At 39.0% G+C, this 288,358-nt stretch overlaps 3 protein-coding genes and 1 long non-coding RNA gene across 14 annotated transcripts in view; 3 read left to right on the top strand and 1 right to left on the bottom strand.

The window, feature by feature from the left end:
• PRKN (parkin RBR E3 ubiquitin protein ligase) overlaps window positions 1-127,385 on the top strand; it is a 702,734-nt gene extending 575,349 nt beyond the window's left edge. For both annotated transcript variants that reach the window (XM_033056630.1, XM_033056631.2), the window contains exons 8-12: window positions 3,802-3,863; window positions 17,244-17,393; window positions 111,539-111,625; window positions 121,998-122,115; window positions 126,114-127,385. In XM_033056630.1, the coding sequence (XP_032912521.1) occupies window positions 3,802-3,863; window positions 17,244-17,393; window positions 111,539-111,625; window positions 121,998-122,115; window positions 126,114-126,223 (527 nt within the window). In that variant the 3' untranslated portion in view covers window positions 126,224-127,385. The remainder of the gene's footprint in view (window positions 1-3,801; window positions 3,864-17,243; window positions 17,394-111,538; window positions 111,626-121,997; window positions 122,116-126,113) is intronic.
• A 5,832-nt stretch (window positions 127,386-133,217) lies between these two features.
• Window positions 133,218-147,748, top strand: LOC116993873. The gene is made up of 4 exons (XR_004417384.1): window positions 133,218-133,686; window positions 135,186-135,261; window positions 138,719-138,813; window positions 139,357-147,748. It is a non-coding gene; the product is annotated as an uncharacterized LOC116993873 (long non-coding RNA).
• Window positions 147,749-151,403: 3,655 nt separating this feature from the next.
• Window positions 151,404-222,133, top strand: AGPAT4 (1-acylglycerol-3-phosphate O-acyltransferase 4). Of its 3 annotated transcripts, none has more exons than XM_033055034.1 (10): window positions 151,424-151,449; window positions 161,080-161,169; window positions 165,387-165,617; window positions 188,432-188,601; window positions 196,513-196,674; window positions 198,794-198,947; window positions 205,190-205,292; window positions 206,626-206,701; window positions 211,878-212,076; window positions 219,467-222,133. In XM_033055034.1, the coding sequence occupies exons 3-10, from the start codon at window positions 165,440-165,442 to the stop codon at window positions 219,571-219,573; spliced, it is 1,149 nt and encodes a 382-aa protein (XP_032910925.1). In that variant the 5' UTR covers window positions 151,424-151,449; window positions 161,080-161,169; window positions 165,387-165,439; the 3' UTR covers window positions 219,574-222,133. The 3 variants fall into 3 exon arrangements, with proteins under 3 accessions (XP_032910924.1, XP_032910925.1, XP_032910923.1); XM_033055032.1 differs by having other exon boundaries at window positions 161,080-161,198; XM_033055033.1 differs by lacking the exon at window positions 161,080-161,169 and having other exon boundaries at window positions 151,404-151,449.
• A 1,117-nt stretch (window positions 222,134-223,250) lies between these two features.
• MAP3K4 (mitogen-activated protein kinase kinase kinase 4) lies at window positions 223,251-287,797 on the bottom strand. Of its 8 annotated transcripts, none has more exons than XM_033054587.1 (27): window positions 287,635-287,797; window positions 273,911-274,101; window positions 268,590-269,971; window positions 264,645-264,887; window positions 260,529-260,675; window positions 259,186-259,343; window positions 258,770-258,886; window positions 258,277-258,376; window positions 258,107-258,190; window positions 255,830-256,096; window positions 253,863-254,012; window positions 252,734-252,895; window positions 250,200-250,333; window positions 248,580-248,658; window positions 246,500-246,578; window positions 244,222-244,318; window positions 243,232-243,348; window positions 239,637-239,737; window positions 238,493-238,573; window positions 236,792-236,983; window positions 236,080-236,150; window positions 233,821-233,937; window positions 232,246-232,405; window positions 225,744-225,866; window positions 225,103-225,209; window positions 224,717-224,896; window positions 223,251-223,792 (listed from the first exon to the last, which is right to left on the bottom strand). In XM_033054587.1, the coding sequence occupies exons 1-27, from the start codon at window positions 287,706-287,708 to the stop codon at window positions 223,772-223,774; spliced, it is 4,734 nt and encodes a 1,577-aa protein (XP_032910478.1). In that variant the 5' UTR covers window positions 287,709-287,797; the 3' UTR covers window positions 223,251-223,771. The 8 variants fall into 8 exon arrangements, 7 of the variants coding, with proteins under 7 accessions (XP_032910478.1, XP_032910479.1, XP_032910480.1 ...); XM_033054588.1 differs by having other exon boundaries at window positions 246,512-246,578; XM_033054589.1 differs by lacking the exon at window positions 243,232-243,348.
• Window positions 287,798-288,358: the final 561 nt, after the last annotated feature.

Below are 288,358 nucleotides of genomic sequence, written 5' to 3'. Positions count from 1 at the left end.
GTGCTAGTTTCACACCAGAGACTTAGAAAATACACTTTTCTATAAATGTTTGGTGTGTGTGCAGTTTGCCAGTGAATCCATTGGGTGCTGTGCTTAACTACTAATAATTCTCAAGTTTCTGTGTGTGTTTTCATATACATTAATATGTTGGTGGATATATGGAGGAATTTGAGATGGCAAATAATTCTTAATAGTTTTCAGCAGAGAGGTTTTTTTTAAAGTCTCTTTATGTTTTGTTAATGGAATGATTATTTGTCATAACCTTTGTCTCTAGTCAATGTGCAGGAATTTAACACAATCCAAGACTTTTTCAAAACTTGCATATATTTGGTAAAAATAGGTTATAGTGTTAGAGCATGTTTTACAAAGGTCCACTCACAGAAAAGAAAAAAATAAAACTAGAACTAGGAAACATCTGAAATATGCCCAGAAATATTAAAAAAAAAAAAAAATGAAAAGGAAGATTTCTCTTTTTTTTTTCTGAAATTATTGCTCCTCAAATGTGACTTCTGAATGTGATTCTGAAATCTGAGATGGCTTCTTAAAGACAGCAGACTGCTAAGATGTGTCAGTATAATTCAATATTGTATGCATTTGACATTTCTGAACTCATTGCTGGAAAGAATCCTGCTAACAGTGACATAGGTTTTAAGCTCTCTCTCTTTGCTAGTAACATCAGGATCCATTGTATAATCAACTAAGCAAGATCCAGTGAAAATTTGAACTATGAAAAGATTGAAAACTAGGTTGGGCAAGTCTCTGAAAAACAGACTGTACAAAATACTGCATTTGGAAGAGGATGCAGTGGATGACTAGTAACACTTAAACATGCATGTTTTTCATAGAATCATAGAATAGTTTGAGTTGGAAGGGACATTTAAAGGTCATCTAGTCCAGCCTCCCTACAATAAGCAGCAACACCTTCGACTAGGTCAGGTTTCTCAGAGCCCTGGCCAGCCTGAGCTTGAATGAGACAACCCATTCCAGTGTTTCACTACCCTCACCATGAAAGCACTTATTTCTTACATCTAATCTAAATCAACCCTCCTGCAGTTTAAAACCATTATCCCTTGTCTTTTCACCATAAGCCCTGCTAAATAGTTTGTTCTCATCTTTCTTAGCCTTCCAAGTTCTGGAAGGCTGCTATAATGTCTCCTCTTCTGTTTTCCAGGCTGAGCAAACCTAATTCTCTCATGTTCCCTAATAGTGCAGGTGCTCCTGCCCTCTGATCTTGATGACCTTGCTCTGGACCCACTCCATCACATCCACATCCTTCTGATCTTCTGGGGACCCCAGAGCTGGATGCAGCCCTGCAGGTGGGGTCTGAGTAGAGCAGAGGGGCAGGATCCCCTCCCTCCTGCTGCCCACTCTGCTTTGGATACAGCCCAGGGCGCATTTGGTTTCTGGGCTGAAAGTGCTCCTTGCCAGCTCATGTCCAGCTACTCACCCCCACCACCCCCATATTCTTCTTGGCAGGGCTGCTCTTAATCCATTCTTAACCCCAGATTGTATGGAAGAAAGAGAGGATGCATGTAAGGAGTTCATAAAGGGGAGATTACATAATTTATGTGTGAGGGCAGAACAGGATGGATTTCTGGGGGAAGAAAAAGGTACTCGGGAAATATGATTTCAAGGAGAATGGAGAGAAAAAGTTCTTGCTGGGGAAGAAAAAGGAAACTTCCAATTTTATGGAGTTTAGTGAATGATAAATTGAAAAGGATAAGAGGGAAGAAATAAATACTTGATTGAAGTAGAAGCTGTAAGGACTCCAAAAAGCAGAATGCAGTTTAGTTGGTGTTCTAAAGCTAACATCTGTCAAAGATTAACAGGCAGCATTACATGAAGTCATAATTATCCTCTACACTTAGAAATTCCTATGGCAGTATGCAATCAATGCAGATATTTTCAGGGAAAATCACATGCAGGAAAATATATTGCTAATTATGTAAGAACTTGAGGCTAAGAGAGAGGAACCATGTTTTATACAATAAGTTTTGATTTAAAACACAAAGACAACAGTTCTGGACTAAAACTCAGAGCTCAGGTCAAGAAGTTAGTGAAACAGACTTGGATGGAGATGTAAATCCCAGTGAGAATACAAGAAAGTATTGCATAGCAGCGATTTCTGTGGTAGGAGTAGCAAGGACAATTAAGTGCATTGGGAAAGAGAAAGAATAAACAGTGTGGAGAAAATGAGAAAGGAAATTTAAAAGTGATGCACAAGTTGTGGTTCTAGAAATTGAGGAGAATAAAATCTGATAAAGAAATAATCACTTAGCTATAAAACGCACATTCAAATATATGAATACCCTTGTGCATGAGGAAGAGGTGAGTGAAAAGAAGCCTGTAAGAATATCATAGGTTTCATTAAATGGGAAGAAATACTAATATTTAGTAGGAGACAATTCATTAATAGGCAATTCTTACTATATGCTTAAACCTGGGCCAACTTCAAACCTTGTCTTACCTTTGTAAGGGTTTACTGAAGTTATGTAGATGGGGCATTCTTCACCTGTTCCTCCTCAGAATGAAGAGAAAATATTTGCCAGTAAAATGTTGATTTCAGTAACATTTAAATCAGTTCCCTAAGTGGAAAAATTGTGCAAATACAAGACTTGTGCTAGTGTAATTGTGTCTGTTGTTAGTTTTTTGCCTTTTTAGTTATGTTGCTTTCAAGTGTAGTCCTTTTCTTTTGCACCCCGAAGACAGCTATGCCAACAGGAAATGTGAGTGTAGGCCATGTCTCATTGGCCTTGAGTAAAGCCATGGTGCTGGTGGAGACTTCCTGATAGCTACTCCAAATTCATTGGTATTCTTTTAATGGCAGTGAAATTAAGAGTAACTATTTGGAGTAGCATCAGTAGAAAACCAGATTGATAAAAACCATGGGTCCTCCCATTTTCTGAGGGAAGCTATGCTCTTAATTTCTTTTAAAAAATTTTCTCTGCTGACAAAGAAATGCTTCAATTTATGGTAAAAATAGTAAAGTCCAGATAGCTTTCGCAGTCTGCACTTTCATCTCTTGTCAGGAATTAGTCTAGTAGTGTACAGAAGTAATTTTAAAAAGTAGTGTACAGCAACCTTGGATTTCATCGCAAGGAAGGTAACCACAGTCTGAGCAGGTCACTAAAGTGCATGGCAGTTAGCAAAACATATTTTTTCTTACTAGCTGGTACAGATGTGAAAGTTTGTAGTGATTGAAAGTTAATCTCATTGCAAAATTCTGGTAAATCACTGCTCTGCCTGTGTTCTTGGTTTGTGCGTTAACACCAGCAGGTAAAAGCCATATATTATGTGAAATGGGTTATATTTGTGACAGCCAAAATTAAAGCGATCTGTGGGGCCTATTAAATCCTTCAGGGAATCAGGAAAAACATGTATTATTCTTAGAAATGAATCCAAACCTGTTGTGTGAATCAGAATTCAGCTTTGGGCAGCTCCAACGTTTTGATGTGAGATCCTCTTTTAACAGGCTTTTTGGCTTATACTAAGGGTTGGCGGTATCTGGCAGACAGTGCTGCCCTTTTCATCTTGCTTTTGTTTGCAGTCCTTTGGGGAAAGGGCTAAAATATTCGGAATATAACCTTTCTAAGTGTTCTTGGTAGCATGCTCAGAAATGTGGAAGGATTATTTGATAGATGGTTTTCAGTATTCTGGTGCCTGCAGAGTCATGGCTAATCTTTCTAATCTTCTTTATCTAAGGTAATCTGTATATTCTATCATCTCTCCATCTATGTGTCTTATGCTGAAACTGCACTGACAGGAAGCTCTAAAACGCCTGGTTTTGTTTCTTTCCAACAGCTGGCTGTCCAGATTCCTTGATTAAAGAACTTCATCACTTCAGGATTCTGGGAGAAGAACAGGTGAGTTAGCATCTCAAAGGCAGCATCTTAATGTCATGAAAGATAGACGCTAATGAGACAGTTTCATCTCTCTCCAGGGAAACAGAGTGTATCTCATGACCCCCAAAGACCTAAAATGTGGAGAAAAAAGCACACAGGAGTTATATGTGAGAGTTGTGTTTTTTGCATTCTATCCATCAGCCTTGACAGATTATTAATTGGTACATCTGCTACCTGCCACAGTTTTTTGGCTTTTGACTGCAGCAGTAAACAGACTCTGTAAAGCAGCAGACAGACAAACAATCTGACTGTGGGATTGGTACTTACAGCTGCTCATGATATTATCCATCCCTTTGTGTGTCCTTTTTTCTCTTTTAAAAGAGTGTTTCTCATAATTATAGCTGTGCTTTGCGCTCAGAAAAATTCTGTAGAGGGACCTTAGGAAAGCATAAGCGAAGTATCCTTTACAACATTCACAAGAAGGTCAGTTATTATTTTGTGAATAGTGACATTAACATACAGAGGTATTGAGAAATGCCCTTAAATTTTGAGAGACAAGTTGAATTTACAAACACTCAATGCTTCTGAAATTCAAGTCATCTTTTTCTCTGAAGTATCCCTCCTAAGGTAGTGGTTACAAAGCCTGACTGCATGACACATAGCTGCAGGTGCTAGGGACCAAGGGGCTGAAAGCCCAGCATTAGTGTGTTGTACATGACAATATCCACATCTTTTAACGAGCCTGGCACCAAGGGGCTTGCACAAGGTTGTATGAGGGCTGTGACAGAGCCAGGAGCAACTCCTGAGTTGTTAATTCAAAGTGTTGTTTCATCATTTTTAAATCAAATTGTATTGTCAAGAACACCCTGTCGCTTCTTCTTTCCCTGTCACTCTCCCTTTTTTTATTACAATTATGGCTGCTGTTACAATTTCTAGACTTCCAATTTTCCTCTATCAGCTCCCCCACTTCAGTTGTTAAACAGTCACAAGTCATGTTCCTCACGGACTCAGCTTTTTCTTGGCAAGAGATACTGGAAGTAGAAATCTGATGAGCTTGAGGATTTAGGAAGAGGAAATAAAAGAAATTAGGGCCAGCTTTGATGGGGTCAAGAGAACAATTAGAACTACCTGACAAATGGAGGTCAGAGTGAGATGAAGCTTGGGTAAAATGAAGAGATGGGTTGGTTCACAGGAGGGGATGGGAGCAGAAACAAGAATGTTAAGGATAAGGGTCTGAATACAGACCAAGGGGTGGTAGAGAATGACCAAATGCAGAAGCTTGCTGAAGAGACTGGTAAATAAAGGAAGATCTGCACTTAAGCTGTGTCAAGAGATGAAGCTAATCAGTCTAGGAAGAATCAGACTAGGAAGAGTGGGACAAAAGGACAAATTTGAAGGAAAAGTAAGGAACAGTTAAACCAAAAGGCTGCATGAGAGAGGACTGAATCAGACAGACTTGACAGCTCCACTGAAAAAGCCCTAGAATGGAGTTGTGGACCTTAGCCTGACTAATGACCCTGATAGACCAATATTTAACTTATGGACTTTCTTGGCAAACATTGAACGTTATCATAAGGCTTGAATTACAGTAATTTCATGACTATAAGGCGCACCCTTTTGACTAAAATTTTCCCTCGAACCCGGAAGTGCGCCTTATAGTCCGGTGCACCTTATCTGATCTACAAAGTTGCGAAATTTGCCAAATGGGAAGTGTGAGCTGTGAGCTGTGGGGGGAGCCGGAAGTGCCACGGCAGCCGGCTGAGGACGGGCCCAGGGGCCCGTGGCACCGCCCCTCTCGGGTCCAGGCAGTCCCAGGAGCCCATGGCTGCCAGATGAAGGCGGGCTAGGGGGCCCGCGGCACCTCCGTTCCCAGGTCCAGGCAGTCCTGGGAGCCCATGGTTGCTGGATGAAGGCGGGCTAGGGAGCCCGCGGCACCCCCCTTCCCGGGTCCAGGCAGTCCTGGGGGCCCATGGCTGCCGGGTCCAGGGGAGCCCAGCAGCTTGCGGCACCGCCCCTGCCGGGTGGAGGCGGGCCCGGGGGCCAACGGCTGCCGGGTTGAGGCGGGGCCTCCGCCAGCAACCGCACGGGGTGAGCTGGGGGCGGGGCCTCGCTGCAAAAAAAAAGTGCGCCTTATAGACCGGTGCACCTTATCTGATCTACAAAGTTGCGAATTTTGCCGACTCTGGGGGGCGTGCGTCTTATAGTCCGGTGCGCCTTATGGTCGTGAAATTACTGTATTCTGTTAGCCCATACAAGTATAAGGATTGTTGCAAGTATATTCTGTCCCTACAAAAGCATTGTTATCATGAGTCTACTGAAAAACATGGTAACTTTTCTTTGAAGTTAGCACACACTTTGAGTCACGAAATAAATTGGTACAAAACCAAGACAAAAAATAATTTAAATACATCTAAATGAAGAAAGAAAGTAATTAGAGGCAAAGTCCTTATTCCTGTGACTATCTCTTTCTTATATTTATATAGTTAGATATTTGTCTTCTAAAAATATCTAAATTCTCTTTTTCTGTTATCATGCCTACTAGATAGAAAAAAATTATAATTAATTGTAATACTGGTTTATCCAGACTCCTTACAATTTTAGTATTATAAACCATCATATATTTTCTTCCACTCCAAGCAATAGCCAAAGAAAAATAGGGACATGTTCCTGCTTCATATGCAATCTTGATTTATTTTTAAAGTGCTTATGTATTTAAGGCCGGATTATAAAAGCAGACTATTGTGATAATCTGTTCTGATCTACTTTAGAATACACATTACATGACTTTTTGGGATTAATTCTTGTTTAAACTGCAGTATATTGCCTAGAAAAGCATCTATTCTTTGTTTACAAATCACTTGCAGACTTTAGATCCTATTATACCTGTCAGCAGTGAAAGACAAAATATTTCCAGCCTCTTTCCTTTCCACCACTCCACCAGCAACAGCATGTTTCCTATGTTGCATATGTCCCATTCCTCAGAGTTCAAGCAAAAAAACCCTGGTTTCCCTCTTTTGTTCATTGGGCATTTGTTTTCCATAAATAAAAATATAAATCAACTGACCATATAAATACTCATATAAATGTATATACTTACCATATGTAACATTTGTTGATGTCATTAGGAAAGAAAGGTTTTGAGTGGCTTTCAGGATCAAACCTCGGAAACTTGTCTGCCTGTCTATCTGAAATATCTTTATATAAATGTAAGCATTAATGAAAAACTAATGCTGAGAAATAGAAGTGTGAAGACTTGATGATTAATATTTTCTTAAAGGAGTTGTGTAATAATAAGACTCTTGTTCAAATAACCAAACTTCTTGGTAGTCTCCTGGACATGTAAAATTTCCATGTCTTCTATTCCTTTAGGAACATACATTATGGGAAATTTATTCTTGCTGGAAAGTCTAGCTTTTAAGGTTTAGCTGGTGGCAACAAGATAGTGTTTAAAGAGGGAATCGGTTTTGGACTTTATGGAAAGACACAATCATAGTCTGCATGGTGAAATAGAAGACTACAAGCTTCCCTGGTATACATGGATATGCATTGTGGATACCTAATTTACCACATAAAACCAGCTTCCAGAGTAATTGGCTGAAAATGCAACGCAAACACACTCTGCAGCAGATTGCTGCCCCACTGATATTTGACTCTTTGAGATAGTGCCAGAAAGTCTGACCAGGGGAGAGCCTCCAGAAGTAGCTTTGTCTGGTTTCTTTTGGACCCCCTTGTCACAGACTGTCCCAGTCCACAAAGGTCTGTACAAGGCAAAGAGAGTCTCCAGCACATGGAGTCCCAGAAGGGGTAGATCCTGAAGCTTTCTGCTTGGCCAAAGTTCTACTGAGTTTTCTTTTGCAATTTGTTCTCTCTTTTCATAATCCATCTATTTCCCCTAGCTTAATGGGTGCAGCCCAATCTGCTGGCTAACTCCTCCATTTCTGAAGTATCTGAGATACAGTCAGGATCGGATTGAAAGATTTAGTAAGTGAGGAGCTACTGAAAAATAATATTTTATTACAATGTAAGAAAATCTCCTTTGGTAACCATTTGCCCTGTCAGGTTGGCTCTGCAAGTAAATGTTTCTACAAGTGGTGATAGTACAAGCTGATTACAATTACATGCTAAAAATGCACCAAACATGGGCCCTGTCCAAATACAGTGGAAGGCAGGTAGTTCTACAAGCCAGTGCCAGACAGCAGAGAAAACACTCCAAGCATAAACACCACAATATACCAGCATAACAGGATGACTTGCAGTGAACTGTTATGGAGTCTCCCTAAAGACTCTATGAGAAACTTCCTTCTTGTCCCCAAAGTGATAAAAAAATCTTGTTTAATTGTTTAAATGGAATATTGTGATTCATGAATAAAATAGCAGCTACATCTGAAGGCTGGAAGGGAAAACAAATAACACAAGAACAAGCAATCTGCTGCTGTACCTGAGTGCCCCCAACAGGTCACAGCACAGATGAAGCAGATGACTTGCTAGTGGCAGGAAAAAGCTGCTAAGTAATGTATAGCTGCGCTTCTCTGTTACATCATCTGCTCTGACAACTTTGCAGAATGTATTGGCCAGTTCTTTGATATTTTGACAGGAGAACGATCAATTTTAACAGATCTCTCCTATCAGCTGCTACTGAAACTCATATCATTGCTCACTTTTTTTTAGAACTGTTGTGAGTGTTTATGTATCCTGGAATCTGAGCAAGCCTGAATGGGGACAGTTTGGGGGGGGGTGCAGTGTTTGGTTGGTTGGGGTTTTTTGTGGGATTTTAGTTTGGTTTGGGGATTCCCCCCCTAACATTTCCTTGACAATTAGGAAAACTTGTAAATTCCTTATGCAAAGGAACACCCTAGAATACTCTATTTTGAAAATCTGCAGATGCACGTCCATGTACTCTTCAAAGGTGGTCTGGGCTTATGCTAGTTTTAGCAGTGAGCTGTACATTTAGGAGATACAGAAATCAAGTAGGAAATGAACACATGGTTAGAGCTCGTTTAACATTAATTGAGGTTTGGAAGGATTTTGTGTACAATGTGTGAGTGTGACAAGGTTGATTTCTTTTTATTGCAATACTTGCTAGAGGAATTTGGTTTTTTCAAATGCATGTTACTGAATATTCATGTAAAGTCTGTCTTAAAGTAATTGATATACATTTACCTATTCAAGCAAAAGTAATGTCATATGACAATTCTAATTAATCAGCTGAGTTTGGTACAGGATGCTGTCAAATATGATCAACAAAGTGCTTCTGAAGTATATCTGAATTAAGAGCTTTTTCATAACTACACTTGGAAAAAATATAAGCTACATCTCAGAAATTTTAATCAGTTAAAGAACAAAATAAATTTTCACTGGATGATTTCTCCAGTTCTTTATTAGGAAGACAAAGCTGTTTTGTTAGTATTCCAAAACCTTTATCTTTACAAGTGTAGTTTCTGGCACCTCTGCTACTTTTTACTCACTAAAAGCATTTAAAGCTCATTTTAAAACCTACTTACTTACTTAAATTTACACCTCTACTTTATGTGTGAGTGGCCTAATATACTTCAATCCATCCAAAAGCTTTAATTCAATCCCTGCACTCTGATTTCTCTCTGAACAATTCAGAGACTCTCCTGACTTGCTAGATCCAGCACCCACCCAGTCCCCTGGCTTCAGCTACTATTCAGTGTAAGTGAACACACATCTCTCAGTTTCTGCCATTTCCACATCTAATATCTCTTTTCTCTCTGTCTCATTTGGTCATCTTTTGGATTTGTCACCACAGTCCCATCGCTTGCTCTCTAAGACTGAGCTACTGCATTGAACTCTTGATCCTCTTTACACCACCTTTTTTTTAATAGCTGGAACTTCACAACAAACCTCTAGTCTTGCAACTTCATATGACTAGTGATATGCCTCTCTTTTCTTCCTGTGCTATACCTGCCTGGAATGTCTCCTAACCACCTTACTGAGAGGTAATTGGGATTCATGTGAATTCCTCAGTTTTGTCGCCTCTGGATTATCATAACTTTGTTCTTGTCATAAGCAGGGTATCTCTACATTCCTACACTTTTTTAACTTATTGTACAGTAGGCAAGTAAAAGTCATTTATATTGATTCAACAGCTGAAATAAAGGATGCAGAGAAAAAAAAGTAGAAGGTACTTCTACTTAAATTTAAAGGATTATTTTTCTGACAAAACAAAAAAAAAAGTGTCATTTTATATAGAATTCAAATTTCACTTCCCCACAGCTTTTATTTAATTTAGAAGGAAAATTTGAACCCCAGTGTTCAGGATCTCAGGTGCATGTGGAAGTTAGAACTTCTTCCATCCTTTAGGTAGCTTTGATCTGCATTCAGGAAACATGTATGTGTTCACCCTTGTGACCTGAGAATTGGGAGCCAGTAGCTACTGCACTGAAACTCAGTTCCACAGTTTGCATCAGTCTCAGCTGAACAGATTTCCTTGCATCAATTACAGCCTTGATGGCTATTACTTGCAGCTGGAAGAGGAATGTGCATTTGAGCTCCACAAGGGTCAAAAGAAACCAAATGTTTGTCTCTGGCATTCAGTCTATTCAGACTGATCCCCCAAATACCCACTGGAAGATCACAAACTTCCAGTAGTTTGTAAATACAATGTTAGCTCTTTCTACAGTGCTCAGTCCCCTTTCTTCATTGTATATTGCCCCTCATATATTCAGCTTGATCTCCAATACAACCTGCTTCAGTACCCTCTGTTCTGTATTTTCTATTTTCGTATTCATCACCTTGTTCTTGCTTTCATATCATTCCACTAACTGCAATATTTCTTTTTTTCTCCCCATCTCTACTCCAGTTTAATTTTGTCTGTGAATTGTGGTGCACTGGTCCAGTTAGAGGTTTCTTACCTAAATATTTTCTTCGAACAACTGCCTTACCCAATTTTCCATGACTCTTCAGTCAAGCAAATGCCAGCCCTCTAGAGGTGGTTGTCTTTTTTGAGTGCTCCTGTGGTAATAAGGAGCTGATGCTCTGAATTTGCTCTTAGAATCTGACCAGGGGCCAACAGAGAAGCTCAAAAACTCAGGAAAAAATAAATTAGGGGTGCTCCATGGAGAGCCATGTCAGTCCAGCACTTTTTAATCTGTATTTTATATGACACATTTGTAAGTATTTTTACTAGTCCAAGGAGTGCTACTGGTTTCGTACTGTAAGTTGCCTAATTACATTATGGAACTAATTCTTGGAGGTTTTGTATGTGAATAATACATATAAATAAAGTGCTTAGTCTACATTATGGACTCATAGCCTCCACAATCTAATTTTGAAACACCCAGATGGTTATTTGATTTATAGGAGCAGTAAAAACAATCTGACTCCAGAAAGTAGATTTTCTTTCCTCTGAGACTCTTACATGCAGTTAAAGAAACAAGTAATTGAATTACACTTCAGAAATTTGGGCTTTACATCTACTGTTATACTTTTGTCCAAAGCTGTCTGCAAGGCTGCTACTGAGCAGATGCTTTCAGATGTGTAGGGGAAAAAAAGGAAAATAAAGGAAACAATGCCCAAAGTGTAAAAACAAAATTAAAACGGCTCAAGGCATGTGTGCTCTGGCAGGGGGATTGGAATAAATGACCTTTAAGATTCCTTCCAACCCAATCCATTCTATAATTCCATGATATTTAATCATAATTTGTAAATTAATTGACATGACCATGAATCACTGTGTTTATGGAGTGTGTTTTGCAGGAGTTTTGTGCATCCAGGTGCATTTCAGTTTCTTTTTTGGTATCTGAATCTCAGTGTAACTGAAAAGACTGCAATCTGTGGTTAACCTGGTATTCCTATGTCAGCCCAGAGATTTCATTTATATTACCCTTGATTTACAACATCAAATGATTGAATTTCCACTGCTTGAAAACCCAGTATGGTTCTAAAACTCGAGGGAAACCATCCCAACCTGGAAAGCAGACAGCAAGGAATAAATGGTTAGAATTATCTAGCCTCTGTAATTTATAATCTAAAGGCTTTACAAACAAAGATTACACAAAAGAACTTCCTTCTATGGTCAAAATACCATAAGTAGAAATTATAACTGGAGCTTCTTCCACTCCAAATTTGATGCCCTGATAAGTATCGATTTGGGTGACTGGGGCAATTCACAATTTGAGGGGAAGGTTTACAAAGGGATGCAGTTTTCAGAGAACAAACAGAATGTTTTACAACTACCTTGTTCATATACTTTTAGCTGTCTTAACACTAATGTTTTAGAATAAATTGTATTTATGAAGCTTTGGGGTTTTTTCCCAAATAGGCATTGAAATGTATAGTTCTGGGGGAATCCAGCAACTATTTACCAACCTGTATTTTTGAGGACCTTATTACAGTAGCACATAAATGCCTGACATGCTTTGCCTGGAAGCTGCTTTCTAGCAGCAGTAGATGGCTGGTGATTTCTGTGTAATTTTATGCCTCTCATTACCATAGTATTTGACGTCCTCATGACTATTAATGGATTTTGCCTCTTAACATTACATTGAAATCAGCAAGTATCATTCTTCCTCTTTACAAATGGGCAACTGATGAGAAGTGTAGATTAAGTGACTTACATGAAAGCCACAGGAAGGCTGTGCTGCTGCCAGGAATGAAATCAGGTGCCATGAATGCCAGTTTCATCAAGTTTCCCATGTATGATACTTTGTGAGAGGTTTTTCCTAAAAATAATTGGAGACACTTTCCTCCTTGCAGCATGCAGAACAACTTTACACATGATGAGTGCATCTCTAAATAGGAGGCACACTGGTAAAAATTGAGTAATAGATACTGTGAAATACTTTGAATGGACAGAAGATTCATCTTTCAATGACAGCTCTTTACATGTTAGATATCTAGCCTAAGTTAGTTTTCTCAGCTTCAGCCACAGCACTTCCATAGGGTGGTTGATCTTACCTATCTTAGACATCATATCTGAGTCAGGGTAATGCCCTGCTTGGATCTTATTTCTTCTCATTCACTTGGAGCCTTGTTTAGGCTAGATGTTTAATTTTAGATGAGCTAAAATTCTGTGAGGTGGTTCACAGTCTAAGCTATTTAAATACCTAAGCCTTGGTTTTAAAAATAGCTTAGGGCAGGTGAGTTAGGATCAGAATTATTAGAACTAAAGCAGTTATTGTAAGAGTTGCCTAATTTCAGGTGCCATTATCTAGGACATTGTCTAATCTCTCATTATTTTTTAAAAAACAGGGCACTTGAGGGCTCAGTTCTTATGCAGCTGTACAAATCTAAGGAGTAAAAATGAATTACAGTAATTTCACGAATACAAGCCGCAGCAATTTGACAAAAATTTTGGTGGAAACCCGGAAGTGCGGCTAATAGTCGGGTGCGGCTAATATATTAATAATTTTCTGACATTTACAACCCCAGACGTGCCAGCCAGAGTGCCGAGCCAAGCACCGGCCAGTAAAAGCCGGCATTTCGCAATTGTTACAGTGTTACCGTGTTGCCCTGGCTCCCTGCAGGCAGCACGGGGGGCGGGGAGAGAGGCGGGAGAGCTCTCTCCTTCCCTCCTCTGCCGCAGCCCAGGGGAGGAGGGGGGGGGGGGGGCGCCGCCATTGCCGCGGCCCCGGGAGCCGACGGGGGGGGGGCGGGGAGCGCCGCCATTGCCGCGGCTCGGGGAGGATGCGGGGGGGGCGCGCCGCCATTGCCGCGGCCCGGGGAGGACACGGGGGGGCCGCGCCGCCATTGCTGCGGCCCGGGGAGCCGACGGGGGGAAGCGCCGCCATTGCCGCGGCTCGGGGAGGACGCGGGGGGGCCACGCCGCCATTGCCGCGGCCCGGGGAGGACGCGGGGGGGCCGCGCCGCCATTGCCGCGGCCCGGGGAGCCGACGGGGGGAAGCGCCGCCATTGCCGCGGCCCGGGGAGCCGACGGGGGGGGGCGCCGCCATTGCCGCGGCTCCGGGAGCCGACGGGAGCCCTGCGCAGCCATTGCCGCGGCCCGGGGAGGGGGGGGGAAGTGCACGCCGCTATTGCCGCGTCTCGGGGAGCCGGCGGGAGCCCCGCGCCGCCATTGCCGTGGCCCGGGGGGGGGCGGGAAGTGCGCGCCGCCATTGCCGCGGCTCGGGGAGGAGGCAGGGTGCTTTGTCCGCGCCCGCCGCCGGCGCCACGGGCGCGGGAAAGCTCCGTCCCCGCCCGCCGCCGCTGCCGTAGGAGCGGGGGAAGCTCTGTCCCTGCCTGCCACCGCGGGGCAGCGCCGACCCGGGGTGACCGAGCCCAGTGGCAGCGGCGGCCGGCCCCGAGCGGCAGCACCAGGCTGGGCCACCTGGCCCCGTCAGCGGCCCCTAGCGGGCCGAGCCTGCACAGCCTTAGCTCAGCCAGTAAACCCCGCCCTCCCGCGGTTCTGTTACTAATTGCACGCGGGTCCTCGCTGCGAACGACAGAGCGGCTTATATTCGTGTGCAGCTTATCTATGGACAAAAACCGAAATATTTGCCAACACCCAGAGATGCGGCTTATACTCAGTGCGGCTTGTATTCGTGAATTTACTGTACATCCTATCTCTCCTGTTAATTATAAAAGTCTACACAATCACTGCAACTATAGGCATCATCACTGTGGAAATTCAAACTAAATTAAATCAATTCTATGCTAGGTCTCCATTTAAGAGGTAAACTAGTGGGTGTTGTGTCCTTAAATATCTCATCCAGATATGTGATGAAAAACACATAATGGGCTCCAAAGACATTTAGGGGCTCTTGAAAACTGACTTGCTTAATGCATGTTGAATGCATGTTGAGTCTGGTATGATATGTATGGCTGTGGTGTATAGGGAAAAATGTTTCTAGTACATATGGTCTTTCACTATATGCAAATAGTATTCATGATAATAGTTTTTTATAAGTGCACCCTTAATGTAAAGTGAGTCATTTTGTTTCAGGCCATTGAATAAAGAATATAAATCCACATAAGTTGTGTAGCTTGTGTTATGGCAGCAGACATGCACATGTTCTGCTACTTTGTGTTTCAACTGGTTGCTGGGTTTTAATTGAGCAGGAGACAAGGAAATAGAAATTGGAAAATGACATAAATGTATCTGGATTTTGAAGGCAGAATACAGGCTGGTAACTACATATCAAGATATGCAAATGAATTTAGCAGGATCTTTTCTGGATCATTTTTTTGGCAGTTAAAGTGTGAAAAACACCAGTGAGGGTGCCATACCTATTTGGCATGAGTCCTGTGCTGAACCAGTATAAAATGTCAAATTTGTTGGACAGAAAATGATGTTACTGTCCATCTTGCCCGTAGGTAAACTGGACATCTATATTCTGCATCTTTCCCTAACAAAATTAATTAAAAGAAAAAAAAAAGTGAGAGGAATCTTTCCATGACCTTTTAGGCTAAGTTAATGGCTGAAAAGTATATTCTTAAGGTATATTCTTTTTTTTCCCCTGAGAATTTTTCCCGTAAATGCTGACAGAATCTCAGCCGCAGTGTCACTGGTGTTTACCTTCATAATGAGAAGCTGTTAACAATCCCACATGCAGCACAAAGTTCCCTCTTAACAGGGTAAGACAATCACCATCCTCACCTTCAGGTCTAGTGTGTGCCCTGAAGAAAAATTAAGCTAGAGGGTTTTGGAGCTTAGGTTACCTATATTTCTATAAAGGCCAAATGACTCATTCAGCACATATTTAGTGGAAGGATCACAAGCTTTGCTGAAAATTGAGAGCATCCACCATTAAATATTTATGGCATTACTCTGGGTTTCAGCATAATAATAGCACAGGAAAACACCAGTTGACTTCTTGAGCCCCCACATTCAAGAAGACTTTGCAGATATGTCTAGCACGTTTCTCAAAATATTATTATTTTCCAAATACAAGATTCTTAAGTCAGAATTTCTGGCTGTTGCTGATACACTGAAAGATATTTTGAAGTATTTTTCTCCTTTTAGACTTTGCTTTTCTTTTCAGAGGTTGTTTGGATTTTTCATTAATTAACAAATTTGGATACTTTAAGTTTGGGTTGATTTTTTTTTTTTCTGTGATGCAAACTTTTGTGTCTTTTAAGAACTCTAATATTATTTTAAGAAGCCAGTTTAACAAGACATGTTGTGACAGCATTTGCAGAAGAATCTTCCGAAATGTACCCAGAAGATGTTTAGTGGAGCCATCTTGGAATTTAAAATTCTTTTTTGTATGCTGTGTGTATGGGGTGTTGGTCCTAAAGCTTCGATTTTCCTCAAAAGATTTCTTTGAAGAGGGGTGTGGACTGGAGAAAGAATTTTTTGTTTGCTATCCTCCCAAAAAAGGGAACAGAATTTTCATGAGATAAAATCTTATGAAGCACTAAATACTGTTATGAGTGCTGTAACATAAAGCTCTGTTTTCATTCTTTAGCACACCATAAAGTCTACTCACAGAGAAAATTCATACCTACTCCCTTCCTCTTTGGCCTTTTAGATTTGCCTGTTTTCTTTGTGGCTGTTAGGACCAAATGCTTTCATTTATTTTCCTCCACAATAGAGCAGATTTATAGGTGAATCTGAAGCCTGGTTTACAGTGGTTATACAGCCACTGGTGTGGAACTGCACCAACACAGAACCCAAGAGTGGATGTGATTTACATGTACACAGCATGATTTGTACTAGCTCAGCTTATCTCTGCCTGAAAGCAGGGTGAATTAGACATGAGAAAGTTACTGCAGTGACATCAGTCATTTTAGAGCATTTTTGTCACTGAGCATGTTACTTGATATTGCTGTGTGTCAGTGTCTCCATATTAAAATTAAGACATTTCCATGGCCTTTTAGGCTGTCAGGATGGAATTAAATGAAAAGTGAAAAAAACTTAAGAAATTTTATGTGAGACACAGGAAAAAAATACACCTAGCATTGAAATGAATGCATATAAGAGTTATTCTGCTAATCAGTTTCATGATCACCTTGCTTTTAAAATAAAGTTGCCTAGCCAAATTTTTACAGCCCTTGAGGCCTAAAACATTACACGACTTGTAGCTACAGATCCCTGAAGGGGTTTTTTGTGTATTCTCTTCAATGCTGTACACAGCATTTATAATTTCTGTTGGACTATTTTTATGATGTTTACAATAATTTTTAATAGTAATATAAGTGTACTCAATGTTACTTACAGAAACAGTCTGCTGTTTTCTTGATTTTAATATCCCACAGTCTTCTGGTAGTGAAAATGGCTGTGAGCCAGAAAACAGTACACATGATGTGAGTTGGAGCAGAATGACACCCCATTTAATAATACTGAAAAGTTGTAGACTTTTGACAAATAACCTGAACTTAGCATGTGAGACATTAGGATAATTGACTGGATTATGTGGGATACAGATAAACTCAAGGATTTGGGGTTTTTCTTTGAGTACTGCTAGGAGTTTAACACCAGTGTGCTCTCTTGTGTTGCAGTACAGCCGCTACCAGCGCTATGGGGCCGAGGAGTGCGTGCTGCAGATGGGAGGAGTGCTGTGTCCAACCCCTGGCTGTGGGGCAGGTCTGCTTCCTGAGCCGGGGCTGAGGAGAATCGTCTGTGAACCAGGCAACGGGATAGGCTGTGGGGTAAGAACCCGCATTTTCCTTCTAGTGGTGTGGGAAATAATTGATATTGTGCAACAAATGCTAAGACAAAGGGGGAAAATGTGGTTGGCTTTTTTACCTTTTCCATCAGTGACTCTGAACACCCCTTCACACCAGAGTGGGATAGCACAGCTCAGTAAACAATTTAAATATAGCACAATGGCTTAGGAATGATGACTTCATTACATAGAATGTGTCCTTTCCATCATTCTTTGCTTTATTTGGTTTAAGATGTTGCTGAGTAGTTACAGCAAGAAATTGAACTGTGCAAATGAAAATACAAATGCACTCTTTCTTCTCCTAGAACTCAGCAAAAATTAACACGATCTTGAACAAACCATTCATTATCATAATAATTTTCTTTTACACAAAAAGGAGAGATAGAATAGCCTGTTTGTGACACTATAGTGACATTTCCTGTGCACATTAAAATACAGGATGAAAAGAAATATAGAAATATTTTTGTTAACCCATAAAATCGTTTTTAAGCAAAGGGAATGAACAATTAATGGGGGATTTATGGAAATCAAAATTGGATGAAACTTGAAAATACTTTTGCTAAGAGATCACTTCATGGACCATAGACATTTTTGGCAGTAGAAAAAGCAAGTACTTTACAAGAATCAAGCTTTGGGGAAAATAGATGTACGTAGAAATAAATCTATATATAAAAGAACCTATTAAATTTTTTGGTCAGAGTGACTAACTGGTGTTTGCATTATGTGACTCTTTCCATAGTAGGCATTATGGCAGAATTCCCTAACACTATGAGAGAAGGTAAAATATCTATATTTGTAAAATACTAGGATGCTCTTTCTGCTGTCTTTCTTGTGGAAAATGCACATTTTACTGTAGTTTTGATGTCCTCCAACCTGATACCATGGAAGAATAATAGTTTGCTGAACTAGGAAGTTGCAGTAACTTGTCTTCTTTGAGTAGGTTAGCATCTGTCGACCTTGGTAAGACTTCCTATCTGTCCATGCAGTGGTGCATGTAAAACAGAGTGCTGCTCAAATTCACTGAGCAGACATGGGGCTATAAAATAAAGCAGAATCTGGGAAAGTAATAAGAAACACAACTGCATAAACAAATGGGAATGACTCTAGATTAACAATTAGGGATTGTTTAAAAAAGATAAAGTCACATATAATTTTTATTCAGGTCTCTGCCTGGAAGTGGTGAAAATCATACTGTATTTTGCAGCTTCATTCATCATCATTCTGAATCTGCAAATGCCCTGTAAATAAAGTGTACATAGCGTAAAGGATTGATACATTGCCTGGTTTAGCAAACTGCTCTGTTTCCTTCTAAGGACTCCACGCTGTACTCGGTAGGGATCTGCAGCCTTGAGTGTAAGCTCTCCCTTTGTTTTGAATTATGTGATGTCTTGAACATTACGGGGTGCAATTCACTGAGACTGAAATGAGAAGCAGCAGGCTGGTCTGGAAGCCAAATTTTGGTAACGTTAAGGTCCTTCCTCAGAATCCATAATGGAACAGAGGGAAAATATATGCCTTTGAATCTTTCTTTGCACCCTATAAAGTGGTAACTTCAAGGAGGATTTGTCACAGACTTCCTGTGGTGAGAGTCCTAGCACTGAAGTCAGTGGCTGGTGATAAAGGTAGATGGAGGTAAAGATCCACCTTCAAGGACAGCAAGACAGTTAGAAAGCTATTTATTTTTACTCTATTTTAAGAAGTCATTTTCAGTGTTTTCTACTCTTAAACTATGATGTTGTTTTTCGCAGTCAAAAACCTGACCTTTTTCAGTGTGAAGGCCTTCCACTAATTTTTATGAAATTCAGGAAGATCTATTTCAGAGCTCAGCATTCCCTCATAAGAATATGCATGATTTACAAGCTCAAAGAAAGGCCCTCAAAGAGATGAAGAGTGTCCCTATTATCCATCCAAAAAAAAAAAAAAAAAAAAAAGACTGCAAACGATGTCTTGCAATACTTAACCTGTACAGTTTTGATTAGAAATGCATTCCTTGCTGAAGCTGGTAAGGAAAGAAATAAGGAAAGTAGTGGGAATCTGGAGATTCTTAATGAATATCTGCGTCATTCTTTAAGCTGTACTTCAGTTATGTAGAGTCTCTTTTGGGATATTTGAACCTCTGTCTTTGAATGATGTTCATATTTATAACAGCAGAAGTTATATCCAACATCAGTGGTCTGTTATTCACACAAAGCCCTTGCAGAGAAATAGTTGCCTTTTGAACAGAGCAAATTGATTGTTCAGGACTGAACTGGCTTGTTATGGTAGCTAACAACTCTCAGGTAGCTGAGGATTTTGATTTGCTGATGAAATGACTCAGGAGAGAGGAAGGACAGGTGGTCAAGAGAAGGTTGAGCCAGTGAGTGAGAAAGGGGTTCAGCAGCCATTTTAGGAAAGTGAAGGAGCCAAAAAGAGAGTAAACTAGTCACCAGGGAAGGAAGCAAAATAAATATTCCAATATTCAGAGAGATAACTGTGGGAGGCAGTCCCAAACATATAAGGACTATGACCAAAACTGAAGGAATAATGAAAAATGAGCAGGTGACTGAGCCAGGCTAGGATGCAGACATTTTGGATTCCTTGATTTCTTATTTTGTTATTCGGAATGGGAAACTAGAATCTCTTTTTGCAGAGGAACTGCCATTGGTATCAAACGGAAATCTCCAGGGGAGTGCTTATAATTTGCTAAAAGGGCCTTTGCTAAAGTTAAAAGATGGATTTTCTTTTGTCTCGGGAAATTTGGAAACAGCAACTTGCAGGGCCTAGAAAGAGTCTGGTAAATGTCTATAGAGAACTGTAAAAGATGAGGAAAGAGGTTTAAATGTAAGCATCACCATATGTACCCTCTGTAGTCAGGCACTGCTATCTATTCAGGCTTTCTGGCAAAAAGAAAAAAATACACAAGTTTTATTTTGACTGAATAGGAGCATGCAGATATCCTTTTAATGATTATGGATAGTCCTCACCTAAAGTCATGTTGTGGTACCACTGACTGACTACTGATGTCTAATCTTTCATATTTTTTATTATTAGCCACAAACTTATTAATCGATTTACTAAGATATTTACCATTATACACTATTCTACCTTCATTACCATGCATCAGATTTATGTTACTAACTTCTATTGCTCAGCTATAAAATCTTGACATATTTAATATTAGAAATCAGCAACAAAACATAGAAGATAATACATATTGTACCAACTGGCCTAGGTACAGTGAAAGCTGTGGTAAACAAGACATACAAAAGCTTTATGAATAAAGCATTTTTGTCTTGTTTCATATTGTATTGGCATATTGTTTGCTACTATTAAAGAAGCTTGGAGTTAAAAATCTTCAAAAGGGACTATACAACTTGTTTGTTTAGAAGTGTGCCTTGCTTTCTACACATACAACTCAGTTGGCTTGCAAAACATTTCTTGTCAGTATCTGTCGGTGGGATGATCACTGTCTGATGTGTAACTGCAGCCCAGATTTTGCATGCACAATGGTATGTTGTGCAGCAACAGTGGTAGATGTTTTGCAGCATGCAGTATCAGTTGACCTATCCCTTGAAATGGGGTGAGAAGGGAGATATAGGATAGGGGAGACAGAGCCTCTGCCAGTCTTTTCCCCTTGAGTTCATTCCTAGCATAGCATTTATAAGCACAAAGAAGAATGATTTCCACAGATTGATTGTTGTTTGATAATTCCTGGCTAGGAGACCTGACTCTTGAAGGTCCATGGAGGTCCTGAGGCCACTCTAAACTATACTAAGGTATTAGTGACATTTTAAAAGATCTTAGGAATAAACTGTCCTAATTGATGTTTTTTATTGCTCTTCCCTGAGATCCCCAAATGTGAAATTCCAATCTGCAAGAGGGTACTCAAATGTAGGTATTAAATGTGCAATGATAAAGTAAATTTTATAGTTTTGCAAGGAAAACACAAAATTTGGGGTTATTTAATCTCTTTTGCACCATATTTACTGTTCCATAAACATAGTGCATTGAAGAGCATCAAGAGATGTGTTCTCATCTAGGACAGGTGAAATTTTATGGCTGCAGACTACAAGAGGTCCCTGAAAAAATCAATAGATATAAATACCATGTCTTCCTTATAAATAGAATTCCTAGGCTGTTGTATTACATAAAACAAAATCCCTAAGGCAATTTCACTCTACCCAGCAATTTTTTCTCATTGATTTCTTCTTGCATTCTTCTTCCATGGCTAAGGAAGCATATGTCAAAAGCAATTGCACCATATTTGTAGGATTAATAATTGTCTGCCTTTTCAGTAAGCTTAATAGAATGAGGACACTAAAATAGTTACATGAGAAGTGCAATACATATTCCTGTTGTTTGCAAAGTTGGGGGGTTTTGTGATTCATCATTGTTTGTTCATGCATGTCCTAGCAGACACGCTTCATCTTCAATAATGTCTTTGTTAAACTCAGTGATTCGCATGTAGGCAAACCTCAAACACTTGGGTAAAATCTTCTGTTTTGAGGACACAAATCTGAATTATAAAAAATTCCAAGCAACAACTTCTTATTCACTTAATTCTAATAATTCAAATGATGATTTTGTTAGTTGTGTATCCTTCTAAACTTCTGGAGCAGGGTTGTTTGATTTAGGCTTTTATATGCCACCTGAAGTGCTATGTTGTTGTAACCCTGTACCCAAGATGTATTAAGAATGGTATGTCCCTGTAACCCCTGTAATTCCTGTAAAACCTATGGACTGACCCTCTGCTATCTTATTGGCAAGAAGGCAAGTTTCTCCTCCCCTTTTCCTGACCCTAGAAAAGACCCCAGACTTTGGGAAACTTCCTCTTTGTCCCCTGGATCCAGAATGAAGAAATAAAAGAAGGAAACCCCTTGGAAAAGAGCCTCATTACATCTTAATGCTGTTCTACATGGTATCATCTCAGGCTAACTCTGCAAAGTTATAAGAGTGCGGGACTAGCCTCAGGTGTTTTATCACTATGTGAATGCACCTATACTTCCTCTGGAATCTGAACCAGCTTGCAAATACTGTTTCATTTATGTGAAAGCATACAAGAGTTTTTGAAGTAAAAACAGTTTTCACATCTGGAAGTTATAAGTCTTTTACTGCGAAGTTCAGTGTTAAGGCAATGCACTGTCATGATCAATATGGATTTTATCTAATTCCTGTCCCTCTTGAGTTTAGTTTTATCATGTTATTTCATATCTAGTGTCTGGTTGAAATGTTTAGAAGTCTGACTAACCTCAAAGACTTTGTTTTTAAACAAAGATGTAGGTATAAATGTGTGGTTCAGGACATGTACTTTTGTTTCTCTGTTAGTAGTACCAGGAGAAGGTTTAATGTATAAAAAGAGAAAATAGGCAACTTTTGAAATAATTTGAGATATAAAGTAAATCAAGATGAGTAATGCTAATTCAAGACAACCTTTGAAGGTATTTGCAGTGAAAAAAATCTTTACAATTTTATAATCAGATGAATATAAGTTCATGGGTGAAGAAGGGCTGTATGTACAATAATCTGAATTTTTCCCTTAGTTTTAAGATGGGGATGGTAGTTGAAGGAGAAAGTAGAGGCTCTACGGTTTTGAAAAACAGAGGAATAATTCAGGAAAAAAAGACCTTGAGACCTTTATGTCATTTGCAAAACACTAAAATGGAAATAGGAGATTGCTGCTACCTAGTAGCTGTTGCAAAATTGAAGGGTTACTCCTTGTTATTACATTTCAGGAATCTGTCCTTGTTCTGTATGTCATTAAATTTTTGCTTTTAAGAGAATTCACCAGAAAGGTGTGACCATGGAAAAGGTAATAGCTGAAGATATTGCTGCGATTAAGAAACCAACTCACAGCAGAAGTGTTTCATAATATTGTATGGGGAGTGTTTTCAAGGGGAATGAAAATGAGACAGACATTTTCTATTATTGCTAAATGTTGAGCTGCTAGCACTGTGCCACAAGCTCTTAGCAGTAATCATGTATTGCTTTCTTCTATTGAGTGGGCACTCTAGCCTTCAGAAAGTGGAATTCCATCTTGTTGACACATTATGCTTCAGTAGCTGAGCAAGTTGTTCGATTGCTAAAATATGACAGGCTGACCAGAATTCTTTTTGGATTTGTTGGGGGTTTTTTTGGTACTGTTTTACATAGGTTAAAATTAACTGTAAAAGCATGGGGCTTTTTAAGATGTAGTAGAATGTTAATGTTTTAATGAAGTGTTTACCCCAGAATTGCACTGTGCAATTAACCAGCTATGTATTGCTGCCAAGGTGCATTATTTCCATTGCCCATGTCTTGCAGCACAGCCAATTTATCGATCTGGTGACTGATATAAAATTCAGCTGTTAGCAGTGAGTGGATAAAGCAATCTAGAGAACATTTCCATTTTTAATAATACGGATCACATTAGTTCACAGGACTTGCAAAAGAAAAATAAATACTTTTTATACAGGAAAAAAATCAATTACTTGCACATGGTTTAATAGTAGAAGAATAACTGCATTTTCTTTACATCCCAAATCATTAAATACTAACTAGAAAAATATGGTTAGAAAATCTGTGAATCTCTTCTATTCAATGTGAGCTAAAACTGAATTTTCATTATTTATTTTTATTGTTTATATTATTATTAAATATGATATATTATGCAATGACTTATATCACGTGATAAAGGTCTGTATCCTTTGATTTATGTAGAGTATAGCTTTTACCTGACTTCTGCATCATGCAGATATCTGGAAAGTGGCTTTGTACTTAGACATTGCAAATTGAAAGTGCAGTGTCTTCAGTTCTTTTTGCTTGACTTATTCTTCTGTGGCCTACTTGGTAAAATTTAAAACCATTAAAATCTGTCATAGGTGTTCCAAGACCGGATCAAGGGAACAGAGAAAAGAGGTAGTTACCCAGAAGAGGATGGAAGATGATGTTCTCTGTAATCTAGAGATATCACAGATATAAGATAACACTGTATTTGAGTCAGGGAAATTGTATTAGAGAAAACTAGGATAAAATCAAGTTCTTGCTTGTAAAGATAAGTCAAAACTGGACACACAGGCCTAGGAACTGGAGAGGATAAAACTGATGTCTGTAAACCAGGTCAGACTGGGATTTGTAACAATTGTTTTGCAGAAGACAAATGCTCCCAATTTAACCAATTTGTCTGAAATACGAGTGAGCTGAAGTTGCAAGTATTTGAGACACATTTTAAATTGAAGGCTGAGATAAAATAGCAGGTGGATTTAAAGTCACATCAGTAGTTAATTTTAGGATTTATCAACTAACACTTAGTCCTTGTAAACTGTTAGATAAAACAATCCCCTGGAAGGATGCTAGGGATTTTCGTATTAGGGATACCAAGCACTCGACTTTGTCACTTGTTCAGTATTTAGATTCCAGAGCCAAAGATGTCTGGGCTTCCATTTTCTTAACCTGTGGAAAGAGAACAGCATTTTACAGTAGATGCAATGAAAAAAATGTGCATACTTTAAAATACGCAGCTTACTCTAAATTGAATTTAGCAGATAGCTGTGGAAAAAAGACCTCCAAAAAAGTACCTTCTCTGGAGAGACTCCTGTTTTTAGGTACTCATTGAGTGTATCATGCTGTCATGCTGAGGTCAGGATAAATTGATCACTGAATTTGAAGGAAAGTCAAAATTTTCTCCCAGAGCTTATTGTCAGAGACTTGATATTCTGTGCCAGAGTTGGTGGATGAACTACATACTATCTCCAGGAATTTAGGGGGCATTTCTCACCTAGAAATTCCTTATTATTTGAAGAGACACAGGCTTTGATGATATCTTTGTCTATTTTGGACTATGCCTGTGGCATGGCACAGTTTAGTCTCTTGACGATTGAAGTGCTCTTGTCTAATTAAAGTAATTGGGCTCCATGTAGCAGTGTCTGGGTGATGTTTAATGGTTTATGATGCTCAGGAGATTATATTAGATGAACTCATAATTCTATCTAGTCTTAAGTATAATGGAAATTTATTATTGGAGAGAACTTGCAACTGCTTTTTTTTACTACTCTTCTCTTCAGCGAAGTGCCTAGAAATATGTGTGACAGTCAGGGGACAATGTATTATCATGTGGCCCATCAGAAAAGACATGGAGTGCAAAAATCAGAAAGAAAGAAAAATAAACTGTTAATGGATTTGCCAGTTAATTCTGCATGTATGAAAAACAGAGCTCTGTATTCTGTCTTCATATTTTACTGACATATAGGATAAGATTATTCTCCATTATTTGATAGAAAGAAACATTTTGCACCTGTAGCCATTTTAAATCCACCTGTATATCCTTCAGGTAATAGAGTACAAAGTCCTTGTTACAGCAGCCTGTCCCAGACCACCAGAGGTGCCTGAGCTTTCTTGCTTAAATAGTTCATATACTGTCTGCAGTTTCATAATCAGTAAGACAAATAAAAATGAATTTGTAAATTATCAGGACTAGGTGTTAGTGGAAGATTTGGTATGAATAAACAGATCTATCACTGAATCACTGGAGAAGGAACAATAATGCAATCAGGACAGGATGTGCTGCTTGAGAATGGCAGCCGCCAAGGGGAGGATTCTAATTTTGCAAGAGGCTTACTTGAGCAATCTTCTAAAAAATTTCTATATTTGAACAGGAAAGAGAAACATGGGCTGAATGCAGGAAATCACTTATAAATGAAAAGGGAAGTAAATACGAATCAAATAAACCTACTTACTGCCTTTCATACGAAGTTTCAGGCCTCCTGAAGCACTTTGGATTGTATTATTGTAATAAAGCAGGAGGTGCTTAATCAATGAGAAATGATGGAATAAAGAGCTAGGACCAGAACAATAAGACTTTAGATTAAAATGAATCTATTGACTGGCATTTTTAGCGTGGCCAGGATTAAAATTCAAAGTTCTGAATGCTAAAGAAGAATTGTCCTCATTATGTAGCTGGTATAATTCTAGCCTGTAGCCCAACTCAGAAGCAAATCACAAGATTCATAAAGTGAGCAGCTTACACAGATGTCTTTCTACTGCTTTTGTGGCACTTGTAGGCTTCATGCTGTTGGATGTCAGAGTAAAAAAAATGTGATAGAGATTTGGGGTTTAAGTCTATTCGGTGTAAGTACAAACATGAAAAACAGTTATTTGTGCCAGTTTGGAACTTAGAAAAATGAGACTTTTTTTACTAAAAGGAGTACCCTCAGTTAAAAATGTTTGCAAGCTTTTGTATTTCTTTATTAGTGGATCAAAGAAATACCCAAAGAATGTCTTTCTCAACTTTACTTTGACTCTGCAAATACATAAAATCTCATTAATCAGTCATGCTCTTGGTTCATTTTTGCAAGACTAAAACACCATTCTTCATGTGGAGGGCACAAAATGGTAGCTTACAAAGACTATGAAAGTCTTTGTGATAAAAAAAGGAATGACAGAAAATGCAGAGTACAAGCATGCCATAGGGATGGTATTGTGCATTGACATTTTCCTGGAGAATGTCTTTTGTGATGACAAACAAGATGCTGTGTAAAGCTTCCCAGTGCTCCTCTTGGGTTTACAGTTATTTAGGGTTTCTCACTGGATCTTTAAGAAAAAGCTTTTTCAAACACATTACAGTTACAATAGTGTGTTGGTGGGATGAGGCAAAGCTACTCCTTGTCATTTCACCAGTACAAGAGAAACGTTTATTTTTCATTGCACACGTTGCATTACTTCCATGTGCTGTGTAGAATCCAGGTTGACTGGACTCTGTAATGCATCTCTTTGGATTATGCTCTACAAAGAGTGGTATGAAATTGGCATTAAAAATATTTAAAGCATAGATAAATGTAGTTCTCATTCAAAAATTAATAACTTTTTAAAATAAAATTAGGTCCAACCGAGTTATTCTAAGATCAATTCCCTCACCACCCGTATTTCATTAAGGTATTTAATAATGATGTCGCATGCAAAACTTTATTATTTCAAAACTATTTCAAAGAGATAGCAAAGCCACCATTCCACAATCAAAGCTGATTTTGAAGTGGTGAAACAAAGCTGATTTTCAATTATCAGAGTCAAAAAAAGCATCTGAAAACTGTCTTGATTGCTGCAAAACTGCTGTCTTTTGAGTTAGATAACTCAAAACAAATAGATAATGCTTATGAAGTTTCAAACAAAATTCCTCTTCTAACAAAGCATAACAAACACAGCCTGAAAGAAAATATCTGGGTAAAGTTATAAGCTTCTGAAAGTGAGTTTAGAACAGAAGTTGCATCTCAACTTTAACAGTTGTATTAAGGTCACTAAGTTATAAGAAAGGGAGTAAGAAAAATGTTGCAAAGTCAAGGGCAAACTGTGAAAATAAAATAAAATGAAAATATAATGATAAAATTAAATAGAAGACATCCCTTACACAGTAATAACATTCTGAATGAAAAGCAAGGACATAGATTTGGAGAACAGTGACCAACTGCTATTCAGAGGAAAATAATAGAAAATGAGAATGCAGTGTGTTCCCATAAAATACTCATGGGAAAAAGAAGTAAAAATTCTGATAAGGATAATAAAATGTCTTTGAATGTAGGCCTTGACTAAGGGCAAAAAATCATGGGTGGATAACCAAGACTCAGTTTACTCCATTTGATCCTTATATTTTACAAAAAAATTAAATAATTCAAGACACACTTTTTTTTTTTCCAAAAGCTCTCACATTATATTGGCTGACAGTCGCTACCATGATAGCAAATCTATTTCACTGACACTTAAAAGGAATAAGTAAAAAGATAAAGAGAAAGGCTTAAAGGTACTGGTGGTTCACTTGTTGAGACTAAATTAAATGAGTGGTAAAATAGGCTGGTAAAACTGGGCCTTGTTTCCCTTAAGAAATATCAAATAGTAGTAATAAGTTTGGTATGTACCTCTGCCATTTTTGTGCCAGTAAAATGGTGCTCACATATGTAAAATTGGATAATGACATTGATAAGTCTCTTATGCACACCTGAAATAGTTATATTAAAAATACTGAATTTCAGACCACCAATCTAAATCCAGTGTCTGTCATAAAATATTGTCCATATAGTCTGCAAACAAAAAAATAGGTATTCTCATATATAAAGAAAGCTTTGTTTTCTACTTAATTTTCTCTTCAAATTAAAGTTAATGTAAGTTTTATTCCTTTGTTTTATTTAGGGGACTTCTTGTAGATCTCTTAAACACAATTATTGAAATTCCTTAGTTTTTATAGTAAGGATACTTATGTTAAAATCTAATTGAGCAACATCATTCTGAAAAAATAAAATAGTTGAATATACCTGTTGTTGGCATATACTTTCAGCAACTTTTGATGTATATCAGAAAGCTGAAAACTTAAACACCACCAGGAGATCAAAACTGAAATCCACAATTTCCCACTGGAGATAGAAGAGGGGTAAATAAGAAAGTGAGGGCAGCCTTAAGGTGAGGTATGAGAAGACATGTGGGAACTTCCTGATTATTCAAAACTCTCACTGACGCACCAATATATTCGTCCCTTTTACTTGACTCAAAGAGTGAGAAGTTGCTCCTCTATTTGTAGGAACAGCGTGGAAGGGACAGCTGCTGAGAGCTGTGACTTTATGTGAGGTTGGTTGTTTGATCCCTAGTAAGCAGGCTGAGATGGAGAATAGCAGATAGTAGGGAGGACGGGTTCTCCAGAGATCCCAAGAGAGTCTGAAAATGTGTATTCTATAAGAAAAGCCTACAATTTATTGCATCTTTTGATTGCCAGCTCTGGCATAAAGGAATAAAAGTATAGATGAGAGTACGTGTACCTTGGCTGCATGTATTCAGAATTATGGGAAACTACCTGCCACACCTTTGTACAACAGAGAGTTGGGATGATTAAAATAACCTGAACTGCTGGTGACATCCCTGTCTATGGCAGGGGGATTGCAGCAAGGTGATCTATAATATCCCTCCAAACCCCCCTCCCATTCTGTGATTTCATGAGCTGTGTGTAGAAGTTTCAGTGTGTGGGTGTGAAAGGAACCAGGGGACAACTGCAGGTGTGCACAGAGTGAGTGGTCTGTTAATTGGGTAAAAGCTTCAAAAATATGTTTAAACATCAATTGTATAAAGAATGGTCAGGCCATATGACCATGATATTTTACATGAGTTCCCAGTCATTGCAAAATTTTTTGTGAATGTATGTTGATTGGATACCAAATTTTGTGTTTGTAAGTATCTACAGGTATCATATTTTAAAATCCTTTTACACTAACAGGAAGCTTTTTCTGGGCCTGAAGTAGTTACCTAAAGTTATTTGGGAAAATGTTCTGGATTTGGAGATGGAAAAAAATGTTGCTGCCAAACAGTAGCATTGCTCTGAGCTAGAAACCCACCATATCCTGCTATGAGAGGAGTGACAACAACTGGTAATTGGTGAGTTAAATAAATCAAAGAGGGAATAAACTGTACAATAAATGTACAATGTAATAATAGCTTTTATATGCTGCTGTGGTTCTCACCAGTGGTGTTTTTATAAAATGCATCACAAGCTTTCAGTGTTCAGGGAAACACATTAGTGTTTTTGAATTGTTTTTATTATAAGCCATGCAAATAGTGTTTGTCCCAGTGGGGTATGACATTAATTATTAGCAAAAAGTCTCTTGCATGATATCAGTCCACACAGAATGAACAGTTCAGGCTTTATTTTCAGAGTATGACATATAACTATTCAAAAACTGCGTTGAAAAACATTTAACTCATGTAGAATATTCCTGCTGAAGAGGCGACACATGGCAGAAATAAATTGCCCTAATAACATCTGCAAAAGTTTTGTGATTGCAAAAATGTTATTAATGTAGTTCAAACACGTTCTGTTTCATTATGCTTCAGAAAAAAACTGCATTTAAATTCTTTCATATGAAAGACCAGTGGTCAACACCTGAAATAAAAAAAAAGTTTGAATCATATAGAGATAGATTTTTTAGAATAAGTCTCCTAGACAAAAGCGAACAAAAAATCGATCAAATGAAACATTGCTTCTGCAAGAGAGGCAAGAGGAAAACAGTGATTTCTGAAAGGTAGAAATAGGCATTCTTGTCTAACTAATAAGAAATCAGTTTTAAGCAGAAAAAGGGAGCTGATAAGTCAGTAAAGAAATCATAAACTCACAATGGTAAATTATCTCTGTGTAAAGGAGGATTAGGAAGTTTAAGGGAGACCAACTTGCTTGAATGATGAACCTTTTTATGACCTGAAAAGTAAGAAATACATGAATGCTAAATGTAAGCATGTATATGTTATTGTATCATTTTGTGCAGCTAGAAAAACAAAAGAAACACAGGTGCAGTCAGAAAGTGCAAGGTATGAAATAAAATATTTTTAAGAGTAAGTCTACCTAATAGTGTTCAGAAGGCTTTCCATAAAGTAAGAGAAACAGTAACATGAAAGATAAGGAAGCTTTTAGTTGGCTTCTCATTGAGAAGAATCTGTATCATTAAAATGCTTCAAGAAAGCAAAAGTGTTTACTTTTATGTTTAAATCTAAATTTAAAAGGTCAAACTTGCTTAGATGGTTAACAGAGCTAAAGCCAGTGAAACAGAACTAAAAATACCCACTGTGGTGGAGAAAGGACACCATAAAGACACATTTTAAATCCACTTCATTTGATGAAATATTTTCTTGTAGGAATGGCTGAAGAAAATCCAAACATTAGTCATCACCTCTAAGAATAGGGTAGGAAAGATTTTGCAAAGAGCAAAACCATCAAATCTATGTCTAAAAAGAGAAAAAAACACCATAATCTGAGATTTACAGAAAAGTGGTTTTAGCTTGAATTCCTGAGGAGAAAATGTACCAAATAATTAAACTACTAGTAATAAGAAAGATGACAAGAAGATAAAGTCTCAGGAAGAGTGAATTTAGCAAAAGTTTATCACATCAATGTAACTTTGCCAGATTAACAGGACTTGTAGGTAGGAGAGAAGTAGATGATGTTTTCTGTATTGATTCCATCAAAGCTTCTCACATTGCTTCATATAAAATTCACAAAGGTGAACTAGGAATACAAGACCAGATGATAATTTCATTAGGTGTATATATAATTACTTGGAAAGTTGTGTATAGACTATTTATCAGCATTTCACAATTAAAGCAGAGAGTTGCTTCAAATCTGTCCTGAGATTGATAGATTTTAGTATTTTCTCTGATGCCTTGAAGAGTGATTATATAGTAAGGTTATTAAATTTGCATAGGATATGTAGCAGGGGGACAGAAAACATTTTGGAATTCAATAGCAATTCAGTAAGAAAAAATATAAATTTTCTTATGTAGACAGGTACAAACAACTGTATGTTAAGGGGAAAAAAATGTGTAGAAAGAGAGCAACAGGGCAGAAGATGATCTGGGAGCACAACCTGCTCTTGAGTCAGCAGTGTGGTAGTAGAAAAGACCAATGCAGGACTGACATATATAAATCACAGTAATTGTTTCTCCTAATCCAAAATAACACAGCAAAGGAGCAAGAACATCAGCCCTGTTTTCTTTTCTGATGTTATTGTTCAGATGAAGAAGAAAGATGTCCATTTTAACATGCTTCTTATCCAAGAAAAGGGCCTTTGTTTCTGGCCTCTTCCCATTTCACTTGGTTTGGAAGACAAATTGCTGAGATATGCCATCAACAACTTCTCCATGGCTACTTGACTCTCTGCTCATTCCAATCTGTAGCAGACTTTGCTGTAGAAATACTGAGTCCCAAATAAAAGCCAGCTGAAACAGATAAAATCCAATAAGTGCAATATTGCAGAATGCCTATGTGCTGTCAGCAACTAACATATATAAACCTAAGGAGAGTCCATACCCATGGAGTCTTTCTAAATACTGCTTTACAGAAAGCCAGTCCTAGCTCAGAGTCACATTATTTTTCCCACCTCTCTTGTGAGTTCCCACTGCCAGGATTTGATTAGATAATCTTTTCTTGTTCAAATAGCCAACTGCTTATGAAATGGCACTGCTGATGCTTCATGATAACACAGAATAAACTAGCCACCATGTATAAAATCACTGTGGACATTGTATGAGGAAAGAAACATTGAACTTAACCTTTAAAAAAGAAATCTATCTAGTTCATACAGTCCACAGTTTCAGAGCTCCGAAATGTTTGATCTGTAGTCTGGAAATGACACAGGAAAGTCCACACTGTAACTAGTCCCATTCAGCAATTGATTTGTTGAAAATGTTCAAGGAAATTGTGGAATTTGAAGCATAGGATTGTGTAAAAGGCAGGAAATGGTGTCTGCCTGTCTTTTTTTTCTCATAGCAAAGGTCATTCACATTCTGTGAACGTAACTTAAATCTTGCAATTATTTTATTGTATTTCCCTTTGAATGCACACTGAAATATGGAAGCAAGTCACCATGACTGAGCTCCAGAAACCTTTCTATGCATGATAGTTCTTCACCTCTGTCCTTTAGACCAAATTGTTACTTTTAGTTGTCTGTCTTAGATTTAAAGATGCACAGCTGTACTCTGGTGTGTGTGTAGGTGCATGTGGGTTTTCCATGCCTTGAATCATTTGTCTTGTGGTTTCACCCTTCCCCCCTTTCTTACCAAATTCTATAAAAAACACATTTGAGGTAAAGCCTCCAGAGCTTTTATCAAGCAAGGGAAGGAGTATTTCAGTTTTTTCTTTTTCAGATATTTTCAACGAATTCTATTTTAAAACAGAAAAATGCTCTCAATTTTTTTGGCAAAATTTCGTATTTATCTTAAGTCTTTTGGGTACAGTTAGAGTCACTTAATTCCTTCCATATTTTATTTGTAGTATATTGGTTCTTCAGCACTTAGGCATTCATGTAGCGTTTCTATTTCTTGTGTGTATGTGTTCTTTTATCTTTCTTTGGATATAGTTCATTTTCTCACCTTGTACAATCCTCTCAAATGCAGCACTTACATCAAGTCTTCTTGTTGTTTTTAAATAACTCTGTTCCTGCTACATTAATTTCTAGAAGACTTTTTTTCACAGTTTCCCCATTTTATCTCTCTGTTAAGATGCACCTGTGAATTTACACAGAAAACAATACCTGTTCACACAATTCAGCAAAAGTTGCATTTTTGAATAATTGCTAGCACCAGAGAAGTCTTATTCATTGAAAGGAACTCCTGGAGTACAATTGTGTTCTCTATGGCATTTTACCAATGATATTTTTATTTTGTGAATCGCATAATCCTTTTCATAGAGCCTCCTTTTATTTTGGAATTCAATAAACAGTCACAGTGACTTTTTTTCTTTTTTTTTGCATGTTGCCGCTTTTTACAGACTTCTGTAGCTAAACCTTTCTATTTGAATATATGGAAAAGATGAGTAAGGAAAAGTATTAGGCTTTTAAGAGTGGAAGAGTGTTAATATCTGAGTTTTCTTGTCATATGAGTCTTTTTCCAAATAGTCTCTTAAACCAGATAAAACAAATTTGACAATCAAGTTCACTCACACCTTTTATTTAATCTGTTTTTATATTAAAATTATTGGAGTTTATGCCATAGCCAAAGAGAAGTTACCATAAATGGAAGTTGAAGTAATACTTGAATGACAGCAATCAGAATAGCAAATGTAATTTTTCAAAGTTTCTTCAATAATTTAAGAGGGTGTTTTTACACATATGCCTATATGATGCCTTTAAACAGTTAATAGAAATTGCACCAAAATATTAAGAGCAGAGAACTCCCTTCATCTTACTGATACCAGAACAAGTAATCTCATTATAGGCTAGAAGTATATTTAGGAATTGACTAAAATTCGTAGGTTTTGTATTGATTCATACATTTGACTATGCCTAGAAAAGCATATTAAACCATGTATTTTTGTCAAAAATCTGAAAATATTTTCATTTGGTTTTGAAAGGATGGTTGTATGGCTTGCAAGCAATATGCCTATAATATAAACTTAGCTTCTGAAAATAAATGTTATTAATATTTAACAACATTATGTCACATTATTATTATTTCTAATATGCTAGTTGTGATTGGTATTTTAAACGGGAATCATCAGGCAGATGGCAAAAGCTAATGGGAATCTTAACTGGGAGTTATTTTTACCCGTAACATCACTTTTAGCATTGGCTACTTTCATTCTTCTGGCCCTCTGCTTTGTTTGATATTCTAAGCAGTTCATGGTAGTTCCACTTTCTTAATAATGATAGCACCTCTAGCATGTAGTTTTTCACTCAGCTCAGCAGCATTTTTCTGGGCAATGATTGACTCTTCATGTGTTGTGTTTTTTAGATCTGATATGTCTGGACTAGTTTTAGAAAGCCTTATCCCCTTGTACTCTTTTAAACCTGAAAATATAATATGAAGTGAAAATGGACATTAAAAGCCAGTGATCCAACTTTCTAGCTTGCATTTTAATTTAGAGCTAATTTTTTTTTTCAAAGTAGCAAAGCCTACCCTTTCTGATCATGATAGGCAGAGTCAGATGAAGCAAGGAAATTATCTAGTTCAGTTACACTACCACGTGGCACAGTTTAACTGCAGTTGTTGTGTCTTTGGAACTTGTACTGAATTGCTTAGCATTTGATTGTGGATCAAGGAATTGAAATTAGTGACCAGCTAAGTGTGCAGTCAATAAGATTAAAGGACAGGACTGGAATAACTTCACAAGTTAACATTCTGGTTTTACTCATACAAGTGACCTCTGTAAACAGCTACAGAGAGAAGAATGGCACAAGTTCATTCCACTAAAATATTATTCATTAAACTTAAAATTCTTGATTTACATTATTAGAAATATTCTGTAAATGCTTCTTTAAAATTTTCTGAATTGTTTCATTTTTCAATGTGAGCCTGTCAGCAAAGGAAAGTGGAAGATTTTTTTTCTGATGTTGTGACTTACTCCACCACACATTTGGAGTGAGTGAGTACCACTTTGATTTGTTTACTCGGAGAGCTGTTTCACTCCATGTGCTTCAAAGCAATGGTGAAAAAAGCCTGGAAGTATCAGCTGCATGTTGTCTGTCATATATAGTGTCATTTTGAATGTGAAGATTAGTCAAGATTCAGGAAAATTGTAGTCACTGCTTATCCTAGAATGTTTTAACAAGCAACTGATTGGTTTTGTTACATAAAAAGACAATTTGAAGAAGAACTGAGCAGAGGTCAGAGAATATAAAGCAAATGTCTCGACATTTCCTTACCAAGAAGGAAGTTGTTAGGTTTTATGGCATAATTTCACAGGTGGTTAACTGTGTAGCTTCTAATATTTGGATGGGTCGTTTTTTAATTATTATTGCTCTCATATTCTTCATTATGCTTTGGGGTTTGGGGAAGGGGGATTTCTTCCAAACAGCCACTGCTTCCACAAACCTGTATTCTGACTCTACCCAACCTCAATTTAAAGTTACAGAGCCCTGAATGACACCACCTGACTGACACATGTGACACATGGGAGACCAGAAACAGCCTCCTGCACCGAGATACCAGTAGAGCCAGGGAATCACATTGTGGGTATTGCAGTCAACAATTATCTACAACCTCTTTCTTCTCAAATGACAGTACAGGTCTCTTGCATCATATGTTGGCTGTGCAATGGGCTTACAATGTATAAAGCCACCAGAACACCCAACCTTCTATTTTCTTGTTATTTTGAACAAGAAAATTATATGAATAATAGAGAATTGTAGTCAAAAGGGTCTCCTGTCCAATTACACTCCTGTAAAAAGTGTTTGGCCCTCCCCTGCAGCTGCAGGTTTTGTCAGAGTAGGAGTTATCAAGACAGCCTAGAGTTTCTTCTGCAACTGTGAGTTGCAAACCAAATAATGATGCTGTTTCTGTTTGTACCATCTGCATATGGAGCACAGAGGTACCAGTCAGAGGAGGAACCCTGGAGCAGGTCCCCTGAAGACAGAGGACAAAACTCACCCTCAGCACTTCTGTTAATCCTCATGCTTAGAGAAGATTTGAAGTATATTTAGTTTTGGTGAAGTCTTTCTCAGGGACCAAATCTCCCTGTAATGTCTTCCCGACCCTGGTAAGATGTCCGGACCCATGATGTAATTCTACACCTGCACCAAGGGGCACATACTGTTGTGCACAGGGAAACACTGTCAGAACATTGGGCCTGCACTGCTGATGGAAATGTTTTGAATATCCGTGTACTTGTGCTAGATAGTGGATCAGGGAATATTTTTTTCTTAAGCATCCTTGATCAAGATATCTAGATAAGGGGTCATAACTTTGCTTTATCATAGAGGAAACACTTTTCTTTTCCAGTTAAACACTGGTTTGCCCACTCCCTTTCCCTTATAGTCACCCCTAAGTCCCTTCCAATAGCCCTAAATTTTTGCCGTCCTTCTGAAACTGCCTCTCAAGGCAGTTTGACTGTAATGCCACTTAATCCTGAAACATCTTCCTCAGATTTTGAAAAGGTTTTCTTCCTAAAGAAATAGGTTCAAAAAAAGTCTTGTTTTCCTCTTCATCAGATGATGCCACTATTCATCCTTCAAACTCAAATCATTGCTTCACAAAACTAATTAAGATTTACAAGAATGCAGGTGCTGGTAACTCAGGGAATTCCCAATCCTTGTTTCCAGATAGTTGTGGAGACCTCTCCCCACTACAGCACACACTGTTTTCAAAGTATGACAAGTTCATGTTATTCCCTCCTAAGAATTTGCTACAGATTGCAATGAAGATTGGATTCTGCAAAAATAAAAACATGATTTACAGATTTTAAACACATTCACTATCAGAAAGTACATACTAAAAGTTCTATGCTCTCCCTGTTTATTAACACTGTTATCCTGTTATACTAGACATCTGTCTGAGCTGGCTGAATTTTTGTTCTGAAATTTGCCTCCACCTGAAAATGAAATGCCTGCCTATTGTTATTCCTGTCTCCTCAAGGTTTGCTCTCTCTTCTTTCCCTGCAAATTTTGCTGCAGTTCTCTAGAGAAATGAAAGGCCTTTGAATTGAAACTGATGCTCCTAGACAGTACAATGCTGTTGTCATCTATGCATTTACATTTTCCATTCTCCTTGACTTGGCTATTTACTAGAAATACCAGCATTCTGTAGCCTTAAGACAGAAAGAATGTCTTACACTGTGTACTTCTAGAAGCTGTTGCAATGCCCTGTAGGGCATCCTAACTGTTGTCCTAAATTGAGATGACAGTGTTGCTCATATTAAATTGCCTTCTTGCTTGGCTTGGCATGCTGGGATCCATATCTATTAATGCAGGAGTGTCCAAATGTCCTGCTAGGAAAGCAATTTGTTCCTCAGTAGGGTGTCAGGAAAGCAGCTGGTCTAAGAAACTATCAGAGGTGATCTTAGGGGCAAGTTGTGTGTTTCTTGATTTAATGGAAATTTTTACTGATCCATCTCCTTGCCTGTCCCCACCACTTGTCAACAGGGCAGCACATATCCATCTTCAGCCATCTCCTTTCCCTCCTGACAAGCCTGTCATAACTCTCTTGCGGAGAGACAGGCTTTCACACAGCCTGAGCCTCATAATAGACACTTCAACAACAGAAGACATGTCATTAATGGATTTTTTTTTAAATGCCCTACAGAGACACAATTTCAGAACATTCTTGCTAAGTACCAGTTTTTAAACCTCCACTCGGAGAGAGAGACTCTCACAAATTGAGGTTTATTTTTGTCCCTCTTCTCTTTTTGCACGCATGCCATAAAATATTTTAACCCCTTGAGTAACGTTTATCACTTTGTCGTTTTTTCCATTTATTTTCTAAATTAGATTTTAACTCAACTAATGAAAGAGAAATGTGAATTTTCTGGAGTCTCATTCAAAGGCTTGTTAATGTTATGTTAGCTTTTGTTTGAGAGAATTATTATGGTGGTGACTACATTTATGAAGCTAGACTATGGTTATGGCAGAAATAATTTTCTAATGATCTTAAGAGGAAGCAGAGCACCAGTAGGGTATGACAGCCTATATCTTTATGTCTGTAGTTGCATCGTGATATAGGCAAGTACAACATGAGCTGTATGATACAATTTGCTAATAAATAAGGGGCATGCATATTAAAGAATACTTATTAATTAGGTCTGCTTTAAAAGTTCTTAAGGGCTACACATAGCTGTAGCAAACCTCCCTTAGAGATCATGATCATTATGTCATAGAATAAATCAGAAGTTCTGTCAATAAATTTTGGAATAAGAAGCATGTAAATATTCTGTGAGAGCTAAAATATTTTTTTTCTAAGATGCAAAACAATAGTTTGAACTCTCAATGTAATGAGGTTCAGTAAAGGAAACAGTTATAACCTTAGCTTACTTAATTGTCCCTCAGTGCTTCCAGATGTCTCTTAGGACTGCAAAAGCTACACCATTTTTAGAGATAGAGAAATAGTTTATAATGGGATATGCCCAGGATATGTCAACTATTTTTTCTTTTTTTTTTTTACTTTAAACAGCAAGTTACAATATATGTATTATGAGGCTTCTAAATACTTCCCTGCTACCTGTTTTCATTCTCAATGTCTTTCTGAAGGTTTTGAAATTGGAAGTTCAAAAAATGATTAAGTTTTAACTTCCAGAGAAAACATGCTCATTAAAAATGTAAATGCTCATATTGACCTGGCCACCCTTTTTCCTGATATCAGTGAGGAAGGTTTGCTTGATTTTACTTAGATTATAGCTGATATCATCATATGAGACTATCATAGACCTTCAGCCTGTAGCTTAGCAAAATGGATAATGAGGTGCAAGATAGGAAGAACGTTTATTTTAACAAGGAAGAATGAAAACTTAATTTTGTAATTTAGTCTGATCAAATTGAGAAACTCTTTAAAAAGCACTGTGTAATCTCCCTAAAGTCTCCTATTTAATCCATAAAATTCAATTTTTGTATATAAAAGGCAGTGATGGTTCATTTTTGAAGCCCAGAAAAATTGATTTTAATGTGATTTTTTTGTTTGTTTTAAGTTTTTTTGTCAGATAATTTTAATTTTTTTTTAGTTCATTTTAACAGGCATTTTTTTCACCACAGTGATTTTTTTTTTTTTGTAATTTGACACTTATTTTCCATACTAAGGTAATTATAAAAATAGAAGATTGCAAACATTACCTAATATGTCATTTAATCTATAGGTTGCTATATTTTTAAGCACTTTATTTTGGATGTTGATATAGATGTCTTAAGACTGGGCTTTTGCCAAAATTTACCTGCTGTGCCTTGAGGCAATCCTGTCATCTCCATAGTGTGGATCTAGGATTAATATTTTGATAGGGCTTGATTTCAGATTTAGCTGACTCACAGCTATCTCAAAATTATTGTTTACAGGCGTCCTTTTGGAGTTGTTTTCCAAATACTGACAGGGTTTGTTTTTTTCTGCTCTCTGCTTGTGGTGCAATACTGTTGACTACGTAATTTATCCTACCATTTCTACTTTTCAACTGTATTCTTTGGCTAGGCATCTACTTTGTGTCATAAATTTGTATAATGCTTAGAACACTATGGTTGCTAAACCAAAAGTGTTTATTGTGCTTAATGAATTAAGAATTATAGGCATAGGTGAATGTGTAACTGAATATATGTAAGTATGTATTTCACTCTTATATATAAGATTTTCCAGTAGAGGCAGTAATAAAACAGCAAGCTTTACAGAAGGAGAAAAAAACAAACAACAACTTACTTTTTTTAAAGGTGACAAAAATATCAGGAAGTTTTGGGCGTCTACCTACTAGGACATAGATTATTTTACTCATAAGCCAATAAGGAAAATAAAACACCCCAGAAATAGTTTAATGTAAATATTATGAGGATTTTTTTTTCATGAACTGAGGTGAATATTGAATTGCAGATACATGTGCATATTTTAGTCACAAGTGAAGGAAAGAAAAACAAGAACTCTGTCTCCAGCAGGTTTCCAGTTTCCAGTTCCACTTTGAATTATGTTTGCTATATCACTGATGTTCCTGCACCACAACGTGTGGTGCACATTTTTCATCATTTTTATACTTTATTACAAATGTTATTCAAGTTCTAGATATAGGAGACTTTATACGATCCAGACCATTATTTATATCTTACATCTTATTGGAATATATGGCAAATTATTCCATTTGGAAATACACTGAATCCATATGAACATGAAAAACACAAACCATTATTTGAAATATACTTTTTATGTCTTTTCTCCTGTGCTAATTATGTTGTGTCATGTGTTTTCCATTAATGTATTGGCATTGAAACTCTATTAAGAAGGAACACAATGAGATTGGTTTAAAGGTGTCAAGGTGACAGTAACCTGAAAGGTAACAACTTTGGAGGTAACAACTTGAAGGGGGTTGGATGCAGATAAGTGAGTCTGTAGATACTGCCAATATGCATGCTCTTATTTACTTGCTGTTGTGTTTAGATCAAACTTTACATACCACATATACCTAAAAAATCATCACAATACAAAGAACTCAGAAATTTCATATGATTGCTTTGACTTTGAGTACTCCGTAGCTTTTAATGGAAATTACTTGATTTTATGTTTGCATTTACAAATTAATGGAATAGAAGAGAATCTGAAATAGTCCAGGCTATCTTCTTAACTCCCCTGCTGATCTCTTTACACTAATCCATCCGTTCACAGCAGTAAGACTGGATTAATCAGATTAGCACTCGGGAAAGTCAATTTAAGATAAAATAACCTCACTGAAAGTTTAGTGTGTCTGAGATTGGCCCAGAAGTGACTGGGTCATGATTTGGTGGAACATGAAATCGCCTTTTCTCCTCATCCACAGCTACATCAACCCTGCTCAGAAGCTGGATAAGAATTAACAAAGTTCTCTGCTAAATTCCTTCTCCAGTGGAGCTTCTTGCTCTTGTCTTTGGAAATGCTTAAGGTGAAGGCAGTATAGAGCTGAGCATAGACTTTTTATTCATTATACATGGAAAAAAAACTTTAAGTCAACTTTAAGGCATTTTTCTTTTAAAGGGATGAAATAGAGAATAAAATGAAAGTAGGAAATCTGCGTTTATCTGAGAACAACTGAGTTGGCAAACTAAAGTGATGTGAGAGTGTATGTGAGGAGAAGTAGCACAGAGGTATTTGTCAAACAAGTACAAGTTTAGAGCCTAAAAGTGGGGGGAAAAAAATGTGCAAAACAATTTTTCAGGTTTTTAATAAATCTTCTTGTATACCTTGTACACAAAAGATACCCTCTCACAGAATTCCTGTTTTTCTGGAAATCTCATTTTCAGTAGATCTCCTGATGGTGATAATTCTGCGGAATCTCACATATTATACAAGTGACAGATTTTTTTTTTTTAATTTGTAAAGGTGTTTAAGTTTAGAGCTATTTGATTTTTCAGAGTTTAAATGCTGCTCTTTTCAATGAGCTCATTATGAACGTATTGTATGGTGTTTATAATATTCTCAGGATTCTGAGATGAATCTTCTCGCTTCCCTACATTTTTCGTATTGTTCTTTAATTTCCAGTCTCCTTTATAGCAACAAGGAGCATGGGCTATGTTTAAACAGTGGACCTGAGATAAGCAGATGTGCAGAACAAGATATCTCAGTGTCTGAGATGTGACATTTCCTTGTGTCTTTATCATTGAAAGCCAATAATAGTTCCCACAATAAATTTAGTAATGCATGTACATTTTCTCTTCATTCATTGCTCCATGTAAATTCTTACTGAAATGTCAACAGAATGCTCTCCCAGTAGTGTTGACTTTGGAGCAGTGAATCTCATCACTGGCCACACTTGGAACATTGCATGTGTCCAGATCACTAAAGTGTACCTCTTTTTTAAACCTTATTTGAGAACCTGTAACTTAAAGCTTTTGTACAGATTTATTAAATTTAGAGACTGTAAACAAATTCATATTAATGGAAGATTTAATTTTAGAGAATTTTTATATTGGCATTCATGGTGTGTGTGAAAAAGAGAGTGAATCTTAAAAATTCTCACCTGTACTGCAGCTGAAAGCTCACAGTGAGACAGTCCATCTCATGATAAATATGAATGCCACTATAGAAGCTGTCTCCACAAAACTGAGATATTGTTTTCTCAGCCTAACATTTCTCCTGCAGAAATGACAGATTATTTTTGGCAGGTTTTTTTTCAGAAAGCAAGCCATCTGCTCCTTGAACCACATAGTAACTTTGCAACTCACTGCTTGCACTATTGTTCCTCATCTTGACTTTAAGGAAACACAATCCAGAAGAAAATTGCATATATTTATTTTCAGAGCATGATGTGTGGCAACTGATGATACTTGTAGACATCAAAGGTTTCAGATTCTCCTAGAAATTAGTGTTCTTCCCAAAACTGTTACCTGTCAACACAATTTATTCTTTGTTCTCTCTAACAGCAATTCTCACAGCACTTCTGTGACAGGTTTAAAGGAGCAGTTATCCAAAATGTTCATTATTTTACTAATAGAGATGGAGCCCTGAAACTAAAAAGATTGAGGTTACTGAGATTTCTTTTCATTTTATTGAGATTATTTTCTATTTGAGGTAGATTTTGTTCTTTTTTGATGGTAATATTTCTTAGCATGATGTGTGGACAATTTCCAGTCTCTCAGTCCTTGCTGGTAAATGTAGATCTGTTTGCATAAAGAGAAAAAAAAAAAAAAAAAAAAAAGACAACTTTAGTTTAAACACTACTGAATTAAAAAAACAATGGACTCAATTCTATCCTTTGTAGGCCTTTGCTTTCTTGCTTTTTCCTTTCAATCATGGTGCTCAGTTTGCATGAGAGAATCAAGGACAGGGATGGATCATCTTTCTAAAGTATGTTCTGAGTCTGAATTTCTTACTTCCATCCTTTGGTCAGTAAAGACATCAATGACAGATCTTTTGGTTCAGCCATCTAATGAAAAAGATTTCAATTCACCAAAGGAAAACAACATCATATCATACTAAAAAATTTTATGTGGCCCAAACTAGTCTGTTTCACTTCTGTAGAGTATTTCTGTTATAAACAAAGCAACAGAAATTCTGGGCTAATTTTAAGGAAGGTCAACAAAGGAGGAAAAGGAGCTACAGCTCTCCCTCTCTCTAGGAGGTAGGAAACACTTTTCCAACATTGTTCATTTGATGATCTTTGAAGTACTTTCAAGGAAAGTTATCCTAACATACAGTGGTGTTCAGGAATTTCCTCTGAGAGATGGGGGCTCAAGGCTCCTCGAGCAGAAGACAGATCTGCTGTCTCCTTGTCATCTCCTTCCATGCTTGTTAGATTTTTGTGACTGTAGCCGGAAAAGGAGAATCCACACAACCTGTCTGCCTAGCCCATGCCAAATTCACAAATAGTGATGGTGGGGCTGAATCAACTAAAAGGGAATATAACACACCTGCTAAATTTGCTTTCCTTACTGAGCATGTGTAAAAGGATTTTGCCTTCTCTGATATCATCAAGTAACGCTGAATGTCAAAACTATTTATTCTTTAGTTTCAGAAGGTTCCATCCCCACCCTCCAAAGAAAAACCCAAACAAAAATCAAAAAACACACAAACAAAAGACCTTTCAGGCAGTTCTGTTTATCCAGTAAATATCCCAGAGGTGTCTAAGAAACTTAAAAGATGAGTAAATGAAAGAGGCCATGCTAAATTTGTTAAAACAGACAGATGGCTTGAACAAAAAGATAGCATATTCTCTCCCTCAACTATAATGTTCTCAGCAAGTGTCTCTGTTGAAAGGATAAGCATGAGAAGAGATAATAGGATCTTAAGATAACTAGCAGCATATCAACAAAGTCAGTCTGGCACAGAGTAATAAACAAGAATTATCTTGGTATTATTTGAAGGCCCTCCACATGCTGGGAGCTGCAGCCTCAGTCTTTTATTTGAAAAAGACATTCATCACAGGATGGGATAAAATCTATCAGGAAATAAAGCCCATTTGGGTCATGTTAGTCAACTGGCTGGGGATTATTCTAAATATTTTTGGAGAACTTTGGCACAAGTGTATAACACCCACTTTTGTGAAGCATATGGTGTGGTATAATGGGTTTGTCTAACCAATTTTTAGGTTTGTTGGGTCAAAGAAATTATAAAATCAGCCTTTTTTTTTCTTCTGAATTCACTAAAAATTAAAAAAAATATTATAGGGATAATAATAGAGTAAAAGACCATTTAAAATCACACACTCTTGGGAAAGACAAATTGTCACTGAGACATTAAGACTGAAGAAATCCAGCAATTTTTTAATGTATCTTGGGGACTGTGGAGGAAGCCTTATGAAAACAATGATTTCATTTCCAGGGTCTCAAAAAGTCGTGCAGCAGGTTTCCATGTCACTCCTGTACTAAGCAGGAATTTTTAGAAGTTGCTGTAGTTCAGTAAGGCAAAGCATAGCTTAAGCTGCAGGCAGTCGGTTGGGGGCCATTGGTGTTTCTGAGCGGCTGGAACAGAGTCATTCCCTCATGTTCAGAGGGCACTCTGCTGCACAGGAATGCTGGCAGTTACTGTCACTGCTCTGCAGACTTACAAGTGCCATTCTAGTGCTTGCTCCTGGAAATTGAGGTTATATAGGACACTTTGGGAACTGCTGATTGTCTGACCTCAAAGGATTGAGACTCCCCCCCATGTTTTTCAGATGTTTTTGCATCTCATAATTTTAGGGTTTATATGAGATGGAAGTGACACCAACAGGTTAGGCTGAGTGTTTTCAACGGGGTAATTATATTCCCAAGAGTTAGGCTATGTTGTCATTATTTACAGTGATGATATCTTGAGTCATCCTTTTACTTATGAATGTCAAGTTTTTACTTATGAGTGTGTCAAGTTTTATGTTGGTTCAATGGCTGCTACATCGTGAACCTATCTGCTTGTGAATGGTGTTCCTTGACTTCACTACCATAAATTATTTTATATTATCAGTAACATACAACAACAGGAACTGTATTGACTCTAGTAGAACTGTTACAGAATGAGATTTAGTATGTGAACTTACTAGAATTGCAAAGATTTTTCTAATTTTAAACTATCTTTGATACTGTTGTACTGACATATCTGATCAAGATTAAAACCTACCTACTCTGAAGAATGTCAAGTCTTCAAAGATAAAACAAAAAAATTACTGCTCAATTTTTAATCAGCAGTTATTCCTATTTATTTCATTAGGAATTTACTTTTGTTATAAAACGGATGCATAGTTGAAGGTTTTGGTATATTTTTCTTCATTGAAACTTCCAAATGGTGAAAAAATTGAATATTGCCATTTCTTACGTTTCATAAGCTGAGACAATTAACATGACTGCTCTGCATAATCACTGTTCAGCAATCTAGAGACAGAAACAGAAACAAAGTCATTAGGTTGCTCTTTTCTAAATCTCATGCGGGGCAACAAATTGAACCCTGTGCATTTGAGCAAGAATCACTGTTATTAGAGAATACATTTAGTAATATCCTGAGGTGCTAATAGTGTTGAAATGAAGATCTTTCAGTCTGTTGGTAAGTTAATATATCAGAATATTACTCTTTAAGTCTAGTAGTCAAGGGAGAAAAACCTATATTGAAAGATAAATAGTTTTGGTTTTTTTTCCTGAAGTCTCTTTTACACCACAAGGAGAAAAGTTATGCATAAAAGTTATAGTACTAAAAATTGTTAAGTCTTCCAAATTGCTGAGTAATGTCTGTCTAATGCACATGGTAATTTTTGTCATTTGGAGAGTGCTGCCTAGTTGGCACAGTTTGTGCCATAGAGTTCTAACTGTTCATATTCTCGGTCCTCCAATTTTCTGCCTACCCCAGTCCCATTTTAAAATAATAACTACATTAAAACCATAAACAGGGATGATCTGGGAGCACAGACACCAGAATTATACAGTCCCTGAATTAAACAGTACCTGCATCAACTTTTCCCAAAGTTACATTTCAGCTGGGTGTCATATTTTAAGTTGTTGGTTTGCATTTGTTCACAGCAACTTCTACTCAGCCTTGCTTACCAGAAAGAGCTGAACACATGCTCTTTCACATAGCAGGGTGATAATTCTTTTCCTAATTCAGATAAAATAGTGTGATAAAGCAAAATTTAGTATCTCTGGGCCTAATTTGTTGTTCAATGAATGAACATAATCTAAATAGAGATCTCGTATCACAAGTAGCATCAGGCTGGCTGCTTTCATTTTAAAAAGGTTATAAAGCACTTATCAGTCAAAAAACCCCCTAAACCAGTCAGATAAAAACTGCAAAGAATGGGGGGATAATTTTTTATAAGGTACTTTGTTATTTGACCTGGCCAACATTTACATAGGTACAAATACACGTCTCACTGGTGGAGCTTCAGTTTCATTGCTCAATGGATCTGAGCCGAGGAGAGACAGAGTGGTTTAGGGGATGACTGAACATCACTGGTCCTCTGTCACTGAGCAGGTGTTGGAATAGCATCGTCATAATTCCAATGTGCAATTCTATTCTTCTTGCATTGGAATTGTCTCCATTTTACAGGCTGTCTCTATCACTAATACCATGGAAAAGTTAGAATCCTTGCCTAAAACTTTGAAAGTGGCGTGAAAAAGGAAGTGTTGACCAGAAGAGGGGTAGAGAGGGGAAGGAAGCAAGAGGGATACAGTAACATGCTATTCCAATTATCTAGGTTAGTTTACTCTCTGCTTTTCTTTTCTTCAAGACTTACACTATGCAGGACAGGTTTCCTAGGGGATTTACTCTGGTAGATGTTTTAACTGTCATACCAGATGCAGAAATATTTTAAGAGATCAGGTTTTTAATAGCTAAGAACTAGATCCTCAACTTTTTGCTACTTTGCAGTATTTGGGCAATGTAAAACAACCAGGAAATGCCCTGAGGAGGACCTTTGACATGCTTCTGCATTTTGGCTGATTCTTGCTTATATAATGGCAGATTATTATGGTTCATTTTGAGCTGGGTCGACCCTGTAGTTCCTGAAGATACTAAGAAAATTAGATAGTGGTTTGCAAATATTTTCTTCATTCCAACATAAGAAAACAGATTCAAAGACCAATAAATGAGTCACAAAAACTGCATAATGAATAGTTGAAGGAGGTTAGCAGGGAAGAACTTGAAAGAGGAGGAAAGTAAATGAATTTATCTATCCATGAAGATAGATTCTATCCATTCCCAAGATAATAACTGATGCTATCTATAGAAAGTATTATCTATAACTGTCTTTCTTTCAACATTTAATTTAGCGATCATAATTGAATCTGCTGTATACGTTGTAAAATATACAGACTTGAAAAGTTGACTAAGGTAACAATGCTATTGGATCCTTAACTGGGAATTTTAGAGATTTTTCTATTTTGACTACTTTGCTACATTTTCTGCTGCTTATTCACACATGCTGCAAAAATGCTATGTATAGAACTTTGCAAGTTGGAAAGTCACAGCTATTAGTTTATCAGATATGTAAAATAAAGTTTACAGAATAATAAGAGTATCTGAATGTAAAAGAATATGCAGAAATTATGCAATGATCAAGGATCAGGGAAAAAAAAAAACTCTATACTGGTTCTTTCCTCTGGAGAGGCAAAAATGAGGAGTAATAAATTTTAGCCATTAATGTAACATCATTCAGAAAAAAATCAGCCATAGGAATAACTGTCAAAGTCAGAATACTTTAAACCATGATAAAAGAATAGCAAATTGCTAATGCTACTGTATTCCAGGGGAGTTGCCTGTGGTTTCTAAGGTAAGAAGATAAATGAAACTCCAGCTGCTAATGGCTAAGAGTAGGTATTCGACCTCAGTGCAATCTGAGTCAATCAGAGTCTTGCAGAGTATCCTTAGGCTATTTTTCCTTTGTTAGATGTCCTGTCTCTGTGTACTAATAAAGCATTCCTCTTCCACGTTGGCAACCTGGTACAGGTAGACAGAAAATGTCTGTAAGGATGTCTTAAAGAATCCCTTTGTAAATCTCGTAACAAGTAGGGTCTTGTTAAACAGTCACCACCTGCAGTGCCACTGATATTCTGGACAGTGTTATAGGTCATTCAAAAACTTACAGAAGCCTTTATAATTTGGACAGTCACATATTTCCATGTTAGATACCCACTGAACTAATTTTTACTTCATCTTTTGGAACTGTATTTCTTCTTCAACTGGAAGACACTGCATCATGACACAGTAGTTGTAAAATCAAGTTAATTATATCACTAAGTGACTGTGAACTTGCTTGGATTTCCGAGTATTTGGTTTTTGCAATTGCCAACCTCTATGAGATGGGGGAAAACACTCCAATTGTCAGCACTGGCATACATACAGCTCCTATAGAGCAGAGGGGGATAAACAGGTATTCTGTGCCTTTAGAAAATTTTCACAACCCAGTTCTACTTTCTGCAGTGGAAATATTCTCTGCTTCTAAAAGACTTAATGAAAAGAAATTTCTGTGATGAAAACTTGGACTTTAATTATTTATATGTGAGAAACTCTTTTATAAAACTTTCTGGTCTCTGTTTTTTTCTGTTTTATGAACTCGACCAGATTCCCATTTTATGTGGTCAGGAAAAGAACAGGTTTATAAAGAGTGTCCTTTATAAAAGTAAAATTGGTTTTTAGCTTGGCGGAGGTCACACAAGCAATTAACTTCAATCAACAAGAAGTGTCAGGAGTCCAGGGGAAATTATGCAAGTATGTTTCTCAAGATTTAGTGATAATTGTCTACTCATCATGCACAAATTCTTTAAGGAGCTTCTGAAGATAATTGAAAAAAATATTTCCTGTTTAAAAAAAGGTTTGTTATTGTGGGTATGACTTAGTAGAGTCTTCAGCAGCTAATTTACTTTTAATTAGGAAGCTACTATTTTGCTGCTGAATAGCTTAAAAGAATATTTTCTGCTTTGATGATGGCTTCGGTAATAAGCGATCAGATACTTCTATTGACAAGCTGAGTTTTGAATCATTAGACTACAGGTAAATCATGTCCCCAGACTTTTCAAAGACATATATTTTTTTAACTCAAAACTAATCAGGTGACTCCTGATGCTAAAAAATCTAGGTAAACTTTAATATTATCAGATTCCAAGTTAGTAACACTTTTAGCAGCCTTGAATAAAATCACAGAAATTGTTCAAAACCCTTTGGAAATTCAAAAGTAATACCCAAGCAGAACACTTTCTGTTTCTTACATTCACACTAGTCCTTATTCTACTATCTATTAAAGAACTGCATTTGCAAAGCAGCCTAAACTCTTTGGCAGTCAGCTTTATTCAAGCCTGTTCACCTAGCCTGTAGTCACTTTAGGCACTTAAATTTAATTAATTTGAATGATCTGCTTTTTTGTCTGCACTGATTTTCAGGCCTGTGTGTAAAAAGTATGCCTAATGTCCAACACTTTGAAAAGGTAAATTAGCAATAAAGCTCCTTACACTGTAGATAAACTCTGAACAGTTTGCAAAAATAGCGCTGGAGGAGTCCATGCTCGGTGCTGCATTAAGCTTACTGAAGCAAGGACCTGCCTTTATATTTTCTGTCTCTAAAGTGCCTCTTGGAATGCAACCCTGACCTCTCAGTGTTACTGTTCATCCACTGCCCTACCACTGATACTCATCGATGGAGCAAAGACCCTGAACTGAAGAGTCTGTGTGTGTTGCTAGATCAAACTGGACTCAAAATATCAGCATGAATGTGCTATCCACAGGCCATTCCTTGTGATAAAGTTTCTCTTGGAAAGAGCCATCATGCAAACCTTTCCCTCAAAAGTCATTTATTGATACAGGCAGTAGGAAATCATTGAACAATTTCATTTATGCACCAGGAGAATTAGAAGCAGGATCACCACAGCTATTATCTAGTATATGAGTATTATTACCAGTAGCTATGTTGTCCCCTAAAACTCTGACAGCAGGAAGCAACAGCTGTTGCTTTTTTCCACTGAAGGCCAGAATATGACTGAACATCCTCTGAGAGTGGTTCAGTTCTCAGGTAGAGAATTAGAGTTAAAGGATTTACTCATCCAATATAAAAGCACAAAACAGTAATAGACAAAACATCAAAAATGAAGGAAGTTTTCTATAAAAAGCACTGCTTTTTGCTAGCATGGAATGCCATGGAGGTACATCAATAAGCTGACAGGAGAAAAATTATTAAAATATTAAAACTTTTAATCAGTTATCTTAAATCTTAACAAATAATACAAGAGCTTTTTCCAGAAAAGCATTTAGCATCCAATCATGATTTATATTTTGTAGCCTTAACTGGACATCTTTTTGATACTCCTCACATTTTGATGCACTATTAATGGACTTTTGGATCCCACATTTTTAAAAAGTAAAGATTAGTTATATGTTCCTACTATTAATATAAAGAGTTGCATTAAAAGTACCTCTGTGTTAAATGAATGTTGATTTACTGGCATTTCTACTAAAAAAAAAAAAAAAGTCTTTGTCAAACCACTTTTTTCTCTCTTACATCAAAGTTTCTCTGACATATTTGTAGCCCAGAAAATGAATCTCCATTTGGTAGCATAATTACAGTAATTCTGTGAGTTGCTTACAGCTCATGTCTGTCTGTGGGTGAAGGTATACTTACCCATACTTTTTTCCAAGAAAATGGGCAGAGATGTGGGATAAGCAGAAGCACAGGCTAAAAATAAGTTCTGTCAACCCCCAGCCAGCTAGGGACAAAGACATGAAGGAGCATGCATATATATTAATTTGCTGAAAACTTTGCTTCCCAGAAGTGTGGTAGAAAAAGGATTATTCACATGTGCTTAGGCAAAATTTCAATGTTATGTGAAGATTAATGCTGCTATCACTGGGAGCATATGGAAGGGAAGTTAGGTGTACAGTAGAAAATGGAATGTCATCAAATGCATGTTTTTATACAAAAACACAGAATCTGATCTTTGGTCTTTGACCCCTTAATGAAAAGGCTTCTCCTTTTAGTTGCTAAAGACTAAGAAATCAAACTGCTTTTCTGTGAAATTGAAATTCAAAATAAATGTGTGATTCCTATGGATAATAATGCATTAAAGACAAGAAAATCATGTTAGAGCAATAAGAATGGTTTTTCAGTGGCTTCTAAATGTACTGAGAGAGAGTAAGCCATATATAAATGGAGAATAAAAATAAACACCTAAGACTTAATTGTAATTTTCATAAAGGAAGAAAGCTAGTTAAGTTGTGAAATGAGTATAACACTTTTTATAAGGCAATTTTATCATTAGAAGAAATAGTGGAAGCAGAGAAGAGTGCCTAATATTTTTCATGACCCTATCACTAAAGGGAAATACTAAATTAAATGTTGTTATAGGGACAAATTCAGGGAACACCTATTTGAAATAAACCCTTTAAAGAAACTGTCCTTTGATCTTAATATAAATATACTGATGTATATTTATGGTATTTGTATTAGACCTTTACATACTGTAAAAAAACCATCCAGACTTCCTTATTATGAAATGATCTGCTGACAGTGATCTTTTCATGGATTTTCTGCTTCCAGAGAAAGGAAAAAAACAAGGAAAAGACTACAAGTCATGAAGTAAAATTAATTGATGATTTCTAAAATATCATGATGTATTTTACAGTGACAAGGTTTTAATTAGTTAAATTAGTTAACCTTTGACCTCTGGAAACTAATTCAGGGTAACAGTCCATTCCATGCAACCTACTGAGCAAAAATCAGATTTTAGAGTTTTGGCTAGAACTGCATTCGTGATCTAATGATGATAAGATGGTTCTTTGAAACATCTAGATCCAACACCTCTAGGCCACAGTTTCCTGTAATTCAAAATATGTTTTATGACAAAATTTATAACAAAATAAGTGGGTATGGGTTGGTTTTCCTATAAATTTGTTTGCAACCTGTAAGGTGTCATTTTTTCATATTTATGTAGCATATAGAAAATCTCTGGTTTTTTGCTGGATTATTAATAGCTCCTTCTAAATGGAAGTGGTTCTCTTATTCCATTTTTACTTATGGTTATTAATGTTTGGTGGTTAATCCATCAATGATATTGGATTTAGCAGCCTGGAATTATATATCATACCATGGTATCTCAGGGCTTAAGAGAAGGTTCTTCTGAAATATTATTTCAACTTTCTTGCTTGTGAAAATAGTAATGTGTATAAATGCAAACAATGAGAGTTTGCAGCCTAAGAAATTCTTTCAAAGCCTTGTTTTATTTTGATAGGAGAGAGCATGAGCATTGAATGTATTTTGCCATCAGTAGCTGATGAGAAGTTTGCAAATTTTCCTTTTTGGAACTGATATGACTGTGCCTGATATTCCTACTTCAATATAGGTGATATCCTTATTTGAGGTCTGTAAGGGGAGGTGTGTAGATGTTTCAGTGTGCTTGGCATTCAAATGTTCATAGAGCAGAGGACACTTAGAACTTCAACAGTCTTGAGGGGGAATTTCCTAAAAGTGCTGTTTGATGTGTTCTTAGATGACTGTGTGCTGTGTTTTCACTTAGTTCAACTCCCTTCTAGTAGGAGCTTTGTAAAATGGTCTATATGCATTGCATCGAAATGCATTTTAGCAATCACACCCCTGCTCCACTGATGCCCATGGCAAAATTCCCATTAAGTTGAGTGGGGTCAATATTTTATCTCTAATTTCATGCAAAACTGGAAAGTGAATGAGCAGGTGAGACTCCAAGACAAAAACGTGAATCCAAAAACTTTCAGCTCACATGTAAAGTTCACATACCAATTTGAGGTCTGAATCTCCTCAAAACCTGCAGAGGATCATTTCCTCCTTGAATACTCTAGAGTTCACAGTCCTGCCAGCAAAGGCTTCGCCTGTGTTAGCAAAGAGTCGCAATAATGGATCTGCAAAATGAAATACCATACTGCTAACATTATAGGAGTTCTGCTTCAGGGTAGTTCTTATCCATCCTATAGGCATAATGTCCAAAAGCAGCATACAGCATTAAGTGACCTCTCAGAGTACATCTTTCAGTTCAGAGTACTAAGAAAATCAAAATATGAACCGATGTGTGGTAGGTGAACATGGTTAGGAGTTCTGCTTTGAAAGTGTATTTTTGCTCCAAATTACAGTGCTCATGTTGATGCGTCCTTGATTTTTTTCCTCCATTTGATGCATTTATATTCTTTTGTAGATTCAGCATTATCTGTCGATTCATTTGTACAAAAGCTTCAAGACTTCAGTGTCAGGAATTCGTTTGCATGTCTGTTTATTCAGTGTCAAACTGTAGCATCTACTAAAGCTGAGCTTTCTTCTGTGCAAAGAACTCTTGCTCATGGAGTCATTGCAAACATGTAGGGCAATGGTCTGGAATGACTTAGTGGTTTTTATACAACTTATTTGAAATATTTACACCAATTGTCATATGCAAAGGGACTCCAATAAGGATTCATCAAATCTGGCACAACCTAAAACGGGGATTACAATGATGGGACAGCTTGAAAGAGTGAAGGCTTCCAATCCATAAATGCAAAGTGTTTAGCTTTTTCCCTGAAAAGTTGTCTTTCTAGTCAAAGCAGCAATTTTTAGCAGTCATAAACAGTGAAGAATTACACAAGGATGAAATTATCTTGAAAAATTTCTTGACTCTATCAAGTAAACACACTTCTTTCAGCATTATGCATTCAAGACATCCCATTTTGTTTACATTATTTAACAGTCATGCATATTTTTTCAAGGTTCATGTCTTTGCTTTTGTATTTGAATTCCCATAAGAACCTACTGCAGGTCCCCAGAGGATTAATGAAGTATGATATTTTCTCTCTTGCCTCTACCTCAGCCTACAGAAAAAAATGCTTTTGACCATTATTTACCACATTGTGGTGCAAGGATGGCAACAGGCATTACTCTCTTCTACAGCATCTTTGAGTACACAAAAACCCTTGGAAAAATCTAGTTTTGTTAGTTGAACCACAGAGAGTTCATTCAGGGATTTCTTCCTATTTTCTTGGAAAATGTAGTATGGTCAAGAATCAGTTCAGTTTAATTTTATAGTTTCTTTGCTAAACAAGACATAGTTCAAAATTTTGCTTTCAAAAAAGTATTGAAAGCCATATTACCGAGAAAACAAAAAGTCACTTTCCCTGCACATATTTTTATTTTATCTATTTTGTCAATATTACCTTTATTTTCAGATTATTATTAATCATAGGAGCATGCACAAGGCTAGACATGAAAGACCTGCTAGAGGTAGCAAGATCAGCTGGAAAAGTCGTGACAGGCACGACCATGGCCCAACTTCCCTTTCCCATGAACTGCAGAGCACAGTACTGGTCCTGGGGTTGGATTGTTGGAAAGAAAGGGAAAAGTCAAGAAAGAAGAGTGGTCAGATTCAATGTTTAGGAATTTTGAGTACCTAGGTTGAGTAGTAGGCAGGTACTTTTTAACAACTGTTCCTCTCCATTATCTAAGAAGACTGGAAAATATTTTTTTCTTAACAGGGCACACAGTGTTTTTTTTCACGTCTTCATCCCCCCAACAAAACAATTTTTGTCCTTGCCCTAGATCTCTGGCAGAGGACACTACTACTCCACCACCATTATATTCTAGGAGAGGAGGAGCTGCTTTTTATAAGATAGCTCTGGAGTAGCTAGGTGCAATTTCTGTGTCACAATCTGTAGCTATACTACTGGATTTGGCAATGCAGCAAATATTCCTTGTGTGGTGTTTCTTTTTAAAAAGCTAAATTAAAAAGACAAACAAGACTGCATTATATCAGTAGAAAGTAGAGCCAAATGAAATGCTACATTTTCTGCTCAATTTGCTAAAGTACTAGTTTCCAACACTACTGCAGTACTCAAGGGAAGATATTACAAACAATATTCAGCTGAAGTGTACAGTAGGTTATTGCAGTAGTTTAAGAAATGTGAACTCTGCTTGATTTCAAGGATTTTTCCATTTTCTTTCTATCTTACTTAATGTAGACTTCTCAGCATTATCATCATAAAAATGGTCTGTGGGGACTAGGAATGAAGCCTGACAGATTTAAAATGAAAAGAGAACCTTGATAGGATTTTGTGACTACAGAAGAATTTAATAAATAGCAGAATGATGATTCACTGATGTAGGTGAAAGTTATTGAATTATAAGATTAACTAGAAGATTCCCAAAGAAAGTATCCAGCTTCAGCTGGTAGACTGATCTCCTGCTATTATTTCTCTCCTACTTCATGGTTTCATTTGCACCCAAACATGAAACTTCTTTACCTGGTATAAAAATGTTGAATTCAGGAGTGTAAGATTTTTTAAATACCTGTGTTTCAAAATATCTTCCAGTCTGTCATCTTGAGTCTTGATAGGAAGTCTGAAAAAGATTTTGAATAGTCAAGATATAAAGTTTCAATGGTTATCAGTTTGCTTTGTTAAAGAATTTAATTCAATATTGTAGGGCAATGCTGTAGTCCTTTTATGCTAGAAGGCTGCTGCATTTACCCTACAGTTTCTTCTGGCTCTGGGAGGGAGAGACAGCAGAGCGTACTTAAAGCTTCTACTCCTGTGGTGTTGCTAGACGTGCAGGAAAGTATCTTCCTTGTCAGAGGCAATGAGCTGTGTTTACCACACCTCTCTGGAAGAGGGCTGTGAAGAGAGCTGATCCAAATACCAGCTGCTTGACAGTAACTACTGAGCTAACTGGGCTCTTTTCACATAGGTAATGCTTTGCATCTCTGACTTGTACATTGTTTGTGATGTTTAAGTAGAAATCCCTCTCAGGGATGTGTCAATGAGACGTGCTAGGGAGGGATGCAAGCTGCAATGCCAGCAGGTCAAAAGACAGCCCAGTGTGCCCACCAGGGCAGAGTGTCAAGGGAGTTTTTGCTGAACATGGTGTAGGCGATGAACTATGAGACTTATCACATTACTTCAGCATCTGAAATTTGAAGTAATGCAAGAATCTGCTCTGAGTTAGGAGCTACTAAATACATGTCCCTGGTGCAGGCAAGGAATGTTTTAGTAAGAATATAACTCCTAATAGAAAAATATGAAAATATGCATTTAAGAACTGGAAAATTATATAAAAATAGAATGGCAGGTAATGGCGGTGGTTTTACACCCCAAAACAGTATTTCTATTTAACCCACATTTTGAATACATTGCATATTTGAATTGCAGCATTTGTAGGCATTATGAGTAAATGCTTTGGTAAGAAATCCTTTTTCTTTTCTTGGCCTTGTCAATAAGACACCTGTCCCATGGTAGGAGGCAACAGGCACTCTCATTGATGGCTGTTTGTTACTCTGAAGGAAAGTATTACTCCAGTTTCTATAGATAGAACGCCTGGAATTGCAAGATTAAGAAACTTGTTCAAAGCCTCAGGGGTTCCATACTCCTGTTTCTGAGTCTAACCATTTAAATTAAATACTCTCCCTTGGAAAAAGAGGGAGTTCTTTTGTCATGCAGAGATGAAGGGTATCAAATTCCTCTTATGTACTCCACTGTGAATCACAAATAATTCCATTGCAGTGAGTGGAATTGCCTGGGACAATAAAACCAAAACAGCGGGGGATTTTAAAAAGCGTCAAAGAGATTTAGAAGCACGTATCCTTCTGAACCTGAATGTATCTTGTGTTCCTAAATTACTGTGATGCTGCAGAAGACACATTATCTCTTCCAAGGTGGTCAGTTTGTCTTTCTGGTGATCATTGTTTGATTATGGGCAAAACACAGTTAAGGAAGAAGCAAAGCAGGTTCTTTACTTGCCTATCAAAGTTCCTTTCTGTAGAACATAATAGAAATTTACAGTATTTAGGTGATAAGCTGAAATTGTTTGAAGTATCCTCATCTTGGGAAATGATTCTACTGTGGCTGTTTCAAAGATGGCTATTTCTCATTTATAAAATGTGAGTCTGTATGTCTGTGTGCGTAAACAGATTAAGATATTTTTCTATTCATCACTTCTAAAAATTTTCCTTTGTTGATGCTCATTTTAGAAGGAATAAGCAACTACCATACTGCTTACCATTCCTCCAGAGGGACGGTTTTCTGACCTTGTTTCCCCTGGCACATATATAAATTTCTGTTAATCTAAACAACAAAACAAAAATTCCTACTGGAACAATACCATCTACCCAGTTCCCTGTGGAGATAGCCCAGGAAAACAAAAAGGTACAAAACATTAGCTGCATTGTGCCTTGAATTCCTGAAAGGTACTAAAAGGCAGTGTTGTTGATCAGTGAATAAAAACATAGCAAAGTGGAACAGAATTGCTTGAAATCATGTTGTTATGCACTGAAAAAAATATATTTAATTGTAGTAATATTTAAATTCCACCAACAGGCAGAAAATAAACTACTAGTGAATTTTTAGTGTATAATGGGATATCTAAAGATCAGTCATTTAACTGCCTTTGAGTGTCTGGATGTAAACAGTGTTGTTTAAATCAACAAGTGTGATTTAAAATCTTCCCAAACAAAAACTGAGCTGCTGTTTTTCTGTACTTGGTTTAAAATCATACCCGATATTTTTGAAAATAGAAAGAATACATCTTTCTGAAAATTAACTGCATTGGAATATTAAGTGCTTCTGGCTTTTCCTCAGGAAAAGTATCATCTAAGTTAATTTTAAAACCTCCTTGCTTCCTTGAGAGTCCCACAGTTTAATTAGGGAAATGTATGCCAGTTTGTATCGAATTGAAGTTCACTTCAGCTCACCCAGTAGTTTTTTAGTCAATAATGTGTCAGCTGACATCTGGATTTTGTCTTTTTGTCTCTCCTGCGTGTGCTGGGTGGGGATACCCAACCATGAAGTGGGAGATCATTCCACTGTTATCGTGGAATGTCCCACCAGGAGTCAGGACCAAGTGTGGTGGAGTCGCAGTGGTTGTGGTCTGTCTCTGGCACTCTCATCTCACAGCTTATCCCCCTGTGATCCAGTGCTGGCGTTCAAAACATACGCAGGAATGGTTTTGTCTCTTCTTGCACTCATTTTAAACACCTCCTTCACTAGTGAAAAGTAGAAGGGATTTGTCTTTAGCAATTTCATTTTTACTAATACCCACTGGGATTTAAAATCACAGATCTTCTCTGTTCTCTTATTCTTCAACAACTTTCCTAGGAAAAATTAAAAATCTGTTGTCTGAAGAGGTTGGGTTTGTACCATATTTATCAATACAGGGCTGTTCTCTTCCTGAATAAGTCCCTCAGATATTCATCTGATTGATCATTAATTAGGGACTTTTATTCCACATCCAAGCAGAACCACTCCAAGACTCCATTAGTTGACTGAGTTTGTAAATCATCCAAGGCTGGATACATCTGTAACTTTGATGAAGAGGTAAAGATTTCCTAGCAGTGCAGTTCTTTTTAATCTTGTAAGATTTTCTTCCTGCAGATCTGCACCTAAATACAGCCACAACATATACAACCTTAGTAACAAAGTGATAGTAACTGTTCTAGTTAGCTTTGTTGTGTCGTCACTGGAAGCTGGGGTTTGGTATTTGATTGCCTTCCAGTAAGTGATTTAATAAGCTAATTATTTTGTAGAGCAGAAAATTCCCAGAACTGTGCCTGCATAAGCAATTTGGCCAGTATTTCTTCCCATCAGCACTCTGTGCAGTCAAACATTTTCTGAATTGTTGGCGATTTTTCATCTCTTCTGGGCAGTTTATCTAATGAAACAAATTTGGGTAGTTGTCCAGATTTTATGGGTAAGTATGGATACAGACACAGGTAGGCAGCATGTTAGGCGTGACTCCTTAAATGGCATCCCAATATCATAGTCTGCAGTATTTTTTAAAATATGTTTAATTTAATTGGACTTGCCACAATGAGGTCAGGCATATCAAAAGGGAATTTTGTGATTGTATTGAGGATTCCCTAGAGACCTTTCAGCTTTGAACACACCTGCTTAGTTTTCTAATATCTAAATAAAAGAGGGTTTTAATTTCCTAGGTCGATGAGGAACCTCCTTGCTTAAAACCATTTGCATGGTCATTTATTGCTACAAGGATTTGGCTGGAGGAGGAGGATCTCTGTAAGCACCAACAGGTGCAATCACATATTGGATGGAAAGTAAAGCCAATTTTTCAGCATTGTCAGAGAGAATTGGATTTTTTATGAAGGAGCCAGCAGTTCCAATATTAGGTATGCTGCCTGTCTAAACCTACAGTCACTTGGCACTGAACCTCTAGTGATCCTGTCCAAGTAATTTAGATGGCACATGTGTTCAGAAGGCACAGCTCCACTCAGAGTCAGAGTCAGCCAAGAGATCATCCATCTAGGAGCATCAAGTGGTGCTGTAGATAATGGGGTTTCAAGCCAAAAAGAAGTTTCCAAACAACTGTCTGTTCCTGTATCATATACCAAGAGCTAAAATGCTATGTGATTGATAATCTATTTTTTGCTTAAATTACTTTTTAAAGTATAGCCTCTCTGTAGATGTAGGCACCTTGACCCAGCAGTGCAGACCTGGTGCTGTGGTGAATGAAGAGTAAGAATCCATTTCTGACACCTTTTCATTTTCAGATAGCTGAGGAAGAAGAATCAGCCCAGTCCTTCTGTTCTAGAGCAAGTGACAGAGTAATTCTGCTGAAAACATCCCCATTGTTATCTGTCAAAGCAATTAGTGAGAATATGAAATATGTGAGATAGTTTTAGGGGTTTGAATAGCAAAGAAAAGTCCAAAGATGTTTTAGGCATCTCTGGTATACAATCAAGATCAACATTTCAGTAGTAAATTTCATGTTCACAACATTCACACATCCTTGAGAAAGAGAAGCGTTTAATACACACGGGTGATTTGCATTTGCTGTGCAACCCAGAGCTCCAGTTCTTTGTCCTGAACTTAAGGACATGTTGTGTGCCTCATTGTGAGAAGTTGAAAGTTAGCAGAGCTGCAAGGACTTCAATGAAACTGCCAGCATAGACCAGGCAGCACCCTGATGCTTTAACAAGCAGTGAGAGAGGGAGAAAAAAAAATAAACTAGCTGTAAAAAACATGAGTGGTGAGCAGATACACAGATATACAAGAAGATAGAATTGTGTCTGCCAGAAAGAGTTCAGTTTTTCTTTGAAGACTGCTAGCATCAGGGAAGTTTGATGTGTGATTGCTTTGAAAAAAATTCCGAGATTAAAAGATGGGATCAAAAGCCAAAAGAGAAATTGCCAGGATTAAGTCAGAGCCAAAGGAAAATGTATTATAGGAAGTCTCTTCTCTCTTATGAAGCAACTCATACTGGCCATAACTGGACACCTCCTTGCACAGTTCTTAGGTGAGCCATTTCACAAAATACCTGCACAACCGTATGGGCTCCTTGGCAGTTTTCTCATTTTGATAGAACAATGGACATACCATTGCCTCATAGAACTCTGAAACAAAGTAGACAATAACTTGAACACAACTGATAAGGATTACGTGAAAATTAATCATTAACTCTATCTAAAACCAGCCTAAATCAATGGACCTGGAACCAGTTAACTGGAAGATCTAAACACTGAAGTTAGAATTTAGGCAGCTGAGTTATGACACTAAATGAAGTTTGATCTCATTAGAATATATGCATAATTTCCTGTTTTATCATTGATTATGGTGTAGTAACTAGTGAGAAAATTATGCATCAGAGTGTTTGAATTCTAAATTGCAGGTGTTCTATGTAGTTCCAGCTAATCCTTCACAACTCTCTGATGTTCTGGGCAGCACTTAGTGTCTCAAAGCCAGGCAGAACCATACGACCATAGCGTGGGTCCCCTGGCTCATGTAGATGACAGTCTATTTGAACAAACAGATTTAATCCATAATCAAAAGGTAAGAATTAGACTGTTTTCCTTTCAGATTTTGGGGTGCTTCATGCAAACAATTTCATCATTTTCTATGTCCTCATCTAATTTTTTTTGTATCACAAAGATTTCAAAAGGTACTGTTTAGACTATCATGGTAATACAAAAATATATTTTCTCTATTTCTTTCATTTAGTTAAATATCTGGTCAATTTAAAACTCTGAACAAAGTGTCAGGATGAATTATGTGGAAAGGAGCAGCAGGGGAAACATTCTTATTTAAAAGAATTACAAACTTCAGAGTAGAAATAATATTGTTTAAAAGTAATAATATCTCAGAATATCATAATGTGTGTTGGCCTTAGCATTCTCATCTCAGAAGAGTCAATTTTAAGCAAATTTCCTTTCCCACTCACTGCTCTGTGATTCACATCATCATGTGGTCCCAGGGCACATCAACTGGCCTTTTGTCCTGAAGAAATTAAACTGAAGGATGAGGTCCAGGAGCTTATATCATGCATTCCTGCTGCTAATGAGCACTCAGTCCACAAGACAGACTAAAGCTGGTCTGAAATAAAGCTCCTGAAACATTATTAGTGTGGACGTTTTGTCTCCCATACCAACTGGTGAATTTTTCAAATCCATTAGATTGCACCACTGAAGAAATCTGCTCTGAATGAACAGTAAATGTGTAAAAAGTGCCATGATTTTGAGCTTATACTGTTGAATTAAATGGTAATTTAAAATATTTATGTTAATAAATATAAAACTTACCTCTGTCTACAGAAAATAGGGCTACCCCCTTTTTTCACTGGAAACGTACTTGCAGCAGTACAAAGCATACAGTCTGAATTTTAGGATATGTCACCTGCTTGCAGCAATGTGAAAAGAGCATTTCCCAATTTTAACAGAACTATTCAAAAGCTACTTATTGCACAAAAACTTTGGTATAGGGGTCACACAACCTGCTAATGTGAAAGTCAAGAAACATTTTAGCTTAGAGGGTTTTCTTTGCAGCAGAAGATACTTTAATGACTGGTCAAATGTACTACCCATCCACTCTTTGCCTTAGGCCTTCAGACTAATTCAGAAAGCTATTAACCATTCCCTAATAGGAAAGAATATGCCATACTATCCATGCAGTGTATGCAAAATCAGATAAGAAATTCTACCACTGGAAATTAAAAATAAATAAATAATCTCTTAGTCCTAAAGGAACACTGTATCCTGTGACTGTGAAGCTGCAGCATCTGTAAAGCAAATCTGTATGTCTCCACTTGGTTCATATATAATATATATATAATTCATTGTGGGAGATGTTCAGTCTTGCTGATGATTTGATGCATTCAGCAAGAATGCACTTTTCACAGTATCTTACACATTGCCAAGTGACAGAGACTGTCCTTTTTTTACTTTTCTGTGAATTAAAAAATGTATATATTTGCATCTTGCTCATGATGAGTTCAAACCAGTCTTCCCATTCTGAAGGTGCCTGTGAACCTGATCTGGTTTAGGGCTCTTTTGCCATTGCTTGCTATGCAACTTGGGATTTCCTGTGGACTGAATGAGAAAATGGTAGCACACAGTTTTTCTATTTAATTTCATAAAGCTACACTCACTCTGGCCTCAGCATGTTTCATGAAAAATGTCAACCGTGTAATCACAGAGGAGTACACATGAACAAAAAGAAGGAAAACTATATTAAAAATTATCCACCGCTTGGTATTTTAATTTACCCTCCCAGATCTTGTTTAGTAGAGCATTCTCAAACAGTTTTTTGAAGACTCTTAGCAAAAATAAATGAAGAATTTATTCAAGGAGAAATAGTTTCTGTTTGAAACTAATTGCTTATTTGATATAGGACTGAAATAGATTCTTCTCCACTTGACAGATGAAAATTTAGTAAGTGTTTCTGTTATTAATTATCTAAAGTAACTATTTGTTGAATGAATATTAATTTTTATTATGTATCCAAGAGCCAAGAATGCTATACCAGATGTAGTTTCAATTCCCAGTTGATGTAAATTGGCTTTGCTTCACTGAAAACAGAACATCTATATCAGTTTATAACAGCAGAAGATCTGGCTCCAGAAATGCAGGACAGCACTGAGATTTCAGACCTGCTGAGCAACATGCCATTCCCCATATTAAAATATTCTAAGTATTTAATATTTAAAACAAAAACCAAGCAAACAAACAAATAAAAACAAATAAAAGCCCAAACAAAAAAATACACAGAAAGGGCCTTGGTTTCTGCAGTAAAACCTCAGAGCTTTGTGTCTCTGAGAACTAGATACCAGCTGAAGGCTGAACCCCCAAGGTATCATAAAGGGATGGGTGAGTGTGTTCTACTAAAGATGGTATCTCCCACTGCAGTATCCCAAACACTCCTTTGCTCATACCAGCTTCCTTTCACTCACTCAGAAGTGGCACACTGCCACTACAAGAAAACCATGATGCATGAATTTCATTAACTTAAAACCAACTAATAGTTTGTGAATCCAAATATCCAGCTCCAGTATGGATATTAATCTCATAGTCTTTTAAGCTTTTTTGTTTTTTTTTTTTGCTAACCTGTTATCATAGCTGAAAGATAATACTTAAGTAACTAGTCTAAGATGCTCCTTTTATAATTTCATCTGTGACTTGTCAGTTAAAGTGTAATCTGGATCTCTTAATGGAGAGAGATTCTTATTCTACCTGTCCGGTACTTGCTGCCTTAGAGCTAAAAGGGAAAGCTGAACTAGAAATAATTTTCTGACGGTTACTGCCCAGAAACAAAGAAACTAAAAACTCATACAGACCTTCTCTGCACTAAAACAAATTTTTGAACTGAAACAGTTCTAATTTTTTTCCTCATTCCTTTTCTAATGCTCGTTCAATCTTCAAGGCTCAAAAGTGACTTATAAGGAGTGCCTCAAAAAACTTCTAAACATGTGGCCCACTAGTGAAATAACAGCGTGGCTTTGTCGCAATGTTTTGTAGAGACAATTTTGCTGTACTGCTGAGAAACTGCGACTTAAACTTAAAAGTCACAGTTTGTAATAAATTTAAAAAGGGGCCAAGTCCCCCATTACACTGTGGGGCCATGACCATCCTGTTCCTTGTGTTTCGTGTCATTAAGTCTATTGAGTGTGATTTAAGTCTAATAGAGGACAATAAAATAAATAATTTCTTCTGATTTAGACTTTGTGAAGTTCTAGGGTAACTGACATAGGTTTGAGAAGATGCTGTGGGTGTGAATGGGCAGGTGCTGTTTTGTGGTATTTAAGTTGTATCACGCTGGTAACATGACAGGATCACAAAAACTGAAGGAAGTACAGCTAGGTAATGTCTTGCTGACTGGTGGATTAGTGTGGAAAGGTTTGTTTTACGTTCTTTTCACTCTAATAATTAGAATTTCAGTCTTCCTTTTCACAAGGATGTTAAAAAGGAAAGGGCATTTCTAAATTCTAAAGACTATATCAGAAGTTTCCAACAGCAAGCCAGACTCACAGGGCTTTTGTGAATGGCTCATACTGTTTGTCATCTGAGCATCTGAGTGCTTGGCACACTGTAGAGCTAAGTGCACCTCTTTCTAGTAGAATTGTACTGCACATACAAAATTTTTTTTGAAAGCTTAGTAATAAGAAAAAAATGTTTCTCATTTTTCTATAAAGCATTTCAAGCATTCAAGGTAATAGTAAAGGTAGTAATTTTCCATATGATAGTTCTCCCTGTGTCAGATAATGATTTTTCAACCTTTCAATTCCTGACTCAAAATTGCTCTATATGTTTTTATTATTATCATTTTTTCCAAAAAGCTTTACAAAGGGAAGACAACACGAGCACACAGCTTTTGTTGTGTGGGCGTGTGCTTGCCTCTGTATAATAGACTCCCTAATGTTCTTGGTTATAATGTGTAGCGTTGCACATACAGCACTCTGGATTTCCAAACTCCATTTTCAGGCTCAATAATAGCCTTTCATTCAGCCAAAGGATTTCTTCCTAATTATACATCTGAATGCATTTTGTTCTGTTGTGTGGTTGGAAAGTATCTTGGGCATCTCGACCTGGTCATTCAGGGTGAAGAGCCACTGTGTGTCAAGATTTTGAAAGTTTTTGATTTTTCTGAGAATACAGCTATAGATTTTAAACAATGTGTCCCATCGGCTTGCTAAGGTTATTGGTAGGCAATTACCATGACACTAGTATTGGAATAATCTTTTTTGGAAATTGTGATAACTACTTTGTATCTTCAGTAGGATTTTGCAAGAATGCATGGGGAAAGGGACAGATAATTTTTTTGTTGGTTTTTTTACCCCATAACCTGTCTGTTTCTCTTAAAACTGACCTTTTTTTATGTAGTCTATATCTTAATATAAAATTTTATTTCTGCACATTTTATGATAAATCCATCCTTTTGGAGTGATTGCAGTTTTAAACTGTTGAAAGGAGCTTTAAACATTAAGTAGAATTAAGAAAAATGTAAGTGCAATACTGAGTTTGAAAGTCTTAACTTCATTAATCTAATTCTGTTCTCCCTCTGACCTTAAATATGGTGTTGCTACCAATTCATGCCTGTATTCAGACATGCACAAGGTTTTTTGTGTGCAATTTATTTGGAATAGCCAAGGAACAAATCCCACTATGAAACATATCCAAAAAAGGAAAAAAGATAGTAACATCAATAAAAAGATGAGACACAAGACAAAAGATAGCAACAGAGAAGTATAGGTATTTGGGAAGCTATATGACAGACTGCAAACAGGAATCTCAGTACATAAGTTTCCTAATTGTTCTCAAGTATTTTTGTAGGTAGACATTTAAGCAAGCAGATACATCACTGTGGAGGATGTAAAACTGGAGGAAGAAATTCTATGCAGCTATTTATAGGGAGTTTTTTCTGAGCTGGAAGTGCACTGAGGTAGAAAGCAATAATACAGTCAGATCTTTGAGGCTGACATTATCACAGTGGACTGATAAGGATGGGAATCAATATTTTGTGTTGGTGAATGACAGATGGTATGCAAAGAAACAATAGTCTGTGAAAGGTCTTGCAAAGATGACGGATAGCTTTTGCTTAAATACGTAAAGAAAAAAAAGATGAAGGAGGATGCAGAAGGAGGGGGACATAACTAAAGTTACTGGTTAGATAGATGATCTCTGCAATAGCAATCATAATGCAAGCAAGAAAAGGGAATGTTTTATTAACCAGAACACGAGCCAGCACAGCTCTCATCAAATGTTTCCAGATGCATTTATGGATAGGAAAAACACTTCAAAGCATCACAAAGAAATGAAAGAGATAAAAATGAACATTGAGTACGAAGTTACACAAGGAGTATAGTTCTCTTTCCCATGGAAGACAAAAGATACAGTTGGGAGAAAAATAGAGTTCTAATTTAAACATATTTATCTTTATAGCATGGCTACGAATCTATGACTGGAGATACATGAAAAATTTAGTGTGAGTGGAAAAGATAAGTATGTAGTAGAGAAGGAGGCCTATTGTCAAGTAAAATATACATCTACAGATCAAATCACCCCAAAATATATTATACAAAGGGAAGGACATTAGGAACAGAATCCTTAGAACTGCAACACCCAAAAACAGTAAAAAGAGTCAAGAAGTCACTTAAGCTGAAGGAGTAACTTGTGCTTTTCTAGAGAGCATGGAGAGGAGAGAGTTATGGAAACAAAGAAATGACAGCAGTTTAGAGAAGAGTGAGCAAATTCTAAAGCCCAAACATGCCAAAGGGAGTGAAATTGGAAAGAGGAAGGGGAATGGGTGTGGCAGCAGTCCGGAAGAAGACTGGGGTAAGAGATTTAATGAAGGCTTGGAAGAGGACAATATCTGAGAAATGCCTTGGTATAACAGGGGAACAGAAAGGTATGGTGGTGAGAGTGAGGGGAAAGCACAGCGCATTTATTATAATGAGAGAAGGTTGAATGAACAGCTTCTCTATGGGAGAAAATCTTAAATAAGCATTGCAGTATTACTACTGATAGCAATCCAGCAAATGTGCAAGAAATAGAATAGAAGCACTAGTAATTGACAGTATATTCTTGCCCCACATGGAAAGTAGGATTACAATCTGATTTTCTACATGATGACATGAAGAGATAAAACACATTAATCTTCTTTGCTACTTATGGTAATATAACTGTGTCATGCTTTGTGTACTGCCATGCTAATACTGATGCCAAGCACTTAATGCATATGTCAATATATTTAGATGTAGTTTCACTTATGTCTATCACATACTTTATTTTACATTATTGATGGTTATCTAAGACACTTAAACTGCCTGACCCCGCTTAGTTAGAAATCACCAAAATAAGGCAGTTTGACATGGAAAAGTTACAGTAATAAGTAGCTGTAAATCAAGTACCAGTAGAAATAAGGAGCACAGAAGAAAAGTAAAAAGGAATATTTGATTGCAATATGGAATGGCAAATAATCATTAAGAGTCTGATCGTGGCTGAAATCTCACCAAAGAAAAAGTTTAGGAAACCATTATTTTGGAATTTACACATCCAAAAAGCAAGAACAGAAAACCCAAAAGAAATTCATGGCTCATAGAAAGGGTGATGACTTGGATAATCTCTTTACAATCAGTTTCTGAGTTTCTGACTGATGCTGAGGATTATTTCTTTCATGTGAACCTGAGAGCATTTTTACTTTCTTGGAGGTTTTTTTCCCCTGTTTTAATTGTGTGGGATGAGAGCTTCAGGAAGCATGGGCACAGGACTGACAAGAATGAGTCTTCAATTACAGGTCTTCTGTCCCTGAAAAGAATTGATTCAGGGCAATAGGTTGACTTCTGTGCAAGACAGTTAGCTTAGCAGGGGTGACGTTGCCTATAAGTGATGTGTATTAACCTGTCAAAGTAGATCTGGAGTCTATGCCACAGAAAAGTGAAAGGTTATAAAAGCACAGACAGCTCTATGCCTCTGACCATTTTCCTTAGTGGAGATGATGTGTTTTAGGACCCTTTTGAGGCAGAGGAAGTCTTCACAATTTCACCAGGGGTGAATCATTCAACTTTAAAGTAAGGGGATGCAAGAGCAAATACCATCACTGAAAGAATTTATTCTTCTCAAATATCTGTAGGCTTTTTTGCATGTCACATATTTAATAAAAAGTAACTGAGTTAGAACCTTCCACAAACACTCTGCTCATTTTTACGGAGCTGAACAGTAAACCAGGAGCCTTAGTCCTTCAGTGAAGTGATTTCACATTTTAGAGGCAAACATGCAGGGCTAAACAAGGGAACCCTAACGTCCCCAAGGCAGCAAGCAAGGCCATGGTCCTGCCATGCAGCTCAGCAGTTCCCAGGAAGGAACCTGAATCAGGCCTTTGATTAATACAAAAGATAAACCCACCATTAACCTAGATCATGCTGAACTATTACTAATAATAAACAGATATATTTCAGAATTTCTGTTGCTTTCTCACGCTTTTGCTAAAATGTTCCATGTAATTTGTTTCTGAGTAGGACGTCTAGCATGAAGATTTAAGGAGTATTTAAGTCATACAAAGACCCTTTTCTGGACTCTCCATAATTAGCAGATGTTTTCATTTAAAGATCTTTTGCGGGGGAGGGGGCATCATAATACATGCTTTTTTTGTGTTGCTGGGCAAATTGTTTTGCCACTGGAATTGTGCTGTCCCCTGTGAGGATGAAACTGAACCAGCCACACTAGGAAAGGAATTAGATTTGGCCTTAGCATGAGTGACCAAGGAAAATGCTGTCAAGATGTATCTAGACAGAGGAACTTCAGCACTGCACATTGGGCTCACCGCCACTATCTCTCAGGTTTCAGTGGCACACACACTGCCATTGTTTGATGTGATAGACCTTAGTGTTTCTCGAGTACACACTGCTGCATGACCTTGCCGTTTCAAGAACATTTTTCTATGGGGCTTCTGGGAATCTTTTCTTTTTCACTGCTGACCTCTAATGATAGATGAGTCTGAGCTTATGTGACAAATGGTCTCAAGCCTCACGTAGGCTTGTAAACTGTATTTGCTGGGGTTTTCATTACTTTCTTTCAGATCACAGAAAAGATTTTAATATAAATGGATAGGCTTTTATGGTACCATTTGTTTGATACTTATTACCATATGTGATTTCTTTTTCATACCACAGTTAGAGCTGCCTGGGGGTAGAATGAATATAGCTATACATTTTTTGTCCATTTTGATAGTGACACCAGAAAAAGAAGAAAACTGCATACCCGCTGTATTCCTTCAGAATGCATAAATACCATTGCATTATCTAAGCCATTTATAGTTTCAGATTATTGCTGTAGTTAACTGAATCATTAATTAGTTTAGAATCAAGAGTTCATATTAGTTCTTCTGTGCTTCTTTAATACTTAAATATTGGGTTTTTTCACCACAAGAGGAAAATTGTTAAGAGTAAATAGGGCTTCGTTTTCAAGACAAAGGCCCTGATGTAAGGTTTTTGGCTTCTGCTGCTACTGCAGTTAACAAATAAAACTGACAAATACCTAAGGGACATTTCTTCACTTGACTGTCTAAAATAGTCACCAAAAAGCGAATGGTGGCACAATAAAATGGTAGTCTATTATTCTCTATTGTAATAAGTAGATATTTGTCAATAGCTTCTTGGTAGTATTTGTCACTTTGGCTTACAGATGCATTTTTCACATTAGATGGCTTCTCCCCGACCTGTGTGGTAGAACAGTACCATTGGGAACTGTGGAATAGCAAAAAAAATTCTCAAAGAGAAATTGAAACAAAAATAAGATACTTAGTATCCCCAATAGTTATTTAATTGCAAAAACATCTTCTTTTGGGAAATATTGATTCACACAGCCCTGAAATTTAAGTGTGGAAACAGATGTTCAGTGTCAGAAGCCCACATTTAGATATTTAGCCTTAGGTAACCTATACCTCATTTTATCTGTCAAATCACAGCTTAAAATTCTTGTAAGGACCATGAAGTTTGTTAAGAGGGTTATTTCTTATTATCTTTAGACATTACATTCTTTAAATACATATATGAGCTATCAGCAAAATTATTTTCAAATGCTTCAGTCTTACCTATAATAATGCTACCTATTTATGCCATGAATTATGAAAGGACTATCTGACATTAAAACCTTACTGGAAAGCAGATCTTGATCTGTGAAAAAAGAGATGTCAAGAAATTAATACCATAAGTCTTATATAACTTCCAAATCTTTAGAGAGCATTCAGTGCTGTGGTGAGTCATTAGTGCAAAACGTCGTCTGGTTATAAACCCTGCTGCCCAAGTTAAGTATCAGTAAAATGAGTTTAGGGCATAGTCTGGCCTGGATAGAAAAAAATTTCAGCCTTCCTATCAGCCATCTTCTTATTGCCTTAAATATATGACAAAGGTTTACTAAAAACACATCTGATTGTATTAATAGATACAAAATGAGGTTTAAAATTTCAATTGTGGTATGAGTAGAGAAAGCTGGCTTAGTGGATTACATGCAGGACGACTAAGAGTGAAGAAATGAGGTGTGATGAGACTCAGATTGCAATGCCACACAAATATTACAATCAACTAGCACCATTTGTTTGAAATGAGCTGCAAGTAGGAATAAGGAATAAGAAGTAACCAGTGATTTATGTTAGGAAAGATATATGTGTTTTATTGATTTGCCATATTAGCAGGATATTCTGATGAAAATATTGAAGTATCAGCTATTTTTTGTTATGTGTCCAATACAGTCAGTTTAAGAGGTTTTGCACCTAAGATGTCATTTCTACTTTCTACTGTTAGGTGAGCAATCTAGGGGGGAAAAAAGCTGTTGCTGCTGTTATTAATTCAGATAAGAATGCCTTCTTATGATAAGACATTGTCATCACTGTCCATGATTGTGGAGTCTTCAGCTGTGAACTGAGGGTTGTGCAGATCCTCAGCAGTGGCCAGTTTGCCACAGTGTGAAATAGGGCACGTTTCCTATATGAACCCCACATTCTCAAATATTTTCCTTCCAATCCTGCAGCACATTCTCCTCAGATTAAATATTCATAGCTCTATGTATGTGGCTTATTTTCATCTGATTGTCTAGTTTGTGTTCACCTGAAGCCTAAACTCCTAAAGTATCCCAGACATTTGGTTTTTTTCCTCCAGTAGTGAATTTATTTTCAGATCAGAATGTATAAAACTGTCTCATTCAATCTGTCTCACAAGCTGGTCAAGAGAAACAAAGGGGGGAAATGTACATATTCCCATCTCTTTACTAAATCTTTGAAATTACACTTCAAAATACAAATTTTAAATTTTAAAATTGTATCCTGAAATGTGTCTAAAGCATTGCAGTTATTAAAAATTCATCCAACATTACATTTTCCTAGACATTCCCCCTGCGCTGTTCTCTAAAAACAACCAATAAAAAAAGAAACCCCTATTGTTCATCATTAATGCCATTCATAGAGTGGAAGGTTGTTTTTGAGCTCTGTCTTTTTCCATGTCTTCACATTTACTGATCTCCCAGAACTTGGTTCCCCTACCCAGCCCTCTTTGCTCCTCCTCTTTTACAGCTTCTCAAGGATTGCCTTTCCAAGTCATAGTATTTTTAAATATGTTTAAAAGTTTGAAGTGTGGTTAGATGTATGATTGCACAGTGTAAGCGTTTTAGAGTTACCTTTGTAAAAATGCTGCTTGTGCTGATCACAGTAGAGGTTTCCAAAGAAAAGCAGAGGCCAAACACTGGAAACCAAATTAGTTATAAAAGAGAATCTCAAGAAAGGAACTTGGGGGGAAAAAAAATCCCACAAAGGACAGTTAGAGATGACAGACTAAAAAATATAAAACTGCAGTCTGCACTGTCTAGTAATTATAGCACATAAAATAAATGTTGCTTTATTGCTTGTTGTCCACACAACACTCTCACAATGAAATAATGTTTCTTTTCCTTTTCTATATTTTTATCAAGATTGCTCCATTTTATCTCTGTAATAGGCTGTTGTACAATACTAAGTGTTTTATTTCTATGTGTAATATCTAGACAAGCTATATCACATCTGTTTAGATTCCAGCAGTAGAAAAAGTTTCATTTCATAGCTGTAATGCAATGGGCAAAACAGGTTATTCTGGGTAGAATAATATTGTTCCTATCGAAATGGTAGAATTGTATCAGGAGGAAGCATTATCTGGAAATAACAACTGAGTCCCTTCTACCCCTACCAAGTACTTCTTTTGCTAAGATATATAGAGAAGTCATAATTATTTTAAGATGTTGTTGTGATAAAGAGACAAAACAATTTTCTACTCAGGAATTTTAAACAACTCAGAAAATACTCAGGGTATTTTTGGTTGATCTTGCAGTGGCCCAAAGAGGTTGGATTAAAGAACATAATCTAAATTAAACAGATATGTTACTCAAACATGATGTTTTAAAATAAGTTATGTGGAAGAATATATATATATTCTATTTAATCTCTTATATATATTAAATAGGGTCAATTTAAGATTGAAATGCATTTTTAAACCTGTTATTGTACAGTAGAAATTCCTTATTTCTCAGTTAATCTGTCAACAATGGCAGTCACTGACCTCACAAGCCTATTTTCATGACTGTAAGAATGCAGACTTTCCCACTAAGAAAACTGTAAAAATGGAGCTGCAGAAGATGAGATGCTTTTTAGCTTAGGAAATTCTTACTCCTCTTTACAGGTTTCAACTCAGCATATGTATGAATTTATAGACATGGTTTTGAAACTATAAGGCACACAGTTTTAGATTAACAAGGTGGTATCTTTAGGGTAAACTGCAACTCCTGATGGTAGCACTGGCAGTGTTCATAGGCACATTCAATTTTTAGTAACACACAGATAGCAACTTCATGAGTTGCTCTTTTAACATACAGGAGTTCCTATTGAAACCATTTCCATCAGCCTGTTAGGAGAAAAGGTTCTTTGGTGGATGAGAACACATATTATTCCTTTGAGAAAGAAGACTATCACAATGCTAATATCCTTTTGTCAACCACTGTACCTCAGAAAAAGAGTAGAGTCAGGAAGGTTGATTCTGATGGGAAGAAGTGAGGAGCTCAGTTCATTACCCAGCTGGGAACTTAACAATGACTTCTAAGTTATTCTGCATGCAATTGGTGAAGATGAAGAAAGAAAATCATTTTAGCACTAATGGACTAATCTGAGATTTTTTAATGTTCTGACTAGCATGAAAAAGAGCCTGATAAACCCCCCAAACAAAAATCACTTTTGTATTTACTTTTCTTATAGTAGGGTGCTGCTTCATTTAAGTCCATCAGAGAACCAATTTGAATAGCTAAATAATTATCTCTGGGATAAGGTATCAAACATTAAAAAGAGATCTGTATGTTTAAAATAATTTTTGGAGCAATATGACTAAGATGAAGGAGTATATTTTTTCAGCATTGGGCCTTGGAAGAATCATGGTGCAAAAAATTTTTTTCAAACTTGTGGAACAGTCCAACTTTACTGTTGCTTTCACAAAGTTTGGGCCGAAACATTGTTTTTATATTCCTAGGATGCAATAATTAAATATATGTCAATGCAGATACAACAAATATTTCTGAATGGAAATATTCTGACATTTTTCAAAGCAATATATGTAACTGTTGCAATAATCCGAGAATCCAGATGTCCACAGACATGTGGCCATGTGGATCAGAGCTAAATCACTTTTTACATGTTCCTTATCAGATGACAGGTAAACATTAGCAGGAGTACCTTTTGCATGTCATAATATACAGTGTCTGACATGAAGAACACTACTCCATCACTAATCTTCGGGGACATGGAAAACACTTGTATGGAAAACCTGATGTCTCCTTTATCTCTGCAATACTGGCTGTCTTAAACCAAGTTTTGAGAAAGCAAAAGCCTTAAATTTTGGAAGAGATCTCTTTAAATTATGTGAATAATGCCAGACCCACAGAATGACTCCTTTTCTGTTTGTCACCTTTTAAGGACTCTCTTTGTGGCAGTAGATTTTGTTGACTGAATATAGCATGATCAGTAATTTCATGGTGTTTTTTGTCTTAGAAACAGAGCTGAGTGTTCCAGTGCATCTTCAGAGTTTTATTATTATTATTATTACTACTAATAATACTATTTATTGTAGTGCATGCTGAGCTTGAGGCTAGAAAAATAACTGTTGGAATTTAAAAGACAGCCCTTCAGACCTATGGAAAAACACCTGTAAACAACCTAATGGAGTTTTAGTTCAGCACACTTAAAAAACTACAGCAAATTAAACCTTCAAACCTACAGTAGGAAGCATATACTTTCGGAATCAGTGCTGAACAATAGAAATATGTAGTGGTATAGAGCCCCATCTGTTCGATATTAAAGTCAGGCAGAGTCACACAGGGTATGTCTGCTCCACCCAAACCCTCCAGCTATATTTGCTGTCTCCTTTTCTTAGCCATGCTGGGAAAAGTGTCAGGCTTTTATGTGTTTCACATTCTTGACTTGTCAGATGCTAAAAAAGTAGTGCACTATTTGGGAAGAAAACAATAGATTGCTTTGAGAAAGTCTTAGTTGCTCATAATATATTTGATTTAAAAGAAGAGAGAAGTCCATTCTCTGTCATGCTGGGACTAAAGTTTAGGACACTTAGGAAGTGCTGCCTGATTCGAACATGCAAGACTGCAATGATTGCAAAGCATTACTCATGGTTTTAACCCATGTAAAGACATTGAATTTGAAAGAGGAGAAATGGGAGCTTCCAGCAGTGACCCTTTAGAATTATGAATGGGTTTTGCTACTTGTTGGGACCTTTAAAGCCTCTATTAAACTGGAAATCTACTACCAAACATCCCAAACTCAGTTGAGAGTTGTTTGTCACCTTCACTTAGAAGTGCTGTACAGAGAAAACATCTCAAAAATTCAAGAACTTTTGAGATTTCAGTTAATCAATAGCTTAGGTAGGTAAATTTTATACAAACATTGCAGCTATTTTTGCAACCTTATAAAATTAAAAGTTTACGGTATGTCTGCCAAATGAAAATCACTGAAGTCCAATGTATACAAACCTGCAAAATGACACGTAGTGGTGATAAACTTTAACATGCTTGGGCAGGACATCTTTTGTTATCTTTTCCTTTATAGCAGAATGGTGTCATCAGCAAATCTGTCAGCCTGCAAATTGACATTCCTGTGGAAGTGGCAGGTGTGGATCCATTTTGCTAGGAAAAAATAAACAGCATGCAGATATGGATTCATTTTGCTAGAAAAAGTAAAGAAATAGCTCAGGTTAGTGCTTATGCTAGAATTCTTTAGTGTTCATCCCATTTTTACTACAATTGAGAAACAATGATCAAGTAGCTTGAGCATGTGCATAACAGAGCACAAAATAAGAAAACATTTGAATGGATAAGACTGTTCTTATAAATATTGGATGACTTCTAATTGCTAGTGTGTTAAGCAGCTTCGCTGTGCCTGTTTCAACTTTTTCTCCTTCTCTTTGTCCTTGGTAGGAGCAACTCTCAAAGAAAAGTCCTCTGTGTAAGGCATACAAATAAATCACTTTAAACCACAAAGAGGTCTTTATTAAACCCTGTTAACAACTAAGCCAAACAATATGAAACCAGTGTTTAATTCATTCTTACCTACCCACACACTAATGCTAAGAGGAAAAGGATAACTTTACCTTACAACTAATGAAGGCCAAAATAGAGGGAGGGATGTCAAACCAGTACTCTGTTATTTTACAAAAACAATATTCCTAAGTGGCTCTGTAAACTGAGAAAACTGCAAAACCAACATATCTGTATCTTTCATTAGGAAAGAAAACCAAAATGAGACAAGAGAAAACTGGGAAAAAAAGTTTTGAGAATAACTGAAAGACATCCTTGGCTTCAACTCCTGTTTAAGACATTTCAATTACTTTAGTGATACCTAAAAAATAGATGTCAATTTTTGTAGCAAACTATCTCCTCACAAAGCAGTTTCCAATACCTTATATCTCTGCAGCAATGCTGATCAACTTTAAGGGAAATTTTGAAGTAGAAATTTGCACCGTCTTTGTGATTACATATGTAACCAGAAGCTTTCTGAAAGTATCCGCTTTAGGATGGTCATCTTGGTATATAGGACAGTACAACAACGCTAAGGTAATACATCTGAGAAGTCTTCAATTGTCTTAAGAAAATTCTAGCATGGCAGTGAACTCTGAAAACTGTGAATTTAATATAATGAGATTGAAATTTTGGGGACATCTTTTCTTAGTTGAGGGCATCAAACTGAACCAAACTTTGGAAGGTGTCTGCAAATTAGGGATTCTCCTACTGCCAAGGACATCAGTGCTGTTGACTCTTTTCATGGTATGCCACTACTTCTGATGCATCATGGACTTTCTAGCTGTCACTTCATCTCTCAGAGATTAAGAAGATGCTAAATTTAAATAGCGTAATGGGCAAAATCCGGTAGCTCAAGTTCAAGTATTAATCTGTCTTGTGCTTTTAAAATTTTATTTTCTTCCTAGACAACAAATTAATAGGTCACTAATGCCTAGTTGCATTCATGTGAGGGCAGTGTCTGTGTAAGATTTATTTTTCCCAAAGTGCAAAGTCAGAGCCATTAAGGACTTTTGTTGTTTTCTCTCAAAAAGTGACAAAATTGTGTGTTTCGTTGGAGATATGAGCTCATCCAAACAGAGCTCAAAACTGAGAATTTTGAAACTCAGATTCCACACATGAAAGTAGTTGGCATGTGAAACTTATTTTGGGGATGGTCCATGTAGTTTGAATTGGTTCAAAACTGAAACAACCAGCAAAATCTTCTTCTCTTGGTGCTTCTTGTTTTGCTTTCACCTGTTTAATGCTTTTGCTACCAGTCAAATTGTCATTGATCTCAGATGCATTTTACAGTTCCAAGCAGATCCGTTTGTTTTCACCTTTAGATCGTGTTAAAACTAAAGGAAGATTCCTTTTTTATCTCACTTGCATATAGCTGTGGATAATTATAATCCTTGGAATTCAGATGGTAAATGTATACGTTTCTCATCCTTCAGAAAGCTTTAATTTCCTTTAAACATAGTGTGCAGGAAGATTATTGTCTGTCCTATGAGCCATTCTGATTGATTAACAGAGAAATAACCTGCCCTGCTTGCTTCTCTGTGCTTGCTGTGTGGGCCTTGCATAAAAATGGGATTAGGAAATCTGAGGTTCTGGATCACATTCTCTCTCTAAAGCAGCAGTGCTAGAGAGCTGCACAAATTGCTCACTGCACAAATTAGACTGGACTGTAGAAAGCAATAGCCACTGTGTTTGCTGCAGTCTGGATTAAGAAATGGGATAGGTTAATGAAGTCCAGCACACAATGCCATTCTCAGTGCTTTCCCTCATGCGTGGGACTGTGGTAGAACCATGGCAAGCATTTTTTCTTTTAATAATTAACAGTTAATTTCATAGTGTGCTGTCCCATCGCAGGCACTTTATTGGTCTCTCACTGTACACGTTACCTCGAGCAGCAAAATGTAAGCAAAATTGTTCTGAGGCTGCACTGATTCTGAGATAGATGGGTGAGCATGACTGTAAACTCTGCATATCAAAATGCTTATATCAAGAAAAAGTTTTTCATTTCTTGGTAGATGAGTCCCATTAGGTGTGCTTAAGCAATCATGAGATCTAACTCTCAATGACTTGGTTTTTTAAGCACTGCTTGTTTTTATAAGTTTCCGAGGCTCTGAAATGGCAGAGTTGGGAAATGCCATCCAGTTGACCCTTCTGCCAGTGCAGACTGCTCCTTACTGTTCCCTGTACTTCATCCAGACTGAGTTCAAAAAGCTTCAGAAGCCACAGTTACATTATTGTGTAGTTCTTTGTATTCTGTTCAAGGAGGGTTTTTGAAAATGGCACTTAGTCACCAAGGACCTGCAAGGTTTTGGTGAGGAGTTGCAGTCCTGTCTCATTGATTTCCATGTGATCACAGCCAGCCAGAAAGATGAACAATGAGGAAAAAATTCTACTGAAGACCATCAACCATCTGCAGAAATAGGGAAATGCTTCAATATCTGACCCTATTGTTATCCGCAGATTTAATAGAAGCCTTTTACCGGAATTCGTATTTTCTAGCCATGTAGGAAATACTATGTTGAGTAGAAAATATGCAGCTGCACTTTTTCTCTTCACCAGAGGATAGGGTTTAGCACAAAGGAGTGATGGGAGCCACATTTCCCTATGCCAAGCATTAGCTTTCAAATCAGTTCTGGAGGTACCAATTTATGTGTGTGCTCTGTCTAATCTCAGGAAGCCCAAATTGAATGTTACACTATTCTCAGTTCCCAATCCAGATCCAGACCTATCTCAAACCTTGACCATCTCCAGTGAAGATACAGATAAATCCCTTTATAGAATATTTTATGCATAGAGATATAGATTAAACTGTATCTATCTCAGCAGCTATAATGAGCAACTTCTCAGCACTCTTAATAAATTCCACATATTTTCATTAATTGGGAGTAAGGTATTAACTAAACTTCTCAGCCTGTTGTCCTGACAATAACTGGTATAGAGCTTAAATTCTTCATGGAAATTACAAAAAGACTGAATTAGAAGATACAGAAGAAAACAATTTTATTGAATTGTTAGAGATTTTAGTAAGGAAACCAGTTTATGAATATTTTCAAAATGTCAGCAGGCAGTCATAAAGTGATCATAATATTGAAATGCACAGGCCAAACTCATCAGGCTTGTTCCAGCCTTCTAAAGCATTTTATTCTGTAGGTTTTGCAAGCATGACTGCTTACATAAATATTTAATGGTACAAAATGGATCATGTGTTCACTGGAGCACAATGAAGAAGGAATATTTTCACAAAATATGATTGCTAAATTTTGAGTACAGGTGTTACATATTTTCAGATATAAATATAAATATTACATAAACTGTTCTTGAAATGAAGAATGAACTCTTAAAAATGGATTAATAGATAGTAATGATCCATTATTCAAGAAACATAATTCTTTATTGTCCATAGTAAGCTAAAGGCAGCTTTGGCTTACAGCTTATCTAAAGCAGACATTAAACAGAGCTAGAGAGCAGTATATGACAAATAGGATAAAGAAAAAATAGGTTATTGTTAATATCAATTAGAATTTGTCAGGAATAGAAAATCAATAAAAGAAACTAGAGATTGAGCTAAACAAATATGCATGGTTTCTAGAGATATAAAAAATTTAAAATATAAGAATAACCAAGATGAGTATATCCAATGTTAGAGAAACCTCCATTTGGTAGTCTTATCTTTAGATTTAGTCAGCAAAATTATCAATACTGCACCATAAACATTTTAGCTCTGTATTTGGACAAAAGTATTATACGGCATTTTATTTCACACACAGACTTTCCAGTCTTTTACTAACTTGGAAGGACTGCATAAATTTGTGTTTGGCATTAATATTTCTAAATAGGTAGCTTCTATAATACATGTTCAGAAGTCCTAGATAAGGAGATCTAAAGTCTGTTGGTGCTCTTGCTAGTTAATCTTGGACTGGTAAAATAAAATAACAACAGTGATGAAGTGCCAGCTGTTGTTGCAGTGTATAGTGTCTTTTCCCTATTAAAAATGTCAAGAAGGATGTCCCAAGTGCTGGTTAGGCTGACACCTATTCCTGGCAAAAACAAGAAAGCGCAAATGAAATTAAATTAATAGAGACTTAAAGGACAAGAAAGTAATCAATTTTAGACAGCGTGACTTTCTAAAGAGAAACTTGTGTCAACAAACTTGATTTAAATCTCAGACGTCATGGCAGATTTGGTTGATGAATGTAATTGGATAGAGAGGCTACATTATGATTTATTGCAAGGGGTCTGACTTTGTGACTTATGACATTCTAATGTACTGAACAGATGTCAAAAATCTGTTGCCAATGAGAAATTATCCTGGATGGGAGTGATTTCATTGGACTTTCATAGACATTGGTACAAAGCCACATTTTAATCAGTGATCTGGAGATAAATGGAAATGACCCATCAGGGAGCTGGTGGATGGCACAAAGACTGATAGGAAGTGTAGACACAGATGCACTGATTCTCAACCACTGAGATCACAAACCAAATGTATTTTAATATACCTGCACAGCTGTACAATTACCTCCCGAATATATTACAGTTAAGAAAGAGGTGACCTTGACACAGATCTCTGGGCTGTAACCCATTCAATCACCCACACGCTCCCAGAATGATGCAACAGAAATAGGTGAATCTTGGATGTGAGAATACCTAAGGGAACAGTTGACTGGGAGCAGCTGAAAATTTGAGGAGGATCTGATAGCTAGATTTTATTTTAGAACTGGAAAAAATGCCTTAAAAATTGAGACTGCTCGATTCATTTAAGTAAGCAGAAGATACTGAGGGATGACTGATTCTCTTCCTGGGGACAGTACTAATGGATTTTCTAATCCATCAGAGAATTTTAAAACTAATAATGTAAGAGTTTAACAAGAACCAGTGTATGAAAACTGAAGCCAAACAAAACTCAGTTGTACTAAGACTGGAAGACCTTGTGCACACTATAGCTTTTCAGAAAGACAGTTTTTAAATTTGCACAAACATTTTCACAAATGATGATACAAATGTTGGATTTACATAGCCAGTAGTATTAGACACAATATACTGAGTTTAGCAAAGCAGTGCAGGTACAGCCTCATTGCTTTCTCTTCTATCTTATTTTCTCTGAATGGATGCTGAGTTATATGAGAGCATTAAAAATATTGAAAATATTCCACATTTGAGTTAGTTAATTATTGCTTGATTTGGAAGATTTTTTTTTTTTTTTTTTTTTTTTTTTTTTTTTTTTTTTTTTTGTAGTGGTGATGTTTCTTTTTGGAACTGTAATGTTATTCAATGCTTTTTCTCCAGAATAGTAACTCAATTTAAAAATAAATATGGTTTAATCTTAAGTATGGTTGAGCTTGCTCACTTCCCATTGCAGACATATCATTCCATCAAGTTTTATTTGTGCTAATATTCAAAAAAATAAATTGCATGTCATATTTCACAAAAATATTTGCAGAACACATTAAACTCGTTAGCAATAAAGAGTCAGAAATAACAATTTCCATTCCCTTGTAAATAGAATTGACCTCTAATAGAAAAGTAAGAATTGAGAAATTCATGGTTATTTTCATTCCGGAGAATATACTTGCTGTGATGAAACAAATAAATATTTTTACTTTCTCTCTTCTCCTCCATTGTCTGTAAGAACAAAACAATTTTAGTAAAGCATGTAACAGTATTCAGCTTTTTGACTGAACACTGCTGCAATTTTTAATGTCTTAATTACAAATGAAAACAAAGGAATGTGGTACTTGGAAAAGGCAGTAAACAGGAAATTGCCATTGTGTGCAGGAAAGGGATCTATAAAAAGAAAACCCAGATAAGTCAAATTATACAAAGAACACCCAACTACACTTTGCTTGTCAAAACGATTGCAGTTTTCATCTATAAAAAGATGCTTCTGGGTGGTGACTCAAAACCCCTACATTTGCTATTTCAGATGTAATTTCCCTCATTCCATTCTCCTCTGGTGTCAAGAGTATAAAAAGAGACACAGATTGCACGCTCCCTCGGCAGACATCCTGTGAGCCAACACAACCTTTTCAGAACTAAGTTCTTCATTTTAGTCATACTTGGAGTTGGATTTTCCTCTGTGTGTGGTATAAATGTGCTACAAAAGTGAAGGACTTTGAGTCTGGCCATTCTTAAAGAAAGTTTTGCCATTCAAAGATACCTGGATTTTGTCTTTAGTTGAGTGTAGGGGCAGGACTACACTGTCTTTGTTAAGGCTAGGGACAAACCTCATTGCCTTCATTTTTCTTTTTTTTTCCTCTTGCCTTTGGCAGGGGAAGTCTTGTTTTGTTTATTTTTGGGGGTGGAAAGGGGGAGACAAGGGCCTGGTAGTTCAGCTGGAGAATTTCCCTCTGGGTCTAGAGTTTCCCCAAGGGAAACTGAAATCCTGGTATTTCAAATTTGTGACCTAGACATATGCTCAGCAACATGTCTGTTCCCCAGCGTGCCCAGGGCTGCATTCACCTTCTGGGGAGATTCTTTATTCAGCTCTGCCTCTCTTTAAGCCTTTCTAGCAGCTGGTGCCCTTGTAAATTCAAGGGCTGCCCTAGGCCAAGAAAAGCCAGAGGCTAAAGGAAAAGCTCTTGTCATCTGCTTTCACCCTTATTAAATGTCTTGTACAGCAGTTTGACCAAATCTTGTGGGAAGACAGCAGCTCCTTGCTGTCCAACAGCCCTGTCTAGACAGGGTCACCTTGATATGTCCCTGCCAGGCAGAACTCGCTTAGGAAGTGCTTCAGAATCAGTCCAGCATGTGGACAAATGCACTGCTCAGAACAGAGACATAAACTGATAAGCAGAAATAGAAATGAGTGTCATGAAGGAGAATCTCATCCTTTTCATTCAGATAAGCTGCTATTATTTATTCTTCAATCTGCATTTTGCATAATCTGACATTCAATAGAATAGAATTTTCCTATGAACGCTGACCCACATTTAGAGCACTGGAAGATGAGGATGTTTTCCCTGCATGGCTTGTGGCTGACATCTAAGTTGCAAGCAGTCTGAAGTAAATCTTGTAAAATATTTATGAATTTTACAAAGCAAAGCAGGAAGTTTCTACATGCATTCTTCTTTGCTTCATTTGAACCAATAGGCAGCATTTTGTTTTGTATCTGGCTACAACAGTAGAAAGACTTGGGCATTTTCAGAGGAGCCACATTTGTACTGAATTTCTTTCAAGTCTTTGGTCAAACTGTAGTTGAAACACACTCATGACAAATGTAGTTGATGCATGCACTGAATGGAGGTATGTGTTGAATCCATGAGGTACTTCTAGTCACAAATACAGCTTGATAAACTAAGCAGGACAGCCATTTTCTTTGTACACTGAAGAAAACTCACTTTAGAGATTACTTCTACATTATTTTATCTGTGATCCTCAACGCTTACAGCTAAGATCTCTTGACACTGTATAGTCCCAGAAGAGTAAGTAATCATAACCAAGGCCTGGAAAGGACATAAGCTTTTCCAAAGATAAATAAGTTCCTCTTCAAAATCTGTTACAAAAATATTATGGATTAAGAGCTTGGAAGTCAAAAGTTAAGAAAATGTCATATTACCATATACAGCCTTGACTCAGCTGCACAGGCATCAGTAATATATCACTTATCTTCTTAGTCACAGTCACTGGCAATGTATCATAAGTGAGCAGGATACAAGATCTTGAGTATCTTGATATGTTGATATTGTTTCTGATAAAGCCTGGACCATCCCTATGGTTTTATTAATTATGGGAAGATGAATTAGTGACACAGACCTGTGGTTTTTGGAGGAATGACAGGCTGTATGTCATTAACCAGTGAAACTGTCAGATAATTTTAGAAAGAGAGTGAACACTCAATATTTCTTCTTTTTCGAATAAGTTTAATTTTCTGTAAATGGAAAGAGTTTCTGAATTTAGAACTGAAATCCATTCATTTACAGCCCATGTATAATGTAGTCTTTGGCAACTAAAGGATTTTACCACAGTTCTCTGTTGATATTCTGATCTATGGAGACCATCCTCTGTTGGTTGAGAAAATAATTTGCCTTTCATACATAATCAGCCCTGAGTTTAATCTGAAAAAAAAATATCCCAGGATGCTATATATGTATATAAAATCCTTACTCAAACAATTCCCTGTTCTCTTGTATTACACTATAAAAGTAGTTTAAGAAAATAGTCTTAAAAATCCAACTCGTTTTGCCTGTTGTTTGATCTATTTTCCTACCACAGTTCAAAAAGTTCAGCAAGTACAGTAAATATTACTCTATGTGTTCCAGAGCCATGTATTCCTGATAATGTTAATGTGCAATTTTCATATGTACTTTGTGTTTCTAACAATATCCAGCATAGACATGGGTCTTTGAAATGAAATTCCATAGTTTATTGTATGACTAAGTATTAAAATCCATGGGCAGGAGTTTAAAACCAGATCCAAACTTTACTCAATTTCTCTTGCTTTTATTGAGAATCTTCTAAAAGCCTCTACTTCATTAGGCTGTAAGAAATCTCCAGTGTCTGATTTTCTGGTTGCAGTCATTGTAACTCAAAATTTCTGTGTTTTATATATTTCAAATAAATATGTACACAGGTAGGACATGGTATTTTGCATTTTGTGGAAAAGGGAAAGAGATAGAAAAAATGTGAAAGGAGTGGCCTTTCAAATGAAAATACAGATTCTGGTTTTTTACTCTATCATTGTGTGATAGGCAATCATAGGATATGTTCCTGATGACTGAATAGAAGAAATAATCACATTCATAAGTAAAGTTACAAGAATTTGGTGTGCTTACAAAAGACTTTTGCTGGCTAGGAAACACAGAAGTCAAATTAACTGTGGAACCGAGATTGCATGTGGCAAAGGTATATAGGTTCAGAATTGCTTGATGACATTGAAGAATTTACAGGTTTTCTGATCCTGGGCATTGGGATATTTCTATCCAAAAGGGACTGAGTCCTTCATAGTGCTGGGAAATGCTTCTGATTTTTTTAAGCTTCTGTTAAGTTCATCAGGACTACTGAGATGAGTAGCAGGTGGGGGAGTCTGAAATTGGGGGGGGGGCGTGGGTGATGTGCTCCTAGGGAACATCCTAGAGCTTTGAAATTCAGAACTAATTGCATTTGGGAAACAAAACAAACAAACAGACACAAAAACCAAACAAAACCCAAACAAACAAAACAACAACAACAAATAAAACCCCACACCCCAGCTGAACGGGAGAAAATTTGCTTAAAGGTGTACAAACTGTATTACAGACATTTCCTTTGCATGCAGCCTGCATATCCCATTCTTTCTCTTACAGTTCTTTTGTTTAACACGTTCTTTCTGGGTCAAGGGCTTTTTCTAAGATTTTATGGAATGCATACCTTGTAATATAAATTTTGAAAAACTGCTTATAAAACTCACAGGTAAGATGAAAATATGTCCAAGGCCCTGAATCAGAGCTGCTGTCATGTTTGCACTGGAGCCCCACTTTTGGAAGAGAGCAAAGCCAGTGATTTCTGCTATGCAGAGAATACCTCCTGCTCTCACTGAGCAGCCATGGGCCAAGCCCGCAGCTCTTAGATGGCCCTTTTAAAGCTCATTAATAAGAAACCCTGGATTTTTTTGGTAGCTTAAAGGCCAATTTCCAGATGCTGATGTCTGTGCTGGTGTGCAGCAGTTGTGTTCAGTTGCTCTGTGGTTATTTCACAGCAGTTTCCTAGGTTACAGTTGGCTCCATTTTGTTGCTGGTGACAGGTTCCTCATAAAAGCTGAGAAGTGCTCGTCCCCTCTGTGTCACCTCAGGCAGGAGGTGCCTCAGGCAGCCCCAGTGTGTCCAAGCCGTGCCCAGCAGAGGGAGGTTCTGCTCTCTCTGCTCCCAGCAGAGTGCAGATGCTCAAGGGGCTTCCCAAAATCTGCAGTGCTCAACTCCATCTCTCAAGCATTAGGAAGTGCTTCATTCATTCATTCATTCATTCATTCATTCATTCATTCATTCATTCATTCATTCATTCATTCATGTCATTCTGGTCCTTCACCAGAATTTTCAAATTCTTATGGGCAGAGTGGTAGGAATTCCTGGAAAAGGGAGACTGAGAGCCAGTGCCATGGGCAGAAGTTACAGGGATCTGACCCACACATGAGAGATTTCAGTTTGCACATTTCAGAAGTTTCTGAAGTACTTCCCAGAGTCATTCAAAAGTGCAAGGGATAAGATTCAGGAGTTGTGACTTGCCAGAGACAGCAGCTAAAAGAAGAACCAGAATCAGAAGTCAATATTCCTTCAGTTTCCACTTCTCAGATAGCAATGACATGAGTGTTTCAGGCTACTGTCAGCTACCCTGGAGATTATTATGAAAGTACTAGTTGGACAACTGATGTTAGAGGACTTTTATTTCAACAGAATAATAATAGTAATAATAATAAGCAATAACAACAATAATTCTATAGATATGTTACTTGCAGAAGGAAACCTAGAGCTCCAAAAATAGATTTAGAAGTCAGAATGGCTTCCACACATAAAAGAATCCCTGCTAGTAAACCAAATTTAGTTGCAAATCTGTGTATGCTGTCTGACTGTTTCAGCATCTTGTCAAAAACTCCTCTACTGTCTTTGGAAAGATATGCTGGATTTTTCTGATGTTCCTAGTAAAAGGAGACCAAAGCATTGCCTTTGTTTTCTGTCATCTTCTAAAAAGTAATCAAGTTGTAAATTATTCAGTAGCAACTTGCATTTTTACTTAGCTATCTGAGTAGTTAAAAAATTCAGCTGGCGTGAATTTACCTATATTTATAGTTAATGATGTATACAAGCTTTAGTTGTCTTGGAAAATAGGCTTTTTATAATTCTATCCTCTATGACAGTGTTTCTACAAAACCTTTTAAAAGATGAGGGCATACATACATAACTAGCCTGGTTTCCTCCATTTGAGAAGTATCCACTTAGAAAATACTAATATAAAGTATAACTTAATTTTAAAATAAAATTATCAGATTAAATTTGCTCCGATTATAAATGTAAAATCAATCTGTGAAGTATCTTAAAATCAATACACATTTTCCCTTGTGCTTTTGTTCTTTTAATATATCCATTGATCAGTGAACAATCTGTTTGCTTTAACTTCCACATTAGTCCTTAGAGCACTGAAGGAAAAGTTCAGTGTTTGTATAAAAGATCTTGAATTAAATTTGGTTTGAAACTTACTGGATAGGAGAATAGATGTGGATTGCCTCATTCAATTACCCCAGCTGTTTCTAAAAGTAAACAGCAAAATGTAAAAGCAATGTCAGTTTTATAAAGCAAATAACGGTATGTTTTTTAATAGGTTATGAAATATTAACCTAGTCAGTTCACATTAAAAAATTCTCAGGATTGCAAAAAGCAATGTAAAAAAAGAAATTACAAAAATAACTGTGATCTGAAGAAATTCAAGGGTAAAAAATGTCCCAAGTTGTATAGCATTCTCTCTTGCCTTTTGTTCATGGTATAACTAAGAGAGAATTTAATCTCTCTGTTTCAGATTTCCACTAAAATATTTTTCGCTTCTACCTTTCAGCAGAAAAGCAAGATGGGATCAACTTCTGCTACTCAAATTTATAAAGATACATAGGAATATTATTGATCTGAAGGAACTGGAAGAGCCCCAGCAATGAAAAAAGAGGTTAACTGCTGTCAAGAACTGCTGTTTCTTTAAGCTTATAGTGAAGGCTGTATAATATATAACAGACTAGGGAGAAGAATTGGTTTTGAAGCCCAGAATTTAAAATTTGATTTTAAATTCTCATTCCATATATAGTTTTTCATTACTTAATGTAGTGCCAGGTCTATTTCTATGTAGTCAGCATCTCATATACAAGGAATGAGTTTCTGAGTGGCTCCTCCAGCAGGGGCATCACAGAAAATGCAGTTTAGTGCAAATGAAGTTGTAAAGGAGTGAGGCATGCTTTCCCTCTTGAGTTTCTTCTGGCATTGACACAACCCACAACACACTAAGGGTAGATCACTGTAGCTCCTGCAATCAGCTGGTATACCTGTCATGGGATCTCCTTTTTGGCTCTATTGTCCAACAAATTCCTACTGCCAGAGCTTGTTGGCAGCAGCTGTGGGTGGTACCAATGCCAGCACCACTGCCCTGGTACCAGCACCACAATAATTTCCAATTCTAAATCTGTGTGACAGTGAATTGCAGCCAGTGTTACTGTGCTGTGCCACCCTGGGCAGTTCATCCAGCCTCACTGAGTCCCACCTGACCCTGCAGCATCCCTGTCCCAGGCCAAGCACTGGCACACACCTGGATTCTGCACCTGGACTGTGCCAGCTCTGTGTCACCAGGAGTAGCTGCATGCAGGTCCCTAGGACAGAATTGGGTAAGAAGAAGCAAGTGTACTGCTTTTACATTTCTCACACTCCAGTTAAGGAGACTTCCTGAGATGGATGTATCTGTGATTATTTCCTTTGGATTTGTCTGCTGTGCACTTGACCAGATTCTTTTGGAATGGTGTAGATTTTCAGCTTGCGTAACGTCCTTTGGCACTGAGGTCCACGAACATGTTGTGCATGAATAACTTCCTTCCAGGCAGCTGCTTTGAATTTCACTCCTACTATTTTTGTTTGATACCTCCTAAATCTGGTACTGAATCAGAGTACATAGCCACAAAGACATACAATGAATTTAACTCACCGCTTTATCATCCAATCTTATAAGGTTTTTCTACAGGTCTTTACAATCAGCTTTCATCTCTGCCTCTAAACAATGCACTGTCATTTGCAAACTTTTTCACCCTGCTGCAGGCTCCTGGCAGGGTGTGACAAGCAGCAGCTCCTGGCAAGCATCTCCAGGGAGCTCCACTCACACCACACTTGTACTGCAAAAACTGGCTGTCTGTTGTTTTTTTCCCTCTGTGTTGTGTCTGCCTGCAAAATACCACCTATTTGTTTATGTGTAGGCCTCTCTGTGCTGCTCTTAAACACCTAAATTAGATTGCTGTACCTGTGCAAGTGTCTGTATTTCATTCTAGGACATCAAATACTGCCATTTTTAACTTCTGTGCACCCACATCCTTTATTGGATCTAGCCTGAAGTACACACCAACACTGTTCCTTTGTATAGAAAAAGCAGACTAGAAAAGCATTTGAAGGTACTACCTTTTTACAGTCCTTTACTGGGAACCCAGCTACACTTCTGAAAGACTGATAAATGTTGGGCTGAGGATGTCTGCACATCAGGAGGCTGAAGCCTTTCTTTTGCCTGGACTTCCTCTCACACTTCTCTCTCATCAGTAAGTCTTTGGATCTCTGAAGACATGTATCACTGAAATGGGGAAGTTTATGTGGGAGACAGAACTGGATGTGCTTTGGACCCTGGGAGAGACCTGCTGCAGGGCATCTCACTCTCAGTGTTTTGCAAGTGAATCTCAGCTATGTCTGCTGTTCTTTAAGCCACAGGATTCCCTTCACAAACCCTTTTACAAATACACATCAGAAGAGACTGCATAATCCTAGAGGTTAAGTCAATTTTAATAAATGGCTTCATGTTGTTCAGAAGATATGAAAACCCATCCCTCATGACAAGACTTTGTTTCAATATAATTCATGTATTTACAGTAATTTCACGATTACAAGCTGCACTGACTATAAGCCGCGTCTCCGGGTGTTGGCAAACATTTTGTTCTTTGTTCATACACAAGCTGCACCCAATTATAAGCCGCTCTTTTGTTCGCAGCGAGGACCCGCATGCAACAAAGTTGCCAAATAGTAACAGAATCGCGGGATCGGGATGTTTACTGGCTCGGCTCAGGCCGTGAGGGCTCGGGGCTGCCGATGGGGCCAGGTGGCCCGGCTCGGTGCTGCCACTCGGGGCCAGCCGCCGCTGCCGCTGGGCTCGCTCACCCTGGCCCGGCGCTGCCCCACGGTGGCAGGGGGACACGGAGCCCGCCGGCACCCGCGGCAGCGGCAGCAGGAAGGGAAGGAGCCCCCCAGCTCCCGCGGCAGGTGGGGACGGGAGCCCGCTGGCACCCATGGCAGTGGTGGCAGAAGGGGAAGGAGCCCCCTGCTGCCGCGGTGGCAGGCAGGGACGAGAGCCCTCCGCCTCCCCCCGAGCCGCTGGGCCATCAGGAGGGAGCCCCCCGCCTCCCTCCCAAGCCGTGGGGATGGCAGCACAGAGCCCCTGCCTTCCCCGGGCTGCGGGAGAGGAGGGAAGGAGGGAACTCCCTTGCCTCCCTCCCCATCCTGTGCTGCCAGGAGGGATCCCGGCTCCACTCGCTGCACAACAGACTGACCAATTTGTAACAATCGCGTAAACCCGGGTTTTACTGGCCGGTGCTCGGCTCGGCACCTCGGTTTGCACTTCTGGGGTTGGAAACGTCAGGAAATTATTCACATATTAGCCGCCCCTGAGGGTAAGCCGCATTTCCCGTGTGGGAGCAAAATTTTAGTCAAAATGGTGTGGCTTGTAATCCTGAAATTACTGTACTTAAAGATGATTCACAGAAAGAAAATGAAAGACAAACACAGTGAAGATTAATCATTATAAAATGATTACTGGAAAGAGTCATAATTGACTTATCTTTTGAACCCTACAGGTATTTACCCTAACTGGACAGTAATGAATTCTTACTGTATATTACAGCAGGACCTCCAACTATCCAGAAGCTGTAATGCTGAACTGGCCTGCTTTTCCTTAAAAAGAAAAGCACGTTGTGGGGGGAAAAAAAAAAAAAAAAATTAAAAATAGCCCGGAAAGAATTTGCCACTTTTGAGAGATTTTGCTAAAGACATACCAAACCAAGTACTACATGTACTCTTTTTATATTTATGTATACACACACATACACTCAGAACTATATATGCATATTTATATCTCATATACTGAACTAGAATGAGACAATAATTTTAAAAATACAAAAGTCAGTGTCCAAGGCATAAAATAAATATATCTGGGATAAGTTAAATCTTTCATCAGGTTGTCACAAGTGTGCCATTACTTCTATCAAATGTTAGTGGCTTTTTAGACTGCAACAACCTTGCAGAGAGCTCTCCAGATCTTTAAGAAGTCATCAGCTACCTATGAGGGCTTAGCTGTGGATTTGCTCCCTTCTTCATATACATCCCCAGTGCCTCCTGGGAGATTCCCACCCTATATTCACATCCCAAATGCCAGCTCTCACTCTCTGTTCCACTCTGCACACCCAGAGGTTGCCCCACATCCATGTGCTCTGGGGGAACAAGCAAGTTCCTTCTCCCCTGGGAGTACAGCACAGGACCCAGAGGGCAGCAACCATGACAAGGAAAAACACAGCTTTCCTCTTCTCCATTCTGAGCTTTTTTAATAAAAGCATGACATTGCTGTGACTACAGAGCTAACTACCAACAAGGTACATGTTTGTATCCAATGTATATGTTTGTTGTGCACGTAATATGGAAATCATTCTACAGCTCTGTCCTAAGACATTTCTTTACTCTGCGTTTTATGTGTGTAGTAAATGGGTTATGTTTGACGTGTCAATCTGTTTGCCCTTGCATCATGTATGCTTGCCAATACCCTCTGCTGCAGTGAGTGTAGTAGTGAATCAGCTCAAAGCCTCATTAATCAAGAAACTGTAAAACAAATACCTTTAAAATGTTATTGTTTTGTCATCTCTGGGGGAGGATCAACGTAAGTTACAACCTCTCATAGTATTAAATAGGCATAGATGATTCATGAATTACCACTAGCTGATAATGGCATGAGAATGAACCTATATTTAGTTTTCTTCTGGGTTTTCCTTGATGTTTTGTCCATAAGCTCACATTTGCTTATGACATCAAAATTCTCTTTCTTGGAAATAGCAGTAGTGTTGCAAGCACTGTGTTGGGGTCTTATCGTGAATGAATTGGTAGGAAGGTTGAAAGGAAACAACTTCTACTTGGCTACCTTGTTAATCAGCACTCACAGGAAAAAATCCTTCCCAGAATGGGGATTATTTGATATGAGAGAGATTTGGGAGTTGTTTATAGAAAAGTCCCTAAAGCCTTTGGAATAAAACACAGCTGCAGTGCTGAAAGCAAATCAGATGCTGGATTGTATTACTGGGGTAAACAAAGTGAAGCAAAGCCTAGGAGGGGATGGTCTTGTTACATAAGACATCACTTACATTGCATCAAAAATGCTGTTACTCCTATTGTGTCCTGCTCCTCTGGGTGTAATTGCTCTTGAAACAAAGGAACAAAGCAGGACAACCAAAATGATAACAAGTTTCAAACAGTTAAGCACTGAAATGTTGGAAAATGTGACTTTTTTTTCAACAGGAAAAAAAAGAACACCTTTAGAGTAATCTATTGAAAGTGTTTGGGTTTAGCATACAAAAAGCTAACCTGGGAATAGGTGCATTTCTTTTTTCACAGTCAGAGAGAGCAAAAAATGATGCTCAGTAATGTGAAAATCAGATGATGGAAACATAATGAAGGCTAATGATCCCATAAAATAGGTTACCAAAAACCTATTGAAGGCTTTTAAAAAATATCTCTCTTCCTTTCAGAACACACAGCAGAAAAAGGGATAGAGACTTACAGGAGCACGAAAGAAAATGATATGTAGAGCACAAAGAGGAGCAGATTTAACAATGGGACATGTCACCTGTTCTCTACTCTGTGAAAGCTTTCCCTGTTTTCATCACTATGTATCTGTTCCATGTTCCTGTTCCCTCTTTATCAGCAGACTTTGCCTGTCAGTGTGAGATGAGCTCACTTTTTTTATCCTGTTTTTGTATGGAAATAAGTCTTATGGAACAGCACTGTTTCTGTGTCTTTGCTGATCTTTCACACCTCCTCAGGAACTTGGCAACCTATGGGGCCAATTTTAACTGTATGTTATCAAATGTACAGTAGTTTCACGAATACAAGCCGCACGGATTATAAGCCGCACTTCCGGTGCCTCGACAATGTTGCTGTCTTTGTCAATAGATAAGCCGCACCCCGAATATTAGCCGCACTTTCGTTCGTCGCGAGAATCCGTGCGCAGCTTTCACAAATTGGCCAATTAGTAACAGGATCGCGGCATAGCGGGCTTTACTGGCTCGGGGCGGGGCCAGGCAGGCTCGGCCCGCTCATGGTTGCCGACGGGGCCGGGTGGCCCAGCTCAGCGCCACGGCTCGGCGGGGCTGGCCGGGTGGTGCTGCCGCCGCCGCCGGGCTCGCTGGCCCCCCTCTCCCGTCAGCACCGCCCCGCTGCCGCGTTCGCTCGCCCGGCTGGCAGGGCTGCCGCCGCCGCTGCCGGGCTCGCCGGCCACGCCGCATTTGCTCGCCCGGCCGGCAGGGCCGCCGCCGCCGCCAGGCTCGCCGGCCGCCCCCTCCCGTCTGCACCGCCGCCGCGTTTCCTCGCCCTGGCCGGCACTGCATGCCCACGCACCGCCGGGCTCCCCCACGCTGCTGGCCCCGATTCTGCTGGGCTTCCCCCGCTGCCAGGCAGCCCCACCCGCCGGCCTTCCTGCTTCTGCCATGCTCCCCTGCACTGCTAGCCCCAGTTCTCCCGGGCTCCCCCGCCCTGCTGGCCCGGGCTCTGCCACCCCCCTGCCCCGCCCTGCTGACTCAGGCTCTGCCGCCCGCCCCCCACACTGCTGGCCCCGCCTCTGCCAGGCTTTCCCACCTCTGCCGGGGCTGGCCGGGCTCCAGCTTGGCTTGGGGCTGCTGCGGGCTCTCACTTCCATGTTGGCAGCTTTTAGAATTTTGTTAATGTATTAGCCGCCCCGGAATATTGGCCGCACTTCCGGGTTTCCACCAAAATTTTGGTCAAATTGGTGCGGCTTGTATTCGTGAAATTACTGTATTTCCACAAATTTCATTAATAGGTAGTGGGGTAAAAGAGAAAAAGAGAATTTTCAAGTGTCCTGAGCTACCTTATAACCTGAAGCCTGATTAAACATCAGAAAACCCATATCATCTCTCAAACTCATTATACAAATTTCTGAAAAACTTCCTGCTTGATTGCCAATGCTCAGAGAAAAGCTTCCTTAATTTCTTTTATTCCAGGGAACTCTTAAAATTAAGAAGTTTTTGGGTTTGGATCAAACTGAATAAGGCAGTATATATCCAGCAGCCCTGCTCAATATTCTACCTGTACCAACTGGTCCATCAGAGATATTAACTGTTTCCAAAGATCTTGCCCTAGAACAGGATACCACATCTCAGTATATTTTGTATTTATTTATGTCATATTTATGAGATAAGTAATAGCATGTGAAATAGCAGGTGTGGATTTATAACGTATCTTTACAGCTAAAATAACATCCTAAGAAATTCTTATAATGTACACTCTTGATGTTATACTGCTTGAATTTTGAGTTGTTCGTTTATTCATCTGCTTTTGTATCAAAGCTGTATTTTAGTCCTGAACATGGGTTTTCTATAACCATTACTCACAGGAAAAAAAAACACAAGAGAAACTCACTCTTGCATGTGAAGCACTTCGCTAGTGTGGAACTGCTTCAGGATACTAAGTCTTCCATTGAGATATTTTTAAAAGTTGATTTGCAATCAGTATTTGCACTGTTATGCCAGCCAAAACCAATATGTAGTCACAGGACAAAGAGGATGAGTACTGGTTGTTCTTTGCAATGGTCTGGACAAGTTTCCCATCTATCTTATCTGTAATTGATCGTCCAACAAAATTAGAAGGCATTTTCTGTTTTCAAAGAGTAAAATTAAGAAATTTTGTTAATGGCATTATTGAAAGGTTTCTGCAAGAGGGAACTGGAATTTGCTGGTTTAGTATCTCATAGTATTTAATCCCATATAAGTGAACTGGCTTTTTTTTTTTCCTTAAGTGCAAAAGACAAAGCACTGTAAATCCAGAATAGACCATGATTCTTGCTAAAACATCATGGAGAGTTGCAAGATTTCCAAGCAAATTGATCTATTATTTACTGTAGTTGGATAAAGGAATAGCGATGACTATTGGTTTGTAAGAATCCTTTAGAAAAAATTCCATTTTCTAGAAAACTTGAACCCACTAAATTTTGTTTAATTGGAAACACTGAATTATTCTAGTTACAGATAGATTAGATTTATTAGATACATAGATATAGATATAGATATATGAATTAAATTACAGGCTGCAAAATTTGTGTCTCTACGGGGCTGTGGTATAACCCACTGGAGTAACTATGGCATTTCAAATGCCAATCAGAATTATAAATAGAAGTGTGTCTTGAGAAATATTAATGTGCATGGAAAAAAAATCTTTCCAAACAATCTCTTCCATTATTTCATTCTTGTTTTAATGAAGGACCTTTTGGGGAAATTGCTATGCTTGAATAGCATGTATAAAGTACATGACATTTTATTTCATTCACCTGTGTCCCTGTCTATTGTTCTCCTCAGAAGTCCAGAAATTAAACATTTCATGAGCTACTTGCTCTTTATTTAATTATTATGCACCTCATTTCTTTTGTTTAGTTGTTAAATTTTAAAAAAAATAATAATTTTCTGTGAGTTTGGGGCTATTTTCTAATTTTGTAGAATATCCTAAGGTGTGTATGTTGCTGCAAGATAACACTGGCAGGTCACTAAAAGCATTTGCCTGTGCCCCACACTCCTCAACACCCACAAGGCATGTGTTATCTCAGAGTAGCACATGTCCCATTAAGCCTTTCTGTTTGTGTGGCTGATGGACAAGGATACTGTCAGGGTCTTAACAGAAGTGCTGCTTCTGTGTGCTTGTAGCTCTTCTTTGTCTACAGCTCAGTGCTGATACGCGCACACATCGTACCTCAGATGTGCAAAACTCACACCAAAGTGAGGAAAGGGATGGGCATAACACTAGTTTCCTTTGAAAACCTTTTTTTGTTTGAAAAAAGTGTGGACACATTTTGGTGCAGAGCTGCTAGTGGGCTGAAATGGCTCAGCAGAAACACCAAGAACACTGCCAGTATGTTGAATTATTTTCTAGTTTAAGAACAAAATTCAGTAGAGAAGGCAGGAATAAAACAAGATTTACAAAGACTTACTGTAGGTAGACTTGTCAATTGTCAGGTGTAAAAAATGACATATTGTGAAGGCTTCATATAGGTAATCATGTATTTTAGCTACTTGGCTTCATATATTTCTAATACAAGCTCTTAGAGAAATCTGAATGAAATAAATGTGCTGTGCATTAGGAGTAAAGTCCTAACGAAAAAATTCGCTTAAACATCCGCTTATACTTGAGATCGATTTGAGTGAGACTGTTCAAAATGCTTTAAATTAAGCCTATTCTTAATGGGGACCTAATGTCTAGCCTGCCACTCTCAGGCATTAGACATCACTCTCATTAAGAATTATACATCTTAATTCCTTGTGTAATGCCATGTGTATGCATCCCTAGCAGCCATTATGCAATTATACATCTTAATTCCTTGTGTAATGCCATGTGTATATATCTTTAGCACTCATTATGCAAGACAAAACATCTAATTGGATCCCACAGCAGCAGTAGCATCTGTCAAAAATCAGAGAAATTCCATTTCTTTAGAGGAAGGCTTTTCAAAATATAGCAAATGTGTGAATTATTCCTCAACTTCAAATTCTTTTTTTAATCTAATGTCATATTAATAGTTTTGGTGGTATATAAATACTATAAATACAGAAAATCATAGGTTTGCATCTTGTAAAGTTGTTTCCCCTTGGAAGATTATGTGTGCCTCATCAAGAACAGGTGCTGTCATGTAATTCTGCTGGGGGGGGTGTGTGTGTTTATGTGTGTACTGAGCAGACAGGTAGATGGTTAAAGCATCCAGGATGGTGGACAGGCTAGAGCAAACAGTTGTTAATCCTAACTTTTGAATCTAATCTTAACAAGTGATGAGCATATAACAAACTCCTGAAAGTAGATTGCAAGAGTCCACAAGCAGAAGTTGTATAAAATGAGCTGAACGTAAGGGTGGGATTAATTTCCAACTTGTTCCTCGAATATAAGACTGAACAAAATGTTGATACAAACCTTGAATTTTGTAGCTTTGGACCATTTTTAATTTAAAAGCATAGCACTCTCCTAATGGAAAATAGAGATAACTTGAACTGTAAGTCAAATTGCATCCTTTTCCTGTTAATACCTCCCAGATTTTCATGAACTACAATTTTCTCATAAAGCAGCTGAGAAAAATGATGCACACTTGATTCTCCAGTGGGAAAATACCAGATATCACAACTTACAGGAGCAAATTAAAGTCCATCTCTATTTGACAAATGTGATTTTGCCACTTCAGTACAAGCAGGCATGCTTTGCCTCTTTTTGTTTTGCTGCTTATAGAAAAATTCGAGCCTCCTATGTATCCAAAAATGAGATTGAAATCAGAAAGAGATTGTGGCACAGAGTTGAAGTAAATATACTACACAAAGGTAAGACATCAGAAACCTCCAAACGAGGTTTTCTTATTGATCCTTATTTATCAACAAGCTGCAGTAATAGCCCGCAAATACAGCAGTAAGACAACTGAGAGCTGTAGTGATTTGGGGTCATTATTGTTGAGTGCTTTTAAGACAGTTTGCAAAAGTAACCTTTTTTTTGTTTTCTGTGTGAGCTGATCGGTTATCTTTGATGCCAAAGAGTAAAAATACAGTGGGATCATTCACTAATTGTGGCTATTTTCTCTTGTCTTTGCATTAAATTCCCAATAGCAACATAATTTGAATTTTGAGGGGAAAAGATAAAAAATTACAACATTTTCCCCCCAGATTATAGTTATTTCAAGAATAATGATACATTTCTATTTATGACCCAGGGGTATGTTACTTTTTCCTTTGATTTGTGCAAAAATAACCCCTCCCCCCCAAAGAAAACCCAAAATACCGTGATTAGCAATGGAATAGAATGACATGTATGCTTAAGTAGTGGGGATTAGACACACATTAATAATTTTCTCAGGATCAGTTATATCTGAATAATATATTTTAAAAAGCAAAGTTTCTTCCTTTTTTTTCCCCCGTTGATTAATTATCTGCTTTCTATGCAAGTCCTGAATACAGAATTTGGCTCATGCTCCCCTAATTACCATTGGCTCATTTGCATAGAATGCCTGAATGGTGTACCTCGGGAGGTAAAAAGGATGAGTGTCTCCAAACATACTTTTTGTTCCTATCACATGAATCCACCATGTGCCTTTGTAGCTGGAAGGCTTCCAGGTGTGGCTACTTCCAAGAAGAGCTGGATACACCTTGTTTTTGACAGTAGTATTGTTCTTTGTTGGTAGTATAGTGGTATTGTTAGCATTGTTATAGTTGTATTATTGCTTTTATGAAGTTCTAACAGCAATTATGAGGTTCTTTCTATCTTCAGGAGCAATGTGAGTAAGAAGAGTAATGCTTCCAGGTATTAACAAAAGGAAAATGAATGTATACTGGGAGAGAGGGAGGAAAAAAGAAAAAAAAAACAAAGAAAAAAAAATGTAGTCATTTCAATAGCTTTAAGACAAAGATTTTTAAAGGCATGGGGGAAAAAATAAAAAAATAAAGTTAGTGACTAGCTTGAATTTTGTTACAGGAATGCAGTCAAGAGAGCCAAGATGTAAATGTGGCTAGAGAAATTGAAGGAAAAAGTGAATTTAGAGGGAATTAATAAAAAGAGTAGTGAAGCGGGGGGAGCCCAGGAGGAGGCGCATTATTGCAGCAAAATCTCAAATGAGAACTATTTAGGTATGTGCTGTGCTTGACTAGTGAATCTTGGTGCCATACAGTCATGTGAATTCATATCCTAGATGTCAGAAACAGGCAGGTAGGCTCTGAGCTTGAGCAGATGTAAATTAATATAGCTCCGCTGGAGAAAATGGAGTCGTGCCCATTTGCATAAGCCCAAGAACTGGCCATGAGAACAAGAAATTTCACATATAATCAGGTCATCAGACCGCAATCTAATTATCACATAAGATGAATTCTTGAACTCCCTTTCTTATTAAAAACAAACAGTAAGCCCTATCACATTGGTTTCTTAGAAGCAGTACATGAATGAGGAATTCTTCAGCCATGTGTGATATTATTCTAAAGACCTAGATTATTTCCATTGCAGACATTAAGTTCAGAAACTTAAAAAAAGTACAAGTTCAGAGTTCTGAGAACAAGACCTGTCGGTAGGCACAGGAATGTCCTAGATGTACTTGGAGGGCCTGGTTCATGCATTCCTAGATTTCAGGCAAACTTTGCTTCAGCCAGCACTGGTGTTCAAATGCACTATATTAGATTTGTCTTCTCCCAGTGGATCTTTTGAACCAAGACTGTTTCATGCATATTTTTTTAGTCAATCATAAGCTATTTTATACAGAGGTCTGGTGTACTCCCAGATTTTTCAGGAGTTCCAGGTTGGACTCATTCTTCTGTACTCATGCACATGCAGATACACATTTCCTTGGGATTTAAGAATTGCATTTGCTTTTCTGACTGTGCTGAGGGAAGGCTAAACATCTGCACTTTTGTTTGACGTTATTTGTTGTGCCATCCAGAGTGTAACTGCATATCATAGTTTGGTAGCAGAGAAATTATGGTACTTATGGGTCCTAGGACTGCACAGGCTTTTTCCATGCACTTTCTCACCAAATTCTATGCCAACTTCATCAGCAGGCCCACATTTTCCTTTGTCTTCCTTTTGTTGCTGATGTACTTGCAGAAATCCTTGATGCCTTTTGTATCCCTCACCAGATTCGAGTCCGGGTAGGTTTTGGCTTTCCTAAGCCCACATTTGAATGGTGTCTTTATAGTCCTTCTGGATCATTGCTCCAGCCTCTTGCATGTTTCATTTTTATGTCTGAATTTTGTCAGGAGCTTCTTACTCATCAAGCAGGTCTCCTATTATTTTTAGTTGACTTCCTGATGGTCAGGATGGACCACTATTGAGTTGGAGGAGGTGATCCTAGAACATCAGCTGCTGTCCACAGCCTTTGTTTTCTCCAGGACCAGCTACCATGGCACTCTTTCGCCCTAAGTCGGCCAAAGTAGGTTCTCCTGAAATCCAGATTTACCGTCCTGCTTTTTGCCTCGTCCCCTCCTCTTAAGATTCCAAACTCCATCAATGCAGGGTTGCTGCAGCCTAGGCTGCCTCCAGTCTTCACATATGTTCCTAGATCTTCCTTGATGGAAGTGCAGCAGACCATGTCCCCTTGTTCACTCCTCCATCCTTTGTGTCAAGGAATTGTCATCAATGCATTCCAGAAGCCTCCTAGGTTGCTCGTGCCTTGCTGTGTTGCCTCCCAGGCAATTAGAGAAATGTAGTGCTTCTTGGGTAGATGATTTGTAGATGTCAAAAATCCAAAGAAAAGTAAACAAATTGCTGAGTGGTAAAATTACCTTGATAAACATGAAATATTTATGGAGCATATTATTTGTAGACAGGGATCTTGCTACCTGTCAGTATATGCTGATACAGGACAATATTTCAGGTTTTATACACATGTGTATGTATTCAGAATCTGAACGGAGTTTCTTTTGCAATAAAATGTTTATCATGTGGTTCTTCAAAGCAGTGCTGAGACAAGTCTCAAACTGTATTTCCTGTAAACCAGGCAATGTTCTGAGCTCATATTTCAGGGATCATTTTTTGGTAGTTTGTGTAATTACTTTACAGTAATGTCAAGGATCAACAAACCAGAAAAGGATTAGTTTGAAAGGTCAGACAAGAAGTCACATTATTGACTAGGTATATACACTGTGAATACAATTAGCACAGATTTCGTAAGTTTGAAAACACATTCCTGTTTCAAAAGAAAAGCTCTTGAAACCACAAAGCTAGGCTTTGCACCAAAAAGAAGGTACAGGAATTGAGGTATCCTTAATGGGAGCTCTGCTTTGTGACTGGCTATTCCTGGCATAAACCAGTCCAACTGCCCTTGTTTTTTGATTAGGCCTTTTTTTTTCAGGAAGCATCTGCTTTTTTTCCTTGAAATATGAAGCATGGTATTTTCATCATTATTCCAATGCTTTCTCCAGCAGTATTTATAGAACATTTCTCAAAGATGATCCTCCCTTCAGAAGAACCAAATATGATGGCTTTAAAAAATTCCTGCAATTTCTTTCTCACTTCTAAACAATATTTATTTTAGTTTATTCCTCTTTCAGATTAATTGGAATTGTAGATCCTTGGTCTAAATCCAGCCTTCAGAGCTTGGAGTTGGTGGAGTTCCAAGGTCTGTCTACATCTAATTTTACACTGAGGCTTAACACCAAGTCTTCATCTGTCTTTGAAATTTGTCCAAAGTTTCTCGGTGTTTTTCAGTGTCAATATTCAGGCTTAGAGACACCTCCAATTAGAATCTTCTCATGCAGGGCTTTTTTTGTTTATGGTTTGTTTGATTTTTTTTTTTTTTTTTTTTTTGGGGGGGTGGGGTGGTTTGTTTGGTTTTTTTCTGGGGGGTTGGGGGGTTTGTTTGTTTGTTGGTTTTGGGGGTTGTTGCAGAAGCAGCTGTTGAACTGAGTGGTGCTGGTCTTTGGAGAGCACATAGATTGAATTTGATGATTGTAGATTATGCCCTAATTTTGAAAGATTCACTTCTTCATAAAACAAACATAAATTAGAAGTAGAATAAAGACTTGAGGTAATTATTTTCCTCTCCCTCCTCAAAAAAAAAAAAAAAAAAAAAAAGCAAACAAGCAAACGAAATTTCTCTCAGAGAAATCCTAATGCCCTTTATCTGGTCACTAAGAGGGAAGGCACGCTCACTGGATCCTTGTGCAGAAGCTAGGCATTTCCTGAGAACACAGAGACACAGAAATCTGTTCATTGTTTTATGGTCTCCCTAGTACATAAACTAGATGCGTACTTACAGTTCTAAAAAGCAAGTGCTACAAATAGGAGATAGCCTGAACCCAATAAAACACTTAAAACTGCACCACAGTTATCCCAGATACATTATTTATGTTATTTTATTTGCTCGATGGTCATATTCAGAAGGGTGTTCTTTTTACAGGGCTTCAGCTGTTACCAGATTCAAGAGTAGATGCAATGCCCTTGAAACAAGGAGCACCCCTTGCTCCTTTTTATGTGTTCCAGTGCATCTGAATACCATTTCTTCTTTATGAGACTCTCTTGTCAGGACTGGTTTTGTGTGTATCAGCTGTTAGTGACACTGGACTGGATCATAGCTGTTGACTATGATTTTTAAAGAATCTTTTTCAACTGCAAAAGCTTAGCCAAGCCAGCTTGTGTCGATTCCTGTGTCACTGCTGCCATCTTCGGGAAGTTTTCAATATTGCTGGGTGGGCTTTTTTTAATGTCGATGAATTCCAGCAAGCAGGAGATGAACAAAATATGTACATCTTGCACATTGTTACAAGAACACAGTCCGGATGGCACAGAATAAAAGTTTGTATGTGGGGTGCCTTCATTCCATTAGGGATATTTTAAAAAACATGCAAAGAAAGAAGTGTCCTGATTTCTATTGCAATTTGGTGTGAATTAAGCACTGGGTAATTTCTTAGCTCTCATCAGCTTCCCAGCCGGCGTGTTCAGTAGTTCATTTCAAGAACCACATTAATGAAACCATCAGATTTCCAGGTCTGTTTGCACATATAAATGTGCAGCTAGATGCTCAAATGCCCAGGGCATGCATGCAGAGCAGCAGTATTATCATATGGAAATAGGTTTGTTGTACCTTTTAAGGGCATATTAATAGAACTCTAAAGCTGCTAAAGCCACAGGCAGTAAAATTCATTCCTCATTACATTCCTTATGCATTGATATATGCATACAGCAACAAAACATCTTTTTCAAACCTGAAAGAAGTGATATTTTAATGTAGCTTTCAACCAGTTTGTTGAAAAAAAAAAATCAAGTTTTTACATCACAGTTGTAGTGTTGCATATTCTGCAGGAAAAAATAGCCACTCGGTTATACTTGTTATAAAATGCATTGTCTCACCTTTTCTAAAGGCATCTCAAGAAATCTATTATTTTCCCTCTTTGCATCCTAGTTCCTAAAAATAATGCTTTCTTCCATATAAAATTTCACTACTTCTTTGTATTCATTTGAGTGATGACAACATACACTCTAGCTTTATTCTCTTTACAATGTGACTCATGCTCTGACTTTATCTGATCTGGGGTGAATAGTATATTGTTCCACTGAGTGACAGAGGATTTCTACCACCATAAGTGGGGGAGACACGTAGTTTCTGTTTTAATATATGCCCATATATATTACACGTTAGAGCTTTGTTCATATTTTACTTTTCTTTTTTCTTTTTATCCATTTTAAGTGAAATGCTGCATTCTTTTATGATCTAAAACAGGGAATTATAGACAGTAGATTACAAAAAGTCTTTTTAAAATCCTGGTTTAATACATTTTACATCTCCAACTGCTTTAAAATTGTTCCTCTTATTCATAAATTGTTAATCTCCTTATCCATTGTATCTAGTTTCTAAGACATTCCATTAAATTATAAGGTGGCAATGATATTGGGATTTTTTCAATGTTTCCTCATATAAATACTTTGTAATTTATTATGGAAATCATTTGTAGAAATCTTACATTAACCTGTATCCACTTTGCATTTTATTAGTCATCCAGGCATGAAATTGCTAAACATTATACAGTAGATAGATGTGATTAGGTGTCTGTACTACTTACTAAAGTTACTTAAATGGAAACAGATTTAAGTCAATACACGATTGTTTTTTCTCTCCAGTGGGACCAGCAAGAACCTAATACTTAATTAAATTCCTTTGTCATGTCTGTACTGCAGAGGGAAGTAAGGGATCTCTGCAGTTCTGCATCCCAAAGCAGTGCTGAAACCTCTACCCAGCATAATACAGCACCATGTAGAGAGAGTAGTCCAGGTCCCAAATACACTACAGCTGCATTAGCTACAGATTACTGGTATGGCTGTAAGACCTCCAGCAGGAACACCCCAAAGCTTCTCAGCAGTGCAACCTGCGAGTAGAGCCCAGTTTTTCCACCTGAAGAAGGAAAGAGTCTAGGCTACTGCTGCACAGAAATGAGAAGGCAGAGGAGAAGCGGGTACAAAGGAATTAAGAGCAGAGGAGGATGAGTAGCTGTGACAGCTGGTCCTGAAGGAGGGGTCAGACTCTGTGGCAGCAGCTGTTTCTGGGGCTAGGAGGAGCTCCTCAAAGTAGTAATGTTTAACATCTGAGGTCTTGTCAGAGTCCCTGTAGCATGACAAGCTAGAAGCCTTGCTCTCTCTGCTTGCTGTCCACAGCTCTGGCACAGGTAAGTAACAGGACACGAATGCCTTGCAGGGTTTAGCAGCCTGCTGCCATAGGCAGCTGCTTACTTTGTCTAAGCTTGTTTGGCTTCCTTTTCCAGTAGTGGTTTGGTTGGCATCTCACTGGGCACCCCTTCCTAGTGCTTCAGGGCACAATATTGTTCTGCTTCCAGTTAGAGCTGTGCAACTCTGCCAGGGCCATCTATGCCTGCTTTGACAACCAAAGCCGTGGTCTGCTTTGAAAATCATGGAGTGTTTGAACTCATTACTTGGGTAGTCAGCTACCAGGTAGATCATTCAGTGATAACAAGACATGACTCTCTTATGTGCACATAAAAGCACGACCAGCAACAGTTTTTCACACTTTCAGTATACCACATAATCTTGTTACTAACTCTGTTTTATGAGCTTTTTCTTATTTTCTGGGATGGGCTGCTAAGTCTCACATCTTAGCCAACATGGACAAGAACAAGATTGTGTAATACCCTTGTGTGCAGGAATAGTTACAGAAATGTGAAAAGAGCATTCCCTCTTCTCCCACAGAGGCCTAAAGTCACTTCTGAGAGAAGTATCTGGGTCTGACCCTGCTTTTTTCTTTTCTGTCTCTTGTCGCTCTTTGACTGCAAGGCAACAAACAAGGGAGCTGGGAAGCACAAATAAGATTGCCAATCTGTATAAATCAGCAATTTAGGTTTGGGGAAGTCTGGGACAGGTTTTTTGAGCTTATTCTGTCATTTTAACCAGCCCACCTTTTAGGTTAATGCTGCCTGATGTAAGGCAAGCTCCAGGACAGTATGTTTGACTGTAGGCACAAACTCTCCGGCACTCACTGAAGAGGCTTCAGATGTAAATGCCGTTGTCTAGATCTTAGGAAATGAGCCCATGGGTTGTTTTGCAGACGTCAGGAAGGAGACTTTTACTTTCAGGTTCCAAAGGAAAACATTGAAATCTTGATGCAATCCTATGCTTAAAGCTTTTTATGTTTATAGAAAATTGCCTCTTACAGTATTGATGGCAAATTGCCCTTAGATTGCAAAAGCTGCACAGAGAATGCAGCTGTATTTTTGAACCCATGTTTTGACAGATTGTCATGCTTCTCACAAAAGTTTGATTTTAGCTAAAATATGCATAGTAAATGTGTGTACTTTATTATAAGGAAAAAGACCAAAATTGCTCTGCAAGTACTACTATGCTTTGCAATTGCCTTATATCTGATAAAACTGGTGTCAGTAGGAATGAATGCTTTTTCTACTGTGGCATTTATCTTCATTGTAGTATTCTGTAACTGGCAATTGGCAAAGCCACAAATTCTGAGTAAACATAGCTACTCCAGATGGTAAATATTCTGCTTTTAAAGTTTCCTGCTGTAAGGACAAGAAATACCAAAAGATGGAGTGTGTGGATGATGGTTTCACATTTAGTTCTGGATATAACAAAATGCCAGAGGCAAAGTCAGTCCAGTATCTGAGATGTCTGGTTTACAGCAGCAGCATTACAAGGACTTTTGCAGAGGGTAGGGGGTGGTTTTAATTGACTTTGGGTGGAAATAAATAACAAAGTTCATAGTTTCAGAGTAAAAAATAGTTTGTGTTTATGAAGGTCCAAGCTCTCACCAAGATTCAAGTTCTGTCTTACTTGAAAGTCATGTGGCATGGTAAAATATTTTTCTGTGAAATCTGGGGTTTGGGGGCTTTTCTAGAAGAAAAATTGAAAATTCTGCATGTACTTCTCCATCACTATAACATAATTTGTACTTTGGAAAGTGCATTTGGAAACCACATTTTTCTAAATGGAAATGCTATAGAGACACAACTGGGGTCGTTCTATTTGTCACTTCCTGATGGCTTTGATTTCCCACAAGGCATGCTCATATTTCCAATATGAATGTTTGCTCCAGTCAGCAGCCTATAGTTGGGCTACAAAAGCTCATTTAGGATTGAAACTTGGTGCCTTATAATATTTTACATTTTCAAGGAAGTTTTTTGACCAGATGTTGATGTTGTCTTGTGAAGATAATTAATTTTCTACCTATCCAGTGTTTTGTTTATACTACTACTCAATAAAACATTCTTCAGGTTTAAAAAGTCTGGTAAAAACAAAAATCCTGTTATTCTGATAAAGAGCAAACAACTATACATTTTCTCTGTACCATATATTATTTGATTGTTGGAACTCAGGATAATCTGTGTGATTGGTGGTTACTTAGTTACACTCCTCCATTATATTTTCATTTACAAAAGAGGGGGAGGTAACGCATGGAAATAATTCACTGGTTACCTCTATCAGCAGAGTTTGACCTTATGAAACCAGAATGTGGCTCTTTAGAGGAATGATCTAAGATCATTTGGGGAGTCCAATGTCTAAAAACTGGAAATCTTCTCCTTTACTGCTGCTATGTGATCTTGGACAAGTGCCTTTAGTGTGGTTCCTCAGTGGCATTTAGGTACGCATATCAACTGAATTAAGATCCTCAAATTTTAGAGGTCTGTGCCCCAGGTTTTCTGCAAATTAGGCTTCAATCACTGAAACAGTTATAGCAGTCCTCTGTTGCTTCACTGGCATGCAATGAAAGAGGTTTTCTTACACTACCAAGATGTTCTGATGCTGTGGCAATCAAAGCTGCGCAAGTAGCTTAGAATGCTTATTCTGCTTTGATGTGTAATATAGAACCAAACTGGTTTTGAAGACGTAAAAATGTCTATTTAGTTCCATATGTGTCTTAGATTATACATGGCTTCTCTGGGATTCTCTTTAGGCTATACTATAGCCTTTTCACATTACAAGAGCACTTAAAGTGCATTTTCTGGCAGCTCAATAAATAATAGAATTAACACTTGTCAGCTGTGGTTTATTTCAGCCTTAGCATGAATTATAATGTAGCACTCTTTTGGTTTGTTTTCAAGCTTGATTTTAGAAGAAAGAGTGAGTAGATGCATTGATTTCTTGCTTACCTGAGAAAGAAGGTAAAAGTTTATCCACTGCATTTAAATGAAAGGTGGGATCTGTATTGGTTTTCTTTGTTCATACAGTTATGGTTTTTAAGAACCTTTGCATTGCTTGCATACTAGTTTTACTCCAGTAGTGATGAAGATGTTGATCCTGCCTGCATTCAGTAGCTTTAACTTTCATAATTCTCATCAGTAGTGGAGGGTCCAGACAGCCACCACTGAATGAGTGATGATAAAAAGAGAGACGATAGAAGTGTTTTTTATAGGATTTTACAAGTCAATATATTTTCGGTGACAACAGGTTATAGCAGAAGGAACTGATTTCATTCTATGATGAAATTACAGGTTTGATAAGAAAAAGTAATTGCACAAAATCAATTTCTTCAAGTCTTTTTGTAAGACCTCAAACTAGAGAGTATTCTGATAAGGAATTAATCACCATATTGCATCAGTAAAAGGTTTTAGTGGGCTGGGTTCCAGCTGATGTGGTTGGGGTCTGAGCAGCAGCATTGTCTCACTGTCAGGTCATGCAGTATGGATGCCTCATCATGCTTTTGTCTTGAGGGCATAAGAACTGGCAGATCACAGAAAGCAGTGTTTTCTGTAAAGAATCTATTCAAAGCAGAGTATTGGTAGCAGGATTTGACAGCAAACCTGTCAAGATTCAATCATCAACAGTGATTCAGAAGTATATAATAAAATTTTGCTGATGCAGCACAGCAATGATACAGATTAGTAGAATATAACTAGTGACGAAAACAAGACAATCCTCAGAAAAGTGCAATGAATATGATTTGGAGCTGGAGGAGAGAGGAAGGATGAATGGTTTAACCAGTGAGAAGCTTAGGATTTTCTCTGTTTAGGTTAAATAAGCTTTAGAGGTATCTTAATTACAATACCTAAGCACCTTCACAGGAAGAAAGTATGGGATACTGAAAGACTCCTTATTTTAAAGCTGAAACTAAGAAGAGTCAAAGTAGACATTAGATACAAATTTTGAAAGTGATTATGAAGACCCAATGAAACACTGTAATAGAGGTATGACTGCATCTTCCCTCACCTGATGTCTTTAATCTGGATGTGAATATTTGCTTTGGAAGACACACTTTGGCCAAAACATGATCTGTCTTCAGTACAAAGCCAACAGTGGTAACTATAGGAGGGAAGAAATAATAGTTCAGATTTCAACATGGATTGCAGAAGGCTGGTAAGAAATCTGGGTGTATGCTTGAGTTTTATTTCCACAGAAATCTCTAGCAGTGCACCTACAGTGCTGCAGATTAAACTTTGTCTTTGATTGCCTTACTGCAAATTTCCCTGGATTCTGCTATGTAGACACACGGAAGGAGGTCAGGGTGAAAAAGAAAAGGAGTATCTGAGTTGAGGAGTAACTTTGAAATAAAAGAAGGGAGCTCAAACTTGAAGCTTTGTTCAGGGAATGGGAGTACTTTACTGAAGTTAGAAGAAAGATAATTTCACAGTAATATTTATAAGCACTATAGGGAGATACTATCAGAGACCAAAGAAAAGGCATTTGCAGTAGGCAAGGGAGAGAATGAGGACTGTGGTGCTTAATCCAAGGGAAAGCAAATCTTTGAAATGTTGTGGAAAAGGAAATGGTAAAATCTTACTTCTAAAAAACCAAGCAGCATAGCATGCAAGTGACAAACTCATTTTCCTTTCATCCAAAATAAAAAATAAAATAATAATAATACTTTTAAAAAGGCTACATTCTGCTTCCAAACTTTAAACACTATAAATGGGCCAGTCAGAAATAACTGAGACTGAAGTTTCATTTTACGACCCTAGTTTTTGTTCAGCATCACTGCAGACATCATCTGTGGGGTTTGAATTCCATAGAAGTGACCGGAGTTTGGTCTGATTTTACCTTTTGTTTGTATAATCATAACCATAGGAGGATTTTAAAAATAGGATCTGAATCCCTGTTGAGATTTTTAATACCCCCTACTCTGAGGTCACTGGATTTAGGATTTCTGCTTGGGCCTATCTCATACATTTTTACAGATATTCAAAAGCCTGTAATAGCCCACACACAGGTTATATTAATTTCCAGTGCCTAAATCCCTAAAGTGCTTTGGGGATTTCCCTGCTAATCCTCTTTTTCAATGCAGGGGTAGGTTTGAACCTTTGAGATTTATTCTTTTTGTTGGTTGTTTTCCAACCAAAGAATCTTTCAAGGGTAACAACAGCAAGTGCTAAATGCATAAAGACGTAGAAAGTTTATCTGCTGTTTATATTATCACAGCAATCTGCCAGTCTTTTTTTTGGCACAAGAAGGAAAAGAAAGTATGACTATTATTAGTAATTACACTACTTATAGTAATTTTAAACACTTACTAATATTAAATTTATGCAAAAGTATTAAATCCTGACTGAACATCAAATCCTTTCCTTTCCAAGGGCAAAGTAACTGTATTAATATTAATGAAGCCATAAAATACAAGTTAACTGACAGCATTTTTGCAGTTGCTTTCTGCAACTGTATTTTGTTACTGAAAATTTATTGTATTTTTCATGTCTGAAAGTAAAAAATGAATAAAACTATCACAAACTGCTCTTTGTTGTAAGTGACATACCTTTTCTTTATGATGCATGCTTTGCCATAAAAAGGGAGTGCTTAATGCATTTCTGTTGGGATATGCCTATTTATTCTGACATACTGATCAGCCTCCGGGGTGTTTCTTTGCCACAGAACTGATTCTACATCTCATCCATTATCTAATAAGATGTGAAAAGAGTATCCTGTCTCACAAAAAAAATCAGGCTCTGTTTCATTACAAGGATGTGGCAGGCTCACTCACAGATTTACTTGCAGGATATACAGTTGTTAGTGAAAGGTCCAGTTATACACTCATGACTGTTTCCAATAGGCCTGTGGGGAAAACACTGGTAACATGGGTACTGAAGATCATTTATTCCAAAGGCAAGTATAAAATATGGCCTCTATAATGAGAAAATGCATTTCACATCTTAAATAGTACTGCAGGAGCTTATGAATTTTATTATTGTAATAAACACCAATGCCACATAAACTAGCCAGCCAGAATGTCTCTGCAAAATATATGCCTGGTTGTTTTTCTTCTCTTTCTTCATTATTTCTCCTTTACAATGTTTATGAAAGGTTTAACATTGTGCTTGCATGGGAAAAGAGAGATTGGAGTAAGAAAAGCCAGCTAAGGCATTGTGAGATAAGGCAGTGATAAAGCAAGTGTATACAAAGCACTATCAGACAAATGGTGTCAGTCAGATGTGCTCATAAGGAAACAGTCACAAAAGAAAAAGAGAGTGGGATACACAGTCGGAAATTCAATTAAACCTGGGCATAACCTTAAATGTTACGGGATAACAAGTCTTTAAGACCTTAAGTATGCAGATGGAAATTGAAAGTACCTCCCTCTACATGTTTCAGCAGAGCTTAGCACACCCAAAACTTTTGACCACTAATGTACTAATGCAAATCATTGCTGTATTTAAATGATGTTCTATTACAACAATGCATACAAGGTATCTCCCATATGAGATACCCCACAAAAAAAGCGCCTCCATTGTGAAGCTATTTGCTAACAACCACGAGTGAATTAACAAATCAGTGTTTGTTGAAGTAAAACAAAACATTTTAGATCATTGACAAAATAGAGGGAGAAGTGACATGGGAGCAAACAAGTGATTAGGTTTGATATATCTGTAAGTTAGAACACTCCCTGCACTGCACTGCTCTAAATTTCCTTGACTTTCTAAATAACAGGATCAATCCTTTTGGACTTGCACAATGCTTCTTTTCATAAAGGGAAGTTTCTTTAGCATGACAATAAAATATGATTTTCAGTGCTTCTTGGAAAAGGGAAAATATAGCTTGAAAGAGTTCAAATACAAAAGCTGGAATTACTGGCAGACAAACATTCTAGTGTCATGTCCTACAGATATCCTTTATTCATTACATGTGAATGCAGCTCTGTATCTAAAAATCAAGGCTGTTTTATCAGTCTTGCTTATTAATGCCAGTCAGAATGGCTTACCACTGAGAGATCTTTCAGAGTCTGGAGTTGCATCAAGAAAGCATAGCTTTAAAACAGCATAAGAGAGACCCATTGTACATTATTGACTTTTCCTCTTACCTGCAAGGACACAGAATTTAATTCAGCGTTGATGGGTCAAAGATTTTGACACATGTCAAGTCAGATATCTTCATTTTAGAGTTTAAAAAAAGGCATCAAACCTGATACATATGAGCCATTCAGGTGGCAGAGGCAGTCAGACTGAGGTAGGGACAATTGATTCACTTATCTGCAAAAGACATTACTTTTCAATGAAGAACATTACTTTTCTTATGTAAAAACCATGTTATTTAAGGAGGATAAAACCAGAACAACTACAAAAAATGCAATAAAGGTCTAGAGGTAGATCCCTAAACCCTGTGTTAAGTATCCTATCATTGTGTTCTTTCTATGGATTTTTTAAACCATCCTATAAAGGTCTATAGCAAGGATATAATTTCCTAGAAAATGGTATTTCATATGGCCCTTTATAAAGTGGTCATCCCCTAGCAAAGTCAGCAATAGTTTTCTATAGAAAAGGCATTTGATTCAGAGCTATGAATAGACTATTTCCATTAGCAAACACTATACAGCAGAACAGCTTTTTTCAGCCATCACCCTTCTTCTATAAATAGATTTCACAGCAGGAAAAGCACACCCAGAACTATCTAGTATGACTTTACATCCCCAAATGAACCATGTTGCAAAATCTCATTTTTAATAATGGCATGTACATGACTTCACCGATTAAATGTACAATAATAACAGCAAAAATGTTGTGTTAATGATCAGAGTGTATAATAAGATGCACAATTTGGAGGATTATGGGAATTTAATGGGAAGAGAAGGGCAAGGGATCATCTGTTGTATGACTCTTCATGATTGTAACCTGCTGTCTGTGTCCCTAATGTGTTTTTCTGACTGGCATGCTTTGGTTTGTTTTCCAGTCCGTGTTCTGCCGTGAATGTAAAGAAGAATTCCATGAAGGGGAATGCAACTCTCTCCTCAGCCCACAGGGAGCCATGGCCCAGAAGGTATGGATCTCACAGCTCCTGATCACTATCCCTGGCCCAGCCAGAGTGACATTTGTCAAATGGGTCCTAATTATAATCCTAAGTAAAAGCAATTATGTTCATGCTGAATTACTGCGGCCATCAGAGTTGCCAAATTGGCTTTGCAGCGAATTTCAGCCCCTTTGATTGAGAGTTGCTGAGTTCTGTCAGGAACACACAGGGCTTTGCCATCACTTGATAAAGAAAAGACCTTCCCCTTGGGCTTCTAGGGTTGTCTCTATTCAATGTGAACACTTTTGAAAGGCTGTGTGTAGTCTTGCTGCTTTTCAGTTTATTTTCAGTGCACCAGTCACGAAATCATGTGGGATTGAGCCAAATAACAGGACGTTTATACAGCCTATGCAGAAAATAGTATTGGTAATTTATGTTTTAGCTTACAGAAATAAAAAATAGATTGTCTAGGCTGCGAGCTGTTAGATGATAATTATTCTAGACTGGTCTATAATTTTGTAGCTATAGACCTGGACAGGAAATAGTTTTTCTCTCCTGGCATTTCTCTTTGTTTGAGATTCAAGTTTTCTTTGAAATGACTAAATCATGTAAACCACAGTCTTTCCAACTAAAAAAAAAAAAAAAAAAAAAAAAAAAAAGAGAGAGAAAGAGAGACCAAGAGAGAGAAAGGTCAGGAAACATACGCCCTTAAATATCTCACAGCTTGATGCCCAGGCTGCACTACTAGGAAACAGAAAACTGGTACTCAGATATCTGGCAGGTTTGATGCATAGAGGAAACAAACTCTGAGCCTCCATGCACGCAGGCCAGTGTGGCAGATAGAGGTTTGTGGGCAGGTGCTGATGAGGGCTTCTCGCATCCAGCCAGCTCTCAGGGATGTGTCCCAAGCTCCTGTAACTGCCTGCAGGCAAGCTCTGTCTGAGGATGGCTTTTGGGGACTCACTGAACACAGAGACTGGCAGGGAGCTGAAATTCCACTGGGAATCTTTGCCATTTGCTACCTGGAGATGGTTCATATGCCATCCTTTGCAGACCTTGAACTAGGTCATGACCTGTGTAGAGATTCTTCTCTTTAACCTTTCTTAGTGAAACTCTTCTAATTTATATAAAGAATTAGCAGTAGTTGAGACAGAATGAAACAGCCTGTACCCTCATAATCAGTCAGGGTTGACCTGGAACATGTGTATTGTATCAGACCCCAAATCCACCTACTTTCCCAGCCTCTAATGATTTGTGATGCACATGTGGTATTTTATGTTTAGTAGCTATCGGCAATTTTTTTTCCATGAATTTGTGCAACTCATTTTTGAAGCCATATGTATATGTAATAAGAAGATTTGAAGCTTAGCTGCCCTCTATGAAGAACAGTTTAATTCTATTTGCAATAGCCTTAGAGCAGTCTTCCGGTTCCCATTCACATTTATATTTTAAAAAAGGCAACATCAACAGAGACATTGAGAGGTGCTTAAAGCATCCAACAGCCTAGTAGATCAAGGTTCAATGTCTTCCCTGATTTAAAATGAGCTAGAACTTGAATACATCTCAACATGAACAGAGAGCTCTATATTCATTAAATTATTTATGCTTAGAGTTTTGCCTAGAGTACTAAAAGTTGTCATGGCATGTTAAAAGTGAGTTCAACAATGTTGGCTCTGTGAAAGCTAGAGTTCATGTAATTTTTATCTTCCAAGGCAGAGATAAAGGTATGCCAGGAAGAATCAGAAAACCACAGGAAGAAGTAATTTATTTTAAATATTTGAATATTGCCTCAGCTTTTCCTTATAACAATGGGAGCATTTCACCCATCTGATTCAATCTCACAGCACAATTAGACCTGTTAACTTAGCAGTATTGACTACTGTTGCAGTTCTAGTGTCATGCGAATGTTCTTGATGTTCCTGAAAAATTTCCTGTACTGTCAAGGAACTGTTCCAGAATAGCTAAATGATAGTGCCAGAACAACTCTTGCACCTATACAAATCAGATCCCCTGCACAGACAAGACCACAGACTATGAAGGATTCATTGAGACTCCAGTCTAAACTGAAGTTAACAGACTTAGGTCCTCCTTCTCTTCCCCTATAAAAGCGAGAGCTGCACTAATTGAACGTCTCCACGAGGCGGTGCTGCGCCACTGAAGGAATGTTTCCCTCCTTTTCCCGAGCCGGGCGAGCAATCGGAGCGGCAGCGGCAGCAGGACGCTGGTGCCATTCCGGTTTCACCCGCCCGGCATCGCTGCAGGGCTCCCGAGCCGGCACACAAACCTTTCGGGGCATGCTTGGAGAGCAGGGCCCCTGGGACAGTTCCCAGCTCTCCCTGAAGTTAGTGTCGCCATTTATCCACCGTGCTTTCAGCCTGTCCTGCTTGGCATCACCTGCCAGGTGCACGGGTCTGCGTGTCAGACCTGACTTGCTGTGGCTGCAGTGAGGGGTGAGGTTTGTTTTGTCTTTGCCCATGGTCTGTCTCAAGGTAGGAATAATGCACTTCCAGGGTTGTCTCCGGCTCATGTAATTTGACTCCTGCCTGGATCCCTTCCATGTCATTTATTTTATCAAGCCATCTTATTGCCACAAGTTCTGCCTGTCTGATTTAAGGCTCAGACAAACACACTGCCACTAAAGTGTTCCTCTCCAGAACAGGCGCAGGATGCACAATCAGTGTCAGGGAAATACTTCCAATAAGGAAATTGCAGGCTTTGCTTTAGCCTGTCGTGGCTGTAGGAGTGAAAGGACCTCTCTTGCCTTCACGTTTCTGCAGGTCTCTGATGTTCAACAATATGAAACACTGTGGGCAGGTTCAGGCCTAAGTAAAGGCATGGTAAAGGTGGCTCCAGCCAGATTTAAGTTTAGAAATAACCACATAGTCCCTGCTATGTACACCACAAAACAAAGATTCCTGGCTTCTTTTAATCTCACACATAGACAGTCTGTGCTGGTGGGGAGTCTAGCCATAAACCAGCTTCCTCTGTAAGTCCCATCTTAAAATTAGTCTAGCTTTCCTAGCACAAAACCTTTCTAGATGGTTTTCCTTTTACAAGGATAAGCAATGCACCTTCTTGCTCACTAGCAACTGGACAATAAAATGTGGCCACATATTAGATTTGAACTTTTCAGAATAGCTTCCAGGATGGTTTTGGTGCAGGACATGTTGATGAGACGCTGACAAGGTAAACTGTAATAACAATGACACTGATGTAAAAGTGGTTCCTATGTAAATAAGTGAGGCACTGAGTCATAAGTGTTTGGGGGGGGGGGGGGGGAAGGTAACACAACCTGGATGAAATGTGTTATTAAAAAGTATGTTTTAGAGTTGGTTTTGTGGACAAACTTTCTCCAAGAAGCTGCTGATTATCTTGTCCTACCAAACTCCTTAAAAATCCTGTCAGAACATACCTAGTCTTAGTCCAAGCCTTAATTCCAGCTAGTCAGAGGAGTCTGTTCTAGAAAGCCTGGCCCTGCAATCCATACAATCCAGTAAAATCTTAAATTTTACTAAAACTTTTTACCCATTTTTTGCACACAGGTCACAGACTAGATGGTGTAAATTTCTGCTATTTTGTTACCTTGAATATCTCATTACCTGCTAAAGGTGTTCAGACCACGTTCACTGTATATGCAAAGTAAAAAATGTATTTCTAGTTTTATCAAAGTCGTAGCTAATCAATTAAGTATTTTTAGCCCATTTACAATAACACTAGGACTTACAGTTCAAATTATATTTAAAATAAAGGATATGCAAACTTTCAGGTAACACTCATTTCCCAGGTGTTATTTTTAACCTTCCACTGCTGCTCTGGATTCTAGGCTCAATAGCTGCAGTCTGGAATGGGCTGGTATAGTGAATCCTTTACCAGAAAGAGCATGATGTTGATATTGAAGGATTTTTATTTTTTTTCCCTTCTTATTGTATAATCTGCTTGGAGTCAGTCTTACGTGTTTGTTAACAGAATCCTTCTCTGACACACAGCCAAAGTTGGTGTGTTTTACCCAAGCTGGTTATGCCTTTGTTCTCTTTGTTGTCCTCAAGACTGTTTTTACCCATCCTTCAAGGCTGTATTTGGGTAACTGACCACTTGAGTGTGGTTTGCAATGCTGGGGCCTCACATATCATCCCGTGCCTTTCCTTTCAAGGCCTCTTCTATCATCCCATGCCATTACTCCTCTGTGTAGCATTTTATTGTAGGGTCAGAGGCAGTTTGTTCTGACCTGTAGTATGTATAATGGTCATTCCTGCTTGTTAATTACAAAAATACATGGAACTGTTAAATCATGCAATAATACAAAAACTGTACAAAAGCAAGAGCAAAACAGGGGAATAGCCATTATGTCATTAAATAATTGCTATCACAGGCTAAACCAAATCTCTAGGCATGCCAAGACAAATTCAGATAAAGCCTGATGGGTCCTAAGGCTCATGGTGCTGGCTTGGCACAAAGGCTGTGGTCTCTTACAAGAAACAGCAACATGATTTTTACTGAGGCATAAAGATACATGTTCTAAACCTTCATCTATAGTCTCTTCAGTGTAAATTTATAACTAGTGCTGTAAAACTTGACTTCAACTCCGCACTTAACCTGTGGGACATTGCCGGTCCTGGCTGTAGCCCTAAATTGGAGCCCAAATTTGTCACCCAAATCCCAAAGCCCCTAGACCCACCACCTTCAAGTCAAACCTCAGCTATTCCTTATTTGGAGCTCAGCCCCCACAGTCCTCAAGTAGCTAATGTAGGATCCAATTAACAGCTTTGCTGTTCTGACACTGGCAGTATAAAATTTATCCAGCACCCCTGTCAGCCCAGGAACCCGTCAGACCTAACCAAAAGCAGAGCAATCAGTGCCTCAGCTGAGTCAGGGCAAACCTGATCCTCTTCATCAGCACACACTTTCAGGGCCCTGGCTGCACTCTAACCAGAGTTTCTGGGCTCAAACCTGACACAGGCATCATGTCTCAGGCAAAGGATCAGCGCAAAACACTCACTGGATCACTTCCCAGACATATTTTTGCTGCACAGGTGCAACATAAAGTTTGCACATCCATGTGCTCACACACACACATCCAGGAAAGCCTGTCAGAGCACCTGGCATCCTGCTGAAGGCTGCTGGAATTGTAGCTCCTGGAAAAGCTCCCAGCTCACTTGGGCTGCAGATGAGCCTCCAGCCCATCTTTTCCTCCCACTGCCTCCTGTGTGCAAGTCTCCGAGTTGACAGTAGAGGGTATGGCATGTACAGGCATTGCCTGCCAGGCTTCTTTATCCATCGTGGAAAGACAGCTGATAACCTCCCATGCTGTAGATTTCCAGCACGCAGGGTTGTGAAGCTTGGTCTCTAAGCAGCTAATGATAGTCTAAATGATAAATAGTAAATGCTAACCACAAAAAACATTAATTATTTCCCTGCATTTTAGTGAAAGGGAAAGCTACTTAAAAGGTTCATCATACATAGTATCTTTCAATGAGTCCTGAGTCACAGTAGGAAATGTGGAACATCTGTTATTAGGCCATTGATTTTTTTTTTCCCCATCAGGTAAATTTTAAAAGTTAAATAAAACATGGCTGTACAAGAAATGGCACACCTAGCTTGATTTCTAAAATATCTTAAGTAACTGAAAAAGAAATTGAGGGTCAGGGTTTTAGTTTTTGGTATATTCACAATGTCAAGCTCGGGACATTTCAATGCACAGGAGCCTAATTAAAGGAGCAAGAAAAATAACTAGAACCAGGAAATGTCCTGTAAAATTAATCTCTGTGTTATAAATAAAAATGCACCAGAGGAAATCTGAGAATAGATCTTAACTTCCTGTCTAATGAGAAATAGGTGATAAATATATAGAGAGAATTTTAGCTTTCCTATTTTGGGCAGCAGTAAAGTAAAAAAGATGTGACAGACTGCTTTGTTTATGAGCTCAAGCTGACAGTCATTTTCAGCTGTGTTGCCACTTACAAGAGAAGGCACGTTCTTTATTCCACTCATGGAAAACAGTTATATAAGAATGACCTGTATTAGATTAGATTTTCTGCTTTAGAGCAGTGCAAATTCAATATTCACCATCTCCCTGAATTTAATTCATTATATGAATGGCTGCAACACACAGAGTGAGAACCTTGATGTGCATGTCACCCAACCAGAGCACTCTTTCATCATGTATCCAGTAAAATACCCTGTGTATATCAATTTGATTTTAACTAGTTGCTGTCATCACAAAGCAGTCTTTCATTTTATGTCAGAATTCCCTAGGCACACTAGACAAATTGGCTCACACAAAGCTGCTTCATGTGGATTTAACTGGATCATTGTAATACTGGCACCTCTATTTTTCCTGTGTGTGAAACATTCTCATTGAATGAGTATCTTTTCTGCTCCTTATCTATAGCCACATTTTAGCATTTTGATTAGCCTAAATCTGTCTCTAAAATAGAGCAATAGTCCCATAGCTATGCACATCTCTCTTTGTGAAATTTTGACTCTTAAGTGGCTCAAATAATCCGTTTTCTTCCAAAACCCTCTAGCCTATCTAGTGCCCTAGACACCTGCTATTTTTACCCCCTGCAGTAAAAGGCACCAATAAACATGTTAATTTGTGTGGTCATGTTCATAAAACAGCCCTGTTGAAGCCAAGGAGACAAAATAAATTTAAGTTGGACTGTCACCATCCATTGTAGAACAGGCTTCAACAGCTGAGGCTGCTTTTGCTTAGAGCTCTAGCTCTAGTGGGCTGTGTTAACCTAAATATTATGGTGAGATGAACATTGCTCGGGCACAATGAATTATTCTTTGTCTTCCTTTCAAATGCTTTCAAGTATACATAGCTTTTCTCATATTCCTGTTAGAAAATTAGTACTAGTTCCTGTTTTGAAACACCTAAACCTTTTTAAAATTCTGTATTTCACATAAAGTGAAATAATTTAAGGTATTTCTAAAGCTTACTTTTGCAAGTAAAATTCTCTTAAAACCAAGCATTTCTAATCAAAAGCAAATGTATTTCAGATTTAAAGAAATCTTCACTGGCATACATTTTTTTAAAGTTATGCATGACCAGCTTTTTTGCTTAATCGGGGAGAGATGAAGCATCAAGGGCAAACGAGCAGGAATGCAGAAATTGCATCCACTTAAAACAAAGCACAAAGAAAGTTAACATTGCATATTGTATTCTGAATTAAGGGTCTTCAGTTTTCATATGTTGTCTATACCAGGCAAAATAAGCATGATCATAAAAGAAGTGTGCTAACATAAGGCAGTGTAAAATTCAGTGGGTGTCAAAATTCAACATTATATATCTAAGGCTTCCAGTATTTTGAACAAGAAGCTTTGCCATGAATGTTTTTAATCTAGATGGTACTGCTTAGTTGCTGTCTGTGAACACATAACTTCATTTGTTTCAATGTAGTTCTACTGACTATGTGTACTCTATCACCTGAATGAGATGCTGCTCTAAGAAGAGCACTTTATTTCTATTTGAAGATGCTTTCTGTCCCTGTAGATCTCTTTCCGGTACTGGTATTGATTAACTGCAAAGAAAGCATTCCTTGTACATGTTTTTGTATTGTATGGTCCTCGGCAGTCTGTGGTCTCTTTATCTCTGTTAGTTTTTCCAAAAAGGCTCAGCACAGAAACAGAAGTAAATCTATGTCCTTCAGTGTGACCCAGAGATAATAAGACAAACTTTTCCTCCTGTCTCCCTAAGGGAATACTGCAGGGAGGATATTGAATAATGCTTACAACAGCTCTTTTTGTATATTACTGTTATTTATGGGTGTTCATTCCTGTTCATAATATGCAACTCAGTTGAGAATCAAAAAAATTATTCATAAAGTGGCATGGATGAAGTCTAGTAGGTTTTCCATAGTACTGGGACAAATGTGCCGTACTGACTGGGGAACTAGAGCATGTTGTGTTGAGTGAGCATCAGAAGTCTCCTGTCCTCAGCAAGCTGATGTGTCATGCACACCTGGAGCATCTCTGAACTTCCTATCCTAGACCAGGCAGAACAAGCAAAGTTAGAGACCCCTCTGCTTGACAGACCTAGGCCATTGCCAAGGAGAATCGATTTGCTAGTTTAGGATCTAAGAACATGATTTGAATAGACACTGGTAATGAAGAATCGCCATACAACTTTATTTTATTGTTTAACAAAATAATGCAGATAAATATATGTGTGCTTGCCATCTCTGGGTGTGTGCTAAATAAAACACATGAACACTGAAGGCTTATAGATCTAGAGGTATGATTTCTTCAATGAATCAGAGGGACTCCATCACTGCGCCATTTCTCTGCATTTGGTTCATGCAGCAGGAAGTTTTTAACTTAGCATTCAGCAAGACTGAGCATAGAAGGGATGTTTCAGCTCTAATGGGCTGAAATATATTGCTGCTGCATCTAGTTCATGCTAGAATTTTTGCAATGGAAGATATTAAAATAATAATTCATGGCTGTTTTCAGCAATTTGTTCTTGGTGAAGTGAATTTTTGTGGCTAGAAATTGTTTCTTTTAGTTATTCCTAAGGTCTCCCAGTTTTGTTTTCAGAACTAAGATCAAAAATGTTTCTACAAATAAATTTAGCAATTTGGTATGTGAAATTTTGCCTCAGTGTCCTTTGCTATTAGGTCACAACAAAGACATGAAGATGGGGAAAAAAGTATGTATTAAAACACTGAATTAGGACTATTTGAGAAAACAGACCACTGTGAAGCTCTTCCAGACTGATTACAAAAATTTTAAATACTTCTGGTCTTCTCATTTAGTGCCTCTGTAAATATGCAGTGATTTTCATCTGTTTGCATGTTAAGCAATGAGTTTCCATTAAGATGAGATATCATCTTATTTCTGCCATGGGGAAAGCTGTGGCCCAGGTCAAGTGTTCCCTACTCTCCCGCTCTGCTTCTCTGAGCTAGCTCAGATTGCTCGCACAAGTCATCCTTCCTTAAGGATGTAGGTGTTGAAAAATCAATACTAGATTATGTTCTTTGCTATTAGCCTGAGCAGCTTTTTCTATTTCCCAGAACTTACTAATGTGCTGTTGTATAGAGGTCATCGTTCTGCCGAATTGCTGAATAACCCAGCAGGGTGCAGGGCTGAGTTCCCTCTCCACAAGCACAGAGACAGAAGTAAAAGTCATTTCTAGGATACAGATAAAGAGACTTTGTTCACTTTTGTCACCTCTACATCAAAAAGATAAGATAAGAAAATTGGAGAATATTAAGTGAGGAGCAATAAAAGACATTCACAGGCTGAGGAGGCTGTAGGTTGTAAAATGAAAAATGGAAAACATATTATTGATGTTTCCTGATTGAAAGAAGACAGTGGGAGGTTTTTTTGTTGATTTTTGGTTTGGTTGGGTTTGGTTTGGTTTTCCTTAAATGTATATTGCAATGGCCACTAGATGAGCTGGAAATAAATTTCTGCAGATGTTGGTCTTTGCTATTCCATTTTAACTCAGGTCATTTCAGCCAAGAACTAAAATTGAGGCACTACTCACTGACACAACTTGTATGTTTTATCAATACTATATGACCAGAATTCAAGCGGAGTTACAGCTTCGTTGCACTGTTTAAAATTGAACCAATTTTCTTTTTCTGTCATACTAGAAATAAATATATTTAAAAATTATCCATATAAGTAAATGTAAAAGTCTATCCACATAAGAGCCTATAAGTATTTAGAAGGTATACACTAAAAAGGTACAGGAATTGTTGTAAATTAAATAGTTTTGTTTGAGTTCATCATTTTCCCACATGCTTGAATAAAACCATATTATGAATGGAGAGAGCAGAGCTTCAAGGTTGGAACTTACATGCAGTGTTTATAGGTACTGTTCACATAGTTGCCAGCCTTGTGTGATGGAAATGACCCAAGGCACTGCCATCTCTTTTGTCCTTGTACTATCATTTTAGGTAGGAAGCAGCCAAATAGGCCACTTGTGTAGATTATGTAATTTTGTCCCAGCCATAAATAGGACAAACACAGGAGTCCCTTTTATACTCTTCATGGTTACTTTTTCCTCCTGTGCCATTCTATCTGGGGAGCTTTCATTGGTCACAAGTGCATTTTTTTACTTTTTTTCCAAAATGTTTATGTTTATTATTTGTGCCTGTTATATTTGTGTAGAGTTACACTGGAATGAAACTCAGACCTCCAATACACCAGAGTACACTTTATTATGCAAAAATTCCCTTCCAGGCACCCCACCATCCTGCATTACCAAACGTTGCTCTTCCTTGGTGTTTTTGCTTTTCTTGCAAGGGCTTTATCTCTGAAGCAGAATCAAACCTGTGGTGTCTAATATGTCAGATTCACCTGACTCCTCCTTCACCTTCCCTTTTGCTTTCCGTGTGTTTGTGCATTTGCAGCGCTGGATGCCCCAATGAGTGCTCCTTCTCTCTCTTTGCAGGGGTATGTAGTTGATGAACACGCAGCCATGCAAGCTCGATGGGAAGAAGCATCTAGAGAAACAATCAAGAAGACAACCAAGCCATGTCCCAACTGCAATATTCCAGTAGAAAAGAATGGTAAGTTTATTAGATTTCTTGTACTTACCTATCTCTTAAAATTTATTTTACATTCATAAACATATGAATGTGCAGGTGTACATATGCATAACATTATTCCAAGAAGGGGAGAGCACAAAAAGCTTGAATAAGTCCCTATGTCACCTTGTCTAAATTACAGTAATTTCACTAATACAAGCCGCAGTAATTAGACAAAAATTTTGGTGGAAACCCGGAAGTGCGGCTAATATTTGGGTGCGGCTAATTTATGAACAAAAATGTGATATCTGCCCTTACCTAGTATCATACCAGTCCAGTCCCGAGCCAAAACAGTTTGAAATCCATGGCTTCCCGTTGTTCCGACGATGAACCAATCAGAGAACAGCTTACTTCCTGCCTGTGGATGGCAGCGTTACTGAGGGGCGGGGGTTGTTATCGGGGTGAGTTACCTCGGCGAGTTACCTCGGCAGTTCGATAAAAGTGTGTGATATTTCTCTGTACTTTTTAAAGTGTTTTCAGTCTTGTGCGGCTGCGGGGCTGGCTGGGCTCGCAGGGAGAGGGCTGGGGGAGCCTCTTGCCCTGCAGGGAGAGGGATGAAGCGGGCGATCAGCTCGCAGGGAGAGGGCTGGGGGAGCCGCTCAGCCCGCAGGGAGAGGGGTAGAACGGCTACTCGGCTCGCAGGGAGAGGGCTAGAGCGGCCGCTCGCCCCGCGGGGCTGCGAGGGCTACAGCGGCCGCTCGCCCCGCGGGGCTGAGAGGGCTAGAGCGGCCGCTCCTGTGCCAGCACGGAGATGTGGCTCCGCTCGGAGCTCAGCTGCCTGCCCGCGCGGCTGAGCGGCTGTTTAAAGGCAACGCGGATCCATTGGGAATGCTCGCAAAATGACCACACTATTGTTCCTGTCTTTTTCGGCTTGTAAATAAAGGGTGTGTCTTTTTTCACTTGGAAACAATGTTTCCGAGGTCGGCAGTAAGCCAGTAAGCCCCGGCAATCCCGCGATTGTGTTACTAAATGACGACTTTGTGAAAGTTCGCGGCGAACTAAAGTGCGGCTAATATTCCGGGTGCAGCTTATTTATTGACAAAGACATCAATGTTGCCAACACACCGGATATGCGGCTTATACTCCGTGCGGCTTGTATTTGTGAATTTACTGTATTTTGAAAACACTAATTCTAAATCAGTTAGTTCTAAAACCACTAATTAAGCCTAACAAAATGTCCAGCTATTTTTTAGATAGGGGAAATGGGGCATTGGATGTAGCATTCATATGACTGGATATCCAGCTAGTTATCTAGACTTTCCATTGTCACTAGGAAAAATAGACATTTGTAGGTTAAAACTCACGATGAAGCAGAACATATGTGGGCCAGAAAATCACACCTAAAAGTGGGGTGTGAAAAATTAGTCCTGCTGTAGATGTCTGCACAATATATTGATGAATTTTGGTGAAATTAATCCCAACCCAGCCACATGCCGATGGTAGAAGAGAAGGTTAGAGGAAGCAACAGGAGTTTGCATTAATCAGTGCTTACCATGTAGGAAGAAAAGTAATCTGCTGGCACTGGGATGTTTAGAATGAAGAACAGGAATGGTAAATAGACTGTACTTTATAGGTTAGTACTGTTCCAAGACTTAATTGTATTTATGTTAATTAATAAAAATATATTAACAATTGCCTAAACATTATACAAATACTTAGAGGATGCTTCCCAGTTTTGTGGCATTCACATGGGACACTGAAAACACCAAATAACGCACTATGAACTGCAAGGGGAGAGCACTTTGAGCAGTGACACTGCAGAAATATTACTGCGAAAGAATTAGGACGAAATCCTGAAATCTGGGGTTTGATGAAAGAAAAAAAGGCAGTTGGCAGATGGAAAGTGGGAGACACCTTCAAGCACAAGAAGCAGAAGGAAAGAAAGCTTGAATTGAAGAGTGGGAAGGTGAGACAAGATTTGGCATAGCATAGAGAGCAAGGTGGGCAGCAGAAGAAAGGTAACAGAGGGCTAGGTCAAAAAATTATTTACAGATTTGTAGAACAGCCTGAAAAACAGAAGTTTTAATCTGATTAGAAATAGAAAAAATTAATGGTGACTATTTATATTCACGCGTTTGTGCGCAACCAAACAAAAAACCCCTTCTGGTTAGGCTTGAAGGAGTGAAAATACCTTTACTTTCTCTTAGACTCTGAGCACCCTACTTTAGTTGCCCTGCTTTGAGCAGGATTTTGGATTGGATAATATCTTAAGGGACCTTCCCACCTCAGTGATTCTGTCATTTTGCAAACAAAATCATGAAGCTTAAAAAGTGCAGTGTTTGCCTTCTTCTTGGTCGTGGGTACTGCACATGCCAGCTTTTAGGCTGCCATTTGTAAACTTAGAGAAGCCCTTCAGAGCTGCCAAAGTACAGCTACTGTCAAGAGACTGACAACTGTATCCTGAGGTCTGCCAGCAGTCCTTATCTGGGAGGAGTACACTAACTCCACACAGGAGGATAATTCTGCTTTTCTTCCCCAAATATTCTATGGACAGTGTCTTTTACAAGGGGCAGTGACAATGCCAGTAACTTTTCTGTAATAGCCCGTATAAACTACAGGCATTGTAGAATATTTCTGGATGCCAGTAACTTTCCTGTAATAGCTGAAGTGAGAGAGAAAAGCACTTTCCCACAGCTCAGTCCCCAGTCTGAGTTTAAACACACATCCATGTCTCTCAGAGGGCTGCTGTACTCACAGAGCTGTAGGTCCTGTTGCTTGAGGCACTCTCCACTGCTGATCTCAGCTGCCATGCAGCAGAGAATAACATGATTTATGTAGCTTAGCAGGAAGGGCACATGTTTTACAAAGAACACCTATTGGGTTTGGGTCCTGCACCAGGACTGAGATGAGTTTTACTCGGGAATGGCTTAATACAAACTGCAAGAGAGGACTGGATCTAAACTTTAAATAAACCGTAACATGGAGGCTGGCCATTTGTATGTTTACATTTAAATAAGATAAAAATCTTTCTGTCACATTGCATTTCTTAGACAAAGATATAAACTGACAAATAGACCTTGCCATCACAAGTGGTTTTCTCGCTCTGTCAGGTGAAGCAGACAGCCTATTTTAACAAACCAATTCTTGTTTGTTTTTGCCTTCTGAGAAACATTCTGGAGTGGCATTTTTAAAAACATGGTGTAAGGGTAGGAGCTCGTACAGTAGGGAACACACACTTCATGTACCTCCCATCACCATTTGGATTGAAACCAAGATGACATTTCAGCATTTCTTCATAGTGCATGCTTTTCTCTCAGTTTGAATTACACAAGAGATCTCTTTGTGTGGTAAGTAACATAATTTCAATTTGAAGGATATTTCTGTAATGACCTTTGACAATGTTAATGTTTTGTATGTTACAATGTAAACTTTTGATCAAGGTTGTGAGCAGAGAAATTAAAGCTGCTCTCATGATATGGAGAAGTAAGAAACCCAACATGCAAAAAACATTGATGTGATCAAAAGGCTGCTTCAGATACTAAAAAGGTCAAAACAACTTAAATTACTGATGTCATTTTGATATAATCAGCAGTCAGCCACCAAAGTCTGTATCTCTCAATTCACCAGCTTTACAAATTTTTCAAATCTTTGAATACAAATTCAAAAAATAATTTAATTTTGTTCATCTTCTGGCTTACAGCTGGAGTAGCATAGAGTAACCTTGAGAAGGTACCGCCAGGACTGCTTTGAGAGACCACAGATTATCATCTCTTTTCCCTATCTCTAGCACAGTCTTTTTTCATTTCCTCCTACCTAGAAAAGCACCTTAAATAATGTGCTTTAATAACACAATAAGAGAGGAGTAGTAGGTTTTAGAAAGCACAGGGGAATATTCATCAGGTTTGTACTTTTCTTTTATTAAATAATTTACTTAGTTGGAAAATTAATGTCTAAGAAAGTTGATTTTAATACTCTTAATTGTGGATTAACATCTCTAAGTGTTTTCCAAGTACCAAAGCCATTGTGTTGCTATCTTGCAGGTGGCTGCATGCACATGAAATGTCCTCGCCCTCAGTGCAGATTTGAGTGGTGCTGGAACTGTGGCCTGGAGTGGAACAGAACCTGCATGGGAGATCACTGGTTTGAGTAGCAGTGCTGAGGCCAGTCTGTGTTGCTGCTAAAGCTTGTTTTTAATCAGGGCAAAATTCTGAACCACTTGCTTAAACAAAAATCCCAGTGGTTTTAGGGACACAGAGTTCAGAAGTTGGCCTAGTTTGTTGGTTTTTTGCTTTATTGCATACGCAATCATACCAAAATCACATTGAAGTTATGCCAAGGCTTTTAAATGCAGTAAGTAAAAAGAATAATTGTTTTAATGGACAGACTTGCTCATCAGGGTACAAAGAGGGGTAAATTACAACTTTTTGAACTTGTGCAGTCTGTCAACATGGAGAGTTGGCAGGGTTACTGTGGGGAACCTTACTTGACATTTATAGTCAGGAATCCATAACTCTTGCAAGGGAGAGCAGCCTGCATATGTGTGTGGGTGAGTCTGCAAGCATCAAGGGGCGTGGAAGATATTTCCTGCATCTTCTGATTTTTTTCTTAGACCACTTCTTCGCTCATTCAGCACAATTTTTGATTTGAGGCAGTATTTCTTAACAACATTTTTGTCAAAGGGAAGGCTGTTGCTCTTAAGTGTTTTCTCAGGGTTTCTTCCTAACAGACTTTCTGCAGAGGTTTTGCTTTCAAACAAAATTCTCATGGAAACACCCAGCTTTATGCCGTATTTGTGCTGGTGTATTTGTGATATACAACACAAAGCCAGCCCACCTAATCATTGCAGACTTTGTTACCTTGGGAAGATTAGCTAAGGATGCAGTTTCAGCCCTATCCATGGCTGTTGATGCGGTGGTGACTGGATCCAATTAAATGTTGTGCAAGATACACTCACAGGGCTTCATTTTTCTTGTACTTATGAGATGCTTTGGATGTGGCAAAGGGAGGCAGGAGGAGACTTCTCAGGGCTTTTCTCTACCATGATTCTTCTAAATTGAATGAGAATATGGGTATGATTCTGAAAATATATTCATTGCTCTAATGGTTTGGGGCAGAGGGACAGCTTCATTTTACAATGTTAACACAGTAAGTAAAGTTTAAAAGTATTTCCAAGTCTGCACAATGTTACTGTTTGTGATCTTTACGTTGATGTTTTACTCTGAAATGAAATGGGCAATGTCCACATCCAACACACCATGTAAGGATATGCACAATATAATTCTGGGAAAAAAACGCACAATAAATAAAGTGGTGAACATTTAAAACTTTAGTTCTTTTTTTCATTTGAATACAAAGTAAAAGAGTATAAAAATATTGGGTGGGTCATGCAGTGCCTTGACTGATTCAAACTCCCAGCTGAGAGGCTAGCCCTTTGATCAAGACATAATGTTAGCACAAAATAAATTCCACTTCCATGGTCTTCTTTTATCAAGTTTGAACTAATATTTTGTATGGCATGACTGTAGAGTCCTGAAATATGGGTGTGCCTCATATCAGTGCAGAGAATGAAGCTTGAGGCATAAAAAAAATCCCAGAAAAAATGTCCAATTGCTAAAAACAGTGGAATATTCATCTGTCTAAACTGGAAATGATATTAGAAGTGTGAGGAAACAAAAGAATGAAGGCATGAGGTACCAAAAATGAGAGAGAGAACTGGCAGAATTAAGAAAATTAGAATGAAAAGAAGTGGCAATGAGAAGACAGTGGACATTTCCTAAAGCTAATTTTCCTGTTTGGAGCTGCTGAACTCAAATTTATTCAGGAATATCTACAATTAAGTGTAGGAGTGCAATTGAATGCTGCAATTTAGCTTATTTAAGTATTTTGTCTTAACAGGGGTATTTTACTGTGAGCTCTGATTATTTCATTATTTGATTTCCTATATATGGCTCTGTATTTTATGTCTAATTTCCAACAGGCCAGGGAAAAAGTAACAATGCTTAATTTTAATTTGATAATGTGTTACATGGGAGTTCTTTGGTAGTGTCTTTCTCATATAGGAAGAAGTTATTCACTTTCAGGCAGTTTCACTGAGTTAGAGCCTGACCTAACACATCAATGTTTTAATTGTTACATAGAAATATTCAATTTATGCCTCTGGACCAGGGTCCAGAGAAGTCAATGGACTACAGACCAGCTCCATACTTCTTTCTGGCCTGGGAAGGGCATGCCAGGCATGAGTCATCAGGCTAGAATAGAAACACCTCTTTCTTGGAAGAACTTGTCAGAGAACAGGATTACGAGCATTCATCTGAGATGTAAGCAAGGGCAGAAAAGGAGAATAAAGAAAGGAGTGCCAGCATTGACTCAAGGTTGTGTCACACAGTCCAGATTTTGCATTCTGCCGAAAACAAATGTGTATTCTGCAGAATTTAACAGATCCTGATCTTCTCTGTATTAATACTATATGTGTCCATGCATACATACACAAACTTGGGGATGGTACAGGCTGTTAATCTGATTTCTTTTTACTCTAAGATTCTCATAGTTTCCACAATTTAAAGGGCATGAATTTCAGGATTAATACTCTGCTGACACTGTAAGAATGTTGGAATTCCTATAGAGATGTGTGAATTGAACCTAAAATGTCCTACACTGGTAACTTTTTTTTTGCATGGAAAGTACTATTTTTAAAAAATACATCTAAAACATCTTGAAAAAATTCAATTTATTTTGCAATTTGAAGCAAAACAGAACAATCCGAGTTTTCAGAGTCTAATCAGACTTGTCCTCTTATTTCAGCTCTGAAATATCAGAGTGAAATTCACCTAACTCAGCTTTAGCTCTCTGGTCTGTTCAGTAGCTTCTGAAGTTTGTGCATGTGTATGGGATCCTGTTGAGCTTTTAGTACAATTGCTCATGGCTAGAGGTTGTGCTGGCAACATTCCTGCCAGAGACTAGGCACAGCTTCTGACAGGATGCACCAGGACCTGTTCTGTGTGCTCCTGCACACTCTTGGCTCAGTTGCTGCATGAGAAGGGGAATCTTCCTTTTTTTAGAACTTTGAGCACTGGCATTGCTTGCTGGCATTCATGAAGCCAGCCTTGGCAAACACTTCCTCAGGGTTGGCACACTGATCTCTGGAAATGGTCCTGGACAGCCGTGAAGGGTTAATGAAGAGAAACAGGACTCAAGCATGAGAGAAGGTAACAAACCTGAGGGCTTAAGCAGATGAAAAGTTTTTCAAAGGCTTGTGGGTTTATGTTCTCTCCAAGCAATACACTCTGGAAACAATGGCATTTAACTGTATGTTCTAAGAAGGTGATTTATTGTGGAGCTATAAAGTGAAAAACAAGAAGTCTCCACTTTTCATATCAAGATTTGGCTTTGTTAATTGAATTCTCTTTACCTTCAACCTTCTTCATCTTTCAGATAAAAATAATTACAGACTTGTTCTTGGTACTGCAATCTGGGATCCTTTAGTGCATGTTAAATGGATTAAGTAGAGGATGTATGCTTAAATATTCAACAATAATTATCATTATAATAATTCAGCTCTATTATTACAATGAAAATCTCTAATATTTATTCCAGCTGGAAATGAAATCCAAATACCAAGTATATTAAGAAGAAAATACATAGAAATTTGGGTTCCTCAGGAAAAAGCATATTTCAGAGTTTAAAGCAAGTAATACTTCAGGAGCTGTGACTTTGACTCAAATATCATTTATATGTCTGTCATCTTGTCACAAAACACAAGCCAAATTATTTCATTTTAAAGGGTACACTTCAAGGAAAAAAATCAGTAAATGGCAGTCCAGAAGAAACATTATGCCACTGATGGGAAATAAGAGTCAAGCTCTGAAAGAGCAGGAAGCAAAGCAAAAGGTTATTTGCATATGAATAGTAAGGTACCATCGCTATTGCAAAACCAGTGTGGTAGTTTTTGCCTGCAGATGTGGTAGATCATGTAAGCTGGAGTGAAATTGGTATTTGTGCAGGGAAACATGAGGCACTTGGAGGTGAGAAGCCAGATTCCAATATATTCTGCTGTCATGGAAGACTGGGAAGATTCAGCCCTTTGTGCCAAACTTTCTCACACTTTGAGTAACAGCAACAACTGTTCTGTCCCTCATGTTGATTGTGCTGCTCAAGCCATTACACAAGTAAATCATCATGTGCAGGAAGCTCAGCAAGCAACCCTTGCAGCAAGATTGGAATCATAAAGCATAAAATCAGCTCTGAAGATTGGTTAGCCCCATGCTGACCTAATTTGTCTGATGCAGTGTTTGATGAGTATGGTGCCATGCTTTAACCAGTCAGCAAGCTGAGTACACTGCAGCCACTCGTGCACTGTGCCTCCCTGCTCTGGGATGGGAAGGAGACCCTGAAAAAGGTAAAACCTTTTTTAGGGTTGAGATAAGAACAGTTTGATAATTGAAATAAAGTAAAATATCATCATCATCTTTGTCACCATCATCATGGAATCATAGTAAGGAAAATGGAGATAATCAAAAGAGAAAAAGGAATAAAACCCAAGAAGAATGAGTGACAATATAATTGGTTACCACCCACCAACTGATGCCCAGCCCAGCCCAGCCCTGAGTATTGATCAGCCCCTCTCAGCTGACTCCCCTTGTTTATGTACTGAGCATGTCCTTCTGTGGTGTGGGATATCCCTTTGTCCAGGCCAGGTCAGCTGTCCTGGCCATGCTCCCTCCCAGCTTCATGTGCACCTCCTCACTAGTGGAGCATGGCAAACTGAAAAGTCCTTACTTGAGCATTCTTAAGCAACAACTGAAACATTAGTGTGTTGTCAACATTATTCTCGTCCTAAATCCAAACACAAGCACTGTACCAGCTACTAGGAAAAAAATTACCCCATTATCCCAGCTGAAAACAGGACATATAGTGATATGGCTGATGGAGCGAAATCCTACACCAAGAGCTGCAGTAGCTCTTAACAGCTAGGTTTTGTTTCCAGACAGCAAAATTCTCTTCTTCCTTCAGTTCCTCATTAAGCAACAGAAAAGCCTGAAGAAGACAACAGCAGATGAACGTTTCCAAGAGAAGAAAACCCCATGTCCAGTGGTTCCTGATAGTCCTTCAATAGCTTCACCCAGATGTCTCTAACAGCACAGCATTAACAGTGATTCAACAAGAAGAGACAATTATACTACTTTACATTTTATCTAATTTATTTACAGATTTTAAAGAAATATTTATATCTCTAATTAGCAAATGTACAAAACCACCTCTCCCTTTTTTTTCAAACGTGTTTGTCTACTGGTTCCTATTTTATATGTTTGCCCATGTGGTTCCGCTTGTGTGTCACCTACTCATTTCCAGTTGCGTGTGTCTCATCTTCAGACAGTTTAATGCTCTAGAAGATTGCTTAATTGTCTAGGAAATACTGGAGTACATGCTCTCAATAGTGTCTTCTCATATTCTGGGTAAGTATGTGCTACCAGAATAAATATCAGTGCTTTAAGGAAACAGAAAGTGTGCAAGTTGAGAGAAGCTCATTTAATCATATGGAGAATCATATTTAATGTAGTGCTTTGTGTATCTGTAGTAATATCTTTTTTTAGAAAACAGGCCATATGCCATTTCATTTTTCTTCATTATTATTAAGAGCACTTTTTTCTTTGCTTTTAATTTGTTTTTCTTGTCTCTGTCTCCATTTTTCTGAATAATGGAGAAGTGGTTCTATGCCAGTAGATAAAATATGCAGTAAGACATCACCTGTTACTTTCTGGCTTTTATCCCTAGAAAGCTTGGGAAATTCACAGAATCCATGTAGGTAGGGAAGTGCCATTATCTGTATTTTACAGCTGGGGAATTCAGTCCAGAGAGTGCAGCTAGACTACATGGAGGCAAAACAACAGCTCAAATGCACATCATCCCTTTCCTCACAACTGGGAAAATCTGGGTGCACCGAAGTGGAGGCCAGCTGTGTGCTGGGATGGTGATGACAGGCTTAGGGATGCAGGAAGCAAGTTTCAAGTTTAAGGTCCAGAGAACACTAGTGTGATATTAGGGACACCAAAAAATACTTTTTTTTTTTAAGATAGGATTTTCAGAGGCCTAAAGAACGATGATCTAACCTGACGTCCTTTGCAACCATTGGGAATTTTACTGCTGGCTTCACTGGGGGAAGACTAATTTAGACTTTGAAAACACTACATACTTTGGCATTTTAGCAGTGCATAGGAGATCTCTGGAGGTACTTGATGTCCCAGTTTCATTTTGTCTGTTTGTCAGTTAAATATTTAATCTAAAAGACATATTCATGCCCATCTCATATTCTCTCCACCTCATTCTGGTCCAAACTGAAATCCATCAAGCAGTGATGTCACACTGGTTTTAAAAACCTTTAGTTAAATACATGAAGCAACAGACTGTACACACATTCTTACTTGGTACATGATTGTATTGTCTGCCTCATAAACAGGAATCTTGACAGCCTGCCAACTTCAGCTGCTGGTTACCAGGCCAGAAACTGCTTGAATGATGGCCTTAAGTAATACGCAAAAAATAATGCTACAATGGAAAGGAGCAGTCAATACAATGAAATAGTATTCAGGCACTTGTGTTGGGGCCAATATTATGTTTTTCTTGGAATGGATGCTAAATGCTTCTGAATAGGTTCAGCCAACTGAGTTTGTTTATGCCTGGAAGCTAAACCTGGAAAGCTCTGCACTGTGCTTTTCCAAAGTAAAGAGATCACAATATGGTCAAAGGGTTTGAATTTTTTAATGAAAAGCTGAAGTCCATGTGTTCCACAGCTGATGGAGTTAAAAATCAGAAAAAAGCAACCTCACTAAGCTACACTGACATTTTTCAAGTACTCAGTGAAACAACAAATGCCAGGTTTGTTTTGGTTTTTTTTAATCTGCTTCTCAAAGGCCAAAATGACTGTGATATTTACATTAAAATCAGTCACTTAATGAAGCTGAAATAATTTTTGATTCAAGCGTCTAAGTTTAAGTGGCAATGTAACCGAATCTAACATTTTACCAAAATATTATTCAGGCTTTGCTTAGCAAATATTAAGGTCCTCATTAATTGAGTGGCAATCACTCAGGTACTTATTTTATATCAAAAGTACAATGATAAAGGCTATTTCTGTTGCCTCATTCTGTTAGATTTAACAGAAAGAAAAGCTCCTGCATGGTAGAATATATTCTCCTGAAGCAGTGATCTCTTCTCAATGACATTTACTGTGCACAAATTAAAAATGATCAGTGGCATTTCATTTTTAGTCCTCTTTATTGTGTGAGCTCTGGGGTAGAACTGAATAAAAAAAAATAATAAAGTGAAGTCTACGCAACAGAAAGCCTACTTTTTTAGCTTTTTTCCAGTACAGCTGTGCCACAGACCTACCTGACACTAGGCTTGGTGGACAAGTGCATTACAGAAAATGAGCTGTAGATCAGCAAATGTACATATTTACTTATGCCATTATATTTGAGTATTTTTTTAAGGCTTTTGCAGTCTAGAAAACTCATAAGCCCCTTCCCTCCTCAGGAAGAACTCATTCCAAAAGACCTCTTCGATGAGTGATGGCTGGGGCAGTCCAACTGCTTGCACATCAACAATGTCATCATCTAGGTGAGCTGGGGCACAGATTGCACATGCTTGATATTTGTAAGTGCTCAACTCCCACTTGGGATCCCAAAACAGGCTAGACAGTCAAAGTATGTACTTTGACATGTACATGTACTTTTTAAAAATGCCTTCTTTTAGTGTCTAAAGCAAAGACAGTGCACATACATAAGAGAGAACGGTTTAAACTTTTTCTCCAATTCTGAATGCTGTGCAAGATGGAAAAATCTGGCCCTGAGAAGCTTTAAATCAGTATATTTGTTTCTTCAAATAACAAAGAAGTCCATGATCCAGAGCCCTTTGTAATGACTGCATCAAGTGTCACTTTCCTGTTATTTTTCCAGCAAAGAGTATAAACGTCAGAGTATTGTGCTAGTTGTGTTTATTTAAACATTTGTATTAGATTGTTAAAGGCCTTTTCAGAACTTTAGCAAGCACAGATAAATGATGAATACTTATGATTATGTTGCACTGCTTGGCCCAAAGAAATAATGTTTTTTACTGCCTTCACTCCATTATAGAAGAGAGAACCTTTTAAAAGTAGTTAAGCCTTGACAGACAAGATGATCTTATGAGCTCCCTTCATATATGTTCCTACAGCATTGTGTTCACCTACTCCCAAATTAAAATTCCATCTTTGGGAACTATTCAATGAATTATTTAATTACTTGAAAGAAAAAAGAGAGATACAGAAATGTTTCCAATTAATGCAGTTGTTGTTTCAGATCCAGCAGCTTCCTTTGCTGGTCAATGCCATTACCAGAGAGATCTCCATACCAAGAAGTTTTCCTTGTACTTAACATCCCCTAATTTATTTCCTTCTCAAGCTATTAAGATCCCAGGAGTATAAAGGTCTTGTTGGTTTGTTGTGTCCACCTACTATCATGGGCATCTTTCCATGAATTTACAGAGTGAATGTAAGTCTTTCCATGAATTTATAGAGAGCCATAGCAAGTTTTTAAGTCCCACTTGCTTTCATGGCAAAGCAATTCTGCAACATGATCCCAGCTGCTAGTGATGAGCAACCTTTTCATGCCAAGGTATTAATAGTCACCTTATAATTATGTATCATTATCTCAATATCACTGGTAAGTTTAATGTTTTCATTTTCTTGTTAAAGTTTCCTATTCCCTTTGTTCCCTGATTGGGTGGAGTAGACTGCAATCATATTTCCACCTCACTCATTTTATTAGGCTTAATAGGCCAAAATTGTAAGTTTAAATAAACATTTTGGTAAACATCCTAGAATCAAGTATGAATGATGAACTTTGGCATAAGATGCAGGTGTGGTTGCACCCCCACCTTCTGTGGCATCCATGCCTCCGTGTCTCTAGGGGAGTCACTCCCGACACATGCCAGATCATAACACATTGTTCACTGAGACATCATGCTGGCAATTCATAATCATCCTATGATAGTCTGCCTCACCCTTCACCTCATTTCCAAGTGATGTGCTTCTGGTTTATGAGGCGTCTACACTTTCTTTATGGCTTTCTTTTTCTCAGTTTCTGCATTGATAGAGTTCTACATGGTTGCTGCTGTGCATCCCAGGATATAAGCAAGTTACTGCAAAGACAACAGGTACAGAAACATCCTTTGATAATCACCTGATGTGTGTTTGTATTCAAAATTTTTTTTTCATGTTCTACATGCTTTTTTTTTACTACTTTACAGTTCTGCTATGTTCAGTGTGTCTGGGCTTGAATGCCTCCAGTGTGGCAAGTTATGTAATCGTTTGCCAAACATGTTCCAGCTTTTTATCCTGAAGACTCATCTCTGCTGCTATTGGTAGAACTCATGCAGATGTAGATTAATGTAGTCGGTTAACACTGTCCAGCAACTAAGTACCCACTCAAATGCTCACTCCCACATCCAGCAGGATGGGGGAGAGAGTAGGCAGAGCAAAAGCAAGAAGAAAATCTCATGGTGCAGATAAAGACAGTTTAATAACTAAAGGTACGAAAAAAATAATAATAGTGATACAAAAGCAGTCACTTACCACCTCCCACAAGCAGATGGATGTCCAAGCAGTCTCTTGGCAATGGCTACTTTAAAAATACAGTCTCCCAGATTTTATTGATGGACATGATGTTATATGGCTTGGAATATTGCCTTGGTCAATTCAGCTCAGCTGCCCCAGCTGTGTCTCCTCCCAGCCTCTTGCTCAACCCCAACCCAAGGAGGTACCCGAGTGAGAAAAACAGAAAGTCTTGCTGCTGTGCAAGCACTGTTCAGCATCAGATAAAACACTTGCGTGCTATCAACACTGTTTTAGTCACAAATCCAAAACCCAGCACCATACCAGCTGCTGGGAGGAGAATCAGGTCTGTTACCAGTCAGCAAGGAGCTTGCTTTACACCAGCAGCATAGGATGCTGCTCCACCTCTGGTCATGGCACCAGGCATCCCTCCTGCCTTGGGTCCCTCATGCTCTGAGCCAAACATGGCTGGAACTAAGGATTAAGGACTTTTTTTCCCAGTGTGAGCATCAACAGGTTTTCTGTACTTGACTGGCAGGCTACTTTTATAAATTACTTAGCGAAAACTGGCTAACTTTGAAAAGCCTCTGTGGGAGGGCTGACAGACAGCTGCACAGACAGACAGAGGGAGACAGCAAGGAAGGTAGCCAAAGCCCAGATAGTTCCATGAAATTCTCCCCAAGCTACTAGGGAGTCTGGCATAGAATCAGAGAGATGAAGCTGAGGAGACTAAACAGCCTCATTTTTTCATTAAATGATGGCTACACAAAGCACTAAGCATTCCCAGTCCAGTCCTAATTTCTGCTTCAAATTGAGATCAGAAGTTCCCCGTTAATTTAAGGGGGAAACTGTTGCACAGATTTGACTAGGTGGTTCTGGTAAATGGATTAATACACACCCACTCCACCCCCTCTTTTGGGGCTTTACAGGAAGCATAAAGAACTTTGCTGGATTCAACCCAAAAGCTGGGCCTTTCCTGTGGTGTTATTGAGTGATGTTTCAACTGACTCATGAGGAGAATAAGGTTGGCATTAATTAAAACACATCAGAGATGAAAATTATATAAATTATGTGATTAATTTTCACCAAGTGTCTGCCTGCCTCTCTCTTGACTACAGATGAACTCTGGAGCAACCACGCTCCCTAATTCTGATATCTCCATTAAATATCTTGAGTTGGTGGGATGACACCAGCAGCAGCCTGCCTGCTTTTGGCTACTATTTAAAGATCATCAGGACAAAGGGAGTGCACCTCCCAGCTCACCAGGGAGGACATCTGAGTCACAGCTGACTACAGTCAAACTGTTTTCTGTAGTGCCAGTAGCCCAGTGAAACAGGGATTTATAGAACCAACTTTATCACTTCATGCAGCTTCAAAGAATGTAACACTCTGGGGAAAGATGAGAGCAGGAAAGACATAAAGGTGCCTTTCAGTGATCTTGTTCTTCAGTCTGCCAGATTCCAGGCTGGGCCCATTTATCAGGAAGGAGTGAATAGGAAGAGTTTCCAGAGGGGATTATAATGGCTTTTTATCAGTAAGTGCCAGTGTTTAAAATACTGCCACATAATCACATTCTTGTATTATCTTATTTAGTTTAACATCTCATAGGAGATTTTTAAAACTGTATTTTGCTTCATTTTTAGGGAAATAATTGTAGTATGGTGATTGGCAGAATATAAACTATTTTGCTAGATGATAACTTTTTTAAAAAAATTAAATAAGAAACATTTTGAAAGAAATTTTGGTAGTCTTCATTGCAGTACCCAAGAAACCTTAACTTAAAATAGTATTTTGCCTTTTCTGTCATTTATGCACTTTTGAGCATTTTCCCAAGAATTCTTTCTTATACCACTGAATAGGGCCAAAATAAATTGTATTCTATAGACATATAGAATATTAAGGAGGTATAGCAGGTATGATTTTATCCCCTCTATAAGATTCTTGGAATATATACTACTCTCTAGAATGGATAAAGTTCTCATTTCTTTATGTAAAAAAGATTTTTAAAAAAAACAAACTCCAAAGTTCTTTTACAGATTTTTTTTTTCCAGAAAGAATTAAAAAAAAAAACATTTCCCATTTCACTCCTCAGGAAATTATTCAATTAACACATGTAACATTTTAACAAATGGCAGTACCATCAGGTTAGTGGCTTCAGCGCACCTGAAGCCACTGCTCTGCAGACAGCAATGGCTGTCAGAAAACATTTCTCCAAAACAGGATTTACTGTTTCCAGAGACTCTAAGACTTCCATACTCTGAGAGCAAATTAAATCTCCTTATGTAGTTATAGATCCTGTACAGTTTGATCATGTCCTACTTCAGTGAGAAAGGAAAAAATAAGCTTTTTATTAAAAACTTTTTCCCTTTGTTACTAGATAAAGACATTAAAAGAATTGCAAACTTTCTAAGTGGTGGTACCAAAAACCTGCTGAACTACCACAAACAGAGGAGCACTTCAGTCAGGTTTCATTCTTTGAATCAAAAATGTTGATGTCTTTGCATCAACAATGAACATTGTTATAGACACATCAACCAACGCAGAAAATTAAGAACACTAGAATATGTGTTCTACCCACATCTGATTACTTGCCTGGCCTTGAGCAAAATGCATTCATGTGTACTTGCAGAAACCTCTGGCACAATTAGTCTGTGACAAAATAGCTCCTTCTGTAGCAAATTGCTGAGGAGCAACAGTTGCTCCAAATATTATTCAACATTTCTCATTTGTAATGTAAAGATATGCTCAAAAGTATGTATTCTATCACCATCTGCTGAAACCAGGTGGGGCAGCGATTCTTATCTCTGTGAAAGATATCCCCTGCTAATGGGCCATCTGTTAAAAACCAGATGGGGCAATGTTCTTTATCTTTCCCATGACCCATCCTTCCTCTAGGAAGATATATTCTGTTAATGAGCCATTGAGTCCCACTGCATGACTGACAAAATTACATCATCCCATTGGGAGATGCTCCACCCAGAAGGAGGAGCTAAACATTTCCTACCTAGATAAAAACTGAGATTTGGAACACCAAAGCAGCCTTTACTCACTGATTTCCAGAGGAATAGAGCTACCAGACCTTTCTACAGAATTGCTACTTCAACAAGAGTGCTTCATTTGGACTGCTACCACCACACTAACTAGTGGGGTGTCAGGTTGTATTCTGACTCTGTCAGTTGTTTTTCTTTTGTACTATTGCATGTATTTTATTTTTCTCATTTTTCCTATTAAATTATATTTCTGACTTGGAGTCTCTCACTGGCTTTGCTTTTAAAACCATTACATCATTTATTAGGGAAAAAAAAATAAGGCAAGCCAACCAGCCCCAGGAGATACTTTTGCTTAAATAAATAAAGCAAGGATCTTTCTGTTTCACTGTTAATTGCTTGAATAGTGATCAGCAGTAGGATATTTCAGTTTGGAAGCTGGAAATTGTCTAGGATTATACACATTTGGAAGAGCTTTGCTATAAAGGAAAGTATTAGGCATGCTTTTTCCTTTTGCCATTACAATCTCTTAGATCCCAACACTGTAACTTTCATTAATTACGCTGGCAACTATTATAGCTAAGGGACAATGTTTTGACCCCGTACACACAAATGGCTGGGTTATCAAATTGCCTGTGTTATAGTATAGAGGAAGCTGTTCAGCAGAATGATAAAACAATTTTATGATCTCTTTCTTCTGCTACTGTTCAGGCTGCCTCTGCATCCTTCAGTCTCTACCAGCCAGGAGGGCCAAGCATCACAACTAAAAGGAACTACACATGAGGATTTATGTGACTGGACATTGTGAAAAGGTAATGGAAAAACTGCACCTGCAAAACAGTATCTGGACTTAATGACACACCCTTCTCTCATTGACAATCCTTATTCCTCCTCTTTGCACTTTATTTTAACTTCATTCAGTATCTCCGGCGAGAACCTAATTCCACCCAGGTGATGATTGTCACGTTCCCGCATACTCTTTTGGTTCAAGGAGGGGGGCATGTAGAAGCAGCACAAAACACCAGCTGTAAATCAGACCTGAATTCTCTTTCCTTTTTCTGAAGAGCAGCACTAGTAATCATGAAGAAAATCACTCACCACTTGGGGTAACAATGGCAGGATGAGACTCATGGCCCTGGCTTCAATTCACATTTGTGAAAACAGACTTGAACACTATAACAGTATCATCAAAAACACCCATGAGGGTTTAAACAGCACACCATAAATATTAGCTAGTGTTGCTGCCACAAGCATTGAACTGGGATGATAAAACAGTTTTAAGCAACTCCTCATTAAATTAGGCTTGTTTGGTCTTTGGTCTGAATATGCGACAGAGTCTATGGAAAAAGGACTGGGCAGCAGTGTGAACTGAAACCTATGTAACATATGAAGACCCACAGAGGAGGCAGTAAATTTTTAATTCTGGCATTTCCATCTTTGAGCAGCTGACTTTGCAGCATCCATTTAGCTGTTTATGTGTGCGTGTAGCAGACATATAAATCAAAACTGAAACACTGCATTAAAACAGTTATTAGTTCTACAGAGCTTGAAATCTCATGCTGTAGCCACATTTTACTACTCAGAGTAATTTCAAGATCTGTTGCACATCTGTGCCTTCTCCTGTCTCCTTGGGAGAGGTAACTCTGGGAAGTCAGTCACTGTACCTTCTATACCTCTCTGCATAGATCCAATGTCAGCAAGGACCTTGGCAAATGTCCTCTGAAGAATTTTGCTGAATTGGCTAAAGACACTCCTGTGCCTGTCTGAGTGCCCTGCCCTGCCCTTCTTCTGTTACTTGCCTTTTTCCAATCAATGGTGAGCATTGAGCACTTCACCTTCAGGGGTGATTTTCTTGAAAATTTGGCCTATGCCTTGGGACAGTTTAGACACAGTCACATGTTGCTCCTTTGTCTTCCACAGGATCAAAAACACAAGAGGGTAGGAAAGACAGAGGAGACCAGTAACATCTGAAAGTGCCCCTGTGAAATTTCCCAGAGTCTGTCTGCTCAAAAGCCCCTCAGCTGTGTTTGCAAAGCACAGATCAAGGGCCACAGTCTTCTCTAGTGAAAGCCACTACCTAGTGTCATAGAAACTCATGGTGCTACACAGGCTGACATAAATTAAACAGCTATACCTATTTATAGTTCACAGCCTGATAAATATTTAGCCATCAGAAGGCAAAGCTCCTACATTCTACATTGACTAAATACATGTCAAGCCAGTCCACAGCTTCCTCTCTCCAGAGCTGCAGGTCCATCCCATTCCCACCTGCCTCAAATCACCCCAAAGAGAGCACCCACAACCTTCCCCAAAATGACTTACAGTCACACAGGTAGTAAGAACACAACATTAAGGAATTCTGTTCTTGTCTAATTAAGATGATGCAATCAACTGTTCCACAAACACTCAGGGATCTTCTTAATAACTCTATTTTTATCAGCTTGAGTGCCACACACAGCAGTGCAAGGTAATCATCAGGGCTGATATCTGAATTCAGGCAAGTTTTACCTTACTGTGTTTTCCCTCCTGAGCATTTGCTCTCTGGTAACACACTCCCTCTGCCATTACTGTGCTGGCTTCCATTTGCATGCAATATAAGGTAATTTTCTTTAAATTACTTTAAAGCACTGATGATTCTGCTTCCAAAAATGCACTCTTAATAACCAGCTTCTAGGCACAATTTTAGGATACAGGAAACTAAGGTGAAATAAACTTGAATTGCTTTTAAGTAAAAAAATTTGGCCAAGGCTTTAAAGAACTATCTTTTTGTGGGAAGATTAATCTTGTCTATTTGTTTGCCTCCATTTCCTGATTCAGAAATGGCTTTTAAGTTCCCACAGATATTTAGAATAAAATAATTCATCCACAGAATTAAACAACTTCTGCTGCCAACACCTGTTACTTGTTGCCTCCATTTTTCTGTGGAGTATTATTAGCAATATTTTAGCAGTTCTTGCAAAGCCTTATTGTGCTTCATATTGTCTAGTGTTTAGAAGACTGTTCATACCCTTATATACCCAGGTGGCTGGTATTTCCTCCCTCTTAGCTCACTTCTGTGAGCTCTGCTGTAGTAACACACACAGTCAGAGGGCAGGTTGCTCTCAGAGACACATCATGTTCCCACAAGGTGCTGTTCCACTTACAGAAGAGCTGCAGTTCGGTGGCAAAATCCACAAAATGCTGTAAAAAGCAACAGGACCCCTTCATTTGTGATACACAGGAATTCAGCACAGGTGCCCAGGAATCTCTTTTGGCTTGGATGAAGCCTACTACTTCATGCAGAAGTCTTCACCATGAGGTTGTGCAAGCATCACTTGTTTTATCACATGACAGAGACTCCTGCACGTGCAGGGAATTGCTGTTTGAAAGTCCACTTGTCTTGGTAAGTGAATGTAACACCAGCTGTAAGATCCTTACACTGCACTAAATTGAGGACTGACAAAACTCCTTGTCTGTACAGAAGCTTTAATAATTTCAAGTGGATTTGGGGAAAGACCCTGGGGCACAAATCAATGCAGGGGGGAAGGTCCACTTAGGATTGCATTCATTTGACCAGTGCCACTGCATGGGATTTGGTTTCAGGGTTAAATTCCTTGGCTAAATAAGGTATTTGAAATGAGAGAGGAAAAGCATTTCATACCTACCAAGTAGTAAGTTGTCCCTGTGGCACCAGGCTTTTTAAATAGTTGTCAGGATGATACCACACTGCCTGGTGTAGCTCTTGGAAAAGTGCTAGTATGAGGTGAAGATTTTTCAGCCATAGGTTTTGGCTGTGTTGGGAAAAAAACACCTTTAAAACAATAATTTAATTTTACTGTTTGTGATTCTGCTTGTGAAGAAAAAGGACAGGAAAATCAGATATCAGGACAGAAGAGACATCTCCAGTGTACAAAATACTCAGACTATGAGGTCACTAATGTCTCAAATGCTACTAGTCTCTGGGGGTGGCAAGAGAAAGCAATGTTTAGGAGCCAGATGCAGCCATTTGTCTCCAAGGAGCAGCTGGTGATGAGATGCTCTTATTAATGAAATGGGATTGTTCAGTGCTGTCGATTTACTGCAGTTAGTGTAGCAAATTCTGATTCATGCTACCATTATGGATACCAAGCCTAGGAGGCAGCAGGCTTTGTTGATTTTATTGTTAATATTTGAGGAACCTGTGACTCAAAAAATCTGTAAAAAGCAGTAGATATAGAGTGCTTATGTGGACTGTTTTATGGTTGAATTGCCAGGTGACCGACAGATCCCAGAGCTCAGTTTCCTAGACCAGTGATTCTTAGTCATCTGGCAGTTGATGAGTAGGAAATTATATTAACTATGTTATTAACTATGTTGGGAAAAAGTATAAACCAGTGTCGTTTGTAGGATTGATAACATACTGCAAGCATGGAAGTGAGCATGCAAATTAAATAGTGTCAAATCACTCTGAGACTGATTGTGTTAAACCTGCATCAAACAGCTGGGGCTGAGCTCAGGAGCTGATGAGGACATGGGCTCACCATGTATGCACAACAAGCCTTTTTTTGTTAATATTGATGGCTTGAGGTCAGGACACCTGATCTCCTGTGACAAATGACAGTAGGATGACTCTCCATAGAGCAAGAGGTGTGTCCTAACAGCAGCCCAGGTCCTTTGTCCCCACGACTTTTTAATGCATCACACATAAATGATCTGACATGTACTGCACCCAGCTTTGGTATTTCTGCATTTTCTACTGCATTTTCTGTAAAATTTCATTGAGCCATCTAATATAAAAACATGCCTAGCTAAGCAATTCTGATGTTGAGCTATAAAGTTAATCTTTCTCAGAAAACAGTCCATTCCACGTACTGTATCTAACAATTTTTCATGAGGGATTTGTGAAGCAGGCAGCCCTCTGATAAGGCCACACTTAGTGACTGTTCTAAGGCATCACCTTAGTATCTTAGTACCAGGTTTAGGTGGCCATCTCATAGAGGTTCACTCCTCCAGGGCCAAGTGGGAGTACTGCCCAATTTCTGGCTGAGCCATTGGGCATTTAGCCATAAGGTCACTTAGCACAGTTCCTGTAGGAGAGGTATTTGGAGCAAGACCTTTGCCTTGGGTTTGATGAATGTATTAGATTGGTGACAAGGGACCCAACAGTTTCAACTAATGTGATGCTCAAGGAACCTGAGGACTGGTTTCAGAACATCCTGCCAATGGTCTGTATCTACTATCTATTGTAGTGATATTTTTCCAAAGGAAGTGGATTGCAATTTCAAATTCACAATGCAGTTTCACATTGACTACAAAGGAATTGCCTGAATAAACAGACCGTTTTGCCACCATCTTTTGCTGGATCCAGACTGCCGACTACCTCCATGCCCTGTTGTCATTCATACCCCTAGCTATCCCCTAGCCTCAGCTTGCTTTTCACAGAATCAAAGAACAGAAGAGAAAAAGATACCATGGGAAAGCTTGTGCCATGAAGCAAAGATGGACCCTGGGTTGCATCCAAAGCAGTGTGGCCAGCAGGTCAAAGGAAGTGATTCTCCTCCTCTACTCCACTCCACTCTCATGACACCTCCCATGGAGTGCAGAATCCAGCTCTGGAACCTCCCAGCACAGGAATGATGTGAACTTGCTGGAGCCAGTCCAGAGGAGAGAAAAAAAAAATCATAAGGGGACTGCAGCACCTCTTCTATGAAGTAAGACCAACAAAGTTGCAATTGTTCAGCCTGGAAAAGAGAAGGCTCCAGGGAGACCTCATTGTGGTCTTTCAGTACCTGAAAGGGGCACACAAAAATCTGGGGAGGGACTTTTTACAAGGCATGTAGTGATAAAACAAGAGGGAATAGCCTTAAGCTGAAAGAGTGATGATTTAGATTAGATATCAGGAAGAAGTTCTTACTGAGAAGATGGTGAGGCACTGGCACAGGTTCCCCAGAGAAGCTCTGGGTGCCCCATCCCTGGAGGTCTTCAAGGCCAGACCAGGCTTGGAGCAACCTGGTCCAGTGGACCTGGTCCAGTGGACCTGGAGCTGAATGATCTTTAAGATGCCTTCCAACTCAAACCAAAATTATGGAAGAGCTGATTTCTGGCGTACACAGAGAATCACAGCCCTTACATTAAAACACTCCTGGGGGCTGCTCTGATTTCTGCTGGAAGCCACACTTAGAACTGAGGTGGACAAGAACACAGACATCACATGGGAGCAGCTGGAGGCAAAAGCAAGCTCCTACAGGAACAGCCTGGTTTTTTTGTGTCAGATAATGGTTATAGAGAACCTCTGAAGTGGTGTGGCAATATTACCTAGCTTGTGTCTACCAAAATGTGTCCCTGGATTACATGTCTTTCTTAGATCCCTGGCAAATCCTTTTAAATTCTGCCCTATGAACAGGCTGCAGCATAGCATGACATGATATAGAACTGGAACCAAACATGTAAGAAACACTATGGTTAGGATTCACAGGTAAATTATTAGTAGAAGACAGAGATTTTCACCTATTTTATGTAAAAACACTTCTGTTCTAAGGTTTCCATACTCACTTAAGAGTTTTAGATTCAGGAACTATCTTCCTTTTCTCTGGAAGTCAGTAATTTTCTTAATGCACTATCCTTATTCTGTAGCCAGTTCTGAAGCTGTGTCTGCATCAACTGAAATCACGGAAATGCCACTGGGAGCAAGATTAGGCCAAATTATGGAAAATTAGGAGATAAAACGTCTTGGGACACTGGAAATATGTAGGTTCCCTAAACCATCACTTCAGTGAGGAAGAAAGGTCAACAGGAAGAAATTAGAGGAAATAGTGTCCTGTACTCTTTTCACAGAACACAGACCTGCTTCATTTAGGGGGATAAAGCAGTCTGTAGTGTATTTTTTTCACTCATATCACAACTATTTGACAGCCTAAGGCAAAACCAGTACAAGATCTTACCTGGTTCTTTTACTCCTTTTTTCTAAGTCCTGAGCTGCTAATTCTGTTTGCATTTCCTGTATCATGCAATCTCTTTCTGCAATTTAGTACAAAAAAATGTTTTGAATTTTTTCATTCCTTAATTTGTGTAACAGACATTCACAAAAACTGCAAGTATCCAGCTTTTACCCAATTAGCTTTTAGCTAATGCCTTTTTATTTAAAATTCTATTTCATCAACTAGTGGCCATTATGAGAAAGAAAGCAACAGTACAGAATGTCAGCTCAATTTTTGAGGAGTCAAATTTGCTGACACAGAGGATTAGTCTGTAAGTGACCAATAACCATACTTCACATAATGTCTCTAAAGTGTAGGGCCTTTATGAATCATTAGTGGGCTGTACTAAAGTATACAGATTAAAAATTGATCCAAATCTGCTTTTCAAATACATAAGACTACATAGAAATTGAAAAAATTATATCTACTATCCATATGAAGACCCTATATAAAGACTGTTGCTTAGTGATTATTTCCTAGCACTCAAACCATGATTTATCCCATAATTTTCTTGGGAAGTAGACCCTTCTTGGGAAATAGCTCCCTTTATCCCATCAGATAAAGCTGTCTTTACAAAAGCAGCATGTAGGAGAACATGGGGTGGAGACAACTACAGCTGAAAAGAGTTCAGTGCTGTCTTGTGTTTCCAGTATGGATAACGTGGTGTGGGGTTGGTGAGAGGACCTGCAGCAGGTAATATGTTCTGAGCAGTGTATAAGGATGAGGATTTTTCCTGACTCTTTTTAAAAGTTTTTTTTAAATTACCTTTCCAATTCTGTGCAATTGAACAGATAATCAAACACTAACTTCAATGTAAATTTGTCAATGGAACTAGAGTTGTTACCTGGCAGAATGAAGATGAATGCTCTTAGTGTGGCTTAAAGCTGCTGTCTTTTATGGGTGGGGTGAGGATACTGCTACAAAATTAATTACAAGCTAGATCAAGAAGATCTAGCATCTAGATCTAGATCCCACTTACTGCAGGGATTGCCATTTTATGTAAATTTGTACAAAGCTCGAAATGGCAGGCTCACACAGCTCATCTCTACACACTACTGTGACATAAAGCAGCCTTGTTCTCATCATACTGAAGGAGTTGTTCTCTCTTCTAGGTGAGGAAATGTACATATGCAAGCAATAAGAGTAATTGTGTGATTTGTTTCTAACTGTACTGTCTCTGTAACTACACATGCAAATTAGGTATTGCCCTTGAAGACCTGGAGAGCAGCCAGTGTGCTGTGCTTCTTTGATGTAAACAGTTATGCATAAACAGCATTTCTTTTTACCGGGTCTGTGCTACTCCAGCTTCCAAGTGTTCAGACCAAGATTTTTCTTCCGCAGTTCCTTATCTGAGCTTTTCTGCAGTTTCCTGAGTACCCTCTAAACAACCCTTACCTTTGCAGCTCCAAGGAGATATTTCCTCTAAGATCTTAGAGGAATTCCATCCACGTACACCCATGGCCATGCCAGCAACAGATGTTGCATCTCTGCATTTCCAAGGTGCCATTGAAGCACTCATCATTTTATCACACTCTGAACCATGCCTAATCAGAAGTGCAAAATTTCCTCCTGCCGTGGGGTAGGTGTTAGTATGTGTGTGAATGTGTCTGCATGCATGTCTGTGTATGTGTCTAGAATATCTGCTCTGTCACCTGTACATGTAGGTACATCTAAAGCCAGTCACCTGAGTCACCAAGTTTCAGCCCAAAGTGGTCCATGCAGAAGTCTTCACTTTAATCAAGCTTTAAGAAAACAAGAAAAACAAATCTGTGACATTTGTAGATACATGTGTGAAGAGAAAGAAAGGATCCTCTCCTCCTCATAGGAAGGCTCAAGTTGAAAGCTTAAAACAGAAATAATATTTACACATGTCTAAGGAGTATTTATTTTGTGGTTTTCAGCAGATGTGAAAATATGTAGTGTAATTCTGAAAAGAGTAATTTGGAAAACATTTTGTATGGTAGGATCCTTGGTATTTACTAAAAAAACTGTATTCTTTTAAAACTGTAAAGAATTTACATAACTGATGAGTAATCGTAGACTTGTTGCAGAATATAAAGCATGCTGAAAGAATAAACAATGTTCAAAGAAATGGGATTTGGCATCTCAGTCAGTATTATTTCTGTATGGACTAGACTTTGTAAAGGGTCAAATTGGACAGTCTGGAGCTTCAATTCCTGTAACTCATCTCACACAGTTCTTTTGCTAATGCCTATTCAATTAAAGAATGAGTCTATTCTAAAATTACCTGTGGCCCCAGAGTTTAGTTTTAACAAGATGTTTCATTTGTGAGTAATGTGTGGCTTCTTTGAAGGGAAATGGGAGTTTCTATATGAAAACAGTGGATCCACTGTACAGCTGAGGTAGAGGAGAAGACAGCAGGTGTCACAGTTGGGGTTGGTCCACACTAGAAAAACTTGCCCAGAAAAATTAGTTACACAGGGAGGGGGTAGATTTTCAACACCACTCCCCCACTGTCCTATTTAAACTGGTACACCTGCATCTGCATTGTGACTTCTCTCAAATGCATTGCATCAGTACCTTTCATTTCTGGTTTCCATACTTAAATAAACTGTCAGACTACATTAACCCATGTATAGATATTTTCATGTGGTTTCCTAGTGGAAAAGGATTGTGCAGTCATACTATACACATCAATCCTTACTACAATTCCTGCCTGACCTTGTTAGCAGATTTTAATCAATCCCCAAAAAGCAGCAGAGATCTCAGACACAATTACTTTCCCACAGTTTTCATAAAGACGGATAAGCCAAGTACAGGAAAGACTTCCTGTTATTGCTGGCATGGAGGGACAGCCTGCAGTTCAGCCTTTATTACACTCATTCTACACCGAAGAGGACCATTATGAATGCTTTTAAATGAAGGAAATGGGCCTTTTATAACCCACATCTTATTAGATATTGGAGATTCTAACCAAAAGACATGCAGCAAGAACAAACTGGACCTCTTGAGCCCAGCTTCTCATGGCAGCGTATCACAGTATATCCCTATGTTAGTTTAGTATCTGCCCTATCAGTTTGGCAGCATCAAAACCAGGGTTGCTGCCTCTTTTCTTTAGGCTGGCATAAGTAGCACTGCAGAAGTTTCCAGGACAGACAAGCTTTTGTCTGCAATAAAATTTGTGAAGTCAAATTCATAAGGCATTTAAAAGTGCACATGGTGAGCAGGGTTGGGGTCCAGCTGTGAGAACCAGCAAGCAGTTAATTTTGTTTCAGCCATTAGGGGTACCTGGGTTCCTCACCAACTGTTGCCCAGTGGGACTAGAAGGGGTGGGTGGTTTGTTATTGTTGTTGTTATCATGTTTTTGTTATGTTTATTTCTTACAGGGAAACTCACTGAAAATCACCCATTTCACACAGTGATGGATAGCTGGGAGGCATCATTGCCTGGTGTAAGTTCCTGACTCAACTCTTGAATCTTGCCCAATGCAAATAAAGGATGTGCATACCCACCAGCAACAAGGAAAAAAAACTGCACTGAGGGTGCAAACCAAGCACTCAGTACAAAGAATGCCAAAATTGAGACATACTCCATTCAGTGCTCTGGAGGACAGAGTTTACAGAAACAGAATCCAATTCCTTTTTATCCTCCTTGTTCCACCACCTAGAAAATACTCAGTGAGGATATCACAAGACCTGCTCTTAACACAGAAGTATTTTTTTCTATGTGCTTTTCAGTCTCAGTCATTACTATGGTATCTAGCAGCTTCATAAGACTTACCTTTTAATCCCCCACTTAAATAAGAGCAGTCTATTATTAATATATTCCTGGTTAATCTCTTGAAAAATAGATGTACTGTATCAAAACTAGAATTTGCCTCTCCGGTGGAAAGTTTTCTCAGGTGTAAAGCATCCATAAAGCCTATTCATTCAGCTGCAGCTTAACACTACTGAAGACAAGAAGACAGATTTTTATTATGGCATCACAGAAAATCAGAACATACAAATAACCAGCTGCAGAGAATTTGGTTTCAAGGAAAACTAAGTAAAACGTTGAGAAACCACCATGCTCATCATCAGAGAGCCTAACTTTTTTGGACCCTTGGCTCTCAGGATAACACCTAGATGCTGAGTAAGATACCTTGAAATAATACCCCATGAATCTGTATGTGTAGTACACAAAATTGCTTCAAGTAGGTGGTTGGGGATGCTTTGGACACGGCTGTGCTACAAACCCAGCCACTCTCCATTATTAAGTGCTTCATTCACAGATTTTAAGGTTTTTCTCTCTGCCTGGAATTAGCCCTTTTTCCAAAATGCAGCCACAGGCTCAGACTTTTAAAATATAGCTGGAGAAATTTTCTTTACCAATCTCTCACCATGTATTAGCTCAGCAGCTAGACACTGGTCAGTGAACTAGATTCAGATCCTTCATGGCCAAATGGGAAGGTGACTAAATCTTGACCTCCTGAACAGCACACTCAACACACCCCATCAGCAGGAACATCCTGATAGCCCTGCCCAGCCTCATCTGGGCCCCACACAAAATCCATGGGCCAGAGCTCCATTTAAGCCCAGGTCTGGGCCTTCAGTCCCTGTCAGAGATTTCTCATAGATACATGCACGTTTGGTTTGGTCTCCTGCCTTGTTTCCCAACCTTATTGCAGCTCTCTTTCCATTGTGGCCTTATCTTCTGCTGCTCTTTGTACACTCTTTAGACCTGTTTCATTGCTTCATCTTGTCTAGGACAGTCGGTGGAGCTGCACTGTGCTGCCACTGCTCTGTTCAGGTATTGTGGGAAGGTTCTCTGGCCAGTGAATGCACTGCCTGTGCTGTGGCTGCCCTCAGCTCCAGGCTTTTTCTCTCTCGAGCAGCAGCCTTGACTACTGCTGCTCCCTAACAGCACTAGTACTAATGATAATAGCAACAATAACGACAAATGTAATGAAAAGGAGGGAGAGGAATAAAACCCCAGAAAAACAAGTGATGCACAGTACAAGTGCTCACCAGACGCTGCCTGATGCCTAGCCAGTAGCTGCCGACTGAAGTTAAACCATGACAAGTGCTTAATTTGCGTTCATCTTACATTGAAGGGAAACAGGCATTCTACGCGGCTGGTATGGACCGGGACTGTAACAGAGCTTGGCTCTTTCCAGCTCGTCGCCTGCCAGCCCTGCTATAGCCAGACACCCCGTGCTGTCCCAGTGATGTGTCCTCCCAGTCACCATCACCTTCCAATGCTCTGGGTGTTTATAACAGACTCAGTTCCTGCTGTTCCCTATTCATGGAAGCTGCCTTTCACCCCACAATCAGAGCCTGGCAGCAAATGTTTGCTTTGTCACATAGAGTGAATATTGTGTGTCAGAGTACTCGGTGCTTGGATGGCTGCCACGGCATTCGTCTTTCTCCTCAGCATTCAGGCCGTGGAGTTCCTTGTGGTTGTCCGATTTCTACTTGAAGCGTCAGACAGTCACAGGTGCGCATCACCCCGCTAAGGGATGACGAGCACTCGGCTCCGATCAGCGCCGGAATGCTCAGGGGACGGGCGCTGTGCTTCGCCCCTTCCCCGGCTCCCCTCCCTCCCCCGAGCTCCCGGCCCTTTCTCAGCCGCGGCGCGGCACCGCCAAGTCCCGTTCTCCGCTCCTCAGCGAAAGGCGGGCGAGGCCGGTGCGGGGAGGGGTCGCCCCTTCCCACCGCCCCCGGAGGAAGTGACATGATGACGGCGGGAAGGGAAGGCGGGGGGCACCCTGTTCCCGGAGTGGAGCCGCCCGGCGGGTGGAGCCTGGCGGCCCCGCCCGAGCCACCCGCCCGCTCAGCCGCGTGCAAAGTAGTGGCAGCCGGTGCGGCTCGGCCGCCGCCCGCTCCCGGCGCCCCAGCGCGGCACGCGTGCCCCGGCCCGCCGGCGCCAGGTACGTGCTCTCCCCCTGGCGCCCTCCGCGCTTCGCAGGTGCGGGGCCGCCCGCCTTCCTGCGCCCGCCGTGCTGCCCCGGGCGGAAAAACCAGCCCCGAGCCAGCCCCTCCCTGGTGCTGCCGCCCCCCGGCGCGCTGTGGCGGTGAGGCGAGGGACCGGCAGCCGCCGCCGGGGCGTGCGGGAGAGGCGGGCGGTGGGCTGCGAATACAAGTTCCCTGGGTCTCCCCTGCCGCCCGGACCCGCGCCGTTTCTCCCGCGGCCGCCGAGAATTTTCCTAACGCCTGCGGGCCCCCTTTGTGTGGCGAGCTCTGCCCGCGCCGGGGTTTCCGTGGAAACGGCGGAGCTACGGCGGCCCAGCCCCGCCGAGCCCCCTCTGCCGCGCCGGGCGGCCGTGCTGCCCCTTCCACTCTTCCTTCGGCGTGGCGCGGCCGGCGGTGGCCGGGGATGGGGCGGGCGGTGCGGCTGCCCCAGGAATGGGCGGGCGCCGTCGCCCGCTCGCTGCCGCCTGCCCGGAGGCGCCGCTCCACAGCGGGCGCGGCGTGCCCCGGAGCGGACGGGCTCGGCGCGGGTCGGTCGTGGCGGCTGCTCCGACCGCCGTAGCCGGGAGTCCGTGAGCTGGGGAGAGGGGCAGTCTGCCTCCCTGGTGATGTGCTCACGTGTTGTGGGAACGCTGCCTTTCACCTGTCGCTTATGTTCATAAATATAATTAAGCCGAATTAAATAATGGCCGCGAACTGACTTAAGGTGTGTCGGCTGATACTGTGTGGTGAACATTATTTAAATAACAAGTAGTGATGTTTAGCATTTATTTCAACAAGTGAGCACTCACTCGAAAGGCTGAAAAGATAACCCGCGAAGAAAATCTGTTTCAACAATGTCACACCAAGACTTCTGGTCCTTATCCTTGTCACACATTTCTAAAAGTCATCTTTTAAGTCCCTGTGCAGACATCTAAGAATGACGTACCTTATGCAGGTGCTTGTGTGGGAGACGAGCAACCTTGCTGCCACATGAAAACTCTTTACAAGAAGGTAGAAGGATGCCAGAAACTCTCAAACAAAAAGACCCCAAGCATTTATTTAAAAACAGTAATGCCTCCAGCCCAGAAAGTTGTACCAGGAGATTGTAGCCTCAGCTTGTACTGGTAATGACCTCACACTAGAGTAGCAAAAGAATTAAAAACTGGTGGAGTAGAGAAACTGTTGTGAAACAACCTAAGCTGAAATTTGCAGCCTTTTTTTTTTCTCTAACTTCTCATGTGAAGGATAAGATTGGTGTAAATGTACGGAGGTCTGTTTGTATATGCCAGGGCTACTGTGTAAAGTCTGGCTGCATGGATCAGTAGAGTAGTTGATGTGCTCTCACTGTTTGCTGTCATTTTCTTTCTTTAGCTGCTTGTATCTGGTACAATGCTGTGGTTTTCCAAATACTATGGATTAAAACACGTGTTTATTCACTTGAGAAATTTGTGTAAATATTATGTGTAGCTTTGCTCTTCCCTATTAATGTTTTGCATTAACAATGCCTAAATAAGCTGTATCGAAAAATGAAACTGGAACTGTGTTTTATGGATGACAGGGCCAGGTTTCATGTGGAAGAATATATTGGGAAGCCTGCAAAGAAGAGAGAACGTATTGCAAGCTGCTTATGGATAAAGGTTGCTCTTAAGTAAAGTTTAGTTGTGTTGTTGGCAAGCACTTTAAAAGATTTTAGTAAGTGCCTCTCAACAAAGTGGAAGTAACATTTTAGGTGTGGAGAAATTGTAGAGAGAGGTTAGCACTTGCTCAGAGTCATAGAATAGAGTATGCTGTGCCCAGAGTACAGTAATTAACTGTGTTTCTTGAAACTCACTAGGTATCATTTTGGTGGGGAGGTTGTTTTTACGGTAAATCTTGCTCTGTCCAGCCCAAATGCAGGGGCACTGAAGCAGTGTCATCTCTCTCAAGTGAGGTGTGCTTTCCTGGAGCGATGGTTGTACATCACTCACAGTTTAATGGACTTACTGTACCATGACAGAGAAGAGTTTTGTAGGAGAAGGGCTCTCTTGCAGATGATGGATGAGAATCCTATATCTGTACTCTGCCCTGGTGAAAGGGGGGGATTGTTTTTTCTGTTGTGTACCCTTGGTTTTATTGCTGGAAGGTGAAGACTGGGAACAATACCTCTTCAAATCTCTTTTTGCAGGAAGACACTGTCACAGCTGTGCTGAGAGTAGCAAGGTACTATTCTTGTGTTGCAAATGAACACTTGTGGCCCTTAGAACTTGTATTAGTAATTTGGTCTTAAGTTTTAAGAATTCCAATTTCCACTGAATGATGTGGAACGTCACGTCCCTAACTAATGGCGTCACTACTACTGCTGTCGGTGTGTCCTGATAAGGGAGCAGATGAGCCAGAGGGCAACAGTGCATAGTAGGGCACTGTGCATGAGCTTTACCTAGGAAAAGCTTTTGCAGCTGTGGGCCTCACTTATTAGGGAAAATATTATACCAGTAAAGGTAAGTGTCTCATCAGGTTGTTTGGTTCAGCTGTACTGATTGCAGTGGGCATTTTGTAAGGGAAGCAGAAATGTGACAAAACAGTACCCTGTGTGCTTTGTTGCCTTTCAGCACTGTTATGTGGCAGCTGAGAATGTGTTTTTTCCCTGAAGTGCCCTGTGGGGTGGCCTTGCCCAGTGATTCATTTTCAGGTGTTTAGGAAAGTTTGCTCACCAGTCTGTTGTTTGGTGGTCTTGGGCTCATTCACATCTGACAATGGTGAGTAGCCTGATCACTTCTGACTAATGCTTGTGTGCATTCTGCTGGTCAGAAACTGCTGACTCACTTCATTTTCATGCTTTTCCCCTGCCTTCCTCCAGTGCCTCTAACAGGAGAGGAGGTAGGGTCCAAGGTGAGGTCACAGAAGGAAGAAATGGAAATGAATGAGTGACTCTGTGTTGTGGCAAAGATGAAGATACTGCAAAGGTGACCCCTCTTCGATAATGTGAGGAAAATATGCTAGATGTAATGGATTTGCTGAAAAGGCACATAAGCTATGTGTTAGGAACCGAGCAGAGTGGTTTAACAATTGTAATGAGCTCACTAGGAGATGCTGGGTTATGGTCCTGCTTGTGATCTGTTCTTCAAGTTGAACTTAAAGCCTTTTTATTTCTTAGGCCACTGTTTTGACCTTCTGCTCTTCTGTATGTTGTGTCATGTCTTGCCACAAAGAGCTTTACACTGAAATAATTTTCTTCTGCTTGCAAAAAGGCTGACCTGGCTTGAGGTTTCTACTGCAGCATAAATAAAAGGAACAGGGAAAGGCAATTAACCGGTTCTAGGCTGGAAAGGAGTCAGAGATAGAGGTCACTGAGAGGGGGGTTTACTTGACAGAAGGCTAGGATTTGCAGGCAAAGACAAGCACACTGGTTTCAGTTGTATGTAGGACTGTTTATTAACATCTGAAAAACGTCTGATGTGCACTAGATTTCCTTTTGATTGGACCAACAAAGTTAAATTTCAGTCACGTTTTCCCAGCAGGATCTAGGTGGATATCAAGATTTGTCCATGCTGGTTCAGTGGCAGATAATGCAGGTTTTTTCACCTATCAGAAAAAGGATAAGACTCGACTTTACATCTGCTGTTAAAGACAGGGAAAGAAATATATTTGGGGGGAGTGTACATAGGGAAATGGCCCACGATTTCAAGTGACAGCTATTTTGTGAAAGTTAAACTGTGTCCTGCTTCTCTCGCACATTGTAGTTTGCCTCTTATTACCGTGTTTTTGAGCAATTTGGAAAATGCTGTTACTGCAGATTGCTTTGCACTTCTGGAAGGTCTAGAAGCATTCTGCCTGCAAGCAGACTACAGTTGCACTTGAATCATTTATGAGGTTCCCCTCTTCAAGTCACAGGTGGTTGGTCAGGGGTTAATTCTGTGATTCTGGTTCCCTGTATGTGTTTTACATGCCTATGCCTCTGAGAATGTGCATAAATACTGCATTTCACCCCAAAGCTTCATTTTGAATTTAAGTCCTGTAAAAGTATCTCAAAAATATTTAGAGTAAGCAGGAAAAATGCTCAAAGCCAGGCTTTTAAAAGGACCTGGGCATATGCAGTTGTTCAGTGATGTTGTTGAAAATTCAGGTAGATGTTTATGTATCTAATGCTTAGTTGAATTCAAAAATTATAAAAATGTTCCTGGATTCTTATCTGCATGTTTAGAAGCTGTTAACATCTGCACACTTGCCATCCAGTAAAGTGCAGTCAGATCAAACACTGTCTCTGAATGATCTTGCTGGCTGTTTAAGGTGGTTTTAATGAGTCCTGGATTTAGGTGCTTAGAATATAAGATCATTGAGTAGTTACATCACATTTAGCTGTTTTGGAGTCATAATATTTGCTAAACAGCAAAGACAGTTGAAACTTGTTGAGAGATTTCTTCTGGCTTCAACAGAATTTGAGTCAGGTCCAAAATGAAACCTCCCTTTATTACTGGTGCCTGTGATAAAGGCTTTTATTCTCTGAAGTTCTCAAATTAAATCGGGCTGCTAGGGGACTGATGGGCAGGGAGAATGAGGAGGCTGAAAGTATTTCTAGTTCATGTTGTTGCAAAATAGTTCTGAACACTCATATCATAAGGCAGAGGTGAGTAAAAACTGATGTAGAATGGGACTGCTGATATGTGGGTAAACCTGTCACCATATTTATTCAGGTTTTTACTTGGCATCTGGATGTCTGGTTGTTTCCTGGGTAGGTGCATCTGAACTTTTCACTGCAGCTGGCATCATAATTTTTGGAACCATGCCTCCACATCTCAGCTATAAGATTTTTCTTTAAGTATTGGGTGTTAGCTCTCAGGGCTATGAGTTGGTTTTCTTTGAATAATAAATCTGGAAGCTTCATTCTTCAGTAAACTATTTTCTACAGAAATAATCATTAAACAATATTTAATGAATATTAATATCCTGTGTATCTCTGTCTTGGTGTGGCTAGATCTTTTGTTTGCATTGTCATTTCCAGTTTTGGGATGTGATTTTCATAAAGGAGAAATTTAGCTACTTCATACTCCTCAGCATCATATGATAGAATATAGACAAATTAAATCAATACTTAGAGGTTAAAAAAAGGCCTTGTGAGTATTTTTCTGTTAAATGTTTCCTTAGTATTCAAAGAGCATACAAATGTTGCTTCATATTAATTAAAAGTATGCAAATGACTTAGCTGAAGGAGACTGTCTCCTGTCACAGAAGATACAAAAGCCTTAGAGCTGTAATCAGGTGAATGGCACTTTTTGTTTCCAGCACAGTTAACAATGTCTTGTGATTTGTACTGGAAGCTGTTGGATTCCCTCATGGAGAAGGTCGATGCTGTTGGCTCACACCGTGTCTTGGAAGCATAAAGAACGTGGTCTGTGCCATGTACCTGTTGCATCTGTGGCAGCGTGGGCAGCAGGGCTCAGACCCATCAAATAGGAGAACATGGTTGTATCCAGCAGGGGCTGTACAGCTGCTCAAAGACAGGCACCATGTCAGAAGTAATCACACTGGGGTTTTGGGGACAGTAGAAAATTTGTTACCAGCCCACAGCTCAGTGGAAGTCACACTTGAAACCAGCAGTGGTGTATTTCTCAGCTCAGTGACTCATGCCCAATCTCTGCCGCTTTCCATTATTATTTTTTTTTAAGATTCTTGCTGCCACAAATGCTATGTTATTCTGTAGCTGCAGTTTCTGGGTTTTTTTTTAAATAGCACAACAAAGCCAAATGAGTTAGGAATTAGACTCTTAGGAAAACGCTTAGAGACACTGTCCAAAATTATTAAAATGTAAGTCACAATTCCAGAAAATTTAAAGAAGTCTTCATATGGAAGCAAGGAAAGAAAGTTACCTTTTTCCCAGTGCTGATGATTTTATCTTCTGATTGATGTCTTTGTAGCATCTGTCAACGCCTTTGATTCCTTCTCAGGGTAAGACTAATAGGAGAGATGTATGTTTGTGTGCACACATATGTAATACTGCCCACTTGGTGCTAAAGTTGTACCTGGTAGTTTATAGTACACAGCCATCCAGGTTGCTGAATACTTGACTTACATTTCTTGAGGAATGGAGAAAGGAAGGGAGATCAGCACATACATCCTGGGCTGCACAGAAGCATTTATACCTATTGCATCATGTACTTCCACTGAAGGTCCTTGTGGCATGTGTCCATTCCCTCTCTGATCTCTATGTGTGGCCTTTAAAAATGTGTTGCAAGGAAAATGTGAGCAAGAAGGCAAGTAAAGGAGTATGAAAAGTACTATTTTATATTGAAAACTGGAGCCTGGGGAAGTGGCAGGTTGTGGTTCTGGTGTTGGCTCTTCCGTGGATTTACCTTGCAACTTTCACAGTCTCTCTACGTAAGAGGGGAGCAGCAACAGGGATCTTTCCAGGTTTGTTTTCCTAGTGTCTTCTCAATGGCTGGAGCTTTCCTATCAGAGGAGATGGATAAATATAGGGAAACATCTGCAAAATTAACACTGTTTTCTAATCCTGTATACATGAAGGATTTGATCTTGCATAGAGAAATGGACTTGCTCATATTATTAAGCTTGCTGAGAGGATATGAAACTCTTCTGCCTGGATATAGCTGCTTTTGTGTTAAAGGTGTGTTTGTTGTACAATTGGAGTTAGGAGGTGATACTTTCACAGTCTAACTTTGCAACTCATTGTGGGTAAGAATAGGAGGATTAAATATTTGAAGCTTTGAAGTAAATGTGACCCATGTTTCTGTGTTGCCTCATGTATAAACGTGGTTTGGATATGGGGTCAGTATTTTGTCTGTTGAGACTGTATAAGCAGTTCCTGTTCCTTGTGCTGACCCTTTGTGTTGCTGTGAATGTAATTTATAGTTCTTAAAACAAGGTGAGTGCAATCAGTGCAATCAGTGGCATAAGCAAGAGGCCTCCTTTCCAAAGCTTATCTCTTATCAAGAGAATGTTTGGACTTCCAGCACAATTTTAAAAAGCAACTCTGTTTTTGTACCAGCTCCTGAATAATCCTTTGTCGGCCTTCTTCCTTACCCCCATTTATTTGGGCTCTTTTAAAAGAAATGTTTTTATAATAACCACTAAAGAGCTCAGTAGTTACTCTTGTGTTGGATCTGTTCCTGAAATGCCCAGTGTAGAAGAGGTGATCAGTGTGCCCTTGATGCTGGATAAGTATTACAATGCAGGTGGCAACATCCTGCTGTACTGCCCCTGCTGCCTCTGTAGTTTTTAATGTGTTAATTTCCTGTGTAAGGAGTGATAGTGTGGGTCTCACCCTTGAGAGATTTTTCTTAGGCTGTACATTGAGGGTAAATGCCTAGCTAGACTGACTCTGGTCTCTGTACTTCAAATGAACAGTTGCCCCAGTTGGTCATGACTGTTCAGTACAAAATTTTATATATCATAAATGCAAACGTATCTCTACTTACGGATGGGTGTAGGTGCGTTTATATTTGGTAAGGCTTTGTTTGTTGCAAACATTCAGAATCGGTAATTTAATAAACCGCCTGTACTTTCGCAGTATGCTGTAAGTCACTGAAGTGACTTTGTGCAAGCATCTTTGTGGGGCTGTTGTTGGCTCTTTTTTATAGAGTGCCAGATGACGGTAATGTGTGGCTCTGGTCACCTTTGATTAAGCGCTTAATGTTGTCCATGAAAGCAAGTATTAAATTGTCTGTGAGCACGTGATACAGTTGCATGTCTTACACCCTTTGTGGTTATTCACCTTAGTTATTTTTGAGGAACTATCCAGGTTGCTTTTGTTAGTGTCACAGCATAGCCCACATCCTGCTTAGATTGTCAGTATACTTTTTTTGTAATTTTTTTTACTGTTCAGTCCTGATGTCTTGCATAGTCCCTAAATTTTACTTTTGTGCGGTGCTGCCCTTGTTGTCATTGCAAGTGACTTTTTAAGTTAATGGATCCAGTTAAATTAATAATGTAGAAAAAGGAAACAGAGGGACAGTGGTCCCCAGGATTGAACTTGGGACTGAACTCTGATAAACTCATCTATGCCTTGAGTATCTTAGCACAGGTCTTTATTTTTTCCTGAGCAAGTTGCTGATAATTGTGCTTTATATATCTTTATATGCATATATATTAATGTGTTAAAGTACAGAAATCTGTGTGGGAAACAGTTGATCAGCAACACTTGGCATTTTGGAAAGAAGCAACTTGTCTTCCAGCGCTAGTTTTGTGAACTTCATGTTCTGCACCTGCTATAACTGTTGTTCTTCACCCTGATGTATTTTTCGAGGATCTCCTTAGAAGCTTGGAACAGAAGTCCTTAACTCCAAGGGGTTTATTCTTTCCAAATAAATACCTCCTCTCAGCATCAAGACCTGCAGTCTCTAAATGTTGCATCTCCAGGGAGTTTTGTATTGATATGTATTTAAAGTTCATCTCCCTCCTCCCTGAATATTTCATGCTTCTGGAAAAAGGAGCAAGACTGAACTGCTTCTCACCAGAACTTGGGCAGTTGCTCCCCATCTTTCCCACTCCTTCCCAGACTATGCATGCCTCTCTCAAACTGCTGTCATCCTCCCCACCTTGCTAATATAAGTATAAACAGTATAAACACTTTGCTATTGGGACAAGCATTGAGTCTAACAGGAGCTCTGCTATGCATTTTCCCAGTAAGGTATGTGTACACAGAGGACTTGTGTCCTGGCAGGCGTGCAGAGTTTGTGTAGCTGTTTTCCCTACATTAGATCACAGCAGGGAGAAAATTTAGAAGGGAGAAGGTGAAAGCATTATGCTGCAATAACCGTTTGAAAACTCCCAAATTACTTTTATTTCTTCTGTTATGTTTACACTCTGTTATGCAAATTATCTCTGCTCACTAGAAGATAAATAATAAGTCAGTTTTATAGCAAGTATATAAATTTGAAATTCTAAATCTTACTGATAGATGGTATTCATTCTTCAGCTTTTGAAACAGCCAGACTAACTGATCTTTCCGTTGTAACAATATGCAGCTCTGGAATGCAGGACTCCTCGTGAAAATCTAAAAGCATTCCTAAGTTCCCTTAACTTTGGGGAAAGATCTTAATATATGCTCAAGTTATTCCCCAATTTGGGACTTTTTGGGGAAATTGTGGTGGGTTGACCTGGGCTGGCTTCCAGGTTTACATCAAACTGTTCCCTCATTCACCTTCCTCAGCAGGACAATGGAAGAAAATACGACAAAAAAGTTTGTGGACTGAGATAAGGACGGGGAGTCATTCACCAGTTACCATCATGGTCAAAACAGACTCTACTTGGAGAAGTTTGATATTACTTATCATCAGCTGGCTGGTAACAAAGAAGGGCAGTGAAAAAATGCTGTAGTAGTTGCCTTTGGGGGAGGTGGAAAGTGAGGATATAGATAATAGATAATAGATAATTCAAATAGATAATTCTTCCTCCAGATTTGGGGGCTTTTTTGGCATAGTGGGTACTGATACAGTCTCCTTGCAGATGAATATACACATGGATGCAACCCTACTTTTGTTGGTTTGATGCTAACAGAAAGAGAGGGGCACAGGGGCTTCCTGTGACTTGCTTTGCATAGATATTTCATGTACAGCAGCATCGTTAAAATAGACTCTAATGTATATGCGGTGCTGCTGTCTGTGCTCTTTTCACAGAATCAATCAGATTGGAAAAGACCTCAGAGATCAAATCCAGCCTGCGACAGAACACCACCCTGTCAACCAGACCACGACATTGAGTGCCAGGTCCAGTCTTTCCTTTACATACCTCCAGGGTCAGTGACTCCACAGCCTCTCTGGGCAGCCCATTCTAATGTCTAATCAATCACCCCTTCTGTGAAGAAATTCTTGATGTCCAACTTGAACCTCCCCTTGCACAGCTTAAGGCTGTGTCCCTCTGTCCTGTCTCTGGTTTCCTGGGAGAAGAGGCTGGCCCCACCTGGCTACACCCTCCTTTCAGGCAGTTGTAGAGAGCCATGAGGTCACTCCTGAGCCTCATTTTCTCCAGGCTAAACAACCCCAGCTCCCTCAGCTGCTCCTCACAGGCCTTGTGCTCCAGACCCTTCACCAGGTCCTTTGCTCTTCTCTGGACATGCTCCAGCACCTCAATATCCTTCTTGTAGTGAGGGGCTTAGAAGTGGATGCAGTACTCAATTGTGGCCTCACCAGTGCCAGATACAGGGATTTTGGTGGCAACTGATGCTGACTTAAAAGGCACTACTGAGACTGTTTAATCTGACCTGAGCATATTTTCATGATAGTCTTTGTAACTCGTCCGTCCAAGAATCTGGTTTAGATGAGAAAATGCAAGAGCAGGCATCATCATCATAATCTGGTTGGTTGTTTTTAACTTGCAGCAAAGCATTTGAGGACTAAATCAAAGACTAGATGTAAGTGAAAACTTTAATGTAAGCTTGAAATATGTACTGAAAAAAAAGAGGTATAGTGCTGACTTTCATCTCTTTCTAAGTGGGTGATATCACCTCGATCTAGATGCTGTCAGATACATACTGTGTTGCTTTCCACAGTCCAAGAACTCTATATACTATGTGAACTTTGGAAACAGTGTGTGACACCTCTAAAAGTGCAAACAGTTGTGTTCTTTATGAAATCTCTAGTTGTAGTCTCAAAGCACTTTTACTGACTTGGAAGTATGAAATAGAACGGTTCATTGACAGCAGCCTCTGCTGGCATAGAGTTCTTTACTTGGTATCACTTCTATATCCTCCTGGTCAGTTAGTCGAAGCACAAAGAAATGCTGAGAGTAGTTGAAGTAGAAAACATGGTGAGTCTTGCTGAAGAATGGAAGTTGGAGGGAAAAGAGAGTCATGTAATTTGCTTTTAAACCTCAACTTCTTAGTCACATGAATAGATGCTTTTTGACTTGGTCCCTAAACAGACATTTGAGGTTTGAGTCTTTTGTTCTGTATCCAAAGGAAAACTGTTATTAAAGAAAGTCCCTATCTGGTTTAGATACTCTAGCTAGCCATTTTCTCCTAATTAATTTTAAGGGGTGCTTGATACAAGAGAGCTTCTTGGCAGCATTCTGGTCTTAATAGCTTCTGCTTCTGAGAAAATGCATTGATTGGCCCTTTTGTTTTTAAAAGATTGCTGTAATTTTCAGTCATTATCTATAAGGAAATCACTAATTTATTAAACCAACATCATGGATTAAGAATTAAAGACCTGACTCTTTTATCACTTCAGCTGATGTTATGTTGATGTTACCCATGAGGACTTTTAGGAAGACAAAGAATAAGTGTAAGTTGTTCCTGTGGACTCTTCACCCCGTGTTTCTAGACCTCATTCATAAGATCAGAACTGATGCTTTTTGTAACTTGTACCAAGAATAAATTGTATTGTTGGAGTTTGGGTAATAAAAACAGTCCAAAAAAATCTTAAAAGAATGAGGTTATGTCTGAGAAACAGAAACTTTAGCACCCATTCTGCACACAATGTTCAGGTTGCACATTTTATAGGGAAGACATTTCATTTAGTCAAAAGAGAACATTTCTCTTTGTAGTCCACACTTTTTGGAAAAGAATTTAAGCAGCGTCTCTCATTTCTTGTTCCTTTTGCAAGCAAGTTAGGTTAGATGCCTGTGAATAATACTGCTTGAGTAGATTTAGCTTGCCTTAAAGCAGCTCCCTGAAGCGTTACTGAATTGAAATTTGATGGCTGAAGGAGGAAAGTGAGGAATAATTATTTTCAGACATTCCATTGTAGCTTAATAAAATTGTAAGGCAATAATTATGTTTTATCAGGGTTATCTCATATTTATTTTATTTCTATGAAGTTTTATTTTAAAGACCCAGTAGGAAGTAAATGATTCACATAAACATAACATTTTAATAAAGTTTGACATCTGTTAATACTATAAGGTAACAAAAAAAAAAAAAGAAAAATTGCTGGGTTAATTGATGGACAAAAAGACTAATTATTTTTTTTACAAAGTCTGTCTGTCAGCTGCTTACTGCAGTAGATTTATGTTGTTTATATCAAATAGTGAGTTTTCAGGTCTTCACTAAGTAAACAGTGCTCCAGTCTTTATTTGTGGCTGCTGTTTCTATGTTTTATCCCATGTCTTACTGATCTCTAGTAATTATGTTAGTGTGATTCTTTGGGCTAGAATTAAACATGCAAACTAGCACAAAAAAACCCTTCTGATCAGTTTTAACCAAGAACAGTGGGATAAACCCAATCATCAGGGTTTTTAACACTAGAGTCTTTGAAACCATCCACTTGCAGGTAGCTGGTTGCTTCTGCTATGACTGTTTTAAAGAATGTTTTTAATTTAGCTTTGTCTTCTGAGTGTTCAATGGAAGGGTTGGAGAAGAAACTCAGCAGTGATTCCTGCTAGAAAACATTTCTTGTTCTGCTTAGCCTTCAAAAACAAAGCCTTTGGTCAAAGCCAAGCTGGTAAATTGTCTGCTACCCTAAGAGTCATCTTTAATAGGAAGGTTTGTTAAAGCTGGAAAAGCTTTTTGCAAGCTCCATGACAGTGGTTACTACAATGAATAAAGGCCTGTTCTGCCATTCTGAGCTACAGCTGGTGTCAGCTGTGGTACTGAATAGTACAGCAAGATAAAGGGAACAAAAGGGCACATTTTGTCTGCTAATAATAGGCTTGGGACTGCCATACACTCTTTATATAAATTATACAACAGTACTGATTCTCTTTCTTAAATTTTTTTTCATCTTCCTTGTGGTTGAAAACTGGCTAAATAACTTCCGAAGGCTCTGCAGCAGTTCTTGTGTGTGCTCTTTGCTGTGGTGAGCAGAGTCAGCAAAGGGCAGTAAAACAAATGTTTCAGGACACTGATCTCGACTCAGGGCCTCACATAATGGGGTCTCATATAAACTAAAAGGATAGGCGTAAAGATTTTTTTCATCAGTTAATTCCCTAGGCTGCTGACAGCTGCTGTTTTGTTATTGCACGTGACTGGCACATTCAGAAATACTGTCTCAGGGCTTCCTCCCTGGGAAAACTCTTCCACATCTCAGAGGAGGAAACAGTGGAAGAATGGAACAGGCAGAAGCACCTCCTGTCTAACTGTATTCAGATTATGGAGGGTTGTGTTTACTGAGAGATGTGTCTTCATTCTAGCAGTGGTGATAATAATGGTAGGGGGTGGTCAGTACAATATTTGATAGGTCAGAATACGCTGCAGAGGACATTTCCTCTGAATGCTCAATTGCTAAGGTTGGACTGGACCTTTCCAAAATTATTCAAACATTTCATAAGTAACCTTAGAGTTGATTCCTTTCTGGAAACACTGCTGGGTCATGGCTTAGTACTGTTATTGATGTTTCATTTCTAGGTTTATGGATTACAACTGACAGAATCAGTGTCAAGGAATAATTGAACAAATTGTGTGTATTGTACATAGCCAAGCTTTTATTCTCTTGCCAAAATCAACCGTTATTTGAGTATGAGAGGGGAAGAGGGCAATAAAGCTAGAATTAAGAGGCTGCTGCTACCTCTTGTTTGGGGACCATGGCTAGCATAGCTTGTAGAGAAAAGCACATCTCCTAATCAAGCTCTAAAGCTTGTGTTTGGAGCTGCTTTTGAAGATGACAGAGGTGACAGTGTATGTCTTAGAAAGTACAGACAATTAAAATAAAAATGTAAGTTTATATCAAAGCTGTCATATACTTCAAAATATTTGCTTGTATTTTATCGATGAAGACCTTATGGAATAGTATTGTAGTCCATGGAGTGGACTCATGCTCACGGGTTTTGTAGGGTTGAGATTGAAACTTAAAAATTTGTTTCCAAAGCCAAATGTAAATTTATTCACAAATACAGGATTCTCTTTTGGTTGTTATTTTTGCAAAACTGACATCAGGCCTTTTCCTACAGTAAATTTAACTTTAATTGAAGTGTAAGCATGAAGTCTGTTTTAAGTCTGTCTGTAGAAATAAATGCACTCTGTAACTGCTGATACTATTTGGTTTTGCAGGTTGTCTTCTGAATTTTGTGTCTGAAGGTACCCTCTTGCTTTCTCAGCAAATCATGGACATCGTTGGCTTTCTGAAGTCGCAATTCATTTGCCACCTTCTGATCTGCTACATATTTATAGTGTCAGGACTGATCATTAACTTCATTCAACTCTTTACACTTATACTTTGGCCAATCAACAAGCAACTGTTCAGGAAGATCAACTGCAGGCTGGCTTACTGCATTTCAAGCCGTAAGATTTCTTTTTTTTTAAAGTATTTTTGTATTTTGTCTTGAGGGAATTGCTACAAAAGTTCTGGATTTCAAAGCCTGTGTGAAGGTCATGTCTGCAGCACCTGCACTTGTTTGAAGAGATGTATGCCTTGTCGAAGTGTCTTCTTGTGCTGAAATGCTTAACTCTTTTATAGTGGGATACTTGCTTGACTCAGTATGTTGAAGTAAGATTGCTTCTCATTTGACTGTCCGTCATGTTTCATTAAACCAAATGAGAAATATTGACCAAATAATGCACCTCAGCAAGTTCAGCTATTATCTGTAAGGCTTACAGTGTTAAAAAGTCACTTCCAGTAATGCATTCAATCTTATCATCCGTGATTTTGCTTATGATCTAGGTGTAAATGTTTCCTGTGCAAATCTTATTCAGGACTGGCAAATAACAGAAAAAAAAGGGAAGAATCTTTGATTTCATGTGCTTCTTAAGCCAATTATAAACTGTGGTATTTTTAAATAGTATTCAGGTGTTAAGCTGAATCTGTATGTATTTAGTATATCCATGTAGTTATAATTCAGAATACAGGAGGTAGCCTGTAACCAGTTGAAAGAAACAGGGATTAGAATGATACTGATTTTTTTGGGGGGAGATGAGGGCATGAGCTCAGGATATTGTAGCTAAACCAGATCTTTGAAACTGCTGTGAGATGTGACAGTTGACTGGCACTCGACAAAACAGGCAATTCCTGTACAATGAGTGAGAGCTGTACCCGTTTGTGTGTTCTCTATTAGTCGGAGTTTGGTAGAGTCTTTACCTGACAACAGTAAATTATCAGAGCATGTGCAGTTTTTTTGTTATAATCAGTTTGCTTATGTATTTGCTTTTAAAGAGCTACAACTGCAGTTTCAGCGTTTTATTGTACTGCTACTTCATACTTCCACACAACTGCATTAACTTAGAGCAGAGAGAATTCTTCACAGAAATTGTTATAGAAATGCTAATGTACCCACATGCGGTATTTAGGAGTGTGCTGTTAAATGTGTCCACCTTCCAGAGAGATTTCCCTGGGCCTTTCTGAAACTCAAAAGTTCTTTCTTAGAAGGAAACCATTGCAAAATGCATGCTTTTTGTTGCTCCCTGAAGATGATTCAAGTGAAATGTCCCTGTCAATGCTAAGTGACTTGAGGATGTTTTCATACTGGGAAAACAGCCCTCCAGTACAGCATTTTAACAATTCTGCTGTAGAAATGCACCAAAATGATTTCTTTCAAGTAACCTTTTCTGCTACTAGAAACCTGAAATGGAAAAACATTGTTAGTATTCAAAATAAACTGTATGAGATAGAAATCTGTCACATGCCTCAACTTAGGGGCCACTAGGGATTATTTATCTTTCATCAGTAACTCTGATGAGCAGCTATTCAAAGCATTTTTTAAAACATGCTTTTGACTTAAGTTTCAAATGCGTCAGAGTATATAGGCCCAAATAAATTGGGGATGCTGTTTTATTATTTCTGTAATGGAGAGATGATGTTCCTCCTGAAAAATTTAATTTTTGCTGTGTGTATGTCCCTGAAATAGTGAATTTGCAAGTAGTATTCATTTGTATTTATGAACAGTGGCATGGAATATGGCCAGGTTTTATCTTTTGCCTGGCAGCATAGTGTAAGTTTGAAACCATGGCATGTAGAAGATACTGTGCAGCTGTATATAGGTATATATTATTTTTTTTATGCAATGCCTTCTGGCCCATTCTTGTTTTTGGCTAGCTAGTGCAGAGATACCAGCTATTCTACAGTCTTCAGGCTGAATCCTTCAGTTTAGCTCAATCTAGTCTGATCTAGGGGATGGACAGTATGGAAGAGGGAGCAGTCCTGCATGCCTGTCCTTGGTGGGGCAGATGGCTTTGTACTCAGGGTTGCTGATCTAGTCTTCAGTGTTGATGCCACTGGAATAGTTTGTGTTGTGAGGCTTTTGCCCAGTCATGCTTAGAGCAAAGTATGTCTTGGTAAAAGCTGTTTATTTTAGCTTTACATCAGAACAAGCTAGCATTTGATGAGTCACCCTTATCTGAGTGATATTTGGAAAGGGGAAAATGATAGTTAATTTGAAAATATTTCAAAGAACTAAAGACCAATTAATCAAAATGGATGTGTTTTTGGGGGGCACTGATGTGGTGACTAATAAGTCAGATCTGTATGGATCTGATGAAAGTCATGGAAACAGCCTGCAGTTGGAGACAATGAGGTTCAGCATTGGAGAATATAAAGATGCATGTGCTTTTGCAGTGGTGACAAACATCATGTTGCCTTGAGAGGCTGATACAACCTGAGTCACCAGGTCAACCAAAGAGTGAACTAGAGCAGGCATGGTTTAATTGAAAAATGAAATGAAAGCAGCAATTGTCCTTAGATCCTGCAAGTTCAATTGTTTTCCATTTGATGTCAAAGGTAGAGATAAATGGCTCCATGAAATTGAAGAGTTATTTTATCTTTGATGCTGTGCTCTTTGGGCAAGTTGGGGGTTTTTGTATTTCAAGCAGTAGTATTTTCTTATACCCTTTTTCTTCCTTTCTCCTTCCTATATAAAAACATAATATTCTCACTTCTCCTCATGCACTGTCTGCTGTCATAATGCATATGGGAAGCTAAAGAGCTATTGTGATAAATGACCTGTCCTCACTTGAGTAGGAAGATACTTCTCATACTCTAAATAAACTCTTCCTGTTTGATCCTGTTATCCCATTTGACAAATATGTACAGAGTAATGGTTAGTTCTAGTCCTCTGTATGTCTTGACCTTTACTGAAGAGTGTTGTTGCAAGTTGGACATCCAGCTTCAAAAGAACAAACTTTTTGTCTGTGCTGGTGTTTGTGAGCCACAAGATTAGTAAGGGTTGTGCGCTCTTTCGTGTTTAAACAAACAAACAAAAACCCCAAAACAAAGAAACAGCAAAAGAAACCACACACACAAGAACCTAACAACCCTCCCAAAATAAAAACAAGACATCAAAATCTTCGGGCATCTAACTTGCAGAAAATATGTTCTGGCTTCAAATATATAGTTGTGGGTTGGTTCAACTGCCTGTTAATCCACTCCCCCTTTTGTAAAATGACAACCCAGATAAAGTCCCTTATACTGAAATCAACATCATGCACCCTATTAAGGAAGTTGAATGCTGCAAACCTCAATAGGGTGATAAGAATAAAAATTTCAAACGTAAGTGTGCTTGAAAGTTGGCATAAGAGCAAAGGTTGGGCAAGCAATCAATCTTGGGTTTTATTTTTAAATAATTTAGGAACATTTAGTCCTCAGTTTCTTTTTCTAAAAGATAGGGAGCCAAGGTAGGAAGCACTTAGTGTGGAATACATCACAGTTCTCATAGATGCTGTTTGTGCCTGAAATGGAAGAGGTGGGAATACACCTTACTCCTCCCTCTTATGTGACAGCAAACCACCATGAGGGGTACACACAGCTATTCTGCTGTAGCTTGTGAAGTTGGCCAGACACATAGAAGCAACAGGTTGTCTTGGGAATCATGCCATATGTGCACATGGCTCTGAGCTTGCTGGACAGTGGGAAGGTGGTTGTACTTCCCAAACCAGTTTGTGCTTGCTTGGCTGTGGAGGTGCAACCCCAGGTGAAGCAGAGTGTGCTGTGCTCCTGTGGACTGTTCATGTGCCTAGACTATGCGACTGGGACATACAAGTACAGGATACGTGGCTACTTTAGATGTGCTGACAGAGAGATACTTGCCTCTGAGTAGAGCATCCTTGTTATCTTGTCCTCTTGCTGCCTCTGTACTGGGGGAAATGAGCTTCTTGTGCTCCCAGGGTGAGTGGCAAACTGGCCTCCTGCTGACACTGCACCAGGTGAGTGCTGCATAAACAAAAGACCTGGCAGCAATGACATGGTCGCGTGGATGGTGTGCAAGGGCCTTAAAATCAACTTACCTTCTAATCTGCCTTCATAAATAAATTATAGTAGTGCTAATACCTATTGTTGTGCCATGAAAGTGGTGTTATTACACCTCTGGGTAAAGTTACACTATGTAGGCTGCAGTTTGTAGATCCTGCTGAGGGGAAGGCCCTTGTTTGCATAGAAAGAGGCACCCTGATGCCTGTTCAACTGCAGCAAAAATAAGATGGAAACTGATTCTTCTTATTACTGACCTTCCTAGAAACAAAACAAGAGGAAATTGAGAACTATTACATGTTCCATCATCTTGTCTGACTGTTATAACACAGCAAAGCTAATTCCTCCCATATACAACTATAAATTTTGCAATGTGAGGAATGAATATCTGAACAAGACTTTATGATAGTATCAGGGCTGTGTTAATCCTCAGTCCTTTGTTTCTTGGCATTTAGAGGAGCCCTCGGCCATTTAACTTGTTTGTATGAAGGTGGTGCTGAGGCAGAGAGGAGAATTCTCTCCTTTGGTGCAGTTAAGTAGTTGGGAAGGGCTAGGAAGCAAGAGGTGCCCAGAGAGGCTGGACTTTCTTCTTCCGCTTTTCTTTACCACCATCTTATGCTGCAGAGGAAGCAGTCTGCTGTTGTCAAAGTATGGCACAATGTCCTTAACACAGTCCTGTAGTATTTTATTTATAAAGCAACCTGAGTTATGCTTGTCAATGTTGATGTAGCGAAGAGTTTTCATAGGACACTTAAGACTGCTTTCTTAGCCTCTCTGAAATACTGTTTTGAGTAATCTCTGTAAATTGTATTTTTCTCAAGGGGTACTTGTCTGCATAAGCCTTTGTGCTCTTAATTCCACATACCATGTCCATACAAAGCCACTGGTGAAGATTATGGAAAGTTTACAACAACTACTGGGGGAAAATTGGAGGCCAGATTTGATAGTCTTGCAAAGGGAAGGTATTTATTTGAACGTTTAGAAAACTGAACCATCACCTTAACCTTCTCTTTTTCTCTCAAGTCAAACCATGGCAATACCTGTGGAAATACAGTGTGGAAATAAGAAAATGCCCATGTTAGTTTTAATGTAGATAAACTCAGAAAAAATGAACTTCGGTAGAAATCATTACCCTAAAGTTTCATCTACTCCAATTGGTTAATGTCTTCCTTCAGCCTATTTTCTAATACCCTTTTATACCTGTTAGGTGCTTATGACAGTGCTTCTGGTTATCTGAACAATTCTCCACTGAGACCAAACCTTGACTTTCTCTACTTTAATTTGGAAAGACGGAAGGAGCAATTACTGCACCAGATCCTCCACTGTTTTACTGATAGAGTGAGATAAAGAGTTTGTGTGTGTATGTTTGCCGCCTCTATCACAGCTTGAACTTTTTTCACAGATTGTGTTTATGGAATTGCATTAATTGCTATGAGTAAGTCCTCTGCAGTGCCTAGCATATGCCTCCATATTTTCCCTACTATCATTAATTTGCTGTATCAGCTAATAACATTTCAGTCCTTCTTATTTTGTGCCACTTGCAGGTGTTCTTGCTCAGTTTTCGTAGGTGTTCGAGTGTTGACAGTGAGCTTGAATGAATCACAGAAGACTGTATGCTGGTTGCAGGTGTTCTGTGTGAGTGTGGTGAAGGTGTGTTTGAATGACATCTGTGCATAACCTTTACCAGAGTTCCTAGTTCAGCCTACAAGGGATATGATCACTTAGGCTCAGCTCTCAATTCAGGAGAAAGAGACTGCTTTCTATGAAAATGAATATGAAAAAAGTTTGATACTGATGCTTTCTATACAAGACTAGTGAAGAGCTAGAAAGGCACTTAGTCTGATCCTTAATGAAAAGGACATCCTCTCTGTCACTGATACTATTTTGTTGTTGTTGCTGGAGCCTTTGTAGGGGTCACTCGTCTTCATTTTCTTCCATTTTCTTTTTTTTTGTGTCATATTCCTGATCTGAAGTATGATGCTGATAGCCTGCAGACTGGAAAGAGAGATGGCAGAGAAGCAATAGGTGAACTGCATTCTGTTTGGTGTCTAGCATCTCACATGACAAAGATTCTAACACCTTTTGTTAAACATGAGATCTGGTCAGCAAACTTCCTAGATTACTGAACTGGGGTAAATTTTGGAGTGTTTATACCAAGCATTTCTATCTGACACTGCATTGCTCAGGAACATGATATCTAATGACCCATGATATAGCACAGAATCTGAAGACATTGTGGTGCTGCAGTTATTTATTCATTTAAGGGAGAATATCACAGTCAGAAGATCATTTCATGTTTGTAGAAATGCCATTTCAGCTATAGACCTGATTTTAGTGCTGAAAGGGTCTTGAAACTGAAGGGACAGTCTCTTGATGATGTGGAAAGTTCATGCAAAGATGCAGAGAGTAGCTCAGTCATCACCAGTTACAATTACAAACTGGGAGTAATCCAGCCCTCTCCAGGGAAGCACAGTACCTCCACTGGAAGGACTACTGCAGGAACTCTGAATTCTCCTGTATTTGGTCAGGGAAGAGATCTACTGGTGTGACATGCAAGTGAGGTGCATTGTCTTGTCTCATTTGCTATTGCTTTGCTGTATCATCTACCCCCTCCTGCTCCCTTTTGGGCAATGTGCACCCCTGAATGTGTGATTCTTTTAAGTGATTCTTCCTCATCCCAAATCACAGTCACATAACAGCAAGTTTTCATGGAGTAGGTTTTCAGGCTCATCCCGTAACAAGAATTTCAGCAGCTGGTCCAGTGGAAGTATCTGCTATCTGACTAATTTTTTGCAGTAGGATTTCCTAGCTAGTAGAAACCAGCAGATACTTGAGGTTTTTCAGTGTGACACTTGAAAGATTCTAAGTGCACGTGCTTGGCACTCTTCTGTGGCTAGGTGTTCGTTTCCTGTGATTTGTTTGCAACCTTCAGGTTAAGGCTTCTTACTTAAGGATTGTATTGTTTTCTCACTTCTGATGCTGTTGCTGAATTTCCTTTACACTCATCTTAGAGTAGTATATGCTTAAATGTGTTTCTTCCAACACCTTATTCAGAAAGAAGAATCCTTTAACTGTGAATAAGAAGCCAAATAAAAATGTATGCAAAACAGTTTTTTCTCCTGCATGGTTTCAGAAAGGCAGCTATTTTCCAGACCTACCTTGTTCCTTGCTAAAATAACATTTGAAGCAAAATAAGGAACCTTAAAGAGATTACAGTGCAATTGTTTGTGTACAGATTGTTTTGCTCTTCAGTTAGCACACTTTTATTAGTACTTCAGTGTGCTTTTCGTATGCTCAAGCAAATTGCACTGGAGTGTCAATAACTAACATCTCTTTTCTCTCATGGTTCTAAGTTCACTTAGCTGTGTTTCTAAATTGAACTTCCTGTATACTGCATCTCCAAGTATGGGTTTTCTTTGGGAGTTAAAAGCAAGTGGGCTTCCTAATACATGAGAGATTTTTCATTTTATATAAATGTACTGCTCTTACGCTGTACTTATATGACCCTGTTTAAATGATCCCCAGATCAATACGTACTGCTTATGAAAGATTTTGATGAATTAATGTATCTGCCTGTGTTAGGTAAGGAAAATAAATAGTGATTGTACCAACTCAGTTTCTTTATGGCAATTACCCTTGTTGATGAGCTTACCCTTGTTTTTTGGAAAGCTGCAGTTGGGGAGGGTTTTGTCAGGGGCTCTCATTAATACAGCTTTGCTGCTGAAAAGGAGCTACTCTCCTATCCTACTGGATTTTTTTTTTCCCCCTAGGAATTTCTTACCATCCTCTGACATTTTCCAGGTATTTCTGTTTGCTCATAGAGTATCTCTTCTAAAGATGTGCAGTGTGATAATCCTCTGCAGTTTGCTGAGTGCTCTATAAAGGAAATCTAACTATAGAGAACTAAAGAATCTGTTACTTCTTTCAAACTAGTTTCTTTTATCTCTAGAGCCTATATAACAGACTTCTGCTATTCTTTGTGCAATGGCAAAAGATAAGGAGGGGAATGTTAAGCTTGCAGTACTCAGAAAAATGCTTGCATTGTATGGATTGGGTTATATTTTTATCCACCAAAATACATAAATTAAAACTTTATTATTTAAGCATGTATTGCCTTTTGTTCTCATAAAGGAAGGAGATAGAGGCAAAATAGCTGACATACCTCCTTATGTTTATGCACCTAATTCTCTCGTTTTCTGCTTTCATATATGAGGAGTGCCTGTTGCAGGTGGGTACTTCTGTAGGATGTCTTTCCTTGAGATATGAAGAATAAATGCCAGTAGAAGAAGCCTCTGAGACCAACTTGTCTGTCTGGAAAGGCACCGTTACTGATTGCTGGTATTATGTTTGGAAGGTCATTCCTACTGCTCCCTTTGTTGCTTCATTAGGCCTTCAACAAGGAGCTTTGTGCTTACCTTTGGGGGCTGTCCCGGTGGACAAAGCAGCAGGAGAAAATGCCTGGTTGATTGTTACCTGCACTAACTGGTCCTGTTAGCAAGCCAGGAACTGCTGGTTTGTTGAAATGTGGGAGTAATGCTTAATTCCTTGGGGAAGAAGGATAAGAGGAGCCTTCAGATGTGAGACAAATATCTCTGACACGTGGCTGTTAAATAATTAATTTTCCCAAAGGATTTGAAAAGAGCATTTCAAAACACTGACTACTGCAGATCTGTATGTGTGTTAAAGCCATTGTGCTTGTGAGGCTGGCTTTGTTCCATACGCTGTGTAACTTGGAGAGAAGAAGCTGTTTTGTAGGCAGATTGTGTCAGGATAAAAGACAGAAAAAAGCTGTGAAATTAAATGTTTGAAGTGTGCAGCTATTTTTTGGTTTTTTTTCTGAAGGATGGTTGCTTTGTAACTTGTGGCATGGAGATAGTTTAAAAGGAACAGTGGCTAAAGAAATGAACAAAACTTGTTTCCATATTTCTCCTCTCCTCTAGCTCAGAACTGCGTTAGAGCAGGAAGGATCACTTAAAAGTTTTTTTCAAGACTACATATGCTGACTTAAAATTTCTTCCTCACCTGAAGAAATACTGGATTTTACATTTTTTGGATATTATGTTAGAAGGAGAGAATCTACATGATTAAACTTAAGTGATGTGTATGTGTTTTGAGAGGGAAGGCAGTATGGCAGTGGGAGCTGGAGTGGAGCTGGAAAGTGAGGTGGTGTGCCAGAACACATGCAGTAACTGGAAGGGTCCTTGCAAGGCTTGTGTCCAGATCAAATGCTGATTGAAATACTAGAGACATGCCTTAATTTGCAGGTCTTAACCACAAGTTTTTGGTTCCTATCTTTGCCCCTATGAGGAAAGCCCTCTCTGGCTTTCTGTATACCATGAAGGCTTGTGCATTTAAGATCTTGCATTAAATCTGGTTCTGATCTTGGCTCCCAAAGCAATTTCAGCTTGGCTGCATTACAGGAATACTGGCTTGGCCATATTAAATTGTTTGTAGTTCATTTTCTTTTGTGCATTTCATCTGAGAAACCACTGACAACCCATCAAAAAGGGTTAATCCCCTTTTTATCAATAGTGTTTTGATGTCTTAATTTTATAAGAAAATCAAATGGATCTTGGCCATGGAGCCAAGACACAGCAAGCACCAGAACTGTCATGTGATGTCAGCCTTCAAAATTACAGCCATAATGTTTTAATAAAGCGATGTATTTTTCACTTAGCACATTAGCCACTTTATGCAAATGTATATGCAGGTTTTAATTCTATGACTAAGCAAGCACTGAGGTGAAATTGCTAAGAAGATCAAAGCACAGATAAAGCTTTAGCTTTATGGTAGGTGTGATGAGTCTAATCCTTACTTTGTGTAACTCAGCATGGTCCTAACAGTAACTATACAGAAGACAAAGATTATTTGTATGCCAGTTGAGAATCTGGCCAACTTAAGTAAATGTCAGTGTGTGTTTGAGGGAAATAAAGAAAAGTAGAGGGAAAAAAATCTGTGCACCATCAATCTTTGGTTTGGTTTGGTTTCTAAGAGCACAGTATACTTGGTCTCTCTTCTAATCTGTGATTTTTATCTTGAAGTTATGTTGACAAATTAGTAAGTGTTGGGCGGAGGTGATTTGTTACCACTTTAAAGTGAAATATTTTTTTGTACTTTAATATTCAAAATGACACACTTTATGAAGTGTTCCTTTTAGCATATCATTCTAGTCACAGGCTGCCTCTGTGTAGTGCATGCCTTTGAGCAATTACCAGTGAGCTCCTTTTACAGCAACCTGTGTGTGCCCTGTGGTCTGTAAAAAAACACTGCCTTGCATGCTTACCTGAAGACTGCTTCTGTACCCTGCATCTCTGCATTAAGTCTCTTCATCTAAGGGGTGAGCAGTGCGCTCTGGCCAGCCTAGGGCTCCCTCTGTTCCCCTCCCTCCAGGAATGGTAGGTGAAACCCTCCCTCCTGTCCACATTCCTTGCTGTGTCGGCTTTTTGTTAAATGGCCAACTCTGATTTGCAAAAATGAAGTGCATTTTAAAATAGTATTTTGAATCTACTTTTAGATTTATTTTTTCTTTGCTGTTCAGCTATTTTTTTTTCTTCACTAAGAGCAGAGACTTGCTCTTAGATTTGATACTAAACTCTTAGTAGAAGAAACTGTACTCTTCAGGAGTATGTACTTCTTGCATAAAGTTCATAAATCAAAGTCTTCTATGTTGAACCTTGAGATCTGCTCGCTTGCCCACTGCTTTACTAAGTCAAGGAGTGATCTGATGCACTGCAACATCTAGATTTAGAAGACTGTGGGTAGAGTTTTTCCTTGTGGATGCCTTCATGCCAGCTTTGTCCCACAGAAGTAGACTGTTAGAAAAACCCTTGCATGACATCTAGCTGAAGCTAAAAGCTTGTCTCACAAGCTTCTCAGTCACACCCTTGGCTGTCAGAAAAAATCTGAAAGGAATGATGCTCACAGCAACCTAGGACATGAGCATTTTCTGTCCTTCAGCTGAGCACTTCTTCCACTGCAGTTGGGTTACATGGCAATTCCACTTGGATAAAGATTTGAACTGGTAGAAATTACACCATTTTCAAATTACAAGCCCCTAATTACACAGGACCTCAAGGCTCTTCCTGTTCTTTTTTCTTAGTTCTACTGTGGTGTAAGATGTTGCAAAGACATTGAATCAGTACTGATGCCAGAGGAGGTTCTTGTCAAAGCCTTCAAACATAACTTGATAAACTCAAACGCTGAGTAGTGTTTATTTGCATCGGCTTTCTGCTTTCCAGCTTTTTAGGCAAGACCTTAGAGGCGATCCAAATGGCCTGCACAGAACCACAAAGACCTCTGGCATAGTGCCAGCTGGCAGCCTAAAAAGTGCAGTCTGCTCTTGATAGGTCTGATGGAGCTGATGCTGTTATTGTGCTTCTCTTAATTTTGCATGTTTGAAATCCTGTGAGAAGTCTGGATGGCCTTCAAGAGGAATTGTTTCTGAAAAGCTGTAGGTCTTCCTTAGCAATGAGGAAGTGTCAGCCTGCATGAGTTAGAGCAGAGTATTCTGATCCATGGTAAACCAGTAGCATATGTGGCCTGAAAGGTGAGAAACCCCTGTTGTTTTGCAAGCTGATAAATGCTGTATCCAAGTCACTGAGTCACATGGATCCTGCATGTCTTTCATTTTGAAAAAGTTGAGGCAACGGAGGTGGTAAAGGTAAAACTAAATTCAAGAAAATAACTGACTTGCAATAGGCTGCCTTTTTTTTTTTCCCTCTCTGGGATTCCTCTACAGTTTTGATCAGTTTGTCATGGGATAATATTTGGTACCTGGTTTACTTTATTTAATATTGTATTCCCTTGTTAAATCTTGAAAAGTTTCCTTTTTTTTTTCCTGTGGTGCTAGAGAAGTACTCATGATAAGTTGTCAGAAATATCAGTAGTGCATTTGCATGTGATCTTGTGATACTTCTCTACTCCTGGCATGTGCATGACTTGTTTGTATGACAGGGCTTTATTTTACTACTGCTATGACAAGTCAGATTGTGCCTTTTAAACTGTGTTCTCCTGTGCCACCCTGAAATGGTGTCTGGCTGCTACTCTTCATAATTTGCAAAGCACTGAATAGGAAAATGGCTTGGGTAACCAGAGAAGCAAAGCCTGCCTTTTGTAACTTCCAGAGGTTCTCTGTCTGGAAAATGAATAGATGAGGATAAACGCAGAGTCTATTGATGACCATGGACCATGTAAGTTAAACCTCTGTTTTCTAGGAAGATTATTCAACACAAATAGTTCTAAGAATACAACGTTGTTGCTTGCACCAGATATGGGGGGGGGGGAAAAGCTTATTACCTCTTTGTGCAGAAATTTTGCAGTTTTACTGAGCCACTGGGACTACATAGCAGGAGGACAGGAATTTTTTTTTTTTGTGGATACCCTTTCAGTTTGAGCAGTGAGAGGTTAGACAAGCAAATGGCAAATTTGCATCCTCATCTGCTGGAGCACATGATCTGCAGGCTGTCTGAGCAGGTTGCGATGTTCCAGCAGTGGATTAGTTTTCTGAAAGCTTTGAGGAAAGAGAAATGCAAGCACAATCAAGCTAAATGTGAATTGAGAGGCACTAGTGTCCTTAAGTGTGGTGTAATATTGTTGTATACTTTGGGTATATGTCTTTCTTAACAGAATGTGCACTTTCTCATGTGTATTACATTCTTCTGTGAGAAAAAATGGGGATTTTTGTATGTTTATGTGTTTGGATAACATGATCTTGAAGGGTTACAGGCTGCACCTAGTACAAAAATCACAGCTTGATACTTGATAGGTATATTTGATCTGTAGTACTTTATTTTTAATTCATAAAAGCCATTTGTTTGATTTGTAGTTTCTGACCTTATTGTCCCTCTAAAGAACATTTTGTGAAAGTCACTGATAGGGATTAAGAAGCTAAAATAAGCACTGGGACATAGTTCTTGTCTCTCAAGACCTCACGTGATGAGATGCTGTAAGATTACAGGCAGAGAGAGTGAATTCATAGAATGCAAGTGAAAAATGAGTAATGGTTTTGTTCTGAACAGTGTTCTCAGTGATAGAGGTTCCATGGTTATTCACCATTAACTCTGATGATAAAATACAGGTACTTGGTCAGTTCTTTCTTCCATTATTGAAATTCAGACAGAATATCTTGTGCATGTGAGATTAAGTAGAAGTTATATGCGTTGACTTGAATCTGAAAATTAATAGTTTGTGGCACATTATATCTGGAAGTATGTAGATATTTCTCCTGAATGCACCAGTTATCTGAAATCAAAATCCAAATTTAAATGTTACTGGAAAAGTATAGAAACCTTAGAAACCATTATCTCTGGTTTTCTTGTTCTACCCTTCTGCAGATACCACAGTTCCTTCTTTTTATGTGTTTACACCTCTCTGAAATATAATTCTTGATGACTAGAGGCTTTATTTAAAAACACTGCAGATTTTCTTAGGATTTAATTTACCTTTTTTTTCGGTTCCCTAATTTACTTTTCTTCCTATTTTTGCTGGAGATGTGTGCTCTGACAACTCACGGGAGTTTTTTTGTAACATCAGTCATTTTTCTCAAAGATAAATTCATGTCAGTTCTTGTCCATAGCTGAAAATGCAGGTTAAATGTGTTGATGGCAGGGATTTAGAGCATCAGAAATAATGGGATTTTCTCTCTTGTTCTGAAATGCTTTCCTTCTAAAGCCCAAATTTTTGATTTTTCATTTGAAACTAAGGAGGATAAATTTGTACATATAGAACATAAGGCTATTGCAAGAACACATGCAAGAAGGAGAAAAATTGTGAGAACAAGTCTTCTTACTAAATGCATGAGTTAAATATTATTCACTTGAGTCAAATAACTTCCCTAATGTATATGGCAAAAGAAACCTAGTCATACACAGAGTGTGTGTACAGTAATTTCATGATTATAAACCGCACCATTTTGACTAAAATTTTGGTCCGAACCCAAAGTGCAGCTTATAATCAGGTGCGGCTTATATACGGACAAAGAACAAAAAGTTGCTGTTTTAGTTTGGAGGACAGGTGTCTACTGAGAAAGGCAGGAACTTCTCTTTGAAATGGAGAATGTAAACCCCCTCCCTCCAAATTATTATAATTTTGAAATCAAGGGGCTTTCAGGCAAAGACATGGGATTTAGGAATAACAGTTCTTTTCTAGGGAAATTAAAATAGGAATACAGTACTACAAAGAAACAAACTCCAAACCCTGACAAAGTCAGAGTACAACCTGACACCCTGTCAGGCAGGGTGTTGGTAGCAGTCCCATTTAATGGTGGCTGCATCCTCCTGCAGTGACAGATGTGATTCAGTTGGAGCAGTGCTCCTATAGAAGGTGCAGTTTCCCTCCGGAGGTCCAGTGGTGATGTGGAGAAATCCGGTTTTCCTCTGGAGTCCAGTGAAGAAAAGAAGCTCCCTTAGTGTCCCAAAACCTCTGTTTTATCTTGGTAAGAACTGTTGGGCGCTTCCCCCTGGCTGGAGCAACTTTCAATGGGATGCAGTAATTTTATCAGTCCCACAGTGGGACTCAATGGGTCATTAGCAGAAAATGACTCGCTGGAGGAAGGATGGGTTGTGAAAAGATAAAGAACAATGCCCTGCCTGGTTTCAATGGATGGCCCATTAGCAGAATATCTCCCGTGGAGATAAGGATCACTGCCCCCACCCTCAACAGATGGTGATAGAACAGATACCTTTTATCACACTCTGTATTGTAACTTGCGGCTTATAATCAGGTGCGGCTTATATATGGACAAAGAACGAAAAGTTGCTGGCACCCGGAAGTGCAGCTTATAATCAGGTGCGGCTTGTAATTGTGAAATTACTGTACTTTTGTTCTGAATGAAAGCATGAGACCTGAGTGTGGACAATGCTGATAACTCTATAATTAAGGGCATGCTAATGACTCATGTCAAAGAAGTCAGTTGTGATTGAATAAGTACAAGGTGAGACTGACATCTATTAACTTGGTTCGTGTTCGCTGTTTAGATACTCGAATTTTGAGGTTCTGGTCTCCTGGAAGGCAATTTTCAGCAGAGAACTTCCTTGGGAAAGGTTTCTGTCTGGTGCTGCCCTGCATAAACAGAAGCCTTTGCTCACTGCTGCAAGATTCTTGTCTTGCCCGGTCAAGTGAATGCTCGTTGCAGCCTAGGGTAGCAAAGTGTTTCTCTGCAGTGTGTTTATCAAGCCGTGATGGAAGAGAGGAGAGATGTCTGTAAGGCAGTCTGTTTGGAAAAATCTCACTTTTTTTCCTCATTACAGAGAATAGGACTAGAAAGGAGTTCCTGAATCACTGAATTTCTAACAGTATACTGTAGTGTTTTTAAGATGATTCTTACTCAGTTTGCAAAGCTGCTAAGCTTTTTATGTGACAAAGTAATCAGAAGAATCTTCAGAATATTGGATACCTGTATTTTCAGTCACTTTAGACACGGATGTTCTTGTGTTAGTGATGTTTAGTCATTTTCAAATTGAGGGTCTATTTTTATTAGTTCTGCAAGATATGATGCAATGATGTGTCCCATCAAAATTAATTCCATTTATGTTCCCTTACCTCTCAAGATCATCTGACTCTTAAACTTTGTTCTGACTTTGTATCATCCACAAAGTTTATTAATAGGAATTTCTTTTATTGTACTAAGTGAATGAATTAACATTGCCTGGAAGTGGTTAGATTTGAAGTCCCTTTTTTCTCCTGGCCTTTCTGGCATCAGCAAAATACTTGGAAAAAACTGTAGAAACTCAAATACCTGACAGCAAGTACTTCTTATTTGGTGTTTTATGAGACCATATTTGTAACCACTCTCTAATTACTGGATTTGATTATTTGATTCTGTCATTTTAAGATGGCATTTATTCAAGCTTAATGTAGGTCACCCTGCTTTCATTTAAGCTTCTGTTTTGAGATTTAGACAGCAATATGCCATCTTAACCATACAAATGAGAACTGGAGTAACATCATATGTGCTGTTCATTTAAGCTTCATTGCTTCAACAGCTTCATCAGTGGGACACAGAAGTTACCCCAGGGGTAAGGCATGATTTGGGGTCATACTTGATGAAGGCATGACAGGAGAGGGATGTGTGATGTATCAGGTGATGTTTTGCTTTGTCCCAGGTGAGTCTCTGTGCCAGAAAAGGAAAGTTGTTTGTTTATCTCTTTAGAAAGTGGTTGCTGTGCAAACCTGGACTAATCAGATAAGGGATATTGAATACTATGTTACTGATTACTGCAGAGCAGTTAACACCTTATTTTAAGTTTTTTTCACCTACTTGTTTCAAGTGTCTTCTCTCAGCACTCATCTCTTCTGCCTATCTGTGCTCAATGTCCTAGGCTTCCTAAGTTTGTGTACATCAAATACTGAATAATTTAATAAACAATATAATATTCATGGAACCTGACACCAACTACTGCTCACTGACATAAGATACTTCCTTCTGCTAAGACAGAACAGAAGGTTTTCATGGTATTTCTTACTCAGAAAATCTGCTTTATAGTGCAGACCTCACATAGCAGTTCTGACATAACCACTTGGAGTGGTCCAAAGAACTCCAGAGTTCCTTCTGCATCCTAACAAGCCACGTCAGCAGAAGGTTGGCTGATGTGCATATGTCATGGGTTGACTCTGTCCAGGTGTCAGGTGCTTCCCAAAGCCTCTCACTTATACCCCTCTGGACAGAGGAGAGAAAATTTAACAAAGTGGTCATGAGTTGAGGTAAAAAGAGAAAGCACTCATTAAATACCATCCCAGGCAAAACAGATCTCTCATGGAGTCACAGCCTGCTCTAAGCATTCCCCTGCTCTGGTGTGGGGCTCCTCCACAGGCTATGGGTTTGATGGGAATTACTTGTGAGCAGTGCTGTTTGACAGATGTCATGAAGTACTGTGACAGGCTCTGCCTCTCATCACGGTTAATATGAGGCTCTAGCATATTTGGTCTTTACTGTTTGGGATGATGTGGTCTGGTTGAGCACTATTGGGAGAGGGTTAAGGAAAAGGGATCATGTCAATGATTTATCGTCAAAAGTATCATTTTTATTAGACCAGTTGTGACATACCTGGAAAACTGGAAAGGATTTGCATGCATAAAGCCTTCTTCAAGTTTAAAAGAGAAATTTCAATATTCAGATTAAATTCAAGTTGAGAACGGTTGATTGAAGATGAGTTTATATATTTACCCATTTAGCCTATCAGAGGAAGGAGATTTGGTACATATGTGTTTAGGGAGAGTAGGGATGCAGAGCAGACAGTGACAGAATTGCCTGGGGAATACTCTGTTAGAGGTACACAGGCGTCTTGGAGGTGACATAAACAAGAGTTTTCATAATCATCCTTTCCAGCTATCTTCTAACTGGTTCTGGAGTATTATAGATTAGGCTTTCTTTAAGAGGAAGCAGAAGTTACTCATATGAATCCACCAGCATGGAAAATGTGTTCTTGGGAAAGATGCATGTTGTTTCTTCTTCTCAATTAACTTGCTACTGTAAGAGGGTCAGTTACTTATTCCCACAAGCATCTCGGGATCATCTACTAGCTGGGGTTGGTAGCTTTAGCACGTCCTTTCAGGTTGTTGTCTCCCTTCTCCTGATAACTAATTCCCATAGAGAAGTAAGGTGTCCATAATAAACCTACTGGTCATGATGTACCATTCGTAACAGTGAATGGTTTATTCAAATAGCTTGGAAGGGACAGTCTTAAAGATATGCAGGTTTAAAATAATAAAACTACAAGTAGGCCAAGGATACCTAAATCAAAAAATATTTTCTGGGGATGTGTGTGCTTGTGTATGGGAAACTGCTTGAAAGAAAGCATTGGAACAAGACTGGCATTCCTTTTGCACAGTGACTTGTAGTGAATGAGCTCTAACCATTTGTTCTTTGCTAAGCAGTTCCTCTGTGGTGCTGCTTCTGCACTCAGTAGAAAAAACCAGCGGTGTTTCGGACAACAAGAAACCACATCCGGAAGAGATGCAACTGCCTGATTTCATGCCCATACAGAGCAAATGTCGGTGCCATAGGAACTTGCCAAGCAGCGTGTTTTCTTTCATTGTTTGTTGTACTACCTCCTTTGATCAGCACATGCTATACTATCCTCAGTCATTTGTAGCAAATGCAGCACATTATCTGTGCTGCAATATATGATTGTTGAAGAAAAGTACATTAAAATTATTTCCTGCAAACAAACGCTGAAATGAATGTGACTTGGAACCTGAATATATGAAAGGGCTGAACTGTGCTTACCTTTCTCCTTACAAGCACATCCACTAACTCATTGTGATGAGTGGGGAATTAAAAGTCACCATTTTTTCCTTCCTCTCTGTTGGTCATTTCTGTCCCTTAAAATCACAGACATGTAATTAGTTGAAGTGTTACTCAAGGGAGTTGTTTATAGGGTCTTCCAAGGAAACTGGGGCAAAAATCTGCAAAACCAGACCTGAAGGCAAGAGAGAAGGTTTTGCTTGTTTTTCTTTTTAAATTTGTGTGCGTGATTCCCCATAACTCCTTCCTGCCATCAGCCAGTACTCTTGCTGCAAGACAGCTTTAAGGCAGGGGAAATCAAGTCCACAGATACCGGTGGTTTTATCACCAGCTGCAGAAGGTGGTGAGGGTAGGGAATGAGGCATGGTGGTGGTGCTAAGGAAAGAGGGGACTGGATTTTGGTCTTGTGTTTAAACCCACAAAATCACAGAAAACCAGGCATTTTCCTACATGGAAGACCAGAACCTCTGTGTTGGAGTCAACCAGATAACTCCATTGTACCTCGTTGGTGCAATACATGCATGAAAGAGAATCTGAACCTATAAAGTTGATGCTTTGTCTGGCTGGGCTCCCTGAATGACCTCCCACTTATCCTGGGGAAGGGGGAGCAGCATTGCTTGACTTCCCAGCTGCAGGGTTTTTTTCCCCAAGAACTAGTTTTTGTTGCCCCTCACAGGAAAGATCTGTATGTTTTTTTATAATAGTAAGTTTTTCTAAATTTTTTTCTATAGGCATGCAGCAATATTCAGCTCTGAGCTCTAGTTTCATGTACTTAATCAATGCAAGCAGAATTCCTGATGTCAAGTTTTCCTCATAATTACTTGCAGCTCCTGCAGAGAAGAAGGAAGTTGAGACCAGAAATAAATGCCTGGTCAGGTTAGATGGCAGAGTGAAACACTAGAATAGCCTGTGTGAGGAATATTTGGAAGTATTTTGAAAAACTCCTAGGCAGCTTTGCAGTTAATTCAGAGGTCTGTGATAACACAGAGGGCTTTTAAGTAGCCTAGGGAAGATACAGACTCACTTTTCTTAGTTACCTGTAGGCTTTATTCTATGAGAAATGCTTAGAAAGTGCCCAGAGATAGGAATTAATTACCAAAAAAAATCAGAGCAGGATAATGAGAAGTAAAATAAACCATTTAAAACACTTTCCCTCACCCTTCCCTCTTTCCCAGATCTACCTCCTATCCCAGTGGCACAAGCAGACAGGGAATAGGTATAGTCTGAAAATCTGGAAAGGTAGTAAGTTATTGCAAGTCATTCTTTCACAGACAGGCACAGACTCTAGACTGTGCTACCTGTTAGTCTGTCTTTAGCCTTATTTTTGCATTTTTTAAAATGCCTTCCCCATCTTAGACATCTCATCCTTCCCAGTGTTCTGTGCAGTGCAGTCATTTATCATGCAACCATTCACCCTGTCTGCTCTTTGAAATGGTCACAGCTTGCCCACTTGTCTTGCTTTTATTTGTATTGGAGAGTTTGCTATGCTTTTACCTTATATTCCCATAAGAATTTTCTGAGTTCTTTTTCTTGGTGTTGCCTTGATATAGAGATTAAAGAAAATGAAGAGATTGAAGGAGATGAAAAATGTCATGAAAGGGAACAGTTCTGTAGCACGTTAAATAAGGTTATGCACTTACTTGAGATCTTCAAATTATTGTACCTATTGAGGCAATACAGAATTATGCGTTGAATGGGACTTTAAAATAGGTAATTTATAGTTAGTCTTGTAAGCAAATATTTCCATGGTTTATCACATAATCACAAATTGGAGAAGGTTGGAAAGAACCACAGTAGGTCATCTGGTCCTTATCAAGAATAGTTAGCTGAAGGAATTCTACAGAAGAACAGTGTTAACTGTTTTAATGACTCATTCTTGCAAAACTTTGAGGTGCAAGTCTCACTAAACTGTGGGTTTCCCTGCTTCCCTTAAATGTTATTTTTAATGTAATGACTTACAGTTCAGCTCTGCCTTGGAGATTTTTTTCATAGTTACTTTTTCTGGAAGTACTGGGATTGAAGCAGCTCAGATTTGTGCAGTGAAGGGCGAGAGAACTATCTACTCTTGTGGGAAGTAGGGGTATTCTTTGAAGCAGGATGAGTCTTTTTTATTTCAAAAAGGTAAAAACGTGCAAAATTCCTAAGCATACAGGGTATCCATATTAAGTATTTGACATCATGATTTCTCTCTGCCATGAGCTTCTTCTGAAGCTACTTGTAATGCCCTGCAAGGACTCTGCCTTCAAAGCAGGGAACAGAGATTTCAAGTTCCTTTGGTTTTTCTCCTTCCTTTGCCATAATTGTTTGACAGTGGCACTGGAGGAATTGCTTTGAAAGGTAGGAACCCTCACGATGTGGTTGAATATGTATTCATCAGCTCAGCTGGGGTGTTGAAACTCCAAAAGCTCATTAAAGGGGCCGAAGAATCTTTTTTTCTTCCCACTATGCAATTGATTTCTGCTTATATTGTATGACTGGTGTACAAAGGGAGAAACTTCCTCTGATCATCCCTGTACTGAAGGAGGGAAGATAGTGTGAACGGGTGACCTTGTGTGGCTGAGCCACCGCAGCAGGTTGCTGGGCAATAAATTTCTGTGGAAGGTTGTGGAAGTAAGTTGGTGACAACAATGCAAGAGTAGCACAAACTGACACCACTTATCATTGCTTGAGATCCACAAGGAGAAAGGAGGCTAGGAAGAAGGGAAAGAAGGAGTAGGAAGGATGAGGGAAAGAAACATGTGACGATATTAGATGCTAGCAGATGGTATTTACTGTATTTAAATACAGTGGTGTTTGCCTGCAGCAAAAATCCTGCTTATGTGAAACCTGAAAAATCAAAGCGCATCTAGAAATATTTTTGCCTGTGCTTTTTTGGAATGTATTTGAAACTGAATATATAAAACTGAAGAGCTCCATGCACGTGGCGCACCTGTGTAGTGAGATTCATGATATATTATTAGTTTTGTTCAAATTCCTTAGTAAAAGACAAAAATAAATTTAAAATCCACACTTGAAATGGGAGGACTTTTTCTCAGGTAAAACTGGCTTTTTTGTCAAGAGAGCCTTACCATCGTCATCTCTACCTTTTTGGTTTTTTCACCCAGGGAATAGATTTGATGGCAGTAGGTGTTAAAAAGAGGGAAAGTCATGTCGCAGTGATTTTTTCTTTTAGTTGAATTGCTAGTTAAGCAAAAGATCTAATCCTTTTACTAATTTTCTTCCTTTTCTGTGATTGTGTTCTGGTCTAGGATATGACTGTAGATTCCACAAAAGTTTGCAAATTACAGTGTGAGATAGGCTTTTTTCCCCCCTCCTATTACTCAATTTTGCTATGTTTCAGAGAGTGAAGGGCTTTTATTTCCAGTATAAATCTAATAGAAAGCTATGACCTTAGGGAGATACAACATAAAGTGTATTTCACAAGGCAGCTCTTTGCAGGGGAGATCTTCAAGGTATGTGCTTCTGTATCTTCACAGCTACCTCCCTGAGATGTGAACATTTCTGGTTTTCACTGAAAAATTAGTTTGTAATCAGTGAAATCTGCCATTCCCTGTTTAGCTATGGCGGTTTAGATCTCCCTCCACATCTCAGGCTATTGTTTTGATGCATAATAGCATGCACTGAGTAATAATGTACTCCTGCTGCAGTAGTAGTCATATCCCCTGATTACAAGTACGCAGGTGAATTGACAATTCAGTTATTTATCTGTATCATAAACACACTTTTATCATATTAAGGTAATGTTACCTGAATAGAGATTGTCTGTTAGCCTGCCTGTCTCCAGTGTACAGCACAATGTCATCCAAGAGCTTCAGGCAGTTAATTTTACTCATGATGACTGGAAATGTAGACCTGTTCCTTCCTGGTTTCTGTTTTCTATCACTGGTTGTAACTAGTAGGGGACCAAAATGGAAAGGAATTCAAATGTGTCTCAAAGACTGGCCTGGTTTTGATCTTTCCTCAGGTGAATGAGCATTTTTGGTGCCTTCAGGCTTGTCTTAAGCTAGGAGAGCATCTTGGTTGTCTCATCTTTCCAGCAGAGGCCTTCATGTGGCACCAGGGAGATGTGTTTCACTTAACAAAGAATGACCCCTTGCATTAGACCTTTGCTTTGGTTCAGGACTTTCCTGACAGCTTTGACAGGAAGCAAACGTGTCCCTTAACTCCTTTTCTGTCTCAGACAGACAGCTTTCATTTAGTCCCACAGTACCCCCAGCTCAAGACATGGGTTGCTTTAGGAGAACCATTGCTTTTAGATTTTCTTTTTCCATCTCCATGGAGATAGAGCTCTCCAAGCTTCTTGACTTTACTGACTCACCTCAACTTCCTGTGCCCCAGACCAGCGCGATTTCGCTAAATAAAGGTTCGATTCACAAGTCTTGTGGTCAGACTTAAAGTTCCAAGCGAACAAATACAAAACGTACAGTACAAGCCTGTGCTTGATAATGGAACAAGCAAATAGGAAATGAAAGGCATATGATAGTCACTAGGATACTGCTGAGAAACCATTTTCCAGCTTGTAAAGATAGCTGTGTTTTAAACAGCCCTCTTACTTGTTCTTCGTTAAAGCACTTTCTTTGCCACATACCATTGAGGTGGCTGATGTTTTCAACACGTTACTAATTTGTGGTTTTGCATATACTGTGTATACATTCATATATTTCTTGTTCTTTTTTTCAGAGATGGTGATGTTGCTGGAATGGTGGTCAGGCACCGACTGCACCCTTTACACTGACCCAGAGAATTACCACAAGTACGGGAAGGAGAATGCCATCGTAATCCTTAATCACAACTTTGAAATTGACTTTCTCTGTGGTTGGAACTTTTGTGAGAGATTTGGGGTCTTGGGGGTGAGTTACTTAGTATTTAAGATAAATCTTCTAGGATGTGAAAAAAAACCCAAAGCAAGTTAATTGTGTTTTTCACTTGGCTGCTGTCCAGAATTAGAGGTGAACCTAAAGCAGTGCAGTGCAACTATGTGGAGACAGGATGGCTCGGGAAACCACAGAAATTTTAAAAGCATTGCAGTTAAAGCTGATGAAGGAGATATTTTCTTAAACTGTGGAGATCATTACAGTTTTTTCTCTCTGTGTGTGTTGACTAAGTAACTATAGCAGTTCATTGTGTTGCATAAAGATGGGCTATCCTGTGATTCTTGCCCAATTAAATTACAGAATTTGTTTGCTTCTTCCAGTGTAGTCTTACAAATCCATAGCTAGAGTTTGAATGATGTAGCCCCGTCTCTCTCAGAATGAAAGAGCAGCCATCTTAAGTGAAAGCAGTGACCGGCTAAAAGCAGTAAGGGATGGGAGAAGAATGAGTTATTCACGGTTGAATACAGTGCTACATTAAGCTAGGAGTTCATGTGCATTTGTTTTCAGGGTTGCTTTTTTCTTTCCCCTGTCAGATCATTGGGATAATTCAAGCCCTCACCTAAATCAGCCTGAGTTCGTTCTGTGGTGGTGACAATATTCTCTGACTGTAAAGGACTTAGATAAGGGTTCCTCATCATAAGAAAGAAGACTAATGACTCATTTTGGCAATGTTCTGCATCATCCTTCTAGTTTTGATACTGACCACTGTCAAAAGTCCTGACCTTGGATTGTATGAACCTCTGATTTATGTGACCTTCCCTTTGGACTCTTTGCATTTTCTGGACATTTAGATGCCACCTCTGTCACTTTCAAATTACTATAATGGCAGTTTGTTTAACAAGGACATAAAAAGGAACCTTAAAAGAGGAGCAAAGTGAACCTAAGCATAACAAGCTCTTGGTGTAACCAAAATGGCTGTTGGCTTCTGAATAACACTTCTACCATATTGTCTACCATGGAACAGTAGGAGATGTAGGGAAACCCGTTCCTAGCAGGAATATGTAAGTGCAAAAAACAATAGTACTGTAGTACAGTCTGTCTAATTTTGTAAGCCAAGTGCCCTCAGTTCTCTAAATAAAACTATGTTTTCAAGGGTCAGGTGCTTCTTCGGAAAATGGCAATGCAGAAAATTGAAGGATCGTTTCTCTACGAAGTAATAGGGACCTACAAGGACAAAAATACTCTGTTTTATGTTGTTACTGTGTGTTTGGATGAAGTCTCACTAGCTGCAATTTTTTTAATAGTTTTTCAAGTTAATAAGGATTCTGTTTTAGTTTTTTATGTTGTTACCTACACATAAGGAAACCACAATGCAGAAGCAACTGTTGAAATTACTGTGCTGCACTAACTGAAAATATTTTTTCTTGTTTTGTGCTAATCTTGTGATTATTTTAGGAACTGATATATGCTGGTTGTGGTTTTGCTTTTTTATTTTTTAACAGCAAAGCAAAAAACAAACAAAAAACCCAAACAACCAACACTAAAACCAACAGAAAATTATTTCAGTCCTGAGTAATATACTGTGATTTTACTTCCCGGAAGAAATAGTTTCCATGTACTCTCACTTGCATAGATGTCTTTACTTAAGAAAAGCAGTGCATTTCCTTGGGGCAACCAGCCCAAGTTCTTCTTAAGCCATGCTAATAAATTAAAAAAAAAAACAAAAAAAACCAAAAACCCACGAAGAATGGAAAATGCCAAACAGTGATTTTCCTGGTTGGATTGTCAGTATTGGTATACTGGTACTTGTCTTGGGCCAGTGCAAGGGTAGGTGATTCTGCAGTGATGGGCAGTGTAGCTTGGTTTGACTTGTGCTGCCTTACATGACTTCCACTGTGCCAAGTTTCAGGGCATGGTGTGGCAGCACAGGTAGGAATGTAAGAACAATTAGGGCTGATGTTTAGGAAAAAAGTTACAGGAAAGAGGCAAGTGTACAGAGGGCTTTCTGAGGTGTCACAGCCTCCAGTGTTTTGTAGCTCAGGAACTTTGTAAGCCAATGGATGTTTATATTTAGAGATGTTTAACTGTATACTCCATGAAGTTTCTATGCAAACTTTGGGTATCAGCCAACACCTTACTCAGCTGATCTCATGTGCGCTGCTGCTGGAAAGGAAATTGCCACATGCAGTCTCCTGAGTCTGTTATGATGTTTGTCTGCCCTGTTTGGTGATGCTTTGATACTCTTTCTGTCTCTTTTCTGCCTTAACTAATCCAGTGAAGAAAGGAGAGATGACTGGGGAGAGGGAAGAGGGAGAAGGTGAAGACAACTTAGAGCCAAAGGAGTTGGAACTGACTGCTTGGCTGCAGCAGGCAGAATGGCTTTGTTGTGACATCCAGCTGTGCCCTGCAGCTTTGGCAGACAACAGTAACGCTCTTAAGAGTGTCACAAGCATGTGTTCAAACTCTCAGTATTACACAGCTTGAACATTTCTTTATTGAAGTCTTAAATGTAATTTTTTGCTTGGTCGTCATGTTTTAACCATCCAGGCAGCTAAACACCTCACAGCCACTTGCTTACTCTCTGTTCCTGTGAGATGGGGGGGAATGTATGACTGAGGTAGAGTGTAATAGGACAGAAAAGGAAGGGACAAAGATAATGGTAATGATGATGGTGATGAAAGAATCAGAGTGTATAAAACAAATGATCCACAGTGGAGTTGTTCACCACAGTCCAGTTCTTTAGCAGCAGTCCCAAACCATCTTTCCCCCTAGTTTACATATTGAACATAACATCAAATGATATGGAATATCCCTTTGCCTAGTTTGAGTCAACTGTCCTGCTGTGTCTTTTTCCAGCTCTGTCCGCACCAGTCTACTCACTGGCAGGGTGGTGAGAAGCCAGAGTCCTTCATGCAGTGTAAACACTGCTTAGCAACAACTGAAACATCCATGTGTTATCAACATTATTCTCTTCCTGAACACAAAACACAACTACTGGGAAGAAAATTTGTTCTATTCCAGCTGAAATCCAAACATTGTTTTTGTTTATTTGAAAACAATGTTAAACATCCTTAAACCTGTCTTCCCCCTTTGGTTCAAAAAAAAAAAGTCTTTTGAAAGCTACCCTGCCTGGTGTTAGTTGAAACATTCAATCTGCATTTGTCTGCTCCTTCTCTTGTCTCTCTTCTCCTGGGCTGGCTTTCTCCTTACAGCCAAATTGCCATAATCCCTGTGAGTTTAAAAAACACTGTCAGTATGGCTTTGATTTATCAATGTGGTTTAGGGTTTGGGGTTTTTTGCTGGTTTTGGGAAAGGGAGTGGCTTAGTCTCTTGCCTCTTTTTAGGCTTATGACCTGTGTTCTTCTAAGGACTCAGATCTTGCACATGTATGGCATAAGGTTCTGTGTTCTCTGCTGTGTCCTTCCCTTTTCCTGTATGTGACATTCCAGTCCTAGGATTTACCTAGTTGGGATATCCTAGCCACTGTGTCCCCATTCAAATGCGTTAGTAGCCCTTAGTTTCCTCAAGGTGTGTTGCTTACCATTCTCTTGAAAAAAGACCCAGTGAACACCACAGCTCAAAATCAGGACATGGGCAAATTCTGAGGAGGGAGCTGATATTCAGGATTCTTACCAAAAGCACTTTAATATGCTCCCTGCCTGGATTCACTACTTTGTTGTTTAGTCTGGCAAAGTAGCAATAAAATAGATTTCTAGTAATTTTAACAACCATTTCTCTGAGATAGACATTAATATTGGCAAAATTTGCCTGTGCTTTAAAGCTAAACCTACTGGTTTTAACCTTAACTACCTGTTCTGTATGTCAGGAAACTTAATTTTATTTGAGAGTTGCTTAGGTTGAAGCTTGCTGTTTGAAAAGCTGAGTGTGGCCCTAAATGTAGGTGTGAGAAGATGCTTTATTATATTATCGTACGAGACTAACAGGTATGTGGGCACAATAGGTTTTTTGGTGCATTTTAATTTATTAACAGCTTTAAACTAGATTTGAAGTGATAAAGGGACAAAATCAGGCTTGCTAGAGATAAGTCTCTGTTACCTTTCCAGCATGGAGAAGTTTTATTCAATATGAAACATGAGGAATTAGGAGTGTTGCTTAATTTCTGGAATGATGACTTTGAGGGACTAAAGAAACATACCTTACCATCATGATGTCCCAGAGAGTATAGTATGAAGGAGTGATATGTTTCAAAAGTAGAGCAGTCAAAATCATTGAAAGTATGTCAGTGTTGAAGGCAGCCTGCAGAGCAAATAACTTACAAGGCAGATTGCTGTTGCTGATGGTTTGTACTACAATGAACATTTTTTAAAACTCAAGAACAAGTTTTGTTGGATGCTTTCAGCCTGCATGTTGATTTCATGGTGTTTGTTGTGTTCTTTGAACAAGAGGTGTTGAATAACTGAGGCTGGGCACATAGAATCAAGATTATCTTTCTTTGACAGCAGTTGGCAAATGCACTAAAGCAAGTTTGTAAAAATACCTTTTTTTGAGGTGATGTTGGTACAGTCATTCACGAAAGGAGAGCTTCATGGGTATTTCGTTTGAACAAACTTGGCCAAAATAAATTAACCTGGATTAAAATGTTAGTACCATAGATAAGTTGTCCCTGTCCAGCAGTAATTTCATTAAACATCTGTTGAAATTACACAGTTCTGAGCATTACAAACATTCTGAAAATGTTTCACTTCCTTCAAGAAGGCAGCTTACATGGAATGTTAGCCCTTTTTAATGATCGTTCTGTGGAACAAGCTAAATTTGAAGGTTAGAGATAACTGTCACATGTTTACCAAAGCACTATACTAAAGGAAAAGTTAGTAGCTGAAGTCAACTAGAGTTGCATTTTCGCCCCAAGGTATTTTCACAGGAGCTGTGAATGGGTAGATGACTGAAACAGAACAGCACTAGTTATAGCTCTAGTTATTGTAAGTGGGATCACAGAATCATAAGACATGCAGAGTTGGAAGGGACTCACAAGGATCATCAAGTCCATCTCCTGATCCTGCACAGCACCATCCCCAGGAATCACACCAGGTGCTCGAGGGTGTTGTTCAAATGCTTCCTGGACTCTGTCAAGCTGGTGCTGTGATCACTTCCCTGGGGAACGTGTTCTAGTGCTAGACCCTTTAGGATGAAAAACCTTTTCCTAATATCCAACCTAAACCTCCCCTGACACAGGCTTCAGGCTGTTCCTTCAGGTCCTGTCACCAGTCAGCACAGAGCAGAGATCAGTGCCTGCCCCTCCTCTTCCCCTCACAAGGAAGCTGTAACTGCAGTGAGGTCTGTCCTCAGTCTCCTCCAGGCTGAACAGACCAAGTGACCTCAGCTGTTCTTCACCTCAAGGCCCTTCATCATCCCTGTGTCTTCCTTTGGATACTCTCTAATAGTTTAATGCCTTACATTGTGGCACCCAGAGCTGCCCCCAGCACTGGAGGTGAGGCTGCCCCAGCTCAGAGCAGGACAGTCCCCTCCCTTGCCCAGCTGTGATGCTGTGCCTGATGCTCCCAGGACAGGGTTGGCCCTCCTGGCTACCAGGGCACTGCTGACTCAGGCTCAACTTGCCAGTGACCCCAGGTCACTTCCTGCAGCACTGATTTCCAGCATCCCATTCCCCAGTATGGCAGCTGAGGGGAGGCCTAATGTATTCCTCCCTCACAGGAGCATCCTTGCCGGCAAAATGCACTGAGGAGTTTCCTTTGTCTAATTAGTTCTGTCTTTACCCATCCTTCTACTCCTAGAACAGATAGGTGCATAAAATAGTGTGAGGTGATTTAGTTTATGTGCATCTAAGGAGTCATACTCATGTGTCTAAAAGAGCGCTTTTAAATTTTCCAAATGCATCAGCACAGTAAAAGAATAAGCACATGCCCAGAGAAGAGCTCAGACATTTGCTGTGCTTTTGCGGTTATGCCTGTGCTGCAGAACCTTCTCTCGCAGGATCCTTTCTTGGTTTCACTGAGCTGGGTGCAACTTCTCTCCTGCCTCTTGTGTAACTCATGCTTCTCTTAAAATATGTAAAGTATTAGAAAATAGGTATGGTGAAAGAGTCATTTTAGCTAGCTTTTTGCACTATAATTTCTGCACTTTAAAGTCTGCAGAAGGACTCTTACATTGTCTGTTCTGATACTGTGTTCTGGAGGCCTCGTGCACTCTATGCAGAGTACACTTAGATTAGTTTATGGTAGTTCTTATGACGCTGAACACTTACTGTAAATAAACTTTAAGAACATGTTGAGGTTTCTTCTCTTTTGCTTGGGAGGATGATGATGGTGGTAGGGCTGCTGTTGGCCACGTTGTGCAGAGAAGTGGTAAAAATAGAGTCTGTTTCTGTATGCCCAGTTTGGGGAGCTGAAAGAGGAGACTGGGTTCAGTGTTGGCTGCTGTCATGTAATGGGGACTAATGTACAACACGGCTTGAAAATGAAATACTGCAGCTACCTCTCAGGGGAGCAGTGGGTCTGGAGTCCTGATCTTAGCCCATCATTGAAATTATGAAATTCTCAAATGCTCAAGAGGGAGCACTGTTATTACAAAGCATTAAATCATTTGATAGAGATGGTTCCTGCATTTTTAGAAATGGAGCTCTTTCATCCTCTGTTCTGCTTCTGTATAACAGTTGCTGGTGAAGCTGTGTGATGAGCACTTGCCTTCCAGTCTTATGAGCTTTTCGATAGCTTAATTATTTAAGGTATTTTCCTTCTCAAGGAAGGAGAACAGATGAAAAAAATGAGCTGAGATAAAGAATTAGGTCAAGTCTCTTGCTGTAGCAGCCAAATGAACAAGAGTGACTAAAAAAGTAAAAGTAAATATTTTCTGTTGATGGCAACTTTTACCAATAAGTAATTTCTAGTCAAATGCCATGTCCTGGAATCCATCTGCAGAGCTTTTTGATGGGCTAGGTTATAATAATATTATGGTCAGAAACTGGACTCTAATTACTCCCATCTTTCTTCTAAGGAAATGTCACTGTTTTTTAGGAAATGCTGAATTTCTTTATGAACACAAGACATACATGTTCCATTTTATTGATTAAATAACCAAGTGAAGTGTAAAACCGCTCACCAGGGTAGGCTGGCTTGGAAGACAGGAAAGGAGCACATGGAATCAGTTCTCCTGCCCTTAGGGATGTTAGTCTGAGATGATCAGAGAATTACATTCTGGAGTAGGATTAACTTGCAGAACATGTTGAATGTTTGAAAAATCAGACTTCCTGTGGAGCGTCTGGACCAGTCACTTCAATATCTGTCACACCTGTGAGACAGGAAGAGTGCTTTTTTTGTTTTTTCCTACACCAGAAGCATGCTTTGAAGAGAAATTCGCTACTCTAACTATTGCTGCCCTTTCGTAAACAAAACTGAACACAAATTGAGTATTCTTATTGCTGCTGTTGTTTGTAGTGTTTAAGGTTTCTTCTGTTGGTAAACCATGTGTGCATAGCATCAGTTTGTTGTGCTGCAATGACTCTGTGGCTTTTTTTTCCTCTCTCTCTCTTTCTTTTTTTTTTTCCCCCATGTTCAGATGCCCCAACTTTAGGGAGAAGCATAGTTTCAAGGTATCTTAAAGGAAATTGAGGTGCTACTGCCAGGATCTGATTGAATTAAGAATTTTGATAGATACAGCTCCAGTCATTTACATGTATTCCTCCATGTTTGAAGGAATTTGACTTCACTGTTAGTTTCAGTGGTTGGGTAGGATAGAACCACACACAGTCTAATATATTTAATTCTAGAAGTCTTCCATGCAGATACCTGAGATTAGATTTGACTGTTCTGTCATTTGGGAGAAACTTATTTTTGTTTTGCTTTTACACTGGTGTTAAAACTGTGTCTGGTCAATATGAATCGCTATGTTTGTGTCTAACTATGCAAGTCTCATACCCACAGTGCACTCTTAAGTGGTTTAACTCTGACTTGCTTTGATTCTGTCTTGCAGAGTTCCAAAGTGCTTGCAAAGAAGGAGCTCTCCTACATGCCCATCATTGGCTGGATGTGGTATTTCCTAGAGATTGTCTTCTGCAAGCGCAAGTGGGAGGAAGATCGGAAAACAGTCGTACAGAAGTTGCTCAATCTCAGGGACTACCCTGAAAACTTTTGGGTGAGTGATGATTAACAAATGGAGTATGAAGTGCTGAAGTGCTCAGCAGGAATGAGAGGTACAGGCAATATGTGATGCTTACCGGGTTGTTCCTGAGACTACTGATTCATTAGCTTCCTTGGGAGTATCAGGAAAATTCTCTCAACTGAATTCTCTCTGGAGTTTCCTACATACTGTGTTGTCTGTTTCCTTCTCTGTAGTGTGGAGCCCTACAGATATTACTGAAAAATACCTGCACTGTGATCCACTCAGTACATTTTGTGGTTCTCTAATGACAGGTGCTGGACAGGGGTAGATGCAGGGGTTCACGACTGTGTAACAGATGCTTGTGACGATGTTGTACTGAAGCACATCAGCTATATTTGTTACCCTCTCACCTTAGATTGCAGAGTTCATACTAGTGTTTTCTCCTTCCCTGTGATTCCGCCATTCCTGGGAAGGTGTTTGGTCAGACATGGCCCAGTAGAAGTGGAAGCCACCTGGTCATAGAAGTGGCCTGGTGGAGCCATTGACTGTGTTCCAGGGAGAGGATTGGTGTCACTCTTCAGCAACAAGAAAGTTTTACTTTTTGCATCACCATAATTTTTTAGTATTCACTGTGCTGGCATTTCCTTATCTGAGAATGAAAAGCGTTTGAATTTTTCCTTTTCTTAGAAATCATAGAAACTGCAATTCTTCTGAGCTGGTGATGGCAAGAGTGCAGTTCACTTAAAGAAATGGAATCTTAAACAGCGTCCCCGGGGCCTGCAGAAATTATTGCTGTTTACTCGTGAAGATGTATATACTATATTTCTCATGCTCTGAAACAAATTTCTTTTGTCATTGCTTTAAATGAGTGCTAAGCAATCAAAACTAATCTCTGTGCTTCGATGTTTAAGTGACTTCCAGGCAGGAGGCTGTCTAGCAAAGGGGTGATTCTGGGATTTTAGTTTCAGTTTCTCTCCAGAGATTTACCTGTGCTCTGGGACTTTCCTATACACATAACCAACTCAACTCTAATCAATAAGCACAAGCCACCACCGTCCTGGAGATATTCCCATAGAGGGATTGCTAAAGAGGAGCTATACCTGTGGAAGGGAGATAATTGTTGATGTCCACCTGGGGTTATTGCAATGTGGAGTTTTAATATACTTTTGTATGATGACATAATGTCAAAAGGCGCATCAAGAGCACCTTGGAAGGTAGACAAGGCAAAGCACGCTAAGTGAACTAGAGAGATTTTCTCATCAGTTTCTTTATGTCTCATCAATCTGATAACATTATGCTTGCAACACAGGGTGAAAGCACTCTTGGATGAGCTAGAACTGAAAGCTGGCTGCTTGGCTAGTTTCTTCAATATCTCTGTCTTTTTTGGCTGCATTTTTGCCATGGGTTATGAGGACTTAATTTGTGTGATTTGGCAGTGCTCTCTGATGTGTTACTTTGCATTCATACTTGGCAGAAAGCAGTGAGCAAGTGGTACATCTGCAAAGATCTGTGTGCTCTCCTCTGCCTGCCAGTGTCAAGACTATTCATGTCTGAGCACTTCCCTGTATAGTTCATAAGAGCACGAGCCTTTCAGTTGTCCTGCATTTGCTGCCTTACATCTCAGCTGTCCCATTGGCATCAAAGTTAGTGTCTGAAGCTGTCCATGGACCTCAAGTGCCATAGGGAAAGCAAGCAGGTTGGAGTGAGGGCAAACAAGCTGGGAACTGAAGCATTTCCTAGAAATGTGTTTGGTTTTGACACTTAGCAAGTTTTAGATGCCATGATACTTGAACAATTCACCATCAGAGAGAGATTCACAACAGGAGTGTGTTTTGAGTGTTTTCTAACAGCTCATTAGAGATGGAGTGACAGAGAAACCAAGTCATTCTGATGGCAAGTAGCAGAGCAGATGTTAAAGCCTAAAGGCTGAAGTTCAAACCAGATGACAAGTTGTGTTTGGATTTGGGGTTTTGAGTGGTTCTTTGGTTGATTGGGATTTTTTACCTCAGTCAAATAAATGACATAAATGTGTATGTGGCTACACCTGCCCCTGCTAGCAGTGTTAATTTGGGTTGTGCTGGTGGGAATTAGACCTCTGCTCAGTCAGCAGAAGACCTGAGTTTCTGTCTAACTGTAGTTGTCTTGGTTTTAGTTCCTGATTCATTGTGAGGGCACAAGGTTCACAGAACAGAAGCACCAGATCAGCATGCAGGTAGCCGAAGCCAAAGGCCTGCCCAAGCTCAAGTACCACCTCCTGCCACGAACAAAAGGATTTGCTGTCACCGTGCAGTGTTTGAGAAATGTAGGTAAGGAAAGTCACAGGGGACAATGCTAAATGGTTGTTTCCTCTAACTGCTGATAGTTTGACTTGCTTTTCTTTTCCCTGTAGTGTGTGCCCTAGTAGAAAGATTCTGGGATGCTTTCAGACTCTTTTTTTCACTAGCCTCTGGTTTTATTAACAAAGTCCTGAATCAGTTTGTGGGGTTGGTTTTGGTTGGGGTTTTTGGTATTTTGGTTGGGGTTTTTTGGGTTTTAATTTATTATTGTTATGTTTTGTTAACTGTGACTCTGTTTGGAGAGTGACTTTGTTGGGGAATCTCAGTTGCATATTTTGTATCAATTGGTACGTATTTTGTTGTATATTTGGTACCTATTCCCAAAGAATAGTATTTCTTAGTATTTTCTAAGCAATTCTATTCTAAATGAAGCGAATGCATTAGTAGAGAGTCCAAGGCAATGTGTATTAAAATAATTTCTTGTGGTAAATGACTACCTCAAATAATGCAATTCTTAAATCAAAAAATATTCTACTTTAAATTTCTATGTAGATTTGCTCTTTAGAATTTCTTAATGGAGTTAAGGAAGGGGAGTAGACCTTGCCTGAAGATACATGTAGGTGACATTTATAAACAGTTTCTACATTACAGAACATGAGTAAGCTTTTTCTTTGTTAATATTGTTTTGAGCTCCCCATTCTTTTCTGGTTATTTGCATTTGTCAGCTTTAAAGTGACATCAAGTAAGAATATTGCACATGTTGCCTTTGGAATTATATTCTTTGACTAATACTATCTATCAGAGTCTTCTGCTGTGTACATCGTGGGCAAAGGAAAGACAGTGCTAAGTAGTTGTAGTGTTACAGGGTCTTTGGGGTCTGGTAGGTTTGTGTGTTAGATGACTGATGTGTAAGAAAGAAAAAAGTGGTTTCTGCTTTAGAAGGAAATGTTCCAGCTTGACTGAAAGCTTCAAAGATGAAGACATGTTTTCATGTGGCATATCTGGGATAGCTGCTGTAAGAAAAACTTCCCAGTCAGCTGACTTGCTATCTCTTGTATTTCTTCTAAATATCCTTTGGCAAAGCAGGTAGATCATACCACTGTTGTAGCTTCCCAGGCACCCACAACTTTCCACCCCCAAGATGGATAGCATAGCTTGGGTCCTTTCTGATCCATGAAGAAGAGGTAAGTTATGTGAAGCATCCAGCAACCTCCTTAAGAGCACAATGTAGCCTTGCCTTTGAATAAGGGTGACTGTTCTGCTGAGGGCAGGGTGTAGTGGACTTGAGGCACAGAAGAAAGGATGAGTAAAAACTCTGTGGCCTCTAATGCCCTGAGCTGGGAATCAGGAACAGCTTAATTTGGTGGTGATTTTTGTTCTTTTCTCTGCTCTGTGTAATGCGAGCAAAATACGGCGTGACTGGGGATAAGTAGCTGATTCATGGGAAAACATTCCAAAAGGAAACAACTTTAGGAAACCCAAGTAACATATATGAAAAGTTTGGGACATTCATGCAACACACTACCACAACACTTGCTAGTACCCTAAATATTTGAAATGCCTTCAGAAAAAGAAGACTGAAGTTGCTAGAATACTTATTTCTTTAAGGGAGTATATGTCACTGCCTCAATCCAGAAGCCGTAACTTGCTAGATCAAGCAGTGTCAGGCCAGTAAGAAGGCAGTATTTCCCTCTGAGGGTTTGAGAAGAAGCAGAGTCATAATTTCTCATACACAGTTTCAGCAAAAACTGTTGAGCTTAAAAATCCAACCAACAAACCTCTGAGAGTTTGATGGCCCCAGACTGGTGTTGCAGATTCTTCTAGATTTGTTACTTTACTTGCCTTGTTGTGTTTTGCAGTGAGAGGGGGATAGAAAGGTTACTGCTTGGGTGACTGCATGTTTCTCTCCTAAAGAAATAAGGGGTTCATGTACAGAGCTTCTGAAAACAAGGTCTTATTTTTTAGAACTCCTTGTAGCATTATTACGTACAGATAACAAGTAAGTCCATGCATGTTTTTTGAATAGAGAATGTGATGGCAGTCTCTTTTGACAGTCATGACCTGGAAATGTAGTACTGTCTGGAAATTAGATCACATCCCTGTGCATCTCTGAAAGTGAGAGACTGGTGCTGAGCTGCCTGAGCCAGTTTTGGGCTCTGCCATTTAGGCTAATGCACCTTCTGTTCTCCCACAAGGGTGGTGGACCTGGCTGGAGTGTCTTGCTAAGGCATGTAGCTGCAGCTACAACACAGCAGTGGAACCAAGTCACAGGTTTGGCACCAGTTCACAGCTGAGTGTGACAGGGTGTCCCATTTTTTTCCTTGTTTTGGACCAAGGGTGTGATTCAGCTTGTCAGAGGCTGTAGTACTATAGGATGGGTAGATGTTGGTTTCTCTGGCTGTAGATGTAATTCACCCATGGCAGCAGAGATCACAGGTTGGTCCTCTTCAAAACTTTATATCAAGTCTTAATGCTACCTGCTGCCGTCACTCTGGAAGGAGTTCTGAAGTAGTTCTGCAGTAGTTGGAAATAGACATTGGTGACATCAGTCTGGCAAGCCCACCTGTTTTGAAAAACTTAGTTTTGGAAAGAGTTTATATAATGTGCATGTATTGGAAGCTGGCTCCATGCCAGTGATGCCATATCTGTCAGCATAAGCAGATGTATTTGGATAAAAATACCTTTCGCACAAATTAATTAGTAAAGAACCTTCCCTCCAAACTGATTCCTTTCATAAGTGATAATGTAATTTTTTTTCCTCCAAAACTTGCTTTCAGACATCCAGGTCTCTGTACATAATTTAATTCTTAAAGAAATGCTTTTGATATTTTCTGAACTTGTTCTGATATTTTCGTCAGTAACCATTCCTACCTGTATGGTTTTACAGATGCAGTCCCCTGGAACTTAATTTCTAGAAGCTGTTAATTTTCTTTAAAAATTGCCGTTTGCTACCTGTACTGTTCATGGAAGCAAATGAAAATACAAGTCTTTTGTAAAACATTCATCTATTACTTGCACTAAAAGTAGATGTTTCATATATTTTAACTGTTAGATATATTTATATATTTAACTGTTACTTTTATTGTCTAGCTGTTTATCAGGCAGTTCCTTTCAGCTGCTTAACTTGTACTTCACAATGGATTGTAGATAAGCCCAAGTTTTGTCATGTACCTTTTCCTCCAGTTGTGCATGCTGGGAACTGCTGTCCCAGAGGGAGTGCGTGAGAATAAATTCCAGGGTGATACTCTCATGGAGTTCGGTATGACAGGGTTTAGGGATATGGTAATGACTTTCTTTCCCCATAAATTGTATGTTAGTTCTGGATTTTTAATTTTTTTTTCAAGTGGGTTTCTGTTCATTGTGCAGAGCAAGTAACCAAGTTTGAGAGGATGAGTGGTTTTTGTTGAAGCTGGCCCAATTAATGAAATGTTAAATCGAAGGATTGTGTCAGGGTGGTGTCACATCAGCAGTGCAGTGAATGTCACTGTAGCTTTCCCTCCCTTTTCCAGTCTTCAGATCATTTTGTGTGCTAGTATGAAGTATGTAGCCATACTCATTGCCTGTAGGTTGATTTTTCAGTGAATTATCCTAGAATAATCCACCATGGTCACAAAATAATGCGTGAAATTCAAGAGGACAGTCAAAGTAAGAAAAATCCTCTCTAGATATGTAATCCAAAGATTTTTTTTTTTAGGTTGAAGTTAAGAAATTAAATCTTAAATTCTTAAGTACTTAGCTCTCTGTCAGAATGCTGTAGAAGGAACCAAAAGTTAATTATATGAAAAAAAGCTGGGCAGAGATTAGAAAACAACAACAACAAAAAGAAAACCTAATCGGTTTTTTGACAGAAAGAAAAGACTTCCAAATATTTGTGTTTGGTTTTTAATAAAAAATAGATGTATCTGAGATATAACTAATTTGAAAAAATATTTCACAATTGAAGCAAAACTTCTCAAATACTGCTTATATTATCCTGAGAGTGAGACAACTGCAATGTTTTCAAGATACTACGGAGTTATTTTTTACTTGTTTTAGAATGTGAATTTTCTTGTCTCTTCAGCTTTTGGATGAGAAAGTTACGTGATGTCCAGTTCTAATTATGCAGTTACAAAATCCATGTTTAATGATAACTGGTTCCAGTGTGTCACACAGCATGCTAGTGCTGCTTGACTGTGAATGCTTTCTGGCAGATTTTAATTTCGTGCAGCCTTTTTCTTGGACACTTTCATTGTTATTCTTTTCCTGCACTCTCAGAATGAGGAAGCTAAAATCTTCAGTTATATCTGGATAGCAGAGGTCTGTTTACTCCTGCATATTGCTATCATAATCTTGGGTTTGGTACTGCTTTGCACCAGAAGATATCAGTGTGTTATTAAAAAGTACTGGACTGAATATTAAACTACAGACCAGTTGGAAATTGGAATAGCATTTATTTTTTCCCTTGGAGATAAGGAAAGCTCTGTGTAGGACTGTCAGCATGTAAAGATCTTCCTGTCCATCTCCACAGAAGTTTTTTTCTGGACAGGAGAACTTCCAGTGTGTCTCAAAAAAACCCAATTCATATAAAAACTCAAATGTAGATGCCTTGTAAGAGATGGAAGAGAAAGTGTTGTGTATATCATACTTTGCTTTATTGCATCCCTATCGTTGTTAGAATAATCTCATGCTATTAAAGAAAAAACTAAGCAGCTTACACTGTATAAACCAAACTGAGCTCTTGTTTTCCTTCAATTACATTGGATTAGTAAATTAGAGTAGATTAGTAAAATCCTTCTACACTAAGAAGCTTAAAAATAGAGACAGATAATTGATTTTTTAAGAAGTAATTTCATACTTGTACAGGGTAAGTAGTGTGCTTGAAGTAGAGTTTGGCTTGTTTTAGTTTTGAGTTTGGGCTAAGAACCCAACTGTAGTCGGAAAAGAATGGAGTTGTTAGTGAGGGACATCTTTTGCAGTGACAGGGGTTTGGCCTTTGTTTTCAGGATTGCCTTTCAGCACTGAAGCCAGGCTGTTCAATTCTCCACTGTGAATTCAGTTTTGTGGTAACAAATGATGTGGTGAGTTTCTGGGAGCTGAATGCTGAGACTAAATCATATTTATCTCCCATAGCTAGAGAGGTTTCAAAACCAAGAACAAATCTGTCCTGTATAATAAGTCTTTCTTAGATGGGTCAAGAGGTCTAGCAATAAAGGTTTTTTATTTTTATTGCATTTTTATTCATTATTGCAAAATTCTAAAGCAGAAAACCTAAAATACCACAGGCTACACGTGAAAATGCTTCTTAGTCATATTTGTGACAAAAATCTAAATTTTTTTTTGCTGTCATTGCTCTTGGAGTTCATACCATGATGCACAACTGATTTCAGTGTCAGGAAAATTAATCATTCTCTGGTAATTTTGTGACATTAGAAAAATAGTATGTCTAAGGATGTTTCAAATAAACTTTTTTGCAATACTTCATGTGGTTTTAAACAGTGAATGCTTTCTCTGTAGAAACTGCTTGTTACTGCTCTTTTAATTTAGGTGCCATCAGCCTTTGCAAGTGGTTTTACTGTTCCAGCTCAGTCCTGAGCTGCACAGTTTTCTCAGGGCTGGAAGTTTGGCTGCAGTTTTGTTCAGCAGAACTTCTGTGTTCTGTTTCTCACATCTGCATGTCTTCATAGCAGCAGCCAGCTGACACAAGATGTGGTGTGTCATTCTCTCTCTGCCTTTGCCCTAGAGTAAGTGCCTGAGTTACCAAATAATGGACTTGGGCCCTGGCCATTTATGGCTGCATTAAGCCCTCCTGCTGTAGGGGGTCTCTCTCACACGCTTTACCTTTTCTTAGTCAAATTCTTATACATTCTTAGTCAATATCCTTACTGTTCATTGTTTGTAAAATGTGTATCTGCCTGGTTGTTTCCTCTGATTTAGGGGGTATTGTTGTTTCACAGTGAACTGAAAAAGGTAACAGTTCTGCAGCCGTTTGACTCCTAGGAAGTCCTAGGTGAATTCTGTCAGAAGCAGTAAGTGTGTTCCTGTGCCCATCATTCTGCACATGATGAAGAAGGAGGCGGGAGTGGATGGAGAGCAAACCTTTTCATTCTGCTGGTGCAGTTCCTGGTTATTTGACTTCTGAAAACCTGCATGTTGAATATTCCATTGTCATTTTTACCTTGGTGACAGCTCAAATTGTGGTGTTACTGCTGATAACTTCTGCTTGTCTGAGAGAGAATTACTTATTTCCATTGTATTACTACAGTAAAAACATAACCTGTTTTTCCTTTTTGTAGTTTCTGCAGTCTATGATTCTACCCTTAATTTTAGAAATAATGAAAATCCAACATTGCTGGGAGTTCTAAATGGAAAGAAATATCACGCAGATTTATATGTAAGGCAAGTAATCCATACTTTAATTCCTTTTTAGCAGGAGTATGTACTTGAAATCACACTTGGTCAAATAAGGGAATATTTTCAAGTGGCTAACAGAAAGCAGATCTCTACCAACCTGGCTTCACAGAACTTCAGATAAAAATTTATATGGGTTGGGAAATATTTCTGGTAAAGTTCTGTGATTATAAGTATGTGAGGAGCCCATAAATGTCTACAGAACCTTTTTTTTTGGTTATGTTTTTATTCATTTGTGTGTCTGTTAGCTCAGCAGCAGCACTGGGGTCTCTTTTCACTCACTTGGCCAGAATACCAAACACAGTCTAAGTGTTCAGGTGTTGAATATACCTGTCTCTGGCACAGGAGTTCCAGAGATGTTCCAGTTCCTCTGGTGGAGGTCAGGCTCAGGACTTTACCCATCTGGTGGTGTCTTTGTTGATTTGACAGCTTCACCCTCCCTCCCAAGAAGGGGGTTGTTTAATGAAAAAAACATTACCTGGATTTCTTTTCATTAAGGTTTCTATAAATTACGAATACCCTGAAGGCTTCCCATGATCTTAATGGGAAAGAGCCAATTCCCAGGTGAGGTTGTACCATCATCACCTGTGTTACAGGCACCCAGGGCATGTGATGATGTAGAGTTGGAGCATAGGAGCCTAGAAGTGATACTGCAAGTGATCAGGAGTTCATCATAATCCCTTAAGAGCTATCGTGGACCAGTGAGCTGGTCCAGTTGCTTTATCCTGGAAAGCAACATGAAGTAGAATAGGGTGACCTTTTCTTTTTACTTCTCCTTTTCTGCCTATGTGAAAAAGTATTTTTTTCAGAACTGTTTTTGTCCAAGGGTAAAAATAAAGTTTCTCTTGATTCCTCTTCACATGTGATAGTTCTGCCTGGTGTCCTCGTGTTTGGTGTACAGAGCCTGGCTGGATGCCATTCATGGAACCCTGCCTATGGATGTCAGCTCCAACAGAGCAGAGGAGTTCCTCTTGCTATCTCCCCCTTTGCACCATTTCGTCCTGCTGCAAGTCAGTCTGGCATAGCATAGAAATTGCTTTTCACAACCTAGAGTTGCGGCTTGCCCATCCTGAAAAGCTGTTACAGACAGGGTAAACCTCATGGCTAAATTTGTTCTGACAGTTAGCTGGGGACTACCACAGATTTCTTCTAAATCTCCTCCATATTTGTTTGTTGAAGTGCTGTAGGTGTTGCACAAGTTCAAAAAAAGTGAAAAATGTAGTGAGTCTCCTGTCAGACAATGTGTCTATACACTGCAATTGCTGTTCATGAAAGTCAAGGTATTTAATATTCTTCAATTTCTCTTGTTTACCATTGACAGGCGGATTCCACTAGAGGATGTCCCAAAAGATGAGCAGGAATGTTCTACCTGGCTTCACAAACTATATCAAGAAAAGGTTGGTTTTTTTTGTCAAGGCAGCACTTGTGAGCCACCAGTGCTTGGTTATTTATAGTGCTAGTAGACCTTTACAGTGTGCATGTGTAGTATCCTAATTTGGAGGCTTGGGGTGAGTTGGTTTGTTGGGCTTTTAGGGTAAGCGCTCTGTTCCTCCATATATAAACTGATCTCGTGCTGCCAGTCATGATCACTTTCATTTTGTACATAGAGCAACAGGAAGAAAGCTTAGAAAAGCCTTTCTAGAACAGTTTTAAGCCTCCTCTTTAAAAGTTGCATTAGGATGCAAAAATCAAAATTGCCTTACTGCCTTCTAATTAATAGAAAGACCCCCTTCCCTTAGAAGACACCTTCCAAATCAAGAAGTAATTTGTTGGTTAAATAAAATATTTTCTTTAGTGTATTAGTTTTTGTCCCTTGTTTTTCCCTGCCTTTTTTACCAAGGCAGACATCCAGCATTAAAAGGACAAGCTGATAAATTGTTTTCACACTATGGCTGTAGAAGGCATGCATTTAAGATTCCTAATTTTATAAGATGGGGAGAGAATAACAATGATTGTGTTTATAGGTACCCAGTGGGGGGGGGGTGTTTTTTTTTTTCTTCTTTGCAAATGCTTTCACATTAATCCTTCAGTCTTTCAGAATCTGTTTCTTCTGGGTTGTTTTTATGAATATTGGAGATAGCTGTTGGGGGATGTGCTTTTTGAATGTACACAGTACTCCCATTTTTCAGTCAGTGGGAGTCATAGGTATGCATGGCATGAGTCCTGGCAGCTCACTTTGCTTCAATACCTTGATCAAAGTTATGTATTCACACTGGAATGCAGCAGTGCTTTGGATTTAGAAATTACAGAATATAGCTATGAGATTTCCTCTCACTGGGACAGCAAAATTCTGCTGTGCCATTTGTTGTGCTCTTCCCTGTACATTACATTAGCATTTCTGTATTGACAGTGCCTTGGCTGTTTTCAGTTTCAAACCGTGGCTGTTTCTGGTATAATTCATAGCTCCTCTAAGCATCTTGCTTACAGGAATGTGGAAAGTAAATGTGTCTTGGGACCTCACTTGTAGGTCTACTCCCTTTGCCTCTTGATCCCCCTTCTCACAGTTTGTGCCCTGATTCAGGCACAACCCCAGCACCTTTGCAGAAAAGCAGGGTGAGGCTCATGTACATGCAGATGGTCCTTTTGCTCAACACTGCAGAAATCCACTTTCTGCTACTGTGACTCTGTAGCCCTGTTTCAGGTCCCTGAGAAATTACAGATGTTTTCAAGACAAGAACATAAGTGAATGTGGTGATTGTTTTCCTGATTCCTTTATTACATAGTTGCAGTAGTTCACTCCAAGATTTTTCTGTTGTTGCCCTTTTGGCAAACACTCATTTGCTTCTAGTGCAAACAGAGCGTGTATCTATCCTTCATAATATTATACTGTACAATATATCATAGTATTCTTCATATCTGTTCTTCATGATAACTTCATTTGCTGATTGCTTTTGTGATTGATTAGGGCTGAGAGGAGATGTTTGTTTGTGTTTTGGTTTGGGTTTGGTTTTTTTTGTTTGTTTGTTTGTTTTGGTTTTTTTTTTAGTTTTTTTTTTTTTTTTCTGAAGGCAGCATGTTTCTCTTTCTCCAGCTGTTTTACTTTAGTGAAACTTAATTCATTGCAGTCATTCCTGGTTTACTGAAGCCCATGTCTTTGTAAAATCAGACTGGCAAAATATGGAGCAGGGACAGCTTCTTCCAGAGTTCTGAGATAATGAAAGCCCACCTGCAGGGTAAAAGTACAATTTTGTTCCACCTTTCTGCACTACATCTTAAAAAAGTAATAGGCTGTTAGGTCAGATAACAAACATCAGTGCTGCCCAGGTACTGTTTCCAAAAATTAATTCTGTTTCAGATCATCTTCAGAGTCAGAAAATATTTATGATGTAATGTAAAATTATTTATTCAGAGGGCAGTGATTCATTGCAAGTTACACACTCACCTGCTGTTTCAAAATAAGACAACATGTGCACACTACTGGAAAGCTGAGACCTTATTTTGACATGATTATGGTTCCCTGTGCGGTTGCTTATTCTCAGTAAGTTTAATAATTTTGCTGTAGTTTCTCAAGACTCACATACAGTGTAATGAATTGTGCTGTAGTAGCATGATTTAGTGGCTGGAAAGTGCCACAGGTGCTGAGGTCAAGGCCTGTGCACTCAAGATGGACCAGGATTGCAGACTTGTTGGAATGAGTAATGAAATCAGCAGTTACTGTACATGTACATGGAGGGACATGATTTTTTAATTTATTTATTTATTTCCCCATATTGACATTAGTAAAGGAGTGAGGGTCTTTGAGAAAAGCTTATTCCATTGTTTTTTACCTCCTTGTCTGATCTCATGTACATGTGAGATACTCAGTCTGAGATACTGAGATACTTCTCCCTTGGATCCTGTAATGTTTATGTTCTTGCTACTTCATTTTTTGGCTTTGTCACTGCTACAAATGCAGTTGAACAGAGTCCTGCCAGATAAACAGTGGCATTGTGTTGCTGCTCTAAACCAAACATTGTTCTCCTTCCTTTTCCAGGCTTACACTAAATACCATGTCCATATGCTTCTTCCTCACCAGGGTAGGGTAGATTTTGTCCTTCCACATATGGCCAGCACTGTATCAGTTAGTTCCAAATTACAACAGAACTTCAATTTGGGTTGCACAATGCCTTTTTATTTCTTCTATGATGTTTTTTTAACTTCTATTGCTAGAAAGGCTTTGACTTATGCAAGGAATGGGTTGAGGATCTTTTTGTCAGGTCTGAAGAGTCCATGCATTTTTGTTTTCTTTTTTAACCTCCTTACAGCCTCAATACCTGAAGTAGAAGTTCTGCTTGAGAATATTAATTTCCATTAAAAAGAGAGCAAGCTTCTAATTCTTCTTTCTTGTAAGAAAAACTTGGAAAACAGAACCTGCAAATATATACAGGAATGTCCTGGGGAATCAGCAAAGCCTAACTAAAGAGAAGTGTACAGAACTCCAGTGTTTGGGAACAATGAATATATTTTTGAATACTCATTGTCTGTGGGCTTCCTCACAGCATACCCCTGCCATCAGGCCTCCTAGTGGGAATGGGGAGGAGGAATCCAGTTAGCCTCTCACAAGGAGATGGATGTTCCCTGATTTCTCCTCACTGCATTACCCTTCCGCCTCACTGTCCGAAGTAACTTAAATTTAGTGGGGGCATTAGAGGGAGTTTGTTTCCATGTTGGAACACGATACCTGCATGGATGGAATTTATTACAAACAGAAAAGAAGCTCTGTAGGCAGAGGAATGAAAGGAACCTAATGTGAGTAAGGTGATTTTGGGAAATGGTGAGGTGTATTATCTATTTAAAGCCTGACTTGATTCTGGGTATCATGGGACCCTTGCAAAAGCTTTCAAGACAGATGAACCCATAGACACCTTTTGCAAGGGTAAGGAATCCTGACTGAAGAGCTGTTCCCCACAAGAGTGGGAAATGTGGTGGAGCTGTTGGCCTTGACATAAGGTTTTGCCTTATGTATTTGTTTTCCATCTGTTTCAAGTCTCTCAGTGAGGTGTGGTCAGTGGTTTTGCTGCCCCTCATGCCATGCAGAGCTGACAAAGAAAACCCTGCTGCACTTGTTCCCAGTGTTCCTGCTCTCTGTAGTAGCAGGCCCTCTAATGGCAATGCCAGCAATAGTCAGGGATTCTTCACTTTCCTGGGTAATACCAGTATTTGGAAACCTAACTGTATGTAGTAAATTAGTTTACTGATGAGGAGTAGCTCTGTGTTATAAAGCAGTCTTCACTGTACCATGAAGAAAACTTCATATGCTGTGAACTCTGTTGAAGATGGCTCAGTAATTGGCCACAGTGATCCCACTATAATCCAGCTCACATGAGTCACTTATGATTTTTCTAATCTCAATAAAGAGAGTACAGTGATTTAATTCCTGCATAATCCCTTGAAAGTTGAACGTTCACTTTGAAATAGATGAAGTGGTAATAGCTTGTAATTGCTCAAGTTGCTATTGAGTAAGTATAGAATTGTGTCAGCTGGAGTGTAAGTGTAAAATCATAGTGTAGTAGAAAAAATAGTATTATGGTTGATCAGTCTTGGCTTTCCTAGAATTTTTAGAAACCAAAAATCCTTTCTTTAGAGAAATATCATACTTCATTCTGATTAAATTAAGGGGTTTTTAAGGCAGTCTAATGCTGACTTGATTAATTAACCAGTTTTTTGTGATAACACAGATAAATAGATAACAGATTAATAATCTTTGCTTTTGAACAAGGAGGAAGGGAGGTTTTCCCCCACCCACTTTTGATATCTTGGGTTGATGAGATCAGTAAAGACAATGCTATTCACCCTTGTGGGCTGTAGAGGAAGGTACTGAATTCAAAGTCTCTCTCTTAAAAAACAGATGCTACAAAACAGAAAAAAACAACCCCCACCCCATTATCCTCCTTGTATTATATTTAAAGGTCGAGTCATTTGCTCAAAGCCAGTGAGAAATTTTGTACTGTTTACACACTAAACTGCCTGTAGGGATGTTCAGCATCCAAACTTCCACAAGCATTGTGGGAGCAAGTTGAACAAGACTGTGTCCATGGGACAAAGACAGGAGGGGGTGGTGCTTCAGAGTGTGGGACAAAATGGTGCCTGGTCACCTTTTCTGACAGGTTTTTGGGTGCTGTTTGAGAGCAGCAGTTGGAGAAAACAAGAGGGGACAGAGGATGTGCTGAGTATGGAGCCCAGACACTTCCCTGGCTTACCTGCAGTGCTTGGGCAGTGGCTGTGGCTCCTGCAGGAGGTTCAGCAGTGATGTCTGCATTGCTGCAGGAGTGAACATCTCATCATCCCACCTGTTTTCTTAGGCTGCTATACTCTCCAGGTATGGCATTTTTCAGGCTGCTGTGTGTAGGGGAAAGAAAGTTTTCACACATCAGTGTGAAATCAGTGTATGCTCCCCCTTTCTTTTTTTCCTTTTTCTCCCTTGGGTTTTTTTTGACTCTATGTTAATTGACTTCAAAGTACAAGCTTTCCAGCTATCAGCTGGTCTTTGATCTTCCTCTGTGGTTACAATCCTCCAGAAGGAGGAACAGCAAAGCCAGGAATGGCTAGTTTTGTAGGCAGATGGGGATTTAATTGTTGCTCTTGTTCCACTAGGATGCGTTCCAGGAAGAATATTACCGCACAGGAACCTACCCAGCAGTCCCTATAGTTCCACCCCGTCGACCATGGACACTTTTGAACTGGCTTTTCTGGGCCTTATTGCTGCTATATCCCTTGTTCAAGCTGCTCATCAACATGATCAACAGTGGCTCATCACTGACACTGGCTAGTTTTGCATTTGTTATTATAATAGGTAAGTTTTCTGATACAAAAAGATCACTTACAAGGTAAATGTCCAGTAGGATTTTCTAAGATTTGCTAGATGTAAAGATGACTTTTGAATTCAACCAGGATGAAACCATAATGAAACAACTCATCTAATACATCCACTCTAACCTGGATTAGAGTTAAAAAGATTTTTTGTTTAATTTTTTGTAGTTGTACTGTTTTTTGTAAGAGCTTCATACAAAAATTTCTGTTTCTGTAGCATTCAAACGGTGACTTCTCAGTGGGTTGCCACATAAGGCTTTCTTTTCTTGTGTTGTGTGTTGCTGTGTTCTACTTTAAATGCTTAGAAGAGCAGCACAATAATAATTTATTCCTTTGAGAATGCTTTTCAGTCATAGTCTGATGTGTCATGCACTGGTAATCCATGAACTCGTGATTAGGCACAGCCTGTTGTGGCCATCTACTCTGATTTATGTAGCATAGGGCATAGACTGTCACAGGTAATTCCTACAGTTCCTGTGGCAGTTCTGACCTGCCTTGGTTTGTATTTCAACTAGTATGATATTTAAGTGGAGGAAAGAAAACAAAACAACGAGCTGGCCCAAAGAAAGGGAGGGAGATTTATTTGATGTTCTTCATGGAAGCAGGAGCCAGGTCAGTTTAGCAAATTGCATTATATCTGGATGTCTGCGATAGAGTGCCGGTTTGAAGAATAAGTTGCCTTCCAGAATAAGCCATACATTTTAAAGCAAATACTTTCTGTGATTGCACTGACCATCATAGGTATTTATGACTTCATCACCTTCACATCTGTGTATATTACAAACAACCTTGGAAAAAGAAACAGAACTTCAGATTCTTCCTGGCTCTGAGAGAGCTTGGATACAGAGTTGACTTCAAAAGCCATGTCCAGAATAGCAACACAGAGAAGGTAGGAAAATGTGGAGCATTTTCTTGTCTCAGAAGTGCATCTTTGCTCTCTACCAAGGAAATTGTTCCTAGCACATAACATTTCTTGGCATTCTCAGAAGTCTGAATCTTGAGCTAGATTGATCAAGATTAACTAACATCCTTTTAGTAATCTGTGAAAAGTTTGATTTGGTAGGCACACAGCATTCTTTTTCATAAAACTGCTCACCAGAAATGCCCAAATGCTGCTATTGATGATTCTTTTAGAGGTAATTGGAGAAGGGACAATTTGTGCACGTGTGTGTGTGTGCATGCAAGCAGGAAATGGTGCTTTGAGCCAGAGGAAGGAAAATGAGCAAGGATAAGGTCCAGCGTAATAGTTGGTACATTAGGTGAGCGGGTAGAGGAAAAAAGAAGGGAATCCTGAGTTCTTGTCTTCCTCTGGAGAAATTGTTGGTGCTTGTCACCCTGGAAATGCTTTGTGTAAAATGTGTAAGAATTCCTTGGAGCAACAACTACAACTTAAAAGCCTCTTTTTCCACCTACCTTACTTGGTGGAAGTCACAAGCAGTGCCCCCTTCCCCTTCTCTGACTGGTGAAGAGGATGGGAGTGTGGAGTGAGCACTGCAGTTGGGGTGTGCTAGGAATGGGAGGCAATGGATTTAAATCCCTGTCACTTGCAGAGAAAAGTGGATCAGCCCCCCTGTTCTCCTGTGCAAAGTGGGTAAAGGGCAGTGGGTGGGATGAGGTGTGACACCATTCAAATGCTACTGCCTGGCAATTTGCCCAAGAGGACATTTGTTCTGCCTTTGGAAGAAATGCTGGCATAATCTGTTCGGTGCTGGATTGTGGAACAATGGCCTAATGATGCACTGAAGCGTAGCTACTGCAAAATAGTTTGAAGTTCTCATCTTCAGCATTTTCCTCTTAATTCAGTTTCTCCACTCAGCAGACTGATTTGGTGCCATTTCAAAGTGCTCCATGCCTTGTGTACCCTCCACAGGGAGCCTCACACTATTCAGGGTTTCTGGAGTTTAACCTCAGGGTCCAACTGCTTTACTGCTTGGCATTGCAGCATTTGTGATGGTTTTGGATTTAGCCCTTTATAATTTAGCTGAATGGCACCACAGCCCTCACCCTGCACCCTAAGCCTAATACAATCTTCCCAGTAGTGACCTAGGTCACGTCTTTTCTTTACCAAGAAGTGAAAGAAAGAACCTGTAAAGGAAAAAAGCTATGATGCTACCAAGAATAGACTGCAAGAACTACCTTCTTTTCATTTTTTCCCCTTTTCTTGCTGTTTTACTCCCCACTTACCTTTTTTCTCCTTCTAGCCACAAGGAAAGGTTAATAAGCAGGCTGCTCTGAGTCATCTCTTGAATGCAGTGATAATCCAAAGGATTTATCTGTAATACTGGAGCTGCCGGAAGACCAGAGCAGCACCTGCTGCCAGAATGAGCAGCAGCATTGGTTGTGAGCTCCCAGTCTGCCAAATCCCAGAAGAGAACACCTTGAGGGTGTGTGATGTGCACTGCTGCCCCATACACACCTGCCCTGCCTGTGGGCTGGTGCAGCCTGCAGCCCTCTGCCTGCTCTGCAGCACCTCTGTGCTCAGCAGCAGCTCAGTTCCCATTCCACACGTGGTGTGACCAATCCCAGACTGCCTGCAATTGCCTGGGATTTGAGGCCAGCAGACTCAGCCACCTCTTGCTGATGAGCAGGGAATGAGAATGATGTCACTTATGAGCAGATAGCAGCCACTGTGAAGCTGTGGAGGGAAGAAGAGAATCCATGGGAGTGGAAGAAAGCTCAGCCATTAGTCAAACCAAACAAAACGCAGGGCTGGTTTATCCTGGTCACTTAAAAATGGATGTATCATTATGTGCCAAGAGAGCAACAGTTACCATAGCATGTTACAGTTTGTTTGTTTTAGCATATTCCTTTGAAATCTATTATTTATTGCTGGTTGGGAATAATTAGTCTCTTTCTCTGGAAGCAGGAAAAAACCTCAGCCCAAGCTGTCACATTGACTTTAGTAGCCAACAGCTGAGTTTCTGTAGCAAGGCCATTCTCCCCTGACTGCATCCTAAGGGGGATCTCTGTCACAAATGTTCTGGATATGGTGCAGCCAACTATTGACAGAGGACCAAGCAGCATTTTATTCTGCACTCCAGCGTTGGGCAAGGGCTCCAAAGTGACTCCTGCAGTAACTGGGAGACAGTGGAGTGTGAACACAAACACAGTTTGGAGTTTGTGGCTCTTGGTGGCAGGTGTCTGTCCAGCACACCCAGTCCGTAGGAAAGTAGGGAGGACTGTGTTTTCTATCTTTACAGTGGGAGTGGTAATTGTACCTGGTGGCTTAACAGTGTAAAAGGAAGGTTTTTCTGTAGAATGGAGGGATTTATCAGATGACAAAATCAGCTCTTACCATTGCTGCAGCAGATCTTTTCTCACTGTTTGTACCTGAAGCACACGGGAAGTGATTTGTTTTTTTCTATGGCACTTTGACAGCTCACCTGATACTCCAGAATCAGGAACTTGACTGCAGTCCATTGTAGTAGATTGCTGATTTGGAGGGTGGGTTTCAGTACCTGATACAGGTGCAGATAAGCACAAAATAAACCTTTTGTGATAGAGTAAATAGAAGTCCTTTTACCTGATACCCTCTGCATTGTTTCTAGATTGTCACTTGTCCTTCAGATAGTTTCTGATTATTGTGCTCTCCAGTAAAAACTGACTGGCTTGTAGGTAACTGACTGTTGAGGTGGAATGAGCTGTAAGAAAAATGCTCCACTTGAGCTGGAGTGGAAGGACAGTAATCCCTCAGACCCTAACTCTGAGATCTAAGCATGAATAACGAATGTATGTACAGCTCTGCTAGTTAGCTCAGCCCTAAATAAATGATATTTCTTTATACTGTGGATGCTCTCCCCTTGTGCTTTGCTGTGCAGCAGCTTGGCTTTTTATACTCCCAACAGTCATCACATTGTGCTTTACCTTACTGCTGGTCTGGGACTGGGAGCCCTTTGTGACACTACTTGAATACTACTCCAAGGCAATCGCTGCTCCAGAGGATAAATGCTCAAGTAGTTTGAGGGACAGAAGTGTTTTGAAAACCAGCTTTAGTTTCACAGGACACATGGCAAGAGATTTAGGTACTTAGCTCACAGCTGTTTAAAACTTGGTGCTGATACTTTGGTGCAGAAGCAGCGAGCATGTCTGTCAAATATCAGTATCTGCATTTGACAGCTACTTCTTTTTTTTCCTCCTCTTTCTTCCCCAGTCTCATTTGGCTTCAAAGAACCAAATGTTGGGTTGTCTTTCATGTTTTGATAACTTGTGTTGAGGAGGACACCCACCCTTTGTGCTCTAGAAGTAATTTATTGTAAAGCTGTCAACAGCAGTTAAAAGGGGAATGTATGCAAAAGATGAGAGGTTTTTTAAAGGAAGCAGCAGCTATTCCATGTTTAATGCTAAAATCAGGGTGGCATCTGGGCTGATGGCAGGGGGCCAGCAGCTATGTTGTAGTCAAGAGAAGTGTTCCATCTGAATCGAGTGCAAGTAGTGATGAGCCAGCTTGGATTCTGAGGGAGCTGCTGTGTGTGTGCTGTGCACTGTGTGGGGGATCACACTGCAAACCTGGGGACATTGCAGTGTCCAGGAGCAGTGTTGAGCACAGGGCTGGAGCACAATGTGACCTGGGCAGCAAGGCTGGCAATGCCTGCAGGCTGAGATGAATGGAAGGTGAGGAGGGGACAAGCCAGCAAGGTTGTTGTAAGTTTTACAGCAAGATGCAAACCATATATAGAGGATCAGGTCTGTGTTGATTCTGCCTTTTGGTGGAGCTGCCAGATAGTTTGGCCTTTCAGCCTGGTGCCTAGAAATAAGGGGATTTGGGTGAATTGTTTGCTTTTTTTGTGTGAGTCTGTTGCTTGTTTCTTCTCCCTCATAGCATGTAGGATAGGCCCTCAACGGAAATGTCTACCATTCATAGAGTCTTTAGTTCTACAAATCTTCATTTCAGTGCATAACCTATATAACTCAAGTGCAAACTATATGTGGGAAATTTTTATGCCCCTGCCTGCTGTGCTTGCTGTGTGGTGTAAAGGCGAGGTAACAGATGAGAAAAAATCCTGAGCTGTAAGAAAAAAGGTGGAAATCCTTTGAGCTAAGGTTTTGCTGAGGGATGAGATATTACCTGTGGAGGGGGTAGTTTTCTTGGAGCTAAAATGTGTTGCAAGAAAGAGATTCCACTATTGGCTCTCTTGTTGGTGTCAGCTCAGCCCTCCTTGAGCTCCCAGCACTCCAGCAGGCAGAGCAGGTCCTCAGCAACCTCCTGCATCTTTCGGATGCTGAGTAATGATGGGCACAAAGATGCAGGAGCTCAGTTACCTCAGTTTGCTGTGGAGTAGCGCAGGGATGCTTCAGCCAACAGCTTCTCTTATGCACTTCTCAGGGTGGTCTTAAGCCCTCAGAGCTATAAAGTTAGGCAATGCTGATTAGTTTGTTTGATCTCCCTTTCTCCCCTTTCTTGAAGTAAAAACCCTGAAGTTCCCCTTAAAACAGTTGCATGTAAAAAAACAAGTGAATAAATCCTTAAATGTGATGGTGATGCTCAGGTCTGCACTGAGGCTCCAGGAGAGCTGTGGCGAGGGGGCAGTGCAGGGACAGAACCGTGCAGTAGCCCAGCCTTACCCCACTTCGCTTCCACATGCTTGGCAAACATCAGTAGTCCTCTTCTCCTTGCACCCCACCTTCCCCAGGCTGCTGAGGGCTACAGGGTGAAATGGAGATAGAGGCAGTGGCAGATTCTGCCAGGGACGAAAGGATGAAAAAATGACATCTGAACTGCTGAACTAGTTTTTTGTGTGCCGGCATTCTTGGAACTGGATGAAATCCCCAGTATGATATGTGTCTGCTGTAACAGCTGCTCTTATTTTTGCTCTGTGTCCATCTCCAGATGCTGTTTCTATCCCTTGTGGTTAAAATCTTAATGATTTCATGCTTGCTATTATGCTATGATCCCAGACTGCAGGCTAAGATGTTGGATCTTTCTCTTGTGTTCCCTAGCTCATGGCCAGTTAAATGTCAGAGGTGGTTTTCTTTCTTTCTTGTCTGTCTGTGAGTGAAGCCCTTTGTCTGTCTCAGTGGTGTGTGTTTCTATTCATGGGCTGACAGTGGAGTGTAAGTGACAGTGAGTGCCCTCAGAGCCAGCTCCCTTTCTGGACTGTTCACTGCACAGCTCTGCCTGTGAGAGGGCCCTGCTTTCCTGGCATCCACAAGACCTGAGGGCAGCCCCATGGGCAGACCAGCTTCCCAGTGTCCATCACATGTGACTCATCCCTGGTATGCAGTTACCCCTTGCACTCTAAAAACTGTAAATTTACTGTGAGACTACACAGCAGGAGTCTGTAGTGATGGCTCTTTGTGGCTGATGTTGCTGTGCCAAGTAGCAGCTGGTAAAGCACAGGGCAGCACTGTTTGCCAGCTGACAGCCCCCTCCCCTCCCAGTGCTAAACACCAGCAAATGCCAGGACAGGGTGTTGTTGTATCAGCCCTGCAGTCTACAAGGGATGCCTGGTAGTGAGATGAAACCTCTGTATTCTCTTGGTGATCTCAGGCAATGATTGAACCATAAAGAGTCCTTTGGCTGGTGGGAATTTGTCCAGAGAAGTAAAGACTGATGGGAATGAGACATTTAGAGCACCTCACCTTACTAGGCCTTTTTACCATCAGTCAGAAAAACAGTGGGATTTGGAGGCTTAGGGGAGGTTTGTAGCTTTCTTGGAGTTTTTTTTTTTGTTTGGATTCCTTTTTTTGGAAAGCATTCTGAGCAGAGGGAAGATATTTGTGAGTTCCTAATAGGTTTAGGCCTGAAAGAAGCATGGCAGTTCTGAATGTCTATAGTAGCTGAGCAGAAGCTTGAGGAATAATGGATTTTGGGCAGCTGAGCCCCTTTACAAAGAAACCAAACGTGTGAGGGAAGGAGTTCAAGTTAAATTGCATTAACTGAAGTCACTTTAAGTGCTACACATAAATAAATAAAATAATCCTTGCACATGGTGAATTATTACCAGTGAATCATCTATAAAAGTCTTTCAAATAAACCTGGTTTCCTGTAATAGACTTTTTCATGGGCTATCATCAACAAATGCCACAGCTTACTTTTTTGTTTATCAAGATCTGAAGGTCCCTTGCACTTTCTTGTGCTCTTCCAGACGTGGGGCTGTTGAAAGCCAGCAGGATTCCCTTGCCCTGGCACGCAGGGCTGTGCAAGCTGGTGCCTCTCACACCCATCCTGGTTCCTTGTAGCCTCTTCCCTGCTGCTGGGAGGGGACGTGTCCAGCCTCAGGCTCTTCCTTCATGAGAAGCTGTAGGCAAATCAGTTGATGTGGAGGTGTGGGAGCATCAAATGCACCTTTCATCCAAGGTCTCTTTCATGATGCTACACCAGTAGGGATCTTCAGGCCTTGCCTCAAGCAGCTTTAACTGTGTTTGTTTTGCAGCTTCTGTTGGTGTCAGATGGATGATCGGGGTTACAGAAATTAACAAGGGCTCTACCTATGGCAACAATGACAACAAGCAAGGAAAAGGCACCAAGAAACAAAAGTAGCACCTTCAGAGACTGCTTCAATCCAAAGGGAACAAATGCAACTGCTGAAAACTCTTAAGAGCGTTATCATGGTCTTTCAAGTGAGATCAGAGGATGAGTAGTTGCCGTGCATATCTGAATTTGTGCCCCTGTTGTTTTTCTCTGGGATTTGGGCTGGATGACATGCTGGAAAGATGCACTCCTTCATGTACTCTCAACAACAGGTTTGCACATGAGTGGTTGTTTTGCTATGAAGTGTCTAAAGTTTTGAAGAAAAAAAAAATTCCAGCGTGCTTGTATGAAGAGACTTTACCTGGAAACTAACCAGAGGTGCAGGCTTTAATGTCAGAAGATTGTTACAAGATGATTAGACTTGATAGTTGTGTAGATCACACAGTTTAACAACCATAATCTGTCAGTGTTTAAGTACAGTACAGCAGGATGCTGTGCTTGGTTATAGCAGTATTGGACTGAAGCAGCTCTGCTGAACTGGCAGAACTACAGTAGAGTTTTTGTACATCTAGGACTTATTTCCACAGTGTGCACTACATGGGCCCTTCAAAACTTCAGCCAGACCCCCTGGACATCCAGACATGGGAGCCTGGCAGTAGCATAATCTGGATCAGAATTTGGCCTTGTGCCTGAGCAGAGCTAAGTTACCCACTGCCCTCTCTTTCCTCAGGCCATACATCCAAGGGATAGCTCAAACCTGCAATTCTTCAGAGTAGATGTCATTTTTATTTTGGAAAAACTGAGGTAGTAAAATTCCTTTTGGCTTTAAATGCTACTTAAAATACCATGCCCTCCTAACAGCTGTGGAAAAAAAATAACTGGGCATGGTGTAGTGAAATAATGCAAAGTGTGCATTAACATGTATGCCCCACACCCATACTGTTGTGATCCTGTTAATCTGCTTATCTGTCTTTTCTGATAAATTAGTTTACTTGGTGCCTCATAACAGTCAGCCTGAAGTAATAGTAAATAAATTACTTTCTTCTGGAGAGGAGGGGGAACTAGGAGAGAGACCTAGGACAGTGGGTATGGCTGATTTTTTTATGTGTGTCTTGATTTTACACCCTTCTGAATTAAAGAAAACTTGAATCAAGCTCTGAGGAAAGTGGGGTTGCTCTGATATGCCTGGTACTGATTTCAGGGCAGCCAGCTCCTGTTTCTAAACTTCCAGGGTAAAGCATCTGCAGGTTACTAGAAATAACTTGTTTAAAGCAGGGGAAAAAAAAGTAAAAGAGGGGACATTACCTAACAGCAAATATGACTGGGAAAAAATCCCAATTTTTGGAAGTACAGATCCTGACACTGAGCAGTGGAGGTCGTGATTGACACTTTCAAAGACAGTCCATTTTTACTCAGCGCAGGACTAAACCATGACAGTCTAGTGAAGCAAGTGAGTAGTCTTATTCTAGCAGCTGGTATAAAAACACTGCTCTTTTCATATAATAAAACTGAGCCCAGAAGAAACAGGCTAATACAACACTATGAATCATTCCATGAAATATGTATTTGCTATTCAGTACCTCAGATAATCTAGAAACTCACCTTTTTAATATGCAGCACCTAAACAGCAGGTGAAGTAGTGCTTTTAGCATGGAGCAATAAGTGAAGTTCAGGGAGAGTGGAGACAGTAAAATTTACAACATGAAGGAAAGAATAGGCCATGTGAAGTGTGAGAGACTGCTTTGGAGGGCTTTTTGCCTCACACATGCATTCCCTATGCTTTCAGGAAACTTTCAGGAATAGGTTGTTCAATGTCCTGAACAGAGGGGGTTCATGGTCTCAGATACAGTTTTTAGAGCCCAAGAGTAGAAAATACTGTAATATTTACAATGCTATTTAATAAAGCACATGCCCGCCCTGCAGTCTATTTGCTGTAACATTTTTAACAGTTTTGAGTATTGCATCCTGTAATAATGATCAGGCACATCAGCAGGCCAGATCTGAAGACACTGTACACAAGAGTTGGAAAATGGGTGGGAGGGGAGAAAGGAAAGGTCTCTCCAGGGTAGCATTTTACTGTAAACATTACCTGGCAGACACACTGGCCTTTTCTTGGGATAGTGGGTGAGTAGTTCTGAGCAGCAAATACATACTCCTGGAGTGGCAGAGACTGTTCTGCCGTCTAAGAGCCACAGATTTAACGTGGAGTACGAAAGACATTTGGCATTCCTTACAAATCTTAGTCCTTTCCCCTCCAACTGTGTGCAGTGCCCTTCTCCCAGAGGAAAGCACCAAACAAGTAAATACTTCTGAAAGAGTGCAGAGCTGATTTCATACCTATTTCCTTGGGACCAACCCTTAGAACAGGCTGAGGGCCAAACATGCCACTCCTGGATCCATCCTCCTAAGCACTCCTCCAAGTCCTGGCACACCTCTGAGGTCCTTCCAGCACTCAATGACAGAGAAAGCTTAATGGTCCTTGCCAAAGTTAAACTTGTCCAGTTCACTGTATTAAAAGAACTAAAAGTGTTTGCCCCTTATCCCCACAAGCAACTGTATGTTCTACAACTGCCTTAACAAAATTAGTCTTAATGTTTGTTTATACAAAAATAAAAGTATAAAAAGTTAATATGCAGTGAATGAGTTTTCTTGAGTTGGCAAGAACAAACTGGTAACAGTTTGTCACCTCTATCCTGACTCCTAAAAGCTGCCCACAGTTGCTGTTTGTGTTCAAGGACACCTGAAACAAGGCAAGTGAGGACACAACTCAGATACTTCTGTTATACTGCAAAGTGAAGCACACAGCAAGCTGAGGGGGACACTTTTACCTCTTTCATAGTCCTTTACAGAGGATGACAATATACTTCCCCTCCTATCACACAACTGAAAATGGAGCACTGAAAAGAAGGAAAAGTCTTTGTTTAAATGCAGCATTGTAATTTTTGAGAGCCTAAATGCAAATGCATGCACAGGTGATATGCACAGCAAGGCTCACACTTTTCTGGATGGAAAGGTCAAATTTTGTGGTACCTCCTTGACAGCTCACCTCATACCAGTGACTAATCAAGGATTTGTGGATTAAGATGAGACAAAACACTAGATTATAAAACCAAATATTAAAGGCAAGTTTTAAGCTACCTATTTTAAGTCCAAGGCTCTAACAAGAATATGTAAACTTGCACTAATGTTTACAAGTAAGTTTTAAGGCACCTGTTTGTAATAGCAAGTTAAAAAATCAATTAAGATCATGCATTGCAGGTTTCCAATCATTAACCACTAATAATCTGCCTTTTCTGAGGCTGATGACAACTGAGATGTGGGGAAATGAAAGCTCAGGATCCAAAGTCATTTTTCAAAAGGTAAACAGTAGGTTCTTGGTTTTGCCAAACAGAACACAAGAATCAGCTCGTACAGTTCTCTCCTAGAAGACTAAAATGCCATCCAGAGCAGTCCTTGTTCACACTGCATGCATTCAAGAAGTTATCCCTTAGACAGAAGGCGGTGTCAGGAATTGCCCATCACCCTCTTTTCTCAGAAGGCGATGAAAGGGGGAACCTTACTTCTCTTATCTCTTGTGTTAGAAGCATCTCACACTACTTGAAACTTGACAAAACACTGACTATTGCAATATGAGAGCAGCTTATTCCAATTTAGTCAGCTCAGCGGCCTTAACCCAATGCTGCAAAAAAGTTTAAAATGTGACATAGGCCTACATTTATTTTTGGAAGAAAAACCCTTCACCAATATCTCCTAAAATAAACCATTTATTGAGAAAAACCTTTTTTTTTAAATTTCATTAATCAGCCTTGTGCATAACAAATCTGAAGCTTGCCAAAAACAAATAAACAAAAACCCCAGTAAAAGTTCACAGTCAGTGCACTCAAACAGATTAAAAAACAAGGTCCATAACGCCTGATAACACTACAGCATTTTTCTGAACCTAGGGAGTTCAAAAATACTACATATTAACAATACAAGTTTTCTCAGTCAAATGAGAAACGGGAGAAGGAACAAATAGGGTATGGTCCATATACAGTAGTAATGGCACTTTCACTGAAACATGCAGCTTCTTCCAACTTGTGGACACGTCACATGAGCAACATGTGCCGAGTAAAATGTACAGGAGCAGCAGAGGAAGTGACACTGTCACTTGTGCAGTCTTCGTTAAGGTCAACTTTTATACTGTTTGTCAGAACAGTCTTTATGTAAATATTACATACAGTAGTGATTCAAATCTTGTCAGAATAGAAAAGGCCAGAGATTAACTTCATTCTTCATCTGTGCAAACCTGTGAAGGTAGCAAAAGGCAATTACTTCAGCCATCTCCCTCCTGCAGCAAGATGGTAATGGATCCATTTCTTTAGCACCTTCACATCTCTCAAGTTTTTTCTCTCCCTTGTTCCACAATAATGCATTACAAGTGTTTGTGTGGGAGTACTGACATTCTCACATTGTCACCATGCATCCTTTAGGTGCCTAAAGCAGTGTTCACCTTTGATGGATGGGATCTGCTGCACTGATGAGGGAGGGGTGATGATCCCAAACACACTACTACTGAACCAGAACACCAAAGTGATCAACTTTATGGTCGAAAATGAGACAGAATTCAATAACCTACTGCGTTCCTACTTCTTAAAAAAAGAAGTAACTAATACAGTTCAATTTGTAGCTGTATTTGCCTGTTCCTAAGGAAAACACCACACTGTAGTTCATGCAAGAACTGCAGACTGTTAGAGCAGCTGCCAGAAAAAACATTCAATACAACCTTACCCTTAAGTATGAACTTAAAAGAAAAGCAGCCCTTTGCACAGAAGAATGGGAGAGTTCTCAAGCTGGTTTCACTTTTTAGGGAGGGGGCCATTATTTCTAAAAACCTGTGCATTTGTACTTGAAGTTTTTGCTGCAGAGTCCTTCAGTTCCTATTAGATACCACTGAGTTGGAGCCTGACTTTTCTTTTTAACATAAAGATAATGCATTTTAAAACAGCAGTAAAAGTTTGCATTTATTGCATGTCCTGTAGTCACATGCCTGCTGAAAAAAAACACGTGCTTTGGGAAAGTTGCCAATCCATGTTTCCTGGACAGCATCAACCTGCTGCCAGCCCCTCACTATGGTACCAATCCCTGTGGCATCACTGAGAACAAAGAAGTCAACTAAAAGCTGTTCCCCATTCCCATCTGCAGTTTTCACAGCCAAAGTCATCAGACAAACCTTGACAAAAGGATGATCAAGAAGCTGGCTGGCCGTCCACCTCATCTTTGGGTCACTTTCCAGGCAGTGGCAAAGGAAGTCTTTCCCTTCTGGGCTCACTTTGTCAGGAATAGGAGGTTTATGACCCATCCCCACTTTATACATGATCTGGAAGTTGTGCTCATATTCATGCCAAGGCCTCTGCAACAGGTAACAACATTGCTAAGTGCAAGCTTTAGTGAGTAACTCCCTACCCACTAGAGCATGTATTTCTGTGCTCTAGGATATGAAAAACCATCCCAGTCTTTGCAAACTGAAGTGTGACAAACTGCTCAGGGTAGTACCAGAATTTGCAGAAAAACTGCTACGAAGAGCTTACATTTCATCAGTACATGAAACATCCATACCTTGCCCGTGACCATCTCTATGACAACACAGCCCAGGCTCCAGATGTCTGCTGCACGTCCATGCCCTTCTCCTTTAGCTCTGGTGATTACTTCTGGAGCCATGTATGCTTTGAAACAACATACATGATACCATCAGTTCATACAGCAGAAGAAATAATATACATCAAGTGACTGACTGGGTAAACCAAATGCTTTTTTAAAATACCCAATGAATTACTACTCAGGTTTTCTTGTAAGTTTTGCCATTTGCTGGTTTCTTGTTTTTTGACAGTTTTCAGCACAACTGTCTTTCAGTTTGAAAAGAGATATTGAAAATGCTGTTACATGCTTGCAGTTACTGCCATTTTCTGAAAATCGATTAAAGCAGATGTTTAGTGAAAGTACTGTTTCAGTAAGGCTGCAGAGAAAAACACAATCCCAGAAAACACATGCTCCAGCATCTCTATAGTTACAGACAAACACAATTTTAACTCTGACATTACATCATTCACTGATTGTTTTGGCTTCTGGTTGTAAAGCATAAAACTAGCTAAGGTAAAATCAAGTTTTCCTGAAACACATGGTTTTACTCCAGACATCTGGCAGAGGTATCTTCTTTTATGGTAACTAGACAAGGACCTGCCTAGCACAAGCTTCCTTACCTGCAGTCCCCAAGGTACTGTTTACTTCTCCAGGCATTGTCTGGGTATTGTTCTTCAATTTCACTGAGCAGCCAAAATCTCCTAGTTTAATCAGTCCAGATGAGGTAAGAAAGATGTTGGCTCCTAGGAAACACAAGGAAACACAGACACACTTGTTTAAAACAGAGCTGAATTGAGGAATGAGGGCTCCTCAATATAGCCTTGGAAGTTGCAGTGGATAATAGCTGAATTCACACTTGGATCTTTACCTGTGAAGTAAGTGTGCAATATGACAGCATTAAAGATGTTCTCATGGGTTTGTGCTAACATGAAGTGTACTGAAGTTGACAAATGTTCAAACAAAAAACAAAAAAGCAGTATGGAAGGCAAATTAAACAACTTTCCATACAAGCTCATTACAAGAAATGACTGCTTCAGGAATTCCTGTGCTTCTCCTTGTAAGCATTAAACTTGGAAAAAACTGTTTCCTGGCAGAGGCCATTGCTGATTCACTCCCACTAGTATTTCTTCAGTTCTTCTGAGTCAGGACAGATGATATCATACTTGTCAATTATAACAGTGTGCCCAGCAGGACAAGGGAAGGGATCATCCCCCTGTACTCAGCTCTGGTGAGGTCACACCTCAAGTTCTGTGTCCAGCTCTGGGCCCCTCACTACAAGAAGGACATTGAGGTGCTGGAGCAAGTCCAGAGAAGGCCAACAGAGCTGGTGAAGGGTCTGGAGCACAAGTCCTGTGAGGAGGGAGATGGGGGTGTTTTCCTGGATAAAAGGAGGCTGAGGGGTGACCTTGTTGCTCTCTACAACTGCCTGACAGGAGGGTGTAGCCAGGTGGAGATCTGCTTCTTCTACCAGGCAACCAGGGACAGGACAAGAGCCAATGGCCTCAAGCTGCACCAGGGGAGATTCAGGTTGGACATCAGGAGGAATTTCTTCACTGAAAAAGTGGTCAGGCACTGAAACAGGCTGTCCAGGGAAGTGGTGGAGTCACCATCCCTGGAAGTGTTCAAGATACAACTGGGCATGGCACTCAGTGGTGGTTTGCCCAAGGCTGGACTCAATCTTGGACAACCTTAATGACCCTATGGTCACAGCTGACTTGCAAAACAGAGTTCAGAGCATTTTATTATGTACACTAGCAAGTTCCTACTCCCATTGCACTTTACTTTCGGAATAATTTTTGGAGGAGGACTACCATTACAATAACTTGATATACTTGCAGCTTACAAACTTCCCTAGCATAGTTTAAAATCTCCAAGGGGAATACGCAAGTGGCTTCAAGTCAATTGCTCAACACAACAATACAAAATAAACCAAGAAAGCACAAGTAGGTTGCAAGTATCATGGTGGCAGAAATAGAGCTTCAGCTGTGATCCTTCTTAGGAAAGATGGATGGTATGCACAAAACAAGCTGCATACCTACTCTAGGAGCAGGCAGACATTAGGGATTTCACTGCACATAGCCTCTTCCCACGTCACACAAAAGATTCATCCAAAAATGGCTCATTTCAAGAGAACCTTAAAAAATTTCTCACTTTTGTTCCATCTCGAGCAGTGCAAAAATTCTTGGCTGCTCCTCCTTTGTGTTAATCTTAGTTAATAGCTTTTTCCCATTCACTTGGTTGGGCATCCCCAAGATATTCATAAAGAATACAAAGAATCCTCAAAAAGATCAAGTCAAAAAAAGGCAGTGCAGGTCAGTGATGCCAAAACCCTGACTGTTTCTCAAAGGACTCTCTGACTACTCTGATGATACTTGATAACTATTTAGTCCAAGAGGTGTTACATAGAACTGCAATTAATCATTAACAGAATTAAATGCCAACCTTTAGTTACTGTAGACCTTTACAAGTCCTGATAGAATTAACGTTTAGGGAATACAACTCATCTCCCCATTTTGTGTAGTGGAGTTCCACTTCTGGCATTCAGATTCTTGCACATCCTCCAGAAATCTTACACTGGATTCTGCAGATTCCCATCAGTGATGCTTATGTTCAGAGTCACCCTGCAATCACAGGTATGTAATGGAGTTGGGCAGACCATCCCTCAAGCTTCTTGAATGAAGGATCCAGAAAGACACAAAGCAATACCAGAACGCTGCTTGATGGGACAACCAAGTATGGGCAATGCATCAGGAGAGTGACAGCTGCTTCTTCCTTTGAACTCTCAACTGCTTTTCCAATGTTTTCAAGCAGTTGCTTGTCAGATAGAAAATAGGTGCACTTAGCCTAAAAAAAAGCTTAGGAAAAAGAGTCCTCACTAGCAAACACTTTTTCAAGGATGTTCTGGAAACCTGTGTTTCCATTCCTCAAGAAAGCAACATGAAAATTGCAAAGAAGGCAACAAAGTGCTTCCAACTACAGCTGATGGAGCCTGGCAGTGATGAAGTGCAACAATCTGTCTTCTGATGAAATTTAGGCTACTGGAATAGTTTAGTTTAGTACAGTTCAAGACCTTCCAAGGCCTGTCAAACTAGATTTTGTCCCTTTAAATAAAAAGTAATGACAATTTAGCCTAAGTATTACCATGAAAGCTCCCGTGAGCCCTTTCCCTGAAAGACTTGGAACTATCAGAAGAATAAAGCACTGAACCAAAGTTTCAGCAAGAAGACAGAGACAGCACTTGAAGACTCATGTTGCAGACGCTTTGTCAGCTTCCACTGATTTGGTATCACTAGAGCCTGTTTTGTAAACTGCTTATTCAGAAACCAAGACCAGACTGTAGAAGGAGTATTTGAAAAGGGTGAATGAAACCTGCACAGAATCCAGCAGGACTCATGTAAGCAGAGCAGACAAGAGGTCAGTACTTTGAAGATGCCCGATGCTTTTTTACCTTTGACAGTTAGCACTGGGAATGTAACCAAACTCCTACCTATCTGCATGGTTAATAGGCAAAAGAAAACCAAAGACCATGAGGAGAACAGCAGAAAGGGACTGCCCCCATCTGTTCCTTCTCTCCCCTTACTGTCTGAAGCACCATCACTGGATGCATGTGGCAGAGGCAGGAGGTTGCCCAGTTGTGCACAGCCCTCCTGCTGTTACACCACAGGTCCTCCTGGGCACACTGTGCAGAGCCAGTGTCAACAGCCACACTCCTGCTAGAGCAACCAAAACCTAAAGCATTTAAAATCAAGTTTCATGCCCTGTACCTCTGCCAAATCAGCTCCATAGTAAGAACAGTGGAAACTGCATTAGCATGATAGTCCAAAGGTTTTGGTGGAAATCCTGTGAGTCCATGGAGCAGTACAAAGAGCCCCACTAAAGACTGTGCTGTAATTCCAGAAAAAGAGGCAGCTCAGACATTCCACAGCCAGTGCTTAAGCTGTGCAGCAGTTAAATTCATTCAAGAAACAAGCAGGCCAAATGCTACCCCTGGATGAGAAATATGCTTTCACATACTCTTTTTCTCATCCCTTAGAGAGCATGACACATGCCCAAAGTCTCCCGTTGCAGTTTTCCAGCTCTTGCTGAATGACATTCCTTCCTTCGTGCTCATCAGGAAGACAGGATAGTCGAAGTTTTGAGCTAACAACAAGGTTACAAGAAGACAATAATACAGTAGCAGTTTGATGAAGACTTTTTGGTATAGAGCATCTCATTCACAGGTTTCTGATTTACTAAAGCTGCAGATACAATCCTTTCATTTTCTGTATTCATCCAAGCACTGCTCAGGAACATGTTCTTCTCTCATGAAGAGAATCCACCAGGCATGGCCTCATTAATTCCTCTCAATTCAGCACTTCTGAGACCACACCTTGAGTGCTGTGTCTTGTTTTTAGGCTCTCCAGCACAAGAGACAATGACACACTGGAGCAAACCCAGGAGAGTGGCATCAAGATGTTCAGAGAGCACCAATGTAAAAGGAAAAGCTGCAAGATGGGTTTGCCCAGCTTTTAGAAGGGATCCTCAGGGGAATGTGTGTGCAGGGGATTTACTGCTGCTTTCAGCTGTGTAATGGGAGGATAGCAAGACTGCAGAAACAGAATCTTCCCTCAAAGGCACACTGTAAAATGGTCATGCAGCAATGGACACAACAGCAACCTTTGCAGATTCCAGGGAGTTATGAGGAAAAAGCTTTTCACAGTGGGGATAGGTCAGTCATTGGAAAAGGGCCACATACAGATATATCTCACTTCCACAATGTCCTGAACAATCTCACCTAATCTGACATTGGAGCTGATGCTAAAGCTGGCCCTGTTTGGGGCAGAGGGCTGAGAGATGTCCACAGGTTCCCTCAAGCATTAAACATTCCATCGTTCTGCTATTCCATCACTGACCAGAACAGCTTCCTTACAAAAAGTGAAATAATTCTAACCAAGGAAACTGGGCTTTAGTCACAGGAATTAAAATTGAACACCCAGAATAGAGATGAAGAGAGTATCACAAAAGACTATCTCCTGCTACAGACGAGCACCACCTGCTCTTCACAATTATGCAGACTAAGCAAAAGCAGTGCAGCCAAATGTAACAACCAGCCAACACAACCCTCCGTCTGCCCTCACCACCATAGGCTGGAAAACGTTTTTTGGCACCTGCATCTTGCTTTGTCTTTTACCCTCATGGAGTTGGATGCCAAAATAGCATCTGAAAGACAACAATGGCACAAGGGGACACTACTAACCAAAAGTCTATTTGTGAGCGCAAGGTACTTGCAGATACCAAGTGCAGGTACCTTGCAGGATACAGATAAACAATCGTTATAAGAATTGCTTATCTGCTGCTGAAAGAAACAGATCCACAGTGATGTTTAGCAAACTAGCCATGAGAGATCTAGTGTGATCTGACAGCGAGAGTTTCATGGGAAAGCAGTTTTAACAGTCTGAATGCCATTTTTCCCTATCAGAAAAATAAGAGTACCAGTCTACAAAAGAGATAAAATTAAAATTAGAGTGTTCTTTACTGCTCTTGGCCTGAAAACTTGGGGATGCAATGTTAGCACAAAAGAAGTCAGTGAGCCAAAGACTTCCAATGCATCAGGTAATCTTTATAAAAACCCTCTGTGGTCTGCCGTGGAGTTTCAGGAAGGTCCATACACAGATGTGCCTGCAGTGACCCTCTGTTACTCTCAAGAAACACTCCAACATTTGACTTAAGGAACCTGTTGCAACAGAAATGCTCTCAGGTATCACGACATTGCAGTTCTGTTAAACAGCTTTTCTCACTCCATGTGTTTCCCTGAAGAGCAGAAGATCTATTTGGAAACATATCCAGATATCAGCAGTGACACTGAGCAGCACAAAAGAAATCCCTGTCAGCCAGCCTTGGATTTTGATCACAACAAGCTTCCAGGAGAGCATAATCCAGTTAAGCAGAACCTGGACAAGGAATGATCAAGAAAAGGGCAAGGAGGGAACTGTGAAAAGCACAAAGGGAAATCCACAACTGGAGAGAAACCTTTGGTGAGGAAGGAGAACCAGAAAAGGTAAGATTGCTGGGGAATAGGAGTGAGGGAAAGTGTTTTCTAGAAAAAAAAAAAAGCCAAAACTAACCCAAGAGTGGCCTACCTGGGTGGAAGGCCTCTGGATCGTAGATAGTTCTTTTCCCAAATGAGAAGCACGAGGCCAAAGGACCAAGAGCAACTGGGAAGCTCCTACACTGCTGCGGTGATTCAAAACCCTGTGAGCAAGAGGGACATAGAAACCCAGCATCGTTGGGTTGCACTGCCTTGTCACAAAATGAGCATTCACAGGGCATATTGTGTGCATTGCTTCCCCTACCTTCGCCTAAGTTTCCTGCCATCGATGAGCCAAATATGCCAGACTAACAAAACCAAGATAACCAGACATGAAGGATGTTGTTGGAAGGCGCAGAAAAAGAAAAATGAACCTGAAATGAGGACTGACACTGGGTATCTTAAATGCCAAGCCCAACCCCCCTTTGGTTACTGTAGCTTCAGTCTGCTAATTACGTACGCCAATGCTGACAGCCAGGCACAAGAAGATAAATGTATGGAACAAAACACTAGATAAAGGGATATCCTAAAATCACTTAAGTTCTTTTAACAACAGTTTTGTTACTAAGTTTATTCAGCCATTCATCTGAAATTCCAAAACTCTTTGGGAAAATGGAATCACAAGGAAAAGTTCTGATGCACAACTCTAGCATTGTACACTGCCTGTCAGCTCCAGAAAACATCACTTATTTGCACAGACAAGAAGGAAAACAGCATTACATAACTCAGTACATTAGTACTAAAAATACAAGGACTAATAACTGAGTTTAGGTAAGTCCCCAATAATCTTAACAGCCTCTAAAAACTATATAAATCATGGGCAAAATTTATGAGTTTGAAATGACAATTGAGAATGTTTTTTACAATCTACACTCAAAAGAAAAAGCATGAAACTAGCCAGTAACTTGTAAACTGAAAAGTTAGTGGAAGGCTTTATACAAATAATGGCTGCATAGATAATGCACACTAAATATGCAGATACATCCCTCCCATCCTTCCCCCTGCTCTCATCTACCACACCGAAACAACAACATTACCTTTTTGGTTAACATTACCTTTAATGTCTCGATGAACAATACCATGTTCATGCAGTACATTGATAGCAGTCGTGATCTGCTTTGAGTACAGCCTAATGACATGCTCCTGAAGGCCCAGTTTTGATACCTCCTCCAGAGTGCCCTCATCACAGTACTCCATGAAGATGTACATTTCTTCCTGTTTTGGGAACAAAACCAGATTTCATTTGGCATATTTTTTTTTATTTTAAACACTGAATTAAGATGAAGTTTTCCTTACATCCTTCATTGTTCGTGAAATAAATAAAGTATCACCATGAAATATTTAATAAATCATCTCTTCTGAACTCTGTTCTCTCTAGCATGCTGTAACCAAACATATTGTATTGCACAACTATGGGAACTCTCTGCTACATGCCTATCTGCATGACTTGTACATAACTGATACCATTGGGTGGTATAAAAATACAGTAATAAAATTTGGCATCAACCAAAAGACACTCTGGAAACCTTGCAGGTGTATTACACAGAAATATAGAGATTATTTCCTTATTTAGAGAAGCAGGGGAAAGGGCACAAAATGATGTTTTGGGCTTGTTTTTTATCCTCTCTCTCTGTCTCAGTTCCTGCAGTAATCATGTGTTGATTGCTTGGAATGGGCATGTTTTTTGTTCTTTGCTGTGGCTTGAACAAGCATGCCAACTCTAACTCACTTTAGGGAAAAATTTGGTCTCTGCTCCCACTCTGTCTCCAAGCCCAGCTGATTTCAGACAGACTGAATTAATATAAAAATATGGCAAAGGCACCAAGCTCTTAGAAACTAGTCTGAGAAATCAATGACCCAGTGGCACAGACACCCAAATGTGTGTCTCCAAATAGAGAACTGCAGAAAGCAGCCTGTGTTCCCTTCTAAACAGCAATGGGTCACCGAAACAACTTATTCCATATTGAGCAAATCAGTCAAATTCAAGGAGCACTTGCCAGCAAGACATCAGGACTTGAGACTTACAAGTGGGAAGAGCATGTGGAAAGCAGAGAGTTAATAAAAAGTTGGATATCTCAGCACACAACTCCAGAATCCAGCTCCACAGAAAAACACAATTCATTAGTTCTGCTGTTCAAGCGAAAACTTGCTTTTTTCTTCTGAAGAGATCCTAGCCAAATTCTAATACTTGTCTGGCATCAAGATTTAAATGCCAGCACAAGATTTTTCCAGGAATCAGCATGATACAATACAAGTACAGCCTTTGCTGCTAACAGGAACAGGTTTTAGCCTGTCTAGTCTTTATCTACATACAGAAGTTACCATACCATATATGATATAACTTGCTTTTAGACCAGTTCAACAGAGTAGCAGCATAGAATAGCTCCAGCATTACTCACTCTATTCACTTATTTTAAGCTTTCTCTGTTTGTGTACCAGTTCCAAAAAATCTCTCCAAACTATGTTTCAGAGACCTCAATATCCAGAGGAAAAAAGACACACTGCTATTCAGAGATAACCAGACAAGATTAACTAGAATGCTGTCATGTAAAAACCTCCAATAACACAAAGCTTCTTAAAATTTTCTCTTTGCCGTATTAAAAAAGTCCCAGTAATTTATGTTTTCTTACCCTGTGGAGCTCCACACCAAAATAACGAACCAGATTAGGGTGTTTGATGCCTTCAAAAATCTTCAGTTCATCAGCTGTTTCTTTGATGGTTTTGTGATCATTAGGTTGAAATCTTATCTGTAAGAAAGATTTGTCATTATTTTACTGCTATTTCAAATTAACAAGGAACAAAAAAAGCAAATAACCCATCCTAAACTCAAACACAACAAAAAGTTGTTGTTGTCGCTGTTGTTAAATAGCACCATCACACAAAAAGCCCCAAAATACCCCTCTCCATCCCCAAACTGAAACAAATAAAGCACACTAAGCTATTTCTGGAAAATTATCCATAATGATTTACAGACTTTATAAGAGCAAAATGATGTTACTTAAACGTGCCAATAAACTCATGTGCACATATATCTCTTCTGTAATTGCCTTCTAGCTTAAGTGTGGTAGACAGACACAATACAAGAGAATCTGAAAGCAACATCAGAGAGAGCTACCACTCAACAAAGATTTTTTGCCAGGTACTTCATCACCACAGAGTCTAAGGGATCTCTTTGAGGGGTTTATTCACTGAGAACAAGGCAGCTGCAAGGAAAAGGTGTGGCATGGAACAAATACAATCAAAGGTTTTGATGGAAGAAACAGGTTTTCATTGTTTCCCTTACAATATGCTGTGATGGACTGTTCTATGAGGAAAAACATTATCAGGGATTCTGAAAAACTGATTTAAAGCTTCTAACCACACAACAATAAGCAAGATGAATAGCAAGTTATGGAAGATGCTACTTTTACCATATTGTTAGAAAACAGAAGCTTCATTAATTGAATGCAGGACAACTGCTAAAGAAATAAATGCACATATACTGCCTTCAGTTGCTAGGATATTATGATTGTTACACTCTGTGCAACAATTCCATGATACAGTTTGTATTCAAGCTGGTGGTAAAATTAAATACATAAAGATTACAAAAAGGTGACAAATTATATTCAAGTATTTTACATATTCCCTAATGCATAGTTGTAATACTATGTATTTGTAGTAAAGTTATCCACTATAATTCAAAGTCATTTTAATGACACTGTGGTTGAAATAATACACACAGAAGAAATCTTGGTGCAAGGGCAGGGGAATGCAATATTCTTAACCAGTTTAAAAAAAAAAATCAATAAATCTATCTTCTCCCAAGTCATCCTTAAAGAAATACAGAAAAGCCTTTTATTTGGAAGTTGCAAACAGTTTTCATTCAAGCCTAGTGAAACAAACATCTGTCAAACAAGATCTATTCATGATCTTACTTCAGCTTATTTCAGCTTTTGCTAAAGAGCACACACATGCTAATCCATAAACAGCACCTGCATCTAGAAAGCAACTTTGAATTACAGAAACAGAGAGTACTGATTGGGGAGAGGGAAATGTTATTTCATCGGGGAAAAAACCATAACAGCAAAAAAAATCCAAGTCTTGGTATTAGTCAGTGACTGAGTATGGTAGAAAAAGTTAAACACAAGCCCAGTCTTGCTTTTCTACACCTTGGAGATCACATACATATTATGTGTGTGTAAGAACTGGCTCACAAAATCTATCTGCTGCAACATCCAATGGCTGTCACAGTAAGTGCTGTGACAGTTAATGCTTGCAGCTGTAAAGAAGTAGAAATGCATTAAAACTAAACAATAATTTGGAAGAAAAACAACCACAAGGTGTTGTAAGAGAAACAGATCTCTACGCCTACACAGCTTTACTTACTTCTATCCTGAAAACTAGATTTTCTGTACCCACCAAGTTAGTCAGTAGTTTTGTGACTCAACCTAGCTCACACTACGTGAGAAGCTGAAAAACATCTGATGTCACACTTCCTATCATCTGCTTTAATGAATGAAGAAAAAATAATAAAATGTGAGAGGAAACAGTTCAAAGTAAAATATAAATTTGTGTACAGTCTTCACTAATCTTTCAAAATTATTTAAAATCTCTTAATGGAAGTCCACATATATTAAGCATCCATTTAAATTCACAACCATTCTATGAGATCAGTAAAAAACACATTATCCATTTTACATACATTTAAATTGAAAGTTATGAACTGAAAAGCAACTTGACGAAAAGGTGCTAAGAGCAGCTGTAGCTACATGAAGAAACAGTTTGTCTTCACACCCTTTCCCTGTTAGCTAACAGCAGTGTTCAGAAACCCTCAATGCCTCCTACATCACCCACATTTAGTTTAGAAAAAAAACAAGGGCAGCAGTGATTCTTGTATTCACAGTACTCACTTCCTTCATAGCCATCAGCTCTCCAGTGTCAACACTGATACAGGTATAAACCTTCCCATACTGGCCTTCACCTGCAAAGTTAGAGTAAGGAAAATTCAGTACAATACCTTCCACAAATAACAGGTACATCAACTGCAATGAGGAAACATCACTGCTTTTTACCCTTCTTTTAATTTAAAACTCCAAGTAGCTTTTAACTGTAACAATACCATATTCAGAGCCCTGAATTCAAGTTGAATAAAAGTAAAAACATTAATCAGCTGACCTGAAAGAAAACTTCTCAAGAACAAAGATTTTCCCCCAAAATCCCAAACCAGAGACTAAAATATGATCATATGGGAGAAACATAAGATTGATGAATTAAATCCCAGAGTTCCAACTAATTTCCATTTATATTTCTGGTTCTTCCAAATGTAGAACTTGAACATTTTATAGGGTTAAACGCATGCAGGTAACACAAGATCATACCTAAGTAATCGTCCTAACCAAATCCTTCTCCTTGTTTTTCCTGTTATTTGATCAATGAAAACTTCAGTGACCTACATTAAGAAAATCCTAGCCCAAACAGTATTTTGTAGTTTAACATTTTGATTTCAGTAAAGCTGACAATCCCCATGCAGAGACCTAAGATTTTTAAGACAGTCTTTTGATTTCCTCCATAAGTACTAAGTTTGGTATTTTAGCTAGATAAATGGAAGTATAAAGAACATACCAATTTTGTTTCCTCTCTGCCACTTGAAAGTCACTTTTCTCAAACCTACGTGCATGACATTATCGTAAGATTTCGGTGTGTCACAAACTTGGCCAATGATATTCTTCCTTCTCATCTCTCTGTATCTCCTTTCTTCAAACAACTGAACAGACTTTTGAACAGCTTCCATTGGGGCTTGCTTGGAAGCAGTGTCTAAAAAGAATGATGAACAATTTCCTTGATTAAGAAATATTCACTGTTATATTTTGTTATCTTCTGATATCACATGAAGTAACCAAAGTTAAAAGAAAAATATTTTGTAAGCCTAATGAAGATGTAGGAAAAGAATAAGACATTTTAACAATCACATATGAAACTATCACTTATGAATCACATACAAAACAAAGGTGAAAGGAGAATAATGGTACTTTCCTAATCGTATCTTACTTGATTCAAGGAAATCACATTTATGAAATGCAATACACTTGTTTGCATTTGACCTGCAACTAACCTCTGATAGTGGAAATATGTTAGGTCATAAAAGCACTAAGGAAAGAGGGACAGGTAAGGGTTTTTTTTCTTCAGAAATACGAGAGGTTTCTTGAAAGACCCATGGCATCTGTTATTTCAAAGATTTAGAGTTACTAGAAACTCCAGCTCGCAAGTCTTATCATGGAACAACATCCTAGTGAATGAGACCAGAGATCTCAGGGCAGTGTTAGTTCATCCCCTCCTAGTAAAGCACAAAAATTATACACCTCTCACTCCAGACACCAGTAGCCTAACCTGTACCTGGCAGTCTCCAAAGGATGGAGATGATACTCCCAAACTATATATTCTCCTCCCCTACCCATAATTAATACTACTTCCTCTATACTAAATGTACCTTGCTGTAGTTTTAAACAAAAATATTTGTCTTATTCACAGTGGACAGTAAAACCAGTTCCCCACTACTGCAATCTTCTAGACATTTTCAAATTTTCCCTTATTCTTCTTTTTCAGTTTAAGCAAGCTCAAATTCCTTCAGTATTTATGTTGTGACTTCTAGATTTCAGAACTAGAATTTGTAATTCCTCCTGTGTTCTGTGTAAGACACAAAAGGAGACCAGTTTCTAATGTGACAGAAATGTTTCTGTCATGCTTCATGAGGTTCTATCCTCACATCATGTTTGCCACAATATGTGCAAACAAGCTTCATGTATGAATCCATACAGTACAGGAGTGTCTGAAGTAATCAACTTACTTTCAGTTTCATGAAAATCAGTAGGAAGACACAGAGGAAGGGGCCCCACAATAGCCTTAAATTTAGGAAACAGTGTGAGATCACACACTATTAGACACCCAAAATAAGAAAATCCCACACTGGGGAGAGATCTTGAGATGTGAGGAAGTGCTTCCTACTGTCATAATCAGGCACTGAATAGGGACAGCAAACTTCCGAAATTTCTACATAGCAACAAATGAACTCAATTTTGTAGAACACTGCTAGTAACTTTCAGAAATTGAAAAGAATTAATTTTTATAAAGTTTAATTACTCCTACTCAAAAAGTACACCTTGTGATTCTCTTAGCAATATCCCATACCTGCAAATCAGGGTTTTATTTTTTCTCCTTCTTATGTAAAAGCTGTGAAAACCTATTCACAATCCACAATAAAATCCAACCTCCCAGTACAGCACTGCTCTAACAGACACTACATTATAGTGACTCTTAAACACCTACCTTTGGTCTGGTTGATTAACGTTCTGAGCTCCCAACTCCGCCGGGATGAAACACTGGAATCTCCTTTTGGATACAACGGCTCTAGAGAAATAACAGTGTGAGCACAAAAGTAGCTTTATTTCATATTAAGGATTATGCCACTATTTTCATCTTACATATAGGATCAACACATCCTGCAAGTATAGCAACATATGCCCTTGAAATGGAAACCAACTTCTCTTTAGAAAACAAATTATAAAATAGAATTTAATTTATATAGAAACAGAGATCTCCTTCCACAACTTAGGAAAGCACTTCAAGCCAGGGCACTTAAAACAAATATGCAAAATATCTGCAGGAAAACAATTTTCTAAGGTTCCTTAGAATAAGATTTGTCACATAAGCCACCTTTTTATTCATACACATACAAAAAAAATTGAATAACCATGAGGCAGACAATTTTTTTAACATTTGCCTAAAACTAAGAAAGTTGAAAAAAATCTCCTACACCTTTTAATATAAATTTTAAAGGCATTTCTCTCTATGAAATCCAGTGCAGATGACCACAATATCAACTCTATTTTGCTTCGGATTTTGTACTTCCTTTTAATTTGCACAATCAATCTTTCAAGGTATTTGTTGCAATAAATACCATATATAGAGAGGCCGGGGAAACCTGAAGGAGAAGCCCTGATCAGGATATCAAGTCACACATCCTACCCCTCTTCCAGGATTCAAACAACAGCAAGTATTTGTAGTACAGATAATGCAGAGATAAAGAAAGAACTGGACAGGAAACACTTCACTTTCCTGATGGATCCAGTTCATACTTCATTAACAGTGTTCCAAAATTTACTATCAAATGGGGTATATAATTCAGAAATCATATTACTAATTTCATTTTGAACATTGGAACTTAGTAAAGCACCAGGAAATCCCTTCAGATACAATTTAGAAACTATGAATGGCAAGAGAATAGTGGATATATCTGAGAACAAAAAGACTTCCTCTGACCATATAAGCTGACAACTAAAAATCTAGTTTTCTGAATGCAATGAGATGGAAATAAATTTTGGAAAGGGTAAGAACGGGGAACAAAGAGAAATATGTTAATGACATAAAGCATCTGCACATCCAGGGCACAATTTATTACTGTGACAATCACCTTCTCGCTCTTCAGTGGGACTGGAGTGACGACTAAGGGATCTGAACTGCAACTCAGCTGCTATTGAAGCAAGTCGATCATTTTCAGGGACACTGGAACCCCTGTTAAAAAGAGCCATCACACTAATTAACTTGTCATTAGTATTTATTTAGTGCAATGCTAATTTAACTGCAGTTTTTCAGAGACAGAACCTCTGAAACCTAGGATATGAACCATGAAAGCAACATGAAAGAAAAAATGATGATGAAAGGTAATCAGAAAACCCTCTCTATGATCTTCCTCCCTCAAATGAAGATTTTCAGATAATTTCAGTTATGCTGCTCTACAAAAAAGCCCTAAGCTTCCAAAGCATAAACTACTTCAAACTGTTTCTTGCCCATAGCAACAGAATCCATTTTCATGACTTGCAACCTACTACTAAGACAGCTGCTGCAGGGTGAAGCTTGTGCCAGGGCTGGATACACAATCAGAAGTGATTCAGCTGGGTGATGATGTGAGCCACATCATCAGATGAAAGGTAGTAACTGAATTCACATGTGCCTAATGCACTGCAAATGCAGTCACAGTCCATAGTCATTAAGTCAGAACCAGTGGAAAGAAACATCAGCTGGTTGACAGGAAGGACACTGTTAAATGACAGCAGCCTGATTGATCACTTAGAGGCTGCAGTTCTTCCCAACAGCACAGAGTGGAATCAGATGCCTCAGACTAAGAGCCAGATGAACAAGAAAGCTGAACAGAAAGGAAAATAATATTAAGAGAAACAGGACTTAAATTCTTAGGTCTTCAGGCATCTTCGTCCAGGCCCAGACAACAACTAGTCCACTCAATTTAGAGCCCAAAACTCCTTGTGGAAGTCTTTCTACCCTTTCGGAAAAGGCTCCATTTTTAAAGTTTGATAGGGAAGCATTGTGACTGATGTCTCCTTAAACAAAAATGCTTTAGAGGTATGAGCTAAATGTTACTGAAAACATTGTTAAATCCTTCACTGAAAGCTAACTACAAAAAGATGAAAGATAGCTTGCATCACAAGGTGCACACACACCTATGAAAGGACTACCAGTCCTATAGTTGTTTCTAAATTGTATCTGAGTATTAGTTAAAAACAAAAACAAACAAAAAAACCCCCACCACTACAACCTTGAGAACAAGCCAAAACCACACAAAACCCACTCCCATGCAAAGTCTCCACACAATGTTTGTTTTGCACTTCCTACTACTGCCCAACCAGATTTTACAAGTTTGAGCAGGAACTGAAACTAAACCAGTGAAAATCCTCATTATTCTTCAGGAAGTTGAGGTTTTAATGAGCAAGAAGGCTAAGGTGGTTCTCAGCATATAGAGAACAACAATTCCTGATGCATGAAATGCTTAAAAACAAGCAAAGCTACACCACCTGTGAAACGAGGCAGCAGCTGAACAGGCCTAAGCACCGTAGCTTTGAATGTAGGTGCACAAACCCCATTTCAGGCCCATCTTAGGCACCCACACCTCCAACTGATCCAGAAAGTCTATGTGCATCTTATTAGGCAAAAATCATAGTAAAAGAGAAGAATGCTTGATAATTTTTGGTTCCAACCCTGGATAAATAACAAAATTATGAATAATAACCACAGTTAGCTCAAAAATTGACCATCTGTAAAGGTTATAAACATAAACCTAGTGTAAATATATAAGTATCAGAAAGCTCAATGTAAACAACCAGGTATTTCTGCTTCAGATTTTAATTTCTAGTTATACCATATTGGGGTTTTTTTCCTTTTGGTTGTTGCTGTTAAGAAAAACTTCACTAGAATTATGGTGGCATTTGTGCACTATGCACTGCCTAGTACAATTGATTTACCAAGTTGCTACAGCCAACTTTTCATAGATATTTAATGCTTATAATCATGTCTTAAATGTCTAAAGAGTTTCTGGAAAGCATACAAAGTTTCTGTCTTCATGCTGTTCTGGCACTGGATTCCACACTTTGCCAAACCACAAAACACTTCATTGATCCAAAATATTCTGTTTCTCTTTTGGAGCACAAATAAAAAAAATTCATAATTAAGACTGCAATGCATCAAAGTTTGCAACTTTCTTTGAACTATACTAAAACAAATAAACAAAAAAAAAATCTGTAGAAATCTATTCCATTGTAGTATTTTGCTTTCCTCAGTAAACAAAATCCCTAAAAAAACCCAGCAGCCTTCAGAACTCTGTCTCTGCTTTCATCATTTTTTTCTTCCAATTATTCCTAGCTCATACAGGGTATTAAACACTACTTAAAAATTCAGACAGTGCATTAAAAAAAACAAGATCATGAGAAATTTTATGAACAACCATCAGAAAATGGAAAAAAAGCTGAGAACTCTAAGAAAAATTCAAGTCTTTGAAAAACACTAATTATCCATCCCACTGTCAGCTTATAAAGCTGCCAGAACCTCTCAGTGAAAATTCTCTAGAATGTTACTTACTTACAAGGGCTATTCAAATGCTGCAGACTACTGCCTACTCTTTTTCATGAGGGGGCTTAAAACAGAGGCATGAAGGATAAATATGTTTGCTGGCTCACAACCGAAAATTATTTGTTACAAAACAATTCAAAATGAAGTTATATCCAAGTTTGCTTTGGTCACCATCCATCTATTGCTCCTTCGCCACCTTTTTTTTCTCCACCAGCTGTGTGATGTAGTCAGATATGTGTATCCATTCATATGAATTTCTATCCCAAAGAACTTTCAGTACTCTGCAGTAGAATAAAGAATCCGAATAGCTATTTTTAAACCCCAAGTTAACATCACTGTCTTAAAAGCAGGTTTTTCACAGTTAGGGGTGCAGAGGAAAAAAAAAAAGGTAAAATAAAGCTGGAAGGCTATGTCAGTGGTCTGACACGTAATATGGGGAAAAGAAATACCAAGTCTGAAATTATAACAGCCAAATCAAAGGTCAAAAAACAAGAAAGATAGTTACACAGATCTGTAAAAAAAAGTCACTTTGATGATACAGAAGTGGTTTCTGTTACATATCCTGATCAATAGTTTCTTTCATATTAAGTTTATTCTGCACCACCCTAAGAAGCCAACGGGTAGCAAGAAATTATTTTTTTAAATTCTCACGTTTAATTTTGCATGTACCACTACACAGTATTTCAAAATATTTATGATGGACAATAACAATATCAAAACTGTTAGCTAACATTAAAAAAAAAATTAAAATCCTTGCACTTAGTTGTATCTTGCAGTTATCTTAGTGGAAGTGATTCTATGATTCTAAGTGTTAGTTACCAGCACTAATTATTTACTGATGTTACACCAATGAGCTGACTGGTGTATGTTCATTGCATGGACATTTTACTGAGCAAATCTGTAATCTACGTCAGAACCACATGCTTTAACTACTACACTGTTCAGGCACTTGGAATCTGACAGGGGTCTCATCATCAATTTCTAAGGCACATGATTTTGCTCGCGTTGAACATGAATGAAGGAGCCAGTGGAAGAGGACACGATGGGAGGGAAGAGCGTGGTGCAAATGATCTATTAGGATGTATGTGAGAACAGTTATGTGGGTGATGTAGGGAGGATGAGTCTGCTACGTCACGGAGCGCAGCTACCTGGTCTCATTTGCACTGCTGAGAGGTTTGGGCTGGGCAGAGTCGCTCCCAACAGGAGCGGGGCGACTCACAGCAACACTGCCGTGGCTCCGCGCATCACAAGGGACACTCCGCGTGCTGTGGCAAGAAGAAAAACTTCAGGAAAAAGTTTAAAAAAATGTATGGAGTTGAAAGTTTGTTTTAGAAACTAAATATTGAAGCGTGTATAGTGATGCCTGATTTCAGAAGTTTTTCAATTACATAAAGATTTTTAGGGGGAATAACTCTGGGTCTCAGAAGCTTTGTGGCTGCCAATGTATACAATAATAATAATCCTCAAAATAAAAATCTTCAAATCTTTGGAATTCTACTAGTTTCAGCCAAAGCTAAGTGGCTTCTAAAAAAAAAAGTCAACTGTAGAGTTTCTCACTGTCATCATATTCTTGAAAAATAGGGCCCTCTGTGTAAAATTATGCATGGCGACCTTTATTTCAATTTTTTTTAAACTATTTTTGCAATAATTCTCATATCAACTCTTTCAAAGGTAGAAGAAAAGATCCACTGTTTTAAGTTCATTCACAGCAGGTTGGTAATGACGCAGAAATGCCACCATATTTCAGAATCCTACATTTTTAAGTTCCATGAATGTAAATGACAGAAAGCACTGCCACAGGAACTTAGGCAGGCATTCAAAGTGCGGAAGGAAATAAAAGTCTTGTTAATGAGCAGTTTTCACTGAATTAAAGTTTTTTACATTGAAACACTGGTTTCAGGAAAGATAAATGGGATAAAGCATGACTTCAAAGTCAGAACACATGCACCAACAGAAAGGGGAAAAGGAAAACTTGTATTGTCCTTAAAAAGCACATCAACAAAATCTGGATCACTTACATGCTAATCTTTTCTATCTGTTTTGCCTTCAAAGGAAAAGGAAAGGTGTTCCACTTACTGACATTCAGCACAGCCAAGAGAGGACAAAACATTTTAAAATGCTGCACTAATGCTCAATACCTGAAGCCTTCAGGTGTGGGGATGATGAGATGAGGATTTGGTGGATCACTATGGCACCGAGGCACTTTTACAGGACGGGGACTGTTTCGATGAACAGCTGCAAACATAAAAACAGATCACATTTACTCAGATGTCAGAAAAACTCTATTAAGGGCCATTTCAAGACAAAAAAGTAAAACAAATTCCTATTTACAGAGTTAAGCGTGAATGCACACATTTTTGCTTACCCTTTTAGAAAAATACATATTATTCCAAATTTAAATAAACCAATTGTATGTATTAATACTTTTCATATTTTTGTAATACTTAACTCATCCATAAAATAACGAAAATTCTCCAGATAGTCAAAAAGTAGCCATTAGAAAATGTGTCCATACGTCATAAAAACTTCATTATTTCTACTTCACAAATTAATCTTATTGCAAAATAAATATTAACCAAATAATAATTAGCAAAACCAAGAGCAGTATTATGTTCCCTTCCGTAAGAATTAAGCTTTCTCAGACAATAATGGAAACTAAATTAACCTGTGGAAAAAACCCATATATGACATTTTTACCCAAACTAATGCCCCCCATGACAGTTTGCCCCAAGGAAGTGGTGCAAATGGACAGGACCTAAATGACTAGTCACTGTCCTTATGCCTAACTAATTCACTGTCTCCAAGAGCAGTCTGCATCATTTGCCCTCAACTCCTTAAACAGTAAGGAAAATACTGTGGCAGTCACATCTCAAGACAGCTGGTTGCCCACCAAACCATGAGTCAGTACTTTCTGCCAGGCTAAACTCCTCTCAGGGAGCTAAGTTTCTGCCTTGTTTGCACTACTAGGGCAAGCAAAAGATGGCAGGGCCAGGTGTTGGTTGTCATTCTGTAATATGCTAACAAGAGACCCAAAAGGCAGATCCTAACCCACCCAGGCAGACACCAGCTGTTTCACAAAGCAAAAAGACAGGATGAAACACCAGGAGGTATACAGCTGTGTGTCTAGAGGCAGCAGCATGAACTTAGCTGGATACTCAGCTTTGGGAAAAGGGGTAAAGATCACAGTGAGTTTAAGTCCTTCAAAGTGGTATCCAAATGTAACCAGGAAGTCTTATTTTTCTTCTGATCAGGAGATAGGAATATCTGCAGCCAAGATACAGTTTATGTTAACTTTCACATCTATTAAAGTTTCAGGCTGCTGTTCAAGTCTGCACCACTCATCTGTGTCACCTCTTCCCCATGCCTCTGAGACAAAAGCTGTTGAGCAGTTTAGTTTGCATGATCTGCAGTGTCTGCAACAGTATTTTTAAGAGTTTCAATAACTTGGCATCATGATGCTAGTGATTCACTAAAACAGGCCTCCCTCTCAACAACAGTACTGAAAGCGCATGTACATGAAGGTACAATGTACTGAAAGTGAAGGTTTTCCATCACTGTACACAATTTGAGTTCAGACTATGCTACTTTGACTGTCACTGCAAGAGGTTTGTCAGCTGTTAGACTTTATCATTAAAATCGTATCAAAACAAGCTTTCCTGAAAAACTGGAAAACCTGCTCTGCTGGAGGAAGATTACCCTCCCCTCATGTCTTCTACCATCAAACCTGCCCAGGACATGGACATCAGGAGAAAAATAAAAAAGATGACAAAGTATTTTGAAAAGGAAACGAGTCAATGGAGTTGAGAGGAAGACAGAAACAGTGCTGAGAAAGAAATGAGTAAAAGGCACATACAGCAGATAAAACATTCTTTTCTCAAGATACATCATCAAATATATTGATTTCACTCTAATGATATCAACATTTATATCTATAAGGATGTATTTTACATTATGCCATATTTTATATCAGAGAACTGGCTTGCACAGCCCCTGTGTATAACTCATGTGTACTTGATAACATAAAGTCCATTAGAAACAAAAACATCCGCGGTGCCGAAGTGTAAATAACTGCAGTGCCACAATGAAAGTTTGGGAGGGGGAGAAGTAACTGTCTTTTAAAGTTAAAATCACATTTTTACCCAATCTTTAAACAACACAGCCCTTTCCTATAAGATTTGCAGGACTTAACAGGAAGGACAAAATTAGAGGAAAGAATCTGTAAAGCTTTGAAATTTCTTGGCTAAAATTACCACATATTTACACTTTATCAGGCAATAATGGTTTCACATCAACAATCACAAATAGATTGAAAACACTTTTATTGGTATTTCTTGCATTTTAAAAGCACTTTACAATCAAAATTCTGTAACAGCAGCAGCAAAGCACCAGAACAAACTCCAGTAACTTCTGCCTTACCAAGGTACAAACCTGTAACAGGACTGTGAGGTTTTCCAATAACATGGCCAATGCACTCATTCATCAGAGCTTGTAAACTCTAGGAAAGACAAACATAAAAAGTTGTGATGTTTTGTCACAAGAAGGTTGATGGTTATATGACAAAGTTCACAGTAAAAAAATTACATTGTTCAAGTATGTAATCTGTCAAATAAGGAACCCTATATTCTACCTATTATATTAAACTTCTGGATCCACATTAGCAATTTGACTTAATTGTTATTTTTAAAGCTAGGAAGTCTTAGCTTTGCCTTGCTTTTTGTCCTTGTCAAAACCACCTAACTGTAAGAACTGAAGATTGACATATCTTAAAGAATATTTCAAAATACAAAGATATTGGAACTTCATATTCATTGTTAATGTAATTAAAATCATATTTCCTGGAAAAAGCTGTAACAACAACCTCTGCTCTCCCCCTCCACATCCCAAGAAGAAAGGTAAAAAAATTGAGTGAGATATGATGGCCTGAATCTCAAGATGAAAATCTGTAAAACAAAAAATATGAACCCCTGCATATTAAAAGGAATAATACCTATCTGTGAAGCTATCAAAACTTCCATGAAAGGGATTTTAAAAGTTAAAATCACTGAACTGGGCCTCAGGCAATCTGAGCCAAATTATTAGGAGTACTATTCAATGGATATGTAATCCTGGACAAGTTATTAAATCTTCATCTGGTTCAATTTATTTATCAGAACACCAGGGATATAATGTTTTTCACAAAGTAGTAAAATTATGTTCTTTGTTAGAGCTGCTACAAAGGTCACTTCTATATGCCAGTCACTCAGTGTAGACAAAAAATTTCCTCCAGAAATTCAAAAACCTAGTGAAGACCAGGAACTTCAAGGACTAAGAAAAAACATAATTATAAAACTAAAGAAGCGCTGAACTTGAGACTGGTATATTTTACCAACACAGACTGAGCTAGAATTTAATCTTGAAATGTAGAGCTCTAAATTCAGACCATCATTCTTCCATGACATGACATAGTATCTAAGAGATCAGGACTGACACTGTCATTTCTAGGTAAAATACTGTGATCTGTGCTACACAGATTAATCAAAGCGGCTTCAAGTGATGATCTCGAAGACGGAAATCCTCTTTTCTTTCTTAAGACAGAAAAAAGCTCAAAAATGCAGTTAAGGTTTTGGGCTCCCCTCTTGCTTTCCCCCTTACTTATTCAAAGTCTGTTTCAGAAACTGAGTCAAAGCAGAAGAACTGGAGGGGCTACTTCCTAAAGCTAAAGTATCAGTGTATTCCAAATACCAGCTTAACTCTGTCATTAAGGCAGACAACCCTTTCCCAGCAATACAAACGCACAACTAACACATAATTTACTAGAGAGATCCTGATAAAAATACACATAAAAAAAAACTAAACCATGTATTTTCTGTATTATGCAAGATTAATGTGGTTGGCATTTCACAACACTCTTGAAATTAGTAAAAATCAAGAGGTAATGACACTCACATTCTGCTATTTTGTGGCAACTGTGCTTTCACTTCTCCTTAGTATTAACCAAGATCAGAGAAATAAATTATCAGAACAGGAAAACAAGCAAAGCAGACCAGACAAAAAAGTCAGCTTTAGTCTACTGGTTTTTTTTCATAATAAAAACAAAAGAAAGATACTTTAAAGTCTGTTCCATGTTGGAACTATTTGAAAATAAAAAAATCTTTAAATGACAGTGATTTTTTATTCATATCCTCAGAAGCTTACATTCAGAAATTCATTATGGCAACTATAAATCTCTGTAGAAAGCTGCTGTCAACTTTCCAAGACACAAAGGGAGGTGGCCTCCCAAGACAGTACCAGCAACTTATCAGCAAACTGAAACCATTACTGGCAGTGGTCACAAATCTATTCTTTAAAGAATCTAACAAACAGAAGAGATAGCAGCATCAACAGTGATATACAACAGCAATTGTTTCAGAACTGCATCTGTGTTCAGATGTTGTTTTATAAAAAGTATCCCTGCAAAACATCTACTGATAGCTTCACAAGTATTTACAAACAAACACCATAAGAAAAACATCCATACCAAGAAATCATCTTCTGGGAGAGCTGAAATAAATGCTGGCTCAATGGCTTGAAGAAAATCAAAACCTTGAGTTGCCCATCTATATAAAAGAAAAAGAAAAGACAAAAAATGAAACAGTCATTGGCTAAAGCCATCATTAAGTCTCAACCACATCCAAGAACATTAAATAATAGTTAGTTATTTTTCATCTGTAAAATATTATAAACCCCCATTAAAGAAACAGACTAATATATAAAACAAAATTTTTACCTTTTATCCAGTTATATTCGGACAAAGACTGATTTTAGCAAGGGCACTGCCAAATAAGTTAAGCAGGCCATGCTATGTATCTACACCCATATACATGCTATCTTCCAAACAGCAACATCAACTCAACCACAGTTTGAGAGCAACAAGCCAAACCACTGCAATCCCTGCCTGAAGTCTCCTTTCTGAAACAAGACTGAAAGGATACCGAAGATTTCATGACCATCTGATTAGTAATGACATGGCCTAGATTGGTAAAGTAAGTAACTTGGTTGGAGTGAGCTGCGTCTTCAGCCACCTGCTGTCCCCCCACTGCCTCCTCTTTGACATACTTAACTAGCAGCTGCAATCTACAAAATACAAATAGAATCACAGGATATCCTGAGTTGGAAGAGGCACACATGGATCACCAGAATTGAAGTTCTGACTCCACAAAGGGCAGCACAGAAGTTAAGAGCACAGTCGAAATGGTTCTTGAACACCAGCAGGCCTAGGGCCATGACCATTTTCCTGGAGAGCTTTTTCCAGTGCTTGACCACCTCTCAGTGAAGAACTTTTTCCTAATACCCAATCCAAACCTCCCCAAATGCAGCTTTAAGGAATTTCCTCTTGTCCAGTCACCAGAGAGAAGACATGAAGAAGTTACAGATAACAACTCATTTTCCTCTTCCCTAAGCTGAGCAACCCTAGTATCCTTAATAACTCCTCACTACATCTTGTCCTTCAATCCTTCCACCATCTTCACTGCCCTTCTTTAGACCTGTTGCAATATGTCCTTCTTAGATTGTGGAGCCCAAAAGTGCACAGAGTACTCGAGGTGAGGCAGCACCAATGCTAAACACGATGGTACAATCACTCCTCCCGGCTGGTCACATCTATTGTGCCTAAGGCACAATACAACCCCGAGATAGAGTTGGCCCTTTTCACCACCTGGGCACATTGCTGACTCAAAGCTTACAATCAACAAGAACCCTGAGGTCTCTTTCTGAATGGCTGCACTCTAATCTCTTGGCATCTGATCTATATGGATATCCAGCGTTACAGTACCCGAGGTGCAAAATCTGGCACATACCCTTGTCAGATTTCATAAGGTTGGTTATTGTCCAGCCTTCAAGGTCTCTCTGTATGGTCTCTGTGCCCGTGAGGGAATCAATGTCTCCTCCTAATTTAGTATGGTAAACTTACTTAGAATGTACACAACTCCTGTATCCAGGTCACTGGTAACAACATTGAAAAAACCGGCCCTAAAATTGAGCCCGAGGAACACCCTAGTGACTGGTCACTAGCCAGACATCACTTCATTTACTCCAATTCTTCGAGCCCAACCCTACAGCTCTACCAAAAACTACCATGGAGTAACAAGTTGGCTGTTACCTGGGTCGAGTGCCTCGGCCACTCTCACATTTTGTTAGCACATAATTCATCCATTTTCTGGCAAAGTTGATATATTTGTCTCCAATTTTCTGCCTGAATTCTCCAGACATCAGACGAACAACTTCTTTATGGTACTGTAAGAAACTAAAGATTACTTTTCATATATTTATAAGCGGAACAATATTCACTGCAGTATTTGCAAGCTAACAAAACTCTACAGCATGCTAACAGTCATATCCTAATCTTAGACAAAATTATTTTATGCAAGCAGTTGCCTACTTACAGACAAAAAATTAATTGAGAAAAGTATGATACAAAATATGCTACAGTGAGAGGCAGTACTGAGCCACACTGCTTTTTTCTGTGTGTATCAGGCATGTGCTGATGTTAAACAGTGTACACATCATTGAAGAAACATCCTACATAAATACTTGGTTCTCTAGCCAGAGATTGAACTGCAAAATAGTGCTTATATTTAGTTATATTGCAGTAACATTAGGGGATAAAAAAGACAGCTATATGCATTTAAAAATCAAACAAATACCAGTTATTTCTTATAAGACTATCCTAGAAGTATCTAGTTAGGGGAAAGCCCAGAGGAATCAAATAGCAAAACAGTTGAAGCATCTGAACCTAACATTTTGGATGCCCACACTCTAAGGCAAGAACTCAAAAGCCTGCATTGCATCAAGGAACCATCATAAACTCTGAAGGAATGTCTCATGTTGAGTATTATGCTATTCTAAGCTGAAAAACAGTGAGAAGGTAAGTTAAACCACTTAGGTTTAACCAAGGGTGGTAGAGTCTCCATCCTCAGAAGTATTAAAAAATGAGTAAATATGGCCCTTTGTGATATGGTTTAGTGAGCATGTGGTTCACTGAGATGAAGGTTGGACTTGAGGTCTTTTCCAACCTTAATCATTCTGATATCATCTAAAATGCTGCCAAGCAGCAGAGCTCACAAGACTGTAACTGAAATCATCAAGTTCTTAGAATTTTTTCAGATTTCTAGGCACTGCTAATTAAACAGATTTAACAGATTCATCTGTTGCCTTTCAATTATTCTCAAGTAAAATTTCAGAGGCAACACATTTTTTATGACATTCTGCTAAAACTGGAAAGTCACAGTTCACTACAAATTACCAAATGTGAGGCCCATCTATATGAAGGACAGCAAGGAGGGTCCAGAAAACAACAGACTTGTCAGTTTGAAAGTTATGGATCATCTAGTACAGGACAACCAGGAGATGAGGCACAGCCAGCATGGGTTTATGAAAAGTAGGTCCTACTTGACTGACCTAATTCTATGAGAAGTTGAGCAACTTAGTGGATCAGGGAAAGGTTGTGGATGCCATCTACCTATATTTTAGTAAAGCTTTTGACAGTGTTTTCCACAGCATTCTTCCACAGAAGCAGCTGCTCATGGTCTGGATAAAGGTTCACTGTTTGCTGTTCAAAACACTGGCAGGATGGCCAGGCCTAGGCAGTGGTGGTGAGTGGTGCTACACCCTGCTGGCAGCTAGTCACTATTGGGAGTTCCCCAGGACTCAGTTTTGGGGCCAGTCCTGTTTGATGTCTTTATCAACTATCTGGACCAGGGGATGGAGTGCACCCTCAGTCGATTCACAGGTGACACCCAGTTGAGTGGGAGTGTTGCTCTGCTAGAGGGCAGGAAGGCCCTGCAGAGGGTTATGGACAGGCTGGATTGTTGGATCAAGCCCAATGGTGTGAGGTTCAACATGGTCAAATGCCCGGTCCTGCACCTGGATCACAGCAATCCCAAGTAGCACTACAAGCTGGGGGAAGAGTGGCTGGAAAGTTACCTGGGGTTAAAAGACTTGAGGGTGCTGGCTGACAACTGGCTGGACATGAGCCAGTGTGTGCCCAGGGGGCCAAGAAGGCCAGTGGCATCCTGGCTTCTATCAGCAATAGTGTGGTCAGCAGGACTCAGGCAGTAATGGCACTGCTGAGGTTGCACCTCAAATAGTGTTGGGCCCCTCACTACAAGAAAGACATTGAGGTGTTGGAGGAAGTCCAGGAAAGAGCAACAAAGCTGGAGCACAACTCTTGTGAGGAGCTGGGGTTGCTGAGCCTGGAGAAAAGGAGGCTCAGGTGCAATCTCATTGTTTTCTACAACTACGCGAAAGGAGGTTATAGTGAGGTAGGTATGAGTCTATTCTCCCAAGTAAAAGTGTTAGGACAAGAGGAAACAGCCTTAAAATTGAGCCAGGGGAGTTTTAGATTGAATATTAGGAACAATTTCTTCACTGGAAGAGTGGTCAGGCATTAGAACAGGCTACAGGAAGTGGTTGAGTCCTCATCCCTGGAATTATTTAAAAGATGTGTAGATGTAGACATGGTTCAGTGGTGGACCTGGTGGTGGTGACTTAACAATTGGAAGTGATTATCTCAAAGATCTCTTCCAACTGAAATAATTCAATAGTTTCATAAATTCTTTGTATTTCCACAGTTACTAGTTACCTTATTTGCAACAATGCAAAACTAGAAATTTCAATCAGTTTTTGTTTCCTTACCTCAAACCCAAAATTATAACCCTGAATCATGGCCTCCCGGTAGTATTGCTGCAAAGTGGCAGATTCAGACTCATCAACTTCAGCATCAAATTCAGATGTGAACATGTGATCAACTCTATCAATGGCACTGCTTATCTTATTGCATAGCTGTAATGCATCATTCTGAGTAACAACAAAAAGGGATGGGGGCAGCAAATATTACTTAGTCTTGTCAATTGTAGAATATAAGGCAATCATTAATCCAACAATTACATTATTCTAAACAAAAAGGTACTGTGTAATGCCACAAAAATTCATTCAGTCTTGGAAAAACAAACATTTTCCAGCAGTTACATGAAGCAAGTCTTGTAATTAACTCAAGTATTATAATAAAGTTTGCTTGTATGTGATTAACTTTAAAAACAAAGACAGAAAAAGGGTGAGCAGGGAACCAACAAAAAAAACACAAAACAAACAAAAACATCCAACCAAAACCAGACAGACAAGAAAGGATAAAATGAGTTATACTATCTATAGGGTGACCAAGCCTTTGGTTCTATTTTCACCTCAGTATATGGACACAGCCTCTATTGAGTGCAGGGACTTGATACTTACACTTGAAGCCCAAAAATCAAACAAACCAAACCCATCAAAGAAAATACTCATCAAACAAAAGTAAAACAAACAAACATCACCACACACACAAAACAAGCAAAGAAAGATTTAAAAACCCACACCAAATACAAGAGAAGAGACACAGAGACTACCCAGTTCTGCATTTTCAAATATAGGAGGAAAAATTGTTGCAGATCACTGATTTTGGTAGAACTTGTTTTCAGAAAATCATCCACTTTCTTTCAATTCAATATTGTTGCCACCCAAAGAGGTATTCACTCTGTTGTTATGGTATTTCACCTGCATTATGAACTTGTTTCCCATTTACCCAATGCAGAAATGATTACACCAATACAGCTCAAAAACACACTCACAAGTCACTTGCAAAAACAGAAAGTAAAGTCGACAGATGACTACCACAACTTACAATTGCAAAATATGCCATTAGCTTCGCAATCAAATCTTCTTCCACTTTTTCACTTATCAATGAGCAAAGCACCATCAGTTTTAATAAATAGTTTCCAAACCTGCTTACCTTTAGCTGCTGTAGAGCTTTGGCAATGATTGGTTGGCTGGATGTCTGTTCCTGGTGCAGAGATATGAGCCCTTCAATAGACTGCTGGAAAGCTTTTCTCTGACTCACAAGGTGGGCAGACTGAATGACTACAAGGAGGAGGTTATCAACCTAGAATACAAGACACCACTACTTCTTGTAAAGAAAATTCTCTCTGTAAAAATATATCCAATATCACTAGATTACAATCAGGATTTTTAAAATTCTAATATATGAAAGACCTCTCATCACTATTCATGAAAATCTAAATTTACACAGAAAAGCTTGATGCTGGCAACTAAACTCAAGCTCTCATCTAGTGAGCAGAGTCCCATTAGGGTAAATGCCTCAGCAAGTTTTCATGGGGAATATGGTCCTGTTCATTTCTGGAAAATATGGGAAACACTGCATTAAATTATCTTCAGATTAGCTATACACAAAAAAGCAACAGCTAAGCAAAAATAATTATATTTTCTCAAGTAGATGGAAATAACAATCATCGTGTAAACATGGAGGTTTAATCCAAGAAACAAAACACACTTCAGGACAAAAGCCCATTACTGAATAGGGAAAGACACAGATTTAAAACACAGTATTTGCTCAAATTTTGAAAAATATCAACATGTGATGTGCTTTGGGACAAGTCTATAAAAGCATACAGTAATAGATGGTGCTGCCGTATTAAGCTCTGGTGATTTCAAACTACAGACAATGCATCTGCAAAAAGTTACTCACAAAACAAGACTTACTTCATCCTGATTTTCAATACCTACTCCCCAAAGAGTAATTTCATGCTCAAAATTCTTTAAGTGTTGATGAGGTTCTTTCATTTGACAAGTATTTAACTAACACCTTATATTTTCTCTAGCTTGCAATCAAAATGCATTTTTGTTTAAGGCAGACTCTTTCTGAAGTACTTTTTATTTCCTAACCTTTCAGTGTTGGATTTAAAAAAAAAAAAACCTAGTAAGTGTTATAGGCATATAAACACACACACACACAGTGTTTTGTGTACACTCACATATGGAAGAAACCATTTGTAAACCAATTTTCATCTATTGCTCTTTTCATTTTCTGAATTAAATACTAATTTGGATAGAAATCTCAGGAACTTCTAAGCACCTAATCAAAGGCTGTTTTTTTTATTGTTCAACTGGAACAACAAGCAAACAAGAAACAACATGTTTGCACATTAAAAGCACAAGTATGTAGAGGAGTGACTTTTTCAACTGCCTGTAATTGCCAGAACCCTCTGAATGCCAAAGGTCAGGCACAGTGACATGGAAAGCCACTCTCTTTGTGGACAGTACAGCCCATTTATGGTAGGGATCCAAGGAACTGCATGACATACCAAAAGGAAAATTCATATAGCTTAACATTAAGGATATGAGAACACAAGGGGCAGGGAGCTGGCTCCGCTGTCAGAGTGCAGCAGTGCTGGCAGGGAAACCTTGTTGGCTTGGGAAGAAGGAAAGTATGACTGGAAACATTTCTTCCTGCAGAATTATTGAACATCCAGTAACTTCCAGAGAAATTTAAGATTAAATGTCACAATTCATCCAAAATCAAGACTAACTGGTTTCATGCCTTAGTGTGTGGAAAGCACACAACCATCACATGTTCTTGGAGACTGATGACTTCTTAATAAAATGTTCAGTTTTCAAGTTTTATCCACACATCCAACTAGATATTAAAAGTATCCCTGTTTATTTTACAAGTACAACTCTGAAAAAGTCATATTTGTAGAGACTGATCTTGCCAGGAAATGCTACAAGTCATTTAATATTTTCATTTAACACAACTAAGAATCAAACTTATTCCCAAATTTAACTTTTTATTGCCTATAAAAGGACACATGCTTCACTTGAATCACTCCAGTTTATCTGACAGAATAAGCATTCCTAGAAGTACGGAGATGACCAACAGTGGGGAAATAAGACCAAACCCACCTGCATGGTGCGCAGTGTATCAACAGTTTCTACTTGTGGCACTACTTTGACCGGTTGACCCTCCCACGCACTCCAGCTGTCATCTAATTCATGGTCTTTGTCACTGTGTTTGGTCATTAGCAAGTAGGCCTCATAGGTAAGCTCATCTGAATCCTTGGAGCAATCCTTCCCAGCAGCTGCATTGAGGAGCTGCAAAATCACAGACTTTTCCCCCGCAATACTACCTGGTACAAACACTTGTAAACTCTCCAGTCCGGGAATTTGTACCTGTAGGAAAGAAATACACTGAATGAGTGAATCTCATTGTCTTTTATGAGAAATAAAGTAGATAAAATAGGTAGTATCACTTAAGCATGGAAGAATCTCCATCCTAAAAGGCTGTACAATACACATACTAAAATGATACCTTCAGTTTTTTTTTGCATTGAAAGTCAAAATGCATTATAAATTATTTCTTTTGAAACCCACTGGATCACCATTTTCAGTGACTTTCTGCATACTTCAAGTTAATCCTTCTACATATTCTTTTAATAAGTCCAGTTCCATATATATACTATATATATGTACACATACTCAAGTATAAAATATATATACACATTTTTAAAAGTAAGTTAATCAACAATGTGGAGTATTAAAAGAAAAATTCCTTCAGAATTCATACATTTCTTAATTACTACAAAAGAAAAAGTGTAAACAAAAAGTATCAGTTATTCTTCTACTTTCATAAAAGCTAGACTAAGTCCAGTTAGACTATTCTCTTTTAATAAAATACTACTGCTACTACTTTAAAACTACTTCCAATTATATCTGTCACATTGGTAGCAATACTTCAACCAAGTTAGGCATCAGAAGCAGACTGTGAAAACAGTAAAAAAGCCAGCATCTTGACTTGGCATGACATAATTGACTCACAGAGTTAAATTCTCTCTTTTCAGAGTGTGATGTCATCAAGCTACAACAAAATACTGCACTCACCACTTCTACCATTAGGCAGACGTATGTTATAACTAAAACTGTTAAAATCTGTAGGCCAATGCAATATATTAGATGGTTATTACTAAGAGCTAAATTAGATTCCCAAAACAAATGACCATCTGCCTAAAACGGTTGTTAAAAATTTTAGCTCCCTACATGATATTGGCGGGTCAATATATGAAGTGCTCAATATCAAAATGTGTGTCATTTAACCTGCGTACAACACATGTGTCAAACTCGAGACACTATTTTTTCTTTAAAAATGTACATAATAAAAAGATACAATCTTTAAAAGGTCTAGTAAAACTAATACAGTGTCTTGAAGCAGCCAAGACTACATTCTTGGGGAGCAATATTTTTTGAAAGTAAACGTATCCTGATTTCCCTGGCTATTTTCCAACTCAAACAATTCACAGACCAGGGCCCTGCAGAGCCAGCTGTTTTATCCATGTATTTACAATCCTTTATGAACTTCTCTCCTATGAAGTTGTTTGCATCCCCTTAAACAAATTTCTGTATTTAGCCAACATTTACATAAATCTAACAAGAATTATGTCATGAGAAGTTAGTGCATTATTTCCCAAATGCAAATTTTATATATACACATATGTATATATAAAATGTATGGGAGGACAAAAAAGAACAGTAGATCCAAATACATTTGACCTGTTGAAGCAAACAACTTACTTAAACTACAAAAAAGACTTGTTGACCCAGGAATTTTTAAGGAATTTTGCAAAACCACAAATGTGGGACTTTACATTGCAATAAACATACAGCACCAAGAGCTTAACTTACTTTTGCTGTATAACAGTTTTCTAGCAACAGTTACTCTGGAACACAAGAGTCCCTGCATTTCTCATGTCTTTAGTACTCTCTAGGAAGCTTGCTAAAGCAGACCCCCACTATAACACTGTTGCTTTACAAAAGCAAAACACAGGTCTACAGTCTGAGATTATCTACTCAAACATGTATACAGATTTGAAAGCTTTTGTTTCATAGCACTCATTACTAAGCATTATTAAACAGAAATTTTTTTTTTCCTCAGTCACAAAGAGAATCTTCAGAAAAACAAGGAAATAAGACAGACACTGGTCTCCCGAAACACAGACCAGCATTCTCACTCATACAAACACAAGTACAGAATCTGACTACCTCAATTCAATATTATATACTAAACACTTTAAATGTTGAAATATAGGTGTCCCATCAAAAAACTAAGGCATGCCAATATTTGGCATTCTGCTTAGCATACTCAGTTCACTTTCATGCCTCTAAACCTTATTACCTATGTGAATTTACCTTCACATACTCTTTTGTTTTCAGAGCATTCAGAAGATCTCGCACAGGGGCTGACAATGCAAATTCTGCTGCTATTTCAAGGTCCTACAAATAATGACAAAACAAAGGAATATGCTTTCAGACTAAATTTCTTTAAAGCATATAAAAAAGAGGAGACTCTGTTAACTTACCTTCCTCAGCATTTTAGCAAAACCAAGAGCTTTGGAGGCCCTTTCTCTAGCTTCATGGAAAAGCTCTTTCAGTGCTCGGCTGGTCTCTATAACAGACCTCCTGAAACATTGGCACAAAAGTAATGACAATTTTTAATAAATCATATTACATTAGAAAATAATTATTTACATATATGTTAGTAAAAAACTAAATATTTGCAAGCAGCTGACAAATAAGTTGAACTTGAGTACACACATTTTTGGTAAGAGTATAAAAATCTAATTGAAGTATCATCACATAAACAACCTCTCATAGCCTGAATTAAACAGAAGGTTACTAGTTTCAAAAAAACAAAATTATAGTTCATTATTACTGCACACAGAAATATAGTGATACAGCCTATGGAGCTTTGCATTTACCAAGTTTGCATTCTAATAAATAAAATACATTATGCGTGTCACAGGTAGAAAAACATACATAAGTATGTTATTATTAAACCAAAAGGCTTAATACCTGATTTCATCTGATGCAATACTGTCATCAGCACTGGCCCAAAATTCATCACAACTGTCTTGTAGTCCAGAATCTAAAAACATTCCTGTAGATTTCAGTAGCATTCCTGCAATATCACTGTAGCAACAGAAATGGCAGAACTTCAGAGACTTATTGAGGTAGCATGGCATCTTAAATTTCTTCCTTCTTAATGCAAGAGAGCAGAAACAAGCAGCATCTTGGGGCCCACAGAAGCCACTTGCACCTACTGCATCCTACATCTACAGCCACTGCAATGATCTATGCATTCACAAAGACTACCAGCTGCTTCATGACATCTCAAGAAGTCCCATCTGGGAACCCCAAACAAGTGCTGATTTGAATACCCTTCTGGTATAAAACAACACCATAAGGAGAGGAAAATAAATAAAACGTACCAAAATAGTTTTCCAGCTTGAGCTTCACCTCCTCTTATACAAGGAGTTATTTCTTTGGTGAAATTCCATTCTTCCTCCAACAAATTTTTTAAACTATGAGATGCTTGAGGTAACTGCTGCAGCATTTGGATCCAGCTTCGCATATAATCAAAGTAAACCTGAACAAGGAAACAGATAATTTAAACAGGAATTGTTACACAAGGTGTTAAGGACTGGAAGTTCTCAAATCAACAGACAAACTCAGTATTATACAATTTTTAGAAGGTATTTCTACAATAATTTTCATTTGCTCCAACTGAAAATGCCCTGCATGTTTGCATACAAAAGGTGCAATTTATGGCTCAGCAAGTATTAAATTCTATGTCTCCATCATATCTTCCTGAATATACTGACCACCTTGCTTGTTGAGCTCCTATTTACCATTGTATTAGTGATTACCCACAGCAGCCAGGGTTTTTAAAGCTGAACTGCTGAAAAACAGTCTCTAAACCTTTTATTAATTGGATTACATCAAAAGGTTCTACCTCAACATATCCTCCAAAATATGGTTAAGTGCCATGAAAAGGTTTCTGAGATTCTACATTACACTTTGTGTTCCTTTATATCAAGTCTTATCTCTCACCTTTACTTACTATTATTTTAAACCAATATAAAAAATACAGGTAAATTCAATTTTTCTTCAATCATCTGCCCTTCAGGATTATATTGAATGGAAAAAATTACTTGCAATTTGTTTCAGTTCAATAATCTATAATATACCTCCTCAAAAATGGTTAAGATACTTTCTGTTGGTTTCAAGTATTTTCAGACCACACTGTAAAAATGCCGAATCATGGAATGTTTTGGGTTGAAAAGGACCTTAGGGATTATCCAATTCCAACCCCCATCTTTCAGAGGCCAAGTGCTTTTCTTAAAAAGACTTCTTTAATTGCAGCAATGAATACACATCAAAAATTAGGTATTGCGTTAATGCAATGCCAATATAGTAAGATACAATGTTAGTCAAAAAATCATATTTTATACACTACTAAAAGGTTATTAAAAGTTTAGTTCAAACTTATGAAATTTCCTGTTCTATATATGAATCGTTTTTGGTAAATACAGGCAATTTACAGGTAAACTGTACCACAGAACAAAACCTGGTACTGCTAAAAACATTGCTAAAACACCACTGGTTTCTGTGTTACCTTTACAAGTCCATTAAAATAATAAATCAAAGTAGGGGGAAAAAAAAGAAAAAAATGAACAAAAAAAAAAAGCAACCATCCCTAAAAGGGTAACAGATTTCTATCAGCAGTATTCAGATTAATACACTTACTTGAACTCTCCTTTTTGAAACTTACCATTAACATTTTATGCAGATCCTCTTCAAAAGAATCAATGTTGCAATCAACCTTTTGTAAGTCATCTAACACTTCCCGTAACATGAACTGGTAATATTGCTTCATTAAGAGTCCACCCTTCAGAACTTCCTTACACTCTCTCACTAGCTGCAAGAGAAAAAACCCCAAAACTGCCATCAGTTAAGACATTACTCTTAAATTCACTCCTTGTCAACACAGTTTGTCTAAATATGTTAGTTTGCCACTACATAATTTCTACAGCTTTTCGACACAAATAGCTGCTCTACACATCTGCAGTAAAGACGCCACTGGTTTTCCAAGATTACTTAATTGCAATTCCATTATTTGCCACATCAATGTAAATGGAGATGAGGCAGATGTTTCAGACTTACTCCCCACAAAATGCCACAGCAAGCAGCTTACTGGATAATGAGTTTAGAAAGGTGCAAAAGGGCTCAGAGTCACGAAATCACCACTTTCAATGGAAGCAAGTCAGGAAAAACATGCAATGTGTTTAACAGATGGAGAAATGTTTTACTACAGTGAATTCACTGTCAGTGTCCTGTGCCCTCAATTCCAAAATCCATACCAGGCCTGGAAACAATTAGTGGTTTTTTTGTTACTTCCCTGGGCAAAGCTAACATGGAGGAAAGTTCTCTTTTCAGCTGTAGAGGGGTTGCCTTTGGAAGAGCTGTCACCTCTCCCTGAAACTTAGTCTTTATCTATTTCAAGAGACATGCACAACCACAGGAGCACATAACGAGCAAGGAACATTTCAAATCTACCCCAACAAATGCTTTTCCTTCAGAAGCCCTCCAAATGCTAAGTGTGTATTCTGAAATCATCATCAGTTTTCAGGTTTGACAATCCCTGATCTTTTCTGAGGGTCAGAGGAAATTAATTGCTGGTTGATTAATATGCTTTTTTAAATCTTCTATAATGGCACTCCTGGTAAGTAATATATCAATATAGCAAACTCAAAGTATGACAAATTATAATGGCACAAAAGCAGAAAACATACAAGAATGCTTGGAATCCTTTACAGGCCAGAACACATTATCTTGTGCTCCTTTATGTGCAGAGTAAACAAGGATAATAATCTGAACTTTACAGTTTAAAATTTACCAAGTTAGGTGAAAAGAGGTTTAAAAAAGTGATTTTTTTATAAGGCAGAAATCCAAAAGGACATTTTTATATCCCTAATATGCCATAAACTTTAACATTAATGTTCTTCTTCATTCAATCACATCCAGTGTACTTTGTGTTAACCTATGGGGTTTTTTTCCCCTTCAATGAACGTCCATTTGAATATAAACTTGAAAAACTTCATTAAAAATGGAGTTTCTTTATATAACTCCATTTTATTATTGAGTAACAGAATATAGGATTTATAGAAAACCAGTAGAGATAATCTTAGTTTCTTTTGAAACTGAAATTCATGAGGCAGTGGTCAAACAATTTTGGTGTATAATGAAAGAATATACAGCTTAAACTGAAAATATTATCACTATTATTGGTTTGATGGGTTGCTTTTTGTTTAGGTAGTTTATTCAATAAATTTTCTCAAAGCAGTTGGGGCAAGAAAAACACTACCAAATTTAACAACCAAACAGAAATTACCCACATGCACACACACACATCCATCTCTCAACACGAATGCTGAATCTGAGAATCATCTTGAACTGAGTACTAAACTGCCATTAAAAAAGAACAGCTCTCTCCAATAACACACGATTATCAGGATTACTAAAGCTAGTACTGAAAGTGAAACATGGACAAAAAGGAAGAAGGCAGCAAGACAGGACAGGAGAAAAGGTACATCGTAAAAGGTATATAATCTGTGTTAGTTTCCTTTCTGTTTTTATTGAAAATCAGATTAATTTTTGAAATACAACTGATTTGATAGTAATACAAAAATTTAATGTCACCTTAAAAAAGCTGAATAACAAGACTAGCATACTTGATGCAGTCACACAGTACTGTTACATATTTCAAATGGTACCAAAAAGCAAGAGGCACTTAAAAGGTCTCAGTGCCTCAAATAAGATTCACTACATCAATCACTACAAAAAGCAGACTGTGCTGTGCTACCTGCATACAAAGAACAATTCAGGGATTGGGTTTGTTTAGCCTTGAAAAGAGAATATGCAAGGGGAATTTAATCACAGATTTCCAATGCCTTGAGGCAGTTGCAGAGAAAAGTACAATAATAAAGCACTGGCTTTGGCCCTCAATGCAGAGAAAGCCAATGTCGAACAGCCTACCCAGAAGGAAACGGAGCAGTGCCGCTTCCAGAACACTGTGCTGCAGCACCAGCTCTCCTTCCTGAATAATACCTTGAAAGAATTGAAAAATGTTATGTCTGCAGTTAAGATAGCCCAGCTGTCTTGAGTTGTGCACAAGTTCTGCATTCCTGCCCAGTGGCCAGGAGAGCAGCATGACTGAAGATAGCAGGGTTGATCATTTTCAGATGGTCAGCTTCTGATGGCTTACAGACTGTGATGCAGGACCTTGATGAGGTCCCCTCTCAGCTGTCTCTTCTCAAGGCTGAACAGGCCCAGCTCCCTCAGCCTTTCCTCACAGGAGAGATGTTCCACGACCCTAATCAGCTTTGTCCTCCACTGGACCCAGTCCAGGAGCCCCAGTCTCTCATGTACTGAGGAGCCAAGAACTGGAGCTCAGTGCACCTCACTAGGGCTTGAGTAGAGGAGCAGGATTACCTCCCTCAACATGCTGACAATGCTCTGATATGACAATAAAACAACCTAATTTGGGGAACAATCTAATTGAAGGACCCAGCTTCCAGAAGGCTGGACCTGAGTATTTCTAATAGTCTTTGTAATGCTGTAATACTCAGTGAACTTGCAGAATAACACAAGACTCCTGGAATCTTCTTTTGAGATTGCTCAAGATTTTGGGAATTATAATTATTCAGGAAACAAACACATTATTTGTGAAACATCCTCCACAGCTCCTTTGTCTGTTCAGAAATAACGTGTGGGAAAGGAAGCATTTGCCGAGATGAATTCATTTTTTCAATGTCATTAGTAAGGCAGTATCCATCACCAAAAGTCTGGTAAAAATACATCGCTTTCCAGGAGGAAAGTGTAATTTTTACTTAACTTGGGAGTCCACAAGGAGCACACAAAATGTTAAGGGATAAACAAACAAAATCATCCCCATCTCTGACAGGTATACTTTGCTTAACAGCAGAGTATGCTCTGCAATGTATTACTATATGACTGTCAAGGTTGAAATTGTAGGCTTCAATCAATGGGGAGAGCAAGGGAGAGCATAGGGGGGAAAGGAAGAGAGGACAATTTTATTTGGGACCACAAAGTAACAGAGCAATGGATTTTGGATCAGCAAATAACTGGATCATGAGATCATAATCAGTCCAAGAGCTTATTCAGATGTTTACCCTTAGAGATCATCTGATAAAACCCCAGTTTGGTTATACTTGCCATGATGCAGGGAGATTGCATTAATTTAGTAGGTCCTGGACTATACTTTGAGAACTGGCATTGATCTACACAGCCTTAATTGTACCTGATAGCCTCCAGAAAATAAATCCTTATACAATATTCTCAACCAGTGCCAGGACTGGTAATCTTGAGTCACTGCCCATAGAAAATAATACAATAGGATGGGGAAGATTTTTTTCATTTTTCTTCTTAATTAACTTTCACTATGTGACTCCTGCATGTTAGCAGATGTCTTACATTCACAAGAGAAAAAAAATCAAATCACAGAAAAAAGAAAAATACAGACCCTTAAAACTACTTATGTTGCCTAAGAAACCCAAACAGAGGAAGAGGTGCTAGAGAAGATTATATAGCTTATAATGCAAACGGAACCAATACTTGACTTTTGTTGGCTAATAATATTTTTAATCATCAGTTTTGATATAGAAGCTTAAATCTGCTATACATGACCAGCTATTTATTATGCAAAAGCAGATCTCCATATAAATTACAAGACTATTTACAAAAAGTATTACATAATTATACATTGTAATTTCTAACACTAACCCTCTTTAAACTCACACCATATTATAATGAAATGACAAAATATTTCAAACAGGAAATATATGTTTAAAAAGCAACTGAATCAAACCTGTTTAATACTCAAAAGAGATGGCTCGCCAGCAGGTCTTTGCTCCAACCTCAGCTTGAGACATTCATGGATAACATTGAGCAGGACTCGGCAGAGAACTAAAAATGCAGGTTCAAAAGACGGCAAATCCATGGATTTCAACTCCTCCCATGATACAGCACTGCTTTTTTGCTCGCAACAAGGTGGGAAATTTAGTAACTGCACATAATCTGAACATAACATGGGATCTGGAAATTCTGAAAACTGTAACAAAAAATAGGTATCATGAAAAGGATCCTTAAAAGTCTTCAGGATTTTGGATTTGTTTAAAGTAGCATGCACAGAAATATTTTTAAAAGGTAATAGTCTATTAGCTGGCAAGTCAACCACACCAGTTTCAAGTTTATATCATTGGAGGATTTTTAAAGTTACCTTCTCTTTTAAGGATCATCAGTCTGAGGAAAAACAACTATGGACCCTTAGGAATGAACAAAATAATTTATGTTTCTGTTATGACATTATCTAGAGAAACAAGTGTACATTAAGCTACATCAGGTACCTAACATCATTCCTTTTCAAATACATAATGCATGTATCGACATAAAACTCCACTTTGTAAATTAATGCAATATTCAAAGAAATGTCACTAGCTAACCTAAGCCAAAGTACTGAAAAAGCAAGTTTTGAATTTTGGTAGAGTTTAAATTTAAACTGTTAAAAAAGGAAGGTGAAATATAGACATCAAGCTGGTTTGTTGTTTTGGGGATTTTTGTTTTGTTTTGGGCTTTTTTTTTCTAATAATAAACTTACTTTTCATTTACAGTAAGATTCCATTTAAATAAAATTACTTTTCTAATTAGAGAAAATAATTGAGACTATGAAATACACATCCTAGAAAATCTAAATTATATACCTCGCGATAACATTCTAAGCAAGGCTGTACATGGAGGTACTCTGGGATTTAATTTAGAAAGAAAAGTCAGACTGAAGAGCATGTGTAGCTCCTAAAGATAGCAACACATTGGTCTTCATTTAAGGATAAGATTTGTTTCAGATTAAGTTTCTTTTATTCTTATTCTCATTTCTCAGCTGCTAACTGCGACATCTGAATATCCTTCATATATATAGTAGGCATAATTAGCATTTTCTAGGTTTTTCTTCAGCCAAATTTAAATAACATCACTTCAAAAAGGAGAAAAACATTACCAGTAGAGTATGATAATGATGATAAAACTACTACCTAGAAAGTTTAAAAAACCTTTTAAGTTCATAATCTAACATAAAATTAAAACACTTATTTAAAAACGTATCTTCTTAGATGGAATATTAATGTCTTCTTTTTACTCTCTTTAAAAGGAACATATAGCAACAGAAGAGTTAAAGATTTCTATAAAAGGAGTTTTCATTAACAAACAGATCATGAAAATACTACACTTCGACAGTACAACAAAAAAATTTAAGAAACACAGTCCTCATGGTAATGCAAATATAGTTTGAGGGAATTCAGCTCTTACAAAAATATTAAAGAACTAGTCTGCCTTAGTACCAGACACCTAAACTTCTGTTCTGCAATCTGATTAATCTTAATCTTCTGCAGGCCCAATCTGAAATGTTTCAAACACTTCTTATATAAACCTCAAGAAAAACTTAAAGCTGTTTATTGAGATCATACAAAAAACACTCAAAAGTGGAGCCAGTTAAAGAAACAACAAAGTACACAAGCTTAAATACGTTCTATTAAAATTACATCAGATTATAATTTATACACTAAAGTTAGAAATATTATCCATCTTCAACAAGAATGCAATTATACAACTTCTACACAGAATGAACTCTATAATGCCTAGAGCCCTGTTAAAGTATTAGAGCCTGTAGAGGAATCAAACATGTTTTAGAAAACACCAAGACCAGGAATATGCATAAAGATTTACACATATTTAGGATGAAATGAGCATTAAAATGCATATAGTGGAAGAAGACATAAATGTGTTTTAGACACCGTTTAAGCAACAACAGAAACAAAAGTATGTCCAGAGACTCAGAAGTGTAAGTATACACATAAACACAGAGTCAGGTTACAAAAGTAATGGAAACAATAAAGATTAACAGAACAGTAACAACTCTGCATACAAATATCAAACTGAACTGCACTTAAGAAAAAGGGACACTACATTCAAAGAACTGTCAGGTGCAAAGATCAAGCAATTGAAACCCATCTCTTCCATTTTAGTATAAAGTCATATTTTGCTGCAGTAAGTACCACAATTCTCACCACGAGTTGTTTGTGGTTTTTTCTGATAATGTCCTTTAAATGTTGGCGCAGGAAAGAAGCTTACAATTTATAATGTTCACCTTTACTAAAAAACATTTCTTAAAAGAGAATAATATTCCAAACAAAAGGCAATCATTACTGTAGTAGTCACAAGGGTAGAGAAGGGATAAAAGATTAACCTTACATGTTATACAGGTCATCCAACACTACATTAGCAGGAAGTTTAATTGGATGAAGTTGCAGCAAAAACTCCAGCTACTTAATGTTTCATTAACTTGTTTTAAAAACCCCTATGCTGTCAAAATTTGAGGTATTTAGCAGTTTCAAAAATATATTCAAAGTCCATTTTCAATACCCCCATATTATGTCTTGTTCACTTTGATTTTTTTAGATTTATTTCAACCTATATATTAAGCTGAACTTTCTAAGTGTATGTGGTTTGGGGTGCTTTTGGTTACTGCAACAAGACACCGGCAAGTTATGCTTAGGCACTTGACTCTAATGAAATGTTCACTCATTTCTAAGGCAAATTTTCTAAAAGACAAGCTGAAAACAATTAGATAATAAATAAAAATATATATTTATTATTTTTCTATAAAATGTATCTACTTATTTAAAATATTTATAATATAATAAAAATATATATTTATATATTTACTAATAACTTCATTTCTGCAATAATATCTACACTAGTAGCAGTACAAACAAAAGCTTTCAAAATCAAATAAGTTTATATTTACAAATTTATTCATCCTAAAAAGATAACCTCTAAGGGAGATGAACAATTCCTGCTCCTTTTGCAAATGTGATAATCAATATTAAGAGATCTGTAATGTTTTAAAGACCACATACAGTATCCATATCAGAATGGGCATTTTGGCTAAGAGATGCCTTTATCCAGAAGTCACAGTGCCACTTTACCAAGGAGAGCAAGTAATTCTTACCAACAACTTTTCCTAGCATAAAGATGCCTACAAGTTAGTGTAACAGTTTATGTTAAGAAGCAATACTCTGCCTTGAAAGAATTAGTGGCCACATCTTACAATATGAAACTACTGTCCTCCACTAACTGCTCAATTCCTACATTGGTTTTATTAACTCACAGTCATTCTTAATTAAGAATACAAAATGACCCAGAGAAAAGCATTAATTAAGCTAAAAGCCAACTAAACAATGCAGCACACTAACATGACTTGTTCTCATAGATTTCAAGGTTGAGTCCATTCATTTATCCCTCCTCTCCTCAAGCATAACGTGCCACCACAGTGCTTCACTTATGCAGACAAGAAAAAGCACCAAAAAAACTACAGCGACATTTTTATAAACAATGTCTTGCAGAAAAACATCCAGTCTTGAAGACAAGAAAAACTACCACCTCCATAGCTGATTTTTCTCACAATTAAAATGCTGGGCCTGATTTTTCTGACTTGTTGATTTAGACATTAGAAAATATAATGAACAAAGATGTTAATCAAAATAATGTTGTTTCAATTACAAAAAAGAACAGAGTATGAAGCTTGGGCTTCACATAAATTCAGTCAAAAGATTCATTTCCATGGAAGGAGAACTGGGCTCCTAATCATAATATACACTGTTTTTCAAAAATCAACTAAGCGATCCCAATTCGTACATTTTTAGATAGGAACAACACAGCAAGGAGGTACTCCTGTTATCCATTTACACTAGTAACCTACCTCCAGCTGGTGATCACTCCTTACCAACGCCATACGGGCCCTTTGCAATGTACCATGCATTAGTTTGTGCAGTCTTAAAATCAGTTTCCTCAACCCCATCTGCTTCAGTGCTTTATCAACAAACGGCCTGTAAATAGAGGTCAAACAGTGTTGGCTGCAGCTTCCCTCAGCACTGCATTCTGGAATAACCCAGGAAGTAGAGTCATCCTCAGATTCAAGCCTATCAAGCCTCCTTGAAAAATGGTCCTGAAAGTCAAAATTTGGCTTATTAGTAAAATTGTTCTTGATGGCTTGTCTAAGTTCCTCAACATTCTCCTCAGAGATTTGTTCTTCACCATCACTCTCCTCTGTGCACGTTCCTGAGGATTCCTTTACTTCTGTTTCCCTATCAATGTCTTCATCATCTGGATAATTGTCCTTAGACAGTCGAGGAGAAGGAATTTCAAACACTGGCCAGCCAATGTCAGAAAGATTTTTGATGCCCAATACAGTTCCCATAATCCTTAGTTTCTGGTTTAAGTCTTTTGTAATATTTAACCATAGACAGAGTGCCTGCACCCTGTCTTGGAAGTCCTTTGCAGCATACTTTTCGTAGTCCTTTTGAAGAGCCTGCAGAGAGGGATAAAGTGCTTCTATGTACTCCAGCAGCTCCATTATTCGCTTTACCTGCTCAAATGAGACCCGCTGGCGATGGAGGTGTTCATGGTAACTCGAGTAAACCAAAGCACTAGTTCCATGTATTGATTTGCAAACTCCTTCTCCTGAAGTACCATTGAGACTAGCTCCATTTTTTACAGAGGAGAAGCTTCCATAGTCCACTTTGAAGGTGAGGATTTCATTGATGATATCGGGGATAGCTTGACGGGCTGCATAGAGATAGAGGTCTTGGTCATTAATGCTCCGGCCAGCATGCCAAGCTTGCAGTTCCAGCCAGATCAGTTCATTGGATCGGTTCAACCAGACAGAGGAGGTATTTTCCTGTCCTCTTTGTTCCCTGTCCTTTTTCTTTGAGACTGAGGTAAGTTTTAACAAAAGCCGCAGGGTTTCAAAGAATTTTAACCGGTCTGCCGGGCAATCAGTCCTAGAAGTCTGGCGTGTAGTTCTGGGTATTGGCATGGGCACAGAGACTGGAAGCTTAGCATGGCTACAGCCAAGACTGAGGTAAGGCTTATTGAGATCAACATCTGGAATTGTTTTTTTTGGCAGAGATCCACCAACTGAGTCTAACATAAATGAGCACTGCACATTTTTCTTGTGATCTCGTTCTGTTGTCCTTAGGGCATCTCTGATCTTTTTCCCTTGCTTATAGCTGTGCTCCTCCACATTCTCAATGGTTTTCCCATTGTCTTTATGCAAAGACTGAGATGGCACACTCATCTTTTCTGTAAGCAAAGAAAAAAGAATGTGACTGCAGCAACAAGAACAAGCATTTTTCAACTCAGTTCCCAATCATTTTCTTAGGTTGAGCATAAAAAAGTTTAATATCAATAAAACAAAACAGGTATGGATAGAAGTAAACTGTAGTCTTATTAGAAGTTACCAGTAGTCTACACTAAACCAAAGGATTTTTTCTCTTGCTTTACCTCTTTTGTAGGAAGGATCTCAGAATTCTTGAGTATGCCATCTACTGAGAATTGAGTATGATGAAAAGGAAAATAATAGTTTCCAAGCTCATTTTACATACATTTGTCACACAACCTCCCAAACAAAAACTCAAAATGCAACAAAGCATTATTACAGCATCAAACAATTAAAGAGACTCCATTGCATGTGCAATTTCATAAAAACTGGAGTATATATAAATTCCGAAATTTAGTACCAATGCTGCCTCTTGGCATGGTTGATCTTGGTTCTGTGAACCCCACTGTCATCTGAACACACTGACTTAGCACCTTGAGCCTACCTTCCCATTATAACAACACACAAACACTTGTTTTCTTCTTTACTATGCTGCTTCCTTTCCCACCTAAAGGTGCAATCTCCTCCTTGTTTCCTGTTCTCTCCTCAGGAGCAGCAAACCTTGACGCTTTTCTCCAAAATTATGAAAAGCCCTTCAGTTGAGGCTCTGTGGACCAAAATAGGAGAAACTACTTGGCATGAAAATAGTGATTCTCAGAAGTGGTGGAAGGCAGAACAGAATCACCTGTATGCAGACTACTAAAGTCCAATAGTACCAATTGATCAGCAGCTGGAACAAGCTCCATGGTCACAGGGCCCCTGCTCACTCAGAAAGGACTTTCAGAACAACAGCCAAATACTTGGTCTATTTTCACTGACCACAGAGCTAGGCCAGGCAAAACACAGGAAGGGGCATTTTGCACGGGTAGGCAATCAGGCTGAAAATGGAGCTTGACAGAGATGAAACACAGATCCACTTCACATAGACTTTAAGTAGACTAGAAATGAATCTTCTAACAGCACTTTGATGTTGAAGATTTTGGTGGCCTTGCAAAAAAAATTAAAATCCTATTACATGTGAAGATCACTTTCTTAACTTACATTCTAGATAGGAGAACCTCTAGACCCCTGCAGTTTGTATTTTTAATGTCATTCTCTTTTATCATTAATCTTCAGATTCCCCACACCATCAAAACACATTGAAAGAAAGATAACTTTAAAATTAATCATTATTAGACATCTAAAAAGCCATAATACTTGAAAGTTCATCATTCTTAACAAAGTCCAGATATAATAATCTACAAATTGTTTCAAAATCGTCTCATCAAATAGACACCAATAATTCCAACCCACCTGACAGTCCTGCAATAAATTAATATTAATGCTGTAACTGTATTGCAGTATTGCAACATACATAGATATAGCATATGCATATATATACAGACTTCAATTAATTGGCAAAAAAAGTTCAGCTGTACTAACAAACTTTGAGTTATGATTACTTTCAATGCTACAAAGGGTAGGGAGTTTCACAACTAAGCTACTATCAGTTGATGAGGGGGAGCAAGTGGTGGAGTCTGAGATCTTAAACTGGTCATTACAATAAAATACGACAAAATGCATGTGAAGAACATGATAGGGGTAGGAATGAAGAGTGAACAGTGGCTCCCTTCAAGCATGAAACTGCAAAAATTTTATACTAAAAAGCAGACATAGGCACTGCTGTTACAAAGTACATGGAGAAACTAACACTTCAGTAAGTAAGCAAGCATTCATGGAGCTCAGGAGATACAGGCACCTCTGAAATGCATTTACCTTAGAAAAATGTGAGCCCCATAGAACTTCAGCTATAGGAGAAACAATTCAGAAACTAAACAGATTATTGCATCAATTTATGTCTGGACACTAAATGCAAGTTGTAAGGAACTTGGTGTCACAGAAATTAAACAATCAAGTATCAGAAGCACAAGTAAGTTAAGCCTCTAATTCCCAAAATTCTTTCAGTCGTCTAAATAAAGATACCTTAAATCTTATTTGCAAACATCTGAAAAGTTATTTCAAATTAACTTCTTTAAGTGATTAGTTACATTGAACCAACCCCTGAATGAATTCTCTTACTTAAATATAACCATCCAATCTCAGAAAGAACATACGCATGAACGTTCAAGGTCAACAAACTACTCTATACGTTTCCAAGTGGTTTTTTCCTCCTCTTCATAAAACAAAATAACTGTTCTGAGATGGCACGCAAAGTTTAAAACAAACAAACAAAAAATCCCCTATGCCCTATGAACTTGCCAGAAAAAGATATTTTACAAAACACTATCCAATTAATCAGAAAAAAACTGCAAGCATATTTTAAGATATTCATGGTAACAAAGAACAGGATATTATCAATCCAGAAGTAAGAACCATTCCCCTTACAAATAGAAAGACCTTGCTCTAAAAACTCAAAATCTATAAGCAGGGATAAACAACAACTCCTTGTTTCTCATAAAGCTTATCAATCTTACACATGTGCTCACAAGCAAAGACTAACAATGAAATATAATACATTATATTTCTTTAGTATCACAATGTCTCTGTTAAGAAATTAACACATAATGTTTTTAAAGCACATAATGAAACAACAACAACAAAAAAACACCGAAAGCAAGAAAAGTTTACATAACCACTCTAAACAGGGTTAAAATAGAGTTAATGTTGCAACACAAGAATTTTACTGGCTTTTAAATGTGCCTTTTAGCAAAGTTAAAGAGGCTTAATAATTCCAATGCCTACTGTTAACTGGCAAGAGTTACAAGATTTCTCTGTAATTTCATATAAGGAGGAGGTACTTTATTGAATGTTCTCTTCAGTGACGTTATTTTGAGGTTGCATTAAGTGAAAGGGAAACAGAAGCTTTGGAAAATGTTTGTACTGGTCCTTCTTTTACTATGAACTTGCATTTCACAGCCCTACACAACCAAAGAATTGACTGCATTCTCTTAGTCACCCTAAACAATTTACCTTCTTCTTCCCTACATTTTACCTCAAAAATGTTATCCTTGCTATGCACTCTAATATTTCCTTGTTTCATGTGAAGTGATTTTAAAAATTGCTTCCAAAACATTAACTGGCAATAGTCAAGCTGCCATAACTGGCAAGTAAGTGTCCGACAGAGTTTGTTAGTTGTTTAAAAATATATTAAACAAACAGAAAAAAAAAACCCACAAAAACCTAGGTATATTCTGTCTGAAAACACTGTACATACAATTTTAAATGGCTTTTCTGCACCCACACAATTTCAACAACAAAAAATCACTTTAAGCTAAAAGGTTTTATTAATTGGCACCATTACTTAGCAGCATCAGGAAAAAAACACATAACAAGTATGGGTTTTCCCCCATTATCTCTTTATACTGAAGCATCAGAAGCAAGCAGGAATAACTACACTTTAAGTGCTTCATGACATTAAAGAGTTAACAATAATCACTGAAAACTGTATTTTGCAATAAACTGCCTGTGAAGTGCTTCAAGAACATGAAAACTGAGCAGAAAAGCAACTACAGCATTAGTAAAAATCACAGAATCGCTGAGAAAAAGTGATTACACTTCTGAAAGTGATTTTTTCCAACTTTCTGCTCAAAACCAGGTTTATTTCAAAACTATTTAGCCTGCTCATGATCTTAACCAGTTCTCTTTTAGAAATCTCCAAAGACAGAGATTCCACAAGAGAACAATCCCTCTGGTAAACTTCATTGTTTAAGCACTCTCATAGCAAAATTTTTCTTCTAATACCCAAGAGTTTTCCCTTGTTACAACTCATGACAGCTGCCTCCTGTTCTTTCATTGTATCTCAGTATCCAGCTCCACCTTCTGTATAACCTCTCCACCAGGTAACAACAGGCGTTTTAGGAAACAAACCAAGACACCACACCTACCTTTCAAAGTGGAGCGGCCAGCAGGTCTGCTGACACTGTTTTTCTGATGCTTTGTTGACATACGCTTCATCTGGCGGGGTGTACTAGGGGGAGAAGTGCCATAGAAAGTATCAGCACTTGCTTCATCCGATAATTCCTCAGGGTCAGATTCTGAGATCTTGGAAGAAGCATCTCCTGATTTGCACTCTTTCCTGCAGAGAACACGATAAACCATTACATTCAAGATAAAGGAATTTTACTTGCAGTATCTGTTCAGAAAGCTAATTAATCCATAAATTCTGATCACAGTCAACTTTCTATATTTTACTGCCACATCCACATACAGGATTTTTTCATATCCCTAAGGATAAGTTTCCAATCAAATAAATAATAGGCAACATACAAAGAGGATGGCATAGGCAGTGTCACTAGAAGAACACAATGTAAACATATACACATACGTATCTCTTGCCAAAAAAACTTGTGGCAAGCCTAAACTAAGAGGTGCACGAAATAAACAAAGGTTCAAACATAAAAATATCATGCAAGACCAATCTAATCAGTAGCAGGGACAACAGCAAAGATCCTCCTTCCATCCTCCACCCCTAAACCCCTCATACGACAAGGACAACTTCTAAAATCACTCTCCCACCCTTCACAAAACTTTTATCTAACATTAAGAATATTAGTATCATAAATAAATGCTATCACTCCCCAGCGGTGCCATACATGCAATTCTCTTGCTTTAACACATATCAGGGAGAAGAACACATACCATTTTCAAAGAAAGGAAAGAAACAGTTTGCCTGTATTCCCTCACTTATTTCTGAAGCAGGTCTGCAAGTAACAACTCTACGGCACTCTCACTAACTCTTGACGGTAGTAAAAGACACTGAAGCAAAGAAACAGTCAATCTGTCAACCAGTGTAAGATAGCATCAATATCCGGTAACTTCCGCTTCACTCAAATCATAAATTATATTTTACTGGCTACTATTTTAGGGGCAGACAAGGAATGTTACTAATACCCTAGTGAAAAGCGGCAAGAAATATGTCAGAATACTGCCAGTTAGTAGAACAGCAGTAAGGCTAACAAAAGCAAACAAAACACAGATACTGTACCTTTTCTTGGCGTTTAGCTATAAACAGAAATTAATACCTTAGCATGCAGAACAGTTACGTTCTCTACAAAGCCACAGAGCATTTAGTGCATTAAATACTCTTTACTCTTCTCACTACTACTTCAACTTTAAGAAGGCAGCAGGCAAGTTCACCAACTTCTGCAGATAAACTTTACTGGTTACCCAACAAAAATCATACAGGTGGTACCGCAGCACCACCTGGAGTCTTAGGAGTGCCCTACAATCCGGTCATAGTGACAACCACACAAAATCACCAATAATTTTAGTCTGGTTTCCTTGCCTTGGGATATCATGCTGTTACAGCATCTTAGCAGTGTAATTTAACCAACCCCCACTGTCCAAATATTAAAAAAAAAAGTCTTACAATTCTTCCTACAGGTCTTGTGAAAATTGGTGGATGAGTAAGAGAAATGGATCTTGCAAGCGCTGAGCTGGGAAAGTGGAAATCAAGTTTACATCTTTTTGTACACTAGAACAGCTTTATTTGTGAGAACGTTTGCGACCAGCCCTACTGCAAAAAACACTTGAGGTAGAGAACACCCCTCTGATCTTGCCAAAGACAAATCAACCACAAGAGACTAAACCACATAAAACAGAAGTCATTAGTTCCAGTGCTTATGGAGCCACTTATTTTTTCAGTGATCTCACTGGCCTGGCAAGGCAAAGGGTGGGGTTCTGATGCTCCTTGCGGAGGCTGACAGAACAGATCCTGCAAACACTCATGTTAAAGTCTCCAAGGCAGTTTTAAACTAGGACAAGTTACCTCATTAGGAAAGACCAGTGAAAACACTGTTTTCCTTCTGTTTATAAGTAAGCAACCTCTGCGAAGAACCTAACGCTCAAACCTCTCCACCAAGCCGAATTAAGTGATCTTTAAAGAACTTAAGGTTATTTTGGTCACTATCACTGGAAGCATTTGAAAGATCTGTATATGTGGCCCTTACAGGACATGGTTTATTGGTGGACTTGAATGTGTTATTTTACAGTCAGACTCAATCTTAGAGGTCTTTTTCAACCTAAGTGATTCTGTAATTCTACCTTGTGTGTTTCTTGCTATGCCTGAAGAGAGGCAATGAGCTCCAGAAACATCCAAATTACTCTCCAACCTCACACCTGAATTACATACATTCCTATATAGCAGCATCCAGTATGACTTACTTAACATTCAACCATTTTTGCTGGGTAATTTAGTAAGATGTTCTTTGATAAGAAGCACAGCAGACATCACAAAACATGCAGCACTTGAAATCATATCACAAAATAAGCAATCATGCTCTTGTTCATAACAGACCCAATCTTGTTAGCAGCTGGTGAGATGATCTAACCAAAGCTGGCTGGTCTGCTTAGAGAGAGAAAGGCACAGGTTGCAAAGCAAGTTTTAAAAATCCAGCAGGCTCAGTTTGGGGTTTGTGTGCAAAGACTATACCTCAACTCAGAACTCCAATCAGTGCCAAGTAATAAAATTATTCAGTTTCACCAGTGCAAGCCTTATGGTACAACAATGCACTAAACATACTGGGTCCGAACTAAAGCAGCTACATTACCATTGACATGCTAAGATCAATTTTTTCTAATCCAGACAACACCAGACATACGATCTTCAGCAGCAACACTCTAGTATTAAAATCAGTTATTGATTTTTACAGATCACTGACATAGCATTTGCAATGTTTGTGTGTTATTTACTGTCAGCAACTAACCATAGACTAATTAAATCTGCCAATCTATAAAGCGCAGTGCTGGCAAGCCTGAATCAGATTACAGTGCTGGTTATTAGATAGAATTGTTGGTTCCTAATACTGTTGCAACTAGAGTTGAGAAACATTAATCAAGGCTAATTTCTTCTTAGCTACCAAAATATGCAGGTCTTCTCCACACAGCCAGTGAGAACCATCTAAATCTTAATTAGGCATACACACAAAAAGTGAAAGCTAGAAATGTGACAAATGCAATTACTATTTCCAATAGCAGCCTAAACCAAATCCCTACAAGGTAAACCAGAAGTGCATAAGTTTCATATTCTATTTACAGGTCCCAGTCTCAATTTTAATGAGAAAAATGCTTATTAGAAATTTACCCTTGGAATATAAGAAAGAATGTAGCCAGGATGCATAAATCACAAATATTCGGAAAGTTTTAACATAGTATGATAAAAACAACAATCAAAGCAAAACACCTTGACAGCTCTGAAATGCGCCCAAAAAAACCCCAACAAACCAAGAATGCTTCCAAAAAGTAACAACTGTATGTTACACCAGGTGCATTTCAACCAGAATCCGGAAAGACAGAATACATAGTTTCTTTAATTTGCACTTCTAGATGACAAGGGGATTTCTTTTTTTTTAAACTAAGCAAAAGTGATGGTAATGTATCTACAATTCCAGCTCAGTCATGAAAATCAAGATAATTCTTCTAGATTTTCAAAGGCCTGCAAACAAAAATAGGAAGGGGGACAAAAATCAAGATATGAAATTTGAAGCAGTAGGACAGGGAGCAAAAAGTCTGGTAACCATCACTATTGATAACAGCCACTACCTTTGGGAATATACATTCATTTATCATTAAAAATAAATTAACAGATTAAAAGATCACTGAAGATCACATAGGAACATTACAATTAATTAGGTTAAAGTCACACTGAGGAACACCATTTTTAACCAGCACTTCTGCACTTTCCTGAAGCATTATGCAAATTTGCAAAGTTTGTAACAGCCATTAATGAGACAGCGTCCTAAAAACTGTGACAGTTATATGGGGGAAACATCTTTTTACTCTGTCCTTTCTATCAGCTATCCTCCTTATAAGCAGGAGTTCAAATACATTAGGCACTTGCATAATTAACTCGGGTTCAGCCACACGCAGCTTAAAAGCTTGTTGGGGATCAGAGCAGTAGAGGTCAACAGCCTGGACTACAAGCACATGGGAAGAAATCTGAGTTAGGCAGTTACCACACAGGAGCCAGGATCATCACCCAGCAAAAGGGTTTGGAAGCTGTGCACTTCAGACACTGCTGCTGTAAACAGAGAATGTAATGGTGGTCCTTTACCAACAGCACAGGGAAGGAACTTCACTAAACTGACTGTTAGTGAACCTTGGGTAACAAAGATTGAGGATTAGACAACCTAATCAGGAAAACAAGATGGAAAAACCTGAAGCTCTGTTGCAGTACAGGACAGCTACCTGGTGTAAACACCAGTGTTATGTTACAACATCAGGAAAGCATCATGCACTCCTAAATTTTAACCATTTTTTTAAAATTATGTTCTGAGGGAAATCATAAGCTTAAATAAATGGACATGGTTCTGAAAGATTGCTAATCCAAAAGCAAAAGCAACTAAAAATCCAGCTTTGGGTAAAGTATTTTTGAAGATCTGCTACACGTGTGAATACAAAAGTGAAGTGTTTGATGCTACTGCATTTACTATAAACTGCCCAAAGTGCAGCAAAAGGAAGTCTTCAGTAGAAGGCAAAGAAAACATCTGGTTGGATTTTTTTAATTATATTTTTTATTACAGCACAGCAGGAATTTGCACACAGTGTGTACAAATAAAGCTGCTTTTTTTTTTTTTTTTTTTTTTTTGCTATATGCACCCTGTTTGTTTGGTACAGCACTTAACAGGTAGGAAATTTCAAATTATGTTTTAAAGATGATACAGTACCAGCATAACAATTTCCATTTTAAGAAATATTCTAATTCAAATTCAGATGTACATAGCCACATTTTTTTTTCTCCCAGAGGAATCAAGGGAAGGCAGGATATGTGATCATTTATCTCTGCGGCCTAGGAATGAACAACGGTGCACAGTGGAAGGAAAAAGCTGATACCTGAACAGGGGGAAAGGAGAGCAAAGAATTTACTTACAGCAGATAGTAATTTTACTCCTGACACAACATGCAAAAAAGCCCTAGTATCTTTCATCTAGTATGTCTTCATATGCAAATCTTCCAGAAACCAAGCTTGCATTAAAACAGTTTACAGCAGAGATACTTGTAAGAGCACCAAAAAGGAAGCAATATTTAAAAAAAATTAATCAACTCTGAAATGTAACACTATTCACAACTTTTTACAGTGAGGACCCAGAAATTACCAACACTACAGCCACAGTAAGATGACACAGTAAGAAAGAGAACCTGCTCCAGTGCACCTTTTGTTTCCCAGGCTGCACAACCCTGCCCCTTTTGCCATCCCTTCTGCACAGAAGGCAACAATCATGTGACCTCTATCACCGACCCGATAGTGAAAAAACCCATTGGATTATTTGGTGCACCATCTGCTTGTCAGATCAATACCTACAAGCAAATATTCCACAGCCACATGACAGCCAAGCTCCTCCACTACATCTTCCTGAACCTGGCATTCTCTTGTAGAGAGACCAGGGCAAAGAAGGAACCTGCTGAGTGTTAAGTGAAATCGTGCTCTCAGTCACTCTCTTCTGGTTGCACATGAAGCAATTTTACATGACTGTCTGGCCCTTCTGCTTTCTAGACACTTTGCCAGAAGTCGCCAGTACCCAAGATGCACAGGTATAACTTAAAGAACCAACCCTGTTTTTTCACTGATGCTGCCAAAACAATCCAGCTTAGCTGGAATGCCTTTGTTAGCAGGATTTTTCCTATTTCAACCACTTGAATTTTGATTAGGCAGCCAAATGTCCTCAATGTCACACTAGCAAGTTTCATGTGGCATACACTCCTAGTTGAGGGAGGGCAAGACAGAGATGTTAGGAAATGAGAACAGTAATTTTTAGTTGAGTAGGACGCAAAATTAATGCAGATTTTTATTTGCAGCAACAATAAAAGCAAAATATTTGGGCAGGAAAATGCTTAAAGTAATATTGGCAACACCACCAAGAACTGATGGATTATATAACTCCAGTAGTTTTTTAATAAATTAACCTATGAAGAAGGGATTGTGAACAAAGAAACAAGACACACTAAAACTTCATTAATGAATTGTCAGGACGTAATAATAACCCTTGAAAAGCCCCACTTTGTTCACTATTTACACCTTGTTTATCTTTGAAAACTAACCTGTACCAGGGCTGCACAAATGCAGACACTCAAGGCTGCTATGAAACCCATGCCACCCACTGCAAACTACAGGTTTACACTACAACAACCATGTTAACAATCAAGAACCAAGTACAACAAGCTCCACATCAGCTGAGGGAGCAATATAAAACAAGTACTTCTGCTGCAGCACCAACAGTGTTTTGGAGCAAGACTTCACTGTGACAAAACCACCACTATTTCTGCAGAAATGGCCAAGGAAAAAATGAAAGTCATTACTGGAAAAAAGGCTAACGTACAGCTTTGAGCTAAACAGTTAAACTGTAATTGATTCCCAGCAACTTTTCCTCCTTGGTAACTCTCAATTAAGCTGTTTAATTAGAACAGAAGGACCCAGCAAGTGAGAACACACCATTTCTACGGTAAACCTCAAGCACATGTCTGACTAGGCATCATAAATTTCCTTACAGCACTAATGTACTTACTAGCAAATTTCAGTTTAACAGAAAAATCTTAACAAAATTTTCTCCTTCTCAAGATCTGGAAGCTACCAGAGTCAGTTCTGCAAATTATTACTACTTTTCCCAAAATTCTCCTATATTCCTGGGCAGAAGCTTCTATACGTGCTTACTATATTTACAACAGAAAGACAAAGTCACAGAAAAATCTAACAAAAGCTATTGGAAGAGTGGTGAGGTATTGAACCTTTTGGCTGATTAGAACAACATGGGAAATTTCAAAACCAAGAAATTGTCAAACATCAATTCAAGAATAAACTAAGTAGGATGCAAAGCAGTAGTCATCATATCTTTTTATAGTAAGTAGTGATAAGCACTACTGAGACATATTTAAATGATCTAAGGAAGCACAGTAATTTCACGACTATAAGGCGCACCCTTTTGACTAAACTTTTCCCCCTAACCCGGAAGTGCGCCTTATAGTCCAGTGCACCTTATATAATGGACAAAGTTGCGAAATTTACCAACCCAGAAGTGTGAGCCGCAATGGGGGGGCGGTGCCGCGGGAGCGCAGAGTTGCGAGTGGGGGCGGGAGTGGGTAGCTGCAGCCGGCAGGAGCTGCATGGGGAGGAAGGGAGCTGCCCCCAGCCCTGGCTCCGGCACGGGGGGAACGTGGAGTTGCTGGCCATGGCCTGGGCACGGGGAGAACGAGGAGCCGCCGGGCAGCCGCAGGCCGAGCATGGGGGGAAGGAGCTGCCAGCGGCCGTGCTGCAAGCCGAGCTGCGCCAGCTAGCGCCGGGTAGGAATGCCTGGGCCCGCGGCAGCTGCGGCTGCCAGGCAGGGGAAGCCGGGACCCACGGCCACGCAGTGGTAGCCAGGAGCTGCAAGTCACGCCAGCCGGTGCCAGGGGCGGGCGGGAGTGCGGGGGCCCGCGGCACAGGGAGGGCACCTGGGGGTGTGTTTCAAGGCTACGCCAATCTGTGAAAAATGTTTGCAAACTGAGTACCTGCCAGTAATTCGTTACTTTGTTGCACACAGCTCAGCTCCTTGCTGCAAAAAAAAGTGCGAGCTGTGAGCCGAGCCGCGCAGGGGGGCAGTGCCATGGGAGCACCGAGCCGCAAGGGGGGGCAGGAGCGGCCAGCCCCTGGCCAACGGCGGCCGCGTGGGCTGAGAGGCACCGCCCAGCCCCCCATCCCAGCCCCCACCGGCTGCGCAGGCTGAGAGGGACCACCCGGCCCCCAGCCAGCAGCAGCCGCACAGGGAGAGAGGGGGCAGGCAGCGCCACGCTGCCCCGAGCCGCAGACGGTCCCAAGCCGCCCAGAACCGCAACAACCCCGAGCTGCGGCCACCCCGAGCCCCGCCTCGCCAGCCGGGGGCGGGCGGGAGTGCCAGGCCCCGCGCACGGGGAGGATGCTTGGGGTTGCGTTTAAAGGCTACACCAATCTGTGAAAAATGTTTGCAAATTGAGCACCTGCCAGTAAACTCCACGATAATGGGATTCCGTTACTAATTCGTTACTTTATTGCACGCAGCACAGATCTTCACAGCAAAAAAAAAGTGCACCTTATAGTCTGGTGCATCTTATATGATCTACAAAGTTGCAAAATTTGCCGATACCTGGGGGGTGCGCCTTATAGTTCAGTGCGCCTTACGGTCATGAAATTACTGCAATTTTTCTTCCACAAGTTATACCAACTAGAAATAAGTATAAAAAAATAAATAAAATAGAGGTCTTATGAAAGTTTGGCAGTTCTTCATGTTCTCACCCCAGAAAAAAAATACTCAAAACTTTCTGTTCTTTTTTACTAGCAAATTTGAAAACAGAGAAGGTTTAACTAATTTTTCAATCTTGGATTGTTGTAAGTTTTCATACAAACATGAACCATGATGTAACAGCATTTACAGTACATTAATCTCTGAGTTTTCCCCCAATTAGTTATTTGATTTAAACTATATCATATTTTATCCCAAAAGGAAAAAAAACCTATTTAATTCTAGCTCTATAATGTGCAATAAAGTGTGAAAGTGTTGATGGGTTTGCTAGGTTTCCACATCCACGTTTAAGCCTGCCAACTGAGGCTGCAAATGGATCAAAGGTTAGAACTGTAGAAACAGGAGCTAAGAGAGCTTCACCCAGCCCAGTTAGTATCCAGCTCTCTTCACTTAACAACTAATGTTAAAACATTCATTGATTCCAGATCCCATACTTCCCCATTAGTGCTACTTTTTCATCCTCAACTATATCCTAGCTCATATTTGGGAATTTGAACTGATTTTTTTTTAAAGTAACAATCTCTGAAATACATTTTCCTCACTAATGATGTTTGAGCACTACATAGTACAGTATCAATCCAAAGGGTAAGAGCTGCAATTAAGCTCTTGGCAGTTGCACAGATCAGATACCAAGATCTCAAGCCACACATCAATACAGTAAAAGATACTTAATTAAGAACCATTTATGAAAAATCTGTACTAGCACATCTGCATGGATTTTCTGGAAAACTTAAGCTACACCAAGAAAAGTGGCATACTACTGGGAAAAGCGTGTTAGGCTGCTAGGTTCAATTATAAACATATAATATATAAAAGTGATAAACTAGGAAATGCAAAGACCTGTGATAAAAGATAAAAATAATTGTAACAGTTCCATTCCTAGATAAGAAAAAGCTAACAGCTGGTTATGATCGCAAAGTTTCAGTTCGTCATTTAGATAAAGTCAAAGTCTACCAGAGCTCTGAAGGTGAAGCATTGAAAGTTAAATAGGTTTTCAATGGAAGCTGGTGTCTAAGCATGGCATGCTGGACTTCAGGTCTGTGACGTTTGGAAAATCTGTGCAATGCAATGGGACTTCAGTACTCTGCACTATTTGGACCATCCCAAAAGCTCAGTGGTCACGCCCATGGAGAGCTCTAAGTAATACAGGCATGAGTAACTGTGGCCTTGTAATCACTTACTGAATGTTCTACAGCCAAGATGGTAAAAACCTTTACAAATACTGCTCTCAGGAAAAGCAACAGCAAGTAAATCAGCAGTACAAGTAAGCCAATGGCAGAATAAACCTGTAAATACATTTACACCACGTTAGAAAGCAACACATGATACTCAGTACCACTGAGTATCAGCACGACACAGAAGGAACAGAATTAATTTCTTCCTTCTACCCTAAGATTGCAAACGATGTTCATCAGCACAATAGTTACATCCCATCTTGTCTGGCTCCAGAATAGACCTGATTGGGTTTCGTGACAAATTAATGTGACTTTACACACAGGGCTCTTGGACTGTACACAAGTGAACATTTGACAATTCAGTAACACTCAAATTCAGATGTTAAAGGCAAACATTCTCATTTGGCTTTCCATTTGCAGTAAGCCAAGAGTGAGCATGCGATCCTTTTTAACTCTTTAAATAAATAAGCTTCTAAGTTATTTTTTAAAATCCAAAAATTATTTAGTTATTAAATTACAGACTAAATGTAACATCAGTGCTGTTAACATCTGAGAGAAAAATAAAACTGAAGGAAAGTAACAGTTCTGCAAAAAAGTATTGCAGATAACAGCAAATCCAACCACGCAACTGAAGAAATGAGTTGAGATTCCTGTGCTGACAGAGGTCAACACACTATCGACTAGCAGTCGGTACTATGAAAAATTGTCTTCTATTTTAGATGCAGTTTAAAAGAATGGTTTGTATATAATTTAAGAAATGTGGTTGTCATAGAAGCCAAATCTTTATAAGTCTCTAAAAATCCCAATTAGTTCCCTGCAGTAAGAGTTACTGCATATCCCTTATGCTTTCCTTTAAATTCAGTAGATCTGTTTTCATCACAGCAGTTTGCATTCCACAAAGGTCAATATCACTAGCTTACATAATAGTAAAACCAACCTTGACACAGACAGCACTAATTAACAGACATAAAAGCAACCCAAGCAGCCACACAGCACAGACTAATCCTTACTGCTACAAATGCCAAAGACATCTCAACTAGCACTGCATGTGTGTTTGTGTGTAGGCGGAGCAATCAGTCATTCATTCCAATCTTGCACATGTAAACAAGAAAATGCAATACATGTAGAATAGAGATTACATCTTACCTCATTTAAATGCATGGGGTAAAAAAACTATGGCAAAGCTCTATATACTTGAATCATTTTTCCTAATGAAGCTATGATCTTAAGTTAACAAAATAAACTTTTTCACTGCTCATATACTATCAGCCATACAGATAGTTTGGCAAGCAAGAAAATATGTTGAGTACAATTCATGACATAACCTCAGGCTTCCCCCAAACCACAGATGGTGTAGACTGCCAGTCCAATTCACTGTCATCCTAGAGACAACAAATCTGATAGACGACTCAAAAGTTCTCCAGCAAAGAGCAAGCCTGCACAAAATTCCCAATTCTGTCCCACTCTATTTACAGTCTTGGTCCTTCCTTCACCCCCTTGCACTGGATGTATGCCAGGAGGAAAGAGCGCTACAAGCAATCAAGGCGCAAGTCAGGGTACCCTATGGTTCTTCATGCCTTTGCAGTGCCTCCAAACAAAAGACAAAGTCCCAACAAAGGACACGCTTAAAGCCTCATTTTCCTCTACAGTGGATTTTGTGCCAGAAAATTCTTGGGAAAGCCTAAAATTGGGCTTTGGAAATTTAAAGCCTATGGGTAATAATCAAGAAGCACCAAACACATCTGTTTTAATTAGCAATCTAAATTATCTAGGTGGAAATACCTTATCTTTCCACTTGTTTTAAGGATTGACACTTAAATGTGAATTCTTCACGAAACTTTTCAGTAGTATCTTTTCACTTATCCATGCTATCCAAAGTGCAATTCTGTCTCAAAATCACCATCTGCTCATATGCTCCCTGAGCATTTTTCAGTTTAGAGCTGCCTCTCCTTTTTTCCCCCCCACCAAAGTGTGTTTCAAGTAAGAAAGGAAGACCTCGGAAAAACAGTGTGCTTTTGGAGAGAGATTCACAATGTAATGCTTTTTACTAAGGACTGTGTAATTCACAAAAAGCCATAAATATATTTTGTGTTTGCCTTCACTTTATAAAATGTACCATTGCATTTATATTCTAACAAAAGACAGACTCCTCACACAAAGCAAAGCACATTTCTCACAGAAGGCAGTCTCAAAACCACAAATCAATAAGCTTTGTTTATTAAACAAAGTATTCAGCATGACTGAATACTTCTCCACTAGAACTAAAGTTAACTTAAAGAGAACGCTTTATAGCAATGCACTTTAACACTAGCCAGAACTCTTTATCATAAAAACACATTCATACTCCACAAACAGGATTAAGTGATTTGCCATCAAATGGATTTCAAACACCCAAGCCTGTGCAAAATAAACCAATTTCAACAAGATTCTGATCTCACAGCCCCAAGAATAAACAACTAATGACTCCAAAATTTAAATCAAAAGTAATAGTGTTTGAAAAAGCTTCAGATACTTTACTTGTATTACATTTAAGTAAAAGCAAGTGCTGCATAAAGCCAGAGAAGCAGGTGTGAAGTTGAGACACAAAGTACACACAGAAGTGAATCACAGTGGATGGAGTACATGCATTATCCTACACAAATTAAGGCTACCTAATTGTTTTGAGACATCCCCTTCCCACCCACCAGCTCACTCCGAAATAGCTAATTCAATTTTCATTTGCTGGGTAAAGTTGTCACCACATTATCCACACCCACATCCGACTCATATAAACTGTCCTGTAATAAGCAGAATCCAGCAGAGGTCAGAAATGGCACTGCACAGGAAATGCCTGGGTGTTTTCCATTCAGGCTCCGAAGATTACTCTTAGACATGAAGACAGCCCAGGTCTCTGGTCATGCTGTTTTACAAACTTTATTTTAAATCATTTTCTGCTTAACCTGCAGTGTCAGTCTTTAAGAGTCCTTTGAAAAGGAACTCAGAAGCTTAAAAATTCAGTTGCCCAATAGCACTTGCATTTAATAATATTTCTGTTAAATCTTACTAATATTATATCTCTTCTGATTTTTGGCATTCTCGTGACAGAAAAACAGATCATTAATGCACAATAATGAAAACTCAAAGGCATTGCTCAACCCCATAACCTTGACCCACACAGGAGCACATCACCACTTCCCTTTTATTCCATCAGAGCAAAACAGTAGCTTGCAATATTCAAGAATGATCTCAGCAACACGACAGCAGATTTTTTGCACAGTAGACCTGGAACACAATGCACCTTACTACTGCCTTACAGTATTAATTGATCACACAAGCATTTTTAAAAAGTTTCATGAATGCCTCCTAGCGAGCAGTGAAGTGCCTCAGCAGGATGTTATTTAAAAATGAAAAATAATTGCCATGGAATTAATAACTTGGACTTATGCAATACTTCTGCAGCCAGCTGGAAACACTAAACCATAAAGTAATTTGCATCCCCATCTCTCAGCAGGGCACAGATGGAGACTTGCAAAAAGCCAATCTGCAGGTCAGCACATTCAGGAGGTGACAACAGTTGCAAAAAGCTTTGAGGCGTCACAACACTTCTTTGTGAACGCTTTTTCTTTTTTTTAACTCTTTCTTCTTACAACTATCGATTGCAATGCTGCCAGCAGCGATACTCCATGACCCTGCTGTTTCACCGCCACGCCAAAGAGAATCCGATTTTAATCACGGCTGCCATAAACACGAGACACCCTTCCAAGAGGGCAGCGCTTTTATCGCTGCAGTTCACAAGTCAAGGAGCACAGGTCACGCTCCGCCAGCCTCCCGCGGGCTCCAGCTGCTGCTCCCTCTCCGCTCTGCAGCCTCCGCACCTCCGGCCCCGACAACCGGGCGGGCAGTGCCCCGACACACCCGCCCGCACTGCTGCGAGGCTGGGGGCAAAGGAAACGATTTGCTTTTAATTGCAAAGCGCCCACAAAACACTGCCTTACCCACCGCAGCCACTAGAGATTTCTTATCGAAGCACCTCTCGCTCCGTGGGCGCTCTGCAGAAGCGCTGAAGCAGCAGGAGCAGCCGCAGGTTCTGCAGCGCGGAGGGGCCCGGCGCGGGAACCAGAGCGTGCACCCCTGGCCCCGGCGCTCGCAGCCCCCGCCCGGCATCGCTCCCTGCACGGAGCTCCCTGTGAGGCAGCGCTGGGTACTGACCTCCCCGGCGGCGACGGCGGCGGCTCCTCCATGGCGGCGGCGGCGGCACAGACCAGCGCGGCGGCGTCTCTCATGCATGCACCGGGGCCGGCATGGCGGCGGGCCCCAGTGCGCGGCGCGGGGCTGCAGCGAGGAGCAGGAGCAGCAGGAGGAGGGCAGCACGTCTCTACCCGGCTGCAGGAGCGCGGTCGCGCAGAGCCGCCCGCGCGGCCGCCATCTTGGGAACAGCCTCCGAGGGCAGCGGCGCCGGCAGCATCGCTACGGCGCGCCAGGAGGGACCGGCCGCGCCAGAGGCGCTCGCTCCGCCGCGGTTGGGCGAGGGGTGGCTCCCGGTGTGGATTTCTCCCTCTCAGCCGCGGGGTCGGGACAGGCTGTGGGACACCGGTGCTTCCCTCCGGCTCTATGGAAACCACACCTCCGCAGTTCCCCGCGAGGGGCCGCGTTTCTCCCGAGGCGGGGCCGTGATGGGGGCGCGGCGGGTGCTGCCGCCCCCTCCGTGCCCCCGTGGCGGAGCTGTGAGGCGCTGCCTGCGGCCGCTCGCTGCGAGAGCGGCGGTCCCTGCCGCTGCTCGTTCCCACAGCGCCGGCAGACGGAGAGAAGGAAAATGTAATTGCTCAGGGGGAGATGGTTTCCTTCAGCAGGTGCCAGCTCCGGCAGCCGTGCTGTCCCGAAGTCCAGCGCCTGCAGAGGTTGGAGCGACCGCGGGCGGATCCAAGGGGGTGGA

This window comes from Catharus ustulatus, chromosome 3 (genome assembly GCF_009819885.2).
Source record: "Catharus ustulatus isolate bCatUst1 chromosome 3, bCatUst1.pri.v2, whole genome shotgun sequence".
NCBI lineage: Eukaryota > Metazoa > Chordata > Aves > Passeriformes > Turdidae > Catharus > Catharus ustulatus.
The sequence above is the reverse complement of the archived record's forward strand: the minus strand, read 5'-3'. Positions and strand labels throughout refer to the sequence as shown.

Excerpts from the sequence above, each read along its gene's own strand:
- MAP3K4 (XM_033054584.1), bottom strand. The coding sequence starts at position 287,708 with ATGAGAGACGCCGCCGCGCTGGTCTGTGCCGCCGCCGCCGCCATGGAG. Across the intron at positions 274,102-287,634 it reads CCGCCGTCGCCGCCGGGGAG|GAAAGAGTGCAAATCAGGAG; the intron begins GTCAGTACCCAG and ends TGTTCTCTGCAG. Across the intron at positions 250,334-252,733 it reads GTTATAATTTTGGGTTTGAG|TACCATAAAGAAGTTGTTCG; the intron begins GTAAGGAAACAA and ends AGTTTCTTACAG.
- AGPAT4 (XM_033055033.1), top strand. The coding sequence starts at position 165,440 with ATGGACATCGTTGGCTTTCTGAAGTCGCAATTCATTTGCCACCTTCTG. Across the intron at positions 196,675-198,793 it reads ACTACCCTGAAAACTTTTGG|TTCCTGATTCATTGTGAGGG; the intron begins GTGAGTGATGAT and ends TCTTGGTTTTAG. Across the intron at positions 212,077-219,466 it reads TGCATTTGTTATTATAATAG|CTTCTGTTGGTGTCAGATGG; the intron begins GTAAGTTTTCTG and ends TTTGTTTTGCAG.